The sequence below is a fragment of the Vulpes lagopus genome, chromosome 6 (genome assembly GCF_018345385.1).
Source record: "Vulpes lagopus strain Blue_001 chromosome 6, ASM1834538v1, whole genome shotgun sequence".
In the NCBI taxonomy this organism is placed as follows: Eukaryota; Metazoa; Chordata; class Mammalia; order Carnivora; family Canidae; genus Vulpes; species Vulpes lagopus.
This window is the reverse complement of record NC_054829.1, coordinates 119,034,216-119,322,573: the sequence shown is the minus strand read 5'-3', so window position 1 is coordinate 119,322,573 and position 288,358 is coordinate 119,034,216. Positions and strand designations below refer to the sequence as shown.

The 288,358-nt window shown below is 35.4% G+C and overlaps 1 protein-coding gene and 1 non-coding gene across 2 annotated transcripts; one reads left to right on the top strand and one right to left on the bottom strand.

The window, feature by feature from the left end:
• Positions 1 to 22,210: 22,210 nt before the first annotated feature.
• LOC121494113 lies at positions 22,211 to 22,402 on the top strand. The gene has a single exon (XR_005988749.1). It is a non-coding gene; the product is annotated as a U2 spliceosomal RNA (small nuclear RNA).
• A 64,392-nt stretch (positions 22,403 to 86,794) lies between these two features.
• Positions 86,795 to 260,937, bottom strand: FAT4 (FAT atypical cadherin 4). Its single transcript, XM_041758576.1, is given in 19 exon segments — positions 86,795 to 90,209; positions 92,539 to 92,800; positions 97,186 to 97,403; positions 99,254 to 99,378; positions 101,846 to 102,025; positions 103,030 to 103,115; positions 108,583 to 108,890; positions 113,269 to 113,373; positions 124,655 to 125,152; positions 125,155 to 129,003; positions 130,968 to 131,218; positions 142,415 to 142,595; positions 161,374 to 161,548; positions 162,213 to 163,135; positions 169,629 to 169,979; positions 171,534 to 171,795; positions 184,798 to 184,929; positions 255,332 to 255,883; positions 255,885 to 260,937. Coding segments are annotated over 19 exon segments (14,943 nt in total). The 5' UTR covers positions 260,505 to 260,937; the 3' UTR covers positions 86,795 to 88,344.
• Between the last annotated feature and the right edge of the window lie 27,421 nt (positions 260,938 to 288,358).

Below are 288,358 nucleotides of genomic sequence, written 5' to 3'. Positions count from 1 at the left end.
GGTAGCTAAGTCAGCTAAGCATCTGCCTCCAGCTCAGGTCATGATCCCAGCGTCCTGGGATCAAGCCCTGCATCTGGCTCTGTGCTCAGCAGCGAGTCTGCTTCTCACTCCTCCTCTCCCTCTATGATCTCTCTCACTCTCACTCTCTCTCAAATAAAATCTTAAAAAATAGTAGTGATTCTCGATAAGAGCACTATAATTTCAAAGAGTTCTGCAGCCTTAAAAAAAAAAAAAAGAAAAGAAAGCCTTAAAAAAGTAAGGCTCAGCTGTGGCAGAACCAGGAATAAAATCACATTTTTCTGGTTTTAAATCAATATCTCTATTTCATTGTGGAGATTTTAACTGATGATCCCTTATTCTGTTCACTTTCATAAAGTATATATTGATTGTTTTTGTACTGTGGCTTAAACATATTATAAAAAATATAAGATCATGCTGAACACTAGAGAATTAAGAGTGGGGACACCTGGGTGGCTCAGTGGTTGAGCATCTGCCTTCGGGTCAGGTCATGATCCTGGGGTGCTGGGATCAAGTCCCGCATCAGGTTCCCCGCAGGGAGCCTGCTTCTCCCTCTGCCTGTGTCTCTGACTCTCTCTCTGTGTGTCTCTCATGAATCAATAAATAAAATTTTGAAAAAAAAAAATACAAAATAGGGCAGCCAGGGTGGCTCAGAGGTTTAGCGCCGCCTTCGGCCGAGGGCGTGATCCTGGAGACCCGGGATTGAGTCCCACGTCGGGCTCCCTGCTGCTTCTCCCTGTGCCTGTGTCTCTGCCTCTTTCTCTGTGTGTCTCTCATGAATAAATAAATAAAATCTTTAAGGAAATACAAAATAAAAATATATATTTCTGGCCTACCTCTCTCCAAAGTAAATGGCTGGGAGATTATACAAAGTTACACACCCAAGAGTTCAAACATTCAGAAAAGGAAGATTTCTAGCATTCAATTTTCTTCTGTTTCCTTGTATTCAGGGCATCAGTAGACTCCCTCACACACACACAAGTACACACTCAAAAAGACCTTTAAAATGAAGGAATTTCACAGCAGAAAGCCTGTAAGGCTATCTTAAAGGATAGTATAGTAGGGAGCTTACAGACAAAAATCCTTGGAAAACATAGGACAAAGTGTAACCGAGAACATCAAAACAGTCTGAAAGCAATACATGCTGGTTAAATCTTCTTACATGTTACTGGAACTGTGAAAACCACTGGCCTTGATGTTGAGATTCTCATCTTTTCCTTTGTCCTGTCACTGCTGGCCTCTCTCCCTTCTCTTCCTCCACCTCCCCCCCTCCCCAAATCTCAGTAGCCAAGTGTTAAAAACCATCAAATAAAACACTTGCTCAATTAAACCTCTGAAGTGTGATCCCAGAGCCTACATTCTTAGCCACTGCTATATAACTGCCTCGTGATTTCCATTTCTTTCCATCTATGACTTCAAAGAGATAGAGCATAAGTTCTTTTGCTTTCATGTTATATAATGCTCCTTTTTTTTATATTGCTTATAATTTAAACAAGCATATGTGTGTAATTTTAAGACCTAATTTTTCATATCTGCTTTTATCTAATAATTGCTGATCCTTTTAAAAGAGACTTTAAAGAGAAAGCTAATTTAAAATCCCTTTATTATTGCAATTTTTTGGAATAATAATCCTGTGCAGTTAGCTGACTGTCGTTTTAGTGGGTTTTGTCAACAGCGGCCACCACATCAGGCTGCCAAACCCTTACTGATCATATTTTGCGCCATGTACCAGGCCCTCTTCTCTAGGAAATGAGGCTAAAGCAAACCTCTGACTCTCGGGAAGCAGAATGCACACAAACAAACCCCAAATCAAACAGTGTGTCAGTTGGCAATGATTGCTATGAAGGTTAAATAGTTCAAGACAAGGGAAGAAAAGTGTTACCGAGAGGTATATTATATGATCTTTTACCAGCCTCAAATTTATGTTAACTCCTTGACTCAGAGAATTCCATCACATACAGAGCAACAGAAACGATAATTCGGGTTGCATACTACATGTAGAACAGTAGCATGGGGAGTTCAGAGTTTTCATGGAAGATATTTATATAAAAATGCACATGTACTCATATGTGTATGTTTTATACATGTGTATAGATAATGCATACATATAAGGACCATATATATAATATATAATTGTATGCAACGCAAGTTTATATATATATATATATATATATATATATATATATACACACACATACACATATATATGTATATATATATTTCCAGGAATTGACTCACTTTTTCATCTGTTTTTTTTTTTTTTTTTTTTTCTCATTCTTTTGGGATGATGGCCAGCCCCAGCTTCACACAGTGAAATCCATTCTGGCTTCCTTCCTCACTCCTGAGTTCACGTCTCCACTCCAGAATGGGCATTATCATCTTAGGCTCTACCCCTTAGGTCCTGTTTGTGTTCTGATAACCTTACAGCTACCACGGTATCACTTTAAGAGCATATTGCAAACTTATTGCAAGTTTATTGCTTTAATTTTAAAGCCTTTTCATCTTTGGCTTCTTGGGACCTCTGAGATTTTGTGTTTGTTAAAAATGCAGACTTTCTAGGTGTTTACTCAGGGGCCCAAGAATTTATATTAGCTCAATCCATTATGCTGTTGGCTGCTGTGGTACTAAACTCCCCTGAATTTCCTCATTTAAGTTTTCTTCCCATGGGTTCTTTCAAATTTTAGTTTTTCCTTATGATTTCAGTGTTTCTCAGAATCTTATTAAAGAAAAAACTTCTTTGTGGGTAAGCTACTAGCTCTTCTATACTTGAAGCAGGAACATCTAATAAAAATATAAGAATTACTGCTCCAATAATGCAGTGTGGTATGATTTTTCTATTATATTAAGAAAGGTTTTTTTTTTTTCTTCTGACATTTCCTTTTCCTGCTCCTCTTTTTACAAATGTAAATGCTAGACCATTTAGCACTCTTTTACCTAAAGAGAAAAGTGATACCAACAAGGAGCAAAGGGGGACTCTAATTCTAGAGTTCCAAAAGGTAATCCTTTAGGGAAGACAGAGTACTCATGAGCTGGAAAAACACTTGAAAGAAAGCATCATAAATTAGACCAAGGCTTCCTTGCTCCATCATTCACTGCAGGACAGAAGGCAGGTGTCCTAAGCTAGGGGTGGTAGAGGATGAAGAAGAGCTGAAAGAGATATTTTGACTATGTGGATAAGAAATTTTGATTATGTGGATCTCTGGAAGGGAAAGTCCCTACACTGTAGTGCTTGGATGAAGCCTTTGAGAAAGAGCAAAATGCACAGATAGGTTGGTAGATACTGATAGAGGAAAATAATGAATCATTCTCAGATACAGATGTTTATGTGTTGTGTCTAGATAGATCCAGCCTTGGTTGACACAACTGAGAGACGTTGGAGAAACAGATCCACTTGTATGTTTCCACAAAGTTGAGAAAATAGTGGGTACAACTGGGCAAACCTAGAAGCCATACCACTGGAAAAAAGAGACATTTCTACTAGCATGGATCAAGGACGGAGACCCAGAATGTTCTATAGCTCTCTTAGCGGACACCAAAGAAGAAAAGCAGCACCAATGATGATGATCACTACTAATATCTTATTATTTCATAAACCTCCTTACTATTATGTCTCTTGAGAAAGAGTTGAGGCAAAATTAATATCCATTTCTAGCACCACAAAGGAATGGAGGAAAGGAAAAGAAATTAGGTTGAGCTATGGGAACTACAAACAGGTTTTGTTACTTACATGAACTGAATTTAAACCTGCATGAGAAACAATGCCTTCCTCAAGCCAGAGGTCCCTTTCAAGTTTGTTTATTTATTTAATTTGAAACATTTCACCCTAAAACACTCAATGTTTTTCTTTTAGTAGCAAAAACATGTCATACTCAGTATGTATGTTTTCCAAAGCACCAATTTCAAACTAATATGGGAGGCCAGATTCAAATACGAACATTCCTTTGTTCATCTCACAGTGGGATGTTGGAACCCGCACAGGCTTGCTCCCTAAATCAACTGCACACATTTCTTTCCAACTCCACGTTAACCGAGTCTTCCAGGTAGATCAAAAGTGACCGTAGTGAGAGTATGTGCACCACAGAAAGCAGCGAATGCTATGCCTTAGGCTTCTCCCAAAAGCTGTTGTTTTATGTTTACCAATACACCACTAATTCTGTATCTTTAGCACTGGAGAGCCATTCTAAAATTTCTCATGTTTTTGCTACAACTGATTTTTTTGTTTGTTTTTTTTTTAGTTTGTTTTTTAGTGTTTGAGCAGAAAATCCCCAGTCACGTATGACATTTTTCTTATGCATCTTAGGATGTTCAGGTTTCTATTTGGTAAAAGTAATATTTTATGTTTTAAAAACTTATCGGATTCATGCAATGACTTCTATGGGGCTGGGTTCCGGGTGCATGGCCCCCCAACTGCACAGAGCAAACTCAGAATCTTCCATCTATTGCACATGTGCAGCTGTAGCAGAGCCTCAGAAGCAAGAGTGGCTCCACCAGCAGCAGATCAATGAGCCACAGGGTAAGTTTTACATTAGCTCTTTCAGGGAAAACGGAGTAGTAAGAAATCATGTTGTATGGATGTTCTTTGGGTAGACAGACAATTATAACATTGTTTTTATTCTTTTTTTTTTTTTTTTTTTTTTTTTAGAGTACTGACCAATGTCAAAGCTTTAAAGACATTAGTGGTGAGGAAATGAAAGGAAGGAAATGGAATGTTCCGCAAGGGTTATGTATCATTTATCTAGCCTTCCCAAATTCAGAGATAACGGATGAAAGACTTTTTTCCAGAAGCAAAGAGTGGGAGTTTCTTTTATCAAGTGAAATGAGTATAAGTGAATTAAAGGATCACTCAGAAGTGACTTTGTTTATTATCCAGATCTCCTTCGTTTTATCTTTTACAGAAAATCACAGTTTGCCAATGCTCTGCCTAATGCCCTGTATGACAAGGGGCAGGGCAGTGGTGGGGAGTGAGGCTAGGTATAGGAAAGCAGAGTTAAGAAAGAAATAGCCTGAGGGGGGCCTAGAAGGGAGAAGAAGGGAGGAGGGGGTAAGGTTTACAGAAAAGCAGGCAATTTCCAGACCCCACACAGACTTCCTTCAAGCAATGGGGAAGAAGCCTGAGGATTTCACAGTCTCAGAGATTCAGGCGACATGATGATAAATAGAGTAATGACTGCTGGCTCAGACACCAAGTCAGTTGTCTCCACTTCTATAGTTTATAACCACCATTACCTTAGCCACTGATGCCAAAAAATTCTAAAAACTGGATATTTCTCTAAGTCACAATCTATTTTCCTTTGCAAAGGGTCTATCTTACAATAGTTTCCACTCAGACTGATACTTTCATGCAGCTATTTTATCCTCCAACATTTTTTATCAATCCAATCATACAAAAGCCATACTAAAATGGAAGTGAATATTTAAAGTTTTACCATTTTATGTACTTTACAACTTATTAACTAAGTAATCTGCATGATTTTAGAAACTGCCTTTGCTGGACTGAAACAAATATATTCTACTAATTGCTATGTGTTGGCTGGAGATATTTTAGTGGAAATACATTAACTTTATTTTTAGAAAAATATAGAATACAATATCGTAGAAACATGCACATGAGTAAAATTGTAGCACAATAGTAAGTTGGAGTGCCTGGAAAGTTGAAAATTGAGCCACTTTCTTTCAAGAACATTTCAAATAATTCAAATGGAACTTTATTAAGTAGGGATTCCTATTTCTAGTGATTCAAATTAAGAACAAATGATATTGAGCAGAAGATGAGGGATCCTAAGTCAACAAGAAAATGAGAAAAAAAGTCTCAGGTGGCCAAGTCTCTACCTCGCACTCAATTAAATGCAGTAATTATTTCAATTTAAGGATTTTACTCACTCATTCAACAATTATTTGTAGGAGACTAATTTGTGTCAGTTACTCTTTCAGGCACTGGAGATACAAAAGGAAAAATTAGACAACCCCCCCCCCAAAAAAAAAAACACCTCAGTAAAATAAAACAAAATAAAATGATAATATTGGACCATTTCCCTTAATGCCTGACCAAGTAGGGAGGTGCTAAGGCCTAAAAGAAAGTAGTGATACCTGATTGCTTTTGGCCCAGTGGTACTTTAACACATAGGGAACACCAAGAAACTGGCTTGACCCTCTTCTCTGTCCCTGCTGATTTTCTGGTGGGCAATGTGGCTACCACAAGCCAAGAAAATTCTGTTTCTGTTTCTTTCTTGATGTGCAGAGCAAACCTTTTTAAAAGCCCTACGTAGGGCAGCCCAGGTGGCTCAGTGGTTTAGCGCTGCCTTTAGCCCAAGACCTGATCCTGGAGATCAAGTCCCACATTGGGCTCCCTTCATGGAGCCTGCTTCTCCCTCTGCCTGTGTCTCTGCTTCTCTCTTTCTCTCTCTGTGTCTCTCATGAATAAATAATAAATAAAATCTTTAAAAAAAAAAAAGCCTTAAGTATGGGGTTGATGTAGATATGTCTCTCCTCTCTCCCCAAATCTAGGATGCTAGCTGAAGGTTTGATATGGGGCTAAAAAGGAGTTTTATCAAAACTCTAAAGGAAGAGGTTCAACACTTATTTCCACACTCTTTAATAAAGTTCCATTTGAAAAATTCTACCTCTATCATCACCCTGCAAATTAGCTTCAACTTTGCCCATAGATGAAGAACAAGGCATTAATCCTTGAATGCTTTACCCATTTATAATTTAGACCTGGAATACTGTCAGCTTTTGCATTATCCTTTCTTTTTTTCTTTTTTTAATTTTACCTGTTTATTCATGAGGAACAGAGAGAGAGAGAGAGAGAGAGAGGCAGAGACACAGGCAGAGGGAGAAGCAGGCTCTATGCAGGGAGCCCGACGTGGGACTCGATCCCAGGTCCCCAGGATCATGCCCTGGGCTAAAGGTGGCACTAAACTGCTGAACCACCCGGGCTGCCCTTGCATTATTCTTATAGCTTCAGAATTTATCTTATATCTTATCCTAGAATTTATTTATTTTTTTTACAATTTTATCCAATTTTAATGAGACAAGATGGATGTCCTGACTGCATTTTATGCCTTGACTATTTTAGTGATCAAATTTGTTGCATTTGGAACTTTATAATAAAATCTACTTTCAGAACTTTAGCTGTCCTGGTCTCCCTTTTTTTTTTTCTTTTGTCCCTCAATTAGGCTATTCTCAATCCTGGCACAGAGCTGTTCCTTGTGCTGAGAGAATTTCTCCTCCTACAACCCAGCATGCCTTTTCACCTAGTTAACTCCAATTCATCTGTCACATTAGCTTTCCTTAAGCATCATCATCCCTTTCAGTTTCGATTTGATTCATTTTGTCATATATCCAGAGACAACTTGTAACTTTCCTATATAGCATTTACAGCATGTAATTTTTAACTTTTTAATATAGAAACTTGTAGAGAATATAGTAGATGAATTCCCACGTACCCTTCATCTTCAGCTTTAATAATAAATGATCCATGATCTTTTTCCTTAACCATGTAAATGACTTTTAAAATAGGTTTAGTAATATTTACTATATAAATATAGTAATATTAATCAGATTTTAAATTTTAAATTTAAATTTAAATTTTAAATTAAGTTTTTAAATTAAAATTTATCTAAATTCTGTTATCAGCACCACAACTGTGATAGAGAACACTTCCATCACCCTCATATGTTCCTCTATCCCCTTGGATGTCAATCTTCTATCACTGGAGTTTTATGGAATTGATGCTATGTGACATTTTTTTTCTTTCTTTAAAAAACTTGATATTATTATGGTTAGACCATTTAACATGAGATCTACTTTCTTGAATTTTTAAGCATAAAATACAGTATTGTTAACTCTAGGTACATGGTTGTATAACAGATCTCTAAAACTTGCTTAACTGACCTTTATGCATATTAATTATCAATAATTCATTTCCATTTTCCCCTGGCCTCTGGCAACCACCATTCCATACTTTGAGTCTGTGATTTTGACTATTTTAGATACTTAGTATAAATAGATTTTGCCCTTCTGGCTTTATTTCTTTTGTTTTTGTTTTTGTTTTTTTTTTAAACAATTTTGTTTATTTAGGAGAGAGAGAGAACAAGCAGCCTATGTCTCTGCCTCTCTGTGTGTGTGTGTGTATCTAATGAATAAATGAATAAAATATAAAAAAAAGGAAAGAGAAACAAATTACTTTTAGTAAAATTTAAGACACATACCTTAAAATTTAAATAAGATTATCACTAAAAGTCATAATGCTTGCTCCTCAATTGTTAAAAAGTTGTAAGTATATCTTGATTTTTCACTGAAAGTGAAATTTAATAATATAAAGTTTAGAATATAAATCTATTTAGCCAAATTAATTCTAACTTTATTTAGGTATATATTTTGTCAAAAAACTGTCAATCATTCAGCTATTTATCAGCTTTTTGGCCAGCAAACTATTGTACAACATTAAAAAGCTACCCAAGGGGATGCCTGGGTGGCTCAGCAGTTGAGCATTTGCCTTTGGCTTAGGGCATGAATCCTGAGTCCTGGGATTGAATCCCACATCAGGCTCCCTGCATGGAGCCTGCTTCTCCCTCTGTCTGTGTCTCTGCCTCTGTTTCTCTCTCTGTCTCTCATGAATAAATAAATAAAATCTTAAAAAAAAAAAAAAAGGTACCAAGGTAAACCGTCCAATCTGAGATACCAAATGCATTTTACAAGGATGGTTGTCTAATGTGGAATTACATTTCCTTCAGTTCAAATTTTGATGTATTAACACACATATGAGTTTGGTGTCTCACAAATTTTCTCATTTCTCAGGTATCTCTGTGACTTGCTCCCCTTTTATCTGCTAAAGCTATATGCCATGTGGCTGGATCAAAAAAATGGGCTGAAAGCCTTGGCCATGAGGTCATTTGTTTTTCATAAACTAGGATTCTTATATATAGAACCCAGGAGAAGGGTTAGCTGAAAAAGGCCTTTTAAATCTCTCTCTGCCACATGCCAGAGGAGGATTTTTTAGGCACCATGAGTATGTTTCACAATATACTTAAGGGTCAGAGAGAGTGCAATCATCCTACTATAGGAACTTGAGGTTATATGATTTCAAGGTGCCTGTTTTCTAACACCTCAGGACTGGATAATACACCTGGGCTAAATAGTTTCTTTTAAAAGTTTCTAGGCATTCTTAGTTTATGGAGGAACATGAAGCTCGGTAAAATGAACACAACACAACAATACAGAAACAAAATCAAAGATACAAAGAAAGTATAACTACATCTTCTTTATGTTTTCTTCCCAGGAGTCTTGCAGGGAAATTCAGGAATAATTATTGACTGGGATGAAAAGGGAAGGGGTAAGATTTCAGGTCTTCCACCTTCTTGGACTTTTAATAGATGCCTGAGAGTATTTGGCCAATTCTCACATGGCTCCTTTTGAGAGGAGAGTGGGGCCAGGAGGACTTTCTTTCTAAGTACTTATCAATATATTTTAATTCTCCATTATAGGAAATAATAAATGATTCCCAACAAAATATTTACAATATCCAAAAGAGGAAAGAAAAAAAGATATCCATAGACTTACTACAGACAAATACTCTCAGTATTTTGGGACATTTTTATCCCTTGTGTCCTTTTGAAGTGTAGTTGTATTTATATAATATGATCATAATTACATATGGATTTAAAATGTCATACAACTGTAATATCCTTATATCTATATTAAGTGCTGAATTAAAAAATAAATGCATTTCATATAGATGCATATTTTATAGCTATATTTTATATCTGTCTGTATATCTGTATTTTATCTGTATATTTTTCTTTTTTTAAGATTTATTTATTTATTTATGCATGTTAGACATGGGGGGTGGGCAGAGACACAGGCAGAGGGAGAAGCAGGCTCCATGCAGGGAGCCGGATGCAGGACTCGATCCTGAGACTCCAGGATCGCGCCCTGGGCCAAAGGCAGGCACCAAACCACTGAGCCACCCAGGGATCCCCTATCTGCATATTTTTTCTGATTAGAGAAATAATACAAGATCTTTAAAGGCCCATAAATCAATATTTTTCTTGAGAAATAGCAAAACTTTTAGAAAGTAATTTTTAAAGATACCTACATGATATTTTTCTTAGTTTCTCTTTACTAAGGGTACGTGTATTTGCATTCATACATACATTAAATGATTGATATGAAGTGTTCAGTTCACACACTTATTTCCCACAACATTATCTAGCTGCTGGCAAATTGCATTCCGTCATTTAAAGCTGCACAGGATGCATATGACACATGCTTGTTCCTTTGGAGTAAAACTCTTTTCTGCTAATGTGCCTGAATAATATCCCTCTTATTCCTTATCAATAAAAAGATTTTGCCAGCATTTTTGTTGTCAGGAGACTTTACACTTTAGTGTTCCTTGAAATACGGCGTACCTCTTTGGATGATACATTCTTTGTTTGTCAGTGAAGAAATATTCCCTTCAATTGTTTTATGTTTTCTTGCGTCCCTGTTTTCTGTTCTTCAAGAACATCACTTTCATTCTTTTTTCTTCAAATCTATCAAATCCTGTTTAATTGTTTAATCTACTTAACATTTGCTCTGTATTTTAGATTTCTCAATTAATCTTCCTTTTACACCCATACATATTATGTTTTTATTCTACTTTCTTTGTTTTAGATTTCAAAAATACCTCTTTTACTTATTTGTTTTCCTTCTCATCCTACTGACTTTTTCTCTTAGGTATTCTCCTCTTAAAATTTTTTTTGTTTCTTTTTTTAATTTATTTTTTATTGGTGTTCAATTTGCCAACATATAGAATAACACCCAGTGCTCATCCCATCAAGTGCCCCCCTCAGTGCCCGTCACCCAGTCACCCTCACCCCCCGCCCACCTCCCTTTCTACCACCCCTTGTTCGTTTCCCAGAATTAGGAGTCTTCATGTTCTGTCTTCCTTTCTGATATTTCCCACTCATTTTTTCTCCTTTCCCCTTTATTCCCTTTCACTATTTTTTATATATCTTATTTTTTTTAATTCCATAATTGTTAGCTTACTGAAGATATTTTATTTAAAACCCTTGGTCTTCTGAGAACTCAAAGACTGCTTTTAGCCAATTGATTATACTTCATTGAGTTCTTGAGGTCCATTGGAAATATTAAACCTTTTCCAGAAATTTACTTTGGGTACCAAAATAGATGATTCTCGGGATAATATTAAGTGGCAATGTACTGTAGTGGTTTGACCAGCAGAGTAGGAGTCAGAGTATTGGAATCAAATCCTGCTTCCATTACTTACAGCAGTGGAACTTTGGCCCAGTTACTTAATACTCCTTATTGACAAGATGGAGATGATATTGATTCATACATTATACATATTAATTATTTATTAAATGTTAGTTATTAATAGTTAATTAGTCTGGCTTTCTAAAAAGTCAGAAGTCAAGTGAAAAGAGTATCAAAATGAATGACAAATTTTCTGGTTAAGAATGACATTCCTCTAAGATAGTTTTTTTTTTTTTTTAAACTTAAGACAATATGTTCTCAGTAACTTTATCTGCTTTATAGTTAATGGAGACCTTGCCCAGATTCTGGCATTACTTTGTTTAACAGGGTCAATTTCTAATATTAGTGTTGTTTTGTACTTTTCTATTTTATTCATAGGTTTTTTTTTTTTTCCTTGAGGGAAAGTTAGTAGAAGCTGCTGTTTCAAATCATAAAACAAACCAAGTCTGTGAATTATTTATTATGATTTCTTCATTCAGGTGTGGAATCCTGTGACAATTATCCTAGGCTGCCTAGAGGCTGAGCCTGTTATTCTCTTGGGAGGAAATTGTAGACTTTATTTTTGTGGTTACCAGAGCAGTGATTTTCAATATGAGGCTTTCAGTTCTCTCTGGTGGACTGGAAAGGGACTAGCTGGGATCAGAGAGCAACTTGAGTGTGTTGAAGGGCCTCTGAACTTTATTACCTAATTTAGTTTTATCAAACCTAAAGAAAGAAATACATTTTATCCAGTTTTCACACATACACTAAAACAAAATTTTCCTAAAGCTCTATTTACTTTTGCCACTTATCATGTACATTTTTAAAATATTCAATTCTATTTTATATAAAAAATATATCATCATAAGCCATTAAATTGAGTTTATTCTAAAATTTGTGACTTTCAAGTTAAAAAAATACTAAATTACAGCTTAAGGATCTTAGGACTTTCCTCCCACTCTATACTGATCCTTTCTAAATCCCCATCGAAAACAACCAAAGATGACATGTGTATAAAGACATAGAAGGAGATTAAATCAGATGTCATAATACATGAACAGGAAACAGATCAACTGCAAACATCTTTTTTCTTCTACCACACCTAGTTAAATCTCCCAGAAGAAAGACAAATATTGTTAATTAAAAATAAAACAATAGTTTTACATATTCCTTACCAAGAGAAACAAGCCAAAAAAAAAAAAATTAAATGTAAAAAGTAGAAAATACTTATTAATCAAAATATTCAGAAATTTTACTAGTGTTTATTGTTTGCAGATTTATTTTTTGCATTTGGACAATTATGTTCTCACAGGCTGCAAATCTGAAAAGAAGAAAAATCAACGAAAATAGGTTGGCTAGTCTTATTCAGAGGATGGAGATGTTATTCTCTGACCAAAACTTCTAGAGGCCTCTGAATTTGTAGGCTGATGACAGCGAAGGTTTTCCAAACATCTGTTATTTCCTCTTCAATTTAAGAATAAATACCATCTGGCTTTAAGTTATTGGTATCAGATAAAAGTAAAGGACAAGAATTGGGCAGCCCTAGTGGCTCAGTGGTTTAGCGCAACCTTCAGCCCAGGGCCTGATCCTGGAGACCCAGGATGGAGTGTTGCATTGGGCAACTTCCATGGAGCTTGCTTCTCCCTCTGCCTGTGTCTCTGCCTCTCTCTCTTTCTCTCTCTCTCTGTGTCTCTCATGAATAAATAAATAAAATCTTTAAAAAAAAAAAGTAAAGGACAAGAATAATCAGATATGATACCAAGCATAGCTGTTATCCTTGCTTTTATCTTCTTTTATAGGTAAGCAAATTATTACAGTTGAAAACTGGCATTTTACTCGGTGTCATAACATGTCAGACTGATCTGAGGTATGTGTAAAGTTCTAAATTCAACTTTTGATGCATGAAACACAACATAGAGCTTATATTTTATAATTTTATAAGCCAAAGACCCAAGCATCTGAATTATTATAGTTGCTTGTTATTGCACACCAGGATTTACTGTACCTGCCTAATTAGATAGTTAAAAGTACCATGAAGGAATCTTAGAGTGTCTCTAAGTAGTTTATTTAGCAAGCCTTTTCTAGTTATTTAGCTTTGGGAAGACTGCTGATATAAGGGTAAAGTATCGTTTTTCAGGTTTGACATTGGCTTATAGTCAAAAAGAGAGAGACTGAGAGAGAGGGAGAGAAGTAGAGAAAAGAAATTATTTCTTTGTCAAATTAAGCCATTTTTCAAGGATCCCAGGGGGGAATACACTTACTCGCTTCATATAACAGAATTTGGTAGGGAGGTTAGGTCAAAAATATTGTTCTGAAACTGAAGTGAGAACTAACAGCTGAGAAATGTATATTTAAATTAGAGGTTCATATGAAGTACCAAAAGTTCAAAGTCTGTCTTCATTTCCATTTCTATGTGTTTCATATCTATCTAAGTGAAAAGCAAAAGTAGTTGAATATTTTGAGTAATCTGTACACTCGATGTCAGGACAGGGGATACTGATTAGAAAAGAACCTCTCACTAGACACTGCCATAAAGTTGGCAGTTACTTGCAATTTGATAGCTCTCTTTTCCTCCTCTTGGTCTATCTGCTTCTAGCCACAAGCACAGTCAATCAAATGAGTTTTACAGTTTGTCCTAAGGCAAACCCTATACGATTTTTTTTTAAATTTTAAAGTTCGTATACATTAATGTTCATTCTAGTCAAGGTAATTTTCTTTTATACTATAAAATTTGACAAGATCATGAGCAATTTTCTATTTTGTTTTTTTTTCTATTTAGTTTTATCTCGGGATCCCTGGGTGGCGCAGCGGTTTAGCGCCTGCCTTTGGCCCAGGGCGCGATCCTGGAGACCCGGGATCGAATCCCACATCGGGCTCCCGGTGCATGGAGCCTGCTTCTCCCTCTGCCTGTGTCTCTGCCTCTCTCTCTCTCTCTCTGTGACTATCATAAAATAATAAAATAAAAAAAATAAATAAATAAATAGTTTTATCTCCCATCCTATGCTGAAGTTGACTAAATTCTAGAATAAGAAAACTACTTGCTTTGTTATATTTCAAGCCTATCAAAATATTTTGAAAAAGAAATTGAACAGTTAACATGTCTGAATGTTTTTTTATGGAAATATGATAAAATTATCTTGAGTTTTGCCTTCTACCTTAAAGGAGAAAAAAAAATGTACATTACAAAAAAAAAAAATTGTCCTCCATTTGTTTTTTTCCAATTTGTGGGTGAGCTGAATGATACATAACATTTATGTATACTCAACAATACTCAGTATTTTATTTTTTTAAATTATTTATTTATTTATTTATGATAGTCACAGAGAGAGAGGCAGAGACATAGGCAGAGGGAGAAGCAGGCTCCATGCACCGGGAGCCCAACGTGGGATTCGATCCCGGGTCTCCAGGATCGTGCCCTTGGCCAAAGGCAGGCGCTAAACCGCTGTACTACCCAGGATCCCAGTATTTTATTTTTTAATTTTTATTTCATTATAAAATTTTATTGTATTTTTATTTTGTTTATGAAATAAATACTCCAAGATTAAATTTTAAAAGAACAGGAGGAACCTTTGTAAACTCTTCTTACAAGTGTATCCATCATGCCTTCACCACAAATAAAAACAATAACTTCTTTATGCCATTAAACATTCAATAGTGTTCAAATTTCCAATTTAAAAATGAATTAAGCAAATGTTTTCAAATTTTAGTGTATAGATGTCCTGCCCATATCTTGTTTTACATTAATTCAACAATTCTGTACAATACTCAGTGCTCATCAGATAAACGTACTCTTAATTCTCTTTACCTATTTTAGTTATCCCCCCACCTACCTCCCCTCTTGTAATTATCAGTTTATTTTCTGTAGTTAAGAGTCTGTTTTTCGGTTTATTTCTTTTTCTTTGTTCATTTGTTCTGTTTCCTAAATTCTATATGTGAGTGAAATCATATGGTATTTGTCCTTCTCTGACTGATTTATTTCACCTAGTATTATACCCTATAGATCCATCCATGCTCGGATGATGTTGCAAACAAGATATCACTCCTTTTTATGGTTGATTAATATTCCACTGTGTGTGTGTATGTTTGTGTGTGAATACCACTTCTTTATCCATTTATCTATCAATGGACACTTGGGCTGCTTCCATAATTTGGCTATTGTAAATAATTCTGTAATAAATATGGGGGTGCATGTATTGTTTTGAGTTTGTCTTTCTGTATTCTTTGTGTAAATATCCCTTAGTGTGATTCCTGGATCATAGAGTAATTCTATTTTCAATTTTTTGAGGAACTTTCATACTGTTTTCCACAATGACTACACCAATTTGCATTTCCATCAACAGTGCAAGAGGGTCCTTTTTGCTTCATATCCTTGCCAACACTTGTTGTTTTTTGTGGTGTTGATGTTAGCCATTCTGACAGGTGTAGGTGATACCTCATTGTGGTTTTGATTTGCATTGCCCTGATGAATAATGTTGAGCATCTTTTCATGTGTCTGTTGGCTGTTTATATGTCTTCTTTGGAGAAATGTCTGTTCAGGTTTTTTGCCCACTTTTAATTGGATTGTTTGTTTTTTGTGGTGTTGTGTTGTGTAAGTTCTTTATATACTTTAGATACTAACCCTTTATCAGGTATGTCATTTGCAAATGTCTTCTCCCATTCAGTAGATCATTTTTTTTTTTAGTTTTGTTGACTGTTTCCTTTTGTTGCGCAGAAGTCTTTATTTTGTTGTAGTCCGTCCCAATACTTTATTTTTGTTTTTATTTCCCTTCTCCCTATTTCAGGAGACATAGCTAGAAAAATGTTGCTATGGCTGATGTCAGAGAAATATTGTCTGTGCTCTCTTCTGAGATTTTATGGTTTCAGGTCTCACATTTAAGTCTCCTACCCATATCTTTTTATCTTGCAATATATTTGTTTGTCTCTTAGAGTTCCTCACTATCTGGATTTTGCTATAACAATATAGAGTTCCTCTTCCTATATTACCTGTACTATTGGTACTTACATCTACTGGTTTGATTATAATTAGATTTTTTTTTCATTTGACTATTTCAGGGTGATGTCATTCTTTTATCTAGAGACACATCATAGTGTTGAATGTACCAGTATGGCAGAGGAATATTTTCTTAAAAGCAATATTTAGCTATTTGGATTGTGTTCTTACCTGTAGAAACCCTCTACTATGATGTAAATATAGTTTGAGAGTACAACATTCAAGCTTTAACAGTCCAGCGATCCTACTCATCTTCAGGTTTTTTTTTTTTTTTTTTTTTTTATCCAAGCAAATCAATTTTACCAGGAAAGAGGCACAAACTTGAGCTTGGAGTAAAACACCAAATATTCTAACTAACATATATTTAATTATAACACAGTGTTGTAAAGGAGATTGAACCACAGGTAAATGATTAAAAGAATGTCATAAAGAAAATATTATAAAGGTCACAGTAGATTGTTCAGTCAAGTCCCTAGGGAGATATTGAACATGGCTGGGAAAAGGTTTTATGTAGAGAAAAGGATGGGGGGCATAGGCAAAGGATTAGTTGACTGTAAGCTTCATATGAAACAGTAGAACATGGTTATGTAAAGCTCAAAGAAGTAATACTCTCCCTGTAATGTTATGTTCCATTCTGGGTAACATGTAAAGTATATATAATTAAACATTGAGGATTTCGAGAATATTTAAAAGCAATCCAACACAATGATCAACAGTTTGAAAGACTGTGTCATGCTTAACTTAAAGAGGCAGCACAAGTGTGTGTGTGTGTGTGTGTGCGCGTGTGTGTGTGGTGGGGGGTTGGGGGTGTTAGATTAGGGGTTACGTTATCCTATAGCAAGCATGAGAAGAAAAAAAAGTTTAAAATATTTGAAAAGATACTATTTTGGACTTATTCTGTCTAATTTTGGAAGAAAAACCTAGAACTAGTGGATAGAAACTGTAAATAGATGGATTTGGTCTCAATAAAAAAAAAATCAGCTGTGGTAAATTAAAATGAGTTAGATTTTGGCAGACTCTTGATAACCTTTTTAGGATTGTTATATATGTGATCTCTGCTTTACATCAAAACCCACATGATCCTTTAAGGATGCTCTAGAGTGAAATCTAAAGCAATAAATCCTAACTGAAATAGAAGCCACCCTGGTTGAAATCTTCAAAAACTAAGCTTATTCTCATAGTATATGACTTAGCTAACAAATGCTCTAAACCTTGTTCCGCCAAATCCTGTCACTAAGGATGTAAAACATAGAGCAAGATGTTGTACAAATAATTCTAGCTTTAAGTAGTCTTTTGATACTAAGATTTTTGTTTATTCTTTTCTTATCATCATCATCATCATCATCAATAAGATTTTGCTATCATCCTAAATCTTGGAAATCAGAACTCGGCTACAGCAGAGAATATCATGTTTCTTGAAAGATAGAGTTTAGAACAGTCAGAGAGCAATGGAAGCTGCCAAGTCTGCCTGATTTCCCAGTCCATTTAGGAATCTAGAGGATTTCTAGAGCTGGCTAGGAAAAGTAGGTAAGAAATATCTAAGAGGAAGACAGACTATCTGGAATACCCTAGCAAAATCCCCACACTATTACCAGTAGCCTGGCCTTGGTATTTGGCCCACCCCAATTTTGGCCTGCAATTTTCAATATGGATGTCTAACTTCTTAAGTAACTGGCCATTTATCCCCTTTTCCTTGATTGTTTCTGAGCCCCTATATGCCAGTTATTTGATTGCACGATACCATCTGCCCCTCTTGAGCACAATACACACATGGTCTATGCAACACAGCCTCCTCCCTTCCTAGAGCCAACATCTACAGAACATTTTGCCTCCTCTCCTACTCCCACTGCCATCCTTTTTCTGACTTTTCTCAGTTCATCGAATTTTTCAGAATGCACCAGGGTCTATTTGTTCCAAACCTAATGGATACAGAGATGGAATTGTTTATTCAAGAGTTATTGTCCATATACCTCTTTCAGGCTATATACATATACAGGGAAAAGCAAGAGATGAAATGACATGAATAATGCAGCATTACTATTGACCTTCGAATATATGTCAGAAAGAAGGTCATCTGCTTCAGGACATTGGTTGCCCACAGGTAACTGAAAACAGGGAAAACAAAACTGCAAGTGGGGACTGCTTTATAAGCAAAAGGTGCTTTGAGTGAAAATAAAACATTGGTTATCAATCACTTGCAGTCTCTAGGCTTTTCAAAATTACAAACAAAACCACTTGTATGTAAGTGAACAGATTGTCTTTCTCAAAAATACTTATTTACTGGGATGCCTGGGTGGCTCAGCAGTTGAGTGCCTGACCTTGGCCCAGGGCGTGACCCTGGAGTCCCAAATCGGGCTCCCTGCATGGAGCCTGCTTCTCCCTCTGCCTATGTCTCTGTCTCTCTCTCTGTGTCTCTCATGAATAAATAAATAAAAGCTTTAAAAAAAAACTTATTCATAAAAATATTCACACTGTGGCGGCTATATCATTGTTAATCTAAATATTTGAATAAAAAATAATATAGGTTTGTTTTAAGATCATCATCTTAAAACATCTTGAAACAATGAAAAAGCAATTTTACATCTGCTCAATTTCCACTAATTTTATTCTAAGAATATATCTTTTAAATGATCATACATAAATAGTCTATCTTAAAAATTATATATTCTTAGAAATCTGTAATATTGTAGATACACTGACTGGAGTAACAGAGTAATTATATTTTTATTTAATGGATAGCTCTAGAAAGTAAACAATAGATAATGTGAGGAAATAAAACTATAGTTGTATATATATATATACACATATATACACATATACATGCACATACATATGCATATACATATTTTTACACAGACAGACACAGAGGCAAACAGAGGCAGAGAAGATTATGCAAACTTATTAAGACAGGATCTAATTATTAGGGTTAACTATGAAAGACAATTTTTTTATATTTGAAAATTGTTGTGACTTATCTTGAGATTAAATTTCTTACAAGCTAAGCTTTAGACAACTAATTAGCCTTAGGTTATTAATGAATTAGCCTTAATTAATTTTAACGTATTTTATATTCATGAAGATTGTCTAAGACTGCCGCTAGTTTTTTATTCAAAAAGAGATTTAAAAATACTGTATAATATCTTGGTTTCTTTTTTCATACGTTCTATTCTTTCATGTAATCTGCCTAAATAATGTAAATTTCAGTGGTAGATGAAGAGATTCTATTGATTGGAAATGGCTTGGAAAATATAAACGCTCATCCGTACGTAGGTAGATGATAAACTAGAAGCAGAAACAGACATATTTGCATGTCATGGTCATGAACTTAAAATCTATCATTTTTTTTGTACATTTTTATATGCCGATATGTAATATGTTATTTATACTTTATAAATGGAAGGAATAAAAGTAGTTCTCCTAAGTAGTTTAAGTTAAAATTTGGAATAATATTGATTTCTTATGCACAAATATGCAAAATATTGTGCCCCCAGTAACCAAGAAGGCATTTTTTTAGCAGCTAGTGATTGCAGGGAGAAAACAAATCAAGGAACAGTACCAATCCTTTTCCTCCATGTAGTCTCGAAGACCAACCCAGATCAACACTCCTCCTTACACTGCTCTAAATCACCAACCAGGTAATTGTGTGATTCTGGACATGAATCTCTTGTCTCTATCTGTCTGACCTTTTCAAATAAGCTTTTACTCACCTACTAATTCACTCAATGCTGTCACCAAACTATGCACCCATCACAAGCTAACATGTGGAATAAAATAGAGCCTATGTCGTTCATTAGCCCTCCACATCAGAATCAGGTCATCCTTGCTGCTGGTGCTGTTTTGATTTGGGGACACCAATCATCCACTAAGTTCTTTTTTTGAGGCTCACAAATGTTAGTGATTGGATTCCTGCCTTTGAGGCCTACTTTCTTATTGAACTGACTATGACTTTGGCTGTCTTAAATATCTACTATTCATTTTTTATTTTGATAATAAGATCTGAATTCCAGCTGAAAGGCAGAGAGGCACTCCTCCACTGATCATTATTCTTATGTTCCTTTGCCTAGATTTATATTACCAGTGTTCCCCTATTTAGAGGGCTCTAAATCAACTTTCTTAAGTCTTCCTTCACTACAGAGTGTGGGTCCTCTACCTGGAACTTCTTACTGCTACCTGGACTGTGATCATGACACCATGAGGAAGAAAACAATAACCTTTCCCCACTGTTCATTGTCCCAAACTCCTATCAACCAAATTCAAGGAGCTCTCTCAAAAGACTAATAAAAGAAATACAGTACATTTTACAAAGGTTTACATAAATAGGAACAAAAATGCTACACCTGTATTCAAAGACTATGGGGATACTGGAGATAACAAAAAGCAAAGAAAGTAATGGGTATGAGAAGAAATCAACAGTGATAGTGAACTCTAAGAGAACAAGAGAAAGAAGTCATAATGGAAAAAAGTCTAAATGAAGTCAAATGACTTGTGAACATTGTATACACTCATTTTATATTGTTTACATATACACACACATATACACATACACGATACTCTTTGTCTATGAACTTTTTGAGACAATTGCCTAAAAATTGTAATTATACTCCACTTGAGCAACAATTTTAGAGAGCAGAGCACCTGCCCACTCTTAGCAACCAGCAGCTTTTTCCTTTAAAGCAATAGCTTTGTCGGTTTACCATATGTGCCCTGCAAATATTACTTTCATTTTCTAGGTAGGCCATGAAGAGAAAAAGATTGGGAAGCACTAGGGAGAGTCACTCACTATGGTGATAGCATATGTTACATTGCAAAGATCTTTAGTTCACTTCATTATAAATATTACAACAACATGGCTTTGTCAAATATGAATTCTCTTTTATAGTAACTGAATTTCCAAAAATATTGGAAGTTTTATGTAACATCTTTGTATCTTTCAAAGCTTAGAGGCATATATCGTATTAGCATCCATAAATCTCAGATTTTCATTATTATAAAATAGAAAAACACAACTATTTAACTTATGAGGATATTTCTAAGTTCCATAACTCCGAACTAAGATTTCTACTGATTAAAGCTCATGTCATTAATGTTTATAAGAGAAACTAAGTTACTAATGCAACATGTTAAGTATGATTTAATTAATGTGGAATAGACTGTCGCCAAAGCAATCAAACCAGCCATGTCGTACTCAATGTGTCTCCCTTATTTTTCATCAGGATGGCAGTTAGCTTCACAAAAGTATGTAGTAAGTTAATGCAGAAGTTGCATACTAAAATCATCTGGCTCTCTTAGATAAAATTGAAAACTTGTTAAAGATGTGAGGTCTTTGACAAGTCACTTGAAATTACTTTTTACTCTCAGTTTTAAAAAGAAATATGCACTGCACTTGACTCATTTAGAGAAAAAAAATAAACAGATGCCGTGAACCGATCCACCAATACTATAAATATGTTTGGCACCCATACTATGTGTAATCCAATAAAGTGTAGTAAAACCAGAAGTTGACATGTAATGAAGAAAGAAGAAATCCTGTATTGATTTATAGGGAAAGTTCGTTCTTTTCAAATGAAATAAAAGCACCTGTTACCAGAAGAGAATATAGACACCAAAGGGAATAGTTCTAAAGTTTTCTACTTGGAACTGCAGAATTCAGCTTAGTAAATCAAAGTTGTATACTATAAAAGAGAAGCCAAAGACTAGTTTTATTGTGAAAAAGATGTTTTAAAGTCTCACTGGACCATCAATTCTGTCACAATGTTGAAAAAATAAACTGTAGCTTACTATCCAATTGGCCCCTTCTTCCAGAACGAATTTTAAATTGGATTCAAGCATCATCTCTCTGTAATACCCTACGTATGTTGACATTTGGCATATAAGCTTTTGGTTGCTACTCAAACGTTCACTCTATGCCTCTTTTCTTTATGTCTCCATTTTCTCCTTCTCTAGCCCCTTTCTTTCTAATTAACATTTATTGATCACTTAGCCTTTTGACTAAGGTCAAGTGTAGTATCTGTTCTTATCAGTTTAATATCTGATATGTCCTCTATCCGAGGACAATATATTAAATGGATTTTTGGAGCAACAAGATGGAATAGGAGCTTGATCTGTCTACTCCACACCTCGACCTGGTAATGCAGTACTTCCCGGAATGGTGCATCCCGTCAGGGGAAAAAAGAAAAAAAAATATTGAGCATCAACTATGTGTGGCACTGTGATAGATTTTGGGGAAAAGTAAACATGGGCTAGGGCAACAGCAAAGGGGACCCCAGTATTCTTGGTGCACCATGCCCAGGTGGAGTCTCCATTTCATGATAGGATCTGGATAAAAAGAAGAATGCTACCCTCTTTCAACCATTTGCTCAGGACTTAGCCTCAGCAACAGATAGCTGGGGAAGAATGAGAAATATTGAAGTCATGATCCTGCCAGAAAGAAATCCCTTAGGAGAGGGCTTAGAGAAGAGCTTAGAGGGAGCTTAGAGGAGAGAGAGCCTGGCGTTCTTGGATGCAGTCATCTAGAGTAGAGTCTGGTCTTGTTGACCTGGGATTGAGAAGCAGAGAGGGGTCTTACGTCACATAAGTCTCTTGTCTTATTGAAAATTCATAGATTTAATTTAATAGATCTTACTTCATTTCCTGTTTACTCTAAGTACCATTTCCACACTCTTTAAATTGTTTGATTTTAAAAAAATTTTCACCAGTTTTATTGGTCAGTGGAACTTCCTATGCAGAATTACTGGAAGTAATTCTCCTCTCTCATTATTTAACTGAAGATCCTTAGTCAATGGGTGAAATTCATAACTTGCAATTTCAAGAAAATAAGACCCTGCTTGCCAGTCTTCCCATCCTATGTTTCTCAAAAAAACTCTAGCTATAAATGTCATGACTTTAAGAAATCTTTCCTTCATCTTGCAGGTGCTTAGTTTCCTTCAGAAAAATAAATAGAAAGAGAGAAGGAAGGAAGGAAGGAAGGAAGGAAGGAAGGAAGGAAGGAAGAAAGGAAGGAAGGAAAAGAAAAGGAAAGAAAAAAATTTAAAACTTGCTGAGCAATAAATTAGATAGGTACAAATATTTTACTATAGACAACAAGTTAATATATAATATACATATTATATATAATATGACATGTAATGAATACAATATACATATTTAAATGTACAGTTTTATCATGCAAAAATAATTTCTGTAAATGAATGATTTTTAAAAAGTTCTTAAGATTCTATTTCCCAAAATTTGCTGTGACCTAAGATTCTAACCTCCTGCAAGATATTAATGGTAACATTGTCTCTAGGTATCTGGTGCCCAGTACAAACTTAACACATATTTTAATGCAAGTTTGAAAAATATTTAAAAAATATTTAAGTGATGAGTCACTCCATCATGGCTACCACCTTTGACTAAAATTTAATGGTTTAGTACCATTACATTAGAGAAAAAAAAAAAAAACTAGGAGCAAAATCAAAGAAAAACTTAATTTTGAGAAATGAACTTCTTAGAAAAGTTTCTAATCTCAGAAGCATTAGTTAATGCTAATTAACAGCCATCAATTTAATTTAACTCTTTTTCACAATATTGCTATTATTGGTCTCCATCTGGACTAATTAATAAAAGCTCTTCTTCCACTAGTTCTGATCATCAGCCAAATTTCATTTTCCCCAATCTGGTTTGATTAAGAAATTTTGTTACCCCATCTGTACAGGCTTATTTTTCTAATAAGCCAGCAATAAAATGATTGCTGATTACACCACCAAAGCTAGCTTCTAGCTTATCTACTGAGTCTCCATCTTGCCATTCAGAAGGTGTGAAAAGGCTGAAACTGAAGATATCTCTTCCAGAAAACAAGATATGTACGTAACATATTATAGTTTTAGAGGTTTAGAACTAGCTGTGTGCTGTTTGGAAGTCAGTGATAATTCTGAAACATACCTCATCAATTAAACATACAAATTATGAATAATCAACAGCCACAATACTATCAAATAAATCAATTATACCTTTAACGTTTTAGAAACAAAGATCCCATTTTACGAGGACATATAATTCTTATTTTATATATGTATTCACAACAATTTATATTTTATAAGGAATTTTCAATAGCAATTTTTTCAGAAAGAGGAAGATTTACATTATAGTAACTTAACATGGAAACACAACATGTGCATGCTGTTCTGCTTACAGTTTTTTTCTATAATATATTCAGCCTAATTACTTTTATATTTTTATACTCCTATAACTAGATTGGCCGCACTGTGAATTGCATGACCACTCTGATTATTACTTATTGTCCCAGTGAGATATTAGTGCCTTGTTTGAATAGCAACAGAATCACAGTTAATGACAATTTATATAACTTTACTTAGAGAAATTATTTCATTTGTATTTCCCAAACACGGCTGAGGCAACTAAAAGGCCAACAACAAAATCTAGCTTTTATGAATTCAATAATTTTTAGTGTTTTAAACTAAATGAATGGGTAATAATCCAAAGGTATTTTAAATAAAAATAAACCTACGTTAACTGATAACATAGGTTCCAAACATAGTTGTTTGGAATTAAAACAATTGCACTTCATCTTATTTGCAAACCAGGTTTAGAAAATCTTTCTCTCAATGATGAGAAGAAGAAACACATTTCAGAAAAGTCACTAATAGAAGGATTTTATTCCAGTTATGACCATTCAGGATTTTTATTTTGTTTTTATTTTTGTAAGAAAAAAGAAAAACTTTTTTTTTTTTTTTTTTTTTTAGCACCAGTTTAGGTTGACAACAAAATTGAGAGGATGGTACACAGATTTCCCATATATGCCCTGCCTCACATGGGCACAGTCTCCCTCATTGTCAACCATCACTCACCGGAATGGCACATTTGTTATGAAGCGTAAACTGCCATTGATACATCAGAATCATTCAAAACCCAGTAGGTTACCTCAGAGTTCACTGGTGTTCTACATTCTATAGGTTTGGACAGGGGTACCTGGGTGGCTCAGTGGTTGAGTGTCCTTCTACCTTTGGCTCAGGTCGTGATCCCATGGTCCTGGGATTGATCCAGTATCAGAGCCTATGTCTCGGCCTCTCTCTGTGTGTCTCTCATGAATCAATAGATAATTTAAAAAAATGACATGTATCCAATAGCATGATGTTGAAAATGAGTGGTGAGAATATACATTCTTGCACTGTACCTGATTTCAGTAGGAAAGAGCTTCAGTTCCTCGCTACTAAGAATGATGTTATCTGCAAGGTTTTCTGTAGATAGACTTTAACAAGTTGAGACAAAAAAAAAAAAGAGGAAGAAAAAAAGAAAAAAACTTTTCCCCTTGTGGTAATAACACTTAGGATTTACTATCTTAATAACTTGCCTGTATATCCTACAGCAGTGTTATCTGCAGTCATCATACTGTACATTACCTCCCTAGTACTCATTTATCTTATAACTGGAAGTTTGTACCTTTTGACCACCTTCGTCTAGTTCTCCCTACCCCACTTTCTATCTCAGCCAATCACAAATATGATCTCTTTTCTATGAGTTTTTGTTTGTTTATTTGTTTGTTTGGTTCCACATATAAGTGAGGTCATACAGCATTTGATTTATTTCACACAGCTTAATGCCATCAAGGTCCCTCCACATTGTGGCCCATTTATTTTGTAGCTGAATAATATCCCATTGTGTACGTATGCCACAACTTCTTTAGCCATTCACCTATCAATAGACAGGGGTTGTTTCCAGGCTTTGGCAACTATAAATAATGCTGCTATGAATATGGAGGGGCAGGTATTTTTTAAAGTTAGTACTTTTGTTTCCATTGGATAAACTCCCCGAAATAGAATTGCTAGATATTATAACTGGATCATCTACTGTTTTTCATAGTACCTGCACCAATTCACAATCCCACCAGCATTGCACATTCTCTTTTCCCTACATCCATGCCAGTGCTTGTTATCTATAGTCTTTTTGATGATGGGTATTTTCATAGATGTGAGGTGATCTCCATTGTATTTTTATTAGTATTTTCCCAGTGAGTAGTGATGCTAAGTATCTTTTCATGTACCTGTGGGCCTTTCATATCTTCTTTGGAGAAATATATATTCAGGTTGTTTGCCCAATTTCAAATTGGATTATTTGTTTTTATACTGTTTAGTTGTAGGATTTTTTTTTTTTTAATTTTTATTTATTTGACAAAGAAAGAGAGCACCAGCAGGGGGAGCTGCAAAGGGAGAGGGAGAAGCAAGCTCCCCACTGAGGAGGGAACCCATTGTGGGGCTTGATCCTGGGACCCTGGGATTGTGACCTGAGACAAAGGCAGATGCTTAACTGAATGAACGAATGAACGACCCAGGTGCCTGAGTTGTAGGAATTCTTTATATATTTTGGATATTAATCCTTTATCAGACCTAAGGTTTGCAATACTTTTTTTCCATTTCATAGGTTGTCTTTTCACTTTGTCAATAGTTTCTTTTGCTGTGGAGAAGCTTTTTAGTTTGATGTAGTACCACCTGTTTTATTCTTTTATAAAAAAATTTGTTGTTATGCTTTAGTTGTTTTATTCAAAAAGTTACCACTAAGACCCATGCCAAGGAACTTTGTTCATATGTTTTCTTCTAGGAGTTTCATGTTTCCAAGTCTTACATTTAAGTCTTTAATCCATTTTGAGGTAATATTTGTGAATAATATAAAGTAGGGATCCAGTTTCATTCTCTTATAGGTGAATATTCAATTGTCCCAGCATCATTTGTTGAAGAGACTGTCTTTCTCCATTTGGTATTCTTGGCTTTTTTGTCAAAATCGATTAACTGCATGCTTGGGTTTATTGCTAGCTCTCAATTCAGTTCCATTGGTCTCTTTGTCTGCTTTTATACCAATACCATATTGTTTTGATGACTGTAGCTTTATGGTATAGCTTGAAATCAGGAATTGTGATGTCTCCTCCTTTGGTCTTTTTTCTCAAGATTTCTTTGTGTATTTGAGGTCTTTTGTGGTTCTATACTTATTTTAAGAGTGCTTTTTCTCCTTTTGTAAAAAATGCCATTGGAATCTTGATAAGGATCACATTAGATTTTTAATGGTTTTGTCAGTATTGAAATTTTAACGATATGGGATCCCTGGGTGTGTCAGCGGTTTGGCGCCTGCCTTTGGCCCAGGGCGTGATCCTTGAGTCCTGGGATCAAGTCCCACGTAGGGCTCCTGGCATGGAGCCTGCTTCTCCCTCCTCCTGTATCTCTACCTCTCTCTTTATCTATAGCTATCAGAAAGAAAGAAAGAAAGAAAGAAAGAAAGAAAGAAAGAAAGAAAGAAAGAAAGAAAGAAAGAAAGAAAGAAAGAAAGAAAGAATCTTAAAAAAAAAACAACAAAAAAAGAAATTTTAACAATATTGATTCTTCCAGTCCATGAACACAGGATACCTTTCCACTTACTTGTGTCTTCTTAGATTTCTTTCATCAAAGTCTTGTAATTTTCAGAGTCCAGATCTTTCACTTCCTTGGTTTAATTTATTCCTAAGGATTTGATTATTTTTTATCCCATTGTAAATGAGATAATTTTTATTGTTTTTTTTTTTGAAAATTTGTTTTTAGTGTGTAGAAACACTATTGACTTTTATATGCTCATCTTGTATCCTGCAACTTTACTGAATTCATTGATTAAATCTAACAGCTTTTTTGGTTGAGTCGTCAGAATTTACCATATACTAAATCATGTTATCTGGAAATAAAGACAATTTTACTTCTTCCTTTCCAATTCTTATATCTTTTATTTATTTTTCTTGCCTAATTGCTCTAGTAAGAACTTCCCGTACTCTGTTGAATAGGACTGGTGAGAGTGGGCACCCTTTTCTTGTTCCTGATCTTAGAGGGAAAGCTTTCAGCCTTTCACCACGAGTTTGATGTTAGCTATGGGCTTGCCATATATGGTCTTTATTATAGTGAGATATGTTTTTCTATGCCTAGCTTGTGAAAAATTAATGATTCATGGATGCTGAATTTAGTCAAATGCTCTTTCTGTGTCTATTAAGATGATCATATGATTTCAACTTCTGGGTTCAAACTTCTTGAATTTGCTAAACATGTTTTATGACCTAAGGCATAATCAATCCTAGACAATGTTCCAGGTGCACTTGAGAAGAATTTGTATGCTGGTATATAAAATATTCTGTATGTGTCTTCTGAGATCAAATTGAGTTCACAGATACTCACTACAAAGGATGGGGCCATGACTCCACATCTTGTGTGGGCATGGGCAAACTGAGCTCTATAGCTGGTGAATTTCTTCGAAGATCTGGATCATGCAGATCTCCATGCTCCAAGTTCCTTGGTCAGAGTGTCCCCCCACCTTGATTCTGCAGATGAGCAAAATCTCTGGCTGAGATTACTACTTGGGCACTGCAGGTATGAACTCAGTCTGCCAAGAACTATGTGTTGGTTGTTGCTAGCCCCTCCTATAGAATACCCTGCAATCCCTATGGTGTGAGATCAGAGTAGGGGCTCTTCCAAAGGAAGCAAGGCTAATTTCCCCAGGGGCCCTGGTTGCCATACCTTCCTGGTTCTCTTTTTCCACTAGAGGAACCAGCAAGGTTCGGAACCTCTCTGTGTTGGTGCTTCACTGGCTTGGAGCAGTTAAGTGTAACTGCCTCTCTTCCCAGGTGGTCTGTCTCCATCTCTGTGGTACTGGGCTGCTTCAGCCCTCATCCCTATGCTCTAACATTCTCTCAGTGACGTCTTATTCTTGAATAATTGTTACTTGTTTTTGTGAAGGGGAGCAAGGTCAAGAATGACCTATTTTGCCATCTTGGTGATGTCCTTTTCTTCCTGAGATTTTTTTTTTTAAGATTTTATTAATTTATTCATGAGAGACACACACACAGAGAGGCAGAGACACAGACAAAGGAAGAAGCAGGCTCCCTGCATGGTGCCAGATAGGGTACTCCATCCCCTGCCCAGGGATCACGCCCTGAACCAAAGGCAGATGCTCAACTGCTGAGCCACCCAGGCGTCCCCCATCTTGGGATTTTATGTCATTCTCCTCAGCTTTTGTTTTGCTGTTTTGGAGCTTACAGAATCATTTCCACTTCGGATGCACTAACCTCCCTGGTAAACTCACCAGCCCAGTGTTGTCAACTATTACTCCAGAATATGTGTAGACTTTTGACTTTTTCATGCCACTCAAAAGTGTGTATATGTACATGTGGGGCATTAGTGGATGGAAGTTAGGAAGTAATCATAATCATATGCTTTCCATCTTCCCAAGCAGGGGAACTATTGCTTTTATTCAAATTTTCTTATACCAGTTAATAAGTAGAAATCCTACAAGGTAAACTCCTCCTAGAAGTCCAAATGGGACACTGTGCTTTTGGATCCCCCTCAACCTTTTCGTAATGGCATCGATGAGGCACATATCCAGCTGCATAGCTCACCTATTTATCCTCATACTTCCCCACTTCCATTTTCTGCCCTGTTTTCCTTCCCATGATTCCCTTGAACTGAAAGTTTGCATTTTTTATTTCGATGAAGATCAAAACAGTATCAGATACTGAGTTCTCTCTCATATAGTAGGATTCTATCCCAGCTTGTGATATGTTAGATAAAAGGCAAATAGTACTGAAAACCAATTATCTTCTCAATGAAAACTGGAAAGTATTTTCATTTTATGTACTCTAGAAAGTCATATTGAGATTCCAAGCTGATCATTGACTTTTTCCCCCACTCTGTACTTCTCTGAGCAACTAAAATGCTTAGTTTTGATAGTAAGAGCTCATAAATGGGTACAAATCAAGGGAGAAAATGAAATATATTGTAATTTCTAAAATATTAATCCCCATTATGTCTATTTAAATATGGTATAAAAATACTAATCTACACTCCCCTTTTTTACTTATTTTATGACGCTTATGCATTTAACACAAATAAGTTTTAATGATCTGAAGAACAGTCTCTGATGATAACTACAAAAACACAATCAGTCCAGATTTCAATTCTTTGTAAACTGGGAAATAAACTAATATTTATTTAGTGTATCTTTCATTTCAGTAAGTTTTGGGCATGGTATAAAATGCCTAATGAAATGTTTTCACTAACATGCTAGGATAAGATCCTTCAAACTTTCGTATTGCTTTAATTCTTCCTGTTGTATCACTGAGCAACTTATTAATCCAACCATCTTTGTTCTACTCTCTCTTAACCACTGGCACACTCATACTTTCTTCACCTTAAGCAGATGAAGGATTTACATAATTCTCTTAATTTTCCCCCTACTTTCTCAAAATTTTCCTCTTCCTTTTACTCATTTTTTCCTTTTTTCCTCAAGAGAATAAGTCACCTGTTTTCTCAGGTTAATGATTGCAGTGGAGTTTGGATTCAATTCCCTCTCACATCTCCTAGCACTGTATCCTCTTTCTTTCTTTTTCTCTCTCTTTGCTGTCTCTTCCCTGATATTATATACCTCTCTTTGGACAGTTTTGTCATGGCATCATTTCCATCATTTTCCACCTGACTGGACTACTTTTTCATGATGTTATTCCTTCTCTCTGTGGATTTTCAGACTCTCATGTCAAAAAACGCTATCTACATTATTGACAGCTCAAACATCTGATCACTTCTTAGATTCACGATGGTGTTTCTGCTCCAGCTCTTTACTGGGCTCAGGTACTCTGATGCACTGGTTCGTCAACATTATGTAACAAAGTTACCTGGAAACCTAATCAAGAATACCAAGGCACAGGCTCCTTCAAGAGGATAGGGCTAGGGCCTCTGTATTTGTGTGAGTCCCGCAGCTGGTTCTAAGACACATCAAAGTTTGAGAACCATTGCTTTAGTGATTTTTACAGTCACAACTTCTTGGTCTCCAGAAGTATGTGCTTTTTTTTTGACCATTCTATCCTTGCAGAACTGTCTCTCCCTTCTTCACTTCTCTAGAGGGCTCCCACGAATCTGACTCTACTTGCGCAGTTTTACCCCCCATTGGCTCTCAGGAAACATTTGTTGAAATAAACTGTGTAAACAAAATCTTTATGAAAAATCTGGTTTCTAGTCTGCTTTGTGCTAAGTCAAATTTCATTTCCTTTAGAAATTAGCCTGAGGTTATTACTCTTTCAGAATAATGACACAGATTTTGCTCTTCAGTTCTATAAGCAAATCATTTAAAATAAAAATCCAAATACGCACAATTCTTTCCCCTTCTAGGCCATGTTCTTATTGGAACTTAGTAACAGGAACTTAAATGATGACAAATTTGCCTGAGGAAAAATTGATTTAATATAATTCTATAATGCTTTATTGCTACTTTGCTAGTATAGTAACTAGATGGAGAATGCAGCATGTGGCTCTGATTCACAAATTACATTTCTAATTCAAGGGCACATTCAATCAATGAAATACAGTTTTTAGTTTAGATTTTAGAACATATTGAAATATTTGATAGAAAATTGAGTTTTGGGGTCTATGGCTCTCTTCTCCTCAGAGGATCCTAATTGAAGCCAAATCCTAATGAAGCTAATAAAAATTTAGTAGATTGACAGTTGATTGCAAGGATACATTTGTTGCCAACTTACTAAAATTAATCTATTCCATATGTAAAAACAGCATATGAGGCTATTCTTCTCTTTGACTCATGTTATTTTAGCTTTAATACCTACCTTAGGATCCAAGTTCTCTTATAAAACTATCTTCCCTGCAATTGCAATTGCTGGTGATAATCTACACATGGATTTTCATGGCTATGCATGTGTATTTTAGGCCTCCTATATATGCGAGCACACGCAAACGTACTCACACACACATATTCTCATTAACAGATCACATGCATGTAAGTCTAATGTAACAAAGTTCTATCAGTGTTAAGCTGAGATGTTGAAGCTTACATAAATCAAGAGATTTAAAAGAAGTTGGATTCTCACAGCAATTTGAAACTAGCACTGATGTTATGTGCTGTGACAGGGTTTTTCCATTACACAATCAGATAACCCTATATAATGTGACATAAATATTTGGCAGATCTTCACTTTGCAAACCATACATATACTGCATCATGTCGTATAAAAGACTTCTATAATGTGGATGATACTGAAAATGAAAGTTCTTGGTTTTATATGTCATATGTAAATATTTTACTTATGCATTAATTTTGAAAGCATAACAATATAAAGGATTGCCCTTTAAAAGACAGTATTTTGTTTAACAATGTATTTCTAATGTTAGCAAAAAGACCAAACATTGAAGGATTAATTAATAATCACAAAGAGTAAAAGAGCATACATTTGGTAAATATAAGATTTTAAAAAATTGTCTTAGGTTATAATCTTATAAAAAGTTTGATACTTAGACATACAATAAACCTAAAGAAAATATGTTAAATGTGGAGAATAAAAAATTAATATAAAGTCTTAGACATAAACTTATTCAGATTCTTCTCCTTTATATATCCTAATGCATGTTTGAAATAAATGGCATTAATAATATTTTATTTTTGTTTTATATATATTTTACAATGAAAATACAAAGATTCACCAAAAATATGAATACTCATTGAATATGACTGTTTAAATGTCTTCTAGGTTTTCATCAAATTGCATTAGAAAAAAATGCAGTTAAATGGCAGTTATTGACATTGTTCATTCTTTGTGGTCTTCATATGTCTTAATCAAAGCATAGAAAATTATTCTTAAATTAGTAACTTCCAACTTAATTTAATTAAGTATAATACCAACTACATCTCAACCAATAAATAATACTGGCTTAGAGTCACAGCAAATAAGAGGCAATTCCTTACTGAGTTTTTCAATCTTGTCATACCCTAACCAATTTGGTCTTTAAACCACTTACTGACTCAGTGATGGCCATTAGGAGTTCTCTGTGCCAGGCACTTTGCTAGGCCAGAAGAGCCTGGGATGAATTAAATAGACATGGGCACTTCTCTCTCACTATTTTTTGTCCAACAGGAAGAAAGACATTCAAATGTCACTGTACATGTTTGAAGACACATTTTTCCCTATCATTCATGTTAGAATATATAATAACAGTTGACATTTATTGTAAGTTGATTTCCTAAAAGTCATATTGAGGATTTGCATATATTAATTTGTTTATTCCTCACAATGATAATGAGTAGAAAATATTATTCATATGTTACAGAGGAGAAAACTGAGGAAAAATGATTGACTATAAAATGCTTAAGGTCATAAAAATTATCTGATGTTAATTTACATGCAATACATAGAAGTAAGAATCACTCTGCAGTTATCAAAATCATAAAGTTACAAAAAGAATAAAAGTCCCAATATTCATTAACTATTGGAGGTTTTTTGACTAAATTCACATAAAAATCTTTTTAACAAAGGGTTAAATATTTTCCCTTAGAATGGTCACTAAAACATATAAGATCTAATATTTTAACGAAAAACAGAAATTATGCATTCTACAGTTAAATGTTTAAATTTATATTCTATAACAACTAAAAAATACTTTTTACATATTTTTATTTTTTTGTAGTATATGACAACCAACCTGCAGACTTATTCTGGTAGATTTAAGTTCAAAAATAATAAATTATGAGGAAATAGAGGCATCTGAAAGTTGGCCTTTGACTCAGAGCATGATCCCAGGATCCTGGGTTTGAGTCCTGCATCAGGATCCTCGCATGGAGCCTGCTTTTGCCTCTGCCTGTCTCTGTCTCTCTCTGTGTGTCTCTCAAGAATACATGCATAAAAAAAAATATTTAAAAAATTATGAGAAAATTTTTACTTGTGAGCCATTAACTGTTAGAAAATATTACACAAGAAAATTATTTTTAAAGTGTGACTCAGTTTTCCCCACATTTCCTTCATATAGTTCTGATATTTAATTACTCTTTGTTATTCACCTCTATTTTTCATTGTAAAAATAATTACCATAGAATGGCGATTTTTTACTGGTAGCTGAATACCATGTAAAGAAAAGTGTAAACTGTAACAAATAGTTTCTATTAATATAATATAAAAAAATTTCTATTCTTGAAAGCCTATGGCAACCCAAGGCAATATCGAGAATTTTGGGCAGACCTGGTATATATAACCTAAGTTACCATGAAGCTATGAATAAGATATTTTGCATGGACAGAGAATTATCTAAAATGTATGAAAGAAAAAAAATAAAAATAAACAAGAACCTGTCTTGATATATTTTCCCCAAATATCATCTATAGTTGTATACTGGACCCAGTTGTATACTGGTTTTATTTAAGATTGTTGTAAGTTGTAAGTTGTAAGTCTGGAAGAAAAAGCCCTCCATAAAATCTTCACATCTACAGAAGGTGCATTTCCAAATAGTTCAATGCATACCAATAGAAAGAACTTAGAGATTTTGATAAATGAGTAATTTCTGCAGTTATGCTTTGCCTTTTTACATGTTCGTAGGTATTTCCAGTTAGCAGTTTCTATAAAATGGCATGAAATGTGACAAATGATACATATTTTAATATTTATTAAATATTACAAAGTAATATTTATCAACTCATGATGTGCAACATGCTATTCTCCATTATGTTGAGATAAGACAATACAAAAAAATTAAGAGATGATCTTAGCCTGAAGGAGTATATGGCCTAAATAGGGAATACCACTAGTAAAGAGAGGACCATAACATTATAATGAGTAGTTTTAAAACTGTGATTCAGATCTTAAAGACTTCAGAGAAGATGCCTCAGGGGCTGTGGGGAGAATTTGGAAGGTGTGAAGGAAAGGAGAAGATACTATCAGAAACTTACTCTTACATCAACCCAAATAATCAAACAATTAAATGACAACTGTTGAGTGAAGGTTGATTCAAAAGTGACAGGTATATCTGAAATATTATAGTTGGGTTCTTTGAACCCGGACATATAAATAAAGGGGCATGTAGTGAATGTACTGCTGCTTGTACTAGCAGTATTGCTATTACCACTACTACAAGTGTAAGTAAATGTTTGTGTGGTCTTCACAGGAACATGATTAGGGATGAAAGTAACAGGAAAATAATTAGGAGCTTCTTGAATGTCAGGGCTAGTGGGTTCGTGCTTAAATCAATAAAATTGGCCAACTGTTATGATGTTGTGAACAGACACCTCATGAGTTTCACTTAAAAAAAAAAGATTCATCCATGAGATTTGAGTAACAAAATTGGGAGAAAGTAGGAGAGGGATAAGTTAGGCATTTCTTGCAATAAATAATCATATAGCTCAAAGAGATTATTGACAGTCACAATACGACAGATATAAAATGTGTGAGAAGCACTGGAATTACCATCTGTAATATGGGACCATAAATTAGATGTGGGACTAACAAAAGCAAAAACAGAATTACTTAGTTACTCAGAGTTTTCTTGCCCAAGAGGTGGGAAAGACAGAGTCAGAGCAGGGTAGATTTTGGAGGGAACGGAATTCCCTTCAATTCACTCTTGTAAACGAAAACTCAATACTGCTTAAAATCATTGCAGCAGATGGTTCTATGAGGCATAGATAATTTAGATCGGGAAATGAAGGAGGAAAAAATTTTACCAATGCCTACCTTCAGGGTGTAAGAGAAAAACAGAAGCCATGTGCTATGGAGAGCAGATGAATGTTTACAATTGAGCTAAGATTGCTTTTGATTTTTGAAAGAGCAAATTCACTCACCAGAGGAAAAAGTCATTACAGGGCAGCAGAAATAATATACTTTTCCCAAACATTCAGGAGGGCCTATATATTATAGGCATTTTAAATTTCCTAAAACTCTCTATCAATAACCTGTCCGTGAAAGACCCTTCCTCAACACCTTGCCATGTCTTTAGAAACCTAATTGAAGAGATCCCAAAACTGGCTCTAGTTCATCACTTTTTCCCTTTTAATTATTCAGTTTCTGGGTATGCAAATAAATGTATGCTCTGAAAAACAATCAGTTGATACTCAGGATGTAAAACCCTTATATCGATGAAGTATAAATTCCTTAAAATTGAATTTCTGCTTTTTTTTATCCCCAAAGTACCAAACCTGTCATTATTTTTTTACTATAAAAGTGAAACAACCATCTTATTGAGGGAGAAAATGAGGCAAAAAAGAGAAAAGCACCAAGTGGTATTTTGTCCTTTTGATAAGCCACCACATCTGATCACACACATACTTTTATATATTTCTGAGGCTTTCCTTTGATTGGAAAAGATAATGCACTGCACTATGGAAGTAGATGGGAAATTATGGAAGTAAATCATATTTTTCAAAGCTGGTGATACTAATGTATTTCCATTTTCAATCAGAGCCTGGAATTTTCACACAATCTTGTCCTTTAAAAATGCCCGTAGCAATATGCATTTAGCAGAGTAGAGTGTTGGAGCTAAGCTCCCCTCTGTGCTCTTTTGGCCTTCTAACCAAAGAAGTGGACAAATTAAGGATTTAGCTTTTGGTGGTGGACACTGTTTGTCTCCTACCTGTCGAAGAATGAAGTCTAAATAATTTGCTGTTCTTCACAATGAACACTAAAGCTTACTTTGCCTTATGCATCTGCACATTCACTTAATAAATCATAATATTTATGACTGAAAGACTGAGGAATAAAGACCAGCTATTTCTGGCTCTTTAACTCCTTACTCTTTTTTTTTTTTTTTTTAACTCCTTACTCTTCATCGCTAGACCCCTAAGCTCACAGGTCTTTTATTTAGTCCTTCTTTTTATCGAGATGTTTGAAAAGACAATGACGTTAGCTGAAGCAACTCTGTGCTAGTGCCCAACCCACCCACACTGTTCCAGCTTCCTGTGTGACTCAGGCAGCCACTTCCCTTCCTCGACAACTTCCCCCACAGCCTAGATGTTTCCCTCAACCACCTCCATTAATAAGCTATTAATAAACTGCACTGTTTATAATATAATAAATAGTCTTTATTGGGTATTTTGCCTTCTTGGTTTTAATCATGTATTTGTATTTATGTTAATGCTAAGATTTCTAACCTAACTCTCTTCTTTCTTTCCAATTTTTAATATTTTTTTTCCCACTCCCTGGCCTCTTCCTGAAATGAAAAGTTTACCTTTACTGTTTGATGTTGATCATTTTTTCTGAGTTTTTTTTACTAGCTTGCATTTCCTTCCTCCAGTGGAATGGAGTAACAAGGTGCTCTAAGAAAGTGAGCAGGGAAATATGAAAACTGAAGGTTGAAATTGTGCAAATGCATGTTTTCATAAATTCATAGCTTTTTCAATGTCTGAAGTTTCATTGTTTTCATTAAGAAGAAATATGTAAGTATCAGATGAAACATACATATTTTTTAATTATGTGATAACAGTTGCGATAAAATTATCACAATATATCCATTTATTGATTTCATTTCAAATAAAATATCTTTATGGATTGGTATTTAAAGAAAATAAAAGAAAAGCCACATACTTCTTAAAGATTTCCTGGTCGTTCAATAAGAATGAATTTGAAGATAAAATGAGAACAATTTTTCTCAGTGATGAGAGTAATTTTATACTTAATACTATAGGTTTCAGAAGAATTAACCACAAATTCCTAACTCCCACATAAGGTTCCTTAGCTCTCAGCTCATAGAAGCTGTAAAAGCAACTTAAATTTTGATGAAGACCATTTTACACTGTACAAAATGGTCAAATAATGAATTAATATTCCACATTGACATTATCAATTGCTTTACTTGGCTCATTTAAATAGTAAGACTCCTTCTATTCCCAGGCCTGGTCTATATCTATAAAGTGGCATGTGAGCCAGAACAAATAAAATTAAACTATAGATGATGGATTATTCAAATTAAAGTGGAAAATTCTGGAATGAAGAAAGAATCTTTGTAAAAATTAAGCAACCTTCACATCTTTAAACTGCAGTAGATTAGGGATGCCTGGGTGGCTCAATCAGTTAAGTGTCTGCTTTCAGCTCAGGTCATGATCTCAGTGTCCTGGGATGGAGTCTAGCGTTGGACTCCCTGCTCCATGGGGAGCCTGCTTCTGCCTCTTCCCCTGTTTGTACTCTCTCTTTCTTTCTCTCAAGTAAATAAATAAACTTTTTAAAAAATAAATAAACAACAGTAAATTATCAATGTGCAGATCGGTACTTTATAAATGGATTACAATTATATATTGCCTTATCAACAAAAACAATTCCATCAAAGAGATTCTATAATTATTACCATTTCTTAAAGAATAAAGTTGAGGATGGGACACCTGGGTGGTACGGCAGTTGAGCATCTGCCTTTGGTTCAGAGCGTGACCCCGGGGTCCCGGGATCAAGTCCTGCATCAGGCTCCCTGCGTGGAACCTGCTTCTCCCTCTGCCTATGTCTCTGCCTCTCTCATTCTCTCTCTGTCTCTCATGAATAAATAAGTAAAATCTAAAAAAAATAGAATAAAATAAAATTGAGCCATAGAGAAGTTAAATAACTTGTCCAAGATTTCCAATCCAGAAAGTATTAATCCCAGAAATTAAACACAGAGACTTAGGCTCTGAGGTCCCAAATCAACCATCATGTTCTGCATATGGCTTCCAGACTATACGTGTCCCTCCCCCAAATACACACACAGACACACACATTCAATTATTTTTAATAACATGTTTGCCACTAAGCTTGCTGCTATATATACACTGTATTTTTTGTCTTGTCAGTAACACTGTGAAATAGGTATTATCTTCATTCCCATTTTATAATTGAGAAAACTAAGATTTAGAGGGGCTAATTTGTTCCGAATCAGTAAGTGAATGAATGGCAGAGTCAGGATCTGAACCCAGCACTTTCCAACTCCAGAGCCTGGCTTTTTACTGAGTGCCACTATCTCATTCCTAATCAAACTCTAAGGCTGTCTCCAGTTCTTCAAGTGAAAATCTGTGCAGGCCTCTATGCAAGGGATTTCATGGGCAGAAATGGCAAAGTATAATCATATAATTCTAATCCATTCTCTACTAGGTTCTTGTGGCTGATGTAACAAATAACCATGCATGTTGTGTCTTAAAACAACAAACTTATACTCACAATTTTGGAGGCCAGAGGGCCAAAATCAAGGTATTGTCACTGCTCCACTCCCTCTGGAAGCTCTCAGAGAATCCCTTCCTTGCCCCTTCTGCTTCTGGTGGCTGCCAGAATTTCTTGATTTGTAGCTTTATCATTCAATAATCATCAATTATCTCTCCACTCTATCTTCATATTGCCTACTCCTGTGTAGAGTCTCCCTCTTACAAAGATGCATGTGAGTGCATTTAGGGCCCATCTGAATAATCCAGGGTAGTCTCTTTATCTCAAAATTCTTAATTTAATCAGACCTGCCAAAATTATTTTTTGCCATATAAAAGAATATTCATAGGATTACCACCTTATTTTGGATTCCAGGAAAAGAGCAAGCTAACTGCTTTGCAAAGTAATCCCAACACCTTGTGCTCCTGATTCCATTTCCTGTGGTTCCATCATAGAAATCTTATCTCATCATTATGCCCTTACTTTGTGTGTCAATTCCTCCCATATTGACTCCTTCCCTAAAGCTTAAAATCATGTGTGAATCTCCCTTGCCATAAAAAACAATACCTGCCAAACTTCATTCAAATTTACCTTTCCATCAAGACTTTGCCCCATTTCTCTTTTCTTTCATCAACAAATTTCTTAAAAAAAAAAAAAAAAAAGAGCAAATGTAATTAATTAGAGAGAGGGAACAGTGGGGCGGGGCAGAGGGAGTGGGAGAGAAAGTCTTTTCCTTTTTCTTTTTCTTTTCTTTTTTTTTTTTTTTTCAAGAGAAAGTCTTAAGCAGACTCTGTCCTTAGTGTAGAGCTTGCCTGGAGGGCTCCATCTCAAGGCCCTGAGATGGCAACCTGAGCCAAAACCAAGAGTTAGATGCTTAATGGACTGAGCCACCCAGGCACCCCTTCATCAACAAATTTCTTAATTATATCACAATTTAGAATTCTCTGACAGTAAGTTATCTCTGAAATTCCCCCATTGCTCTTATGATTAAAATTCAAGCTTTTTTATGACATTCAGAATTACTTTAATTCTGATTTCCAGCTTGTTCTAGTCTCCTCTGCTACTCATTATGTACTCCTAAATGCAATATGCTTATGATTGATTAAATAGGGGTGCTAACCCCTTTACCAATCCCCCCCCACACACACACACACCAACACACACACCTTTAATATGGATAGGCTCTGTGACTACTTCCACCAGCACAAAATGATAAAGTAACATGGTGCCAGTGTTCAGGCTTGTGCCTTAATAGACTGGCCACTTCCATGTCTACCTCTGAGAATTTTCTCTCCAGGAGTCTTCATCTACCATATAGAAGTCTTACTATCCCGACAGCCATGCTTGGAAGCTAAGCGTATCATGGTTAACAGTCCAAACTGAGCCTATTTTTCCTGCCATCTTTGATAAAGCATCAGAAATATGAATGAAGTGGCTCTGGTCCTTCTGGACTAGTCTCCCCACCCACCCACAGCTGGATACTATTGAGTGACTTCAATCAATACCACATGGAGCAGAAGATTTGGCCAGACGATCCCTGCTGAAATTTCTGACTCAAAAAATCATGAGATTAAATTAAATTGTTACTGGTTTTAGCCTCTAATTTTTCAGATAATTTGTTATGCAACAAAAGATGAATTTGGAATATAAAAATGTCACTGACTTCTTTTTTCATCATGACAGGTTGACTTTTTTTTATCCCCATCCCCTACTTCCTCCATTGCTCACACCCTACTTCCTCTCTGGTAACAATCAGCTTGTTCTCTGCAATTGAGAATCGATTTCTTGGTTTGTCTCTCTCTTTTTTATTTTCCTTTGCACATTTGTTTTGTTTCTTAAATTCTACATATGAGTGAGATCAGATGGTATTTGTCTTTCTCTGACTGACTTATTTCACTCAGCATTATACCCTCTAGCTCCATCCATGTTGTTGCAAATGGCAAGATTTCATTCTTTTTCATGGCCGAATAATATTCCATTGTGCATATATATATATATATATACTATAATATCACACCTTCTTTATTCATTCCTCTATTGGTAGACAGAGGCTGTTGCCATAATTTGATTATTGTAAATAGCGCTCCAATAAATATAGGGGTACATGTATCCCTCTGAATGAGTGTTTTTGTATTTGAGAAAAAATACCCAGTAGTGTGATTCCTGGATCATAGGGTGGTTCTATTTCCAATTTTCTGAGAGACTTCCATACTGTTTTCCACAGTGGTTGCACCAATTTGCGTTTCCACCAACAGTGCAAGAGGGTTCGTTTTTTCTCCATATCCTCACCAACACTTGTTTCCTGATTTTTTTTTTTATTTTAGCCATTTTGATATATGTGATGTGATGTGACAACTCCCTGTGGTTTTGATTTGTATTTCCCTAATGATGAGTGATGTCCAGCATCTTTTCATGTGTCCGTTGGCCTTATGTATGTCTGCTTTGGACAAATGTCTGTTCATGTCTTCTGTTCATTTTTAATTATATTATTTGTTTTTGGGTATTGAGTTGTATCAGTTCTTTATATATTTTGGATGCTAGCCTTTCATTAGATATGCCATTTGTAAATATTTACTGTCATTCAGTAAGAGGTCTTTTAGTTGTGTTAATTATTTTCTTCACTCTGCAGAAGCTTTTTATTTTGGTGTAATCTCAATAGTTTTCTTTTTTTTTTTTTTTTCCTTTATTTCCCTTGTCTCAGGAGACAGATCTAGAAAAATGTTGCTACTACTGATATCAGAGAGATTACTGCCTGTGCTTTCTTTAAGGATTTTTATAGCTTCACGTCTCACATTTAGGTCTTTAATCTGTTTTGAATTTATTTTTGTATACAGTGAAAGAAAATTTCATTCTTTTGCATGTTGCTGTCCAGTTTTTTCAACACCATTTGTTGAAGAGACTGTCATTTTCCCACTGGATAGTCATTCCTCCTTTGTCAAAGATTAATTGACTATATATTTATAGGTTTATTTCTAGGTTTTCAGTTATATTCTATTGATCAATGTGTCTATTTTTATACCAGTACCACATTGTTTTAATTACTATACTTTGTAAATAATTTGAAATCTAGAATTGTGATACCTCTAAAATTGTGAAACCAGTTTTGTTTTTATTTTTCAAGATTGCTTCTGCTATTTTAGGTCTTTTATGGTTCCATACAAATTTTAGGATTGTTTATTATAGTTCTATGAAAAATGCTATTGGTATTTTGGTAGGGATTGCATTAAATGTATAGATCACTTTGGGTACTATAGACATTCCCACAATATTTGTTCTTTCAGTCCATGAACTTGGAATGTCTTTCCATTTCTTTGTGTCATCTTGCATTTCTTTCATCAGTGTGTTATAGTTTTCAGAGTATAGGTCTCTTACCTCTTTGGATAAGCTTATTCTTAGATATTTTATTGGTTTTGGTACAATTGTAAATTGTATTGTTTTCTTAATTTCTCTTTCTGCTACTTCATTATTAGTGTGTGGGAATACAAAAGATTTCTTTACATTAATTTTGTATCCTGCAACTTAATTGAACTCATTTATTGGTTCTAGTGTGTGTTTTTTTTTTTTTTGGTGGAGTTTTCTTTATATAGTATCATATCATGTTATCTGCAAATAGTGAGAGTTTTACTTCTTTCCTACCAATTCAGATGCCTTTTATTTCTTTATGTCGTCTAATTGCTGTGGCTATGACTTCCAGTATTATGTTGAATGAAAGTAGTGAAAATGACATTGTTGTCTTGTTCTTGACCTTGGGGGAAAAGATCTCATCTTTTCCCTGGTGAGTATGATGTTGGCTGTGGGTTTTTCATCTAAGGTCTTTATTATGTTGAGATATGTTCCCTCTAGACCTACTTTGCAGCGAATTTTTATCATGAATAGATGTTGTACTTTGTCAAGTGCTTTTTCTACATCTATTAAAATAACCATATGGTTTTTATCCTTTCTCTTGATGATGTGATGTGTCACATTTATTGTTTTGCAAATATTAAAGCACTCTTGCATCCCAGGAATAAATCCCACTTGCTTGTGGTGTATGATATCTGTAATGTATTGTTGGATTCAATTTGCTAATATTTTGTTGAGGATTTTTGCATCTATATTCATGAGACGTATTGGCCTACAGTTCTTTTTTTGTTGTTATGTCTTTATCTGCTTTTGGTATCAGAGTGATACTGACCTCATAGAATGAATTTGGAAGTTTTCCTTTCCCTTGTATTTTTTGGAATAGTAAGAATGGCTATTTGGTAGCATTCACTTGTGAGCCATCTGGTCCTAGGCTTTTGTTTTTGGACCAAGTGGCAAACAAAGTTGAATGGGCCTAGAGGAGATTCTTAATAAAATCTAGAAGGGTCTCCATGAGATTATTGGTGAATTCTGAGACAGAGACGAATTTGTAGTTGGAGGTTAGAGAAAATGATATCCTTATTATTAACAAGCGACAGAAAATTTGGCAAAAATGTGGAGAACAGAAAGTACCTACTTAACTCATGGATCTGACTCTGGAGATTTCCAAGCAGATAGAAGGTGCCTACATATTTCTCTTAGGTGACTCTGAGAAAATATAGAAGACAGACATAAACTAAAGAAGGAGCTTCTCAGCTTTAGAAACATAATGTACAGTAAACATACAGAAGTAAAAACCTCCTGAGCTGGAAAAGAAATCTGTTTCTCACTCATACTCCCTTCCAGAAAAAAAAAATCTCAAAGATTTCAGGATAAATGTCAAATCCAGCATGAAGATGAAAGACACTTTGCTAAGACTACAGAAAAATTTATGTTGGTGCAACACATACCGTTTCAGCTAGTCAAAAGCTGAAAGCTTTACCTTATTGATCTAAAACAGTGTCTCAGGATCTTAAAGACATTGTCTCATAGAACTTTCACACAGGGTCTTTCACAAGGTAGAGAAGGGCCTATCTAATCAAGTAGCTTAACAATATTTATTGAAAACCTATAACATTTACAAAGGATTATATCAACAATATCTTGGACTGAGAGGATAGAGATAGTACAAAATGAAAAGATACCTTATGGTCTCCTAGTCTTCCCAGTAGACAGAGAGGGCGATGTGGTGTCAACATGAGCTAAGAAGGATAATTCAGAGGACAGAACTAGGTTCTCTTGGAATAGAGCCAGAACTAGAAAAAAAGTTCTCAGAAAGCATGACTCAGCCCTAATCAAGGAACAGGTGACACCTTCCAGGCTGATTCAGTTTCTATGAAATAGTGACTACTATCTGCCTAAGGATATTTTCCATTTTGAATAAGAATGTCTCTTAGGGTTATCCTGTCTCTGTTTTACCATTATGTAGTGGGCTTTTTTGAAAGGAGAGGAGAGGGGGGTGTGGAAACTTATCAATTTAGTTCACATAAGTTTAGAGTGACAGGACTCCTATTTAAGAGATACCTAAGGGGATCCCTGGGTGGCGCAGCGGTTTAGCGCCTGCCTTTGGCCCAGGGCTCGATCCTGGAGACCCGGGATCGAATCCCACATCGGGCTCCCGGTGCATGAGGCCTGCTTCTCCCTCTGCCTATGTCTCCGCCTCTCTCTCTCTCTCTGTGACTATCATAAAAAAAAAAAAAAAAAAAAAGTTAAGAGATACCTAAGGAGTATCATAACACCTGGGTCTACCTTAGGTGATAAGATCCAAAACTTTGAACTAATGCTGTATTGGGTTGAAATTTAATGGTTTTAAAATGAAGAGAATGTATTTTTAGGGGAAAGGGACCAGAATATAGATAATATATGACTAAACGGAGAACTACAGTGGATTAGTGATGGCAAGCATTCTTTGAAACTTCTCCCATCAATAGGTGGGACCTATTTCTCCTTCCCTTAACAATGAGAGGTCTCACTTACTGCTTTGATCAACAGAATAAGACACAGTGAGGACTGTGCTAAATTTTTTCCTCAGTACTTAAGACACTAACAGTATATACTTCCTATCATTTGAAAGACTTGTTTTTAGATTCTAGTTACCACATCGTGAGAAACTAAAGCCACATGGCAATGTCACATGCAGGCACCACAGTAGATAGCCTTGAGTTCCCAAATAGCCATCAGAATTAACTGCCAGCTCTGAGTGATACAACTTGGGTATTTAGCCCAGTTCAGCTTTCAGATAATTTCATCCCCTGTCACTAATTGACTATAACTGTGACAGACTCCAAGTAAGCACCAACCATCTGCTCCTAGTCAAAAGTCAGTGCCATGAAAAGTTATTATAAATTCTAGTTTAAGCCATTATGTTTTGGGAAGTATATTACACAGTAATAGACAAATGGAAAAATGAACTATTTTTGTTGTTGTTGCTGTCCAACAATTTCCTTAATCTCTTCAAAACTGTGTGTCATTTTGCCAGAAAGAGTTGCACAGCCATGGGGTATATTTTGCAGACCTTCTTGGATTTAGAAGTGTCCATGAGATAATTTTAACCAATTAAATGTGAACACACATGAATTACCCTACCTAATTCATGATGTCTTTACTCCAAATTTAATTTATGCTTGGACTAGCTCATTATTATTTTGTTTTATTTATTTTTGCTCAGAAAAAAACATTCTTTTTTTAAAGATCAAATAAAATCTCATCTTCTTCTAGAATACTCTTTCTCCCACACATGCAGATTCTTATCACCTTTTTCTGCCACCTTGGAATCAGCACATTATTTTTTCTTACCTTATGATAAGTAAGTGAATAAACCTCTTCATTCATCATTGTTTGAATCCACTTGAGCTGCTGTAACAAAATACCACAGACTGGATGGCTTATGAACAACAGAAACTTATTTCTCAGAGTTCTGGAAGCAGGAAATCGATGATCAGGGTCTTAGTGTTGTCAGGTAAGGGCCCCAAACTGTATTCTCACATTGCAAACGAGACTAGGGAACTCTGTGGGGTCTTTACATAAGAGCACTGATCCTATTCATAAGGGTAAAGCCTTCCAAAGTTCCTACCTCCTAGCACCATTGCCTTGGGGGGTTATAATTTCAACATGAATTTTGGGGAACACAAACACTCTGACCATAGCAAATATGCTAACATCTTGACATCAAGGAATGAAACTTTTAGTAATCAACTCAATGCCAGATGCATAGAAAATATTTTAAACTTTGAAGAGCAGATGAATATATTAATTAGCTACAATCTTTATTTAATTTCCCTAGAATCTAGTAAGTTAATTTTTAAAAGCCAAACTTTAGATATTATATTTTATCTTTTTTTTTCCCAAAATAAGTAAAAATCTTTTAAGGAATTCTTTCTTTCTTTCTTTCTTTCTTTCTTTCTTTCTTTCTTTCTTTCTTTCTTCTTTCCTTCTTTTTCTTTTTCTTTCTTTTTAATTCATGAGAGACACAGAGAGAGGCAGAGACATAGGCAGAGGGAGAGGCAGGATCCCTGCAGGGAGCCCTACATGGGACTCTATCCCAGACGCTAGGATCATGCCCTGGCAGACACTCAACCACTGAGCCACCCAGACATCCTTGATATTTTCTACTATAAAATGAGTTCTGAAATAAATTTGTATATTATTGCTTTCAATAGAAACAAGTGAAAGAGAGATGAAGAATCCTATTGAGAAACTTAATTGAAAATAAATTAATTTCAATTATCTCCATCTAAAAAAATTTCACCAAGGTTGTCAAGCATTGAAAATTATCCCAAGTATGTTAATAAATTATTATATTTGAAGTCATATTATTATTTTAGTCATACTGCTATCAGTTTTAGGATTTTTAAAAAATTATGATTTTAACACTAGCAGAGACCATTTTCCAGCTTATTATCACAACTTCTGGTTGAATAAACTTCACTTTTTCAGAGCTACTTAGATCTTCTCTTTTATATACTTGGAGACTGCTAGTAGAATTTTGGATTAAAAAACTGAGAAAGAAAACCTCAAGCTTGAAGTAAATGATTTTATATTTATTGTAGAGCAATATTTATCCATTCAGTCTGTACTACCATGTGTACTTAGAGTTTTCATAAAAGAAAACATACACTAATTCAAAATGTTGTTTCAGGGCACCTGAGTGGCTCAGTAGTTTAAGCATCTGTTTCTTGGTTTCAGCTCAAGTCATGATCTCATGGGTAGTGAGGTTGAGACCCGGATCAGACTCAGTACTCAGTGCGGAGACTTCTTGAAGATTCTTTCCCTCTGCCCCTCCTCATTCTTGCTGTCTCTCAAATAAATAAATAAATATTTTTAAAAAATGTTTCTTTCTTAAAGCCATGCATAAATAGCCATGCATAAATGTGTGGAGAAAACCCAGTGCTGTGAGGATAATTTCGGATAAAGACAAAATTTGCTTAATTTCTTTGGTACCTATGATACTTTACTATTTCATTATTCCTTGGAATGTAGACATAGACTCTCTTTATTTTGCAGAAAAGCCAACCGCTGGAGCCTCAGACCTTTCCATTTGAATGGTGACCCTGTATCATGTCAAGTCAGCACTTGGAGCCAACGGAAGGAAGGGTCTCGTCAGCACTGTGAACTTGAAGTTGGATGAGGGAAAAAAAATCTCAAAAAACTTCCAATGATCTCTTTCCAAGGTTTTAAAAGTTTCTTCACATGCTTAACATATTTATATTTAAGGAAAACAATGTTGCACTGTGACCCATAAAGTATAAAATATTCCTCTTTTGACCACCAGGAAAGCAATATGGTTTTTGTCTATTTTTTTTTAAAGATACTAATAAAAAAAAGTATCTAATACTTTAATACTAAAAAAAAATGAATTTTCAAAGACAAAGTGTATTTGAACATATACCCAATTATGTTCTCACTGTGATGTATAAAATGCTTAGGCACATGAAGTGATTAAATAGTAAGGTGCTGAGAGATAGAGTTGACAATTTTATACTTTTGACACATTTGGTAGGTATAACTAATTCTACTTTGAAACTGTACGCTTCTTGGGCACCTGGATGGCTCAGTGGTTGAGCATCTGCATTTGGCTCAGGTTGTGATCCCAGGGTCCAGGGATCCAGGCTTGCATTGGGCTCCCCAGAGGGAGCCTGTTTCTCCCTCTGTCTATGTCTCTGCCTCTTTCTGTGTTATTCTCATGAATAGATGAAATCTTAAGAAAAAAAACTATACTCTTCTTAAGGAAGTCTAGATTGGCACTTTACTTGTGACAGAGCTGAAGAATATCTACTCATGTCCCTAAACTGCTTTCCTATGGAGTGTATTTCCCTTTCTTTTCTTTTTCCTTAGGAAGTCTTAATGTGTTCTCAATGTATAATTTTACTCTTAATATCTTTATACATCTTATATACACATATACATTAATTTCTTTGTGAGTTAAAGAGTGATGTTTCCCCTATGCATTGTTTTATATAAACATATGACATACAATATATATTATATACAATATCTAATTATAATATTATATATAATATATAATATATTTCAAATTATATTATAATATTATATGTTATATATGTTATATGTCATATAATATATAATACAATATATAACATATTATTATATATAGTATATATAATATTAGAATTAGATATTATATATAATATATGTCACAACCCATAGAAGAAATATTCTTCATTATAGGAAAAAATATTCCTATACATATATATGTGTGTGTGTGTGTGTGTGTGTGTGTGTGTGTGTGTGTGTATTTTCTCCAAATGGAATAGATGCAGCCAAATACTTTCCCAACCGGTACTGCCAAATTATAACCCCCCACGGATAATGATGACAAAATTTGGTCACAACAGTCTTCCTAATTTTAGCTGTTCTTCTAGGTATGTAATAGTAATCTCATTTTGGTTCTAAGTGACATTTCTTTAATTATTAATGAAGTAAGATATCTTTTTTTATATTAATTGTTCAGATGAATAAATTTGATGAAAATCTATTCAAATCCCACCTCCATCTTGTAGTGGATTTTTTTCACTTTTTTTTCTCATTGCTTTGAAGATTACATGAGATTTTTGTTGTTATTATATGCATTGAAGTTTTACATTATATTTGCTTAATGCTTTCGATATACAGAATTGTATATCTTTAATGTAGTCCATTTTATCACTCTTTTCTTTAACGTGAGTGCATTTTGTGTTCAGTCTAAGAAATCTTTCCTTACTCAGAGTTCATAAAATATTCTCCTTTATTAATTTTTAGGAGCTAATTTTTAATGCCATCTGCATTTATTACTATAATCCAACACAAATGATTTTGAGTACAGAATGAAGGATGTGACCAAATTTTATTTATTTTTGTTATATATATCCATCATTCTGGGAATTAATGAAAATAACCTTTCCCATGGATTTTCAGTACCTCTTTTGTCAAAAATAAGTAAATACGAATGCATCCATTTCTAGACTCTTTATTTTGATTCATTGGTCTATTAACTTCTCATCATACCAATGCTGCACTATCATAATTCATGTAGCTTTATAAAAAATTATGATATTCCATAATGTTTTCACATTTTGCAGGTCTTAAAAATAATCATCTATAATTTTACCTCTTTGATTTTTATATGCAATTTAGATTTAGTTTGTGAACTCATACAAGAACTTATAGAGATTTTAAGGAGATTGCATGGATTCTACACAAAATTTTCTGAATATTGGTATTTTTAAAAAAGTGAGTCTTCCCATCCCATGAATATGGTATACTTTTCCCTTAATTTTTGTTGTTTTATATTTCTTTCATTCCTCCTTAATTATTTTTGTGTAGATATGTCATACACATTTCATTACATTTATTGCTAGTTACTGTGTTTACAATGCTCTTACATAGAGTACCATCTTTAAAATTTTATTTTCAACTACTGTTTGTTGGGACATGAAAATATATACATTTTTGTATATTGACCTTTTATTCAGAAATAGTATTAAACATATTTATTTATACTATTTTATTTGTATGCTATTTAGATTATAAAGTCCCTAATGTTATTTATAAATAATGGCAATTTTATTTCTTCTTTAACCAGTTCCTAAACCTTCACTTCTTAGTTTTGTATTTTTGCACTAGCAAGGAATTCCTGCATACCATTGAATAAGAGATATAGAGTGTATTCTTGCCTCATTCTCATTCTTCATTAAGACAAATTTCAGTATTTTACCATTAAGTATGATTTTCTATGGAATTTCTATTTATAATATTAAGGAAATTCCCTTTTATTTCTAGTTTACCAAAAGCTTTATTCCTCTATTCATATAATAATGAAGGAATGTTGAATTGGAACAAGTGCTTTCCTAGCATCTACTGGGAAAGTTCGATGGTTTTTCTTATTTTATTAATGCTATGATTTACCTAGACTCTGTATGTTAAATCAGCTCTACATTCCTAGAATATTTCTACCTTTGGATGATATGATAGATTTTCTAGTCATGTTTGTTGGCTAAGTTAGTATGAATTTTCTAGCCCACAAGTACCAGAAGTAGAATTTCTACATTATACAAATATATAGAATTCCTGTTTTTGTTTTTTTTATGTCTATATTTGAAAATGCCTCCTCAAGAAATTTACTATGTATGAAAAACTGATTTTGATGTTATCCCATAACAAAAGAAATAATGAATTAATAGTGGAAGATAATCATGAAAATAAGGATTACTCCATAATTTTAAGATAGAATTACAAGTTGTTGATCTCTTGGTGTCTTGCTTATTTTTAGAACCTAGTGGTCACCCAATTTTCTTTTGATAACAGACTGAGTCATTCCCAGAGCCAAGGTCTGTAAGTTCAACATTCTGTAGATTATTCTGTCAATTACCATTTCCTCTTTTGATGTTTCAAGATATTTTTATATACCACAGTATGAAATTTTAATGTAATCTTTATGTAATATTAAAAGAAAGTTTTATTTTTTTCAACTCTTTCCTCTTTAGGGTTACAGATCTCCAGACAAGTATTTAAATTCATGTTTTTGAGAAATAATTTCACAAATATGCACATTTCTTTTACGGATACGTACTAAGATGACCATATGCCTAATATACTTATGTATATTATGGTAAGACAAAAAATAAAAAGGAAGGAAATCTGGTACACACTGGTCATGCAGTAGCTTCAATATAATCTGTGATGGGAAAAGTGCATTTCCACCTAAAATTTTGACTAATACCAAGACTATTTCCATTCTATTGCAGATAGTTAAGAAAAATAATCCTTGGGGAATACAGACCTAAACTGGATCTAATAATAGCTAATTTCAGGTGAAAATCCTTCAATGAGTACTATTATGGCTGTCTATTCTGACATGAGTTTGATTACCATTGCTATTTCGCATTCCACTCATGTATCTATATTAGCACTAATGAAAAAGTATTTTGAATTGTGCCTTTATAAGAGCAAGATGTAATAAGAGTGACGAAATACTCTTTCTGGAATGATAATTAAATCTATTTTCTACAAATATTTAAATACAATTGCTATATATCAGTTCTAAAGGAACAGGTTAATTCCCAAGACATTTATGGATATAACATTTTTTCCTGTCTACATTTCTGCCTAATTCTCTTCTTTCCTTGGTCATATTCTGTTGAAATTATATGAGACAAGACTACCTTTATAGTACACACGCACAGATGTACTACAAAGGTAGTCTTGTCTCATGTAGATCACAAATAGTTATTTCTTGCGTTCATATTTTAATACTAATTGCATTGCATTACACCTCTCTACTCAAAATACTCCAGGCATATCTTGGTTATTATCTAGATATTATATTCCTGATTGCTCTTGATGATCCCATCTCTTCTGTCTTTCTCTATTTTCTGAGCCTATTAGAGATCTGGAAATAGGCTTAATATAATTTTAGTATAAAATTACTTCTTATTGGAAGGGCAGTTTCCTGATTGAATTAGATCCTAAAAGGAAGAATCATTGCTCCTTCAGTGATATTTCTAAATTTCTTTTCTGCTTAAGATAATGATGCCTATAGACAATGACTAGAATACGGTTTAGGAGGCAAGAGGACGGAGCAATGAACTCAAAGCTGGAATTATGTGTCATGCACTGGATAGCAATTGATACAAAAGAAAAGGATATTGCCATGACATCCCATAATTGTTTTTTTAAGGGGTTTGAGTAGAAAGGTAGTACATTCATATGTAGATAATTCCCATCACCTGGTTTCTTTTTCTTTTTTCTTTCTTTCTTTTTTTTTTTTTACTTTTTTTTAATTTAAATTCAATTTGCTAACATTCCATCACCTGGTTTCAAAGAAAAAGGACGATATGTATACAGTGGTTGCTTTGGAAACATCTCAATTTTAACATCTTGCTAGAACTGTGTAGAACTGTAGAACAATACTGAGAACCTCAAGCAAACAAATAAAAACACACAAAAAAATTAAAAATTAAAAAGCTAAGCAACAACAACAACAAAAACACCCTAATTTCATTTTGAAGATATTGTTAAATACTGATATTATTTCAGGGTTCAACAGTAGCTTGATAAATTTTCTAGAATGCTTTTCCCTGAAAAAAAAATTCAAGATGCATAGCATTTTAAAATATAAAATGAACACAGGGTGTGTATTTGTCTCCTAAGCAAATTGTTACCGTTTAGTATTTTTCAACATAAGTTGATAAAACTTTACCTAGTTGGAATCTTCAGCTGAAAAGATTGTCAGGTTTTATTCAACATTAAAATATGAGTGTTCTTTATTATATATTGAGAAATAATACAGTTTGAAACAGTTATTCCCCACAGTATAATGTTGAATCAGCAGGCCTTGATTACTTACTCAGTAGGATGCCTTTGAATTGGTTAAATCAAATAACTGTCATGTTGGACAATTCATGGAGGACTAATGAAGTGGATAGAAACTGGAAAAAAGCCAAAATAGACTTTTGAAAAGGAAAAATGATGACCATGAAAATTATATATCATTCAGTTTAGGTGTAAACATCCATCTGTCCCCATTATGTTATAATAGTTTATTATTCAAATGCATACTTTCAAGAAAGACTCTCAACTGATAAGCAACTGGTTTAGATTCTAATAAACACCGAAGAAAAAAGATAAATATTTTAGTCTTGAACAAACCATCTGTGTTTGATTAAACTGAAAAATTGGAGTGAAGAGACTTATAATAAGCTTCTGTTAGATTTTTCCATTTGTAATAAATAATCACCAGTATCCTAAACAAAAGTGCATTTTATGTTTAATTACTTGATACTGGCAATAAACATCAATTAAATGTAAGATTTTTTTAAATGTAAGATTTAAAAATATGTTGAACATTATAAAATTTTTACATGTGCATAATATTAAGGGATGCAGATTTATAGGAAATTTTTATGCTATTCAAAAAGGAGAATTTCTTTATGACAGGAAAAGCCATTTCTGGATTAAATTAGTGAACTCAATAATTCAATTTTGTTTCTCAAAATCAAATTAGTGGCTTTGATTCAGCTGACTACTCCATGTAACATTAAATATTTTATTTTCATAATTTTGTGTTTTATTTTTAAAGTTTACATTAAAATTTAGTGAAGTTTTTAGAATGGTCCACAAAGTTTTGTTGTTGTTAGGCTTTTGATGATGTCCTTTTAATTAAAAAGACATTGATCTTTCTAATCAATTTTAGTTAAGAATTACTCAAATATCAGGAAAGAGGAAAAAGTTGAAAATGCTTAGTGGTTTAAGCTCAGTTAAAACAATAAAAAATAAAAATAAATTTTAAATCTGAATTATTTATCAATTGTTCTTTTATAAAATTTCTCGAAATTTGCACTTTTAAACATTTTTATTACCTCTAGCTCAATGCCATTTCAGTTATCACTTGGGCAGTTGCTATCAATTCTTAATTGGCTCTCTGTTCCTTCAGTGTCCCTCTTTTCCAATACAAATAATCTTTTATACCTTTAAAAAATGTGATAACTATTACCTAGCAGATCAGGACCATAGCTGTTAGTCTCATGTTAAAACTATTCCTCGATTTAGTCTCAGTTTATGTCACTAAATTTATTTTGAATCTTTTTCTGAACATACTCTCCATTAGACTTTCTCTGACACCCATATGTATATATTACAGTTTTAAGTCTCTGGATATCTCTGGCCAAGCTTTTCCAGAAGTATTGTAGCAAGTAGCATTCTCACCAGCAGTGGAGATGTTTCCATACATCATTGATGAAACTGCATAATTTTGTGTGTTGTCAGTAATATCATCTCCTAATTAAACTTTTGCATTATAGTTGTCCTCAGCAACTGCTCACCTTGTCGGGATGTTAATAATAAGACTCAATAGGGAAGCCTGGTTGGCTCAGCAGTTGAGCACCTGCCTTTGGCCCAGGGCATGATCCTGGAGTTCTAAGATCCAGTCCCACATTTGGCTCCCTGCATGAAGCCTGCTTCTCTCTCTCTGCTTATGTCTCTGGCTCTCTCTGTGTCTCTCATGAATAAATAAATAAAATCTTTAAAAAAAGACTAAATAATTAAGGAGAGATATAAGATAAAATTTACATAAGTTAAGGTACAAGTTTATATTATGCAACCATTGTATTAAGTAGTTTCTGGGTGGCAATGTATTGAATAATTGTTTTATTACTCAAAAAAGATAAATGAGGTCTAAGAATATGTCATATGTTCAAATTCACCAAACTAGAGGATGATGTAGGAGCACCTCAATCTTATGCTTATCATAGAGTATGACATTGTTAAGAATATAAAATGATATCATGTAAGTACTGAAATAGCCTTATTCATAGTATGCATGAAATGTTCACATTGTATCTTATAAATACAAATTCTCAACCACTTGTGTGCAGAAGCATAACTAATTAATTTTCATATCTGTCACTTCCCAGCAAAAAACTTGGAACATATAAGTATTCTATAAATGTTGACTTACTTGAATTATTTTTCTGTTGTATAGTTACACAGATACATATATATAAATATACATATACATATATATACATATGAAGATTTGTATAGATACACATATGTGTATTTATATTTTAAACTTCTTACTTCTCTTTCCTGAACTGAAAGATAGGATTTTTTTTTTTTTTTTAAGATTTTGTTTATCTATTTTGAGAGAGAGGGAGTGAGTGAGAGAAAGAGTACTGGGGCAGGGGAGAAGCAGAGGGGGAGGGAGAAGCAGACTCCCTGCTGAGTGGGGAGCACAACACAGGGCTGGATCCCAGAACCCTGGTATCATGACCTGAGCTGAAGGTAGACATTTAACTGACTGAGCCACCTAGGCACCCCAGGACGTTTATTTTAATAAGAGATATGGTTATATCAACAATTGTCAGGATCTAGTCTATGAAGTTGGACCTATTATCATTAACTTGTTTTTTAAAGACTTTTTTAAGATTTTTAATTTTTTATTCACAAGAGACAGACAGACAGAGAGAGAGAGAGAAGCAGAGACACAGGCAGAGGGGGAAGCAGGTCCCATGCAGGGAGCCTGACATGGGACTCGATCCTGGGTCTCCAGGATCACGCCCTGGGCTGAAGGTGGCGCTAAGCTGCTGAGCCACCTGGGCTGCCCTAATTTGATATTTAATAGATATTTGTGGGACATCTGTTATATGTCAGATGTTGTTCTAAATGCTGGAGAGATAGCAGTTAAGAAAACAAACAAACAAAAAAATTGGCCTGATGAAATTTAGATGCTAACACATGACAGTAAATGACATGAATAAGCAAAATACATACTGTATAAAGTAATGATAGTGACAAATGCTAAAAAGATAAGTTGTGTGTGTGTGTGTGTATTTGTGTCGGTGTAGGGCTTCAGAATTTTAGATTGGGTTGCCAATGACGACTTCACGGAGATTACTGTAAGGCCTTGCAGATTGTAAGAGATCCAGTCATATGGATTTCTTTTTTCTTTTCTTTTCTTTTTTTTAAATAATGATTTATTTATTTATTATTTTAGAGAGAGAGAGAGAGAGAGAGAGGGAGAGAGAGAAGAGGGAGGGACAAAGGGAGAGAGTCTCCAGCAGACTCTCCAATGAGCTCAGAGCCCAATCAGACCTCGATCCAAGGACCCTGAGATCATGATGTGAGCTGAAATCAAGAGTCAGCAATTCAATGGACTGAGCCACTCTGGCCTTCCAGTCATGTGGATTTCTTTGGACAGAATATTTCAAATAGAGGAAAAGAAATACCGAAGCCAAAGGTGGTATATGTTTAGAACATTCAAGAAACAGAAACTTGAGCAGTGAAAGTGGGAGAAAAGGGTACACGAAATGAGCAGCTCATGTGGGCTTTGGAGCCCATTAGAAGGACTTTGGCTTCCATTTTCAGTAAGGTGGGAAGCTGATATAGGGTTTTAAGGAAAGTGCTGATAAAATCTGATGTATCTACACACACAGGCTTTTCCCTCTATTTGCCCATTCTATTGAGAAAACATTTAAGGGGGGAGAATGATAGAAGAGAGATTTACTAAGATGTTATTTTATAATAATAATGTAGTCAAAAACACAATGGCCGATTAGATTCAGAAGGTGGTTGAAGAATCAGATGGAAGGGAATGTTTTCAATCAGATGATGTGAGTCACTGATAAGTGTGATACAAGGTGTTGGAGAAAGAGAGCACTCAAAGATGACTTCAAGATATTTGAACTAAACTCTTGGAAGAATGGAGTCATTTCCTGAGATGGGGAAGACCAATAAAGGTGTATTTAGGAGGGAGGGGACAGTAGGAACCATATGAGCAGTTAGGTTGGGTCATCAAGTTCAAAGCAGAAAATCTACTGGGAAACAATCCCTTCCCACACCCTCCTCCAGTAACAGATTAATTCAGGCCAGCACCACTTCTCCATGGATTATTGCAATAAGTCCTGATTCTTTTTCTTTCATTCTTGCCTCTTAACATGAATTCCCCCAGCTCTCAGTGGCAATTAGTGTAAAAATTATAGAGAGTGAGTCAGATCATGTCACTCCTACTGCCCCACACCCTCCCATGTCCCCTAAACTCACCATGGAAGCAAATTTTGGTGTAGTCTCTTTAGTTTGGCCAACAACAAACTGATAGCCCACCACCCTCTCCCCTTGCGCCAGGCCCCAGACATTTTAAACCCTGACTGCTGTTCTTCCAACCCATCAACCACATGTCCAAGGCCTTTGTGTCGCTTTTTCCATTGTTTGGAATGTTGTTCACTTGTACCTCAGGGCTTGCTTTCTTATTTTTTTGTCAGGTTTTTTGCTCACATGAAAATTTTACAGACACACCTTCCTTGATAGTTTTTTTTTTCTCTTAAAATACCAAATTTCTCCATCCTTAATTATCCTAATGTCTAATTTCTTTAATCTTGCTTATTTTAAAGCATTTAGTAACAAGTTTTAGAAATTTTATATAACATGGGCCACCTGGGTGGCTCAGCATCCTTTGGCTCGGAGTGTGATCGAGTCCCACATCGGGCTCCCTGCATGGAGCCTGCTTTCCCTCTATCTGTCTGTCTGTCTCTCTCTCTCTCTCTCTCTCTCTCTGTGTCTCATGAATAAATAAATAAAATCTTAAAAATTATATAATATAAACTTTTACAGTGCTATTTGGCACCAGGCACAGTTCTAAGATTTTTACAAATATTTATTGATTTAATTTTTGTAACACCTCAGTGAATAGGTACTGTTATCTCCCTTCTTATAATGCAAGTAACAGAGGTATAAAGAGTTTATGTAATTTCCCCAAGATGACACATCTAGAAAGTGGTGTCATCCAGAACCAGGGCTGTCTTTACCTCTGGTTATTTATTTACCGTATTTCCACCATGCTGTTATAGCTGATTACTTATCCGTTATACCTCCACCATACTGACTACTATATGTGTTTACTAATTTATCATCTCTCTTCCCTACTGAAGTGCAAGCTCCTTGAGAGGAGGAACTTTGTTTTCTTCAGAGCTGTGTCTCCAGGTCCTAGGAAAGAGTCCCATACCCTTTATTAAATATTAGAAATATTTATGGAATGAGTGGGAATGGAGACACTTTATCACAAAAGAGTGTATGAGTAATATTCATGGTACTCAGGAGCATGAAAGTTGTTCAGACATTCACTGCAGCTTCCACTGAGGCTTCCAAGCCTCCACCACTTTGGGTTAGGAACCACCAAACTACACAAATGCAAACTATTTTATTGCTACGAATGTAGTTGGTATAATGTTCGATACACCAGACTTTCAAGCATTTCAACCTGGAATATATTATTTTTTAAAAATAATATTTACACAGCAACCTGTTCACTGATTAGATGCAAATATTTTTGATTAATATATTAAATCAAATCTAGTAAATAATTTTAAAGGATACTATAGTTTTACTCTTCTGGGCTAATTTTATTTTATTTATTTATATGAAAGAGAGAGAGAAATTGAGCATGAACAGGGATAGGCAGAGGGAGAAGCAGATTCCTCTCTGAGCCGGGAGCCTGATGTGGGGCTCAATCCCAGGACTCTGAGATCATGACCTGAGCCCAAGTCAGACACTTAACCAAATGAGCCATCCAGATGCCCCTATTCTGAGTTTATTTTAGAAATGCAAGTTTACTTTAATATTTGAAAAGACAATTGGTGAAATTCTTACATTTACATAACAAAAGAGAAAATCATGCAATCAACAGAAGATACAGTAAAAGCATTTGATAAATTCAACAATTGCTCATGATAGAAATATTTTAAAACAAATTATGCACAGGAATTTCCTCGTTATGATAAGGGATGTCACAGCATTTTATGAGCATTGTACTTGATTTAAAATGGTACGTAGCAAAGCATTAAGAATAAGAAAATGATTTTTAGAAAATTGGAAGGGCCCACTCTAAATGATTTTAAAATGTTTGATAAAATTATGGTAATTATGACTATAATATAAGAATAGACAGACAAATAATTCAACAATATATAAAGAGAGAATCCAGCCACAGATGCACAGATACAAGGACAGGATGTAAGATAAATTTGACACTGCACAAGAGTTGGGAAAAGATGGTCTTTTCGATAAAGGGCACTGGTACAATTAGAAATCTGTGCGGAAGAAATACGACCTTTACCTCACACCATACACAAAAGTCCATTCGAGGTAAATTAGAGATCTAATCGTGATCTTAAAAAATAGTATAGTTTCTAAACATACTATACAAAAATGTCTTCAGGTTGTTAGGGTAGTTATGATTTTATTTTATATATTCATTTAAAGTGTTTTAAATATAAGAACATTTAGGTCCCAGTGAGAAATGATTTACCGCGGAGTGTCTTCAAAATGAGGAGGGAACCAGCAAATGAGAGCAAATTTCAACAATGCCCCAGAGAAGGACTGAGAGTGGAAGCTGACAGACACGCCAGAGAAAGCACTGTGGAGAATTTAGGGGGTAGTTCGAAACGAGCCTTGAGAGCTGAATGAAGATGAGGAGGAAGGGATGCAGAGGAAGGGATGTATTAAGAATGATTCCTAGGTTTTGAGTGTATGACTGGACGGTAATTATTAATCACTAGAAAAATTAATAAATAGATTATAGTTATGTCCCAGTATGAATACAGGGAGAAAACTAGACACATAAATTCAGTAACCCTACATGCTATTTGCAAACTGTTGAAACTGAACATCAAGCTGAAGTCCTGAGAATAGAATTCCTAAACCAGAAATGCCATATAGACTGGCCTGGAGTAAACTAAAGGAATGGTACCATTATTGTAGAAAGACATTCCAACTCAGCTTGCAACGCGGGTCTTATCAATAATCAAGTTTCTTTACAGTACAAATAAAAAGAGTACACAAAAAGAGTAAAAATGATTCTTCTTGGAAGCAATCGTGTTTAATTAGCTCTTTATAAGTGGTGTAATAATTGGCAGCATTCAAATTGCTGACAGCTTCGCTTTTTTACTTCTTTCTTTTACTCCCTTCTTTTTTTCTCTTGCTTCTTTTAAAGGAAGATCAAAGCCTTTATAGCCTTTATAGCTGAGTGAATGCTAATGGTGCATACATTTATTTGAAAAGCTTTAAGCCCTTGAAAATCTGCACATAACATTTTTTATTCCCCAATGTCTGTCTGTAAGTGTATTCGATACTATTAGAGGAATTATCTCTACTTTTCTTCCCCCTGTCCTTTTAAAAAGAAAACAAGTCTACTTTAACATCTTGGAAATGTTGATTAAAATGAGCGTTGCATAACCTCTTTTGACCCTCCACAAAATAGATACTTGGAACTACAGACTTGCCATAGAGTTAATGAGTCTCTTCCTCATGCATATGGACTTCCTTCCACATTGTACGAGGGATGAGGAGGGGCCGGAGCCCACCACACAAGCTTGGGAAAATGATTAAACCCTCCCGTTGGTGTATATATAACTCTGACAGGTGGGAGGTGTTGCTGGGGCAGTTTGTGAAGAAAGAATGGAATATTTTCCGTCGCACAAAAGCATTTCCCGGATTCTTACGAGAACATTAATGCCTTTCTACTTTTCACCAAACAGTAAGAATGATTCATGGCAACTTTGCAAGACTGGCCCAGAGTTCCTTTAGGAAAATGGAAGCTGATGAATACTAGTGTTGATAGGATGGTTTTAGAGGAATCAGCTTTCTGATATTCAGGCTAAAATTGATAATGCTTGATCTGGAGATTTACTCTCTGGAAATTCATTATAATGGGATACATAGTGCTATTGACTCTTCTGTTTCACCAATTTCAAGGGGTACCATATGTACTTGGAGACTTTGCTGAAGACACAGAAAGTCTTTAGGTTACTAGTTGCTGTTCCTGTTACTTTTGTTAATGAAGGAGAAAGAGGAGGAGGAGGAGGGGCAGGAGAAAGTGGGAGATTTGAAATACCTACAGCACTCAGTGACTTAGGGAGGCTGTCTTAACATTTCTGGTAACATCTCACATTTTTGGAGACATCACAGTGTGAAGAATGGCTCCATTGTATCAAGTGGCACTTTATTAATTAGAAAACACAAACAAAAGTTAGTATGGCTATCCTAAAGGCTCCAGGAGTTCACAATCTAGGAAAAAACTGCCTTAAAATACCTGTCTCTTGTCCTATCTATGAGTATGCTGCACAAAATATGAGTTTATACAGTGGAGTATTAAAAAAGAAAAAAAAAAAGTATTTCAGTGAAGTCCCCACAGCGTTAAACATCAACTTCTCCCAAAATCTAATAGGAGGTTCAAGAACACCTGTGCAGGACATGCAAAGGAAGGAAGCAAATTCATTTATGGCTCTTGGCTCCTCACTCCTCTGCTTTTTAAGACTATAACAGAGGATAAAATACAGAGGACGGGGCAATGAGAATTTGGATGATTTCTTTAGAGCAAGATTACAGCACGTCTTGGGGCACCTGAGTGGCTCAGTCAGATAAGCATCTGCCTTTGGCTTAGGTCATGATCCCAGAGTCCTGGGATTGAGCCCATGTCCCACTCCCTGCTCAGTGGGGAGCCTGCTTCTCCCTCTCTCTCTCTCTCTCTCTCTCTCTCTCTCTCTCGGGCGCTCCCCCTGCTTGTGTTCAATCTCTCTCTCTCTCTCAAATAAACAAATAAATAAATATCTCAAAAAAATACTGTACATCTTAGATATCCCCTCCCTCAAGCATGCACACCACAAACACATACCCAAAGCTAGTAGACCCCAGGAGATTTTCCTTTGAAAGCAGGGCAGAGTTTTGACAGCTTTACAGTGCTGAGCACGTTAACATAAAAAATGTATACTATGCCTTGAGACTAGTAGGGAGATTAAAGTCACAAAAGGTGTTTTATTATCAGAGAACAGCCAGAAAAGATCTCTTGGTTGTATTTTTTAAAAACAGGCAAGAATTAACCCCGAAGAGAAAGGCTATGCAGGGGCAATCATTAGAGAAGAAAATAGAACTTCTAATTCCATCTGATGAGTCTTACTTAATGTACAGATTATACTATATTTCAAGGACCAAAATTTGCTTCATAATAGAACCTGCAGAATCTTCCTTATGTTCAAATCTTCTCATGCCCATTTTCTGGCAAAACTAGTCTAATTCAGAAATTTAAGCAGGAGTGTCTCATCTTCAGTTCTATTCCTGTTGAGCAATGTTTGTTATTTAATATATGAATATCTCTATGCGTCTCTATGGTAACAAAGAAATGTTTTGGCAGTGATTGGAGTGGTTCGGATGATTGAAAGGGTGATAAGAATTATTATTTTTAAAAATTCCAGGCCCCCTGCCAATATTTTAAAAACCTGTCCCTCTCCAAGCATAGGATTTTATTTAACCACAAATTTTAAAAACGAAGAACATTCTCAGTAGAGAAGACTACTTTGCAATGAGGACAATTCTGAAGCACTTTGCAATATGTTGTCAAAGAGTTAAATTGTTTATTCTTTGTTTAGCTTAAATTAGTAACTTATTTTTAAAAAGTGTAATAATTAATTCTTGTTAAGTATTTAAAATGTACCAGGCTCTGCACTCTATAGGGATCATCTAATTGAGTTCACAACAATGCACAGGGGGGGTCCCCTTGCCTTTATCATCCTCTTTACTTAATTGAGGAAACTAGAGAGTAAGAAGTTAGGTGAATTCCTTAAGGTCATACAGCATTAAATTTTTATTTAATCTAACTGTAGACCCTATGTTTTTTATTATTTTGCTGCCATTCGCTCTCATTTTTCTATGTTCCAAACATAGCTTGGTTGGAGCATCCAGGAATCCTAATAAAATAAATGTGTGCTTGTCCTGTGAATTTGTGCACATGTGGTGTGTGTTTGAGTGGAGTGTGTGTGTGTTTCCATAAATCCTACCTAGTTTTCCACCTAAATTAATCCTTCCTGTCAAGACCCTGCAGGATCACTTTTTTCCTCTTTATGAGTTTATCCAAAACAAAAGTGGCCATCTCAAACACCTATCTCTTAACCATGAAGTTTATTACTCATATATAAAAGGAAAATTATTACAGAGTACTATATAGTAAGATCAAGTCCCAGCTAGTGAAGTCTCAGAAAACTAGTATTTTTTAACTCCTTTCTTTTCTTGCCATTGTTCTACATTGTCCTGGCCTCTGGAGTCCACCTGAGTATATGGCTGCTGAATGGGTCTGATGTCTGTGCCTGAGTGGCCAAGATCAGGCTAGATCTGCTATTTGCTTCAAGGCTCCATCTTTCCCTCTGAGATGAGATCACAGCATATAATTTGGTGTGGGGCAATTCTACCGATGAACCCAATAATCCAATCTAAAACACGAGCCTTCCATACCTTCTTCTCTCCCACCACCATGCTGTGAAGTGCTTTGTACAAATTAGGGAAAGGTCATCCTTGCTCTGATAAGAGCATCCTTGCTCTGATGACCCTGCATTGTGGTGTACCAGAAGGCGGGGACACAGGTTAGACTTCATTCCCGGGGGTGGGGGGTGTCCTTGTGAGGTAAACACCTGGCACGAACATATGCAGCAGCTACATACACAGACTAAAGCAGCCAAAAAAAAAATGAGAACTTCAAGTCTCACGTGCTTTACATTTCTGGTTAACAACAATATTCAACAGCAATGCCTCACAGTTAGAAGAGCCATAAGTGGAAAATCTGAAACTGGGCTGGTTGATGGAAGTATTGGGGGAAAAAATTAGAATTTGCTTCCTCCTATTCCTCCTGCCCATTTCTGGCAAGGGCATTCCATTTTTAGATCTTTTATTCTTCCTCTAACTTAATGGTTCTCAACTTTGGCTGCATATCAAAATCATCTGGAGGACTTGGAAAATAACTGATCTTCAGGCACGGCTCCAGAGCAGTTAGATCAGAAACTCGAAGGGTAGGACTTAGGCATGTATAGTTTTTTAAGTGCTTCAGGTGATTCCAATGAGCAAAGTTGAGAATCACTGCTGATATGAATAAATAACTGAGCTGTGAGGTATTGTAAGGATAAAACCATGCAATCTGCTCCCTTCCTTCAAGCCATACCTCACTGTAATGAGTTTGTATGACTTCCGCTATTTAAACCGAGCAAGGTTCACCTTATTATTTAAAAAAAAAATCACTATGGAATTCAACTCAAGTCAATTAATTATCTTTCTTCAATAAGATTATCAAAGTGGTTAAATCTAGGGTATTGCTATTCAATTAAACAATGTAGTTTAGCTATTACATTTTTTTTTTTCTAGAAAGTCCTAGCAGAGTAACAGCAAATGAATATTACCTGGGTATAAAGTACAGCTGTTCACAACATAAACATTCCTGAAGAAATTATTAGGCCTAAAACAGCTTTTTACTTTAACCACTAACTGTAGTAATTACAAAAAAAAAAAAGAAAGAAAGTTTAGCCCCAAATCAGTAAATAGCTCCCTTTGAGAAATAACTTTTTAATAATTCATAAGTGATCCATCTGCAGAAGATATAATGGTACAAGTAACAATGCCATCAATAGGCCTCAGTACTATCATAGTATATCAGCAAACCACAGTTAACAGAACAAATATTTTTGGCTATAGAGAGGTAGGCTCTCCAAACACAAATTAATCTCCTTAATGGATTTTCCTTACCTTCATGAAAAATGCATTATGGGCTCTTAAGTCACACTCAACACATTGTTAGGATTTTATATGATGTGGGGTTGGCACAAAGATGATTTTTCTTTCACACTGTGGGTAAAAAAAACAATGAGCTGGGTGGTTTGGAGCCAGACTATTTAATCACTAGGCAAAGGCTGGTTACTAAGAGAAGCTGTATTATTCTTAAGCTCCCTCTTTCTGCAAGAGCCCCTTAAAATTTGTGGAGAGGTAAAAAGCAATTGTATTAATGGGCTTAACATTTGTGAAATTTTACAAGTATCAAAAAACCTGTCCCAGTTGACCTCTTTATTAATTGTTCCAATTTTTTAAAAAAGCTGAATAAAGAAAAATTATCCCAACACAACTGCAATTGCTTCTGTTCATACCCAGCCTTTCTTTTATAATGTTAATTATAATTAGGTGGCATTTCCTACGCGTGCCATTAGTGACATAGACGTAATATGCAGATGCACATTTATTCAGGACTGAATGACCGCATTAACCAGGTCACATGCAGTAAGTAACTAAATTTATACTCTCTTGGATACATGAAGGCGGGCAAAGACACCTCACCACCATGCTTCTTAGGGTGTTAACTGGACACACAGCAACAAGAGTTTGGGAAGAATATTGAGAGGGCAGATGTGTGGCATCCAAGAACCGTAAGGCCACATTTGAGTTCTACGGTACCACCTGCCTTGTCTTTTCTTTAGTTTTCTCAGTTTCAGTGTGTAAAACTGTTTCCAAACTACTGAGTTTTATTTTCTTCTAAGAAGGGGTCAACAATCAGCCTTCACATGGTTCCGATTAGTCGACAGAGATCAGAGCTGAACCCATGCCCTGGAAGTGAACATAACTTTTCCTGGGAGAAATCACCTGCTGGCAGAACCAGAGGTGAGAGCATTGTTACAGCTGTGCAAAAACATTCCTGTTTGAAACAGCAGGAGCCACACCAACCGTGCAGCTCCAGATCTTTCAATCACCACTGCTATCACCTGGCAGTGCTGTTTCTAAGGATCTAGATTTAAAAATCCTTGATAGCCACGTCAAGGATTCATAGGATCCAGGAATTCTAAACAAATGTGTTTTCCAAATACATCATACAAAGAAATCACCTTACCTAGAAATCACCAAAGAAATCACGATTTGGGGTTGTCAACCTGTAGTATGACTATATTTCATCACAAAACTAAGTGAAGAAGAGTTAAGAGGGCATTTCAAAATTACGAGCATCAACCCAGTAATGGAATCAGAACAGTCATGTTCCAATTAAAGAGGTAATTTCAATTACGGTGAACCGCTGTGACTATGGCTCTGAGAGTCATTGTTTTAGTGTCATAATGCCGGAACTCATTTTTTCAATTAACTGTGTGCAGCAACCCACACATTTTCTGAGAGTTTATCGCTGAACTCTTGACTCAAGCAAAATCTAATGTGTGGTACGGCCTTAATTTCCCAAATTTCACAGTTAATAACTTTTCCAGTCCAGAGGCTAAGAGTCTATGCTCCTTTTGAAAGACAGTGAACTAAGTTAGTAAAATAAAGCATTTTGTCTTACAAACACCAGCCTAATTGTTACTGATATTATTTCCCACGTGGATATGATAACAGAGAAACCAAGTAAGCCTTTGTTCTTACTCTTGCTCTGTTCCAACCCATTGTTCCCAGAAGAAGTGACATAAATCAGGCCATACAAATTCTTGCTTACAAAGAAGAAAAATTGAGGGCATCTGGGTGGCAAGTCAGTCATGCCTTAGACTCTTGGTTTCTGATCAGGTCATGATCTCATGGGTTGTGAGATCAAATACATCCTGTGGCTCCCAGCTTAGCACCAACTCTGCTTGACAATGCTCTCTCTCCCTCTCCTTCTGCCCCTCCTCTCTGCCCCCCGCCCCTCTGTCTCTAAAATAGATAAATCTTATTTAAAAAAAAAAAAGAAAGAAAGAGGAGATGAGTTGACTCTAGAGTTGAGGGCCTATTTCTGGGCTCTCTATTTTTTTTCCATTGATCTATGCATCTGTTTTTTTGCCAGGACCATACTGTCTTGATGATTACAGCTTTGTAATACAACTTGAAGACCGGAATTTTGATACCTACAGTTCTGGCTTTCTTTTGTCCTTTGGCTATTCGGGGTCTCTTCTGGTTCCATACACATTTTAGGATTGTTTGTTCCAGCTCTGTGAAAAATGTTGATGGTATTTTGATCAGGATTGCATTGAATGTATAGATAGCTTTAGGTAGCATAGTCATTTCAACAATATTTGTTCTTAGAACCGATGAGCATGGAATGTTTTTCCATTTCTTTGTGTCTTCCTAAATTTCTTTCATAATTGTTCTATAGCTTTTAGGGTACGGATCCTTTACCACTTTGGTTAGGTTTATTCCTAGTTATCTTATGGCTTTCGGTGCACTTGTAAATGGGATCGATTCCTTGATTTCTCTTTCTTTTACCACATTGTTAGAGTACGGAAATGCAAATGGCTTCTGTGTATTGATTTTATATCCCGCCACTTTGCTGAATCCTTGTATGAGTTCTAGCAATTTTGGAGTAGAATCTTTTGGGTTTTCAACATAGAATATCATGTAATCTGTGGAGAGTGAAAGTTTAACTTCTTCTTTGCTGATTTGGATGCCTTTTATTTCTTTGTGTTGTCTGATTGCTGAGGCTAGGACTTCTAGTACTATGTTGAACAGCAGTGGTGAGAGCAAACATCTCTGCTGTGTTCCTGACTTTAGGGAAAATCTCTCGGTTTCTCCCTACTGAGGATATTTGCTGTGGCATATGGCTTTCATGATATTAAAGTATGTTCCCTCTATCCCTACATTGCAGAGTTTTTATGAAGAAAGAACAAAATCTTGCCATTTGCAACAATATAGATGGAACCAGAGGGTATTATCCTAGTGAAGTAAATCAATCAGAGGAAGACAAATGTCATATGATTTCATTCATATGTAGAATTTAAGAAACAAAACAGATCAATGTAGGGGAAAGGAAGGAAAAATAAAATAAGATGAAATCAGAGACAGAGATAAATTCTAAGAAACAAACTGAGGGTTGCTGGAGGGGAGATGGGGTGGAGGAATAGGGTAACTGGTGATGGGCATTAAGGAGGGCATATGATATAATGAGCACTGAGTGTTGTATACAACTGATAAATCACTAAACTCTACCTCTGAAACTAACTTAAAAAAAAAAAGAAAAATTCAAGAACTCCTCATGGTATAAATAATGAATCCAAACTTTATATGGAAGCCTAAACAACTGGGAAGAGCTGATCTCTACCTCACTGCCACCCTCTGATTATGCCACTGTTCACTCCCCTATCTCCTATCATCGGCTGAATAATGGTCCCCAAATGTCCACATCCTGATCCCAGGAACTTGTGAGTCTATCAGCTGACATGTAAAAGGAACTTTGAAAATGTAATAACATTAAGAATCTTGAACGGATGGATACCGTGGATTATCCAGTTGGGCCCAATATAATTCCATATATTTCTAGAAGAGGGAGGCATGAGGATCAGAGTTGGAGAGAGATGTAAGGACAGAAACAGATTTCAGCAAGCAGAGAAGATGCCATGACGCTGGCTTTGAAGGTGGATGAAGGGACCCCACACCGAGGATTGCAAGGAAAGGCAAGGAAATGAGTTCTCCCTTAGACAGTCTAGAAGGAATTCAGGCCAGCCAACACCTTCATTTTAGCCCAGTGAAACTAATTTTGGACTTCCAACCTCCAAAAATGTATGCTAATAAGTTTATGGTGTGTAAAGTACCTACCTGCCAGGTGGTTTGTTACAGTTATAATAGGAAATGAATATAGGCATGTTGCCTTTCATAATATAACAAACACAAAACCCCCCTGACTCAGAGATTTGTAGTCTCTCTAGACTTCAAGATGTATCAAGGAGAGTTTCTATCTCTTCTTCATTTTTGTCTCCCGAATAAACAGGGCTCTGAATAAATATTTCTTAAATAAATGAATGATTGGGTGAGAATGCCCAAAGGTAAATACATTGACTTGGAACCGGTTCAGCAGTGTGGTTTTCTTGTTCCATGCAAGATTGATTAGAACATTATAAGCAAGGAACTACTAGGTACCCAGGGTATAGATTTGCTGGAAGCTTTCTCAGCTTTTATTCTCCTCACTTTGTTTCCACACAGAATGTTCTTTGCTGAATGCATATAGAGAGGAAAAGGAAAGCAATGGGAGATGAATCATCCATCTTTCTCCAAAAGTGCTAATTTAGAACCTGATTACTACAAACATGAGCAACCCACCCATACTCCTAACCATGATATCACCAACTGCTGAGCTCTCAGAGGATTGGCATGGTCATTATTCTATCAGATACATCTTTGACAAAGGAAAATATTACAAGGAGGAATTACTTCATATTTTTCAGAAATGCTGCAAATTGATCCCAATTGGTTTTATGACCAACTGACCAACTTGTGCCATGGGTCTTCTCTTATACCCACTCCTACAATCTTATATCATTAGATAAGATATACATTAGATATAATAAACAACTTCCTTAGTTCCATCAGACAACGAACATACTGGCCTTCTTTATTAATTTTTCATGCAAAACTCTTTGTAGAAAATTTGCTAGCATATGCTATCACTACCAGAAGGGAATGAATTTGAACTTGTCCCAGTTTACAAATCATATTTTAATATATCCAAGTATGAATGCCTTTATGAAAATGCATATGGTATTCCTTTCTATGTAATGCATTAGGAAGAGCCAAGCTTTCGCATCTTGAATATTTCTTATTAAATATCCTGACATATAACTTTCAATAGCTATTGTTTTTTGAACTGTGATGTTGAAGATTCATTTGATTACTTTTAAAAGGCGAATTCTACTTTATTTGTGCAAAGAAACAATTTTAATATTTAAATACATTTTTGAAAAATGTATGACTGTTAAAGCCCTACCATTTTATTTGTTGAGTAGTATTTATGCCAGATTTAAAAGTGTAGAAACTTTTTCTTTCACAGTTACATCACATTTCATCTTTGGAAAAGAATGCTTTTATGTCAACGTAAATTTTTATGAAAAAATACTGTTTGTTTTTATCTAATTTGAAAATATTTTATATTTATTAAAGTTATACTATACTATTTCTTTTTTTTTAAATTTATGATAGTCACACACACACACACAGAGGCACAGACATAGGCAGAGGGAGTACTATACTATTTCTGATTGATGCACTAAAGTTAGGACTCATTTTCTTAAGGATTATTTATGAATACTGTTATAAAATTTTCATAAAACTCCAGAACCTCTCTTTGCTTGATTTAGTCTTACAAAAAATATTTTTTACAGAAATTCTTTGTATAAAAATAAGATATTGTAATCTTTTTAGATATATTCTATTAAAGATATCATGGATATTTCATATTGATTTTTTAAAAAAGATTTCATTATTTATTCATGAGAGACACAGAGAGAGAGAGAAAGAGAGAGAGAGAGGGAGAGAGAGGGGCAGAGACACAGGCAGAGGGAGAAGCAGGCTCCATGCAGGGAGCCTGACATGGGACTGGATCCTGTGTCTCCAGGGTCAGACCCTGGGCTGAAGTCAGTGCTAAACCACTGAACCACCCGGGCTGCCCATCATATTGATTTTTTTTGAAAAGAGAAAATGACTATGAAACCACAACACAAAAATAAACAACAGAAAACCTCAAATCTAAACTTTCCTACTTAATGAGGGTAATGATAAAGGACAGTGAACTAGTGTTTCTTTGAGTAGCTTAATGATAGTCACAGGAGCACAGAGAACTATTTTCTTATTAAAGAAAAGATACTCATCCACCCAAGTTATAATGGACAAATTTTGCGGAGCACTCAGGATTAACAATGGTTATCTTCAGAATACAAAACATTTAATAGATTTTCAGTTCTATTCTTTTTTTTCTATGTTCCATCGGTGCTGCACAAAATGTTAGGTTTCTTTAATTTTTTAATTTTCTTTTTCCTTAGAAACCCTTGGAACTTTGCAAATTGTTCAGAAAAAGAAAATATTACACCTCTCTACAAGAAGTCCAGTTTAGTTGAAGATGCTTGAATCCATAAGCTGCAAAGATTGTAATAAATATACAGGCCTTCATTTAAAAGTTACCTAATTAAGCTATACAACTTCAGCTGATTCAAATTATATCTGTGCCTTGGAAATAAAATAGGAGATTTATTTGCAACTAAATAAAGGAGAACAAAAGATCAACTGGCACCAGCATTAAATTGTATCTTTCCCCCAAGGTTTTTAGATTTATTTATTTGAGAAAGAGAGATAAAGAGAGAGACAGAGACAGAGAGAGAGAGACAGAGAGAGAGAACATAGGAGATGCAGAGGGAGAGGGAGAGAGAATCTGAAGCAGACTCCATGTGGAGCACAGAGCCTAATGGGGAAGGGGGATGTCTCAGGATCCTGAAATCATGATCTGAGCCAAAACCAAGAGTCAGAGGCTTAACCAACTGCCACCCAGGCACCCCAGCACCACCCCACTCCCCAAGTTTTTAAAAAGCAGGCAGAGACCTGTTAAACAAAATATTCTGAAGTCACTCTTTTGGAGAAGTTTTTTTCTGAGCCTTTTTTGATGCCTGTTCCTGACCTTTTAAATAACAAAATTAATTAGAAAATTTAAGTTATATTTTATTGAAACCACAATATCTGCTTTCAGATTTTTCCGGGCCATTGCTGATTGCTCCGTCCTTCAGTGAGAGAGAGCCATGGAGGAAATTTGTATCTCAGGGAAAGAAAATTCTGTAATTTTGATTCTGTTATTGATTAGAAAACTGAGCAATATGAGAATTAGGAGAAAGGAGAGGTGTCTACAGGGAGCTGTAAGTCATTTGGTTTGTCTGAATTAACTGTTAACCTCGGACAATCAGTTTGTTATGCTTCAGCATTGAGTTTACTTACTAAATTTGGGAGTTTCAAGCATTATTACTGCATATACACCATAGACAGCTAATCACCCTCTGTTGAATATTTTAATATGTTCCTCTGTAATGCAATTTTTAATGACAGAGAATAAATTAAACTTGTATTACAGGAAGAGGGAGAATCTACAAACTGGTGCTTCTTAATTGTTACCAAAGGAAAAGTAACAACAACGCATGAATGCAGAGGGAATATTAATAATTCAATCAACAGATGGCTAAGTGTACCTCTGAAAAATACACACAAATTCATTCTCATGTGCTCTCATCTACTGGGAGATAGAAGCAGAATTATGGTTTCTATCTTAAAATATTTATATTACTATGTGCCAAATATTTTAGAGAAATAACCTGATACAAGTCATGAGAGTGGATAAAGGATTTTCTGCAATTTCTACAACAATTAATATCTTCATTGCAATTTACTTCCAAGAACATTTCACACTATTAAACTAGAAGTTCACAATTATTCAAATCTTTGTTTCATGAGCTTCTCTGTATCAGTCAGCTTTCAATAGGCTATGCTACAGTAACAAATCACCCCATATTTCCATGGATCACAAGAAAGGTTTATTTCTCACTCATGCTAAGTGTGTTGCAGCTCCTCTTCATATGCTCACCATCATGATATCCACGTGAAAGGGGCAGCCTCTATCTCACATAAGCTGCTTGTACAGCACTTGCTCAGAAATATATACATTCACTTTTCATTGGCAAACAGAATGTACATAGCCAAGCCTGATGTCAGTAAGATAAGAAATAAAATGTTCTTACACGGTAGTCCCTATAAGAAGACTCAGCAAAAATTTTGTTGATAATCTAATCAATCCCATAATTATTTTTCTAAACTCAATTTATAAGACTGATATATAAATGTATAAAATAGTCCTGAAGCCAAGTTCTTAAGCCTTGCAGACTTTGAGAAGACATGACAGAAAGATGAGGAACTATTACAATTAATTATAAAATATGCTGCTACATATTTACATATTTCTTAATCTGGCTAAAAGAACAATCTGATATTATCACTTAAATATCTTTCATAAGAGGTTATTTTTATTAGGCTATTCCTCTGCTTATAGGTGTGATCTAAGAATTACACAGCTATCTTAAAATATTATAGAGAAAATAAGTTCACATTCAATTCTAAATTTTTCGTCAGTAACATGGAGAAATCCATTGATAAATACGTAAGTAAGTTTACGTAACATGTATCAGTGGATGAAAAGTTTTGGAAATGAAGTCAGTAAGATGGCTACCCATTATTGCACAGAGAGAGATAGTGATAAGAAATCCTTATATTAAACCCATATTTTCATCTTAGGAGTGGGCTCCTTTAGAATCATTGGCAATATTTTAAGAACAGCTCACAGTTTACTAAATACCAAAGCAATGTTAGAGCAGAAAGATATTGCTCCAACTATGAAGTCATCCAGAGAGTTACCTATTTATCACCCAAAGCAATCAAGGCTAGCTCCAAGCCAAAGAAGTGAAGTTGGCAACTGGTTGTTGCTTAAGTCAGAACATGACCCCAGAAGCTAACTCCCAATGCCTGAGAGATGTTTTCTGACTCTTTAAACTCACAAGAAGAAGGGTAAAATTTATTAATGTTCTAACTGATATCATATCATATCCAACAAAATCATTTTACTACCCCAGTAAGTCTTGTTCTCCATATCATATTCTATCTCCATCTGCTTTATTTCTTGTCTGAAGATACTGGACCTTAATCATCTATACTTTCTGGTCAAAAACAGAAAGAAAAAATATACAGCAATTACTCAGAATATCTTATCCTGGCACTTCAGGACCACAGATTATATAACTGGAAAGTTATAATTCACTAAGAATTATATTGTACATTTTTGTATTAGTCTCTAATCTTAATACAAAAATATTAAGACACAGAACATCCTTCATTACATTAAAGCAAATCCTAATTAGATTTCTTAGATCATTCTCTTTTCCATTAAGAACTGATTTATCCAGTCTCCGGAAAGACTTAAAAGAAAGAATGCACACATGCAAGGATGGAGTGCTGAAGATAAGGTGCCTGGGTGGGCGTCCTGGACATTTTGCATTTTGCTTTATTGTCTACACATATAGTTTCCCACATTCTAGTTAAAGAAATGTGTTAATCAGAGCAGCCCCAGTGGCTCAGTGGTTTAGCACCACCTTTAGCCCAGGACGTGATCCTGGAGACCCAGGATTGAGTCCTGCACTGGGCTTCCTGCATGGAGCCTGCTTCTCCCTCTGCCTATGTCTCTGCTTCTCTCTCTCTCTGTCTTTCATGAATAAAAAAAAAAAAAAAAAAGAAAGAAAGAAATGTCTCAATCATTGAAAGGTTTGGAGACACTGTCATTCAGAAAACTTGAGCAATTTGATAGGGTGGCAATGTAATTTTTAAAAGAAGATGTGAGACGAAGCCAAGTTTGAGTTAAGGGTTTGCCCCCAAGCCCCAGGCCTTAAGAGATTGTGTTGGGCACAATGGGGGTTCGGTGGACGGTGTGCCAGGAACATATTTCACACACCTCCAGCATCCTCGATCCTCCTACACCTTTACACATGCCCAAGACAGAGGCTGGAGCAAGAGTTGCTCTTTCATTTTTGGTTAATGTGTTTTGTATATTGTGTTTCAAATATCATTAGAACCAAGCGTTTTTCTTCTTCTTCGTTGGTGGGCTTTTTAGGTGTAGTTGTAACTGCTGAGATACATCAGTGGACTAAACTGTCTCCAAGAGGAAATGAAAATAAGGTAAAACACAAGTATACACGTAATGAAACAAGGGAGAGAAGAATGAAAGTTTTAGCACGAGACTTTAATAGCATCCTAAGAGTTACAGAAGATAAATGATCCTTTGTATTTAGAGACCCAACTTCTGGACACCTGGGTGGCTCAATGGTTGAGCATCTGCCTTTGGCTCAGGGTATGATCCTGGGGTCCAGGATCAAGGGCCGCATTGGACTCCTTGCAGGGAGCCTGCATTTCCCTCTGCTTGTGTCTCTGCCTCTCTCTGTGTGTCTGTCATAAATAAATAAATAAAATATTCAAAAAAAAAAAAAAAAAGAAACCCAACTTCCACTGATGTTAGTATATGGTGACATTTTAAATTTGCTGACATTGGTCATTAGGACACCCAGGATTTTATAACAAAACAGTTCCCTAAAAAAGTATGCTCTATAATAAAGTTTTGTTGGTTTGTTTGTATGTAGGCCACAGTATTTGCACTGAAATCTCCTTTGCTCCTTAAAAAGAAAAAAGACTATACAATGTGATTTATAGAACTTACAGAAACAGGACAAAAAAAAATTATAATGCTATTTTAGTAGTCAGTTAATGCTATTTTAGTGTTTGATCCCAGTAACCCTGGATAATGTGGCTACTGAATAGGTGTTACCAATGTGGGATTCACAATATGATTTTGTATTACTTAAGTGGAAACTAAAGTAAAATAAGTACTTTTATTGAAAGTATGAGAAATGTTTAACTCTTATTAATTTTTAATTTTGTGACTTGCCTGAAAAATGTTCCTTGTCTTTTTTTTATCATATCTATTTTTTAGTACTTATTTGGAAAATCTGGAATATTTTAAGATGAAAATCATTTTAGAAAATTAGAATGAATTTTTTAAGGCACTGTTATTTACCTAATTACTGTGAGGAACTTCAGGAAGACTTCTGTCTTCAGAATGCCACTCTCTTGTTTTTGAATGTATTCCTTTAGCAATGTTAATTAAAAATCAGCATTCTTGAGTTTTAAATGTTAAGTTAAAAGCTGAATTTTTAAGTGAGGACCATGTTTACATAAAATGCCTCAAGGAAAAGGTGAAGCATTATGAGTAATTCATTATTCTATTTTTTATTATTATTTAGAAAAGGTCTTAAAAACCATTTGAGACTTCATATTTCAGAGAAGATTCAGTTGTAGGTTTTTTTTTTTTTTTAAAGATGTATTTATCTATTTTAGAAAGAGAAAGAGCATGGAGTGGAGGAGGGAGCAGAGGAACAGAGAGGATCTCAATCAGACTCCCTGCTGAGCATGCAGCCTGACTCAGGCCTGGATCCCAGGACTCTGACATCAGGACCTGAGCCAGAATCATGAGTCAGGTGCTTAACCAGCTGAGCCACACGCCCCCCACCCCTGTTTTTGTTCAAGAAGGCATTATGTTATTTCTTTTTTCTTAAATTTATTGAGATAAAATTGAAATATAATGTTGTATTAAAGTTGTACAAAATAATGATTCGATACATGTATCTATAATGAAATGATCACCACAGTAAGTTTAGTTAATATCCATCACTTTACATTTTTACACATTTTTTTCTAGTGTCCAGAACATTTAAGATCTACTCTCTTAGCAATTTTCAAATATACATCGCGTCTAAAACTATAGTCACCAGGCCGTATGTTACATTCCCAGGACTCATTTACCTTATGACTAGAAGTTTGTAAGTTGTTTTTTGTTTTATTTTGTTTTGTTTAAGATTTTATTTATTTATGAGAGGCAGAGAGAGAGGCAGAGAGAGAGGCAGAGACATAGGTAGAGGGAGAAGCAGGATCCCCACAAGGAGCCTGATGCTGGCTTGGTGCCAGGACCCCAGGATCACGCCCTGATGCTCAACCACTGAGCCAACCAGATGCCCCTGAAGTTTGTAAGTTTTGACCCCCCTCCCTCATTTCTCCCACCCCCTAGCCCCAGCCTCTGGCAAACACCACAGTTCTCTGTTTCTATGAGTTCATATTTTTTCAATCCCACAGATAAATGAGATCATGTGGTATTTGTCTTTCTCTGACTTATTTCACTTGAAGCTTTTTAAACACTCTCTTATTTCACGATAATAATTTGATGAGCAATAATCTTAGATCCGTAGTTTTTCTTTACAAGAGCAATGATTCACCCAGAGACCATATGAAGATTTATAACTCTGGCACTTGAGAAAGATACTAAATTGACTCCTCTAGACATCATTATGTTAACTGAACTGGCTTCTTGTTTATGCTCAAGTGCAACTTTTTTGGCTGCAAACTATAAGGAAAAAACAATTTATTTCAATATAAGAGAAGCCTTAGATTTAGAAAGGTAAAACAATGCATCCACAATGGCTTTCTGAAGATGATATACTTTTTTTTTTAATTTTTATTTATTTATGATAGTCACAGAGAGAGAGAGGCAGAGACACAGGCAGAGGGAGAAGCAGGCTCCATGCACTGGGAGCCCGACGTGGGATTCGATCCCGGGTCTCCAGGATCGCGCCCTGGGCCAAAGGCGGGCGCCAAACCGCTGCGCCACCCAGGGATCCCAAGATGATATACTTTTGACAAGAAATATTTAAAAATATGAACCCATTACCACAAGTCTAATCAAAAGTACTGACCATGATACCTCATAGTTGCCCATTTGGCATTTTAGATGACAAATCCTTAAGTTTGTCCACTTAGAACATTGCCTTTGCAGGCTTATAATGATATCCAAAAGGTCTCTCAAATTTGTTTGCTTCTTCTGTGGAGTAAGAGCTTCTACTTTTATAGCAAGAATATTAAAAGATTATTTTGTGTCTTTTCTATTCATTTGATTAGAGGCTAGATCTAATTATACCAGTATGACAATAGAAACACCAGCCTCAGGATGAAAATCATTATGGACGCTCACTAAAAATTTGGAGAAAAATGGTCTGCTTCATCCTCATTATTGACAGAATTCTTTTTTTTTTTTAAGATTTTATTTATTTATTCATGAGACACAGAGAGAGGCAGAGACATAGGCAGAGGGAGTAGCAGGCTCCCTGTGGGGAGCCCAATGTGGGACTCAATCCCAGGACCACAAGGAAACTGGAAGAAAACACTATGAATGGGGTTAATAAGTCTATTTAGAGAGAAGTATTAACTCTTCCAGTTATTTTTTTTTTTTTTAGATTTTATTTATTTATTCATGAGAGACACACACAGAGAGAGAGGCAGAGACACAGGCAGAGGGAGAAGCAGGCCCCATGCAGGGAGCCTGATACGGGACTGGATCCGGGGACTTCAGGATCACGCCCTGAGCCAAAGGCAGGTGCCAAACCGCTAAGCCACCCAGAGATCCCCCTCTTCCAGTTATTAATTGTGACTTTGAGCAGGTCTCTTTCTCTCTATTTTCCTCTTGGTAAAATGTGACAATCATTCTTGATCAACCCCACAGGTGTGATATAATGTTCAAATTAGAAAACTCATTGGAAGACTCTTTGAAATCTGAAAAGCTCACACACACATATGAGATAGTAGGAGAAAAAGAGTGAACCTTGAAATCCAGTTCAAACCCAGCTCAAGTCCTGGCTCTGGTCCATATCAGCCTGTGGCAGTTAGGAGTCATTTACCCTCTTTGATCCTCAGTATTTATAACTGAATTTGGGAAAGAATAACAGCCAATTTCAAAGGACTAAATCTTCCTGCCAAAGATGATGTGTATGTGTTTTTTTTTTTTTTTAATTATGACAGAAATATATCCTACCTATAAATCAAATTGCCCCTAGGACTTGGATGTTGTTTTGTGGCATCCTCAGATTCTCCACTATGACCAACATAAGTCAATATATAGTAAATGAAGAACAGAAGCAAAAACAGAAACAAATAAAACAAATCAAAAACAAATGCAATAGTGATCAGTCTTCTCCAAACTTTTTGTCACTATCTGCCCTGATTCTAACTACTAACTAATAGGTTCCTGAGGCTAAAGGAAGGAAATTCATTGGAGTTTTAAAATCAAAGTAAAGGAGAGATACTTTGGTAGTCCATGACGATTTAATTATGCAGCACAATCATGAAGAATGAAAATTTGTTTACCATGACATGATTTCACTGCATTACAATTGTGTAGAGAACGGATGACAGCAAGGCCTAGACAGCTGTCATAAGCTGGGGTGAAACCGGTGGGCTGCCAGCAGGGAGGGCAGGCATCAAACACTGGTTTGGCCATGGACTTCAGAGAAATAAAAAGAGCTGACAAGCCAGCCTGGTTTGAAACAGGAAGACATTAGTTCACTGCTTTCAACCAAAGGATCTGAACTGATGCTGAATGTAAAAGACAGGGTCACAAATGACGATGATAATGACAGTAATGTGACAGATTTAAGAGTAATGGCTTACAATTGCGGAGCAGAAAAGTGTTGTTGGGTAAACTGTGGGAGAATGTTAGTTCTATAACTTTAATCACATTGGTGCATCTATTGCAATTACTGGGAAGAGATTTATCTTAACTACTGAACAAACTAAATTACAAAGCAAATTAACCATTAAATATAATTTCATAGGTATACTTTAATTTCATGCATCTTAGAAGTTTTGCAATAGGAACTGAGTGTCGGATAATAAGCCCTTATTAAGACGGTAAGTTTTGGTGGCGCTTACATAAACCCAATGCTCAATGAATATGCAATGAGTGTGCAAGATACATGCTTGTCATGAGGGTTCCTAGTGCTCGTTCTTCAAAAAAGACACACATAAATAACCGACTCATAAATCGCCTGCTTGTCATGTTTTTTATAAGCCTAAAGTCGTAAATCGGTGTCATCAGAACCTTCTATGATTCTCCTAAAATTAAAAAAAAAAAAATGGTACTTTGAGCAACTAAAGCTACAGATGAAATTAAATGGTCTTGTCAACATTGAAAATAGCTTAAGATTTTTTATTTTTTATTTTTTATTTATTCATGATAGAGAGAGAGAGAGAGAGAGAGAGAGAGAGAGAGAGAGGCAGAGACACAGGCAGAGGGAGAAGCTGGCTCCATGCAGGGAGCCCAACACAGGACTCGATCCCGGGACTCCAGGATCACGCCCTGGGCCAAAGGCAGGCGCTAAACCGCTGAGCTACCCAGGGATCCCCAACATTGAAAATAGCTTAGAAGAGAGGCCCAAAGGCATCACACCGGCCCTGTGCTATGGAGTGCTGATTCTCATCTTCCCTCCTTTTGAAGGAAGGGCAGAGGTAGAGAGAGAGTATCTCAAGCAGGCTCCCTCTCTGTTCCCTCACCACAGTGCACACACCCTGGCCCTTTTCAGCTCCCGACACAGGACTCAGCCCTTGGTGAGGCCTTTGCTCCTTTGCCTCCCACAGTGTGAGACTCTGTCCCCAGCTGTTGACCTGCTCAGTCACTGTGGCCGTGGTCAACCATCCCACCCCGACTTCCTAGTACATCACATCCTCTTAGAACTAAGGGAACACTCGGCATCCTAACTGCAAAGTCATTCTCTTGAAATCCTCACTTTGAGAAGATTGGAATATTTCCTTCAGTCTCAACAGTATCAAATTGTCAAAAATACTCGAGGCCTCAATTTTGAAAAAGATCCCAATTTGCTGTGTTTGGCTATGTATAAATATGTGTCTCTAGGTGATATCAAAGAGTGGTACTCATAAGATACCACATCTACATTGTTGGGTTTACTGATTTATTTTCTTTTTAAACAAATCTTGTTCATATACTATTTTTTTAAACAATTTCAATATCTAATATTATTGGATCTGAATAACCTCACATACTTTTCACTGGGGATGACACCAAATTTTGTGAAAAAGTATAATCCTGAAAACAAATGACTGAGTTTCAAAACAAGTAGCATATGACAGAAAAAAGTTGATAATAGTTCAGGGCAATAGCTTTGAAAACCAGGGATACTAAGTCTAACCTAAATAGACAATGTAGGTACTACTGAAAAATATTAGTAACTTGCCTACAATTTTCTTTAAAAGTCACTAAACCTATTAGTTTGTGACTCTTGAAGATACAGTAGATTGTCAAAGGTCAGGACGTTACTGAGTCTAGTGAATGTCCAGGAGACTACACGTGGGACTCACATGAATACAAATAGAAATTTCTTTGGCAATATGGAACTTATCCTCTGAAAACAAAGCTATGCAAATTTGTATATGTTTTGGAAAAGGGAGAGGCTAGTCACTGACATTCCCAAGTTTCTTTCTTTTTTTTTTTTAAGATCTTATTTATTTGACAGAGAGAGAGAGAGAGAAAAAGAGCACAAGCAGAGGGAAGGGCAGAGGGAGAAGGAGAAGCAGACTTTCCGCTGAGCAGGGAGCAGGACACTGGGCTCAGTCCCAGGACCCTGGGATTATGACCTGAACAGGAGGCAGACGCTTAACCAACTGAGCTACCCGGGCTCCCTGCTCATGTTTCTTGAAGACAAAATCATCTTATTCACTTATGTCTTCCCAGTACTTGACTCAGTGCTCAAATTAAAAACCATATGTATTACCAACACTCACTCATGGGCTAACTCGTAGGGAATAGTTATGCCTTTAATTTGTAAATATCTATTTATAAGTGCATTAAATGCAGAGTGGCCAGGGATGGTGCCTTAATTTGGACTGAAAGCTCCCTATAAATTAAAGATAATTGACTTTGCCACTTTAGAATCTGTTGAGCATTTCTTGGACTCATTTCATTGTTCATCTGAAGTTGTATAAACTGAGAAGATTGCAAATGCAAATGTACTTATTTTCTACACTGTAATACTGAAAGCCCAAACCATCTTCTATCAGAGAACACTATTATATACTCACTGTCTAAAAACTTAAAAGAAAAAGAAATTCTGGTTTTGATTCACTTTCCAGAGCCACGTATCACTGTATGCAGCACCTGCTATCATAACCTTTTTACATGGATTAGAAGAAATACTTTCAAGACACTAATGGTTTCCTATTGTATACCAGATTATTGACAACTCAGGTTTCTTTTTTTTTTTTTTAAAGATTTATTTATTTATGTTACAGAGAGAGAGAGCACATGTGCATGGTGGGGAGGGGCAGAGGGAGAGGGAGCGTATCTCAAGCAAGCTCTACACACAGCACAGAGCCAAGGCAGGGTTCCATCTGACCCCAAGACCATGACCTGAGTAGAAACAAAAGTCAGACGTTCAACCAATGGAGTGACCCAGGCACCGGGACTGAAGTATCTTGATGACAGTTCTGTCAAAGCAAAAGAGGGCAGGTTCTTTTTTTCCATTTTCTTTTTTATCCAAAGCCATTTCTCAACTGTATCAGTTTCCCATGAAGACTCCATTTCACTATCTGACTTTCCAACTAGAATTACCACAGATTTAATACATGATAACTTTCTTTCCTTCAGATAAAAAACTGCAAAAGAGGGGATCCCTGGGTGGCTCAGCGATTTGGCGCCTGCCTTTGGCCCAGGGTGTGATCCTGGAGACCCAGGATCGAATCCCACATCGGGCTCCCGGTGCATGGAGCCTGCTTCTCCCTCTGCCTGTGTCTCTGCCTCTCTCTCTCTCTCTGACTATCATGAATAAATAAATAAAATCTTTTAATAAAAAAAAAAAAACTGCAAAAGAATTAACCCAAGATGCCTGGGTGGTTCAGCAGTTGAGCAACTGCCTTTGGCTCAGGGCGTGATCCCAGAGTCCCAGGGGCGAGTCCCATATCGGGCTCCCTGCATGGAGCCTGCTTCTCCCTCTGCCTATGTCTCTGCCTCTCTCTCTGCCTGTCATGAATAAATAAATAAAATCTTTTTTTTTTAAACTTCTTATTTTATTTATTTATGATAGGCACACAGTGAGAGAGAGAGAGAGAGGCAGAGACACAGGCAGAGGGAGAAGCAGGCTCCATGCACCGGGAGCCTGACGTGGGATTCGATCCCAGGTCTCCAGGATCGCGCCCTGGGCCAAAGGCAGGCGCTAAACCACTGCGCCACCCAGGGATCCCCAATAAATAAAATCTTTAAAAATTAATTAACCCATTTCTGGGATAGGTTATGCTGCCCTCATTGTCTTACTCATATTGCTTTTTAAAGAGATCTTTCCCTAGACGTATTACTTTAGACATCAAAGTCAAGTATCGGAACTCTGATTTTGGCAGCATCCTGGGCTAAGACTGTGTAAATAGAGTAAGGAAAAGATGACTTGAGTGAATAGATTTCTCTAGCAAAATGGAATCTTATTTTGATCAGCTCTGTACCACATACACAATATGGTTTCAATTTGAAATACGGAACTCAGTGACATTGCCAAAGAACTTAGTACATTGTTGGTTATTGTATTTTGGCTAAAATGGTACACAGATTAAGATCTTAACTTTCTGCCAGAGTACTGTGATGACTATACTTCATAGTTTGCAACCTGATTTGGGGTTTGGTAAATTGATTCATAAACTAATAAAATTGGAAGCACCCAGATGGGTCACTTGGAAATTACCTGCCTTTATGCAGTGTGTTTTTAAGCATTGTATGTGTCTTTTTATTTTAATTATATACCCTCAGGTATGGAGACTCTATCACAAATGTTTTCAGTGTATCTACCTTGAATATATCACACATTGTATGGGGATTTGAAGAGTCCATCATTGGCTTAACGCTAAGCGTTCCATTACTATGTGCAAAGAGTCCTTAGGTTACCTATATGATGTCACATTTGTCAGAACTGCCTGTATGAATCCTAACATAATTATGAGTCTGACATACGCACACTGTACAGTACATAAAAAGACTTCCTCCAAGTGTTTTTATGGTAAATGCCAAAAGTATGCCTTTAGTCTTAATCCTAGCTCACCACAATTCACTTGGATTTAAAAGCAGTTTATTAGCATTGCAAAGATGGAGGTTATCTTCACTTATCACAAACTCAGTGAGAGACACTTGCACAAGCCTTAGTTACCTTGAATTCAGACATAGATATATCATTGTGTCTTAGAGATATTTTGTTCACCACCACTCCCCTCACCCATATAAATCTCATTCTTTTGAATTTTTTTTTCTTGCAAATGATCCACTTCATAAAAATAGGAGTTGATCTTTATTTTTAAAAAATTTTTAAAGGTTTATTTATTTATTTATTTATTCATGAGAGACGCAGAGAGAGAGGCAGAAACACAGGCAGAGGGAGAAGCAGGCTCCATGCAGGGAGCCTGTCGTGGGACTCAACCCCCAATCCCAGGCTCATGCCCTGGGCGGAAGGCAGACACTCTACTGCTGAGCCATCCAGGCATCCCCAAGTTGATCTTTAAAATAAAAAATTCTGCAACTTTCTAACCAGTAGATATCTGATACTTTGGATATATTAATGTCTCAGCAATAAGGAAACATACTGCCTTATTTTCATACATCTTAACATGCTTCCTGTGAATATGCCTAGAGGCTTGGATTGGTCATCGAGGATAGCGTGAATCCATCAATGTTAGTATGGACATTTACCTCAATTACACACATCTCTCCTTTTGTCTTCTGGATCTTAGACACCAGCGCAGAGTGAGTGCATATCAACATTCTCAGGATTTACCTTGCATTTAGAGATGCTCCTATCTTGCCAATTAGTACATATACATGAAGATTTGCTTCAACAGTAATTCTTTCTGGCCTGATCTGGATTATTATTCCTACTTTTTACCATTCATCCCTAGGATTCTTGTGGTGCAGTCTTTGCTGATGTGTAGACAAAGATCTGGCCCTTCACTCTCTGGTGGGTTCTCTAACATAGAATGTTCTCCTACTCTGGGCTTCCTCATGCTACTGCCCTGTCTACAGCAGCATTATCCATGAGAGTTCATGGCTTGCTCTTCTGCCTCATTCAGCTTTCTGCTCAAATGTCATCTTTCCAGAAAGGTCTTCCTTGACCATAGCATACACATTCCCCAATCAATATGTAGCCCTTCCCTGCCTTAGCTGGCTTGCTGGCACTTGTTTCCACTAGGTTTCATACAACATAATTATTACTGCATTTACATATTGATTGTCTCCTTTACTAGTATGTAGGGTTCCATCAAGGGCGGTGCTTTTTCTGTTTTCTTCACTATTTTATCCCACGATTTAGAGTGCCTGGCATGTAAAGCTCACTGATTATTGTTTGTAATTAAATGGACTTACCCAAGACACTGACCTTTATATCTCAGTATATTTCTCTGTTGAAAGAGAATATTGTACTTCATGGTCATTAGTCCAGAATATATTTATTTGCAATGATCGTCAGAGATACGCAGATGATGTTAAGATTAGATTATTAGCATTTATTTGTTCTCAACAACATTTATTAGAACCTAATGCCTTTCCCTCATTAACATTAAATGAAAATACTGAATTCATGTATAACATTAGCTTATAACTTTTGGACTGACAAACTGGCTTGGCTCAGTAGTAGTAACCATATACATTATTAACGATGTGACATTTCACTCAAAATTTTTTAAGGAGTATTTACTAGATTAATTACAGATTTTAATATTTTATTTCACACTGAAAGCTAATAAATGTAGCTACAATATCTTTCATCTCTAATATTATTTTTCCCAGGAGAAAGTTAAATTTTGTCCTCTTGAAATGCTAGTCCTTTTAGAATTATATCCATGACATAAAATAAAGTATGGGGAAAAGTGCACGGCTGAGTTTTTGATTCAAAATTTTGAAGTCATTTTCACCTTTTACAGAATAACTTTACCATAATGGTGAATTCAAATAAATAAAAATGCATGTTCGTGAAATGGTGCTTTATTCTTAGATGGAGTGTTTGAAAGTAATAAAGTTGCACGGTGATTTATTTCCCATGGTAAGTAACATAAGGGGCATAATTCTCAAAAGCTTAGGCCACTTCTATTTCTCACCATCTTGGTGTTGGTAAACATTGTGATGGCAGCATGTAAGAGAGAAGTTGTGCTCCATTTTCCAATCTGCTCTTCATTCCTTACAATGATGTTAATTTACCTGAATGAACCACCGATAATAGCAGCCAATTTAGAAATTTCCAGAAACAACCTTAGAGACAACAGCAACAACAAGAACAAGAGCTAAGTGATCAGAGACCTGGGCCATGTTGCCACCCTATACCTGTGGGTCTTGTGTGGGCATGGTCACATGCTGCCCCTGAAGGCCTGCTCACTCAGTCACCTCAGTGTGCATTGGAAAGAAAGCCCCAGAGTGAGTCTGTATGCCAGGCAATCCAATAAACCCTAGCAGCGACTGAATTAAAATTCTGAGGTCATAGTTTTAAATGTGAACATGCAGGTCACTGCTCACAGTTAATTTTGGAAAGTGTTACCTTGTCCATGGGCCTATAATCCTGCCTCCACTCCCACTGTAGTGCATGCCTAGTCACTTCTCTATTTCAGTAAATTAAGTGTTAATCTCCATTTGAAGTGAGACCTACATTCCAAACATTTCTGATTTGTTTTGCTACAAGTATTGTTCTTGCTTCAATGGAGAAATTTCCAAGAAGAACCAAAGGCGAGAAATTTTCTTATAAAATTCCTATCTTATTCCTAAACTGGGGTTGATTAATCAAGGAGATAATAATTCTCTCTTAGAGAGAATTCTTAGAGAATTAGAATACAGAATCTTGGCATCCGCTTTGGCCCTCTTAACCCTTAGCCATAATCATGGTTATCATTTTTACTTTTAGCTCTGTTCTCAATTACAGAATTTATATCCTTGAAGACATCTTGAGCTGCTTCAGAGATTTTGAGAAAAAAAAACAAACCAAAGTATTCTGTTTTGAGTTATGCAAAGCAATCAGCATGTTCCCATATTTGGCACATACATTCATAATACTAAAATTCATAGGGAAATACTAAGACATGTTGGCTCATCACAGGTGACAAAAAAAAAAAAAAAGAAAATTAGATTAGTGTGTTACACTTGGTCTCTAAATTATACTGTAGGAATGTTACACTTTAGATTAGACCCACATTTTATTTCTTTTTCCGAAACAAAAAAATCTCATCATTATTAAATGACAAAATAATTCTGCTATGTATCTCAATCTGTTGGTATTAATTTAAAAATATTGTATTTACTAAAAACGTTTACATATTTTATGTACCAAAAACTTACATATTATTAAAATCCCTATTCAGTATGGCACAGCCAATGTTAGATGATGATATTTTGAATAAATATTATAGGCCAGATATTTATTTACAAAAAGTTCTGAAATTATGAGGCGATTTGTAGAAATCCTATTATTTCAGATGTAAGTTTTTATACACAAATGGATCTTGTTCTGGACTAGTCTCTTCTGAACTGTTTCACTCTTGGGTGACTACTTGAAAATAGAGATTTGGCTTGGCTAGGATAGCATGTAAAATGTGTTTAGAATTTATGCAGCAGAGTGATCAATAAATTAGACAGGTATGTGTAGCAGAGACTTCACTGTCATTCTTCCTACCCACCATCCGACTTAGAACATTTCGGCTGGGTCCTTGGAGAAAATGAGACCCAGACATTTTTCCATAATTAGGTTTAATTCATTGCTGTTCCTACAACTATAAGCCTGGTCTAAAGCTGGACTTCAGTGAACATACTCTGCTGGGAACTTCCAGACATTTATTGCCTGAAGGCTTAAACCAGGTTCATAACAAAGTTAATCCCCAAAGACACAATCTTGTCTAGACTCATTATGCCCTAGGGGATTTCAAGAACTCTGACAGGTAGGAATGTACTAGTGACCTTAAAATATCTGTTCTGGCAATTATCCACACTCAGGTTTTGTTTTTGTTTTTGTTTTTGTTTTTGTTTTTTAAAGAAAATGATGTAGCCCATTCATATTTCAACTTGTCTACTGACAAGTAGAGATTATTCACGTTGGGTGTAGAAGAATATAGAGAGATGAAAATTTAACATCACACTATGAATGCAAAGTATTTTAAATAAATATTTTAATTCTATTGTTGGCATTTACAAGTAGAAAGCATACAGTATGTTACAAATATCAAAATGTGAAAAATATGAATGTTACATAAGTAACAAATGTAAAAAAGGTATTTTCTTACCTTCCCTGAAAGTAAGAAAACTTTTCAGCATAGGAAAATATCAGTATCAAAAACACAGCTTAGGTGTAAAAAAAAGTTTTTACACGGTATTAAAAAAAATGATCTACAAAATGGCAGAAAGAAAGAAGAGTCGAAATTTGACCTTATATAAATTATAAAAACTGGGTACTTGGGGTAAATGTTAAACAGTTGAAAACTAAGTCCAATCATAGGCTTTCTTCAGGTCGATTCTTTAAAAATTTAAAAGCATAGAACATTTTTCAATAAATAACTTCTAAAAGTGTCTCTGAGAAGCGCTGCTGAGAACATCATTCCACAGTAGGAAGGTAGCAGTGTTCTAAGAATAATATGCAGTCATTTTGTTCCTAGTGGAAGCCTGATGAAGGTCAGAAGACCTCAATGGTTTACAAAAAGAAAAAAAAAAAAAACAATCAGAAGTTTTAACACAATTTTGTAGGAAAGTTCTAAAGTGCTGAACAAAATGACTTAACTTTAGTACCCACTGTCATGTAAAACTTACTCAAATATCAGACATTTCTGAGCAACATCAAATATGTAATCTATAATTCTGAAAAGTGTTAATACTTAGTCTTTCGTTCAAGGATAGGAGGGCTCTTTCTACACTTTACAAGGGCTGGTTAAACCTCAAGGATCTGGCGATGCAAAACAACACTGATAACACAATGGAAACGATACACATACCCCACTGTGAAAGCACAAATTCGTTTCTGCAATGGCAACGGTATTAATTTTAAAAAATCACAAATCAAACATTGGTAAATAAGAAAAAAACTTTCCAAACGCTGCATGCCACATAACTAGTTACAAAATACGAAGCATGCAGGAAAATAAATTCAACCAAGCATATTTAAATTAAAGACTTGTGTTGAGTCTGTTTCAGCAGCATTGTGGTTATTATTTTTTAAAGTTTCCCTCCAACACCAGTCCATACTGGCCTGTTTTGCAAATGGAACCCACCCTAGTCGGCAACCTTAAAATGGTCTGAGTGTCCCTTGTTTTCTACGCATATAATGCCAGTACATAAAGTTCACACATACTGCTCTGCTTCCCCATCTTTGGGGACCGGCTTCGTCGTCCCACTCTTGCCTTCTTCATTTGCTGCTGCTTTTTCTGGGAGAGATGCCAAATCTTTAAAAACATCTACATAATGGCCAAAGCCAGGACCCCAGTTCAAAAGGTTGTCCCAGTTGAAATTCCCTGCTTGCTGCCCAAGCTTCAAGGGCAGTGTGTTGTCAGCACCCCCCGGTGCTGCTGCCTGTGTGCCCACAGGTCCTCCCTCAGCCCTTCGGCCATGGTATCTTCTAGGCTTCAGTCTGGCGCCATAATTATCTTCGTCATCTGCATCAGATTCATTGACTTGAGACAATTTGGGCATCCTGGAAGTATATACCATCGGCTTTTCCCTGTCATATTCCATCTCTGAGCAAGTGAAAGACTCATGTGAGTCACTATCAGAAGAAGATTCTGGAGCTGGGATGCCATCCGCGGGGTTCCTTGTTCTGGACAATGGCCTTCTGCAGTCCTCTTCTGAAGAAGACCTTCCATGATCTGCGCTGCAGATACTTGGGTTTCTGGGGCGAGGGGTGTTCAGCCTCTCCACCTCTTCGATCGACAGTCCCACCGGAGGAGAAGATTCCAGAGGGATCTGCCCAATGGGCTGCTTTAAGCGACTCCCCGGTCTCGAACCATGAGAGGTCATGGCCTGAGGACTCTTACTTCTCCTTCCCAGCCTCGTGGCATAGTTGAAAATGCCAGGTTGGCAGGCATCACCATGCATTTCCAAAGTATTTCCATCTCTTATAGGTAGATGCAATTCCCTGGCTGGGCTGTTCCTATAGAACGTAGAGGACTTCGAGAATGGGGCCGGGCTGTGGCGAGACAGCGGGTTGGGAGTAGGGCCAGCGGAGTGGCTCAGGGAGCTGGTTCTCAAACCCTGACTGTATGAAGGCTGGTAAGTCAAACTGCTCGCTCCTAAGGGCATGGGGGATTGCCTCGCAAAGCCCAGGGGACTGTGCCTCTGGATGGAGAACTTGGGGGTGTGGCTGCGGAACTGCTTGTAGTGCTGGATGATGTCTGCGTCCGACGGGGCGATGCTGCTGGCGTTGTCGATGTCGTAGTGCTCTATCTCTTGCTCCGGGGAAGCCAGGGGGGCACTGGGGATGGTTTCTGAGCTGTGGGGAATATCAGTCTCATCGTAGATGAGGTAGGGATTTTCCCGCTCGATGATATCCGGTTTAGGGTTCCCCTCAGGCTGCTTCCTCACTGTCATGTCATCCCCGTAGGGGGGGATGTTGTCCGGGTCATCGAAAGCCACGTTCTCACTTCCTTTCTTCTTCTTCTCCTTCGGCTTCTTCTCCTCTTTGGGGTTTTTGGTCTTCTTGCCCCTGCACTGGTTGCACAGAATCAGGCTCAGGACCAGGAGGGCCAGGACCGTGGCGCAGCTGCCCACGATGGCAGGCACAGCCCACAAAGGCAGGGAGATCTCTTCGGGAGCCTGACTCAGAACACAGACGTGCCCACCAGGACTCCCAGCCTTGCACACTCTCCCCTGAGGACAGAGGACACCAAGACAGGCCACCACCGTCTCACACGTCCTCCCAGTGTGGGACTCCGGGCAGCTACACGTGAAGCCAGCGTGCAGGCCTGGCTCGCAGCTGCCACCGTTCTGGCACGGGTGGGAGGCACAGTCTCCAGGAGGAACGCACTTGTAGGCATACCACTGATTAATGCACAGTAAGTCACCCCAGCAGGGGTTGCTGGCACAGATGTTCGGGCCACGGCAGCCAATCTTCACGGAGGGATCCGTCTTGGAGATGGAGGCCAAGCTATGCTTCCCACTGAAGGGAAGACTTTCTCCACCATACAGCACAGAAGCGATGCAGCCATCAAAACCTGCAGCGGGCAGAAGGAGCAGCGAGGCATTTTAGAGACAACTGAGACTTGCAACCCGGCACTAGCAGACTCTCATGACCAGCATGTCATGAGAGTTTGGAAACCACAGTCTCAGAGCCATCGCCCAGTCCAAAGACGGTACCTCTGTGCATCTTACAACGTAACCTACGATGTGTAAGATTTCCATGATGACCATACGTATGGAGAGGATGACCATACGTATGGAGAGGATTGCTCCGATGGAGCTCTTTCTGAAGCCTTACGAATGACTCAGGCAGGCTGGCCTTTCTTTCTCTCCCTTTTTTTCTATTTATTTAATTACCTTACTTGTCTTACTTTTATAGTCCACATACCAAGAATTGCATACACAGAAATAGAATTTGTTAAAAAAAAAAAAACACTTACAAAGAACAACAACGAAATGAACAACAACAACAAAGAATAGGCTAATAGCTTTAGTCAATCATCAGATCATGCATTCTCTGTGGAAGTGATATTGCTCCCAAGGAGTTGACTCCTAGGCTCCTGGAGAGCAAAAGAAAAAGCTATGACAAGCTTTGGGGTCCTCTAGAGGGCGGATGCCGAGTATGATGATGGCGTAAACATATCGTGAGGTGGGAATGGCAAAATTTAGGGAGAAAAAAAAAATCGAAAATGGCTCCTTAGGGGGTAATAACTATTATTATTGCTTCAAAGTTGAGAGACTCTTTGTTGGACTTGAATGTGTTAGTATAGCTAATGTGCCTGTCCCAGAGCCCAAGAATCTATTTTAACGCTAACAAAAGAGTATGATTTACGTGGTTTGGTTCTTAAAACAGCCAAATGGACTATCATCCGTATTCTAAAATAAGCTAAGTTTATAAGAATAAATGATGACCTGAACTTTTGCTTTCATGACTCAAGTCTATTACTCTCTCCGCCTTTTTCAATTTTCCTGGTATCCTTCCACTGTAGTGATATTTCCATCCCTGATACACTCTTTTTCCATGAGCTTCTGTAACATCTGCTTTTGTTCCTGCTCTCCAGATTTTCTTTCTATGACTTAGTCCCTTTTATGTTCCATTTTCCTCTAAACAACCACTGGCTCCTAGAGTTGCTTAAGCTAAGGCTCTAGGCTTTCTTTTTACTTTACACCCTCATGTTAGGTCATCACATCCATGCCTAGTACCTCAGTTACTTGCTTGACTTGGCTAGCTCCTAATATGTATTTCCAGATGGTTTCCACTCCCGATTATAGTCTATCTATCCAAAAATTTTTCACAGAGGTGTTCCAAGCCCCAGATGTCCCAAACCACCATCTTGATATTTTCTACAGACACCTTCTTTCTGCACTGCTCTGCAGTTTCCTCTTTCATTGGCATTGCCCATCTCCTAGTTGACAAGTCAGAAACCTTCCTGAATTTCACCAAAATCATCAACAGTTTGGTTTATTTTAATTCCTAAGGTATTTCTTCCTTATCCACTTCTTCCTAACTCCTCTGTCACCACACTAGTTAAAACTCACAGAATACCTTGCCTAGATCACAGCAGTATCATCCCAGCCAATTTATGCAATTCCTGTCCTCTTCCAATGCATTCTCCATGTAACCTGAAAGGTACTTAATATCACTGCATATCTAATCTCGATGTTCCTAAAATACATTTTTAGTGACTTCCCATTGTCCTGAGAGTAAGACCAAAAATGCAACATGGTCTAGAAGGCCCTGCTTCATTCTCCAACTTCATCCTTGACCCGTGACATCAATCTCTAGTATGCCAGTAGGCCAGGTTCTGTGATCTTAACTTAATCTACTTTTTGTTCAGTTCCTATCAATATAAATTAAGCTTTCATACTCTCCCATCTTCATTTTCATAATTCCGACTGAAGTACCAATGTCAATTTCTCAGGGAAGTTTCCCTTTCTCCCTTTTTAAAGTCTCACAGAATTCTATATTCCTTCTTCACATCATTTATCAAGGTCTATAATAACATAGTTACGCATGTGACAGTTTCATTGATGTTTATCTTCCCTACTTGGCCATGTGTCATATGAGGAGAGTAGCCATTTCTTTAGTCCACCATTTTACTCCCAGTGCCAAGGAGGAGCTCAGCAAAAATCTGTCACGTGAATGAACAAATGAATAAGTGAATGAATGGATTAAAAAATATTCGGCGTATGAGGGAAGTGCCGTGGCCGAATTATGAACTTGGTAGAACAAATGCAAATGGTTAAAGTAAGTGACGGCCAATAATTTGTTATAGACTTTCTAAAGATAGGTATGATGATCAGAAGTCCAGCTACTTTTATAGGAACAATCTTACCTTTTCTTTGCTCAACACAAGCAATTACCTGTTTGAGAATCTCGATGAGCTTGGTTAGGTGGAATTCCTCCAAGAGATATAGTGAGCACATCGAGGCCACCAAAATCCTGGGTAGGGTGGATGATATCTCTGTTATATAGTCTGTCTATGGACAGCACTGTGGCTGTTCCATTTTTTCCAATTAGAAAAGTATGCCAGTGGCCATCTGCAACATACACTTCAGGAATATTTCTCTCCACTTTCCCAGCAATTCCTGCATCCGATGTAAAATGGACTTTGCCATTTTTAATCTGTAAAATGTATTAAAAATAGTGTACAATTAAATTATGTGCTTGAAAAAAAATAGAATAAAAATGAAATGAAACCTTCAAATATTGATCAACTTAAAGCCAATAGACTAGCTGAGGACTCTGGCTATACCAGAGTATACTTACCCAGCCTGCTTCTACAAATTTAGGTGACATATACTTTCACATTCAACGGTTTCAATAGTTTTCAAGGTGTATTATATTCATATGTAATTTTTCAAGACGCATACAATTATTTTCCGGAACACAATTGAGATAATAATGGAGTGAAAACCCATTTTACGATAAGTAAAGTACACCTTTTTATAATTACCATTTAATCACAATGGTAAGTGTAAAAAAAAAAAAATGTCAGTTTAGTAAATGGTCCAGCATAGTCAAAAAAAATGTTAAAAGTACTTGCAAAAAGAAACATCAATGCTTAGGTAAAAATGAAGCAGAGTGGGAAAAATAGAAAAAAGAAATTGGTTTATCTGTACTGCGCTGGAAATTTAGTAGAAAGCATGCCTATTGTTTATATCATTTATTGAGATGAAAACTATGATGAACAATGAGTGAATTCTTAATAATGAGGTGTCTGGGCAAGTCTTCACTTTGGCTGCCTTTTATAATTTATCTAAGGGGTATTTAGTTTCTTTTACTTTGCCCAGTAGAACATTGGGTAACAGGATGCTCCTGCTCCAGTTTCCAGCTACCAAGTTTCCAGTATTCTAAGTACTTAAGAAAATGAAATAATTTATGAGGCAAGATGAACATTTGGTTCAGAGAGCATAATCCCCTCATGCTGCCAGACAGAGCCGGTGCCTGGGCTGGGGGATGAAATGGCACTGTGTATCGAATGACAGGGATGAAAGGATGGATCAGTTATTTTGTCACTCAGATCAAATGCTATTTCTACATGCAACAAACACATCTGGTAGAACTAAAAATCAGTTCAATTTTGCTTTGTGGAAAATATGCCTAACACATTTACATACGTTATTCATATTGTAATATTTTATTAAAACAGTCTCTCTAGATAATAATATATTTCAGTACCAAACTCAGATGGGAAAAGAAAAGAAAGTTGTGGTTAAATGACAATAACATTTCATCAAATGGGCAAGATCTCATGAAATATACAGTAAAAACAGCAACCCCTCTTTGGTTAGAGCCAGAGTCCTTCTGGAAAGAAGCCTTGGGAAGAGCCTTTTCCCAGCTTTGCTGTTTCCCTCCTACCTGATCAGTCCCTGGCATCCTTTTATTTGATCAGTTCTAAGAGAGTCTTTAGAATACACCATGGGGTTTGGTGAATGAGAACACAAGTTCCCATTGTAACATTTCTAATGTTTTGCTTCTCCCCAGTAATACTCTACGTGACTCTTGTATCCTTCCTAACTTTGAAAACATCATGCTCATTTTTATGCAGTTTTTTTGCTTAGTTTTATTTACCCATATATTTATTTATTTACTTACTTTTTAATCCAGAGCTCTGAATCCCTCATACCAACTCTGTAGAATGCACTTAGCCTCACTCAACAGAAAAAAACAAACAAAAAAACTATGTGCCAAGACAATAGAATTGATTTGGAACAGAAATAAAGTCCATCATCTGACATGATCACAAAACTCCAAATATGGAGATCTACAACATGCCCTGAAAGAAGGGAGATTTGTGAAACACTTTAAATATACCATCAACACAATTAGACACCAGGGGGCTTCCTTCTGTTTCTCTGTCTAAAATTATCTCTACCTAATTTCTTTTTTATCTTAACAGACCCTATCTATTCTCCACATTCTCTTTTCTCCTCACATTGCTATTGCTACCCACTCTTGCCACTTGAAAGCCCATTTACTCAATTGTCTTTTTTATTTTCAAATATATCATCTAGCTGCCTTTGTGTGTGTAAGAGAGAGGGAGAAGGGAAAGATGGCTTGATGCAAAGAATGAAGAAAGAAAGAAAGAAAGAAAGAAAGAAAGAAAGAAAGAAAGAAAGAAAGAAAGAAAAGAAAGAAAGAAAGAAAGAAAGAAAGAAAGAAAGAAAGAAAAAGAACTAGAGAAAGATGCTGTCAGAAAGTGAGCCAGAAGAAAGAAAGAGGAAAACCAGGGGCCTTAGTCAATGATAAGCTAAATGAAAAGTAACAGTCCCTTCTGACTAGCTTCCTAGCCTGTGGAAGTAGATCGTATTCCTGTCATCCAAAAAACTTGCCTGCTTACTTACAACAGCCATTCTCTTCCTGTCTATTTTGTTCTCCTTATTCACTGTTTTTTTAATCTACTTATTTTACCTGCCAAGCCCCTTAATCTCTAAAAAGCTGCTTTTCAAAATATTCATACAAAAGAAATGTGCATTTTGGTCTGCATTAGTCATTATTTTTATTCATTAGCATTTACTTTTCCTTCAGGAAAAAAAAAAATCTCTTTCTAAGTGCTTGCTACCAAAATAAGAAAATCTGGAGAAGTTGCATGCTGCTGTCCTGTTGGAAATGAAAGATTTTATGGTGACAAAAATGGATCCTGACATTCAAGCTTCTTCCTTAAGAAGAAAAAAAAAATTCAGTCTCTGATTTCTTCAACCACATTGTATTTTGTATCTCTTGGCTTAACGAGATAATGTACAGAAATATTTCATATGTCATTTAAATGGCATGAGGACTTGGAAGCAGCTTAACAGATAATGCACAGACCTCAATGTCAAAGCCTCTCAACGCATACAAAAAGGGTTTCTTGTAGCCGTGAAGGTTTACTTCTTTCTGTACTTCATTACTTTCTTTGGTTCTGATAAACTTTCTAGTAAAAATTATAGACATCAAATAATAACATAATATAGTGACATATGTGCTTTGTTTTGCAGTAGCTTTATTAATTCTGAACTGGGCTCTTTGTTTCAATAATGGAGGTAGAGTTATAACCTGAAGATGTTCTCCATACTGGATTAGAGTGGGGTTTTTCAACCTCAATACTCTTGACATTTTGGACTAGGTAATTCTTTGTGGTGAGGTGCAGTATTGTGCAATGTAGGATATTTAGTGATATGCCTGACCTCTACCTACTAGATACTAATAACCACCCCCTTTCCTCACTGAGACAATAAGAAATGCCTCCAGATTGAAAAAGAAGAAAAAAAAAGTTTTAGCATTTTAATAAAATATTTCATCAAGTAAAAAAAAAATTGCCAAATGTCCCCTGGGTCGGGGGACGAGGGAGGGGTAAACATCAACCCCAGTTGAGAATGACCGAGCTAGGATGATTGTGGGAATTTGGGGAAGACTTTTTTCATAGTGCTTATTAAAGATTTGTGCCTGCGACATAACAACCAGAGTTGACTTGGATGCAGAGAAATTTTATGAATAAAGAGGCTGAACTTGAGAAGTGAATGTCCATTTTTATTTTTAGTATTATATGTGAATTAAACCGAGTGACTTTGTATGTGCAGGGCTGTTTGTCTTCATGAACTCAGCTTTTAGTAATTTTTAAAATACTAATTTATAGGTGCAAATAATACATGAAATCTGGGTTTATATCCCTCAGAATTTACCGAAATTCATATGAAAATTATGGGTAGAATTATAATATCAAAGTGATATTAATAGAAATGAGCCAAGATAACTAAACTAAAAGAAACTGATAATTTAAAAGATGAGGTCTTTTTTGTGGGAAAGAAAGCAGACTTAAGTCTTAGAAATTCAGAAAACTAAGAGCTGAAGGAAAATTCATAGGTAAGGAAATTATTCACCAGTTTAGCATCTCATTTAGAGTTAAAATATTATGTAAAAGCCTTGTGATAAATTGATACATTGTTCTCATGAAAAGAATATTTAAAAATAATTTATTTAGACTCAGCTGTAATTTAACTTACAGTTAATTCCAAAGATACTTAATTTCACAGGCTAACCCCTGTGAAATTAGTGAATTGGCTGTATGTTCCAGTATGAAGCCAGATAATTTAAAAATGTTTTTCCTTATTCTAATCTCACCAATTAATACAGACATATCGATGTTTGGAGTAATTTTTGGAGAATTTTTTTTTAATTTTAGACACATCTTTTTGTGTTAGTTTGTTTAAAAGTAGAGAAATAAAAGCAATATAAATTTTTATTTGACAAAATAGATTGCAACAAATTCTTTCTGTGCTGGCCTACCTAGCAGTGGTCTTTACTCTAAACCAAGACAAAAGTGTTTAGAAACCAAACCATTCAGATCTTTGTTACTCTGGCCAATGCCTGGGGAATAGTTAAGATAGATGATATTGGAATAGTGCCCAGCATTAGTCGGAACTCTAATGGGTTGTAAAGAAAAGGACAGAAATTATGGGCGAAGTGATTTAAACCATGACACAGCAGGCGGTCTAATCAAATGAAGTCACCATTAGCTTTTATCTTACCTTCACAGTAGTGTAATTGCTGCTTTCTTGGATATGGATTAAAATGCCATTCTCGCTTCTTGTTCTGAATTTTATTTCCAGACTGTTCACACCAAAAGGCTCCAACATGGCACCTCGTATGCTCTGTTTTAACAAATATTCCCGCTTCTCATTCTGACTCATGTGGTAATCCAAGCGCCCTTTGCCTTCTAATGATAAGGCAGTGTCAGGAGTAATAGCTGAAAGCCAATGAAGAAAGAGAAAAATGAATGCATCCATTAGGCTTCTTAAAAAGTTTTTAGAAGTGACAAGAATTATAAAAAAGGATAACAAAATATCAGGTTTTTGGAATCAATGTTCCCCAATCCTCCCCTTGAAAAAAATTATTTCCACTTGTGAAATATTGCATAAGTTAATTTCAAATGCTTAAGTCCAATTCATAAGCATTAATCATTTGGGAAATATTCGTTAATATATTTGATATATGATATAAATCCTGAATGCCTATAGAGATACCACCTAGTAAAAATATGGTATTGAAAAATGTGTTTATAATAAGTTTTACTGTTTCCAAAATTCATGAATGAATGTACATTTTCATAGTTAAGTGATTTATAATCTTAAGCTTCTAGCACATTACAAATTCGGACAAAGATGTGCATGAATTTTTATATTTTAGTAACTATTGGTAGTAATAATCATATGATCATGTAGAATTTAATTTATCATTATATGTAATTGTCATGTATAATTGTAATTCATCATAATGTGATAAAATGTTCACACTACTGAACTTTAGAAGTTTTAGTGACGGTGAATATAGCTAAAGAAAGGACATAAAGCAACTGAACTCAAAAGGGCCTCGGCATTGAATAGTATACTTTATAAAGGTAAATTTTATAATATGTGAGCTATATCTCAATTTAAAAAAAGGACCTCGGCATTTCTCAAGCCAATGACCCATTTCATATTCCAGATGTAATTGGGTTCCTACTTACCAAATACTCACTACTACAGAAAAATATTGACACCAAATTTTTTTATGTTTTGATTTTGTCCTAAAACTTAAACATAATTATATCTTCTGCCAGTAAGATTTTTTGGTTTACACTATATCCTTAATGTGATCATGATGTTCTATTCATTCTCATACTTTAATAGAATCAAGACTTCTTAAGAAGTGGTCAAATAATGGCAATGATTTAAGTAGTAATCACATATTTGAAAATAAAGCAAATTTTATAGACGAAACCATTAGTGTTAGTGGGATGCCCAGCTTACAATTAGAGAATGCCATGTTCTAATGATGGCTTGAACATCACTAACGTCTTATTAAATATAGTATTAGCATTTAAAAGCAAATAACAAATAAAAATATTTAAAAAGACTCAAAACCAATTCCAATAATTGTCTATTAAAATTCAAGGACTGGAGCATCTGGGTGGCTTAGTCGGTTGAGCATCCAATTCTTGATTTCAGCTCAGGTCATGACCTTAGAGTCATGAGATCAAGTTCTGCGATGGGCTCTGTGCTTAATAGGAATCTGCTTGAGATTCTCTCTCTACCTCTGCCTCTCCCCCTCCCTTCTCTCTCTCTCTCTCTCTCTCAAAATAAATGAATAAATTCTTCAAAAAAAATAAAATTCAAGTATCACCCTTAATTATAATAGGTCATACTGCCATTATATGATGTTTGAACTCAGTTTTCAGTCATTTAGTATTTATACTTCTCTACCACATACAAAATATTTACTGGATAAATTTCCCTTAAAGGCAGATAATATTAAGCCAAAATGTGGTATAGCCCTCAACCTTGTAAATCATCTAATATTCCTATAAATTACTTTTACTAAATCAATAAGAAAATGGTTTAAAAATTCAGTAAGTCTAAAAGAATACCACTCTTCTTCAAGTTAAAAAAAAAAGAAACAAGTAGAAAATGTCACTATATTTTACCAATTATTACCATTTAACATTTTCAACATTTAGAAAGAAAACAATTCTTGAATACAATTATATATTTGAGTGCATATATTTATACTTTTCATGATTATTATAATTTCCAGTGGAAGATAAAACAGCTTGCATACATTTTTCACAGTATTTCCCAGTTAGTCCTTCTTTGCAATGACACTGCTGCCATGACCAGTAGTCCGTACATGTGCCTCCATGTTGGCAGGGACTATGAGTACAAGCACCTTCTAGTCTAGGACATCTAAAATGAAATCACAACGAAGACTCATAAGGCACAAAATAAAGTGTGTGGGGGAATTTGTTTAAATTAGATGTAAAGTTTTATTAGCTTGCTTAGTTTCATGCACTCACTTCTTTGAAACTCAAGTTACAACTACATCTGGAGCACCTAATTGCATTAGGGAGCTGTCCTGTGACACATGTTCTGCCTCTTTCATAAAGGAGAAAATTAAACAAAATGACATCTTGCACAACACAGAAAAAGAGGTGATAATTTCCTCTTGAAATTAATTCTTATTTGAGCAGGACATCTTTGGTTAATATGACATCTCCTACCTCAGACAACTCATTCAACTGATGCTTACTGAATGCTTACTATATGCCAATTATAAGTATACTATTCTAAGCATGAGGGTAAAGTGATGAAAAAATCCATATGTTCATGAAGTATTTCTTTTCCCTGTGGAGGAGGCAGTCAAAAAACAAAAGAAAACAAAAATTAGGTAAATGAGTAGGATGTTAGAATGAAAAAAGTTCTACAGGAAAATTAAGATAGACAAAAGAGTATCGGGAGCTTTTGGGGGGAGGGGACGGTGTTGCTGGTCCTCTAGATTCATCAGTGAAGGACCCATCTTTGTAAAGACCTAAACAAATTGAGAGAGCAAAGCATATGTGGTAGAAGATCATTCCAGGCAGAGGAAACAGCGAGTAAAATCTTGAAGTATAAGTGTACCTATAGGGTCCCAATGCAGTTGAAGCAGAGTGAACAAGAAAAAGAAGTATATGGAAATATGGTGACAAAATTAAGAGAAAGGCTATATCATGAAGGCCTTCTGAGTTAAAGTTAGAACTGACATCTGTTTTTCACTGTCATTCTGGTCGCTGGTGGATTGGATGTGAGGTATGTCAGAAAGAGAGGGGTCAAAGGAGTCAATGTGTTGACTGAACAGGTGGGTGGCTTGAGTTCTCAGTATCTAAGATAGGGAAAACTGTGGAAGAAGTAGAGTTGGAAGGAGTCAAGAAGGAAGACCAGAGGTTCCACTTTAAACTTCAGTCTGTGGGGCGCCTGGGTGGCTCAGCGGTTGAGCATCTGCCTTTGGCTCAGGGCGTGGTCCCAGGTCTGGGGATCTAGTCCTGCATCGGCTCCCTGCAGGGAGCCTGCTTCTCCCTCTGCCTATGTCTCTGCCTCTCTCTCTCTCTCTCTCTCTCTCTCTCTCTCTCTCTGTGTCTCTCATTAAGGAATACATAAAATATTTTAAAAAATAAAATAAAATAAACTTCAGTCTGAGATATTTGTCAGAAAGACAGGTGAGACATTGAGTAGGCGTTGGGTATCAGGGTCTAAAGTTCAGAGAAGAGGCCAAGTAGAAGATAACCATTTGAGAGTCACCAGTTTTAGACACAGTACTTAAAACCAAGGACTATAACACATGGTTTAAATAATTAACACCTGGTTTAAATAATAAATATAGATATACAAGAGAAGAGGTTAAGCATATGAGAAAAAGAGTCAGAAAAAAAAAAGAAAAAAAAAGAGTCAGAGTAGAAAACTGGGAGTGTACCATGGGCTGGTGGACAAACTAATAGAGTATTTTTAGTGGGAGGGAGTGATGAATATCAAAGTTCAAATAAGATGAAAACTGACCATTGTTTTTAGCAATGCAAAGGGTATTGATCACATTGACAAAGATAGAACAATTTTTCAAAAAGAGAGAATATGATAGCCAGGGAGAAAAATGGAATGAAGTCTTTTTTAAAAAAATGGGGGAAATAACAGCATGGATTGAAATGAGGAAAGAGACACTGACGAGTTAGCAGGAAAGGTGTTTTTAGAAGGTTTTGGGGGATTGGATCTATTACATAAAAAGGGACTGGTCTTTGTGGGAATGAAAGTAGTTCAATCATATTAATGAGATACAAGGTATACTAGAGGATGGATGCATGCATGGGCAAATGTGGAGGAACAAGCTTCAATGTTATTTTCACAATTCCTAAATCAATGCTGGGAACCTAATAGGAAAATAAAATGTTTTATGTCAATCAAATTATTGGTTGTTAAAGATGTATCGAGTTTTTGAAAATATATAGGTTGTATGCAAAACTATTTAATATCAAATAGTTTTTTGCATGCATCAGCACTGACATTTATATATTATTATGTGCCAGGTTCTTTTCTGTGTGATTTACCCTACTTAAATCATTATAATCTTCCCAATAACTTCTTAAGGTAATGTGAAGTATATACAAGCATACGTGCATACATATATTTTTCTTAGACTCCAGAAAACAAGAGTTAACTTTCTAACTAAATATCACATTTTATGCCAAACAAAATTTAGCAACTATAAATAAATATTTATAATTCAAAGCAGTGTAAACATATTTGATGCTTTTAGGGCTTTGGGCATAAGAATCTCATCTTTAGATGCTCAATTATGTAAATTTTGTGCATTTTTTCTTTCAAATAGTAAAAAATAGAATTGCCATACTGATCTAGGATGCCTTGTGCTGCCAAAGCTTGGCTGGGTTCCAGAGGCCTTCCATTGACTGCAAATTCCATTATACACCCGACAAAATCATGGCTTTCCACATGTCCTCTCCTCTGAAGGATCGGTTCTAGCGATCTGATACCTCCAACTGTGACTCGATTTGGCTGAACATCAAGAGTCCTACATAAGAAAGCAAAGATAAGTATATTAGTTCCAACATGATAGATTTCAGTAGAATGTTTAGTTTTAAAAAGAGTGAACATAACTTTTTCTGGCATGTGTTATAGCGTGGCAAATTTGAATGGAAAATATTACCTATTGATGCATATCCTCTAACAGATTTTTACAGAATTATTAGGTTTTCAAGGTATGAAAAATAATAAAACTTATGGAAATGATATTTCAGTTAGTCAAATGGGGTGTATAAAACAATGTTGAATTAGCAAGAGGAAGCATACTCTCAGAAAGGAGCTACAGTGCAGTAGAAATAGTGACAACTCTAATATTAATGTTAGTTTATATTTTTTCTCCACTACAAGAGGATAGTAATGGCAATAATTTAATTAAGGTCATGGGTGATGTGTCAATAGTTCTTTTTCTCTGTTGCTATTTCTACTAAAATCATTTATGTTTTAGATGGCATAATGCTCTTTCAGCTTGAGGCGCCATTGAAAAAATATCTGTGGATAATTGTTGCATATAATTTTCAGAGGAGGTATTTAAAGAGTGGGGTCCTTAGCCTAACCTCGCAGGACCCAGGTCGCATGCAATGATTTCATGAATCATCTCAACCAGAATAGGCTATGTCACTCTTTCCTTCCTCTAGCTTTATCCTCATCTCTGCTACTTCATTTCACACCATTTTTACATATTCTGTACAGAAATTATTAATTTCTTATTTTACAGCATGAAAATTCTTTTGGAGAGGATAGACTATTATAAACTTTCATAACGCTTTAACATAATAAAATTATCTTTAAATGTATAATTTCCTTTTTAAAAAAAAATAAGCTCCATGCTCAGTGTGGAGCCTAACACAAGGCTCGAACTCATGACCCTGAGATCCAGACCTGAGCTGAGATCAGAAGGCAGACGCCCAGTTCACTGAACTACCCAGGCACCCTTGTATAATTTCCTTTTTAATGTCAATAGATAATAAAGATTAAACTCATAATTTTACTCACCAGTCATCTGAAACTGCCACATTACTGACAGTGCAATACCCGGGTTCTTGGTTCTCAGAACAAGAGTCCACAGTTAAGGAAGCTGCCTATAAAGCAGGAGAGGGAAACATTGATCTTGGGTTCTGCTGTCCCTATTGTTCTTTTCAGCCAACACTGCCCAGTATTTGTTTCTACATGGACATGATTTTAAATTGTGATAACATTTTGACTTAGTATATTGTGACATAATACAATTATAATATCAAAATTTGGGCACTATTTTACATGTCTAAAATTGCAAAATCATTACATGTAAGAGGTGGGAAGACACTTGGAAAAATATTCTCCACCCCCCCTTGTTTTATAAATTAAAAATTATAAATGCCACTAATGCCTCTTACAATATCATACAAGAAGCTTATGGGACATACGGGGACATTTCCTGGGGTTACAATCTCAAGAAACATGTTTAAGGTAGTATCCACCTATTCTAACAAGAAAAAATACATTAGATTTCTGATTCCAGAAGTCTTATTCCAATAATATTTTAGCCATATTTACAAAAATATCTCCAGAGCATAGTGTAAATAGTATCACAGCAATCTACGAAAATTATTATACTGTACTAAAGTTTGAGATAATGAAAAGAAGTAAACAAAAGTAAACAAGTCAGTTAGATGCCCCATTCCACTTAGGATAAGAATCTTTACTTAAAAAAAAAAGAATCTTATTATTAGAATGCATTATTGTCTATTGCGATACAGTAGAAACTACCCAATAATATTTAAATCACAGCTAACTGTAACTGTTTTTGCATTCCAAGGGATGCATACCCCTAAGACAAAACTCTTCTGTTTACTAGAACATACGAATACTCTATTTAATCAATAAATGGAGTCGTCAAATTATAGTCACGAGGTCCAAGAATATGAAGTCAGAGTTCTATATATTGAGTAATGGCCACGAGAGAGGGTTGTGGTCTGGTTTAAGACCCACCTGTTGCATATTCAAATTATTCTGTGCTCTGAATGCTATTGTGATGCCCCTCCTTCATTCCCCAAACTGCAGTAAAATTCTGCAATTAACAAAACTTGGCAAATTTTAGTTGGTGAAATGATAAGGATGATATTCACAATATAGTTAGTATATCAGAACATGGCCTGTAAATCACAGGAGGATGCCTAACTCCAAATCCAGAAGTACAGGAGAACTAAGGTAGTTTCTCCCAAGGCAACAGTAAAGGGTCCTACTTAAATTTGCTTGAATGGCACAGTATGGGGCTAGTCCAACTTTGTCCACTATATAATAAAAATATAAATACTATGCAAGGATTAATTTATAAGAGTGGTTACCATTTGAGGTTCATTGTAACAAAAGCAAAGGAAATGTCAGCAGTGGCTCAGGGATGTTAAACGAGTTGACTCACGTTACACCTGACTTACTTGTGAAGGTATCAAGTTTTCTGCCCTCCTGAATTATAAGGAAATGATTCATTTCCTTAACATCCAATGTTTATCAATAGTGTATATTATTTTTAGAGATTGTCCATAAAAATTTATAGTTGGATGGGAGATACGTAAAAGTCTATCTTAAATATCACACATTTCAAAAATAAAGAATGGGGTCTATTTATAGTTTTTGTGCATCAAATATTACTGGCTGAAATACTCAAAAATATTGCTACCAATTAATTATTAGAACTGATTATAATGCCATACAATAATTTCTTATGAGCCATGTAAATCTTTTTTTGGCCACCTTCTCAAGGAAATTATAATAAATACTAACATTTTTAGGAAACATTTACACTTCCAATCCTATGTCAAGATTTCACGCCCAACTCACTTAACTCTTTCAATAGGTAAATTTTTTCAGTGTTCTATAATGATTGAGTGACATTCATTCTCAAAAGCATTAGGGGTTTCTGTGATACAATTTGTATCACTTATGTTGACTATTTGACATAAGCACAATTCCCTTTACTTCTAACACAAGGTGTTAACACATCTCTCTCTCTGGATACTATGCAAAGTATCCCTCCATTCTAGAGACCCCTAAAGCTATCACAAGCTAGAGAATATCACATAGATATTTATGAATGCTTCAACTAGGAGAGAAAAAAAAACCCATCTTACATAATGGCCTCATATTTCAGTCAATCTTAAAAGTTAATATGTTTTTCTTATTTTCTCAAAGCTTCATGATACAGCACAAAGAATAGTGGAGGGGAAGTTTTATTTGAATAGCAGCTTGTGCAATTTAATCTCCAGAGTTAAATGCTCTTTCTCTTACCGTTGAATTTTTCTACCAGTACTGCTGTAAATTGAGATGTTCCTATCCTGTCTATTCAATGATTCAAAGCTGAGAAGTTAATGATTTTGCCAGTTTCTAACAAAATCCCTTTGAACTGCAGAAAATGACAGATTCAAAATCCAGTAGGGGCCTTATTTTGGATGTTTTCTAAAATAGGAAGACATTTTTTTCCTCTGACTGAAGTACTAATGACAAAGGTATTTTTTTCCACATTTGGTATTATTTAAAACTTGATGACTATGGCCACATATTACAAATCAACTGAAAGAATTTTTTCTCTAGCCCTTTTGGCATACACACAGTACCTCTTTCTTTGCTCTCTCTCTTGCTCCCAAAAGCTAGTTCCATAGAATCAAATGTTCATGGAATTTAAAGGGACCTGGGAGGTTATCAGATAAAATCGTCTATTCCACATAAAAGTCTGTTGACAGTATCTTAGCGATATGTTTATCTCGCATCTGCTTGGAGAGTTGAGGTGAGGTGCTACCTGCTATGCCCCATTAGGGTCCTATCAGTATTAGGAAATCATTATGGCTCATGGAGTCTGATATGTGATATGGGTATCAAATTCACATGTTTGTTCTAAATCTGTGGGGTTCAATAATGCTGAGATAAATTGATAATCAGGAAAATTGGAATCTTCTAAATCAGCATTTTCCTAGAGGTCTTCCCTGAGCGTACTAGTTTGGTATCAAGCTGGTTTAAAAAAATCTTAGGCAGAAATGAGCATACTGACTTATTATCAATCTAAAAAATTATTATTTCCAAGTTTTGTTTGTTATATCCCTATTAAGATTCACCGAAGTCAGTGTGACTTTTTAGGCACTACTCAAAATTAAAACTTTATTGAGATTAAGTAAAACATTTTCTTTTAACCTTAAAAGGCTGAATGGGGGGGCAGTGTAGGAAACTCAAGATGACTAACATTTACCAAGCACCTACTTAATATCAAATATATAAGATTTTGGATATGATTTATATTAATCTTTCCAATAATACCAAAAGGGAGATGTTATGCCTATATATAAACTAAATGTTTATTTTCTGCTCAACCCCTTTTCTAAATTTTTTTTTTTAATTTTTATTTATGATAGTCACAGAGAGAGAGAGAGGCAGAGTCACAGGCAGAGGGAGAAGCAGGCTCCATGCACCGGGAGCCCGATGTGGGATTCAATCCCGGGTCTCCAGGATCGCGCCCTGGGCCAAAGGCAGGCGCCAAACCGCTGCGCCACCCAGGGATCCCCTCAACCCCTTTTCAATAAACAAAGCCACCTTATTATCAAATAAAGACTCCAAATGAGTACTTTTCAAGTAGATTTTTTTAAATGAATGATTTTTCAAATATCGATGCTCTAAATTTTAATTAGTGTTACTAAATGTCATTCTTGTTTCATCTCATTTTCAGAATGTTAGGGGTAATTTTGTTACATAAACATTTTATAAATTAAATATATTAGAAAAAAGTTGTAATTACAGAATATTAACAACAAGTTCTTAAGAAAATGGAAGACAACATATAATGAAAATGATTCATAAATTTTCATTAATACTGTTATTGTTTTCTCACACATATTTCAATAGAATGTATCTAATAACTTGGTAGAACCTGAGCTCATCACAGGGGATATGGAGATATCTGATTATTGAATATCCAAACATCTAACCTTGATGGTAAGGATGTAATCATCTGGTCATCTTTAGACTCATCACTATTCCTTTTTTTTCCTTATATGAAAATATTTCTGTATTTAAAAAATTGTTTAAATCTTCTTTCCTATTTTATATTAGAATTGAACGGAGAAAAGCCATTATTGTATCTAATGTCATAAAAAAAAAACACAAAACATTGAATTTAAAGTATTTCTAAGAACAAATGGAAAATTTTGTCCTCTGATAAAGGCTGCTTGTTATCTCATTTGTCAGAAAGCAATTAATATAATAATATTGCTTCTTACGCTTTTATGAAATTTGTAACTATAAAGGGCAAACATTTTTCTTTTAAAACTATGGATCACTGAAAAAATAGCAAAAAACATGGTAAAAAACATTTCCTATGTTCTTTAAGCAAGTTGCTTACATGCAGTCCAACAATATAAAGTGTTCCCCCCAAAAAAGAAGTGTTCCCAAAATTTAATGTCAAAATACTTGTATCCTCAGAGAAACATATGATTCATTTGATCAGTTCCAGACTGACTTATATTTTTTAGATTTTTTTCTAGATTGCCACAGAGCTAAAACTATAACCATTTAGATCCCAAATTTCTTCATTTAAAAATTATTTCAGAGCATTTAATTTGTTCTTTTGGCTAATTTTTAATACATGACTTTAATTCTATTTCTTTTGCTAGCAAAATGTAAATTTTAGAGTATCTATAATTTTAAAACCTTGATGGTAAAATCCAAAAATATTTTTAAATTGTTTTTGTTAGCATTTACTTTTTCAAAAATCCTTGATAGTTATCAAAAATGGGGAGAACGATAAAGAGTTAGTTGGGAAGGTAAATAAATGAATACATAAGTAAATAAGCCTTTCCATTCTATTGCTCTATATAAAATGTTTTCAAATGCTAATCGGGAAAATGTATCATGCATTTTCTTTTATAAAGAAAAATACTTGTTTAATTAACATAAGGACTAAATAAATACGCACAATCTTACACCATCTTATTGTAACATGAGAGCCATATAATTAAATGGAATATAACACGAGACTCTTTAATATTATTGAGTTTATAATTCTGAGAATACCTTAGATACTCAAGAAACAAAACTTCATTCCAATACAGTCCCATGTCATAGACCTCACAGATGACAGCATGTTGAGGTTCTGGTACAATAAGGATTACTAACTACTGTATTGGAATATGTGTTAGTATCATCTTTCATCAGTAATTTATTTGTAGGAAAGGTTTTTCATTTGTTTTTAAACTGTTTCTTCAGTTAGGGCTGGGATGCTTAGAAAAGTAGCCATTTTAAGTACAGTTCTGATGTGGCCTTAAACATATATAGGAAATGTATAAAATGAAATGTTTAGGCACTAGGATGTTTTCTTTATTTTGTTACCTTTTGTTGTTTTTGAGTCAAGCTGATTTTTTGTGACAAATAGTTGTCATGAGCAAAAGAAAAATATTACCTATTCGCTGCTGTCGTTCATAACAAAACTGGTCAGATTTGCACTTCGATTCATGCTTTGACTTGAAGGCCTGATTGACTGGATGTGCAACAATAAAACAAGTTTTAACGTAGAATGAAATGTCTTACCATCCCTGCTCTCCGGGCAATCACAGTGTGAAAATGTCCATCTGACACCTTCTTCATGGTGGTGAGTTTATATGTACCACTGCCTAAATTATAAGAGAATCTTAGTCTTTCTTCAGCAATTTCAAGGGCCAAAAATTCAGCCCGGTCCCCTGTCTGGTTGTCATAGTTGTAAAGCAGTAAAGCATGACTTTTAATAGTTGCAAATTTGACATAAATATAGTTGTTATTGGGGTCCAAGCTGGGAAATTCCATGTATGATAATTCCTCAAATCCGTAACTATTCAACTCACAGTGTTTTCCAAAGACACCTGTAGATGGGAAAATTGACAAATTGACATATCAGATGTCAGATCAGTAGTAAATCAGATCAGTAGTAAATGACTTTGATTAAAATACTTCTAAGTTACAATAGTGAATCATGCTTTTAAAGACCTTTTTTGTATTATTCTCCAAAGAATGCTGTCTAAATTAAATAGAGATAGAACACATTAATGAACTGTGCTTGTTTTTCTTTGGCCAATTAGGAAACATAACTAAGTAGGTCCCATTTCTAAAAATTAGAGTTAATGGAATAGAGTATGTCTGAAGACATGGCTTTCCTGAAAAGCTTTCCAAATTAGTTTGTCAACACTTTTAGTTTTAATATGCTGTAATTTTTTTACCGAGATACTTCCTTTCTAATATATACTTCTTAAAAACAATTTTAATTCAATTGAGGATGGTAAATTTTGTTTTGACCTTAAAAAAAAATTAGTCCCTGTACTTGTGGTATTTTCAAGAACCACAAGACCAGGGAAGGGAATTACTGCTGTTAGGGAAGGAAAGAACTGTCTTAAGTTTTTATCTCTTTCTTCTTTTATACCTTCTTTGGGTATAACTTACAACAGGCTACTTTAAAATAGCTCTCTGCTTTTTTTCTGAAACCCAGCATTCCCACTTGTTTGTGCTGGTTCTTTTTCAACTTTAAAAATGAGTTTTATTGATGTTACAATGCTACGCCAAAATTCTTTTCCCACAAATATTAGTAGACTGTAGCAAATGATTGGAAAATTAACCCATGCCAATACATCATGATTCCTGTTAACTTTCAAAGGTTCTATTCCTTAATTTTGGCTGTACATATCTTGTAAATGCGTTAAATGTAGAGTTAGGGAATAGTTTAGCTAGAAGAAGCTAATGCCATCATTTTACAGAATATTTAAAACTTGCCTGAGGTCACAGAACTATGGGAGATGAAGCCAAAATTTGAGGCCTGATCTGATTGGTCTAGTTGTTTTGACTGAACTGCATCTCATATCCAAATGTTCTTTAAATTGAAATGGCCTAGAGTCTGCTACAAAAGCTTATGTTATCTTTTCCTGCTCTGTCAAGGCTGACATAATATTCATTATAAATGTGTAGGAAATATGCACACTATTTTTAAACATTAATTGAAATTAAAGAAAAAGCAAAGAAATTATAGAAATTATATATGATGTATATTATATGTCACACATTTATTTATGTTTAAGTATATTATATATGTCACAGTATTATATTTATAATTTATATTATGTATAACAAATATATCTTTTAAAAATTTATTTCTAAAAAAATATTTCTATTAAATATACATCTACTATATTATATATACCTTACTTATATATATAGAAAGAGTAACCAAAGTTAAAGAAAAAACAAAGATAAAGTATACAAATGAAATAGATTATTATTATTATTATTATTTAAAGATTTTATTTATTTGTTCATGAGAGACACAGAGAGACAGAGGCAGAGACACAGGCAGAGGGAGAAGCAGGCTCCATGCAGGGAGCCTGATGTGGGACTCGATCCTGGGTCTCCAGGATCATGTCCTGGGCCGAAGGCAGATGCTCAACCGTTGAGCCACCCAGGCGTCCCATGAAATAGATTATTGAGGGGAAAAATGTATTATGTGTTCTCTCAGACCTATGAACATGGGATTAAAAATTCAATATGGAGGCGCCTGGGTGGTCCGGTAGGTTAAGCAACCAACTCTTGGTTCCAGTTCAGGTGGTAATCTCAAGGTAATGAGTTTGAGCCCCATATGGGCTCTGGGCTAAGCGAGGAGTCTGCTGAAGTTTCACTCTCCCTCTACCTCTGGCCCTCCCTGTCTTTCTCTTTCTCTTTCTCTCTCTCAAATAAATATATAAATCTTTAAAAAATTGAATCTAAGTATATGTAGAAAGAATATAGGTACTGGAAAGATGTCCTGTATTTTTATTCAAATTTATACTTGCCACAAATAGATTCCAACATTTTCAAGCATGAAAATATTTATTTAAGGAATATTTTTGTTCTTAAAGAGTTTTGTTATTGTTTCTAGAGAAAGGTAGATTTTTGTTTTTGAAATAAAATAAAATTTAATGAAGATTTCAAAACAGCCCTCCAAATGAAATGTCATGAAATAAAACTACATAAGATCAAGAGAAATTAGTATTCACTTTGGTAGCAATTATTAAAATTACTCTAATAAGGAATATTCTGTTTGTGGGTAGTTATATATACATAAATACGGAGTTATAATTATACAGGTTCCTTTTATAAAATCTTAAGCACTTTATGTTTTTCTAACAACAATCTTAAAAAAATCAAAATCTAAAAAAATTTTAAAAATCCAAACAACAAATCTTTCACTGATGAGAAAGTAAACAGTGCAAATTTTTTTTCCAACTTCAAAATTATAGTTAAGATGTTGTTTTATAGGATGCATGTGTAACTAACTCCAGCTATTTGTTTGAGGCATTCCATCTGTCCTTTGTATTTGTATGTTTCACCCACATTCAATTTGAAAAGGAAAATACTTTGTCCTTTTAATTCTATCTTTCTGGTCTCAAGTCATGTATTATTGTTTCAAGGTTTTCTGTTTTCTTTTCTTTTATAAATCTTCTGTTGCCAGCTGACAATGTCAAAGTTTAAATAATTTTTTTGTTTGTTTGTTTTTTGCCACTGGAAGAAATGGAGGGAGAAGTTTGCACCGCCAGCTGCATGTGATCTGTCTCTAATTTATATTGCTGAGCTAGTCCCCTGGAGATCTCTGGTAGGGTGAGGGCAAGATCCATTTGGACCCCGAAACACTTTGCCCCAATAGGCAATGATTGTTCTATCAGCTACACGACAGCAATGATTTGTTTTATATTTGATATCAGTTATTTTAAATCTTCATATTTGCAAATGAAATGCAAAGAAATCTATAAAAATGTAAAAACCTTTATTCAGTCACTTGAAAACCATTTTTTTCCACTTTCCATTTCAATCCCTTTTTCTTTCATTCCAAATACAAGTTAAACCATGAAACCTGCTTGTGGTTATCTGTCGAAAGCAGCGCCCTTTAGGATTATAAGAGATTACTGAAAGAAGTTTTGGGAGATCTAAAATTGGGGTTATTTTGACCTTAATCTGCTTCTCACTGCTTCGAGGCATTTCTGGTTAAGAATCTCAGAGAAATTTTAAAAAGCAGGGATTCTGTAAATGTCATACTAGACTGAAAATGTGTTCTAGTCACTGTATCACCTTGGGGTAGTTTTGTCTTCATTTTTTGACTTTAGACAAAGCCCTCAATTTCTGGGCCTCAGCACCATTGCTAAAATGCATGGCACACAATTAGATACTTATATTTTGTTTTTCATTATCATTTTATTGACTGTGCTTTATGAGAATAAAACTAGATAGAATCATAAAGTTATCTGAAAATGAATTAACATTACATTTTATTACTACTAGAAACCTCAGACTCTTTTATAGTTCTATTCACAACTGTGGATTGAGAGCTATGTGGACTCTCTTTTCAGAGTCCACATAGCTCAGTGATTGCTCAAGGAAAGACTGGAAAAATATCTTTCTCCTCTTTTGCTTAGGGAGAGAGATAGGGTCTCTAATTACTATAGGACATCTGGAGATGAATACTATATTGTGGGGTAAAGTATCCTTCAAATAAGTGTAGTAATCACAAACCGATGAAACAATACAAGTTAAAATAAAAGCTCTCTCCAAAGCTATTCTCATAGTCCTTGACTGTCTCAGTGCTGGGTAACATTTGAGTGAGATCTGAAAGGAATCTTTTAGTTCTTTCCATTATGGTGAATAAATACGAATGTGTACAAAAAAATTCTAACAACTTTCTTCTTCAAAAGAACACATTAGTCTGAATTGTGATTCGTTATTTTGTAGTATCTACAAAAAGCCTATCATGAAAACTTCATGCCTAGTTACTAAATCTTTCTATTAGAAGTGGTTGAATTAACATTAAAAAATAAAAAGCAGCAAGACAAAACAAAACAAGAAACCCACTTTGACTAATTATCCTTAAAGATTTTAAATAGACTGTGATGTCAGATAGTGCTTAAAAAGACTTTTTTCTTTGATAGGTTCTAGGCTAAAAAGAAGTCATCCATAAATATTTGAGGGGAAATGTCCTGAGGAGACACATCAAATTCAATTATCTCGAGTTGATTACTTTCCTAGTAATAACTGAAGTAATATATTCAGTGGCATCTCCATAATTAACTTTTTTAAAAATATTAAACCTTTGAGATTTTATTTTGCTAAAACCGCCTGTGTAAAACAACTAATATTTTCCTAATCACTGATGGTCACAATAAAATAAAATTGCTAAACGTTGTGTCAAAAGAGATTGATATTTTATATCAACGACTAAGCAATACTTACCAAATGGACAATGGCAGTAGTATGACTCCACACCACTTTGGCAGGAACCACCGTTAAAGCAGGGGTTACATTCACAGTAATTGACTGAAGATTCACACATTTTCCCTGAAAAGTATCAAACCCCATTAAAAAAATCTTATGCAAAAATATATTAATACCATTACTTTATAACCACATGTAAAAATCTATTCTAAGAGGTCATATCTTGGAGAAGAGAAATATAAGAATATTTTACTTGACATGAGAAAATTGGAATGCCTCAGAGTTCAAAATCTTATTTAGTTGTCCTATTGTAAAGATGTGTATTAAAATAGTAAGGAAATAATTTACATAATCATCTTGGAAGGAACTACTGTTTGCAGGAAAATCACAAATGGTGAACATATTTAAATGTTTTCACTGAATTTATTTTCTCTTGTCAATGTTGCTTCCTTTTTCAAATTTATAATGCGGTTTGAAACTTTTACAGTATAATTCTCACTGTAGAGATTTCCTGGACTCAGACTTTTTAAAGGTAAGAATCAGTCTCATATAGCTTGTCAAACTAAAATACTTTCAACTCTCAAGAAATATCCCTTCACTGACTTATATCTGTTGTAAAGCAGAATAAGAAATCAGGACGCACATCATATATTTCAAATACTTAAGATTTATTCTTTACTACAGGTTACGTATACCTTGTCTTTTTTCCAAAACATTGACACCTAGGCAGCATATTTTTCAGTTATAAGGACTTTTCATAGATCATCTCGTTGGTTGAATCAACTGATATTGACTGAGTGCCTCTTACTGTCTAGGAAGGTTAGAAGATGGGAATGGCAGTCAAAAAAAGTGTCACAACATTTCCATTTTAGTGGGGAGATTAATACAAGCAACAGGAAACTTTTACAATTCATAGATGAAGAAGAGCTCCTTGAAGGCTAAAGTTTTGCCGAAGAAATTGTAAAACGATGGCACAGACCAATGTAGGTCTGCTCCCATATCCAGCTTTTGCAAACCTGTTACTGTCAGTTAACCCCTAGATAGGCCAATTCAGAGTAATTGGCCAGTCCTATTTGTTTTTGTGGTGGTGGTGGTGGTGGTGGTGGTGGTAATTTTTTTTAACAATGTGTTCTAAGGCCACTTTTCTATAGTTTTTAATTATTGTAATAATTGTTTTGTTAGAGTTGTTTCTAGTTTTCCAATTCCCAGAAACAATGAGATGTTATAGAGTTCTTTGTTGTTTTTCATTCATTGATAATGAGGATTTAATTATTTAATTTAAATAGTTTGTTTCTGTAAAGCTATTTTCTACTTCTTACCATGATTTCATTAATGCCTTTATTAAATGTCTTATGAAAACATGTAAGTTTTATATGCACAACTAGACTCAATGTTAAGCATAGATAATCCATTTCACCATGATTACTATGCTTAAAACATAGTCAAAGTTTTGTTTAATTTAGTTCTGTTTTTGTGGCTTGATTATGTAGCCACAATTGTTCTAGTTTAAAATTATAAGCGTGAGTCAGACCTCATGACACTAACTAAACACGTTTCTCTACATCACAGGGTCATAAACAACATTTTTTCTTTAAAAATAATATTTGGAACCTCCTTAAAAGGCAAAACAGTAACAATTTTAGAATACCTTTCCATCCTAGGGGGAAATAATGAAAATAAACAAGTTACCAACCAAAGGCACAGAAATTAGGCTTTAAGAATTGTGCCAATGAGTTACATTTAATAAATAGGCAGAATGACTTTATTATAAGCCGGTACAATATCACACCAGAGATGCTGTGGCATAGAACTCTCTCCCATGGTATTTTCCAATTGGATTTCTGTCATATTCCTTTAGAGAAGTGGATTTTTTCCCGTGATATTAGTATTGACCAACAGAGAATAAAAAGGACCTATGAGCTGTACTTTTAATTATTTATTTGCTATCAAGAAAGTCACATCCACTCCATGCATTTTTTTCCACTGTAAGATCTACATATTTCACATGTGTTATCGGACTAAGTAAGTTTTCATTTTTCTTTTTTTTTTTGAAAATTTCTTTTAGAATTATGTTAAAAATAGCATGTATTGAGGCAGGTGTCCTTGAACAATGCTGGTGTTTTAAAGAAGCCAACCCTGCGGTTGAAAATCTACATAGATAGAACTGGAGGGTATTATGCTGAGTGAAGTAAGTCAATCTGAGAAGGACAAACATTATATGGTCTCTTTCTTTTGGGGAATATAAAAAATAGTGAAAGAGATTATAGGAGAAAGGAGAGAAAATGAGTGGGAAATATCAGGCAGGGAGACAGAACATGAGAAAATCCTAACTCTGGGAAACGAACAAAGGGTAGTGGAAGGGGAGGTGGGCGGGGGACGGAGTGACTGGGTGATGGGCACTGAGGGGGCACTTGACAGGATGAGCCCTGGGTGTTATGCTATAAGTTGGCAAATCGAACTCCAATAAAAAAAATACACACAAAAAGAAAATACACATACAACTATTGACTCCCCCAAGAGTTAACTCCTAATAGCCTGCTTTGACCAGAAGCCTTACCAATAATATAAATAGTTGATTAACACATATTTTGTATGTTCTATGTATTATATACTGTCTTCTTGCTAGAGAAAATAAAATGTTATTAAGAAAATAAGGGAGAGAAAATACATTTACTGTACTGTATTTATAAAAACAAAAATACACATAAAAGTGGACCCACACAATTCCAACCTGGCTGTTCAAGGGTCAGCTGTACATACAGACTTTCTAAGTATAGTCAGTCTAATATTGTGAAAACTAGTTAGTGGGTCACAAAATTACAACTTTACTTCTTGAAGACTGCAAACAGGGAACAAAGAGTAACCAATTTAAGGAGCACTATCATGAACAATTGCTCAGAAATTTGGACATAGGTGCTCTACAAGAAAAATATATAAGTGTATAAAAATGCAAGTCATTGATATCACAAATCTCAACTATATCGTCTTTGGAATCCTCAGAAAAGACTGTCTTTTAAAATTTTGGTTTAAAAAATAAAATTTTGGTTTAAATAATGACAACAAAAGAAAATTAGATGGTTTTTGTTTTGTAATTTACATAAAGAGGTTATCTTATTTTCCCCTTACAAAATTAGAATTAACATATACATCTGAGTTTAATTTAAATATAAACTGTACACTATTTTAGTTAGTCCAAAGTTAGGGATGGAAAGAAACCCCAAATTAAATAAAAGTTACTTATGTATTAAAATATACAACTATGAAAATGGCAGAAGCTACAACTAAGAAAATACTAGTTTAAGAATGAATTTCTTTTGAAAGTTAAATTCTCAATGGAATCTTATTCTTTGAGTATACAACAATAAAAGTAGACATTAGTAAGAGAAAAAGAATCAACCATTCATTTTACATTTTAATGTAAACCAAGGTTTTATTTTCTTTTCCCTAGTAGGTGGATGTAAAAATTTTTGAAAAAATGACTCTGCTAGGGGTTAAGTATATCGATTTATTGTTGAGTTTGAGAAAAAAGAATAGTTTTATATGTTGGTGTTACAGTATGCAAATTATTTACCACTCAAAAATGTGGTTTGATTACTCCACTTGATGAGTATTTTCTTTTTTTATAATTAGTAAGTTTCAAAGCAGTTACCATACTAGATTGAAAGACACAGTTTGAAAACTCAGTATTGCCATTTAAATTATTATTAAAAAGACTTTTTATGTGAAGGAAAGATGTTATATGTTTACACAGAATTAAAGGAAAGCCTTAAAATACGAATTTCTCAGGTCTGGAAAGTTCATGCTCTATTATCTAGTTAGAAATCAGCAGCGAATTCTGCATTGTTCCCCACACATCTATCTACTTAAATTCTCGTTAAAGGCATAATGCTTATCAGAGAATGCAGCAGTTTGAATTACTCTAAGATGCTTCTAGTACAAAACATCTGATGTGTTGGAGCACCGTGAAGCCAAATCTCGGATCATTAACTTCATTAATACTGCAAGTCAATTAACAAAATTTGTCGGAGCCTTGAGGTTTGCAAGTACACTGATAGGGCTTGCACAAAAAAACACAACCCTATCTCTGGAACACAAAAAGCCTTTTTCTATTAAGGTTTGTTAGTTGTGATAGCGTCTGTTTACAAGAATAAACTGTTCTCATTGCTTTGCCATCCATCAATTAACTGTGTTGATATAAATTATTTATCATAGAAGGAGGTGTGCTTCGAGAAGTATAAACCCCTAGAACAGGAAGAATGGGAATTGCTGAAGATGGAAATGCATGTGTAATGGGAGGCCGGTGTATCCACAGATTTTTCAAGTTTATAGTTTAAACTTACAAAAGAAATTTAGCATGTATCTTCATGTTTGGGGCAGAAGGTGAGCTGCTGTGATCACCTGTGGTCTTTTTAATAAGGCTGTATATTCAAATTCCATTCTTTCTAATAGAACATTTTAATGTTGATTATGTGGAGCTGAGCTAAATTTATTCCTACCTCATAAATGTGGACACCTATGAGAATATGATGATTTCTTAGATTATATGTAATATATTAGATCACAATTACTACTTTTGCATCTCTTGTATTTATACATAGATAGAAGGGAGATTTTGTGAACTATCAAAGTCCATTTTATATCTAAATTGATTATATTATTAATAAATATGATTTCATAATATATATTATTTATCCTGAATATGCTTATGAGTTTTTTTGTTATTTTAGCAGAAATTAGCTTTTTTTTTTTACCCTAGTAAATGTGTCCTATTATTGTGCAAGGACCTATGAAGATAGCTCATCTAAATATCCTGATCGAATAGCATTGTTTTTTTACATCAAAAGAAAGCAAAAAAAAATCATGTTTAAGAGCTGCTAGGAAGAAAAATTAAAGAAAAAATCTGTTTTCCTTTTGTATTTTAAAACATATGCGAATACAATTTCAATGAAACTACAGATGATGGTGCATAATGACATCCCTAATATCCATGATAAGCTTACAAATATGTTTGCTTTCTGCAGAAATAAGAAACATTTAAGCTTCCAGTAGCCTCTTATTAATGCTTTCATAAGCTGCAAATCATATTTTAAAATAATCAAAATGAGTGATTCTTCTGTATCTCACAGAAAATTTCATTTCCTATCCATTCACTACATTTTGTTTATATTCTACAGTGTTCTGATCACATGATCATTGACAACACTCATGTATGACTTATGATTTTAAAAGAATGACTCAGTTACAACTTCCATCTTCATGAAAGAAAAGGTTTGCCAAGTTTCTTAGTAAAATTACTATGCACAACCTGTATATAACTTTATATGTCTGAAAAAATTCCTATTTATAATGTCAAATGTCATAAAAGTGATGAATGGACAAATCTCATCCTCCCCTGAAATATCAAGACTTACTTGAGAGCATAGGAAAACTTCTCCATATGGTAATAAACCTTGGCCTTACTCCAAATACCACACCTAAAATGCATCCAGATGTGTGAAAGTGGATGGGAAAGGTTAAAGGGGCTATGAACTAATTCTGTTAGGAGAGACCCAGATTTGAAAATAAGCTCCATCTACATGCTGCATTTAAAACACCATTCCTTGAAAGACTTAATGCAGGATTGTGCTGCAAACAGTGGAAACCTGGAGCAGGGAGACAAATGATAAGTGGTTCCTGACTATAATTGGGCTTTCTAATTAGTGTTCTATTAAATGCATGAAATGTTCATCCGTGTAGGAAAAGAAATACTGGATTGGTAGTTATTAAGCTGCTAATTTCCTCCAGGATCCCCTGAACTTCTGAGGCATGAATAATATGAAAGATATTTTCTTTTGATTTACTGAGGTACATTGACAATGATGTAATTTCTGGTATTATTAAATCTTACGAAAATCTAGAAAGTAATTTTTCACATGCCCTATGTTATATTAAATCAATTCATTCTTTCTGAAATGCTGTATTATAGTGAATCAAAGCTCCACTGAGTGATATAAAAGGTAAATTATAGAACAATTTTTTAACAATGAAACGTGAAGTGATTGTTATTGAATGTTAAGTCTCACCATTTTTTTCAATTTCCTTTTGGTTATTTTTCCAGTAATTAAGAAGAGATCAGAAATACAGGTTATATAAACAAATTCATATTCTCAAAATCTTCATTCATTTAAAAAATCCTTATTTTATATGTATTATGTGATTCTATGGTTACCAACTTGAAGATAAAATTTTAAAAATATAAATGATAAATTCATATATTATCAGGAATATACTGGTGGCAATGTGGTAATAACCATATCCCTTCATATATTTTTATTGTAGTTGTTCCATAACTTTCATTTTGTATTTATACTCCTAAAGGATGTTCACACAAAATCTCTGTTCAGCTAACAATCACTCCCTGTAGGATTCTTAGGATTAAGTCTCATGGTTTGCATCAGTGCATAAGCCACTCACTTTTCCAATCTTTAGCACAATTTCTAACTTTATGTGAAATATACAGTGGTGGTGGCAATCGTGTGTGTGTATGTGTGTGTGTGTGTGTGTGTGTGTGTGTGTGATAGGTTAATATCTGAGGATTATTTTAAACATAAAGCTAAAATCTCACAGTTCCAATATGTAATGCCACAGACTTTAAAAATCATTGAAAAAATTCAGGTAAAAGTTTAAAGAAATAAATAGAGTGCAAGTGATTGGAAATAGTTCTGATGATCAAAAAAATATTTGAACATATATAGGTTTTGGATAAAGATTTACCAAAGCATTAGTACTTAATTTGTATTAATAAAAGTAAACTAGAATATATATTTTTAAAAAATCATTCTATGAGGTACACATATGCTTATGTAAGAATCTTGTCCTATGATTTATTAGCTTGATTAGCTCTTTAAGATATTTTGATGCATTTGCTCCATCTTCCTGAGTCGGGTTAGCTGGTAAAGACTACCTAGAAAGACTAACTCAAAATGATCCTTCAGGGATTATCTTTATAAAGAACTTTAGGGGATCCCTGGGTGGCGCAGCGGTTTGGCGCCTGCCTTTGGCCGAGGGCGCGATCCTGGAGACCTGGGATCAAATCCCATGTCGGGCTCCCGGTGCATGGAGCCTGCTTCTCCCTCTACCTATGTCTCTGCCTCTCTCTCTCTCTCTCTCTCTGTGTGACTATCATAAATAAATAAAAATTAAAAAAAAAAGAATTTTAAACAGATTCAGACATTTGAACAACACATTCCTAATTTAGTGTATGGATTAAGAATTTGTAGCTATGCTTTCTGTTATACTGTTTCCTGTAAAACAAAATAAAAAAATAAAATTATCAGACTTGAATTATCTGCTAATTTTACTGCATGGACTATTCGTATAGAATTTAAAACAATGAATTACACAAATTCAAAAAAGAGAAGATTCATATTAATCATTCAACTTTATGTTTACATCATTCTTGATTTGCTGGATTATCTCCAACTATGCAAATGAAGACTAAAATGAGCTCTAGAGAAGGGCAGTATGTAAAATCACCACAGTAATTTCAAGTTACTTTTGTAACTTCAAATAACTTTTCTTACAGAAAGAGGTTATGATCTAGTCTTTGGCAGCTCTGGCTCTAGAGTCACCAGAGTATAGGCTGAATTCTCTATGACATACAGTAGGGGTAATAATAGTATCTTTCTATGCCAGATATTATCTCTTGACACTCAGCATCATTCTTATCTTTCTGTATTGCAGGGGTCGAATGACACAGAACTATTCTAAACTCCTTTCCAGCAGTGTTTAGGATTAGATTTTGCCAGTGGGTAAATTTTGAATGATATTTAAAGAGTGAAAGTGAAGCAAGGACTGTTCTGGGACTCACTCATTGCAGCACTGCAGGTAGACAAGATGACTGGCAGTGGTTTCTTGCAATACCTACTGTATTTGTTTTGTTTAAGATTTTATTTATTTATTGAGATGGAGCAGAAAGAAAGAGAGAGAAAGCATGCACAGAAGTTGAAGGGAGGGGCAAAAAAAGAAGGAGAGGCAGACTCTTCACTGAGCTGTGAGCACAACACAGGGCTGGATCCCAGGACCAGCTGGGTCTGAGCTGAAGGCAGACACTTAACCGACTGAACTACACAAGTGCCCCCTTACATTGTTCCTATTGCTGAGATTATTGGTGAATTTTCCAGACCTTCATTTTTAGCCAGTTTAAAGATTTTGCAAGCTATTTCCTAGTATTAAGTACCTTGCTACCTGAAAGTCTGGAGGTGATTTCAGTTCTTGATCAACCTCCTATCAATACACTATCTCGTGTGTTTTGTACAGATCCAGTAGAATAATAGACAAAAGTTCTTAAAAGATATCATGGACTTGTCATAATACCCAATGGCAAATATAAACCAATGTGTGATGAAGAATTACATACAAATAAAAAGCAGAGACTCTGGAGTCAAGCTTACAGTGAAAACTCATTTAGAGCACCTTCTGTGCCATGCTTGAGGCAGGTTATTTAATCTCTTCTAACTTGTCTAAGACCCAATATTTTGTGCCTTTAAAATGGAAAGAATAATAGTGATAATGCAGTTTCATTGAGTTTGGAGAACTAAATGAATAACTAACTAAATAATAATGTCTACAATGTAAAGAACTTTAAGCAGTGCTCTGTATAACAACTTGATAAATGTTATACGTATTTTATAATGAAAAGAAGGGAAATCCTAAAAGCTTCAACTACTACATTTAGAAAAGGATGCAATGTATATTTAAATGTAATGAATCAAAGAAAGGAACAAACTAGAGGGAAGTAATGTTAAAGAATTAGTTCTATGCCCAATCACGAAGCAACATTTATGCTGAATCAGCATATGGGGCTTTCGCTCATGCCCATGGTACTTTCCCTGTTTCCTATCTATTATCAAGTGCCTTCACACATTTTTCATTCTAGGACTAAGTATAGACTCATTTTAAATCTAAGTACGAATGAGTAGATTATACTAAAATGGGCAAAGAAATAATCTTTATTGTTGAATTCTCAAAAGAGGAAGTTGTTTTTTGGGGAAAGACTAAGGACAATTTTCTAGAACTTCTGAACTGATAACATGGATATAGCCCAATTATTCATGATACTGGGAATACAGTTGGGGTAAAATTCATACTTTGTGCTATTGAGGCTTCTTGTCTTTTTAGAAATTCTGTGCTGCACTTCTACTATTGCCACTACATAACACCGCTACTACTAATACTCTTAATTTGCATGGGTACTGATTGAACTCCGGTAGGTGTTTTACAAGCATTATCTTTATTTATTACAACAAACCTAAAAGATAAGTAAGTATGACTATTTTCACTTTGCAGATGAAGAAATTGAAGGTCAGCAAGGTTAAATGACTTCCCAAAAGCTATAGCTAAATCAAAAACCATAAAGTCCTTTGATTCTTTTAATTGTATATTATTTCTGCCCCTTTTCTTCACTTGTATTTCAAGGTTATTATCAGTAGGCAAAGCTTGTGTGTTCTGCTTTGACTTATTCAAACTTGCTTTATGTCGCCATCAAACAATTTAATTCTTCAAATATGAAACCATAAGTATATACATGATGGGCACCTTTTAAAAAATATAATAACTAGGGGTGCCTGTGTGGCATAGTTGGTTAAGCATCCAGCTCTTGGTTTCAGCTCAAGTCATGATCTCATGGGATCGAGCCCTGGGTGAGCCTCTACACTCAACAGGGAATCTGCTTGAAGATTCTCTCTCTGCTCCTTCCCTACCCACCCCATGCTCACGTGCTGTCTCTTTTTCTCTCTACCTCTCTCTTTCTCTCAAATACATAAATAAATCTTTTAAAAATATAATAATATATATATATATATAAAATAGCTAAATGTATTTTCTTATAAAAACTTCTTTTGAAATATTATTCTGCAAAATTCAAAATATTACAAATAAAAAATATGTCCTGGTTTTACCTACCTCACTGGTACTTTATATTGTGTTTATAAACACTGTAAAGCTATCCAATGTAATATATATGACCTAACACTGTATAGCGTGCAAATTACAGGAGAGACTTTTTCTCTCCTCAAATTTATTAACAACATAATATTTGGGGATCCCTGGGTGGCTCCGCGGTTTAGCGTCTGCCTTTGGCCCAGGGCGCGATCCTGGAGTCCCGGGATCGAGTCCCACATCGGGCTCCCGGCATGGAACCTGCTCCTCCCTCTGCCTGTGTCTCTGCCTCTCTCTCTCTCTCTCTCTCTCTCACTCTATGTCTATCATAAATAAATAAATGATTCTTTAAAAAAAACAACATAATATTTATACATATTTGAAGGTGCACCAACAAACCATCAGCTAATAGATAGGATAGATATTAGATAGATGGATAGATAGATAGATAGATAGATCTAGACACTGATGGAGACATGTAATTTATACATCATATCTTACAAGATGTCAAAGACAAGCAGAACATATTTGCTGCTCTATGTTTTATCATGCTTCTAAAATGTCAAGGTAATTATGCTTCCATTTTGTTGTGGCTTATGAGAGAAGTCAGCTATTATGCTTTCTACCTGATAGAAATACAAGGCATTTTAACTTAAATCTTAAAAAAAACTGCTTTTGGGCAGCCCCGGTGGCTTAGTGTTTTAGCGCCGCCTTCAGCCCAGGGCCTGATCCTGGAGATCCGGGATCGAGTCCCACATCAGGCTCCCTGCATGGAGCCTGCTTCTCCCTCTGCCTATGTCTCTGCCTCTCTCTCTCTCATTCTGTGTCTCTCATAAATAAATAAATAAAATCTTGAAAAAAAAAGAAGTTCAAGAAAACTAATTAAAACAAAAACAAAAAAACCCCACCTCTTTTGCTCATTTTTCAAGACAGTGTGGATCAAACTTCAATAATAATGATGGCAGTGATTTTAAAACATGGTGATGATAGAAGAGTCAAACAGCAATAATTGTTAATAGTTATTTAGGACACAAAATGGTCCGGGTCTTATGCTTTAAATATATTATGTCCTTTAAACTTTAGAACACTCTTATTTGAAAATATTGTATTCTCCTCGTTCTTAAATAAGACCATTAGGAGTTTGACTAAGACCTCAAAGTCTGGAAATAACCATGTAGGCTTACCACCTGTCTCTGTGACAAATCTGGGTCACCTTAGAAAACTTACCTTCTCTCTACTTCAACTTTCCTTATTTGTTCAAACTGAAAAATAATTATCCCAACCTCATAGATTTCTTGTGAGAAGTAAATAAAATAAATAAGGGTAAAGTGCTCAGAACAGCGTTGGCCAACAGTAAGTGCTTAAAGCGTTTACCATGATTATGCCCATTTTTTGGGAAAAATCACTTTAAAATGACAAAATTCACTGCTCTCTATTATACTCGACATGACTCAAATCTTAGGGAAAGAGCCAAACATTGTCCTACCTGTGTATCCAGTTTTGCAAACACAGTTGAAGCTTCCTGGAACATTTTGGCAGACAGCACCGTTCTTGCATGGACCGGGCAGGCACTCATTGATATCTCTCTCACAGGCCCTGCCAGTGAAGCCATCTGGACAGCTGCAGGAAAATCCTCCTACTAAATTGTGACAGGTCCCACCATTGTGGCAAGGGGATGGAAGGCATTCATCTATATCTATTTCACACCAGCTACCAGCATAACCTGGCAGGCACTTGCATAAGAAAGGCTGCAGAGGTTCATTTGCCACAGTGATGACGGGAAGACTCTCGTGGCTCTTTAATACAGAGCTCACAGCCAATCTCCTTATACAGCTCCCTCCATTCTGACATGGGCCATGAATACATGAGTCATGATCCACGGATTCTACCTTTACTCCGCTCTGCCGGAGGAGGATCTCTTTGATGCTTTCAAAAAAGGTAGCTACACCACTGGGATTCACATATTGATTATTGTTTCGCTTACAGCTGCTAAAAGAAACGTTTTATTGTTCTCTTCATATGCACCATAAAGTTGCACAGCAGTCCCTAGGCCTGTCAGCTGGGAGCTGGCAATGCGTAGAAAATGAAGGTAGTGGTTAGTCAAAAAGTCCTTTACTGTTGGAACACTGAGACGCAGTAGGATGCTGTTATCCACTGTGGCATTAGAAAATCCAGCAAAGAAAACTCGGATATTGCTCGTGACTGTGCTGTGAACTCCATCATTGCTAAGGACAGTGAGATCAAATGTGCCATCTGTTGATCGCGGCTGTGAATTTAGATCACAAGTACCCCTTGGAATACTGAACAGGCTTGTAACTCCCGAAGTAAGGGAGCAGTGGAAGGTGTCTAACACATCCGGATCCTGTGGCTTCACAGAACCTAGAATCCCACCAGGAAACAAATTGCCATAATAATTAACAAATATCTCCACAGTCCGAGACTGTGAAGGATTATCATTTTGGTCTATAACTGTGATATGCACAGTTCCTGTGGAAGACATTTGAGGAACACCAGAATCCCTAGTGATCACAGACAGATAGAAGTCTGCAATCTGTTCTCTGTCAATCTCTCTGGTTGTGCTCAGAACTCCTGCAGTGTTCAGACTAAAATAATTAGTGGCGGGACCTGTGCTCAGCAAGTAATAGGTAAAGGGGCCTTGATTTGGAGGGAGATCGGGATCGGTGGACTGAAGGGTCATCACCAGAGTTCCTGGGCGTTTGTTTTCCATAACTTCGCCTTCGCTGACAGTCAGCATGGGTCCATTATCATTTATATCTTCTAGGGTAACTAACAGGGAGGCACTCCCTGTAGCTGAGGGGGTCCCTGAATCAACAGCCAAAACTGTGAGATTGTAGATAGGGAGGGTTTCTCTATCCAATTCTGCAGTGACAGTGATCTGTCCTGTCTGTGGATTAATGGAAAAGGCACCATTTTCATTCCCTGATCCAATGAAATAAGAAAACCTGCTCCAGCTGGGGACAGAGTCTGAGTCAAAGGCACTGACAAATGTCACATGAGTTCCAGTTGGGACCCCTTCACTGATCTGAACACTGTAGATGTTTAGACTAAAAATGGGTGGGTCATTGGCATCAAGCACAGTGACATTTACGATGACCTCATCGATATCTGCACCCCTAATGCTGCCAAAATTCTTGGCCAATACCTTCAAAGATACCCTTTCTTCTTTCTCCCTATCAAGAAGTCCAGAAACATAAATTTGGCCAGTCTTCTTATTGATCTGGAAACCCTTCTTTCTACTGTTACCAAAAATCAAATAGTGTACCTCCCCGTCAGCGCCCAAATCACGGTCACTGGCAAATACTTCTCCGACAATAGTACCTTTGGGAGCTGCTTCTGAGATTTCAAAATAGTAGAGTTTGGAAACAAAGCGAGGCACATATTCATTTGTCCCTTTTAATTGTATATTAATAGTGGCAAAACTGCACCTTTCTTCATCAGGGACATTGAAGGCTTTCACAGTAAGATGGTAGCTCTGCTTGGTTTCAAAATCCAAGAACCCTTGAGTGGTAATGACTCCTGTGTTCGGGTCAATGACAAAGAGGTCACTGTCAGATGACTGAACGGTGTATGCGATCACAGCATTGGTTCCAGAGTCAGCATCTGTTGCATTTAGGTGGATGACAGTTGTTCCACTTGGGGCATTTTCCAAAACAGTAGGGAAATATTCATCAGGGAAGAATACTGGAGAATTGTCATTCACATCAATCACATTTACAGTCACACTGCAGTAACCCGTTCTTGCAACCCATCCTCCATCTGTTGCACTAATAGTCATTTCATGTTTCTGGCATAATTCATAATCAAGAGCTTTGGCTAGTGTTAATATACCTGTGGAGGAATTGATTGCAAAAATGCCTTCTTCATTTCCTGAAGAAATACTGTATCTAATTAAGCCATTCATAGCTGCATCTCTGTCTCTTGCAGAAACAGTTCTGACAATGGCCCCGATACTGTGGCTTTCGGGGATGGTTGCACTCATGTGACTTTGGGAGAATTCAGGCGTATGGTAGTTTTCCTCGGTGACAATTATTTGAACAGTTGCTTGGGATGATAGTGGAGGGTTTCCTTTATCTCTTGCAGTGACAGTGATCAAAAAGTTTTGATTTAAGTCAGATATCAGGGAAGATGCTACTGAAATCCACCCTGTACCATTGTCCAACTTAAATTTTCCGAAATGATTTTCATTAGAAATTAAATATTCCACTTCAGAATTCAGTCCAAAATCTCTATCATCTACTGCAGTAACTTTGATTAACTTAGTACCAACTTTAACATTTTTGGTGACTGGAGTGAAATATTTAGTTTTGAGAAATTGTGGCGCATTGTCATTACTGTCCACCGTGTTGATGGTAACTGTTGTCTCACTTAGTAATGAAGGATTACCTCGATCTGAAGATGTCACTATAAAACTATGTCTGTTGATGTTCACATTACTGAAGCCACTGACATTCTGGTATTTTAAGACCTGTTTATTGAAAATCTCTCCTGTGGTGGCATTAATCCTGAAATACTCTGACTGAGATTTTATAAAATAAAACACCTGTCCATTTGATCCCTCATCAGGATCTGTTGCAGATACCTGAGTCACTTTGGAGCCAATTTCAGTAAGTTCAGGGCAATCTAAATAATAGGAGGGTCTGCTAAATCTTGGAGCATTGTCATTGACATCCGTCACAAATATTGTGACGTCTGTACTTACGGTCCACCCAGAATCATGTGCAGAAACTCGGATTCGGTAGCGGTCCGTATCTTCTCTGTTTAAAGGTCTACTAATTACAATATCCCCTGTGCTGGGATTAATTGTAAATGGAAGACTTGTATCCATTATGGAATATCTACTAATTGCATTTATACCAATGTCTTCATCGGAAGTTGTGACACGTGTAACTGTGTATCCTAAAGGGGAATTTTCAGGAACGTAGGCACTGAATATTTGAGAAAACCTAGGGGCATTATCATTTTCATCCAAGATGTTAATGATAACTTTTACTGAGGTACTCTGAGAAGGAGAGCCTTTGTCTGAGGACTTTATGGTAAGCACATACTGTGATACTTTTTCCCTGTCTAACGGCCGAATGCTTCTAATTTCACCTGTGGCATGATTAATAGTGAAACTATGTTCTTTGTTGCCATTAACAATTTCATAATCTAACTGTCCATTGGGTCCACTGTCCTTATCCATTGCTGAAACAGTAAGTATTTTGCGAGGAGAAAGGTTTTCCAATATTTCAGACACAAATGGATCTTCCTTAAAAATAGGGGAATTATCATTGACATCTAGGACTGTTAGATCAAGTTTCTCATAAGAGGATAAAGGAGGGAAACCTCCATCCCTGGCCTCTATCCATATGACATATTTTTGTATCTTTTCAAAATCCAGAGGTTGACTAATGGACACTTGCCCTGTTAATTGATCGATTTGGAATGTACTGCCAAGGTTCCCACTTGCAATATAATAGGACAAAGGTTCTCCTCTCAAGGAGGACCCTGTAATGGTGGTGACAAGAGTGCCGACTGGCTGGTTTTCAGGAAACATGAAAGTCTGTTCTTTGGCTCTGACTTTAGGGAAATCTGCCTTGTTCACAAATCTAACAGTCACTGTGGTAGAATCTGTCTTTGGAAATGAGCCACCATCTTTTACATGTACAGAAAATGTCACTTCCGAAGCCCCATTTAGTGGTCCAGCTGCCATAATAGCTCCTCTCAGTGGGTCAATGTGAAATTTTTCAGAGTTTCTACCCGAGAGAGAGTAATGCAGTTCAGAATTGGGTCCAATATCAGCATCTGTGACTGTAACTGCAAAGACGAAGGAACCTATAAAAGAGGGAGTGTGCAGTTATAATCACATGAAACCCAAATAAAATATTTGCTAGTAGATTAATGTATACAAAATATTATGTTGCTCCCTAATATCACTTTACTTTCTCATGATTACTGGGGGAGAATAGTAATTCCTATATTATCTCTGAAATTCCCAAGTCAGATCTACTTAAAGGTAGTCTTCAGGGACTGACCTTCCATTTTCTAACTAAAACCCATATGGTCTACTGGATTTAATATTTTTCAGTATGCCTTTGAGAGAAGCACAGGGAAGAGCAATGGCTAATCATTCAGAATTATAGTTCCTAGGAGGAAAATCTGTACATAACACAACTTCCAACAAATATGATACTACATGAGCTCTGCTAAAAGCTCTGTCTCTACCCAATGAAAAAAAGATAATTGCTCTATATTGTCTTAAAACCTTGTTGAATTGCCACACAGGTAATCATGTCAACAAAATTTTTAATATGTTTTAAAATATTATTTCGATTCTTTATATCCACTGTTTCTTAGCAACATTTGTGAGCTATTATCACAAGGAGATAATAAATCAATTAGATAAATCAATTAGAGCAATTATAAAGTAGTATGAAATAAGAACTGAGGAAGACTGGACTCAATTTGGATTCCAAAAGTTAGTGCTTGGGATGAATGCCAATGGAACAGATTGTACCAGGAATATGCAGAAAAACTGCCATAAGGACATGTTTTTGATATAGTGGTTCAGAAACTTTTTCCAAACCTGCACACATACCCCTGCAGTAAAGTTTGTGACAAAAGTGAAAAGTCTTTTATTAAGGCCAGTGATCCTGATCAATTATAATAAGTCTAATGAGGAAAAGATGCATAAGCATTACATACTCACTTTTTATAGGGGATGCTATATTGCATCACCACACATTGGATGTAATTAGAATCATGTCTGTCAGCATCATTTCAGCTAAAGGCCTTCATCAAAGATTTATGACTTTGATATTGACATTTCCTTTTGATAAAAAGTTGGCACAAAAATTATGCATTTTATACTTTGGTATCAATTTGACATTCTCAAGTGAATATAAGATCAAAGATCACTGAGGGGAGAAATCCTGGATCCATATACTTTTTCTTCTAATTAAAAACATTTTAGAGCAAGGCAAATCAAATTAATTTGGCCTATATTTGTACATTTTCTAGTTTGAAATGCATCTCAAAGATTACAAATGGCAGATTATTTGTGCAGTTCTTTTTTTTTTTTTTAAGATTTTATTTATTCATGAGAGAGAGAGGGAGGCAGAGACACATGCAGAGGGAGAAGCAGGCTCCATGCAGGGAGCCCGACATGGGACTCGATCCCGGGTCTCCAGGATCATACCCTGGGCTGAAGGCGGCGCTAAACTGCTGAGCCACCGGGGCTGTCCTATTTGTGCAGTTCTTAAGGGAGGTTGTCTTCTTTACAAACAAGAAAATGAAACCAATCTAAATTGAAATGAAGAAAGAGAAATGCAGGGATGCCCGAGTGGCTCAGCAGTGAATAAAGCAAGCAGTGTCTCTCATTAATAAATAAATAAAATCTTAAAAAAAAAAAAAAGAAAAAGAAAAGAAAAAGAACAAAGAAACAATGTCCCTCCTCTCAGGCAATTTACAAACAAATTATGTCTCCGGGCAGAACCCTTCTTGACTCAGAAGTGACTATTTTAATCACTTGAAAATATTAAAGTAGTATTAAGAAGTAGTATGAGGAAAGATGTGGCAATTATAAAATCTTAAGCACAATTGTTCTAGGATAAAAGAATTAATTTATGAGATTCAACATTCCTGCAATTTCATTAGTCAAAACAAGTTGAATTTTAGAGGATTTGCAAATCTAAGCTAGATCAGAAATGTTCACATAAAAGTAACAGAAATATACTTATAGAAAATGCCCAATGTATAGTTTGCATTTATCCATGAGACCTCAGAGTTGGCTTGATTACCTGGAGGAGTAGGCGACGGGATGTGAGTGACATATGGGTGATGTTGAAATCTTGGTGGATTGTCATTGACATCAGTCACAGTGACGAGCACACTCGTGGAACTGGAAAGAGGCTCTGGGGATCCGGCATCACTGGAAACCACAACTAGAGTATAATTCTCTTTTGTTTCCCTGTCTAGCAATGCACTTGTGATGATTTGTCCCGTGGATGGGTTGATGGTGAACTGAGAATTTCCACCAATGATCCTATAACTAAAGAGAGCAGAGATGGGGATATTTTTTCTGGTTATCATGTTGTAGCATCTATTCACTAAAATAAAAAAAAAAAACTGAGACAGAAATATAAAACAAAATCACTAGAAGTATGATCACACAAAGAATATGGCTAGAAGAGAAATCTTTCAAATTTTATGAGGGCATCACATTGACAATCTTTACTGTGAAATATCCAATGAGCTCAAGCAGGTCCTCACAAGTTCTACGGATTTCTTGGATCATACAAGGCCCCAAAGTATACCCAGAAGATGACTGTGTTATAAATAAGTGAACCTGAAAGCATAAATCAGAACCTTGCTCTAATATTGTGGTTAGTGGCCAGGATCACAGATGAACATCTGTTAAATGAATCTAAAAATTATTTTTCTGTTGTGCACCATAGTAAACCAGAGATCAGTTGGACTTCTTATTTTTTAAAGAAATAACACCGTATTTGACATCCATCGACTACCCAGAACAACGAAAGAACAGATTATTTATACAAAGACATTCCTACTTACTAATTCTCTCATTTGTCATTCCTCATATGGCTATGCTTTTCTTTCTTGTTGTCAGGAGAGGTATGACATTTTCATGGATATTCTGATGCTAACCAGATTGGTTAATGAGCAGGAGTTTCCACTGAGAATAGCTTCTCTCTTCTTTATGAAGGGGAAAGCTATCTGTGCATTCCTCAAAGATCAACTAGAAAAGAAGTAGCTAAGCTTGAAGGTTCAGAAACTGGCTGTGGTCCATTGTTTTTAAGGTTGGAGGGTGCAAGGGAATGGATGTCTTTAAAAGGTTTCCTCTTTATGTGAACAAAGAAATACCCTTGTTGGAATTAACTGTGTGTTTCGATAGTTTGGTTTGTGCCCATGAAAACAAAGCAACTGAAAGTAACTAATAGACAGTAGAAAAAGCCCCATGTTGCATAAAGTGGTGTGTGCATTCCTCCCATTAAGCTCACAGTTTAAAACAAACATTTCAGCATTTTCAACCTTTTTTTAGAGAAATAATGAACAGTTGGAGAGCTGATATTTTTAAAAAATATAATTCCTATAAAACGATAGCAAAATAGAATAAAAGAAGTAGACAGGGAGTTTTGGCTGAGAGATGACTTCAGTATTTATAAACCACTTGATATCACTCAGATTTTTTTTATATCACTCAGATTTTTAAGACTTTTTGGCACACTCACATGTCAGGATCAGGAGTAAATGAGAATAGCATCTCCAGGACCAGCAGTGACTCTTTATACTGTATAATTACTGTCCTTACACACCAAATTTCTAGCCCCTTTATCAAAATAAAAATATCAGTGATTTGTAATTGAACTCTTAAAGTTAGAAATTCAGGACTCATGAGATAATCAAATTGCTTTACCTATTCAATAAATTCTGTAAGAACCTGAATTCTGAGAATTGTGTGATTTTATTCTGGGAAACCTTGTTTCTATCATTGGATGTAGAAATTACCAAATAATTTAATGGGGAAAAAAGAGTAATTCACAGCATCACAGATTTTTTTTACAGCCTTTTAACAGGAAAGATCAGGGGTCAATTAAATATTCCTGCAATCATTCACAAATAAAAATAAAATTAAAGTGATGAAAGATGCATGCAAATTTAGATTTGGATTTTTGTATATGAAAAGAAAGAACAATGTTTTGAAAGGCAAATGATGTGAGTTCTGGTACCGATTTAATGAAATAGTTCATAATGAAATCTTGTGCTATAAATTCTTATTCTTTATTTTATGCTATTATACATGCGATGGACCATATGACTGTTTAAAAGTAATTAACATCTTTATTATTCTTGAACGTTAAAGAATAAAATCATGTTAATATGTGATTTTTTTCTAGACTTTACCTGATTCTGAAGTATATCAAAAGTTAATTTTAAATATGAAGTGTTCTGTAATGTCTCATTACAGCAGTGAAACACCAGCATTGCGCAATTTATACTTATAAGTTAAAATATACACACACAGACACAGACAAACGTAGAAGGGACACAATGGATAAACAATGAAAATAATATGCTCAGGTTTGCCTTTCCTCTATCACTTAAGTCTTGGTTTGGTTCTCAACCTTTCAGGTTGATCTTTCCTGCTTTTTTTTTTTTTTTTTGTCCATATTAATTTCTTTGGGGTATAAACTCTATTAGATTGGGTTTTGTGCTATCTTTTTAACACCTAAACATCTATGATGGTCTTTAAAGATTTGTAGTATCTTACTGTGTTCCTTTTTTTTAAAGACTTTATTTACTCATGAGACACAGAGAGAGGCAGAGACATAGGCAGAAGGAGATGTAGGCTCCCTGCAAGGAGCCCAATGTGGGACTTGATCCTGGAACCCCGGGATCACGCCCTGAGCCAAAGGCAGACCCTCAATCACTGAGCCACCCAGGCATCCCTCTTACTGGGCTTTTAATATGTGCTGAACACACTACAAGGCATTTTTTTTTTTTATATGCTCTCATTTAACTTCAAAGCAATCCTGACTCTTTGGTTGTGTTTTGGATTTTTATTAGATGAGGAATCTGAATCTAAGAGACTAATGTAGTTGCACAACAAAGCATACCATCTATAAATGGTAAATCTAGAGGTTTTTTTTTTTAAAGATTTTATTTATTTATTCAGAAAGACAGAGAGAGAGAGAGAGAGAGAGAGAGAGTGAGAGAGGCAGAGGCACAGGCAGAGGGAGAAGCAGGCCCCCCGCAGGGAGCCCGACGTGGGACTCGATCCTGGGACTCGATCCTGGGACTCGATCCTGGGACTCCTGGATTATGCCCTGGGCCGAAGGCAGGCACTAAACCACTGAGCCACCCAGGGATCCCCTAAATCTAGGGTTTGAACTTCCATCTTTATGACTTCAACACACACTTATTTCATTATACTACAATATAAAGAAGGTAAAAATCAGCCTGAACTGAGACATGAAATGCTGTAACTGTTTGCTAAGGCCAAAGGGGACTCTCCTTGTTTAAGATGTGTCAATATAGAATTGGTTTACATTGATTTGGTTCAATGCAAATCAACAAATGTGTTAGTTATTTGCTGATTCATGAATAAGAAAGTACTGTTACAAATTATTGGCATACATTGACATCATTGTTCTCTACAATCTAAATCAATCATTTTTGCCCTTGTAAAGCTAAAATATCCCAGTTTGATTTAACCTTGTTTGCCTTTCTCTGAGATCTACTAGGATAGTAAAGCCTGTGCTGTATGTTACTAGACTATGATAATTTAGTAATAGTTAAGAGACGGCACTTTGAAACACCATTCACTTGGGTATGAATTTTTACCTCACTCATAACACTCAAATTCATAAAATGCCTAAACCTTTCTAAGCCTTTTCTTTCCACCTGTAAAGTGTGAATCACATATGCATTCCTTTCTTTTTTTTAAAAACTTTATTTCTTTAATTTTTTTTAAAGATTTTATTTTATTTATTCATAGAGACAGAGAGAGAGAGAGGCAGAGACACAGGCAGAGGAAGAAGCAGGCACCACACAGAGAGCCTGACGTGGGACTCGATCCAGGGTCTCCAGGATCACGCCCCAGGCTGCAGGCGGCGCTAAACCGCTGCGCCACCGGGGCTGCCCTATGCATTCCTTTCACATGGTGGTTTTGAATATTAAATGTATGATATGCACTTGCAATTGGAATTGGTACATGATAAGAATTGAAATCCAGGTTTACACATGTAACAGCATATACATATATGTAGTTGTAATTTAATAATCTATCATTTATAATATATTATAATCCATCTACTTACTTAGTTTAATGGATAGGCGGACTAACAGAGACATGAATTAGAAGCTAAAAATCCTGTCTCCAAGACTACATTAGGAATGGAAGAAAGAGAGATAGAAAATTAAGCACAAGACCAGGCAGTTACACTTAAGTGTTATGAATTACCATTCAGTGTTACCTTTCAGAAGCATTGCTCTAGGTATCCAAAAGCCAAAGAGGCCGCTTTTGAGTGAAATGATTAAAAGAAAGCCATCCTTGAGGAAGGCTAAATTTAAGCTGATTTTTAAAGGGGCTACCCATCTTACAATAGTAGTGAAAAGGGAGAAAGGTGTTCCAAGTTAGGAGTCAGCAGATTTTCTCTGGAAAGGCCAGTGTTAGTAAATATGGCTTTGGAAAATCATTAAGAGCTCCGCTGAAATACTCAACTTGCCACTGCAGTACAAAAACAGCCATAGACAATACGGATGTGAATGGGCATGGCTATATTCCAAAATGACTTTATTTACAAATGCAGGCACTGGGCCGAATCTAGCCTGCAGACTGCAGCTTGCAGAACCTTGGTTTAGGATAAAGAATAATTTGAACAAAACCATAAAGCTTGAGAAAACACAGATTCCTTTCCCAGGAGCAGAAAGTAATCCAGTGAGCCTGAAAGTTTGGCTATATGTTGAGGATTTGGGCAGAAAAAGCTGGGGAAGATGCTGGGGCCATTTATGGAGTGACTGGAATATGGAGACTGGGCATTATGCCATGGACAAACTGGAAGTTGAAAGATTTTGAGGAAAAGAGTATCATTGTTAAGGCTGAGCCCCTGAATGCCCAAGCTGGTTCATATTACTGCCATTGCTCTTTCATTCACTGACCCAGGCTTTACTTCATCCAGATTATTTCCTACAACACTGAGAGATAAATCATCATAAAATGTAGACTATTCATGTTATTGCTCAGCTTCAACACTTCAGTTGTTTCTCCCGTTAGATGCAGACAGAAGTGTGATTTTCTCATTTGGTCTACAAGGCCCATTCTTAACCAGACACAACAGCTTTGCTTCTCAGACACTGCTTCTGCAGAGCTCTTTGCCCTTGTACCTGTTATTGTCTTTGCCTAGAAGGTCCTTCATCCCTTATTGGTTGACAAACTACTTCTCAGTCTTTCTAAAAATCATTAACTACTTGAGGCTTCTACTGATTTCTTCAGATAGCAACAAGTATGCCGTCCTCTCCATCCATTCTGTACTTAAACTCTACTTGTCAGCAGAGTACTATAATTACAAGATTACAAAATTATGTCCTGTACTGAACTGTTCTCCTTGTGGTAGCTAGAGGGCCCAAGTCCTCAGAACATAAAGTGCCTGGGCCATAGTGAGGACTCCAAGATTATACAGTACAGTGTGGTATACAGATTGGAGGGATTAGAAACCAGAGTCAGAGAAGAAAGTTAAGTTTTATTGTAATAGTCCAGGCATGATGTAATTGTGGACTGAACTAAAATCTTGGCAAGAAGGATGCACAGAAAAGAATGGGTGCCAGAGGCATTAGTAAAGAAGAAACATGAGAACTTGTCCATTGACTGAGTATAGAGGGAGAGAATGACCCTTGGCTAGCAAACGTGGATGAAGAAAGCAAGGCAACGCCATTAAAAGAAAGCAGAATGCCAAGATGAGAAACAAGAAAAGTTAGGAGTTTCTGATATGTTGTGCTTCTGATGCCAACAGGACCTCCAGGTAGGGGTGTCCACTACAGAGTTATAAATATAGACAGGGAATTTGGGGATGGAGTCAGATGGAGAACACAGATTAGAGTCTTCTGCATAGTTTTCTGGGTGCTTGCAACTGTGAAAATTGATTATTCTCTCTTGCTCTCACATACAAAAAGGGGAGGGCACAGAGGACTGAGAAAAAACATTGTGGGGAATATCCAAATTATTTTGTAAAGAGAGGAGATCAGAAAGTGAATTAGAAAATGTGGTAGAGATGCAGAGTGAGAAACAAGAGATAACATTTAAATAGACATTGAGCAGGAAAAAACAAATGCCAAGAGAGAGGACGACCTGTAGTGCAAATATTGCAAAAGGCAAAGGAAAATAAAGACTCAGAAAAATCAATGGACTGGGTAAATTTCAGAAGAATCTTTGGATAGATTCTTTTTTAAATAAAGCAATGAAGGAGAAAATCAGATTGAAACATTTTCAAGAATAAATGGTTAGGGAAAACTGTGAGGAAGTGACCCACTCTCCTAAAAATGTAGTGTAAAAAAAAAAAACACATAAGTAAAAACAACAGTTCTAAGAATATTGGAATCATTCATTCAATGCATTTATTTGTCAGTCACTTCTATATTGCAGACATCGTGCATGTAAGAATATATTAGGAATAAAATAGACATAAGAATAAAAAGGAAAAAATTAGCACCAATTTAGTGACTTTTGTGTCCTGATAATTGTATTAGGGACATTTATGCTTCTTAACTGATTGCATATATACTACTTCACACATAATAGGTGATCATATATATTTAACTCTCACAAATTATAAAGTAATAGTTCCTATCTCTACTTTTACTGATGGATATACTGAGCCTTAGAGGCACAAACGTGATTTTTCTAGGTCATGGTAGATAAATAAAGGAATTAGCATTCAATATCAGTTATTAGATATTCTCAACATTTCCATAGAGGTCAATACATGATCCAGGGAACAGAGAAGATTTGAAGGTCCAAGAGAGAAATGCAAAAACTGTTAAATAAAGATTTGGAGGAAATTAGATAGGATGGGATTCGAACAGAGAGTAAGGTAAGGGATCTGCCTTTGTTTTTTTTTTTTTTGTTTTTGTTTTTGTTTTTTGTTTTGTTTTGTTTTGTTTTGTTTTGTTTGTTTTTTTAGGGATCTGCCTTTGAATGTTGACCCTATCAACATAGTTTCATGAGTTTCTCCAATGAAAGTTAGAGGTGAGATTTAAATGGAGATTTGGACTGGTTGGGAAAAAAAGGGATACGCATCCTCAAAAGCTAACTTCTGGGATGGATGTCTGTCTGGGAAGCAAATATATAAACCAGATAAAGACTAGAAATTGGGGCAGCCTGGGTGGCTCAGTGGTTTAGTGTCGCCTTCAGCCCAGGGCCTGAACCTGGAGACCAGGGATCGAGTCCCACATCAGGCTCCCTGCAATGGAGCCTGCTTCTCCCTCTGCCTGTGTCTCTGCCTCTCCCTCTCTCTCTCTCTTTGTGTGTCTCTTAAGAATAAATAAGTAAAATCTGAAAAAAAAAACAGACTAGGAATTAATACAGGCTAGTTTACTAGATTGGAAAACACTAAAAATGAAATAAAGTATATAACTCAAAGTAAATGCACCACCCATCAAAATGTATAGCTTGATCAAATGGGTAGAAAGAAAAATATAAATAAATATTTGTTGGGTGACTGCTATGTACAAGACTAAGGTAGACCATAAGGGAAAATTAACAAATTATATGACAAGTAACGGGTTGTGCCCATCACATCACATCACATCAGAGAGCCCATTAGTAGTTGGGTAAATGACTTACATGTGTGATATTTAAATAAGCAATATAAAACAGCTCTATCAATCTGGAGAACAGATTTCTCTTGGATTCCATGATTAGTAAGGCACGATTGACACTTAATAGAAAAATCTATTTTATTTCATTAAAAAGATATGAGGACAGAGTAAATAAGATTTAGGCTGGTATAATTATTTTATCTATGAAAATATTTTAAATCTAAGCTATAGGAATTGTCTATCTTAAGATAATGGATTTAATTATTTTTACAAGATAAAAATAGCTTCCATTTCTATATTATCTGACTCTATGACAGTCAATGTCATCATTTAAAGATTTTTACAGATGTACTTTATAGATCTTAGTGAATGTAAAAGCACAAGGTTAATTCTTTGACATTAAAGGAAGAAGAAAATGTAACCAGTCAACCAAACAACCAAAACACATACTCTCAAATCAAAACAATCATTTCAAAGCTACCAGTACAACTGTATAAAACATTCTGGACAGGATTTTCTAGACCAACTTTACAGTGATCACCATTGCTCACCATGTGACATAGGGTCACATTTCTCAGTGAAACTTTGACGCACACCAGAAGACAGCAGAGCCTCATTGCATTCCTCATCAACTGTGTAAACATGAGGCTTCATGATTGTTTCAGCAAATGAAACTTCTCAGACACGGATACTGTTCTGCTACTGATTGGTGATTGTCTACATATTATCTTTAGACTCTTTGGCATGGCAGATAAAGATTTACTAGACCAAAACACTACAATGGACAGGAGACATCTCTTCCAAAATTGTCAGAAACTTACTGACCACTAACAGATTGACAGGCAAAGGGAAAAGTTCTTTGCATACTTAGAACAGTACGGGTTGATGGATATTGAGTATTTTTTGTTCTAGGCACTATTTAATCTTAAGAAGTTCACTTATGTGTTTTATTTGTCTTCACAATAATTCTATCAAGTCAGTCGTATTATTTAGTATACCTATTTCATTGATAAGAAAACTGATGCTCAGGGGCACCTGAGTGGCCAAGTCAGTTAAGTGCCTGGCCCTCAGGTCAGGTCATGATCCCAGAGTCCTGGGATCGAGTCCCACATTGGGCTTCCAGCTTAGCAGAAGCCCTTGCTTCTTGCTGTCCCAGCTGCTCCCCCTGTTTGTGCTCTCTCTCCCTCACTGTCAAATGAATAAATAAAATCTTTAAAAAAAGAAGAAAGAAAAGAAATGCTCAGAAATGTTAAATAGGCTGTGCTGCAATTAATAGTAGAGTCAGGATGCAATTCTACACAGCTTCATTCTCAAGGCGGTGCTCTTAACACTAAGCCAAGACTAGTTCTTAGGGTATGGATTCCGTTATTTCTATGTTTTGGTGTAGGACAAGCAAAGGAAGTGGTATTTACTGGTCTTTTGAGGCTCATACCAGGAAGAAGGCAAGTTGTACCTGCCTCTCTCCAGGTGGTGAAAAGCACAGTGACCCAACAGGCATATCGCTATGACTTTAGGCAGGAATTTTTCCCATCCTTACTGACTTGACTGTATAAGCCACTTGGAATTCAGTTCTTTTCCTGGAAGTTTTCATCCTTCTGAAAGAAGTTCATGCATAGCCTTTGCTCTTATAGTGCAGGTCAATATCCATCTTCTTCTGGATTTCTTCCTGTATCTCTGGCCAGAACTGCTCAGCTACCTAGGTGACACTTCCTTCTACACCTGTCTTTCAGGCATTGAGAGAATTTCAAGTAACCAGTTCTTGCCCTTCTTTTGTTTCTCTATACTCTCTCTTAAAGTGTTCTTATTCATTTCTTTGGTTTTAAATGTGCTTTGGTTTTAAATCATCATTGATGATTCCAAAATCAGCCCTGACCCTAACTTAAGCTTCACATTCATATCTTCAGTGTCTCAACTGATATCTCTATGTGAATGACTGGTAGTCATGTCATATTGTACTCAAATAAGAACTTCTGGTTTCTTCCACACATATTTCTTCTCCAGAGCTATCTACAATGGTACCATCTGTCCAGGTGTTTAAGTCAAAAACTTAGTAGATGACTCTGATTTTATTCTCTTTCTTTTTATTCCTACTTACAATACCATATATTTTACAAATCTATTCACTCAATTTTCATTTCTCCACCTTAGTACAAGGACACTCCATCTTTTGTTTGAATCACTATACTAATTAGTACCTAAATGGTCTCACTGGTTTCTCTCCCAATAGCTTCTTTCTATATTCCTGCCTCCTCCAATCCAGTCCAAACAGATCAGTTTATCTTGGTCCATGCTTGAAATACTCCAATAATTTCTCACATAAAAATACATTTAAAAATCTCACTTCTAAAACATAAAAATCTTAATTTCTTATCATGACCTAGCACCCCTTGTATGGCACCCTCTGACCCCTTTATCACTCAGTGCTTCACACTCATAAAGCCTCCTAAATATACCATGCTTACTTCCAACCCACTCCTCAGTTCTCCAGCCTGACATTTCACCTCCTTAGAGAGACCACCCATAATAACCATATCTAAAAGTTTCCTGTCACTCTTTGTTATATAAGCCTGTTTTATTTTTAAGGCTGCATTTGCCATAAGAAGTAGTCTTATCTATGTCATGTTAAATTGTTTATCTGCCGCAAAAGAATGAAGGCTCAAAGAAAGTGGAAACTCTGCCTTGTTAGTCATACTAATATATCAATGCATGTTTATTAAATGAAAAATTCCTTGAGACCTTCTACATAACTCAGTCATCTCTACCAGCAGAAAGAGATGAATGCCAGTTTCCCAAAGTGATTTTTGTAAATAGGAATTTAATAACAAACAAAATAAATCACTAACCAAATCATCACAATATCAACATGCATGGGCCACCCTTGACTAATAATTCCTCTGTACTTTCAAATTCTCTCTTCTATTCCCATAGTCATCTGACCCACTCTAATTTACCTAATATCAGCCTATAGAAGGTAGGGGTGATGTTGGGTATGAAACATTTATGTTTTCGAGACTTTTCTCTGGAAAGTTTAGAAATCTTCATTTCATAAAGTGTAGAATGGGCCTAGAGGAAATGTGACACAATTAGATCCACCAAATGTTACAACCCAACTGCTTTCACATCCTCTCTGAACAAGATATCATATTATCTTCTCCATTTTAAACAGAGGTAAGTAGAGTAAAATAAACTTTTTAAACTTTTAAAATATAAATATTCTTATTGGGGCTAATGGTTGGGTTAAAAATTTTTTGATGCTCCTCCCATCAAGAGGTGATGTGCACTTCTCTTCCCAGTCAATCTGGGCAGGTCATGGCTGCTTTGACAAAAAAAAAAAAAAAAAAGTGTTATGGAAGTGATGCTATGTCACTTCCAGGCCTTTTCCTTAGGAGTACTGCAAGCTTTCACCTGAAGTTCTTGGAGTCCAGAGCTACCATGTAGCGCATTTTAACTATCTGCTAAAGAACCACATTGAGAAACCCTGAAACCACAGATCAGAGACAGGGGCCCAGATAAGCCATCCCCTCCAAGGCACCAGACATTGAGTGAAGACATCTTGAGCCCTCCAAACCACTCAGTGACCAGGTAAATACCACCAAGTGATACCAGTCAATCACATGAAGCAGAGAATCTCCCTGTGAACCTTGCCCTACAAATGGACTACATGAACTACAAAATCATGAGATATAATAAAAATATAAATAAAATTAATTAAAATTTTGGAACAATAAATAAAATTATTATTGTTTAAATACTCATTTTAAGCATAATTGATAATTTAACGGTAGGTAACCACAATAGGGCTATGTGTTAATATCACAGAATTTATAGTAAAATTAAGCATTATATTCATTTAGACCAAAGACTAATGTTTGATGAGAAAAACAAAATTTATAGAGGGAAATGTACTGACCTGATAACTGCATTTGTTGATGCATCAGCATCTGAGGCATTCACCAATAAAACGTCTGTTCCAGTTGGTGCATCTTCAGGAATTGTTGTGAAATACATTTTACTGGCAAAAGTGGGGACATTGTCATTGACGTCATCTATTATGACATTGATTGTTCCAGTCCCAGTCAGGGCTGGGGATCCTAGAAGGAAGACAGAATCAAGCTTTTCATATTTACAAATAACAAAGATAAGAGAAAATGTAACAATAATTGGTTATAGATAGCACTACTGAAGAGATATTAGAAAATATCTCAAAGTAAAATTTCCAAATGCTACAAGCGGTGGAGTGATTTTTAAGTTTGTTACAAGAAAAGTATTTTCACTTATGAACGAGTATTTCAAATCTTTTCTGGTGATACTGCACAAAAAAGAGTATATCAATCTCTAATTCTATTTTAAAGGTGCTGATTCAGCAACGTAGAACACAACATCATTTAAACACCGCAGGAGAGGCATTCATTACTGGTTTCCCTGAAATTCCATTAAAATAGCTCAGTCCAGATTTGGACAATACCCATGGGCATTGAATAGCTGGCCAACTGACAAGGCAAGAAAACTAAATTCCTAGCTGTGACTATCAATGTTAACATCAAAAATTTTTGTTCCTAGGTCTTCCAATACCCTTTCCTGTACTAATATTTGTTTGTAAAGAAAAAAAAAAATAAAGCTTCAAGTTCAAAACCACAATCTTCCCCTAGCTGGAAATAACATTATGTCAATGAGCTGACTTGGAATGTTACATTCATTTATTGTGTAATATAAATATGAAACAATTTTTTAAATTTCTTGTTCCAGCTCTGTTATCAGCATGTAACAAAAAGCCAACATTTAACAAAACCTTGGTGTACAGTGTTTGTATTTCACAAAGTTAACAGACTCTTTGTGGTGAAGATCAGATGCCGTATTTGTTTAGATTCTATGTGTCGTCCCACAACTGTAAGTCAAATTAACTACTTTAGATGCATTTTCGAAATCATTTTTCAAATTTTAATTTCTCTAATTACAAACAATAGAGATATGTTTAGCTGTGTTTATCTAAAATAAAACAAAGCCCTGAATATTCTGTTTTCATTTAAGATATTAAAGCTTTGTTTCCTAATTATTTCTCCTTACATGAAGTTTAAGTTCTACTTATTTCTAGCACTTGACACATTTTTAAAATGCCACCAATTTGTTCACTCATTCATTTCTCTGTAAAATGTCTATGGTGTGCCCTTTTACTCTCACAGATTGGTATTGAGATTCACAACCTTCTGATAACTATTTTTTTTTCTAGTAATCTTGTGATTTGCTGATATTTCCTTTACTACTATTTAAACTTTTCCTATGTTCTTAGATTGTAATCACTGATGGCCTAAAACCAATTAGCTTTTATGCTCAAATGTACAGTAACCCAAATCATCAGACTAGAAAATTATGGAACCCAGTGGGTTTGGTGATCTGTTATTTTTGTACTCTATATCAGCAAGCTCGAGCTCTATGTTAGATGAAAATGTATATGACTAGTTGAGCTGGGCACTATAATGAAGCATGATCGCTCCCAGAAACTTATGGAATTAAATTTAGGCTACATAGTGATAATTACTGCCATATATATCTTTCTTAGCAAGATACTTTATGTTAAGCATTCCATTTACATTAAGATATTTTAAAATTCATGACTGCCAAAGTTTCATCTTTTATTTTATTTTATTTTATCTTATTTTATTATTTATTTATTTTTGAGAGAGGGAGAGAGGGAGAGAGAGAGAGAGAAAGAGAGAGTGCATGTAGCATTTGAGGGTGGGGAGAGGGAGCAGAGGGAGAGAAAGAATTCTAAGCAGGTCCCTGCCCCGCACAGAGTCCAACGTAGAACTTGATTTCACAACCCCAAGATCATGACCTGAGCCAAAATCCAGTCAGACACTTAACTGACTAATTCATCCAGGCATCCCAAGTCTTATCTTTTAGATGTTTAGATTTTACATTAAATGAAAGAAAATCATTAACTACAAACTTACTAAAATAGTATAATTGCCTTTTCACTAAGACACTTAGTGTAAATCATGGTAAAATGATGCCACAAATATTTCACACACAAAAGAGATTTGGAGGTATTATAAACATTGAAGAAGTACATCAAAATAAGACATTAAAAATCTCACTCAACCCATTAATAATGACCATATCAAATGCTTATTGAGTTCTTAGGTATGCAAGTACTGGTTTAAGAAGTTTACATGGATTATTTTATCCAATCCTCATCAGTGAGTAATTCTGCTGTCTCCATTTTATGTTCAATAAGCTGATAATTAGGTTATGTGACTTTTTCAAGGCCATAGATATAGTGAGGAAACTGGGAGCTTCCATTAGCTGGAAGCTAATCCATGTGATTTGTATGTCAAGATGTTTGTCACTGGCAAAAGGCTGGAAGGTGTTGCTAGGAGTTGAACAGGTGCCACTCAGTGAGATATACTGGGCCCGTAGAACAATACAAGACACAAATTGGAGAAAAAAGTGAATCAGTGAGGAACCCTGAAGTTTGTGGGGCATCTGGAAACAACAATGTTGTCAGAAATTTTGAATTTCTGGGGTACCTGGGTGGCTCAGTGGTTGAACATTTGCCTTTGGCTCAGATCATGATCCCTGGGTCCTGTGATCTAGTCCCAATGAGACTCCCTACATGGAGCCTGCTTCTCCCTCTGCCTATGTCTCTGCCTCACTCTCTCTCTCTCTGTGTCTCTCATGAAAAAATAAATAAAATCTTGAAAAAAAGAAAGGAAAAGAAACTTGGAATTTCTCACAAGGGTCATATTAAAGCTAATTAAATATATTCAGGGGCATTATTGATCATTAATGTTTAACCTAAATCTCTTATATGTGTTTAATTATATATAATTTGGTGAAATATCTGCATCATGTTAGTATCTCTTCCACTGGTTACACCGAAAAAATGTACCTAGAGGATATCTCTCTTTTATGTGGGCAAGAAGAGGTGGTCATGGGAAGGCAAATGTTTATACTATGATGAGTAGAGGGAGGGAATAACTAAATTGAGGTCCTAGAAGCAAAGGATAGGAGGAGATGGAGGGCTCTTTCATTTCCTTTACTGCCATTGAACTCTACTCACTAAATATCAGTATCTTTGTCTGCAAAATGGGAATAATAAGCATAGAACCTATACCAAAGAGGTGTAGAGGGAAATGTAACATGCCATAGTGACTGGCACATAGTTAAAATGTATTCTTTATTACTCCCTGTTCTTGTACTGCCTTTTTTTTAGATTTTATTTATTTGTTTATTTGAGAAAAAGAAAGAATGAGAGATAGGCCATGAGCTGGGAGAGGGGTAGAGGGGGAAGGAGAAGCAGGCTTTCCATGGAGCAGGGAGCCCAGATGCAGGACTCGATCCTAGGACCCTGGGGTCATGACCTGAGCGGAAGGCAGATGTTTAACCAACTGAGCCACCAGGTGCCCCACTGCACTCGCTTTGGAATAAGAAAAATTAAAAGTTGACCTACAGAAGATTCATTTTTAAGTCTTACAGATTTCTATGCCATTATTCTCAGGATTTTTGTTCCTCAACAAAACTTTGGAGTCAGTTCTATAATAATATTATTTAGGAAAACATTTGAGTCATCCTTTCCTCTTAATGATTCCCTTATAGTATAACAATACTAGACACTTAGTTCTCAAAACTTTCATAGTTTTGTGGAGGATAGGTTGATTGGAAATTTAAAAATTAAAAAAAATATATTGGTAATTTACAATGAGAGTTTAAAGAAGACCTACATATTTCTGGTATGCACATTGCTCTCTAACAAATAATAAATACTTAAATTTGTTAAGAAATAACCCAGTATCTACCAACCAAAGATTTTATCTTTGGTATTCTAAAGTGTCTGATGACACATATACGGAAAAACCACATAAAATGATGACTAACATTTGGTCAGGAACATGTGATTTCTTTCTTTGTCTATAAACTACATAAATATTGTTGCTGATGTGTTTTCTGAATTAGTAAGCAAAAAGAGAAAAACACTGTTTACGCAGGAAAATATTCAGCAAGTTCAATCTCACTGTTTTCATACCAGAGAATGTCTAATTTTCCAAAAGATTTTAAAAGCACACCAGTGACAACAGAAGGTTCTGGCTTGAGAAGCAGCCCCATAGGTGGCTAGATTTAGTGAGATTCTGTGGGTAGTCCCAAACTAAAAGTCAAATCAACTGTCTTTAGGTGCATTTTCAAAATCATTTTTCAAATTTTAATTTCTCTAAATGGAAACAATACAGATTATATCTACATGGGGACTCTTCTCAAGCAAAGAGTGATCCCCAGATTCCCCTATTCTTCCCTTAGTAACAGCCACAATCCACTTTATAAGTACTTAGGGCTCTTACTATTTTCTTCATGAATTGACAGAGTGAACCACAGTTTCTCTAGGGATCTCCCTTTCTTGTTGCCCCAAAGGATGTGCATTAGGTCTTATCTAACTTTTTTCCCCAATTTTACAAGTATACATTATAAACACATTGTTCCAAATTTCTAAGTCATTTGCTGAGATTTAACTAACCCTAAATTTGAATTCTGTCTCCAATATATTTTACTTTTATTCTTGGGCATGGGGCCTACCACCATACTCCCAGATCTCTCCTCATTTTGTCCACTGATAGTGTGAGCTCTGGAAGTCACCACCTTTAAACTTTAAGCAGGAAGATGAAATCAAGAGAAATATGGAATGCCTCCTCCTGCAAGTTGCCAAAAAGCCTCAACATTAGTATGTCAAAAAACTGAAATATTAATTATTCTGTGTAAACCTAGCCCCATTTTGTCTATAAATGGAAGTATAAATGTATATATACATATATATCTGTATATACATATTGTTGAACACTTTTTTGAAATCATATATATGTGTATGTGTATATATATATCTTTTATATGTACTACTCATTTAATATACAGATTCCATGAAGTAGGTATTGTTGTTTATTTTTTTATGAAAAATTTGAGACTCAAAGAATCTAAGGAATTTATTTACATTCAGCCATAGTGGAAAGAGAGAGCCAATTTAGAACTCTTTAAAAAATATTTTTTTTTAGTTCATTGAGCTCAGATAAAACTGCCATTCTTATTGCAGATGTTTTAATCTATATGATTATTACTATTGATGTATTTGTCATATCCTCTATTAAGCTATAAGCTAATTGAGAGCAGGAATACTTTCATTTAATTCATCTTTATATAAACCCATAATGCATACCATTAGGCCTTGTTCTTGTTCTGTAGTCTTTTCCTTTGATTCTTTATATGAAAATCTGGTCTAGTGACTGGCTGAAAGTTCAAAGAGCCAAATACTTCTAGAAATATACATCTGGGAATATAGGCCTTGGCCTAAGGCTGGGGTCGGAGAACAAGACCGCAGACAAAGGTCAAAGTTTTGGAGATAGTCTACTACTTATAAACAGAGGGTCCCAATTAATCCTGAATCCCAGGAGAAGAATTAGAATACCAGGGGCCAATGTTTAGTTTGAATAGATCTGATAATGATGAATTATATAGGCAGTGGCATAATAGGGCAAGATTTTTCAGTTTCATCTGGGATTGATTTATGAAAAACAGATGCAATCAGACAGAGGAGGTAGGATATAATGACACAGACTCCTGGTAGATGACGGCGGACAAAGGAAAACAGTTGAAGATACAAGTGTAATAAAAAGTTAAGGTCTCAGAAATTTATAACTGTAGAGGCTAGCAGGTGCAGTGGACATCTGAAATAAAATTGTAAGTTGGAAGATAAAAGGAACTTCAGATTTCATTTTGTAAAATTTTATGTATTATACACACATCCATCTGTATATGTATGCATATGTGTATGTAAATATACATATAAAGGTAAAATAAACATGAATAAATTGATAGAAAACCTGACATTTTTAAAGCAAATACCAAACAATGCACATGATTCTGAAAAGCAATATTTAAAGTGTGTAAAAAAATCATCTACATGGAGAAAGAATGTTTACAGCTTAATCTTCTGATAATCCATGCTACTGTGGGTAGTCCCATGCTTTGTCTGAATCATATTCTATATTTTTGAATTTGGGAAATTATTAATTTAGTAAGTAAGTATTAAGCCTTTTAACACTGGCTCAATATATCAAATATTGATAGCTCAACTATATCAAGATAAAATTGAAGGTAATTTAAAATAAGTTTTTAAAAAGAAAAAAGTTTCAGGCAACTGCTTTATCAGAAAGTACATCTTTATTAAGTGTAATAAATGAGTCTAAATGAGTAATTAAAGTTCAAACTGCAGGCAGATTACATTTTTTATGTTAGCCCTTATAAATTAAACATACTTTTGTAAAACATGAAAAACTATTCTGCAGAAATCAAATTTTTGCCTAACTGAAATCTGTTGCTTTGCAACAAAGCCGATTTTATTCTTGACATCAAACATTTGGTGAATGGGTCCTCTGACTGGGTGTGTGTTTGTTGTAGTAAAGTATTAGGTTCTTTTTTTTTTCTTTCCCGTGAAGTAAACACTTTTTTCTCACAGTTCGTAAGCCATCCACTAAAAATGTACTGAATTTTAGCCATTCTATATTAACGTTGGAACTTGTGTAGTTAGATTTAATTTAAATTCAGCAAATGTATAAAGCAAAAAAAGTATGGAACATTTTCAGTATGACTGGAGGCTTTGTATTTTTGAAACTGCACTTTATAATGTAATTTTTTACTGCCAATTAGTCCTACAAATATATTTATATCAATTAGGTACATATATGCTTAAATGACACCTGATTTTTTAATTATTTCTGTAGAAAATTATAAAAACACTATATTTCTTTAATAAATTCTTATACTAAATAGTGGTGATAAGTAAAACTAAAGAAACTTTAATAATATTATGAAAATTACACGGAAAAGTTGTACAACCATGTGAATGTACTTAATGCTGCTGAACTGTACACTAAAAATCATTAAAATGGTAATTATGTTTTATATATATGCTGCCACAATTTAAAAATTTATAAAGTAATATATCATGGTAATAAAATATTTTATCCTGCCCAAAAAGCAAGTCTTGAGGAATTGCCTTTTAGAAAATATTTTTAAAAACCCTTAAAAAAATCCTCAGCACTTTTTGAAACTCTGAAACACCAAAGGCTACCTTCAAATGCTAAGCACACCATTCCTCCTGCACACTTCCTGAAAATACTGAATTGTATATTAATGAAATACTTATCAAAATAGGCGACAAAATGATTATGTCTTAATAGGATAAAATTAAAGGACTTTAAAGGAAAAAAAACCTTCTAACAATGAGATCAAGTTAGTTTTTATGATACTTAATGTTTATCTTTTAAGTAATATAAACGTTTTCCTTAATATTGTAAATAGTTTATTTCCATTTTAAAGTTGGGTGTTTGTCTACTCATTTCATAGCTCATATGAGTAAATAAAGTGTAGGCTGAAATTATTTTATAAATTTTAATTCTCTGCAACATAATGACAATTCTAGCTCTTATTTAACAGAATTTTGGAGGTTAAATCATCCGTTTTTGTATTTGTATTCTATGAATATACAAACGAAATTCTACGTGGGAAGAATTTTTCCTGATTTAAATTAAAGTATGTAAATAAATAATTTATAACAATACTTATGTCACTAACAGACATGGTACAAAGGCTTCCTAGAAATAAGAGGAAGTAAAATAATCATCAGTTATCAACCTTGGAAATGAAATTCTCATCTAGGACAAATATTTTGTTAAAGTAACCATATTTGGCCCGAGATGGAGTCATTCATGCTAAGCCTCCCATCAGCAAACCAGAACTTAACTAAGTTTCTGTGCTTGGAAGTTCTCCCAGAAATAGAGGCCTAGGTCAACCAACCAGCTCTTGCCTCTTCAGCACAAATTACCTTGGCTGACTCCAAGTCTTCCATATGCTCCCTACAGGGAAAGTAAACTTGCTTTAACGAATCAACAAATGCCCAGCATAATGTCCTTGCTCCTGCTCACTTGGTCTATGAATCTCTTGCCTTGTTCAGCTCTGTGAAGGTTCTTTCTATTATATTGGATACTGTTGGATCTATGAATTGCTGTATAAAGCTTACTAGATCAGTAAATTGTTTCTTTCAACAACTCAGATGGAAATAACCAAAAGTGTCTTAGACTCAAATATAGAAGCAAGTTAAATGAAATTAATTTTTAGTAATTGAGGATAACCCTGGCCTTATCTGATTTATGGAATCCTTGTTGCCTTATGGAAAGTGTTCAAACAATTTTCATTATTAAAAATGTTCATCATAACAGGCAAAGCAAGCTCTTCTCTAACATTTTCCCACAAATAATGCTGACACAATGCCATCTTTCTGGAACATTTAAAAAACAACTATCTTCAGATGTAATATGTCATCTTCCACATTTCTGACCTCTCTTTTGATTACAGAGCCATTTGTAATACAATGACTGTCTCAACTAAACAATATGACAGATAGCATTAATTCAAATGTCATCATATCTTCACCAAGAAAATAAAGCATGGTGATTAGCCCTTTTAGCTTTTAGGATCAACTTTTGCGAAAGCATCATGTTTCCCCTCTATTAAAAAGTAATTTTCTATCCCTGCATACGAATGAAGTTTAGTCCTTCTTTCAGCCAGATGATAAATGTCCTTAATTAGAAATGCTAATAACTGAACTTTTCCCCTCAGACCTATTAGTTATGCTGACACATAGACGCTTCATAACCAAACTTTTTGGCCTAATCTATATCCAGAATATATCTATATCTCGTTTGTATATTAGACTAAGAACAGATAAAGAATAATGTATTTAATTTGTGCACTAATTTCCTACCCCCAAATTAAATGCAAACATGCACAAACAACCCAACTGACTTATTGTATGCATTTGTATATGTATATCATACATATGTATATTCTCAGTAAAATATCTAGCATTTATTTTGCACTTGATAAAACGCTTGGATACACATTTCCTGATTTGATGAGAATATCAATCCTTCGGTTCAAATTTATGAATATTCTTAGTTTGCAGGCTGTGCAAACCACAGTGGCTGAAAACCACAAGTCATTTTTTTAATAAACTGATGTTTTTTTTTTTACTATAAAAATAACATTTAACCCAAAGAGAAGAAATTCTTATGAATGTGGTATACAGAACATATCACAAGTAGACAAGCTATTATGTGGGAAGCAGTGAGTGGTAGTTCAGACATGTTCCCCCTCACCAGTTTGATCAGTTTTGAAACCTGTTTTCACTGAAAACCAGCAGCATGCTTAAGCCAAGTTGTTCACTGTCTCTATTACTCAGGTTCTTTGTTTTTCTTTTAATTCATAAAATTTGAATAATAGTATCTAATTTACAGGGCTGTTATGAGATTAAATGAGATGATATAGTCAAATGCTGGCACATACAAGCATTCAGTAGGCACAGAATGGATAGCATCTAAGGTTTACCACTTTCCATGTTGTATCTACTCCAGTGACTTCCCTAAGAACTAAACTTCTGTATTTATCTACCTTACGTCTCCACTGGATATTTCATATCTAAAATACACTATATCCACAAAATAATTCTTGATAATTTATCCTAAAATTCTTCTCTCTCCCCATCTCCAAATTTCCAAAGCAAATATTCTAGGACTTCTGTTTGACTCATCTTTTTTCCTAACTTCTCACACCTCCAACCTCATTATCAAGTCCCACTGACTCAGATTATAAAAGGGATATTTAATTCCTTCACACCACCTCCACTCTGTCACCTAATTTCAAACACTATGATCTCTCTCAGGGATTGCTGTCATGGTCTTTTAAACACCATTTCTATTTCCGCTCTTGTTTTTCACCACTACCATAAAGCCAGATCTCTTCTCCACAAAACCAGATCTTTCCAAACCCCCTGTCACTTCCTGTCCAAAGTCCTAACAACGCTTCACCTCTTTCCTTGAACAAAATTAGAGTTCTTTACCCTCTCCTGAAATGTTTATGTGATCTAGCTTCCGCCTACCTCATCCTCCAAGACTTTCTCTTTTTCAAGTACTCTTGTTTGATCATCCAGGAACCTCTTGCTGTTTTTTGGGTGTGTTCAACTTGATCCCTGCCTCATCTGCAAGCAACATTATTTACCCAGATCTTTACATTTCACTTTGCTGACTGTACTGTCAAAAATAGTACCTCCAGGAACCCCTGGGTTTCTCAGTGGTTAAGCATCTACCTTTGGCTCAGAGCATGATCCCGGGTTCCTGGGATCCAGTCCCACATTGGGCTCCCCACAGGGAGCCTGCTTCTCTCTCTGCCTCTCTCTTTGTGTCTCTCATGAATAAATAAATAAAATATTTTAAAAAACCTAGTACCTTCAGTTCCCCACTCTCTTGCCACTTAACTTGCTCTATTTAATTTCATAGCATCTCATATCACTCCTGGCCTACATATTACATTTTTTTTTATTCTCCTTAGGGACAGAAAATTTTCACTGTTCACCATTGTATCTCCAGTATCTAGAAGAACTGAGCCTGCAGCGTAAATATTTTCTGACAAAACAATATCAAGATGCTTGTTACACATTAATATAGCCCATAGCAGCATAGGGGACTCATTGACTGACATCAGAATTCACTTACAAGGTATGTTAAATAGCCTCATGGTTTGATTTTAATAAATACAAAATGACAACTGGCAGGGATAATTGGTAATATTATCATCTTCTACCTGGAAAGCCTAATGGCTTTTTTCCTATAGGAAAGCCTAATAGGAAAGCCTAATGAGTTTTTTTTTTTTAATATCTTCTCTTACTTAGCAATTCAATTTGATCAATGGCCAAATTTAAGCCAATTCGCAAAAGATCAATATTGAAATTACTGATTCTAATTTATTTGACTTCACTTAAACATATTTTGAAACAATAATTTATTTGGAAAAAATAACAAATATTTTGTTCATTAGGAGGGTACAAGGAACAGCATATAAGAAGAGAAGCTTTCTTAAAATTGTTTTTGTATATCTATGTTATGCAGAAAATCAGCAAATCCTGCTTCATAAATAAACTATATCTGAGTAAGAACTCAGTTGAAAGGCAGAAATCCTTGATATTATTGTTCTTCACTCTATCACTCTTGGTATTCAAGCTCTGACAAATTGCTTATTTTTCCAGGACTCAATTTTCTTGCCTGAAATATAAAGAAAATGGACCAGCTCATCTTCAAAGACTCTCCTGGCTATAAAATTAACATTTTAAGTCAGATTTCTCTAATTTGGAAGTTTTTCATATATAGTTCTCTTTCAAAATCCTTCCATATTACACATTGAATTATAACTTGTCCCCCTATTGTCATGTCGCCTTGTTTTACTCCTTTCTCACATATTAATTTAGTTCTTTGCAAAAATAGTGGCCGAAATTAATGATTCACAGATTCTAAATTTACTGATGAGGACAGAAGATTATCTTGAATTAAAAAGATACAAGTATCAGAGACCTGGAAAAATTACTTGTATAGATATATATCTATTAGAACGGTTTATCAAAACATCAACATTTCCATAACAAAACTCAAAACAAGTGAATCTTTTCATATTACATTATGTGAAGAGTCATAGGACCTTATTATTAAGCCATGTGAAGCTAAATACCATATATGTTATATTTTTTGTAGCTAAAAAGGTGCTTGGGTATTTGAGAGATATGGGAGGCTCAGACTTTTTTGTTTTGAGAAGCCCACATACAAAAGGATTGCCAAATGGTTAACACTTCAAAAGCACATAGTTTTTTCTTATGCAGATTTTGAATTAATGAATCAAATTAAGAAAACGTAAGTGGCACAGCAAAGAGTAGGACAAACCCTACCTAGAAACATCTAACAGATAACAGAATTGAATAAGATCCGGAAAGTTCAGGAGAAAGTCATGAGAACATAGCTCAAACAGTATTTTAAGTATTTGAAACTGAATTAAAGCCATAAAATGCTTCAGTGGGCCCTTACATATGACTGCAATTTATCACATCACACTAAACACTCCAGAGCCTTAAACACTTGTGCTGTTTTTCAAAGCAGAGGTCAATTTGAATGACCACAACCAATGTAGCAAAAACTTCTGGAATTTCAGTCATGAGTTTTAAAAGACTGACACTTTTTCCTTTTGGTAGGTCCTTTGAAAAATCTGCAAGTGATAAATATACAAAAATAATCTAAAAATATGGTAAATAAATATAAAATAACACTTGCATTATAAAATAACACGGTTATGAACTGGTTGCTAATTATCATTTCTCACTCATTAAATCAGTTTTTCATTCAACAAATTTTATTAAGCACCTGTTTTCGGTGTTTTTGATAATTCATTTCTTAACAAGACTTAGGAAGTTTCCGTTCTACTGGAAGAAGGATAGCTATTGATGGAGTAAACAAAATGCATATAGCCATGTGTTATTTATAAGCATATAGTGTCATATAGTAATTATTGTTAAGATAAAATCACAACAAGGTAAAGTGATAGAGTGACCCCGGAGGGAGGGGATTACATTAGATGAGTGGTCAGATAAGTCGTTTCTGAGGAGTGGACGTCTCACCTAGATATAACAACAAAATGACCAAGACATGAATGTATCTGACCTTAAAAAAAAAAAAACAGGAAAAAAAAGAAAAAAGAAAAGAAAAGAAAAAAAGAAAGAAGAAAGAAAGAAAGAAGAAAGAAAGAAAGAAAGAAAGAAAGAAAGAAAGAAAGAAAGAAAGAAAGAAAGAAAGAAAGAAAGAAAAAGAAAAGAAAGAAAGAAAGGCAAAAGGAACACTCCAGATAAGAAGTATATATGCCCAGGGGCAAAGGCAGGAAGGAGAAGGTTGATATTTTTAAACAGGCCAGATTAACTGGCATCAGCAATTTGCAATAAAAGTTTGACAGCTACTCTCCAGAAGCAAGTGGCTGTATTGGTAGCATTTGCTGATTTCTACATGGGAGATACCTTCCACGCTGGCCCATTTCAACCCTTCTAACAGTGTCAGTGATGACACTGAATGAAGAGCTGGGAGGTGACCATGGTTGAACCTGCTCAGTGCTTGATGTGAGGGCAGATGCCTGGTAAAGGCGGCAGTGGTGGGGAGAGATGAGGTCAGATAGGTGGACAGAGGCCAGGTCATTTAATGCCATGTGTCAGCGGTCAGAAATTCAGGCTTTATTCTTAGAAATCACTGAAGGGCTTTTAAGCAACCGATGGGGCATGATGATCTAATTTATAGTTTCAAAGTTCATGAGCTGCTTGTTGGAGAATATACTTAGGGAAGAAAAGTTTGGCAGTTAGGGAGCTATTATATTAGACCTGGCTTAGACCACTGTGAGGGTGGTGGAAATGAAGAAAGCTGGATAAATATAGGACATTTTTTGATATTTTTTTAAGGCAGACTCTACCTGTCAATGGACTTGTTCAATGTGGGGTACAGAGAAAGAGAAACAAAGAATGATAAAAAACAATTGCAAAATTGTGGACGCAGAGCAATTTATGGAGGGGTAGGGAGGTTGTTAGAGTCAAAAAGTTTTCTTTGACTTTACTGAGTTTGAGACGTCCAGCAAATATGCTGACTAATATCAAATGATAAAGGAAGTCATTTTCTTGTTTATTTCTGCCAACAAACTTTTCATGTAGAAATTAGTGTATTCATTTTAACAATATGAACATGAAGGTAACTTTCGCAAGGTTATGTAGCTAGGAAATGGAAGAGGCGAGATTTCAACTCCAGTTTAACTACAAGGTTATGTATTTACCTCAGGATATATTTCCATTTTGCAAATTAATTCTCTTAATGTTTTAAGTGCATTGTGTTGGGTTCCCTGATAATTCAGTGCAACTTGCTATATTAAAATCACATTCTTTTGCTTATTGCACATATAAGACAATGATAAGGAAAATTCTTATAAGGAAGACTATTTGGGAATAGAATGCCAAAGCATTCTTTAACTGCTTTAAAGTCAGCTGCTCTCTTAAAAGGAACAACAGAGTGCTGGGTTCTCTGCAGGACCAACCTTACTGTGCCGAGGTGAAGCTTTCACTTCAAAAAGTTTGTACGTAGTACAATACATATTTCTGGAAGAAAATAACAGTAAGGAATACAGAATGAAGGGAGGTAAATGTAAATCATTATTAATTCTAGTTAAACAAAATATTATTTTTAATTGGGTTATAGTCTCAACTCATTAAATTATCATTTAATAATTTAAAACTATAGGAAGAATGAGGTAGAATTATTATACTTGTTCTGGTTTTGTTTTTTAGCAGTGTAACATTCAGGCCCACATACATGTGATAGTGTGGTTGTAGCTCACTTTAAGCAGTAGACAGGAGTAGTTAGAGAGTTTCCAGATGTGCTAGTTTATAGCCACACAGTCAGTAAATAAAAATATAATGAGAGTGGAATGCTAATATTTTATCCAAAGAAAATTTGAAGATTTAAAGGGTTGCTTATTTTTTAAATGATAATAATAAAAAATAATAAATAAACCCTGAGGATTCAATTATTGCCATTTTGCCACAGTTGACCCATCCTTGGATTGCCATCAGGTAAGAATTTTTTAAAAGCAAAGGAAAAGTGATTTGTGAGCTGGAATAAAACTGTCAAACTTTCTTTCTTTTTTAGAATACTTTGATATTTTCCTGGTCCTTAGAACTCTGCAAAATTGAAAATAACATGGCATCTGGGATCCAAAAGCTGCCATATTTTTTCTAAGTTTCCTCGTGTCACCTACCAATTTGACTTTTAAATTAAAGTGCTGAATCTGTATTTTAAATCCTGTGTCAAAACTTCATTGTTGGAATACAGGATTAAATGGCAGATTCTGAAGCCTGATATCTCAAACTCACATTATCCCATAAAAGTAGATTATTTGTAATACCCAAAGTATGCAATCGAATTGAACATAAAATCATAGTCGCATGAGTCTTAATGACTTTAAAAGAATTTAGTCCATCTTCCTACACAATTTGATTGTTTTCTACATGATCTATATTAAGTGGTCCTCAGACACCTAACTGAATACACACCAGTCCATTTCAGGGCAACTCAAAAAAAAAAAAAAAAAAAGACATAAAAATCTGTGCTTTGGGACAAAGTTCAATCAATTCTCTAATTTCCAGGACTGCCAACATGCTGAATCTCATTTATGCCTCCCATCATGCTCCCTAACACTATAATTAAAGCTCTGAATGACAAACTTCCAAATACCGTAGTTTTACTGATAATCTGAATTTCCATAACTCATAGCTCTCCTATCTCAATATTGGGTAGAATCAACACATACTTGGTCTTTTCATTTCTCAGTTAATAAGATTAGTCCTTCGTAGAAATCAGAGTTATACTTTTATTATTTGTCCTTACATTAAGAATTCCAGGCAGCCCGGGTGGCTCAGTGGTTTGGAGCTGCCTTCAGCCCAGGGCATGAGGGCATGATCCTGGAGACTTGGGATTGAGTCCCACGTTGGGCTGCCTGCATGGAGCCTGCTTCTCCCCCTGCCTGTGTCTCTGCTTCTCTCTCTTTCTCTCTGTGCTCATGAATAAATAAATAAAATCTTAAAAAAAAAAAAAAAAAAGAATTCCAGGTCCCTAATCTTCCTCAGGCTCAAGGCTCATGGCTCCAGAAACTCACACGGTCTGGCTCCCTTGATTCCTGCACAGTCTGTGCATTTAGAATGATGTTCTGTTGAATCTCCTCATGAATGTTCCTAGCAGGCTCATTCACTCATGTCTGTTAGAAGAAAACAATTTTAGCTCTATCATTTCAAGTTTTTTTCTTTTTCTTTCTTCTTTCTTTCTTTCTTTCTTTCTTTCTTTCTTTCTTTCTTTCTTTCTTTCTTTCTTTCTTTTCTCTCTTCTTTCTCTCTTCCTAATGAAATGTCTCTTTATATTGCCATTTTGATGGAGAAACAGAACCACAAGTAGTGATTAAACTTGCTGGTCATTCCACAAAATATTCCTTAACTATGATTCGGCTGAACTACAGTTTTAAAAATCTGTGGTTTTTTTTGAATGGTGAAACACTTACTATAGAGTATATTCTTTAGAAGTTTGAAAAGAAATCTCTGTTACAAATAAAAAGCTTTCTAAGGTAGTAAAGTATAAAATGAAATTTAATGTGAACTGCAATTTAAAAGTTGTTTTAACAAATGCATGTATACATCTTTTAATAAGGATACTTTTTAAAATATTTTATTCATTTATTCATGAGAGACAGAGAGAGAGAGGCAGAGACAAAGGTAGAGGGAGAGGCAGGCTCCCTGTGGGGAGCCTGATACTCTTAATGTAAGGACAAATAATAAAAGTATAACTCCCTGCGGGGAGCCTAAATGCAAGCTCTGGCCCAGAAGTCTGAACCACACTCTGCCACATGGCTGTGTAATTCTGAGCAAATTATTTAACCATTCTGAGTTTGGGTTTACTGTAAGTAAAATCAAAAAATACATTAAGTCTTTGAGATGATAAAAGTGATTTGTAGAAACAGGTTAATGTCTGTAAAACCTGGTATACTGCATGACATAGATGGTCGTACATCAAAAAACAAACAAACAAACAACAAAAACACAACATTCTCTTTCTCTTCACAGTATCTTCCACCCCCTTGACTGCATATACACACAAAAATAATTTAAATTCTCAAAATTATGTGGTTGAAAATAGGCACTCTTGTCTACATGGTTACATTCCTTCTCTGCAGTGGCTTTTGACTTAGAATGTTCCAAAATACAAATCTTCTGATGGAGAACTTGTGGGCTGTGTCTGCCCACCCCAGATCACCCTGTACTGCACCCATAACTCTCACAATCACATCCTGCTTCCCATCTGGGGATGACTTCCATGTGACACACCTTCTGTGCAGCAATTTTTTTTTAATTTTTTTAATTTTTATTTATGATAGTCACAGAGAGAGAGAGAGAGAGAGAGAGGCAGAGACACAGGCAGAGGGAGAAGCAGGCTCCATGCACCGGGAGCCCGATGTGGGATTCGATCCCGGGTCTCCAGGATCGCGCCCTGGGTCAAAGGCAGGCGCCAAACCGCTGGGCCACCCAGGGATCCCCTGTGCAGCAATTTTTATAGTGACTGGTGCCTTAGCAAACTAGATTTCTGGTCCTGATTTCTCCTCCCCCACTTTACTTCCACAAAGGCTATGTTTTCATGTGTGCCTAGAATTGACCACACATTTTCAATACTAACCGGAAAGGGAAGCTAAGACTGGGATGTTTTAGTAATAAAACCTTGGTTCTAAATACCTGACTACCAGTTTCTACTCAGTATTATCCTCTTTTCTTTCCAGATGACTCTTGAAATACTGAATTGATATGAGCAGAATGGTAATGGCTGCATTTTTTACATGGGGATGCTTACCCTTTTGCCTACTAACCATGAAGCACAATACTGACTACACATATCATAAAACATGTTTCAGATCAAGTTTTATGTGGTTACCATATTCATCATTCCTCAGAATTTTATAGTTTGAATAAAATGTAACATGGTCATTCACACACATTAAAAAATATACAAAGAATAGTGTTTTCTCTGTAGGCAATAGTCTCAGATAATTACACTCCCAAAAGTAAATAGCAAATAATATATGAGCCCCCTCAATAAACTCACAATTGTTCTTCTGTATCAGTATTCACACAGCTACATAAATATATATATCATAATCATAAATACATATAATTGTATATACATATGCACACACATGTACACACAATTATATATAATTTTAATCATTTGAGGTTTCAAGTGTGCCTTGGCTTAAAACAATTTCAACAAACTTTTAAACACTGTCAACATTATCATTATCAAATTCTTTAATACTTAAATAATAAGTTGTGACTATTTTTTTTAAGTTTTATTTATTTATTTATTTATTTATTTATTTATTTATTTATTTGAAAGGGAAGGCAGAGAGAGGGAGACAGAAGGAGAGAGAAACCCAGGCAGACTTGGAGCCTGACGTGGGGTTTGATCTCATGATCTTGAGATCACAACCTGAGCTGAAACCAAGAGTCAGACATTTAACCAACTGTGCCACTCAGGTATCCCACTCTGTGACTATCTTTATAAATGAATGTTGCATAGTATAATGTTTCATAATTCATTAATACCTCTGGAAATCAATGATTAGTCAATTCATTCAATCATTTATTCAACAAATAATTAAGCAATATATACTTTCTTCAAGGTATAAAGTTTCTCTGACAAATTTTTAATTATTTCAATTTTGAATTAGAAGTTTCAGTGTTCACAGAGTCAGCATATGCAAAACAAAATAATGGTAAATCTTTTTTTAATAGATTGTTTTTTGTACTACCTGCTATACATGATTTGCATGATTACTACTTCCAGACACTAAAAGCTAACTAACATGTACTGTTTTCCATTATTTCTATGGCAGTCCATTACACAGCTAACTCAATGAGAAATGCTGGGCTCTCACTGATACTCTTTTTTGGAGCTCTGTAGAGCTTCAAAAATGCCAATTACAGCTACTTACAAAACCTAGGGACTAAGGAAGTAAAACCCTTGACCCACTCTATTATCTCCAGGACCAGTTAAAACCATTTGGATGTTTTCAAAGCTTAAGGTACTTGAAATGCCTCACAGCTCAAGTGGTAGAGTATCAGGTCATCCTCAAAGGTACTCAGATGGCTTACTTGGCAAGGATGCATTTTGTCTTATAGGAATAGAGCTCTGTTTGTAATGTACTCAAGCCCTTACCACTTACATATTTATACACAAATTTCACAAAGTGATATATGGGCTATAAATCATATATATATACAATCAGAGCTCCAAGGATTAGTACATTTCAGCAAATATTTAATTCCATGGTAGACAAATATACTTTCATTTATTTATATTGTGAAGAGATTCTTCACAACCAGACAAGACTTACCTGAATCTGTAGCTGTGACCATCAAAACAAAGTGTGCCTTTGTTTCACGGTCCAAACTCTGTATTACTCGAAGTTCTCCACTAGCTGAGAGAGTAAAAGCATTGTCTTCATTACCACCAAATAGAACATACGAGAGTTTGCTATTAGAACCTTGATCATCGTCTCTTGCCACCACCTATAGGAGAGAACAAGACATGCTGGAATGTATGTAAAACTAACAAGGTCTACCACAGAGTAAAATATACCATTAAAAGTAATGACATAAAGTCTTATATTTAAAAAAAATATTTTTTAAAAATCCAAAGACATGTTTTTAAGTTTCAAGCAAAAAAATTTAAAAAATGATACAGTGTGGTATGTATTTTTTTTTTTTTTGTAAAAATATGTTTAAAACCAAAGCATCATATTTTTGGAAGGTTTCCCAAAATTTTTTGACAGCGGTATCATCTAGGTAGTTGGATTTGTGAAAAGGGAAGCTGAGAATAATGTTTGTAACAAAGTTTTAAAACTTTAATATCATTTTATTTTCTCACTATGTTTAGATATTACTGCTACAGTGAAACAACTTTAAAACACACAAATACATAAATGTGTGAAAATGAGTACACATAAAAGAACATAATAGAAATGCAATATTTTAATCTATGAGGAAATCAATAGGTTCTTAGGTATAATTTTCATACAACTTTCCTTTTGAAGATTTGCTATATCTGCAGCCAAGCATTTATGGAAGGAATGAAGAAGAGGGAGGTGAAGCATGAACAGCATAGGAGAGGGCAGATTATCAAATTAGAGGTTTTATAGTGAACACAATATTTGTTCGATTTAAGTATACTGACCTGAAGAATTGTTCTGGGAAGTGTCCCTAAATTCTCAGGGACATTTACAGAATACGGAGATAGCTCAAACATGGGAACAAAATCATTAATATCCAGTAGAACAATGCTGACAGTGGAGGTATCAGTTCTGGGGGTACTGCCCCGATCTGTTGCCTGAACAGTTAAAGAGTAAGTAGGAGTTTTTTCCCTATCCAAAGGCTTAGCCACAGTGATGGCACCTGTGACAGAGTCGATCCGAAATTCCTGATTGGCATTACCATCAATGATGCCATAGCGAACCTGTCCATTTGTACCTTCATCTCCATCTGCTGCATATACTTGTATTATATCTGTCCCAGTAAGTGTGTTCTCATTAATCTCCACTTTATACAAGGCTTGCATAAAAACAGGGTTGTTATCATTGATGTCAAGTACCATAACTACAACCTCGGTAGACGAAGAGAGAGCTGGTTGACCTTTGTCTGTAGCCACCACTGTTAGAGTATAATTAGAAACCTCTTCTCTGTCCAGTTCTCCAGTGAGCCTCACTTCACCATCAATGGTCCCAATACTGAACTTGTTTCCCAAAGGGTTCAGCAGAGTGTACTCAATATAGCTGTTTGGGCCGCTGTCTGGGTCTGTGGCTTGAGCTTTGAAAACAATAGTATCAATAGGTGTGTTTTCAGGAATGTATGTCAATTTAGGGGAAAGAAATGCTGGTGGATTATCATTTACATCCAACAAAATAATGGAGACGTGGGCAGTGCTTGTGAATCTGGAGGCCGGAAGCTGTGGCAGGTCATGCACCTGAACAACCAGGTTGTAGAAGGACTGACTTTCCCGATCCAAACTTTTAAGGACTTTCAGTACACCATTCTTGTCAACTGTAAACTGGCTGAGGCTATCACCTGAAGCAATGCTAAAAGCCAATTGGGAGTTGATGCCTGAAACAAAAGGGGAAAAAATTACATTTTCTTGAACGTGTTGCTGTACAGAAACAAATCACACCAAAAATTCTGACATAAAACTTTGCATATTTGATATATGATGGCCCAAACACACCTCATGGATGATTTAGCTGCAGTTAATTGTTTGATAAGTAATGCATCGTGTAATTCCTTGCCTGTTAACTTTTGATGGGAAAAGATGTTTACAGTCTGGTGAATGAATGATCTATATACTGCTTGCTATTTGATATGACATTGAAATGTTAAATTACAAAAAAAATGAAGAGAAAAGTATTCCAGAGGGCGGATATTTTTCTATGCATTTCCACATTGTTATCACATAGTTCCTGAGGATTCAACATTAACAGTGCCACATTCTATACTGTTAGCCAAACATTTAGAACTTCAGTAATTTATTGAGGCTGACACCAATTTTCAGAGTAGGGTAATAAAATTTTCTGATGTATGGCATTAGTCATGGATGTTTTAAATCTACTTTTACGTTTCTTGTCAAAACCAATAAATACTTTTTAATTCTTATTAAGCATCTGGCTAATGGCCTTTGTGAAAATAATTTTCTCTCAGATTTTATTATGTACATTTAATGTGTTTTAAAAGTATTCTTTGAAGGAAATGTTAGCAGTAAAATTATACATAAAAGGCTGCAAATATAAATGCTTATACTATTATTGGGCTATATTTAGATACTATTTTATCTATTTTCATAGGATCGTGTGTCCCTTTTTAATTGTAATAAATAATATATAATTTCTCATCTCAGAAGATGATTGCAGAGAATATTCTAATAAAAATGATGTGGAGAGTGGATTGGCCAATTATTTTTAGTAAATAATTTAAAACTAAATAACAGATACACAGTGAAAACCAAAAGAAAACTCTGATTTCTTGCTACAGAATACTGTTTTCTTCACTTGCGCATAATAACATGTACATTTTTATATCTTATCCTAAAGATCCTGGGACCCTGTAGGATATTATAAGTGTTGCTAAGAAACATTGTGCCTCTAGATAATTCTTTCTTAATAAAGATTTTATACTCTGAGATTTTATGCTAGGGAAAATCTGTTGCGTTACATTAATTGCTTACAAACAGCTCCTGTATTTCTGAGGTGAATTTAAACTATTGAGGCATCAGGGATACCTGGCTGGCTGAGTCAGTAGAACAGGCCACTCTTGATCTCAATTTTGAGTTTGAGCCCAATGTTGGTTGTAGAGATTACTTAAAACCTTTTTTTTTTTTTTTAAGTTTTAAGTAAACTGTTTATGTGTCAGAAATGATGTCCACTCTGTGACAAGGATCTTCTAGAACGATTTAATCACTCTGCTTCTTTTTCCTTGCAAAAACTCTTTCTCAGGATTCTATGACTACTTGAGTTAGCCTTTACCTTTTCTTGAAGTTTGTCAGGTTCCTTACAGAGGCAAATTTGACTAGAGTAATGGAATTTTCTTTTCTCCTAGGTAAGGTTTGCCTCCTCTTTTTTTTTTTTTTTAAGTTTTTTTTTATTTATTTATGATAGTCAGAGAGAGAGAGAGAGAGGCCGAGACATAGGCAGAGGGAGAAGCAGGCTCCATGCACCGGGAGCCCGACGTGGGATTCGATCCCGGGGCTCCAGGATCGTGCCCTGGGCCAAAGGCGGGCGCTAAACCGCTGCGCCACCCAGGGATCCCCTTGCCTCCTCTTTTAAAAAAATGCTAGAACTACTCTTTTCCTGTGATTTTAAAGTCTTTATCTAATATCCTTTGTCTGTATGTTGCTACAGAGAAGAAATATTTATGAAAATAATTTTCAGACACTTTCTTATTCACAAAAATTTTTCAGATGAACAAGGTTTGAGCAGATCTTTAAAAAGGTAAGAATCTCCCCTCATTATGAGCATGGCTTATAATCTTTACAGTTTATTTTAAACTATTCACAAGTGAACGAAGCCATGTAAAGTTCAGAATAATTAGTACTCTGAAGATCAGGAAAAATATGAATAAATAAAGCTAATGGAGGCCACAGGTCAATTTACCAGCAGGAGATAAGAGGATTTTAAGATCTGGATTGAAAAAGGTCAACAGCCTACTTCAACCCTTGACTTAAAATTCCACAGGAATGAGGAAAGAAAAAGTTCCATCATCTGGTGCAAAGAAAATTTCCATCAATTGGTGCAATTAATGGAGATTTTACATAGATAATTATATATATATATGTATATATTTTTTACAAAGATAATTTGTATATATATAATATTATATATATCCTTAGAAAGAAATTTAATTTAAGCTATCTAATATTATATATTATTATGTAAAAATATATTTTTAATATATTTTAGGTCAAATTACTAAGGAAATTTTCTGCATTTTTTATGACTAAATCCATCAGTAAATATTGAATTCCTATTCTTTGAGGCACAAATTCAGGCCCAATTATTACTGAGAAAAAGTTATGAAAACATCTGGATAAAATAATACCAGCAAGCAGAGATATAAAATTTATTTTTGTGAAAGTATATAAAATATTTCATGCCCAAGATCAAAAGAAATTAGAAAAACTGATAAAATTACACATGGTTACAAAGTGATAGCCTAGGACTTCTACATAAATCAATTGGAATGCAAGCAATTAAATCAAGGATCTGGACACCCTAGGTCCACAGTGTTTGCTGCTTCCTTGAGTAAATAACTAAATTTCAGAGGCAAAAAGAACATGATACCAAGACTTTATAGCCTCCTTGTAAACAGCAGAGCAGCCTCGTTTTTAAGGGAAAAGAGTTTAGTGGAGTAGGTGGGTGGGATAATAACTATTAAACTTAAGCAGACTTAGGAAAAAAGAAAACTTTGATTTTATATTCAAATTCAAAATGACAGATATACATATTAGATAACATTACAATGAACTCACAATAACAATCATCTTCCATAAACATAAAAATATAACAACTTTGCAAAGAATACTGCAACCCCATTGAAGCAATGGCTCTCATCTCAGGAACTTCATGTATCCTTACTGAAGCAATTACAGACCACAAAAGCCGCCTAAATTTACTTTACTGAAAAGAAAAGGACTTTTCATTTCTGACAAATCTAAGTGGCTTTGGGCATGTGTTCTACAGCTAGAAAATAGATGTGTATAGATAGAAACTCGAAATTCTCCCTAAACACTTGTAGTATCCTAAAAAATAGAGAGGTTAGACCATTTGTTTTTCTCTGTTCTTTACATGAAATATTCACATCATGAAACAGTACATACATTATTTTAAAATTCTGTAATTTACCCATAAGCATTGGGATTTGAGTTTAGTAGGGTTTTATAGCCCACCAGGTCTTTAAACTTAAAGCTGTTCATATTTCTAACCGCTTATGTTCAAGGTTCTGAAAGTGGTTTGGTCACATGATTCTTTCTGGCAGTTTTATTGTTTGTGTGTGGTTCTATTGGGTGTTTTTTTTTTTTAATTTCAATCTCAAGAATAATTTAGTTCCATGAAATATAGCACATAACTAAAGGTATAAGGTTCTGTTATGCAATGTGTGTATTTATTCATAGTCCATAAACGTTGTCTAATTATGCTACAATGAGCTAGCATTCGTCAACTTATCACACAACTGTAACACACAGAATTGCTTCAAACAGCATTCAGCTTTATAGAGCAGTCACAACAAGGTCATCAAGTCACTGGAATATGAAACTCCTTTCATTTGAATGACCTGCAGTTGTACCAAGCATAGACAGGTTAACTTATTCAGCAATAATTACCATTGCATTATTCTCAAAACACTCTGTGATTCCAAATATTTTGAAGAACATACAAATTTATTTTTAGAATAACAACATAATAATTATCAAAGCCAGTATATTTCCATGAAGTTCAGTTTTTAATAGTTTGCCTCAATATGATACTTTTTAAGCTAATACAAAGAAGCCTTGAAATTAATATATATACACTATTTATCTTGTGAAAATAATGAAGATATTTGACCTATTCCTATTAAAAGCTTCTGTAACCAAAATTTTACATTGAACTCTGAAAGAATCTATAGACAACAGAAAATATTAATTTTATTTTTACATAAATTTCTTCAGATGACAATATTCCCCTCAATCAGGAACTTTTTGGTTCTTTTGATCAGAGACTATGATGAATTTGTTATTTTTTTTTTAAATCTAAATAATACTGTTTGTGAACAACTTTGAGAACTATTCAGTGTGACCAAGTTGGCAATTTTAAGCAAACAAGGCTACTCTCGTACAGTCTTATCATTAACCTAGAAATTCAGAAAGAATAGGAAACATGTCCTATATTTTAGGTCAAGGTACAGGAAATTACACTGATAAAAGTATTCAAAACTAAAACAATGGAAAAATGTAGCTTGACACTTTGTACCCAACACAAACACAATCAAAGGGGAAAAAAATGCATGAAAAGTAAATTGAAGTCAATGGTTAATGTATGTCTATGCATGTGTGTGTGGAATATTCCAGCAAGTTTTTACACAGTTTCTTATTTGCAGTTTTTCAATTCCCAGTATTTGAAGGTATAAGGATAAATAAAATTTAGTTCAGAGGAACACACAATCCTATGAAACAACGGTCTCTTTCTAATGCATAATAAATAAATCACAAAGAAACATGGCAGAAACTACTTCACTACAGAAAAGTCAGGACCAGTCTGACTGGTCCAAGGACTGGTCCAAGGACAAATGAGATATTCATACCCAGGGAGCAGATAAACTAATTAATGTTATAATAGAGAAATCAACTCCCAAAATAGAGATTAAGCTCAATTGTATATCAAAGTCTAATTAGAGCCAATTACTGAGCTGGGCTGATGCACAGGAAAAAGAGTAAGCAATGTTCTTAGGCCAAGACTGGTTACATACTTCATATGCTACACATGTCAGTTATTCCTTTTTATTAACAATAGTAGTAGTACTAGTATTACAGATACATCTATTTTAGATATATTCTTGCAAACAATGTTAACTACTTGAACATAAAAGGGGGAAACCTAAAAATGCACTCAATGAATTCTAAAGAAAGTATTTCCAATTTTGTGTGTGGAAACATATATAAAATACTGTGCTTTTGCTTCTTATATCTTTCTCGGGGACACTTGTAGACAATCCTGAAAGGAAACTTAAGTATCGAGGAGAATGTTGAGATAGAGTGGTATTCCAAAATTACTTTAATCATCCAAGTCAGTTAGAATCAGGAAATTCTAAATTAAGGTTGATATGTGTATGTCACTAGGCATATCCTCAGGCTAGAGGCCTATTTCCTTTTTAAAGTTCTGTCTCATGTTTTCTCAAGAGATAGGACATTTAACTCATCCAATAAAAGTGGAAACAAGGTATTAACTTTCCAAAGAGTTCAGTTAAAGACTGATAATCTTCACAATGTTATCTCTGGTGCTGTATTATCCGATATGTGTATTTACAAAACACATCTTAGCAGAATGCCCAGGACAGTTATATTTTATTTTATTTTTTTTAGAGTTCCATTTTATTTTATTTTTTTTTTTATTTTTTTAATTTTTACTTATTTATGATAGTCACAGAGACAGAGAGAGGCAGAGACACAGGTGGAGGGAGAAGCAGGCTCCATGCACCAGGAGCCTGATATGGGATTCGATCCCGGGTCTCCAGGATCGCGCCCTGGGCCAAAGGCAGGCGCCAAACCGCTGCGCCACCCAGGGATCCCTAGAGTTCCATTTTAAAAGAAAGTTTGTCAAATGCTTTTGCAATAAATAAAATCAAACACATGTGAAATCTAGATTTAAGACAAAATCTCAATTTGATTATAGCACAATTTTTTTTAAGTTTTTTTTTTTTTTTTTTTTTTTTTTTTTTTTATCCATTCATGAGAGAGAGAGAGAGAGAGAGAGAGAGAGACAGCAGAGGGAGAAGCAGGCTCCATGCAGGGAGCCCAACATGGGACTGGATTCCAGGTCTCCAGGATCACGCTCTAGGCTAAAGGCGACCCTAAACCTCTGAGCAACCTGGGCTGCCCTGCTTATAGCATAAATTAAAGGCATCTGAGACTGTCCTTTAAATTAAAGCATAAAACCTTGCTAGAATACTATTAGAACACTTCAGTCAGAAGTATAAAATTAATTGTGCATTCTTTAAGTATTTTTTAAGATGCTGGTTTTCTTTTGCTTCCAAATTTTATCCTTTTTATGTTAAAATAATATATGTAAACAAATATTTTCATTAATCTGACAGAAACCTAGTAAAAACTCTTATGACTTCTACATTATTAAGCTGTGATACTATAAAAAAGGAAGATACAGTTTATAGAATGGTAACAACACATACTGTGTAACTATTATAAATAAGAATTTAACTGAAAAAACAATTTTTTAATCTTCTATACTTAAATCATAATTCTGCCCCTGTTTATGACAACCGAACACAGTAAATAAATATAGTATAAATCTGAGGACATTTTAAATAAATTTTTAAGTATATAAAATAAAGTACGTACCATCATCTGCATCGGTAACATTAAACACAAGAACAGTAGATCCTAGAGGTAGATTCTCCATTAAAGATGTGCTATACGAATTTAAGCTGAAAATAGGTGGGTTATCATTTACATCTAGCACATTAAAATAAACCCTAATGGTAGTAAATTGTCCTCCACCATCTTCAGCTCGAACAGTGAGGATATAATATTGCTGTGCTTCATAATCTAATACTCGAGTCAAGTTAAAGACTCCAGTAACTGGATTCAGGAAAAATATGCCATCTTCATCATCTTCATTCACAATATATGTAATTTCTCCATTCACACCAGAGTCATCATCTGTAGCTAAAATAGCTGCTACCAAAGAACCTATCAAAAAATAAATTAATAGTCTAAAATTAATGGGATAAAGGTATTACTAAGAGACTATATACAGACATCAACAAATTTTATTCGTACAGTAAAATATATTAACTAGAGTCACTATGAAAATACAGCGAACACAACATTCTGCAGATTTCTACATTAACACTGATACCAACCTTCCCAAATATTAACAAAATATATAGCATATTAAACACTCAGTAAATTTTATGTTGAAATGTAAAAGTTCTGGAGAAATAATATTACTTCTGACACTATTTTTCTGCCTGGCACTACCAATTTATGAACATATTGGCGATCACAGTGAACATATATTAGGGCCCACTGCTAGTATCAGGAAGTAGGGGTTCCACGCAAAAATTCAGACTTATGCTCAGGGGATATCACCTGATAGCTCATATGGTCATTGCTATAATTAAGGCAGAAATAAATGTGATGATAATTTCATGAAGGACATGCACAACTTATCTTGGGGACTGAAATGAAAACTGCAGTGAGAAGTAGTCTATAAATATTTAATTTCTTTGTCAAATGAGTTTCTGTAACATATGTCTTATTACGCAAAATCATTCCAAATGTAATTCGGAATAAAATTTAAATCTTAGATAAGAATTTCCAATAATGGAAATGAAGCACACACACACCAGAAATATGGATATTTAGTACTCAAACTCAACAATCACAACATAATATGTTCAGAGAGGCAAGCTGACAATTCAGGATTGAGATTCTACTAACACTTATTGAGCACATGCTCATTCCCAAGCCCCATGTTAGCTCACTATGACATATTCTCTAAATTAATCTTTACCCTAATTCTAACAGGAATTATTGTTTCCATTTTACAGAAGGTAAAATTGAAGCTAAGAGGAATGAATTACTTTCCCTGGGCCACACAGGTTCTAAGTGTCAGAGCTTGTATATTCACAGATTTTCAGGTGCTTTTCTTTTTGTTTTGTATACAAAACACTATAATCATATATACATTTTTATAATATCTATTTATTTTAAACCTTTGTAACCAATTAAAATATGTTAAAAATAAAGATGCAGTCCTGTCTTGCAAATGCCTTTCTGAAGTACATTAATTCAGAATGGATGCAGAGGTAGCAAAGCACAACATACTATGTGGCCAGTTTTTTCAGAAGTCGGCATTTAGAGATCACATTAACACATAAAATGTTTAAATGGGCTGTAAAATATCACAGAGTATAAATTGGAAAAACAAAGTATCAAAACTGTTGTTGCCAGAAAAATGAACAACTCATCACAAATACTTATCAGAAACAGAAATACTTAAAGTGTAATCAGTAATCAGATGAATTGCTAACCTCATTTGTTCTCAAAAGTAGCAATTCGTTTGGGAACTGTATGAAAGATGGTTAATTAACAGACAAAACTATCAAGCACATATATTTTTATACCTAGCAGCATATGGTAAAAACTAGTCACTAATTAAAAGCAGTCAAAAACACACAGTCCATAATTGTAGTCAAAAGTGATCTTTGCAAAATATACTTAAGGTGTGGTGCCACCTACCTGGGGTTGTGTCTTCTGGGATGTCAAAAGAGTACACAGGCCTGGAGAACTTGGGTGTGTGGTCATTCACATCACTGACGGTGATATTAATTCTCATATCTGAGGACTGAAGACCATCATCTGCCCGAACCAGCAAAGAATATTTGGAACGGCGTTCCCTGTCCAATCGTTTGGTTGCTATCAGATCTCCAGATTCGGGGTCAATGCGGAAACTGTCATCAGCTCCACTAATGATGGTGTATGTGACCAGAGCATTTGCACCCTGAGAAAAGACCCCATAATTGAATAGAACAGTAAGAGTATTCCTTATGTTGAGTATATCTGACAAGGTGAGGCTTTTGGCTTTACTTTTTAAGTATTAAAAGATTTCAAGAGATAACCAAAGTAGTACATTACAGTCTTTCACCACTCATCCATTAAAGAAGGTAGAAAATCGCAGCTGTCAGTATTAGCTATATATTTTTTAAACTCATAAAATATACACATAGAAAGGAGTCAAGTTGTCGCTATCGAAAATGCAAATGACACTGACTACTATTAACCACATAGCCAGAAGATTTGCCAAAGGCTGGCTCTGTGCCAGGCACTGTGACAACGCTATGCATGTATCATCTCACTTCAAGTCACAACTCCATGAGGTGCCATTTCACCAATGAAGATGCTGGGCTCTGAGATGCTAGTTAACTCACACATTGTCACACTGCAAGTGTTAGTGTGGATTTCAAACCCACATCCTCCTAACTTTGAGCTCATGGTCTTTCTGATTCAGCATGAGAAGGTAATTAAATGAGGCAACTGCTAAATGGAGGAGGCTTCCAATAAGCACCACAAGAACCAAGAAGAGAAATTGTTTTGAGTTGATTTCTTTAGGGAAGATAATAAAGGAGGGTATGTATGGAACTGAATTGGGGTTTGTAGATTTTTTTTTTTTTTTAAGCAAAGACTGAGGAAACATTTGAGTTTAAACAGAAGAACAGAGGGAAGGAGAATTATATGTTTGGCTTACTCACTGTTAAACAGTCTGTTAGAGTGGAGAGTTTAAATGATTAGTAGAAGAAGGTCAAACTAAAATGTTAGGTTATTGGTATATTTTTGAGAATCTCAACTGCAACACAAACCGCCTTGAATTTTATGTCCAAGAAAACACTAATCTTGTTTTAATTGGAAGCAATGCTTCAAGGCTCTCAACAACATAGGAGTAACTAGAGTGGGGAGAGCCCAAAGAAAGGAGAGAGTGAGTAGGGTTTGGTCCCAAGAGGCTAGGGCTTCATTTCCTCCAAGTGAACCTTTCTACAATCTGTATTCTTTGTAGGTTCCAAGTCCATGATCTATAAAATGAAACCAGGGATTTCTTCTGTTCTCTTAGATTTTTGAGCTCTGGCCCTCAAAACATTGAAGTCTAAAATAGAAAGTTGACAGAGCACACAGAAAGGTTGAGAAAAACAGAAAAAGTCCAAAAAAAAAAAGAAATTTAGAAGAATTAAAAGTAAAGAACCCATCTGGATTAGATGATGGGGAATGCTAACCTCATAATATTTTGATATACATTATATATATTTTATTTTAAAATATATTTGATAAGATGGTATTTCAAAATAAATTGCATATAAAATATAAACTTGATAGTCCAATGTTGAAACTGCAAGCAATTTGATTTAGATATTTCTTTTTTATTATTTATTTATTCATGAGGGACACAGAGAGAGAAGCAAAGACATAGGCTGAGGGAGAAGCAGGCTCCCTGTGGGGATCCCGATGTGGAAGTGGATCCTGGGCTGGGATCCCAGGATCAAGCCCTGAGCCAAAGCAGACGTTCAACTGCCGAGCCACCCAGGCGTCCCTAGGTATTTCTTAATTATGTATATTATAATTAAAATATTGAGTTAAATATTATACACTGCACTGGTTGAGATCTGATGCTTTTGGGGTTGAATCTCTGCTCTGCCACTTGTTAATTGTGAGTCTTTGGGCCTCATACTTAGCCTTTATGAGCTGATGTTTCTTTATCTGGATGATCAGGGCAATAACATTAGGGCTTTTGTGAAGATTAAATGAGTTCATACATGTAAAAAACCTAGAATTATCCTTCAGAAAGTGTATTACAACGATGGCTGATATTTTTATTCTTGTTTTTATGCAATGGTTTAAGTGCATTTGATGACAGATGTCTGAAATGAATAAATCAAAATACAACTGAGTTGCTATATATCACAGGGAAAATATGTTTTCTGATTTCCTATTATATGTAATTGTTGCATTTGACACTGAGGTATAATTAGTGTTGAGTCACTGACTTCAAAAAATTACTTTTTGATTTAAATATACTTACATAAAATAAATACGCTTTTTACCATTATTAACCTCTAGAGATTTATCAAAATATCCAGGCTAAGAACTCTCAAGAAAGAGATTGGGAAGAACATAAAGGTAGGATAGCTAGGACTATATAAGGCTGGTATGCCAGGATATTATGGCACCCGTGATTTCCACACATCTTTTCCTTCAGAGATTATTTTATCCTTCATAATCAAACACATAAGGGTATGATTTCAGTCGAGGGCAAAAATACTTTTTTCAAAATATATGTTTAGTGGCATTTGCTCTATTTTTGTACTGCATTCTCCAAGCCAATCTTAAAATTTAGTAAAATGAATGCCTCAAAGCGCCTTTTAATTTAGTAATGGAATAGCTGAGTTTAACACAATACCACATGTATCTTGTATATTCAGGTGTACATGGAGTAGCTAACATATTTATTGTAATGATATGGTTTAACAAAAACATTCAATAAGAATTTTAGACTTCTAATCTGACCACATTCTGTAATATTTATTCTGTTTCACTAAGAGTTCCATTATTCTAGTAAAGCAATCCAGGTATGAAAACAGCTACATTCAATTCTGACCTATTAAAATGGCAAGTATTTGGAAATTAGGGGAAAGCAAAGAAACAAAAACATATAAAGCTGTTACACACACAGTTTGAAATTTAGAGATGTCCTGTCTACAAAATAACTGTCATAATTAATTCTCCTAAAGTTATGATAATTCTTTTGAACAGAAGCAAAGGCATCAAATTATGTTGATAAAACAATCTTTTTATATTTAAAATCAGCTGATGCAGTGAATTAATAGTTCTAGTGAATGTCTGAAAATGTCTGGCCAAGAGTAATGATTTAATTAGGTCTTTTGAAAAGTCTATTTATTCAATATCCAAAATATGCAGTATCAGCAATACCACAAGAAACAACTATCATATTACAGCTGCAGTGCGGTGGAAATAATGCTGGTTAAAAATATTCTACTCTCCTGAGGAACCACAGAGACAAAAGTACGTGGAAGGAATTCTAAAAGTAAATAGCTATAAATTGCAAATGCATTTTATAACCTTAAGTAGTATTTTCAAAAACAAGTATGGCACCATGAAACAAAGCTTGAGTATCCTGGCCCATTACAAGCATAATAATTCTGTTTAGAAAAGGAAACAAGAGACTGACAAAGTCATGTGCTTCTGAAAGATGTATATCTTGATCCAACATATGTTTCAAATGATATTTAAATTAAGTTCAACGTGTACATGTTGCTTCCTAAAACTGATTCCTTTACCCTGGCATTATTCTCCAGGGCCATACTAGAGTTTCTCAAACATACTAATACTTTTAAATTTGATTTAGTAATTAAGAAAGAGTGTATAAATAATAAAGAATGTAGCAATACATAGTTTGCTAATGATGCACATATTTATTAGTGTTTCAAATAATTCGATTAATTTTTTTAAAACCAGTCCACTGGGGTTGTTAGTTGTTGGACAGTTTAATGCTGACTACAAAGTTAAAAAAACAAAAAAAAAAAACCAAACCTCTTACATTCAATATTGAGTCTTATTCAAACTAGATGAAGGAAGAAAACATCCATGACTTGGTAAGACAGAAAACATTCCAATTCAACTAAAAGCGGCACCTGGGAGGCTCAGTCCATTAAGTATCTGATTCTTGATTTCAGCTCAGGTCATGATCTCAAGGTCGTTATATCAAGTCCCACATTGGCTCTGGCCTGGGCTTGGAGCCTGCTTGAGGTTCTCCCTCTCCCTCGCCTTTTGCCCCTCCCCCATCTCTCTCTAAAATTAAAAAAAAAATCAACTAAAGTAAAAAGCTGAGGATAAAGTAGAAAATAGGATGAAGTTTTATCTAATAGCATTAATATCAATTTATTGCAAACTACTCAAAAAATGAAACAGCCAATGATTCTGAATGCCATAGAGAGCTGAGGTGTCCATGCTGTTTGGCATAGAGCTAAAGAAATGTTGCTTCTTCATGGCATGAATTGAAAAGCTACAAAAATTTCAAGATAAAATATATTTGAGAAGGAAAGCAACCTCAGGAGCTTCATCTTTAAATAAATAATAGTTCAGAAGCAATTTTATGAAAATGCCCTCTTTTAAAGTTGTAGATAAACTTATTTCCTCTTTCCCATCCCATCCTGCCTGCACGCCCCCTCCCTCAATAGATCTGATTACAAAGTATCTGGTGATTTTTACGTTTATACTCTGCCCAAATTGTCAGCATCACTACGTCTCTCTGAATTTCATACAACCCTCCCTTCATTTCCCTGGCCTTTTTCCTCTGTACTAACTTTCACTTTCCTGCCCCTTTAATTCCACACTTTGTCTCCCCTTAATGCATATCTTGCATGTCCTAGATATCACCATCTTACATTTCACTACAACACCCAGTGTTCATCACAGCAAGTGTCCGCCTTAATCTCTATCATCTATTTCACCCATCCTACTCACTCCCTTCCCTCTGGTAACCACCAGTTTGTTCTCTATAGTTAAGAGTTGTTTCTTGGTTTTCCTTTCTCTTTCTTTCATCTATGATCATTTTTTTTGTTTCTTAAATTCTACATATGAGTAAAAAAAATCCTGTGGTACTTGTATTTCTCTGAATGACTTTATTTTGCTTAGTATAATAATACTCTCTAGCTCTATCCATGTCATTGCAAATGGCGAGACTTCATTAATTTTATGGCTGATATGTTATATCATAATATAAATAATATTATATTATTATAATATATTATAATAAATATATAAAATATATAATTTATATTATAATATAAATAATTATATTATTATATTATATTATATTATATTATATTATTATATTATATTATATTATAGTGTGTATACACACACACACACACACACACACATACCACATCTTTTTTTATCCATTCATTAGTTGATGGATATTTGGGCTCTTTTCATGATTTGGCTATTTTTGATAATGGTGCTGTAAACATTGTGGTGCATGTATCACTTCAAAATAGTATTTTTGTATTCTTTTAGTAAATACCTAAAAGTACAAATGCTGGATCATAGGTTAACTAATTTTCTAAATGAGAGCTAATCAATATTTGTGACTTGAGCTATCCAAATATACATTATCAATGATGAGCTTTAAGAAAACAAAGTATTTCCTAAATAATAACTGATATCTCCTATCAATAATAATAAAAGTAGTCACATAACCTTTAATAACAGCTAGAATTTGGGAAAAAAAATTCTAAATTGTTAAAAAGAAGATAGCAGGCCCAAAACAGAGTCCCTTATGCTAAGCTCCATGTCAACAAACCAAGATAATACATAATCGAATTGCAGTTTGAAATCTGGGAATGTAACTTTTAACCAGTCAACATGGAAATTCTTGGTCAGCACTAGGTAGGTAATCCACCCAATAGGCCCTTTCTGTTCTCCTTAGGAAGGTGACCTTGCCTAAAAAATGCATTTTGTTAATAATTCCATTTTTTCATACCCTTTCAGCTTTAGAAACCTTTTCTTTTCTACAAATTGACAGTGCTCCTTTCTATTGCTAGATGGAATGCTACCTGATTTATGAATTGTTTTTTTTTTTTTTAAAGATTTTACTTATTTATTCATGATAGTCACACACACACACACACACAGAGAGAGAGAGAGAGAGGCAGAGACACAGGCAGAGGGAGAAGCAGGCTCCATGCAGGGAGCCCGACGTGGGATTCGATCCCGGGTCTCCAGGATCGCGCCCTGGGCCAAAGGCAGGCGCCAAACCGCTGCGCCACCCAGGGATCCCCATGAATTGTTGAATAAAGCCAATTTGTAAATGTACTCAGTTGAATTTGGGTTGTCTAACAGATTTGGTGGCAGTGAAAAGACTGAAAAAAACTTCCAATGGTTTCAGGGATAAAAAACGCAAGTGCAGGACCCTGGGAACTTCTTTGAGTTCACTGTCTTTCTCACTATTTCTGACAACTGTGGGTAAGTTACCTCGGTTTTGAGCACTGTTCTCTTTGTGTTGAGCTCCCAACCTAACTGGCTTTCCATCCCCAGGCTTAGTGGAGTCAGCTTGAGCTAGGCAGATGCTGCTATCCAAAACCTCAGTCCCTGGCCCCTGGTTTAGTCTGCAATCCCCCAGTAGTCTGGAATCCCTTTCTCTACTTACAGTCTGCAGTGCCCACCTACTGGAGTTGGCTGGTTTAGTCCTTCCCCAGGTCCAGTCAACAGTTCCCGTTTTCTGGAGTCTGTTGCTTTAATCTGCACTGGGAAATGCTCATGATGCACACAGCCTTCTCTTGGCCAATCTGCAATAACATCTGGTTGCTGTTGGCATGTTAAGAGGTACATGTTTGTCTTGTTTTGTGTAGATAAAGACTATTGCTAACAGGGATCTCGGAGGCTAAAAAGCTGCAAAAATTGGTGGGCATTGGCCAAGCACTTAAAAACTATTTTTTTAATGCTTACACCAAAATCAAAGACTCCTCTATTAGAATAAGTTGGTCATGTAATGAGTGATAATGACACTAGGTCACCTGCAAATCTCAAGCAAATTTCCATGTAATGAGGTATCCTGTGAAACACTGCACAATCACCAAGCCAGAGGCACAACCCTTTTAAATATTTTGGCTCTGAGAGACCCAAAGGCTTAGCTTTAAAAAAGTAATTATAATAAAAATGAGATGCTTAAAATCTAAAGAATTTCTGCTACCTTCCTACACACTTGGTTATTTTATGTCTAAGAATTATGGTACAGGGATCCCTGGGTGGCGCAGTGGTTTGGCGCCTGCCTTTGGCCCAGGGCGCGATCCTGGAGACCCGGGATCGAATCCCACGTCGGGCTCCCGGTGCATGGAGCCTGCTTCTCCCTCTGCCTGTGTCTCTGCCTCTCTCTCGCTCTCTGTGACTATCATAAATAAAAAAAAAAAAAAAAAAAAAAAAAATTAAAAAAAAAAAAAAAAAAAGAATTATGGTACAGAAAGAAATAAATATTTACAAAAATAACAAAACTTTCCTAAGCTTATTTTGTGTCCTGAGAATTTGGCTTGGTATCTGTCCTATTGGGGTCCCCAAAATATGGCTGGGTAGATAAGTGAGTCACACCCAATTAGCAACTATATATGCTGGACAGAAAATGTGCGTTAAACCCCATTTGCAGCTAGGGTCCTACCAAACGCTGCCAGCCCTCAGAGTAATTATAACCTAGAATTACAGTGGCCATTATGAGGAACGTTCCAATTAGGTAAGATCATTTAAGAAGTGCATTTAAGGGCAGCCCTGGTTGCTTAGTGGTTTAGCGCCACCGTCAGCCCGGGGTATAATCCTGGAGGCCCGGGATCAAGTCCCACATTGGGCTCCCTGCATGGAGCCTGTTTCTCCCTCTGCTTGTGTCTCTGCCTTTCTCTCTGTCTCTCTCTGTCTCTCTCTCTCTCTGTCTCTCATGAATAAATAAATAAAATCTTAAAAAAAAAAAAGTGCATTTAAAAGCAAGGACTCCCAAATCAAAGAAACAGAATGGAATACCTATTTTAACTGGCATACAAAAACCTCTGAAAGTCTTCAAAATTCCAAAATTGCTTCATTAAAAGATTTGTTGCAAAAGCTAATGAAAAATTCAAGGTATAAAAGGTGCCTAAAAAGAAACAAACAAGAAAACACAAGCCTGATGTGAAAGTCTTACTGCTTCCCTCTATCCTCTATTTGAGTACTCATTCTAGTAATCCTGTGTCTGAAATTCCCTTTATATGACCATAAGCACAAAGTCTGCCAAGTTAATGACCTTACAGATACCACATGTCTACTCTTATAAGGAGGGCCCTAATGGAGATCTCCCAAAGTTGATGGGACTCTGAGGGATTTTCTGGTAAACTCCTGTTATTCTCTTAAACAGCCAATGGAAAACTAAAATCACAAATAATGAAAAACCTAGCCAAATTCTGGTAAATACCAGAGCTACAGATAGGATCCTGGAAAAGCTGGTGGAAGCCAGCTAAGAATGAGAATTCTTGCCAGAGTCAGCTGTCCCAGATCTCTGTCTGTAGTGCCCAGTAGAATGAGGAAAACAAAATATCTCATGCATCCTCTTTGGGGACACCTCTTCAGTCCAAGGAGTTATTCAGTACTGCCAGAAATATTTACTGTTTGTCCCAGCTAAAAACTACAAAGTAGCTCTGCGGTCAGAAATTGGCCAAATTGCAGAGCCTAAAAGAATTTTTTTTAGGCCTTCTCCCCTAAGCCAAAATAAAACTATGAATCCAGAAGGAAAGAAAAACCTTTTAAAGCCCTTAAAAAGGATTTATGGGTGAATCAACCTATGATGTCATTTAAGTTGCAACCCAAATCTTTGAGAAATTGAGAGCAACTGTCCTTATCTTACACAAATCTTTGCAAAACTAAAAATCCAGCCCTAGAGGCAGTTGAAAGTTCACCTACTCTTTTTCACCAATCCCAAAGCATCTCCTATTTATCTTAAAAAGCTTATAACTTGCATTCTTCACTGTGCCTTTGAGATGTAAACGTTAATATATGACCTTTGGGCATATAATTCGTATCAGAAATAAAAGAGGGAGAAGGTCATTTAGAATTTGAACTAATGGGAAATCTTAAGTGTATAGAAGCTATAATCTCTCTCTCTCTCTTTTTTTAAACATTTTATGCACTTTATTTATTTATTTACTTTATTTATTTTAGAGAGTGAGCCAAAGGGAATGAAGAGAGAGGGGGAAAGAATCTCAAGCAGACTCCACACTGAGCATGGAGCCTGACATAGGGCTCAATCTCATGACCCTGAGGTCATGACCTGAGCCAAAACCAAAAGTTGGCTGCTAAACCAACTGAGCCACCCAGGAGCCCCAATGTCTTTCTTTCTGTATGTTTATGTGATAAATATACATATATATTTATTTATGTGATATATATGTGTATATATATACCTCAGATGATATTATTAAAATTAATATGTGAAAGAGCTATATTTAATTGGCTTAAACAAATATGAGCTTATATAAATTTAATATTCATATAAATTCTCAAAAATATAATGTAAACTAATTCAAATACTTTTTGGGTTCATGTAATCTGAGGAAATATTCAATATTAAAGCTAATTCAAGTTTGTTGGTTTAAATAAAATATACGTATCTTTAGATTTTTCAACATTTAATATAATGCAGTCATACACCTTTTATTTTACCTGGATTGATATTCAAATAAGTTTACATTATCTTTGTTAAAAAATTAGTCAGCAATAAAAATAATTTGTCATGATGAGTTTTTGTAAGTAATCTAAATGTAATTGTTAATAACAAGTAAATAAAGTAGATATAAGAGGTTTTACCAAAACCTTTTAGGTAAATTTGTTAGTTTCCCCAAATCTTTTTGGTAACCTGAAACAAAGTTTTGCTAGATTAAGTTAAGTAATGAGTCAAGTTGTATCTGTTGTACCTGTTGAAAATCCAGATCATTTCCAAATAACATAAAATACTGAAACATTAGTTATTGAACATAAGCTTACCCACTTTTAGCTTTCTTTTACAGAGAAACTAAAGATATTTTGGTCCATTAGTAAACATGCTTTATGCCATGCTGAAAGATTTTCTATGAGAAAGTACATTTCTAGAAATTGTAAAAAATATTTAGAAGTCTGCCACAGAATGCTAATATAGAAGACAGTTCATACTTGCTTATTTTTTAGTTTTTGTCAGAAATCGAAGGCTTCTAAGAGTTAAAAATTCTAATATATCTAAAATTACTAAAAGTAACATGGGAAAGGAATTTTATGTGTGATCAGCCCTGGCTAAGATGAGAATGAATTTAATTACGCAAATGATTTCTAGTATCAAAAGTAAGCTGGTGCAAAATTAGAATTTGGTTTTCTGTCTGTTAAAAGGACAAAATTTTCTTGGTCTATTGGTCTGTTGTTGTTGGAGATTACAAAAGTATTTCCTTACCTTTCAAAGTTATATATCTAAAAAACAAGGATTCTATGTTTCTTCAAAATACTTTCCTATGTGGTTGTATCAAGTCTTTGATTACTAAAACCTAGAACTCTGAATATTAAAAGAATTAAGTTTTACTAGAACCATGAAGTCTTCTATATTTGCCTGTGGAGTCTTTAATTGTCACTTTGGCTAAATAGATAACTGAATATTGTTTCATAATGAAAGCCTTTTGATATTTTTTGACAACTTCCTAAAAATCAAAATTTAAATGAAGTTTTTTGACCTTGATAAAACTTTGAGATTTTCAAGAGGTTCTCTAAAACATTGAAAAAGATTTGGTCTCTCTCCTTATAAAAAGATATTAAAGTATTAAAAGTAAAAAGATATTAAAGTATTAAAAGTAATTAAGTTTATTTGATATGTTAAATCATACAGGAAGCATTGTCAAATAAGAAATAATACTAAGGCATTTTGTGTTGTATAACTATAAGTGTTCCAGGAATAATGTAAAATTCCTAGAAATCTGGTATGTCTTGGCATAATGTTTTCAGTCATAATTCCAATTATCTTAAAATAATATGTAACATTTTACACACAATTCCTTGTCAATTGTAGTGAACTCTAGTCAAATTTTAATTGTGGCCATTTTTAAGTCTTTTGTCATTTATAGACATTGTTGTTTCATTCTGATACTTTGGCAAGAGTGCTTCATGTTCAAGAAGACTCATGGAAAATACTCCAAAATACAGGTTTCTGGTGACCTTAAAGCAAAACAAAACAAACTGAATGGGGTGAGAATTTCTAGAGCTAATGAAAAAGCTGGATTCAGGTAGAACAATTATGAATTACATACGACTAAATAACTAAGGAGGATCATTAGAATTCTTTATGACTTGTTTAAAAAATTGTTGGTATTTAATGCTTTGTTTTACCAGATGTAAGAAACTCTTTTTCTTTTCTTTCCTACTTTTATTTTCCTTTTTGCTATGACCTATAGCTGATTGATAAAGTTTACCTTTGTAAACAAAGATAAAGCATTCGCTTTTTCTTCCTACCTGATCCCTCCAAAATTCAAAAACTATTTTTTTGGCAATATAGTTGTTTCATGGCAATATAGTTATTTGTTTGCATAAATTCAATGAGGATCCATTCTCTTCTAACAGGACACAACTGGAAATAAAAAACTTCTTTTTCCTACAGCTTGGCAGAGCTCCTTCGTATTGCTAGATAAGTCGCTGCTTGGTTCATGAATCATTGAAATAAAACCAATTTAATTTTACTTAGTTGAGTTTCTGTTATTTAAAACTTTATAAAATTGAGAAGATACTAAACTTAAAAAATCAAATCGTTTTTAAAAGAAAACTACAATTATCTACAAATCTATGCTTTATTTTGTTTACTTTTCTTTAGATTTTGTCAAGATTTTTTTTTATATCTTGTCAAGATTTATAAATAAGTCATTACATTTCTGTATTAGCTGTTAAAATTCATTTGTTTTTTATTTATTTACCTTTAAAAGTTAAGGAAATAAATTCATGAAGACCTTACTCATAGATTAAAAGTTTTCAGATACTTCTGAAATTAAACTAAGGCCAAAAAGGGACACGTAGGTGGCTCAGTGGTTGAGCATCTGCCTTCGGCTCCGGTCCAAATCCCGGGATCCCAGATCGAGTTCCACATTGGGCTTCATGTGGGGAGCCTGCTTCTCCCTCTGCCTGTGTCTCTGCCTCTCGCTTTCTGTGTCTCTCATGAATAAATAAATAAAATCTTTTAAAAATTAAAAAAAGATTAAAAAGAAAAAAATTAAATCCTCTGATCTGTGTTGGGCTTAGCTTAAGGTAAAAGGAGATACTGGTGTCAGAGAAGGTTATCTTTCTTTTCACAGTTCCATAACATTAATTAATTCCTTTACCTAGCAAGAAGGAGAGAATAGGCGATTGGCATTTTTCACAGGAAAATATAAATTACAAATATATAAATTATGTCATTTAGAGCATGGTGATTATAGAAGATGGTAATAGTGGGATGCCTGGGTGGCTTAGCAGTTGAGCTCTGCCATTGGCTCAGGGCATGATCCTGGAATTCTGGGATCAAGTCTCACATTGGGTTCCCTGAATGGAGCCTGCTTCTCCCTCTGCCTCTGTCTCTGCCTCTCTCTCTTTCTCTGTGTGTGTGTGTCTCTCATGAATAAATAAATAAATAAATAAATTAATAAGATAGTAATCTAAATTGCACCCCAAAATTTTACATTCACCACTAGACAAGAAATTTCTGTTTCTTTTTTTTAAGATTTATTGATTTATTTTAGAGAGAGAATGAGAGAGTGTGCATGCAAGCAGGGGGAGGAGCAGAGGGCAAGGGAGAGAGAATCTCAAGCAGACTTTGCACTGAGGATGGATCCTGATGTGGGGCTTGATCTCACAACACTGAGATCAGGATCTTGGCCAAAACCAAGTCAGACACTTAACTGACCGAGCCACTCAGGTGCCCCTAGAAATCTCTGTTTTTTAACAGATTGAAAAATCATTAGCTTTCCTAGATAAGTTCCTTAAAATGTATAAAGGCTATTATTAAATTATTTATTTTTTTAACAGATATGTGAGAATTAAATGAAAAACTAGAAGATAGACTTAAAATGTTTTAATTTTAAATAATCTGCTTTTTTCCAAATACAAATACAAAATCAATCTTTAGCTGCTGTGATAGCAAATTAGAATGATAAAGGCATAAAATTATGGTTATGTTTGTAGATTTTTTTATTTGAGAAATTAAAATAATTTGACTAAGAAATTTAAAATGCAACTAGCAATTCTGAATTGCTGATCAAAGGAAAATTACCTCTTGATACTTCTATCTTAGCCTTCTTATACCACATTTCAACAATTAAAATTCTTTGGAAAGGAGCACACAATGCTTAACCTTAATTATTGGGTACTAAAAGTGGTCCAGGTATAGTAGAAATTTGACAGATCACTGGAATGTCAGGTTTCAAAACAAACGCAGGCTCTGAGTTACCTCATCGGCATCCATCGCTGTCAGTTGCATAATCTTGGACCCATCTCCAATGTTCTCCTCCACAGTAAGATCCAGCATGTCTGTTGGAAATACTGGTGGATTGTCATTGATATCCTGAAGTGTTATTTCAACCTACAAGGAGAGAAAGAAACAACACATGAATGTCCCACATGCCTGCAAGATTAAAGGTTAAAATGTATACCAAGAGCCCACTAGCTAGCTAGGCCTCTCAAAAATAATCAGAACCTTTATATATAACATCCAAATAATAGAAAATATCCTAGAGAAACCTGGTTATTTACATTTTTTATAAAGATTTCTCTTATAAAAATCATTTTACTTGCTGATAGTAACTGATTTTGAAGGGTTGCTTGGAGTTTATACAAGAAAAGGCCCACTGATCAACTGTTGATTTAATCCCCAGATTTGTGCACCACTGAAGAACTGCCCAGACTTACGACCATCTGCCATTCAACCATTAAATGTTGCCCGACACACAAATGAGGTGGTGTAGAATTTCTTCCTGAAATGTTTACATATTAGCAATGTCTGGGAGAAACAAAGAAGTTCACTTCTTGTTTTAAGAAACTCTCTGAATTTTCCCCTTTAAAATCAACTCCCAACCCACGGGGGAAAATACATGCATCTTCTTTTGTTCCTATTTCCCCTCCTATCAGCACTTCTTAATGTGACTAAAGCTAAACAATCATTCCTTTCAAATGTAGTATTTATATATTCCAAATATTAACAGCTTTGTTTGAGAGATCCTAGTCGGAGTTAAATTTGTTTGTTTCTCTGCCTAATAAAAAATGTTTAGAAGGAAGGATTTGTGAAGTCTAAATAATAACTTCAAACCATGTGTTTTCTCTTTTGAGCTAGGTGCTAAAAGCTGAATATCTGATAAGAAAAGGGAAGACAGCTGCTAATAAAACTGCAAGTTTCCCCAGTTGGGTCACAAAATTAAGTCATGGAGAAAAATCCAGCCAGCCATTTAGCTAGGATATAACAAAGACATTTTTCTCATGGGATGAAATGTCATATTTTATAGTTAAACGGCAAAAACTCCATCAGATCTAAGACCAGTGCAGACAAATCTGAGGAAAAAAGAAGAGAGCAAACGAATTCTGATTTCATCTTTTGCCCGGAGGAGGTAGAGATGGGGTTAGGGGAGAAGCAGGAGATAGAACTGTCATTATTCTCCTACATGGAATGAGTGGGAAATACAGCAGAGCTACACTAATAAATAGATTAACAAATTATAAAAAGAAAAACCCAGAAAACAATATATAAAATTAAGTACTAAATAATTATTATACCTTTAGTTCCACCTTAATAATAGGACAGGCTTCATCACAGCAAATGGCTCAGATTAGTCTAGACAGGCAGTCTCAGCAGTTGGAAATGTGCCACTTCTGGTTTGGGCTCACGTCATTCTCTGTACCACTTCCTTTAAGAAAAGGTCCATAGTATCTACAACTGCAGCCAATTTCTAACTTCCTTGCATGGTTGTAAATAGCATGGATTATTTCAAATCAGAAAAACTGAAATTCAGGTCTGACTCCCCAAATTATTAGCCAGGTAATCCTGAGTACTTCATTTATCTTAGCCTTAGTCTCCTCATCCTAAAATTGAGATTAATATTTCGTGTCTTAGAGAATTTTATGAAGACCAGACTTTGATGATGCCAACAAAATGCTTAGCCTAGAGGGAAGTGTTTGATAAAAGATTAATCTTGGTTTTGAAGTTGTGAGCACAGATCTAGGAGTTTCTGAGAGCCATGGAGGGATTTTGAGAAAATTATTTAATAAATCAGAATTCCAAGTCCTACAACCCAACATCAAAAATACAATTTATATTGTTCATCTCTGGAACATATTGAATATATATGAAGTTTTCTTGTAGGAAGAGCTTTGAATTACATACATACACATATATGTATCTCAAAAGTCTCAAACACATGGATTTAAGAATCAATGACTTGATGGTCACCCAAAAATATAATAATGTTCTTTGGAAATTAATAATTACATTTACATTTTATGTGTGAATTTTCATATATGTGTGCATAGTCCTTAAAATACAGTAGAAAAATAAAGAATAAGAAATAACTGATGGAAATACCTCACAACTCAACTCTAACTTTTTAGCTTAATAATTTTTTTTTCAATTCTAAATGGTCTTCCATCTATAATTTTATGACTTGGTCTCATTGGAAACCAACACACCAATCTTGTGTATGCTTTTGTGTGTGTGTGTGTGTGTGTGTGTGTGTGTGAGAGAGAGAGAGAGAGAGAAAGAGACAGAGAGAAAGATATTTTGTAAGTGTATTTGTGAGAGAATGTGCATATATGAGTGTGTGTGTCTAAGTGTATATGTATGTGTGTGTGTGTGTGTGTGTGTGTGTGTTTAAGGAAGACCACTAAATTGAGAGTAAGGATAATCCATATTGACACCAATTAAATAGGACATCAAAGATGGATCAGGAAAGAGTACCACACACTAGAAACATACTGGGTATTCCAGAAAGGTACCTCATTATAAATGGTGAGTGCATGAATTGAACAAGCCCCTTTCTATATTTTAATAGTTATAACACAATAATTAATATATGTCCTAGACATAGTTTTAAGTTATATGTGTGTGCACATACATACATACATATATATATATATATATACATACACACACATTTTTAAAAGTCCTCAAAAGAACACTATGAGGAAAAATACTATTATCTTCCTATTAGAGAAACTAGTTAACAAAGGTAAGCAGATTAAGTAATTGCTCAATGACACAGAGCTAGTAAGTTTTCTCTAGTGCTACGCAAACCTTTCTCTCTCATGTTATAGGTGTGTATGTTTAATAAACACAATGAAAAAAACAAAAAAAAATAAACACAATGAATCATATTTGAAGAGTATGTCACAACTCTATGTGCATATTATTTCTGTCTGGAATCTGAATCACTTACATATGAACTAACTAGCCAAATAATCGTGAGTCAGCCAACAAATCTCTCTGTATCAGAATTTAAGAAAAAATAAAGACTGTTCTACTGATCCCCAGATACAGCTCTAGAGCTGTATTTATTTATTCAATATTTATTCAATATTTATTCAATATTTTAGAATCTATCACATAACAGGCGTATGTTAGTCACTAAAAATACAGAAGAAAATAAGACAGGTCACATCTCTTGCAATAAAGAAGTGGAGTTTGATAACAGAAATATACAGTCTTTGATCATGTATGCTGTATGAGGTTTTGGCCAACTCCATCATTTCAGGTAGAAAGAGCTTTTCTATTTTACTATGAAGAATAAATTTAGTTTAATATTAATGAATTCAAAACTAAACATGTTTGAATGTCTCTATAGTCAACTAATTATAAAAACAGATACAGAATATTTTATCATTGTATCTGGTATATGTAAGGGTTATTATTATTTTTTTTTTTGGATACCACACATCATTCATTTAACAAGTCAGCCTATTATTTTTCCTAAAATCAGTGTCAGCTTACCAATTAAAAAGTTAAGAACCTAATATTCCTTTCTTGGAGGCAGAAATCTAGATTTTTCTCTTAATTGTCCAGTATCTCTTTTCTATTCCACAATTCCTCAGATATCCCTATAAAGTCTTTAGCATGGCTTTTCTCAGTTCTCCCAATAGCCTGGGCTAATAATTATGCATAAAATGAGATATGAACTCCTTAGCATGGGTAGGTGTCATCCTGCAATCCCTTCACTTCTCCTGATACCCTGTGCCATGTTTCTACCTACCAGGAATTTCAGGAATATGGACCTTGTTTGCAATGTCATCACTGATTCTAGTATTTATTTATTCAATATTTTAGAATCTATCACATAACAGGCGTATGTTAGTGACTAAAAATACAGAAGAAAATAAGACAGGTCACATCTCTTGCAATAAAGAAGTGGAGTTTGATAACAGAAATATACACCAATAAAAACATTTACAGTTATCTCTGGGAAAACACACTGTCGAAATTTTGTTTCAAAAAAATTTATTTCTAACATTATGGATAATTTTTTGAACTGCCTTACATCCTGCCCTTGGCAGTTACCATCCTCCTGATGACTCCAGACCCTAACATGTGCTTGGCTCACTCTTGAATATACCACCAACCTAAGAGCCATTATGAGCCTTCTTCGGAATAATATTTGATATGATTTGCTTTGAAATGTTATTATATAATCACAGAAATCAAACATTAAAAGTTTAGAGAAGACATTTGAAAATAAGAATTAAGATTTTTCTAGTTTTTAAAGACTTCTTTCTTTTGGTACAAACTAGATCACTTTAATAACCCAGACAATGGCTATTAGCAGTTTATTTGAAATTCCAAGATTTTAAAATAGTCTACAATATCGTTCCTAAGATAAAAAAAAATGTATATGTTGAAAAATACATTCCATTCTCTAAAAAGACAAAGCAAAAATTACTGCACAAGTAAGCTTTTAGTGCTAGTTGTGCCAATTCAATGTTTTATGTGTATCTTCACAGTTGTTTATACCTGAAATCAGTAAAATAATTGCATTTAAATATTCATTATGCAAAAATAAAGTAAAATAAAATCAATTTTGAACTCAGAAACTTCCCTTCACATGTGACTATATTTAAAGTAAAAACAAAACAGAAACTGCCAACAGCTTCTATAACTTAAACCCAAGGGGCATTTTCAAGGTATCTATTCTGAAAGTTTGTGAAAATTTACCCTTAAAGATTAAAGAAACATTACTTGCATATTTTATGCCTGCCTATCAAATGTTGACCCTTGTTTATGCTTAGATAGTTGGCTTTTCAGAAACATATGTAGTTTCACCTGCTACAATTACAAGGGCAGTTGGTAACCTTTGTGGTTGACTTATTCATAACAAAACATCAGCTGCAGCTAATGGTCAAGCCATAGGTATTGTCCACTGCCACCACCTCTGTGACCATTGAAAGACCTTCAGAAATAAGCACTTTCTTGGCTGAGACACCTGATCCCTAGGCAGTGAAACCCTGGTAAATGAATGATTATATTTAGAAACAAAAACATGACTGAGATTAAGGGATCTAATGACCAATCAATTTAAAAACAGGCTATCTTTTGATAGTTTGATAATGGTAATAGTTAAATTTTAAACAATGACTATAAGTATTGTCACCAAACTTCTTTATGGTGAACGAAAGTGTCCTTGATACTCAACCCACTGAATAAACAGATATCTATTTATTTATTTTTAATTTTTTAAAAGATTTTATGTATTTATTCATGAGAGACACAGAGACAGAGAGAGAAAGGCAGAGAGAGAGACAGGCAGAGGGAGAAGCAGGTTCCATGCAGGGAGCCCGATGTGGGACTCAATTTCGGGTCTCTAGGATCAGGCCCTGGGCCGAAGGCGGCACTAAACCGCTGAGCCATGCGGGCTGGGCTGTCCTTAAACAGATATTTAAAAACATAAAATTTTACTATGTAAATAGTTGCTTTGAAATGAGTACAAAACTTTCCTCTTGGGATCCCTGGGTGGCGCAGCGGTTTAGCGCCTGCCTTTGGCCCAGGGTGTGATCCTGGAGAACCGGGATCGAATCCCACATCAGGCTCCCGGTGCATGGAGCCTGCTTCTCCCTCTGCCTGTGTCTCTGCCTCTCTCTCTCTCTCTCTCTCTCTCTCTATCATAAATAAATAAAAAATTAAAAAATAAAAAAACTTTCCTCTTAATTTTTTTTATTTCCTATAATATGCAGTCTATCATTTTATTCTTTAGTGCATCAAGAATGACATTTCTTGGGAATTTATTTTTAATTTTACGTGAATAAATCAACTATATTTTAAGTGAATTTTAAGTGTTTTTAAGTGAATAAATCAGGTATATAATAAAACTGCATAATCAATAAACATTAATTAGCAATATCAATTATCAAATCATTACATACATGTAGCTATAACTATAAAATATGGCATTTCACTGATTTAAACTGATATACAAAGATAATATGTTAAGACTAAGGAATTGACTAAAATATCAAGGTCCATTATAAACTGATTCCCCAGTTAATAAATCAATAATTTCATAGTGGTCACTATATCAACCATAATTAAAAATACATTCTTAGAGTCATAACCTCTCTGTAAGCTAAATAAAGTGATTCTTAGTGAATAAGGGTGAATGTATATCTAAAACACATTTTTTAGTTCAAAATCTTCCTACAAACTACATAAAATGGTTCTTAATAAATAAGAATGAAAGACAATCTATTTTTTTTCCTTTTGGTAAATTGTATAGTTTATAGTACCCTAAAAGTTCAGAAATCTATTTATTTGCAAGTCGATATAATAATATTTTAGGTGTATTAAATATCATCAAGTCCCTCTCCTCTATTTTACAGAGAATCAAAAGTAAGACGAGAAATGTCAAGTGATTTATCTAGGAAAAACAGTGGTCAGCCTCCTAAATCAAGCCCAGTGATTTTTTTTCCAGAGACCTGTGTGTGGAAATAGCCAGAACCAGAGTGAAAGCTGAATATATCTTAGACCAAAGCCTCTAATCTGTGCATGAAGACAATGAACTTTCAAACAAAATATGCATTTGATGTCAATAAGAAAATGACTTTGAAGAAATTAATATTTAATTAACTAAAATATTATTTTATCCACATTTGTTCCATTTTTAAGTTTCTTCATATTTTACATTAAAGGAAAATAATCTGTGAAGGTTTTTTAATCGATGCCCCTGAAGACTGTTAATCATTGAGCAGGAGGGTGGTGGGTATATATTACAAGTAAACTAGCTAAATTCTCTGTAGATATCAGTAAAAGTTACTGCTTCTATAAGGTCTACAAAGATTTTGTTTCTTTTTCTTGAAAGATGCAATCATAAATTTACTCATTTTCAGAAATGACTAAAATCTAAATGGTTGGTGAGATAGACATAAAGTACACAAAACTATAAAATAGTAGTAGATGTATCAAGGCTCCTAGTACTTGTTTAGTTGCTTTCTTAGTGGCAGAAATGCTTATAGTATTGTGTTTTTATTTTTGTGAAACTAACACTTCAAAATTAAGTTCTTCAAGTAATACTGTTACCTAGACCATATAAACTGTGACACAGCATTATACCAAAAATCACGTTTAGAGTTTACACATATAGCTTCCAAAGATATTATGATAATGTCATAAAGATTGCATTTCAATACACCTTTTAACTAACTAAAAAAAAAAATTACTTCAATAATAGTACTTCATTGCTCTAATTTCTCTAATAAACGTGTATATTATAGAAATTAGTCACTGAAAATCTCTTTATGTTACCAAAGATCATTTATATTGTTCAGATTAGTGCCTTTTAAGCCCAGGTGGGCTCAGCCATTGAGCATCTCATCTACCTTTGGCTCAGAGTGTGATCCCTCAGTCCCGGGATCGAGTCCCGCATCAGGCTCCCTGCATGGAGCCTGTTTCTCCCTCTGCCTATGTCTCTGCCCCTCTCTCTCTGTGTGTCACCTGAATAAATAAATAAAATCTTTAAAATTAAATAAATAAACTCTGACATTCTTACAGCAAGAGTTTTCTATTCATTTTTCCATTCTTACAACTTATCCAGGCCTACTATATAACTTTTACCCTAGAGATATTTCTGTTTTAAGAGCAAACCCAGATTATTTTTACATTTTTTATTAGAGTCATAAGTTCAGAAAATTTAATACAATAGGTATGTTACTGGTATTTAAGAGAGTATTGATCAAAGTTGTCTTATATCACAATGATATTTAGTATCAATACAATCCTATTGCTTTCCTAACTCTTGTCTGCCTCTCATGCCATCATGTGTAAATGTTATGATATGAAATCCTATTGGATGATAATTCAGTAACTTCATACTCAGAATGATAACTTAAAAGAGCTTCAGACAGGGATGCTTGGATGGCTCAGCGGTTGAGCATTTGCCTTTGGCTCAGGGTATGATCCCGGGGTCCTGGGATCAAGTCCCGCAGCAGTCTCCCCTCCCATTAGGGAGCCTATCTCTCCCTCTGCTTATGTCCCTGCCTCTCTCTCTCTCTCTCTCTGCATCTCTCATAAATAAATAAACAAACAAACAAATAATAAATAAATAAATAAATAAATAAATAAAATCATTTTAAAAAGAGAGAGAGCTTCAGACATAGTATGTATGTTTTGTTCAGAAAAGCTCCCATTTGGGAGACTGGAATGTAAGATTTAATCAACACATATTACTACTTCAGAAACAGCTACAACAAACAGCACACAGATCATGAGTAAACCTGAAAGAATAACTAAGCTCATTCAACTGTGCATTACCCTTAATAGGTCATTGTGATGTGACTTAAATAGCTCTTTACTAAATGATGCCCTAGTGTATACTGTGTAGGTGCTACTGAAATTCACTAGGGGAAAAAGTCTAATCTTACACTCAAAACAATTCTTATATTTCATCAGAGTGAAACTAGATGCTGAGACCTACCACTTAATTTTCTGTATGCAGGCTCAAATGAGGACTTGAAGTTGAAAGCAATTTTAACCAAGCTGAAATCCACACTATGATCAGTACAACCATCAGGGCTGGCTTGTCACTTCCTTTGACCCTGAAAAGGAAAACCCCACCTTTCCTGCCTGAGAGGAGACTGTGTGCTGAGTAGCAGTTTGCCCTCAGGGCAGTGAGAGGCTCAGTCGTGGGGGATGCCTTGCTATCATCGCACCAGGGTGGTGTGTAAAAAGGAACATTCTAGGATTTGATATTAAATTTGACACTTAAGCACAACATTCATAAAAGGAAAACAACAGGACAAAAGTATCAAAACCATGGCTCAATCAGATAATCAAATTTATATTTTAAATGTTTGGTAATAGGGACGCCTGGGTGGCTCAGTCATTGAGCATCTGTCTTCAGCTCAGGTCCTGATACTAGGGTCCTGGGATTGAGTCCCACATTGGGCTCCCCATGGGGAGCCTGCTTCTCCCTCTCCCTGTGTTTCTGCCTCTCTCTGTGTGTGTCTCATGAGTAAATAAATAAAACCTTTTAAAAAAATAAATGTTTGGCAATAGTTTAACGTGTTCACTCTTCAACTGACGCCAAATACTACAGGATTCATTTAATTCAATGGGGTTGACACACTTTGCCTGCTATACAGGCTTCCAACAACAAGATTTTATTTAGTAAATGTACGTCAAAGCCTATATATACTAAGATTACATAGCAGAAGTTCTAATTAAATTTCAGCAGAAAGTTTGACATTCTATGTTCGTTTTCTTATTGAACTAACTACATAATTTCATTTGGTAGAACATATATCTACTCCTTTTTAAAATTTCAAGTTGAGAGCTAAATTCAGTCATTAGGAAAGAGAAAATTCAACATGCATTTGTACTAAAATTTATGGGTTTAAACTCTTAAGTACTTTCATTTCTTAACAACAATAAAAAGCTGTATTGCCATGAAAGGATGGTGCCAGGGTTTACATAGTTCCTTTAATTTTGTTCTTCATTTCTTTCCCTATTTTGGGTGACCACTGGGAATTCTGCTGCCATGAGTCTGGGTGAAACATTTCACTACATCCAGAACACTTCATCATGTTGCAGAGCCAAACTCTATTATGGTTTGCAACTGACTCATATTTTAGTTATGAGAAGGCCCTAGCAAAGAACAGTTTACATTTAAAAGTCCTAAATGTCAGGAATGTAATGTTTGGACTATGTAGGTATGCAAGGTCTAATCATATTCTGTGAACAATGTTTTTAGGTAGTTACTTAATGTATAACTGACCCAATTCAAAAGAGTATGTGGAGGCTGTAATAATAGTATACTCTCTCATCCTGAGGGTATTTCTGAACTTTTGAAACTGAGCTCTTCCAAAAAAAAAAAAAAAAAAAAAAAGGAGAAATCAGACTTTGGAGAAAAAACCTATGATCCCATGCTATGAAAGACAGGCAGGGAATAGGTGGGACCTATTAGAGAAAACAACAGAGCCACCACCACTGCATGCGTAAGTGAACCAGAAACTCTTGAGGACACAGGTCTTTTGCAGGCTCAAATTCTAATGAAGTTTCAGAGATGATCAGAAAGTTTATCTACGGATTTAGGTATTGTTTTTCTTCTTAATGACAAAAAAAAAACCTGGAAAATTATTGCATTTTACTAGAATATAAGCACTAACATGCTATCTAATATATACTAAATACTATTTTACTATATTGTTTTATAGAAAACACTTTAGTAAATGAAACATGATATAATATTTGAGGAAATGATACTTAATTTGGGAATTATAATACTCCTTGGAATTGTAGGCTTGCAAATATTTTGTCATTTTAAACTTAATATCTCAACTTTAAATTATGTATATATTTAGATACCTGTGCATTTATTTCACACATATTGGTACCGTTTCTATCCCAAGTGCTTTGGAATATGAGCAAAGAAGGAAGCATGCACACTTCAGATTCTTTTTAGTTTGATTTTAAAAGCAAAGTAAAAATAAACATAATGAGTTTTAAAACAAAACATATTTCTCATATAAGCTACATGTATGTAACTGTGACCAATTATATTTCTCAAACAAAAGCAATTACATTAATCTCTCATCACTAAAACTCTCCTAGCAGTCAGCAGCATATGTTCTTGGGATTTCAATGCATTTCTAACTAGGAAAGAAATCTGTATGAGTAACAGGCAGGCTTGGAGAGTAGCCAGAAATGACAAGAATGGCTTGAAGTGCGGACAAGACATAGTTAACTCCATTCTTGAAACAAAATGCTTTCCATAACTCAGTAAATGTGTGGTGACATAATAGAAAGCTAGTTTTGTTGTGCTTTCAATATTGTTCAAATTAGAACCAAATAAGGATTTCTTTTAAGGCAGAGGCAATCATGTGTAACCACTTCAACTTTTCCTGAAATCAATACTGCATAATTTCAGAATTTTAACAGATTCTTAAGGACGCCCAAAAGTAAATGCAGAATAAAAGATCAAGTTAAAATATGTGTGGTTGCATATGAAACTTACGGAAATTTTTATACTATTCTTCAAAACACCCTGCAAAAGCATCTTGTAGTACACTTTTCAATAGATGTTAAATCTTAATATGGTAGATTTATATCAAAAGGGAAATGTAGTATAAAACAAAAATATTCTAAAAAAAAATATTCTACCCTTTTATTTCTTCAATTTTCACTTTTGTTTTTGCCCAATAAATACTGGATTTTATAAAACATAGAAAAAAAAACTATATTCAGACTGCTGAAAAATAGAAAAGTAGTTGGATTTTTATTAAAGTTACAAGCTGTGGTAGACTGAATCACTGACCCGGCTTCTTCACTCCTCCCTATAAGCAACTGCACAGTTCCTCCCACTAAAGGTAGGCTTTCTTTCTCTACTTCTTGACTGTGAACTCATCCATGATGACCAACTGTTCTGGTCAATGGGATATTTACAAATATGACACAAGTGGGGACATAAAATGTGCTTGCTCTCTTGTATCTCTGTTGTCAATAGAACAATATTCCTCTGCTAGTCCACTAGCATCAGAAGGAAAACGAGGTATTGAGCTGTGGGGGCACCTGGGTGGTTGAGCATCTGCCTTTGGCTCAGGTTGTGATCCTGGGATCGAGTCCCACATTTGGCTGCCTTCTCCCTCTGCCTATGTCTCTGCCTCTCTCTGTTTCTCAGAATAAATAAATAGAATATTTTTTAAAAAAGAGCTTTTGAGTTGAGAAGTCTCAGCTGAGAGGCTTGTAGAGTCTGAGGCAGAGCTTCCCAGTTAAGCCCAGCCTAGATCATCCCAACTATAGCCTACCTGCAGGTGCACAAGAAAGATGTGTATTGCTGTAGGCCTTTGAGATTTTTTGGCTCATTAATATGCAACACTATTGTGTCAACAATTAACAAATACACAAGTCAAAACAATAGATTCATTAGTTGAATATTTTACTTAATTTTTTTTATTTACAAGACAAAAAAGGGAAAAAAGATGATGCATATTAATAACTGTGATATACCTTATACTGTGTGATAAGTTTTATTGTTATAAATCTATTCATAAATTTTCCTAACCTGTGTAACTTCTCATTCTCATTTCACATGCCATACCCTTATCTCTTAGGAGGGCAACTCAAAACAAAATGTGACCTTCAAGTGTCCCCCCACCCAAACTAAAGATTGGGGGAGGAAGAAAGGAATATTTGACCAAGAGCAGCAAATTATGACTGGGTTGAGTCAATTAGCCCACATTAGACTTGGCTACATTCTTTTTTTAAATGGAATTACTGCAATGTTAAAATAATCCCTCTACTTTGTTTCACTCTCACACATTAGTCTTCATCGTGGAAGAAATTTCTATAACTTGATGTAGATGACAAAATTTTGACTTACATCCAATCTATTTTAATTTAGTTGGTTATTATATTATTTAATTTAGTTGCTTATTATTATTTAGTATGTTTGTTATACTTCCTTACAGATCTTAAACAACTATCTACAACTAAACAACTATCTCAACCAATAAAACCCCATTTTAGAGTTGTGTGTGGTTATCTTTTCAAAACTATAACAATTTTAATTTATTTGAAACAGCATCACCTTATCAATAAATAGGAATGAATATAGTTTTTGTTTGATGGGAAATATAATATATATCTTATGAAAATCTTAAACTCACTTCCAAAACATTTTTACAGCGGACTGTGCTTTAATTACATTTAGAAATCCTATTCTAATGAACTCAGAAAGACGGCTTCTCTTCTAAGCTTTGATGGAACATTTAGTTTCTACCATAGTGTCTGTCCATACAGAAGTCACTTAATATATGTTTATTCAATGACTTAAACCCAATGCTCATTACCCTGATACCAAAACCAGAAAAAGGTTCCACTGAAAAAGAGAACTACAGGCCAATATCCCTAGAAATATAGATGCAAAAATCCTCAAGTGAATCCAACAATATATTAAAAAAGTCACTCGCCACAATCAAGTGGGATTTACTCCTGGCTGCAACGGTGGTTCAATATTTGCAAATCAGTCAACATGGTACATCACATCAATAAGATAAATGATAAGAACCATATGCTCATTTCAATGCACTCAACAAAGTAGGTTTAGAGAGAACACACTTCGACATAATACAGGGTATATATGAAAAACCCAAAGCTAACATTCTTAATGGGGAAAAACTGAGAGCTTTTCCCCTAACATCAGAAACAAGACAAGGATCTACACTCTCTTCACTTTTATTCAACATAGTACTTCAATTCATGAAGTTCAACCCACACCCACCAGACAACAAAAAGAAATTATAAGGATCCACATTAGTAAGGAAGAAGTAAAATTTTCACTCTTTGCAGATGATATGATACTATATGTAGAAAACCCAAAAGACTCCACAAGAAAACTACTAGAACGGATACATGAATTCATTCGTGTCACAGGATACAAAATCAGCATACAGAAATCTGTTGCATTTCTATACACCGATAACCAAGCAGCAGAAAGAGAAATTAAAAAAAGAAAGCAATCCCATTTACAACAGCACTCAAAATAATAAGATACCTAGGAATAAACATTATCAATGAGATGAGAGACCTGTGCTCTGAAAACTATATAATACTGATGAAAGAAACTGAACACAACACAAAGAATTGGAAAAATATGCTCATGGATTGGAAGAACAAATATTGTTAAAATATCTATACTACCTAAGCAATCTATACATTTAATGCAATCCTTATCAAAATACCAACAGCATTTTTCACAGAACTAGAATAAACAATCCTAAAATTTGTATGGAACCACTAAATACGTCAAACAGCCAAGCAATCTTGAAAAAAGACAAGCAAAGCTGGAGGCATCACAATTCCAAACTTAAAGTTATATTACAACACTGTAGTAATCAAAACAGTATGGTACTGACACAAAAATAGACACATCTATCAATACAACAAAATAGAAAACCAAGAAATAAATACACAACTGTATGGTCAATTAATTTTCAACAAAACTGGAAAGAATATTTGACAGGAAAAAGTCTCTTCAACAAATGGCATTGTGAAAACTGGACAGCAACATGGCAAAAGAAAGAAACTGGACTACTTTCTTACATCATACACAAAAATAAACTCAAAATAGATTAAGACCTAAATGCACGACCTGAAACCATAAAGATCTTAGAAGAGAATGCAGGCGGTAACCTCTTTGACATTGGCAGTAGCAACTTTTTTTTCTAGATAGGTCTCCAGAGGCAAGAGAAACAAAAGCAACAATAAACTATTGGGACAACATCGAAATAAAAAACTTCTGCATCATGAAGGAAACAATGAACAAAACTAAAAGGCAACCTATTGAATGGGAGAAGATATTTACAAATGACATATCCAATAAAGGGTTAAGATCTAAAAAATATAAAGAACTTATATGCTCAATACCCCAAAAAACAAATAACCTCAATTAAAAAAAGGACAGAAGACATGAACAGACATTTCTCCAAAGAAGACATGCATTTGGCGAACAAGCACATGAAAAGAATTTCATCATTAATTACCATCAGGGAAATGCAAATCAAAACTACAGTAAGATATCACCTCTCATGTGTCAGAATGGCTGAAATCAGCAACACAAGAAACAACAAATATTGGTGAGGATGTGGGGAAAAAGGAACCCTCTTGCACTGTTGGTGAGAATGTCAACTAGTGTAGCCACTGTGGAAAACAGTACGGTGGTTCCTCAAAAAGTTAAAGATAGGGCTATCCTATGATCCAGAAATTGCAGTACTGTTTATCCAAAGAATACAAAAACACTAATTCAAAGGGATAGATGCACCTCTGTGTTTATAGCAGCATTATTTACAATAGCCAAGATAGGAAAGCAGCCCAAGTGCTCACTGACTGATGAACAGATAGAGATGTGTTTATATGAGATATATAATATATATATATATATATATATATATATAAATTCAGTGATAAAGAGTGAAATCTTGTCATTTACAATGACATGGATAGAGCTAGAGAGAATAAAGCTGAGCAAAATAAGTCAGAGAAAGACAAATACCACTCATATGTGGAATTTAAGAAACAAAACAAAAATCATAGGGAAAAAGAGGAGAGAAAGAGAAAATCAAGAAAAATACTTAATTATAGAGAACAAACTGGTGGTTACCAGTGGGGAAGGAGGGGGGGATGGGTTAGATAGAAGATAGTGATTAAGGAGTGCACTTGTCATGTTGAACAGTGGTAATGTAAGTGTTGAATCACGACGTGTACACTTGAAATTAATATAACACTGTATGTTAATAACTGGAATTTAAATAAAAACTTAAAAAATATGAAATGTAAAAAAATAAACCAATATACTCATTGCAGAAGCTTATTTTGTTGTTACATACACATAAATGAAGAGAACCCTGTTTTATATGCAAAATTAAGAACAGGGATGGACCATCAACTATTACAAAATATCAAATAATGAAAATCTAAGAATGATATCCTGATTACTATCAAAATAAGAATGAATTAAAAGAAGGAAAATTCATTAAACTTCAAGAACAAAGAAATAAATGACAAATTAAATTAAAAAGATGTTTCAGTACATCTTCTGTCTTCTATTTTTCATTGTCAAAGCTAAGTTGCCAATGATTTTTAGCAAAATAAAGATATCAAAAGAAACTCAGTAAACTTTAAAAAATAATTCACTTTCAATAAATCTTTAAATTGCTACAGAAATGTATCCTCCCAATAGAAAGACTGCAAAATACAAGAAAATGTCTGTATATTTATGCAAGATATAAGACTCAAGAGTTATGAAAAAGACATGCCAATTATAAATATGTACTGACTACAAATAACCAACTCCATGAAATATGGTTTGATTATTTTGTCGCTACACTCTAATTCCTTCTCAATTCATGACAATACAATTATGAATAGGAAGGTATCAATAGATGTTTTGATTTTATTTTTCAAGTATATTCTCTTCACTGGAACCAAAAAAAAAAAAAAAAGAAAAGAAAAATATTTTGTGGAGCCTCCTACTAGTAATTAGTTTTCTCTGCACTTAAGAATTTAAGAAACTAATCACTTTGTCAAAGATTACTTGACCATGTAGTTGTGATCCATTTCTGGGTTTTCTATTTTGTTCTTTTTTTTTTTTTTTTTTTTGTACCAGTACCATACCTTCTTGATGACTATAGCTTTGAATTTAAACAAAAACTGAAACATTAAAAAAAAAAAGAAGAAGAAAAGAAGAAGGGCCCCTGGGTGGCACAGTAAGTTAGCATTCAACTCTTGGTTTTGGCTCAGGTCATGATTTCAGGGTCTTGAGATCAAGCCATGAGTGAAACCTCGAGCTCAGTAGGAAGCTTGCTTGAGATTCTCTCTCCTTCTCTCTCTGTCCCTCCTACTCCAGTTTCTCTCTCTCTCTCTCTCTTTCAAATAAATAAATAAATCATTAAAGAAAATAATCACATTTTTTAAACACTCGGTAAGTATGCAAAAATTAAACTATAGTTGAGTAGAGGATTCATGGAAACCTAGTAGTACAGAATTGCAAGCATTTCATCAGATGTCAAAATAAGACAAAAGAAATATTGCAGTTCTCTTGTCTAGACTAATAGAATCCTCACAGTCTATGTTAATAAAAGTTACAGGAAATGTATCCCTTTCCTCTAGTGATTGTATTTATATATTAGAGCCTGTGATTATTTAAGTTAATCAGAGAATAGTTTCTAATAAGAGAATAGGTCAGTTTTAATAATCATTAACAACTTTTTTACTAATATTAAAGAGTTACGTAAGCATTGTCAATGTTTTTATTTACAATTTTTAAAAATATTCTATGTATATTATATGTAAAAAAAGCTTTAGGCAAATTTTCACATAAAATTCCCCTTAAACTACCACACACATTTGTATATTACATTGTATAGGTCTTTCTTTTCAAAAGTATTTTCTGAAAAAACTTCAATATAGATTATTGTGACAAAAATTACTTGGCTTTTGCAGATTAATATTGTCTTAATAGTGTTCGAAACCACCAAAGTTTCTTTCAATTTATGTCTTTTTAATAATTATCCTCATCTATTTAATTTCCCCAAGAAAATTTCATAAAAACATGAGAAGAACAAGTTAGAAATTTAGTTCTGTAAAATATATGAAATAAGTTCAAAATCTAAAGAGAAAGATTAAATATATAAAACTTATTTACTAGAAAATATTGACATTTCTTTAGGTGTTGCACAACTTACTACTTTCATTTTTCAAAAGTTAGTTTAGCACGTTAATATTTTTTATCTCTTTACAAGTTTTTAATCATACAAATAAAATAAAATTTGTTCCCAATTTTCAAAGTGTATTCTTTGTCTGAACTAAAGCATAAGCATTATTCTTCCAAATAACTGCAATTACTAATTAGTCTACCATTTTTTATACTTCTTTTAATCAAGTTTTTTTGTTGACCACTGTGTAGATACATTTCTATTCACAAGAAGATGTTTTTTTTTTTTGTACATAATGAACTGTCAATATAACCAATGAAGTTTCAAATCAAGCAGTTTTCATAAGCATTTTACAATAGAGGATCTATTAGAATAGAGGATCCTTTATCTTGGGCTCTTATAATTACATTTTGCTACAAACAGTTTAGGTTTTAAAAAACTATATTGCTAAATCCATCCCTGTATATATTCAATTCAATACAATGTATGCAACCAGTAGTGATCTATTAGTATGGACATACTATTGGATGCCATCTATTAGGATGGCATACTATTTATCTGACAACAACTATGCTCATGTCTATAATTTTTTTTTTAAATCTTAAGTGTTTAGGGTGTCTGGGTGGCTCAGTCAGTTCAGCACTTTCCTCTTGATTTTGGCTCAGAGCATGATCTCAGGGTCCTGGGATTGAGCCCTGCTTCAGGCTTCACACTCAGGGGGGTGTCTGTTTAAGGATTCTCTTTCTTCCTCTCTCTCTGTCCCTCTCCTTGCTCTCACTCTCTGTCTCAAATAAATACATAAATCTTTAAAAGAAAGAATAAAGAAGGAAGGAAGGAAGGAAAGAAGGAAGGAAGGAAGGAAGGAAGGAAATCGTGTTTAATGGAAGAGTTTCATGATCTGAAGATATTAACAAGCTATTCCAAGCCTGTGTATGTCTGCAATGTTCTTTTAGATTTTCTGCTTGAGTAAACTGTTTATTAAAGAACCAACAATGTATAATTTACACTCATTTGCCTACTAAAGAGAATAGTCATGTAAATGAATGAACAAGGTTTTCTATACTTTTAATAGTTATGTAAATGAAAGAACAAGGTTTTCTCTACTTTTAATAAGTAATTTTAAAACAACTAACTTCTTATTTTTTTATTTGCCAAGGTAATATTAAAATCAACTAAAATGTCCTTTGTTTTGGTTTGTGAGGACTCACCAACATTTTTTACTCTATTTATTCGTGAGTAAAGAAAGTTTAATTTTTTCAAGTGCAGGGCTCTGGAAAAGCAAGCTACCTACAAAAATTCAAAATTTACAAGTTTAAATGGGTTAATAAGTTGTCTTTTAAAATGTGCGTGATTACTCAAAACAAATGTAACAAAAGAATAACCACTCAAGTACATATTCATTACTACTCATAAATAATATGTTTAAGAATTTCTAGAGCTTTCTATTTAAAAAAATCTTAGCAAAACCAAAAACCAAATTAACTTCTTTTGGGTCTAGTTTCAGAAACAATATTAGTTGTAAGGCAAGAAAACATAAGAGTAGGGAAGAGCAACATAATCTAGAGTGAAAACAATACACACTTAAATGTGTAAAAATATAAACTTGATAAAAATTTCATAAATGAACAGTTCTTATACAAATGAGAAACCAATAAAATTTGCAAATTAAATGCACACCAAACAGAATTCAAATTCATAGCAATAATTGGATATGATAGACATTGTTTTGCTGAAAATAGTTCTCCACGGCAGTGTGAGATTAGGCACAGGTGCCTGTACATTACCGGGGTTCTACCTAGTCTTGATGCCATTTATCCAAACACTTGTCACCTTTTCTAAGCCTCAACTTCTTCATATATATAATGGGGCTCCCATATACAAAAAGAATAAAGTTTTGCATGATGTCAGGCAAACATAATCATATAAATAGGTTTTCTATAATTGTAAGACAGGTGACTATAAATCTACGTAATTACTTATTAAAATGAAAAGCTTAGGGATGCCTGGGTAGCTCAGAGGTTGAGCATCTGCCTTTGGCTCAGAGCATGATCTTGATCTGGGAAAAAGTCCTGCATTGGGCTCCCTGTGAGAAGCCTACTTCTCCCTCTGTATATATCTCTGCCTCTCTCTGTGTCCCTCATGAATAAATAAATAAAATCTTAAAAAAAAATAAAGTGAAAAATTGAGACAATTATCACACGTTAAAACTTTTTTAATAAAAAGTTTTATCAGTTGAAAGTAGTAATTGACTAGTTCCTCAAAATGCTTTTGTGGATGGTATCAAAAGTCAAGAAAAGTCTTTAGAGCCAAGTTACAAAAAACAGCTACTGGATAATGAAAATACTGAACTTAGAGCAGAGACCTAAAAGAGCTTACTTCCTTTGAGTGCAGTGATTTTTAGCTACACATTTCCAAGCCCAAACATAAGGGAATCTAACTCAGGGCAGCCAAGTAGGTTGCCAAGGCCTAAGCAGGTACATAAGGAATGGTAATTCAGTGAACTGAACATGCAAGTAATGTCCATTGGAACTACAGGTGAAACAGAAAATTAAATAAAATCTTCAAGTTTTTTGTCTTCTCCATAGTAATGACTACCTCAACCAACTACATACATGAGCAATAATATAGCTGCTTTGCTAAATGTGTTACGCCACTAAATCTTAGGACAAAATAGGTTGCCAGGGAAAACACTTTTGTTGTACTTTCAATTTAGAATCACCAAGAAGGAACATAAAATAATGATCATACTTTCTTTTCATTGGTTTTATGAGATGCTAAATCCCTAAGGCCCATAGGAAAATCCAAATGCTGCCACTGAATGTCATGATACTACTTTTCTCAAGTGATAATCTATTAAAGCAACAACTCCAAAGTGTTAATTCATTTTGCTCTGAAGATACCAAGATGTATCTGTGAATTTAAGTCCTACATAAAAGTACTCCAGATATATAAGGGACAAATGCCATACTTCACAACCCTCATGCTAACGAGCCTACATTGTTTTTCTAGGTGCTAATACCACAAATAAAAATGTTCTTTTAATCATTTACTTGCATGCTTCTGGTAATCCATATCTGAATACATAATCATTCCATCTGTTTCTACAAGTGATTTCATCTAAGTTTAGCTAGGATTATCTGGTTCGTTCTGCTATACCCTTAAAGTCATTAAGCGGTTTATTCGTATTGATAGAATGCCAGCACTGCATACTTTATTGGGATAGATGTTCTGGACAAGTAAAGAGGAAATAAGGATCAATCTGGACAGTTCTGTAAATACACTAAAAACCACTGAATTATATCCTTTAAAAGGGTGAACTTTGGGGATCCCTGAGTGGCTCAGCGGTTTAGTGCCTGCCTTTGGCCCAGGGTGTGATGGAGACCCGGGATCAAGTCCTGCATCGGGCTCCCTGCATGGAGCCTGCTTCTCCTTCTGCCTGTGTCTCTGCCTCTCTCTCTATATATGTCTATCATGAATAAATAAAAAAAGAAATCTTAAAAAAGGTGAACTTTATGGTATATGAATAAATCTTGCCAGAACTCTTAAAAATAGGTAGGAAGCCTTTTGAAATCAGTTAATCTATAGAATAAGGAACTGATGCTTATTTCATTTAACTTATTTGTACCAAAGCCAAAATAGCTCCTTATAAATAGCACCTCCTTTTATGAGTTTTTCCAAAGACTATTTTCAGTAATCTGTTATGGAATATTGTCAAGCCACAGATTTACACTGATATTTCATTACTGTAAAAACAGGAGCTTGTCACCAAACTTCTGGAATGCTGCAAGAACTTCAAAGATAACCAAATGTGACTAAAGGTTTACATTTTTCATTACACTCAGTTTCACTTTTACAAGTAAGAATGCAAGAGAAACATGGAGAACACTGAAGCCATCACTACTCTATATGGCTCATGAACCATTAGTGATAACACAGAAGGTGACAAAAGAATTTTAGGATTGGCAAAGAATTTAGAGATCATCTCGTCTGGTTCCTATGACCAAAGAATGTGAGACCAAAGAGTTAAAGTGCTATCCCCAATTTCAGGGTTAGTAGAGGTCTATGACTAGAGCTCAGGTTCTTTCTAGCATTTCACCCTTTAAGAAATATGCAATTTATCCTAATTTATTTAAAGTGGCAATAGTCTAAAATTGAATGGATACAGTTCCATTATTTTCCAATGGATTATCTTTATCTAGATACTATTTCAAATTAGATATTAAATTAGGGTTATTTCTTGGCCTCAATTAATTTCTAAAAGAAAGCACAGGTATGATAGTTCTATTGGTGAGTTTAAATCCTGGCTTTGTCATTTTCACCTGTATGACATTAGAAAATTATTTAACCTGCGTATCACCTTGTTTCTTCATTAGTAACCCTGACATAATAAAAGTACTTTGCTCATATAGTTGTTGTGATGATTAAATGAGATAAAGGGTTTAAAGCACACAGAATACTGGATGGCACACAGTGCTCATTAAAAGAGAGCTGATATTAATAACAGTATTATTGAATTGTGTACTGCTGAAGTGTCTTTTGTAAGCAACAGAACACAAATAAATTAAACACACACACACAGATTCCAGTTACAGAAATAAAGCTTCATTTATTAGAAGCAACATTTTTTAGGCACACAGTAATGAATGTCAAACATTTTTTTACCTATAATACTTATTCTCATCTCTACACTTCTTTTTTTTTTTAATTTTTATTTATTTATGATAGGAACACAGTGAGAGAGAGAGGCAGAGACACAGGCAGAGGGAGAAGCAGGCTCCATGCACCGGGAGCCTGACGTGGGATTCGATCCCGGATCTCCAGGATCGCGCCCTGGGCCAAAGGCAGGCGCCAAACCGCTGCGCCACCCAGGGATCCCTCTACACTTCTTTTTGAGGAAAAAAAAAAAGGCTTTGTTAGAGCAACTAAGAGAAAATCAAGATAAAAAGGAAAGTATAGGGAAATATTCTTTTTTTTTTGTTTTTAGGGAAATATTCTTATGCTGATTTGTTTCATATATGTGAAACTATACCCATGGCAATTCTGATTCACACAATTCATTAAATTGTTATTTCACTAAAATAAATTTACTGTTTAGAAGATTTTATTTATTTATTTGAGAGAGAAAGAAAGCAAGAAACAGAGAGAGCACAAGTAGCAGGCAGGGGCAGGGAGAGGAAGAAGCAGACTCTCCACTGAGCAGAGAGCCCAAGGCTTGATCCCAAGATTCGGATCATGACCTGAGCTGAAGGCAAATGCTTAACTGACTCAGCCACCCAGGCACTGCTCACTAAAATAAATTTAAATAATAGATTTAAATCCAACCATCCTCAAGCTTCTACACAAATCAAATACCATATTTCAAATATATTTTTTTAAGGAAGGAAGAAGTTCAGTTATTCATACCAGATTATTAATGGTGATCACTCTTTTCTTGGCCTTTTGTGTTTTTCCTAAATTTGTTCCAATAAAAAGCTAGCATTTTATAAAAAGGAAAAAAACAGTATGTATTATTTTTAAAAAGAAAGATGTTAGGCTTAGAATTTTAAAGAAATATTCTGACTGCATAAAGAAATGTATAGGAACATGGATTCCTAGACTAAAAGCATGGGTTTTCTACTTGCTATAGATGACATTGATCAAGACTACTTTTCTCAACTTCTCTATGTCTATAGACATGAATATGATAATGTTGTCTTTCTCATTGGACCACTGTAAGGATACAAGCATATATCAAAACATTTTGAAGTCAGACCTCTCTTATTATGTAGATGAATGTGATTTGCATTCTTATAAAAATTCCAAACACTTATAAAGCATCATCATATTATATTTCAATATTACTGTCATTACTATTGATATCACATTTGTTAAACCATCATTCATTTTTTTAAATAATACACTTATCTGTCTTCCCTCTGTCAAATCCTGAACAATCACTCTCTCCGAGCTCCCTTGAGAGGTATAGAAAAGGACGATACGTGGGCAGCCCAGGTGGTTCAGCGGTTTAGCGCCACCTTCAGCCCAGGGCCTGATCCTGGAGACCCGGGATTGAGTCCCACATCAGGCTCCCTGCATGGTGCCTGCTTCTCCCTCTGCCTGTGTCTCTGCTTCTCTCTCTCTGTATCTCTCATGAATGAATGAATGAATGAATAAATAAATAAATCTTAAAAAAAAAAAAAGAAAAGGACCATACAAGGCAGATGAGATATGGGAGAAAGAACTATGGGAGTTCCATGGAAAAAGCTCCTTTACAAGACCTATTTACTTCATTCTCTACTCTTCTTACATTCAACAAATAGTGAAGATCTGTCAAGTATCAGGCTCTGGGCTAGGAACTGCAGATATACTAGCCATCAAGGAAAACATGGTCCTCATCCTGATAGAGTGGACTAGTTGAACAACTTCTCATTTAAGATGCCTCTTTCTGAGAGAGACGTTCCTCAAATGACCCTATGCAATACCTCCATCACTCTCCATTACATCACTCTATTGAGTTTTATTCATAAAATATTTCGCTCTACAAAATTATCCAATTTATATATTTGTCCTACTATCTTCCATTTCTCCCCACAGTGATCTTCCCAAAAGAGATACATTGTTCACCTTCCTCACTCCTACCTTCCCAGTCTCCCTTTTTAAGGATTATACAATATAAAGCAATGCACACAGTAGTAAAAGATGGAAGCAGCTCAAGTGTCCATTGGACAAATGAAGAGATAAATAAAATGTAGTATATACATATAATGAAGTATTATCCAACCTTAAAAAGAAAGGAAATTCTCACGCATGCTACAATACACATGAACCTTAAAGACATTATTAAGTGAAATAATCCAATAATAAAAATCAAATCACTGAAGACAAATATTGTATGATTCTACTTACATAGCCTTCTAGAATAATCAAATTCATGGAGACAGAGTCATGGTTGTCAAATGATAGGGGATGGGGAAAAGGACTGTTTGTGTTATAGATACAGATTTTCAGTTTGGGAAGATGAACAAGTTCTGAAAGTGAATGATGGCAAAAGACCCACACATTTCAAAGTGGTTACAAAAGACCCACACACTTCAAAGTGGTTAAAATAGTCAGTTTTATGTTACATATAATTTACTGGAATTTGAAAAAAACTCAATGTTATGGGCACATCTGTACCATCTGTATTAAATAACAATGATTTAATTAATACTCATGATAGTAATCTCCCAAACTGTGCAGGAAAGTTAGGCATTTTTCTTCTTGGCCATTTCTGATTGTAGACAGTTGTTCCCTGTCCCTTGAAAGCTATGTTGATAAGATTTAAAACTTTAAGTTCAGATGAGAACTCTGCTGATTTTACATTATTTACCTGAAATCATATCTCACTTCTGCCCTCTGACCACTGAATATATATAGCAGGCATCTGATGTCTATTTATTTTAACGATAAGGCAAAAGGCTGATATAGATTTGTCTAACATAAGGAGACATACATATCATACATAAAAAATATGATTCAAACTATAAAACATAACTCTTTCTTGGCATATTTATTCTTAAAGTTTCTAGGATGGTGTAGTGCCAAACACAATATATTTTTTTTGTTACCTCGCCAAAGTGAAACTTGACCACTGAAGTCTAAAGGATGTACAACAACAAGGCACAAATTGATGAGACCTTAACTTCAGTCAAGTAACATTTGGGGCTATGCAAGCATGGAGAACACGATTACCTTAAAATGTACAGTTTCCAGAAATTCTCATAAGAATTCCTCAGCAGGCATTTGGCTAGAATCCAACTTTCTCTTTTTCTCAAAAAAAAAAAAAAAGGGTTTTGGATATTTTCCTATCTTGACATTTTAGAGAGGTCTAAGGCATTGCCAAATGTCATGTATGCATTGGTATTTTTTTAATCATACTCTTAAAAAACCTTAATTTGCATTCAGTTTTGAGTTTCAGAATCAGGAAAGTCTCAAATTCAATGGAAAGAGTTAACATTTTTTTATCCAATACCACATATATATATCCTAACCAGAGAAATATCACAGACTTCCTGGCTTCCCTCCAAAGACTCTACCAGTCAGGCTTATTGGCTCAATTCCCATTCTATTCTAAAACGTCTTTTTAGTTTGCTTTTCTTTGTCTTTTTCATATTTTAACTGCATAAATTGTTTACTACTAAATGCTATGGGAGCTTCCCTCCAAGCAATTCATATAAAACACACAGCTATTTAATAATCACTAAGTCATACTGGAAAAAACAGCTTTCTCAATCATACACTTTATTTCCACAAACCCACACTTACTCTCTACAAATCTGGATTTGCACTTGAATCTGTACAAGCTCTTCTGCCACAGTGAAAGGCCATTTCAAGATTCTCTATATTCTTTGCCAAAGTTTCTGTCTATAAATACTTAACACTTCATACTGGCTTCAGAAAAATAATTTCCAAAATGGTAACAAATACTAAATTGACTATTTAGAAAGTCCTATAAAACCTAAAACAGAAGAGAAAAAAACTGGACTGGCAGATTTAGAGAGTTCCACACCATCAGGTAGGAAATTGACTTTTTCCCTTTTGTTCATAATATCTACCTACCTGAAACAGGGTAAGATTTACACACACATACACACACAGTCACACACACACACACACACACACACACACTCTTTTCCCTGATTTAAAACTATGGTGGATTTGTTGGCAGGTCACTAAACCCAACTTTTTGTAGATACTACTTTGCAATAATTTCCTTATGTGCTACTTAAGGAAAGGGGAATGTTTGTGGATGTCTGAATATAAATGACAAGGGTCACTCTTGAATTTCTCCTACAGAAAACCTTTTTTATTTCAACCATCTCTCATTGAACTCATCTCAGTTTGAGCAACTAAATAACTGCTTAACTTTCTATGATATGTGCTTTTAAAACTAATAGAATGTGTTCTTTTATCCCCTAACCTAATAAAGTTATCAGTATGTACTGATTTACCTGGGTATGCATTTTTATTTCAGATATCTTGAGATACAATTAACATATAAAATTGTAAGATATGTTTAAAGTGTACATAATGGTGATTTGATACATGTATACATAGTAAAAGGAATCTCCCCATCTAGTTAATTAACCCATCCATCACTTCACATATTTATTTTTCTTTCTTTTTGGAGGCGGGGGTGGGGGGTGGTGAGAACATTTAAGTTCTACTCTCTTAGAAAATTTCAGTTATACAATACAGAGTTACCAACTACAGTCACCATGTCTTACATTTAGATCCTCAGGCCTTATTCATCCTACAGCTGAGAGTTTGTACTGTTTTATAAACCTCTTCTTATCTCCCCCATTACCAGTGGTTCCCCTGGCAACCACTTCTCTACTCTCTGTTCCTATGAGTTTTTAAATATTATACATATTTAATGGATATTTAATAGATATTTTAAATATCTATGTGCATTTAAATATTAGGTCATGCATTTCTCATAAACCTCATTGTTCTTCACACATTAATAACGGCTTAAAACATATACAATCTTCTATTTTTTCAGAGTTAATTCTCTGGAAATAGAACATCTAGTTGCAAATTGCATGGTCTAAGGATAGATAAACCATAACTTTTGGTTCCTCAATTTCCCTATTTGTTAGATGTGATAATATATGTGTTTCATATAATTTTTATAAATATTAAATGGCTTAGTATATATGAAGCATTCAGAAAAATTATCTGGCAAATACTTATTCCTAACTCAATTAAAATTTACTTCAAATCAATTTTACCTAAAATAATTATTATTGCTATGTAAGGCTTTGTATAGCAGTGTGATAAAATAGACTGATATCATTTGATGCATATTCCTTGTGTTAAAAATGAGAGGGAGAACAGTTCTAGTACACATCCACGCTGAGGCATTTCTACTGTCCCATAACTACTAGTTTTAATCAAATACTCATTTTCCATTCTCTCTCCACATTCTGTATTTCTTAAATCCATCCATTTTCCTGTTTCCCCACAGCTAATGCCTTTGTTCAAATGACAGTCATAACTCTCCTAATGTACTCTTTGTTAATCTCCTGGCAACTCAAATATGTAACAGTTCTGGTGAGAAAAAACAAGAGCCTAATTAGACAATTGGAAAAAGAAGTGGCAGTATGAATGAGAAAGAAAATGGGGACCCAAACTGATAAGGCTCAACAACTGTCTTACACAAAGGGAGCAAAAAAGAGGAACAAGGAGTCAAATCATAAATTTGAAGTTTTGAGCTTGCAGGATGATGTTTAATACCAAAAGAGAGTCTGGTCTCCTTTGGATAACACATCTGTGCTCCTGGTTACTTTCATGAATACTCAACTTCAGATCTAAAGTTTAACCTAGACCACTCATATGGTGCTCCAGATGCAAATATCTACCTGCCTAATATTTCCACTGGGTTTCAGGGAATAACTTCACATTTAACAAACTATACACATCACCTTCCTATTATGCCCCTCCTCCAGTGCTCCCTTACTCACCAACCACTTAGCTCTTCAAGGTAGAAACCTACCATCTTGCCACTTCCATCATCCTCCACAGGTACATCCAGTTTATCACCAAGAATCCTTCACTACCATCTCACTGATATATCTCAGATCAATGCCTGTATCTCCCACCTCACTGCCACCTCCTAAATCTAGGGCTCCATGTACTGTCTGCTGAACTACTAAGACTATAATGTTCCCAACCTCTAAGTAGTCTGGTTCCACTCATCTAGAAGACTTTTTATAAAACACAAATATCATCCAATCAATACTTTGATGAAAACTCTTCAGTGGCTTCTCCTTTAGGCATGAGGAATATCAAGCTTTTAACCTGACTTCAATAGCTCTTCACCCTCCTACCCAGCCTCATTCTTCCTGCTGACCTCTCACTTCTTTCCTTTCAGCACTCAATGTGCCAGCTCAGTAGACTTCTCATTTTTCAGTTTCTCAGTCATACACTTTCCCACCTCAGGGCATTTAGGCATGCTATTCTTTCTGCTTGGAACACTGCCTTCTGACCACTGAACTTTGCCTAATTAATTTCAAGTGATCCTTCAAGCCACAGTTTAAATATCACTTCTATAATGACTCCTTTAGTGATCCATAGTCTAGTTTCAGGTCCCTTCCAATACATTCTTAAAGTGCTCAGGTTTTTACTTAAATCAGAGAGGAAGACAAGCCATAAATGATTCTTAACTCTCAGAGACAAGCAGAGGGTTGCTGAAGTGGGGGGGTGGGTAAGGGCTGAGGTATGGGGTAACTGGGTGATAGGCATTAAGTAGGGCACATGATGCATTGAGCACTGGGTATTATATACAGTGATGAATCACTAAACTTTATCTCTGAAACTAATAATACACTGTATGATAATTTATTGAATTTAAATAAAACAAGATAAAATTTTTTAAAGTGCCATTTTTCCTATCATATACTCATTGTAACTTACTGAAATATCTTTTTAATATTTGTTTTTCTCAGTGGTCAGGGTAAACTTGATAAGGGTTGGGGGATAAATTTCCAGGTAGAAATTTCCAGAAAATAGAATATGACGCTCTTGAAGTAAAGAGAAAGAGGTAAAAAGTGGTCACCATAAATGTGACAGTTGACACTACGGAGTTGCTAAGGAGACACTGGAGAAAAAGAAGACAGGAAGTCCAAGGAAAGGTCTTTGAGAAAACCTCCATTTAATCTGTAGCAAGCAGAAGGTTGAGAAAGAAGAGAAGAGAGGGAGAAGGAGAAAGAAAATATAAAAAATACGTTCATAGAAGTAACCAAAGAAGGTTAAGAAAGAAAAGAGAGGGAGAAGGAGAAAGAAAATAGAAAAAATACGTTCATAGAAGTAACCAAAGAAGAAGCAAGTTTCACCTTAACTACATAAAGTAATATGATGACCCTGAAACTGAAGTATAATTTTAGGATCCCACTCCTGGCATATTACTCTAAGACAAGGAAAAAAGAAAAAAATTGTAGTTGAATATGGATATTACAGAAGTACTTCCATTTTCTTTTCTTGAGCTAGGAAATCATATATATATTATACCATATTTCATGAATATATTGCTTTACTGAAGCTGAGAACATGACTAATACATGTGATCTCCATTTCTTGGAAGGTATGCATTTATTCTGATTTATCTAAAGGCATATATATATATATATATATATACACACACACACATAGTTTGTATTATATAGCACTTCAACTTTTGAGAAATTTTATTTTATAATTGTTTTATGTATTTTTAACTAAAGGAGAAATTTCTTTTTTGCTTAACTGGAGAATTTTTTTCTAATGAGCTCTAAAAGGTTCACAAAATTTATGTAAATCTTCCATTTGATGCCAAGCTAGGAAAAAATTATCTTCCCTTCTGCCTTGATAATAATAGCTAGGGCCTGTCACATCACCTCTGAATATTATATATTTAATAGAAGTTTTCCTGTATGTATTCTTCTTTCACTGGACAAAGTTCAAAGAATATACAGTTTGATAAATTATCAATTATCTCCTATTACTAGTAATTCTGAATATTTTGCTAAGAAATTCATATTGTATTCAACCATGTAATAAAAGTCAAACAGTAAATCTATTTATCTCCATAAAAGCTCCTAAACTAAAGATTTCCTTCTTTCCTTTAACAGACTCTTCATTTCCAAATTTTGAGAAATTTTATCCTTCTTTTCAAAAAAGAGAAATCACACCACCTCTAAAAACCATACTACCAAACTTCACAATATAGCCCTTATTCCTGTCATAATGGTATCTCCACTTATTCTTTCAACAAATATTTTTCAAAGTATACTAGATGCCTGTCTAAATTCTTGGAATACAATGCTGAAAAGAACATAATGTTTGCCCTCAAGGTGGTTGTATATTCATGGTTTCTTGAATGGAAATATACAGTCTACATTTCCCCAACAAGCTGAGAAAGGAAAAATTGTGTTTATGTGTGTACACACAGACACATGCACAAACATATGTACTATTATTAATCAATATCCCCTGGTAATAGAGGGGATAATGTCATGGGATAAAAGTGGAAATAAAACTATATGGTATTATCTGTAGGTCATGAATCCAGAGTGGTACAATAACCGAGAGCATCCACTGAGAGAGAGGAATTAATAGCAACTGGATATCGGAAAACTACAAAGGTCTTTCAATTGGAAGGTCTTATCCAAAGTTCACCCGCTGTTAGTTGGGAATAAAATAGAATATAAAACTCCAGGGGCACCTGGGTGGCTCAGTGGGTTAGTCGACCGACTCTGGATTTCATCTCAGGTCATGATCTCAGGGTCCTGGAATGGAACCCGGTGTCAGGATGTGTACACAGCATGGAGTCTGCTTGTCCCTCTACCTCTGCTCCTCCCCCCAACACGCTCTTTCTCTATATATAAAATAAATAATAAATACATAAAATCTTTCAAAAAAAAAAAAAGAATACAAAACTCCAATTAAGCAGGGCAACATTTCCCCCCAGGCAGCTGAAGTCTGCTTTTAAACCAATAGCCCTTACTTCCCACAGTGTTTCATGGGCAACTGAAGCCCATAACCGTGAATCTGGGACTTGTACAGGAGGATAAATGAATGGAGCTCATGACTGATGTAGGACATAGAAGGAGGGGGCATCAGCAATGATTACAGGGGCAAAGATGATCACTTTTATTGCTTCCTATAACATCTCCCCTACTCTAGTTTCCTCTTCTATATTGGAAAACTCACGTCAGACATACCATCCTTTTCAGGTCCTGTTCTAGCAACTGAGCGACTAACCCCTTCCCTATGTGGCTTTTTTGGCTTATAATATCCCAAAGTTTGCAAATTTGTATCTCTGTTTAACATCTAATGCAGTCCCCGTTCAAGGTAGCAAGTTTTATTTTATTTTTTAAAGATTTTATATATTTTATTCACAAGAGACACACAAAGAGAGGCAGAGGGAGAAGCAGGCTCCCCACAGGGAGCCTGGTGTGGGTCTTCATCCCAGGACCCCCGGATCACAACCTGAGCAAAAGGCAGACACTCAACCACTGAGCTACCCAGGTGTCCCCCAAGGCAGCAAGTTTTAAACAAACATTTGTTAGCTCACCTCTCAGCATTACTGACTACACACCATCCTGGATTTAAAACAAACAAAATGACTGTATTTCTCAAACCTCTCACGGGCATGTGCGTCCCTACTCTATCACTATAAAAAATGCATCATCTTTTGTTTATTCTGTCAAGTACTATCTCCCTCACGATTCCTTCCAGATTGCTTCAATCAGATGGTTTGCATTCCCGTTATTCCCACTGCTCCTTGTTATATTTTTTCCCTTGTATATGATATACTGAACTGCTTCGTATGTGTAACTGCTTTAAATGCTTAGCTAATAATTGACCAAAATCCCAAAGAACAGACACACTTTTGTTATATTTGAATTCCCTCCAACACTTATCACAGTACCTCTCTGAGAGAATTAAGATCTAATACATATTCATTGCAGCTAATTAAACTGAACTTTGCCCCATAGGGAAAAAAAAAAGCAATATTTATCCATAAAGTAACCAGCAATTTGACACTGAATTTAATGAAAAGTACTTGAGACAATACACATTAGTGTATTCATACCCATAAATATTTATCCCAGAATTAAGCAAAACCATATTTTACATGTTTATAATTTTTACTTTGGTAAATTACAATTTTAATGAAGTAAAGATGGTTATACCTCCAGTACTATGTCTGCAATCCATCCTCCTCCCCAAAGGTATGCATAGTTTTACAAGAATATTCAGGTGAACAGCTACACTTAAGTGCATGTATATGCAGCTCAATGCGAATCATATTAGGCACATTACAAGTATCCTTTATCTGGTCAAGCCTCCCTATCTGACTGTGAACTCCTTGAGGACAATACTTGCTTACTTGGGTCCTTGGACATAACAGGCTTGATTAAGTAGTTCCTTAATTAGTTAATTATGGAAGAAATAATGATCTAACTGTGGGGTTATACTGTGGGAACAACAATAGCTAATACACAATCTAGCACCAAGCTCTCTGTTAAGAACATATTTATTACATAATTTTATCCTCACTACAAGTGTAAGGGGAGAATGTTTTTATCCATGACAAAGAAATGGAAGCTTCACGAAGTTAAACTGACTCGCTAAGGTCACAAAGCTAGTGAACTGTGAATGCAGGATGTGAATCTAGACATTGTGACTCCAGACTTTTACCAGTTTTGGAAAGAGGAAGGAGGGAATAATTCTCAGGGTGACAGGAGTGCTAGTGCTGCTAATGTGTGAGGAAGGAGCACTGGGGAGGAACACGAGTGCTTCAGAATGTCAGAGGGTTAATAGAAAAGAGAAAAAGATGAGCCAAGTTGGAGTGGTGAAACTGAGGGAAAGGCAACGACCAAAGTGAGAAAAGAGAGGAGTTTAGGACATTGATCTTAGGTTACCATGTCCCATCTAGGGAATGGGGGTGAGTTGTCACCAGTGGAGAGTAGTGTTTTTACAGTAAGGTTAAGCAGTGTAAACTTTGAAATTATTTCTACCCAGAGATCCAAGATAGGGCCTATAAATAAAAGAACGAGAATCAAGCAAAAATAATTAATTAATTAATTAAAAAAATAAAAGCAACACACACACAAAACAGGCAAAACATAAGGTCATTCATACCCTAAATGCCAGTATTGCAGTATTGGTTCAATATTAGCTTACAGGCAAGTAAGATTTTCCTCCAATTGTTACTCTTCACCATTTCAATTTTCTCTTTGAAGCTTCTATTTTCTTTTGGGTTACTATACTCATAACAACAAGAAGATACATGTTTTGGGTTTAAAAGGAAAATTAGACAATAAAAGAATTAAAAATACTGATCTTATAAATAATTATATTTTCAAGACTGATAAATCTTACACAACTAATCATTAGTCAAATTATTGAGTTTGCAAGCCACCCTGAAATAAATTATTTGCATTTGAATATAAAAGCAGTGTATTGTCTAAAAATATCCCTTGGGATCCCTGGGTGGCGCAGCGGTTTGGCGCCTGCCTTTGGCCCAGGGCACGATCCTGGAGACCCGGGATCGAATCCCACATCGGGCTCCCGGTGCATGGAGCCTGCTTCTCCCTCTGCCTGTGTCTCTGCGTCTCTCTCTCTCTCTCTCTCTGTGACTATCATAAATAAAAAAAAAAAAAAATAAATAAATAAATAAAAATAAAAATATCCCATTTAGCATAGATATATGAGCACAACATATTTGAGGGATATTGTCTTGTTCAGCATGTATTGCTGGTTTAGCATTCTAATACAGTTAACTCACTTATTAAGAAAACATAATATTCCTCAAATCAAGGATATTTAACAAATAACCTAATTCACTACAGTAGGAAGATTTTTTTTTTTCATTTGGCCTTACTAACCTTGAGTGAATTATCTCTACATGTAAATGACATTTTTCTCATTGAGAAAATGGAGAGTGTAGCATCAGAGGACTTTGGGGGCACTAAATATGCAACTGTGCGCCAACATGCTAGAATAAAACCTGGTAAATGTTACATAGATGCTTGTAGTGCTGCTTCTATTATTTGGTAAACATTTAGCTACTAAGCCTGACCATAAATTTAATACAGGCAAATCGACAATGGTGATTATGACTTATGCACAACTAACTACTTTCTAAATAAACCATGGTGAAATACTCGGTCATGCTTCATCTGGCAAACAAGTTTGTGATTTATAGTACCTAGAATGTGGGTTCTAAAGAAAGTACAATGTTAATGGCTGTAGTTTCCTCTTCCAGTTGCATTCTTTCTTCTGACAGACATAATTTTTGGCTTCTAAATCCATTACCACACACTAAATTCTTGCAAAAGACAGAAAATGTAGACATAAATAGTAGTAGAAAATCATTTAACCTCACAACGTAACAGGAAATTTGTTCATAAGTCCCAATTATTTCAAAAATAGAGATTTAAAATTAAACATAATTCTTTTGAGAAAAAAAAAGGCTGGTATTAGTCAACTGAAATTCCATTTATATTTTCTCTAACTACACACTCATAATAATAGTGTTTTCCCCTCCCTTGCTGGCTTATTGGAAAGAACTCCAGTTGGATTCATGTATTTAAAGATTAAATAACTACAAAAGAAACTAATACCAAAGGGCAAAAGGATATAATCTTCCAGTTCTATGAATTAGTTAGCTATTCCTTTCATAAGTGAAGGGGAAGGGATATATGGCCCAGTTCATTAATCTATAGGATTTGACAAACAATGTTGAGAGGCTCTCAGAGGCTATTCCCCCACAATGAAAAAGAGTGTCTATGGCAAATGACAGCCCCCTAGGAGGAAGGTCTAAGCCCTTTATAAAAGCCCTTGATTCAAATATACCCATAGAGCACATGCCAACAGTGTTCAACAATTTATGCTTTAGTTGTTACACTTTAAATATGAGCCCCAATGAGGAAAGAAAATATTCCGTTTCTCTTTGGTGAAAGGAGTAAAAACCACAAGACTGAGCAGTAAGAATGAAATTTCCTGTGTCTTTGTGTGAAAAGTTAATACTAGTGTATATAGCTGGGATACTAAATATATTTTGTGTAGTTAACACTCATGGGCATATTTACTCATATTATTTCTATTAAAATTGTATTTGATTCATTTCTTTTGTTACTATTACTTAAGTGTCTGAAATTGCCTGGATTAAAATATAAATATATCCTTGACCTTGTTTTATAGGTCTTTTTTGCTCTATAAGAATCTGTATTAATTTGAGCAAGTAACAATTTATTATAGACCAAGAGATTGTATACCAGCCTAAATTCATCATAAAAACTGGAATGAAGACTTTATCTAGACATTTATCCACTAGAAACAAATTAAACATTTTAGTCTGTGATCACTTGTGACATCTGAGAAGTGTTAAATGATGAATGAATAAAATAAAAGTTACTGCCATGTACTTTGTATGATAGCAGGCAATGAGAGATGTTGGGAGGGTGAGATTAAAATACAGAAGAAATTTAAAGACATAGTGACACCCTCAGGGAATTTAGTTTCCGTAGTTTTAGGTTCACAAATGTTCAACATAGAGCTATTGGAGGTTTAATTCAATGCCCCATCATCTATCTCTTGATGAATGGCTTTCATTTGTATGTGCATTGTATAAAACATTCCCTAATTAAACTATATCTTACTTATATTATCTGGTCTTTTCATTTGTATTGTATAGTAACTTTTGAAAATAATTCTTTCATAGGACATTTCTAAATATGTAAACATGGCTCATGACTCATAAAATGGTAAAAAGTTAGACCTACAATTTTAGGGCAGAACATCATTACTATAATAATCTCCTGCACATATAGAAGACTTCTTTTCATATTCCCTCAATCAAATAAAAAAAAAACCTTCCAGATTGCACATATAAACAGCAATCTGTTACATATTAGCTCAAGTATCTGTATAAAATAAATATTGATTCAGACATGCAATAAATCTATAAACAGCACTTCTCCACATTTACTTTGAAGACAAATTACCCAGGGAGGTAAAGATGTCATTCCCTTTATCACAGATCCAATTTTAAGACATGTCAAGGAATAAAAATGTATGACTTGTAGGCGACTTTGCTCCACTCAAGCTGAGGAATGCAAGCCAGGGTGTACTATTATTGTTAGACTACAAAGATAAGACCACCCTGAGTGGCTCGTGTGAACACTGTCACAGCTGCTTCTTTTCTCTTTGAAATCATTCAAAGTGATGCATGAAGATGAGACTGCTTTTATCGGCCTCCCACTCAGGGTCTGTTTAGCCCACTGAGGAAAATACTTGTGATACACTGCTGACAGAAAACAAAACATGATCCAAACAGCAGGGCTGCTACTCACAGGATATTATTATGTCAATCAAGGGATGCAGCTGTGATAGAGAAAATCTTCTAACACAAATATATTAGGGGGAGGGAGAGGAAGGACTATTTGTGCTTCCATGTATCAGTGTTGGGCACCTTGGCAATGGCACTGTAGCAAGATGACTTGTTAAAAATTAAAAGAGAAGAGAAGAGAAGAGCAGAAGGGGCAGGGAGGAAAGGAAAGGATCCTGGAAGTCACTTTCATCATCACTACCATTATTATCACATATTTTTCTCTCTCCCACAAATACCACCCATCCCAATTCACCTGAATCCATGGATTAATGGATTTGTTTTATTCAAACAAAAAGATAGAAACATCGTCTCCATATCACCAGAAACAAATGAGATAAAGATGTAAAATATTTTATCTGTAACAATATAAAAGGTATTGTTACATGTGCAATATATAAGTTACAGTCTTTAATATTTACAAACTCTAAATGTAGATGTTTTTCCATTTCACAGAATAAAAAAAAATGAACTTCACAAAAGTAACTTGACTAAAAGCATAAAGTGTAAAAAGAGCTGAGATTCAAACTGCATCTCTATATTTTTTCCATCATATCATTACAAGATTAGGGTCATTTTTTTTCCTTTCTATTTAGCTAAATGCATTTATAATCAGATCTGGAATGGATTATGTAATGAGATGGAGAAAGGAATTTATTTTTGTTATATTTTGTTTTATTAATATATAGAGAGGCTATTGATTTACTAAAAGTTCCCTTTATATATTCTGCTATAGCTAGCTATTTGTAACAGATATCTTAGAAGCTATTTAATTTTACTGTAGAGAAGTAATTTTGTTTGAGGAATAAAGAAAGTAAATATATTTATCAATCATTTGCCTAGAAATAGTTTTTTAAAAAGGTCTTTAACACTCTAATCAGTACCAATATAGCATATGAGAGTCCTCTAAAACTAGATGAGCTAAAAATATAAATAATTGATGATATGCAAGAAATTTTGGAGAAAAGTGAAGTATCAAAATTATTAATAAATAGGGACTATATACTTCTTTATATGTATAGCTGAATAAAAAACATGTAGGTCATGGGAAAGGCTGCAGTGATATAAATGTACAGTTGAAGTTAAGTCATTATGATTTCTCCAATTTTTTGAATCCAAAAAATTCAGAAAGTCTCAGAAACAATTCTAATTCTGCTTTGAACAGTTCCTTTTAGGATACCATGTTTGATCCAAGACTCTGATTGAGTTAAAAAACTAAACTTTAGATATATTTTCCCTCTGACCCAATTCAATTGTTCTAATCAGTTCCTTTAGTTAAACTCTTCATGGCTAGTTTACTATTCTCCCATCTACCAATCTTTCCTTCATTCTTTGATTTTTATTTTTCCGTTGAAATTGAGACTTGATATTCATTTCCCAACTACAGCCTATGACCCTCTCAACTGTGGTTTAATTTCTCTTCCTGAACTGGCTTTTTGGGACTAAGAACAGTGAACACCATCACTGTTCAAATTGGCCTGAGACTCTCTTTTCTTACTTAACATACACTATTACTATACCATGTAGAAAAAGAGGAGAGATAATTTGTTCATCCATTCCACCAGCAAAGGCATAATCAAAAATTCACTTATAGACAACCATAATAAAGAGTCTATGTGTAGAATGTTGAAAGTTGACTCCATCTACACATAACCCCAAAGTGTCTTAATTACTGCTTTCCACATTTGGATCAAAAACTGTATCTAGGCAAATGAAATATATGTTGAGGGTTACAAATAGACATATTTATTAAATTAAAAATATCTCTCATAAATAAAAAAATCCCATTAATTTTAGCAAAATTGATTTGAGAAATTGTTAATTTATTTTTCCATGGGTAATCTATGAAAAAATGGGGCATCTTTCAAAACCATTGAAATTTTCAAAACCACCTTTCAAACCAGTGGTTTTTAGAATTTTTCTAAAATATTATAGAGTGCAATATAATTTCTGATCTTTGTTTTGAAACATAGACATAAACTATTTTTAATGTAGCATATTTCCAGTATTTACTGGAATTTACCTTATGAATTACACTCACTTTTTTTTACCTTATGAATTACACTCACTTTGGAAATATTTTTTTGATAACAGCATAGATATCTATCTTACTCTGATGATTAAAACCTAGTCTGCAGAAAGGATGGTTGATTATATAACATTTCTGAGACCTTTGGGTCAATTCTATAATGCTGACTTTGCAAATTCTTAAATACTACATACAGCATTCAACCAAAGTTATATTCTACTCAGAGTTCATCTGGATATTTCAGCCATTCAATATTTTACTTTAAAGAGTAAAATGTACCAAATGTTCATTTAAAAGTAAAGTTATCTGTATGTAAGTCATATTACGAAAACAGCATACCTGTTTTATGGCACAGTTTCATCGCTAAGACATTTTGCTTAGAGATATACATGACATGACCCATGATCCTTCCATGAGCTTCCAGAGCCTGAGCCATGGAAGAGGTGAGGCCATGAAATTTCCTAATTTCCATATCTATGTGACCATAAGCCTTGTTACAACACTAGTTTATTCTAAAGACAAATACTAATTTATGTTTTTAAAGATAATCTCAAATCTTAGACCAATGAATAGATTGACAAAGAATAGTAAACATATTATTAAAAGTGTTTACTTTAAAACATATTTATCTCCCTTTTGGGCCAATTCCAAGGAGACAAAGTACAATTTTAAAGTAAAAAAAAAGGAAGAAAGAAAGAAAAAAGAAAGAAAGAAAGAAAGAAAGAAAGAAAGAAAGAAAGAAAGAAGAAAGAAAGAGAAAAGAAAAGAAAGAAAAGAAAAGAAAAGAAAAGAAAAGAAAAGAAAAGAAAAGAAAAGAAAAGAAAGAAAAGAAAAGAAAACAATGAAAATTTTAATTTACATCACATTCTTAAACAATATAAAAATCGACAAGTCAATAGTGGACAGATGTTGAGATGATGCCTAACAGACAATGAATAGTTTCTTTGTTTGTGATGAAGTAATGTTTTGGTGAAACTTGTGTAGACTATCATCACTAAATGCTGGCTGGTTTTCATTTTCAAATTATTGTAAAAGTGCTTGAATAAAGAAGTCATTCTAACTGAATGCCAAACTTCCTATGGAGCTGAACATTTCTTGAAAAATAAGATCTGGTTTGAGTCATTTAAAATCTTCACTAGTTGTTAAAAATGCACCTTTTGTATCTTTCTAGAATTTCAGAAGGATTTGGAAATATATCCAAGTTAAAATGGAATCATATTTTAACATTACCATACAGAAGGATAATTATGAATTAGAAACACATTCATCAAGGGCCTGTTATGTGCAAAGTACTCTGCTGGGGACAGAGCAATATGGAAATGCATCATTTTTTCTAATACCACCACTGCATCCAATAGAATTTAGTATAGCCCTGTGGCCTATTCAGTTGGTGCTAGCTTTTTTCCCTTCTAATGCCAAGATTGCCATGTGTTAGAGAAGCATAAGAAAGCCCTCATTTCGTTTCATTGAAGGACTTACATGTTTTGAAATTGCAAAGACTTGGCAGCACTCAAAGAGGAAAGAGTCCCTATCATCAGTTACCCACATGGGGAAGCGATCTGAAGAACCACTCTTTGATATCCGAGACCCTAAGTCCCACTTAAAAAATATCTTTACTTTAATATGTACAGTCTAGTTGGAAATACTGACAAATTGGCTTAAAAAATAACAAAACTCTTTATTTAAGAGGAACAGTCAAGCATAAGAGATGCATTTTCCCAAATCTGTTGGCAACTTGCATGCCGGGAAATTTTCAAATAACACCCTTAGTAATTACCTATTCTATTTAAATATTTTTTTTAGTCTTGAAAAATTAATTGTTGTATTAAAAGTAAATATTAGGTAGAAGAAAACATTTAAAATAGCTAAACTTAGAACTGCTTTGCTTGAAATACTGGTAAAAGTCTCTCCTGGCCCTTAAGCCGCTTCAATTCTAGTTTTAAAATCACTGCATTAAGTGATCAAAAAGCTTCCAGAATATTTTAACTGCCCTGCATATAATTACTAGAATTATACTATGTTTAAGCACAGCTCTTCAATGTATGAATCTTCATAATACCTATTTTATATGTTATATAAATCAGAAAAATTAAAATAACATTGTTTTGCAACAACCAAATTCCTTAATAGAATGTGTTAGAGAACAATTAGTTACACTATAATAAAGCTAAAAGCTTAATGTATCTACTGTCTATTGAAATTCCAGTATAAAATTCTTCAGTAGGGAGTATCTATCTTTCTGAAGTGATTTAAATTGCTGCACCAAGTCCTGTGCCTCCAGTGGGGTATTTCTCAAAAACGAGTTTATCCTGAGTTAGGAAGGGTCAAGAATTCTGTGGGAAGTGGGGGAATTCTGAAGAATTCAACTTTTTTAGAAAGAAGAATATCTCATGGTAAGATCTGTAAATCAAAACCTTAGTCACAGGTCATGATCAGAAGGAGACTGTACAAATATTTCCTTTTTTTCTTAATTGTTCTATTTGCCTAAATATTTTGAATGTTCACCAACAAATTTTGAAAAATGGTAACAAAATGCTGCTCTTTAACTCATTATTCATTTACTTCCTAACTTTGTATGTAGTGCAGTTTTATACATCAGAACAATAAATTTATCACTGAAATAGCCAAAAAGCTGTGGTATAAGCAAAAGAAAAACAAAAGAAAATGTATCATGCTATTCACAGATTCTCAAAAATGTGAAATTCTCTTTTGTTCACTTATTTATGACTAATACTGCTGCAACTGAAATTGTAAAACTAAATATAAAAAAAAAGTGCATTGACCAAAATCAACATGAAAATGAAATTTGTGAAATACTTTAAAGTAGTCACTGTCTAAGCAATGGTTCTGGTGTTTTGTCCTTACATTTTAATTCCACATTGGTAACACCAAACTTCCGTTCACAAATATTTTAATCCTAAAATTAGAAATTCATAGGATTCATTGCCTTCGAATGTAAGCTCATTAAATAAAGATGAAGTAAAATGGAACTAAAAATAATAAAATAAAATAAACCAAGCCTTACTCCAATCTGACCAGTCAAGCAACATCATATGACCATATTCAAGTCCACCAAGTGCTGGCTGTGGTTGGCTGCTGAGTGACGCCAGGCCTGAAGTCAGGAATCCTCTACTGAGAAACCTACTTAGTCACCATCCCTGTGCCTCGAATCTGATAGTCAAAATAATAATTTAATTGTCTTTTCGTGACAAATTGCCAGAACCAGGAATATGATGAACCACCCTGTCTTAAAGCATTAGGCATTCTTCTTCAAATGTCATGGACTGCTCGACTGGAAAAGATGAATAGATACCTCAGAAATTTTTCTGCTTAGTGTCTGTCCCTAGTAACATTAAATGGCTTACTGCAGTGCAGGATGGGCGAGAACTTTCAAGGAAATCAGCAGGAGCTCTGTAAACTTGTTCTGTTTTCCTATGGATGACAGCCAGTACCCATTTCTCCAAACTTGCAAGGATCCAAGCCTTCCTGGAGGCCAGCCCTGGGGACAAAGGTGCTTCTCCAGAGCTGTTATAGATAGGGGCATTTGGGCTGAATGAGAAACACAGTAAACAAAAGCAAAAACTACTTACTCGAAACACTGGCTATACAACACATACTTCCTTCCTAGTCTTTCACTCCTTACAAAGACCAAACTGGATTCTTTCTGTTGCATACAAGAAACTAAGTCATTGAAACTGATTAAAAAAATAATCAGCATTAAGGAACAGGACTCTGGAAGATCATCTAAATAAAGCACGATGAGGTCTGACTTTTGTACTTGGAAAAAATAATGATAAAATTACAGCAAATAAAGGGCAAGTCCCCAAATCTATGGTTTTCTCAACTTCTTTGAATTTACATGGCCCAAGTAGAGAAAAAGTTTCAAATCTCTCTTCTTGTTGGGAAGAAAGAAAATACTGACTGTGACCAAAGATAAACACAACAAAGTTACTTCAACCGGCTCTAAAGTGCATGAATTGCTGGAATCAAAATTTACTGTTCTTTTGTGTTCCTTCAAGAAGCTGTCCTACCCAAGAGAAATCATAATATAAATTATTCACTCACTATGTGAAATGTGCATTTTTATGAAGTACCAATAACCGAGCTTTACTGGATAGAAATTTACTGAATCCAAATTTAATTACAAGCAATGGATTCACACATGAAAATCTGACCATAGTTACAAAATAAATTTAATATAGTCAATAGGTGTAAATTCAATAGACATGTCTAAAATTTCTCATTGAGTTTAGGGGCCTATGAAAGTTCTCTGAATTGTATTGATTTTCATCAATTTTTGTTGTCCTACATCTTTATTAAATTTAATCATAATTATTTGTTTTTTTTTTAATTTCAAATGAGGCTTTGTGCATCTTTATATAATTTGAAACGAGTTTGTGACATACGAAAGTCAAGCAAAATGACAATATTATAAATGAATTCATTATTATATTCCCCAAATGCATTACTGGTATATTTAAAAGTTTAAAAACAGGCATTACATTAAATCATGCCATGGTATATATTACATATATAAACCTATATGTGTTATTTGTCTGCTTAAGTCCCTGTAAGTCTATCTAGGTGTGATCTTTAACCTGGAATATAAAGACTTCAGTGCTTTATATCCAATATTCCATCTCAGACCATGGACGCACAGGGCCATTTGTGGAAGGGTGTGAGAAGCATTCACCAAGTAATTTAAACCTCTTTTAAACTTTCAACCCACTTGCTCTTGTGATATTGGTGTAATTCAATCCATAATATATGTGTTAATATAGTATATATAATATGCTAAAGAATATGGAAGAATCTGGGAATTCTATGTAGATAATTCTTGGAAAATTACAGTTGTTTTCTAAAATTCCAAACAAATTCAGGACGAAGATTAAAAACTAAAAGAATTTATCATATAGGAAATAATCTACATGCTAAGAATATTGTGTATAGTTTTGGTTGCTACATTAGGAAATAATCTACATGCTAGGAATATTGTGTATAGTTTTGGTTGCTACATTTGAGAATGATACTGAAAAGAGGACATAAATTATACAGAGAGATTTAGAAGAGTATAATGAAAATGGAAAAATTAGGGCTCCCTAGTCTAGGGAAGAAAATTAAAGAGATATTTTTGTTGAAATATATCTTTATATAATAGAATATTGGCTATTATAATACTTCTCCTAAATACATCTCCTTCAAGCTACAAATGTTAGCCATAATATACTAGGAAATTCTGAACAAAAGTCAGTTTCAGCAATACTGAAATTTCTGTTGAAAGACTGAAATTTCAACAAAAATATCTCAATATTCCTAGCATGTAGATTATCTCCTGTATGATAAATTCTTTTAGTTTTTAATCTTCATCCTGAACTTGGTTGGAATTTTAGAAAACAACTGTAATTTTCCAAGAATTATCTACATAGAATTCCCAGATTCTTCCATATTCTTTAGCATCATAAAATGTCTGCAGTTTTTCTCTCAGATGTGATCATTTTAATATAAGCCATCTTCAATTTTATAATAGACTTAGCATACTACCTCATGGGAAAAAATGCCTTGTTTCAATCACAAATAAAATATAGCATTATCAAATCTATCAAAGGATACGTTCCAATTTATGTGATGAACAATTATTTCCTTAAGATGTTGCTTACAATATAGAAACTACTATACTAGATGTGCTGCTGTATTAATTAATTAGGATGCACAGTAACTAAATAAGGTAGGTATTAACATAATTATTTTAGGATCAAAAAACTAAGGGTCAAAACATTTTAATAACTTTCTCAAGAGCTAGTTCAGGGGCTAAGTAATGTGAAATTTGAAACCTAAGCCCTCTGACTCCAAAATGTATTATCTTTCTAGTTCTTTCAATATTGTTGTATTTAACTCTTCTCAACTCTAAAACTTCCAAGTAGTAGATGCAAAGGTTATTATGCATCACTATGATAATTATGATAAAATTACTAAGTCTTAGCAACTGGTATACTCAATTTAAAATGGCTAAGTGAATTGGTTATATATCTAAATGCAAAAGTCAATTCATTTTCTGCCATGTATCCCTCAGGTCCAATGAGTATAAAGTCATGGGTCTTTTCAAAATATTAGGATATATGTATTAAAATGACCTGAACATTTTAAGTAAGTTATATTAATTTTTAAAAATAAATGATTATTATTTTAATCTAGTGAGCCATGGATTCAAATGACAAGGGCAACATAACAAAGTGAGAATTCCTACATATTGTAATTTATTAGTAGTTATTTATGATCTATTAATGTTGTAGATTTTATAACATAATGTTCAAATTATATATCAAATATATATCCAAACATACACATTAACTTTTCTTTTCCAAAATTAATGTTTTGGTTGAATGTTAGCAGTCATCTCTTTAAAATCAACAAACTGAAGAGTTACTGGTAAAAGAGGTAGTTATAGAAAACTGACTGTTTTTCCACTGGAAGTATAAAAATATCTATAAACGTTACTGTACTATATTTGCTTATCTTTCTTCTTTTATTCTTATTTTATAATTTTTACTTAATAAATGAATGGTCTTTATCTCTACATACGTGTCTTTATCTCTATGTATAAGTATGTCATATGATAAATATATAGAGAGAGATAATATATGTTATATATTATGTTTATTATGCATATGACATAAACTGTATTGGATACATAATTGGCAATATATATGTATGATTGATGTTGGTTAATTATTAATTAAAGCCATAGGAACCAAAATGAAGCATTTTTTATCAGTTATTCTCCCAAGATATCAATTCAAAGAAAGTCTTTGTTCTTTTATTAGTTTTCAGAGGACTCTTTCATTACAAATAAATATTCATTTTCAACATTTCACAATATGCTTTAATACTCATTAAAAATGCAAAAAGACCCTATATTCACTGTTAGCCACTAGTTTCTACATTACCTTATCATAATTTGCTGTTGTTGTCACTTGTTAAACACAAGCATTTATTAAGTCCCTAACAAATAAATGGATATCCTTGGTATTAGATTCTGCCCAGAGTAACATTTCTGTTGAGTTTCCATAAAATCAATTCAAAGGAAATATCTATGAGTTAATTAATTTGACTTAAGGAAAAAATATCTTGTAAAATTCACTAAGGCACTAATTAAATGCTGAGCTATATTTCCTATATAATTGAATATACAACATAAATAGCCAAAGTTATTAATACCAAGATTTAGAAATACCAAAACACATATGCAAGGCTACTAATTCATTTGGTTTGAAAAAATCAGCCTCTTAGTCTAAGTATGTTTGTATATTTTTTTGGGCAGCACTGAGCCTACATCTCAGGCTTATGCTTTCTTATGGCATTTGCAATTAATTGCTCCCACCTTATTTCCTTCAAGAGTCTATGTAAGGACCTCCACTCTTGAGAGTCACTGAATTATAACTTAAACATTTCTCTTAGCACAGCATAGACCTTCATGAAGCACTACAGAGAAAAGTCAGTCAGCTTCAAGACACAAGGACTACTGTTTCCATTCACAGCTTTGTTTTAAATCTTCCCTTGTTTTTTCTCAACAAACCATGGCACAATGCTACTGCATGTTCCCCTCCCAAACTGCGCCTGTCAATACCAGGTTGTTCAGTGCCTGAATATGCGAGCAGGCTAGAGTCGGTCTTCCCATGAAAATCAAGTCAATGACCTGCCTCCTTGGCTTCTTGTGAACTAAAAGACAACCATAATTTTTCATCCTTTCCATTCTCACGTGTTGTAAATGTTCACTCAAGTCCACAATCCAATACAAAATGCATTAATTCCTCCAAAGTGAGTTCACCATGCATGATTTAATTATAGTCAATTGGACATACTTTTCCTCTACTTTTTTGAATAAAAAAATAACTCAAGGATATATCTCTAAGAAAATTTTTATTCAATAGCTTTGCATTGCCCTTACCTAATCATATGGAAGAAAATGAGGTTTTGTGCTACTGACTTATCAAAAAAAAAAAGTACAGCCATTAAAGTTTTAACCACAAATTTTTTTCTTCTGAAAGACTCAAGTTTAGCTAAGTGACAACTTTTCTATTTCCCACCACTTACTGTACCCTAACTCAAAAAACAAAAAAGAAGGAACACTGCTACTGCTTTTATTCTAATCCCTCACATTTTGCAGCCAGTGCTGAAGTCAGATACACAAAATTACACATAGTTTTCCAAGATTTGCATTTAAAAGATTGTACACAAGCTTCAATACAGGTTGCTTTTCCGTGACCATAGAAACATCAGAAAAGTTGGAAAATTCAGTCCACTGAACTTCAAATGACTTTATTAAAGTGTCACTAATCAGAGTTAAAAGACACAGAGTTTTAGTGTTTGGGCTAACAAAGTGAATAACTCTCAAAGTCTAATGACCTACTAAGAGCATTACTTAAAATTAAAAAAAAAAGTCTAGTTGAAAGCAAATTAATTAAGAAAACTTTCACTGCTTTCTCTAAAAGATTGATCTCATACAGATAAGGCTGCTCAGCTTAACTATAATAATACTGAATATTGTGCTCTCTGCCTGGACAGCTGGGAAAATCTGTCAATATTTAAAGCACTATATGTGTATGTATATGCATAAACTATAAAATATAAATATAAGGTATGTATGTAAGCTACAACCCTTTTGAAACTCTGAGTGTACTCTAATTTAATTATAAGCCAAGAAGAAATTCCAAATGCAAATACAAATCAAAGCTCATTAATAATGCATGTCAGACAATATTTAGAAAGAAAAATCATTAAGTGCTACTAAAAACTCTACACACTAACTGTAGGATTGAAAGATAAGATTTGTTAAAAGATTTTATCTATTTATTCATAAGAGACAGAGAGAGAGAGAGAGAGAGAGAGAGAGAGAGATGCAGGGAGCCTGATGTGAGACTCGATCCCAGGACTCCAGGACCATGCCCCAGGCCAAAGGCAGGCACTAAACCACCAAGTCACCCAGGGATCCCCAAAAGATAGGATTTTTTAAATTATACTTCTACTAATAGGAAAGTGAAGGAAAAACAACACATAATTTATGTATCTTTTTTGTGGTATCAAAGGCAACTTCTAAGATTTGTTATATTTAAATGGTTAAGTAACACAAGAACAAAAATCCCAGAAAAAAAATAAGGAAAATAATTTACTAAAAGGAAAATTAACATATATTATTATTATTACTCTTTTTCCCCAGTGATTCTTAAGAAGTCCTTAGACATTCTTTTTGGCCTTAAGCCACAAGGTTAATAACAGAAGAAACCGAATTGTACTGATATCACTTAGAGCTTAGAATCTCCAAGTCTGAAACACAGAAAAGGCAAAGTTAGCACCCTCACTGCCCAATATTATTCTTTTACAGAGTTTTATTTTTTTTTCACTGCTTTACTCTAATGTAAAAAAATACGTGGTGTAATTAAGCAGAACAATGACTGGCTCTATTCACTGTTCTCTCCAGGAGACAACTGGACATTTACCTAGTTCACCAAGTTCACAAACCTTTTGATCACCCACAACATATACAAGAAAGTGTCAGCAACTCTAGGACTTTGATTAGAAGATGATCTTTGTTTCTATTAGCAATTTAAATATGACCAAATTACAAATATACCTCCTAAAGGTAAAAGAGAAAATAATACGAAAGCAATAACTACAATAGCACCAAAAAAGCTAAAACCAGTTATTCACAAAACTCACTTCAATGAACTCATTTATTCAACTTTCATTAATCATTGCCACGTGTCAGGCACCACTATAGACATTAAAGATGTTTTATTCAAAATGCACAATGTCTCCTGCATATGCTCTGGTAATTTCTACAGCACTGTTCAACATTCATCCAGAACTTTTTTGTTTTTTTTACTGAATTATAATTGACACACAATGTTATATTAGTTTCAAGGGTACAACATATTACTTCACAATTCTATACTTCATTCAGTGCTCACCATGATAAGCAGAGTCACCATCTGTCACTATACATTATCACAATATTATTGCTTATATTCCTAATACTGCACTTTTCACCTTTGTGACTATTTTATAGCTGGAAGTTCATACCTCTTACCTAATCCCCTTCACTTATTTTGCCCATATTTTCCACTCTAGCAACTACCAATTTATTCTCTGTATTTAAGAGTCTGTTTTGGTTTGTTTTGCTTTTTTAGATTCCATATATAAAGTAAATTCAAATGAAAAGATATAATCTAGTATTTGAAGAGTGGATACTATTAAAATGTCCATATTACCCAAAGCAATCTAAATATTTAATGCAATCCCCATCTAAATACCAATAGTATTTTTCACAGAACTAGAGTACATAATCCTAAAATTTGAATGCAACTACAAAAGATGTTGAATAGCCAAAGCAATCTCGAAAAAGAACAAAGCTGGAGGCATTACAATCCCTGATTTCAAAATATACTTCAAAGCTATAATAATCAAAGTAGTATGGTACTGGCATAAAAATAGGCACAGATCAATGGAACAAGAATGAAAATCCAGAAATAAAGTAACTCACATATGGTCACTTAATCTGTGACAGAAAAAGCAAGAATATATAATGGGGAAAAGATAGTCTTCTTAATAGTGTTAGGAAAACTGGAAAGCGACATGCAAAAAAATAGCACTTTCTTACGCCATACACAAAAACAAATTCAAAAAGAATTAAAGACCCAAATGTGAGATATGAGGAACTTTTTTCATTGCAGTAATTGAGTTGTGAGAGGTCCGTGGCAACTTTAAACATGTAAATTGCTTCACCTATCAAGAAAGTCACTATCCAAATGCACTTCCCCTGCTCACTTCCTGCAACTTACATCAAAACCCAAATCTGGGGGACACCTGGGTGGCTCAGCAGTTGAGTGTCTGTCTTTGGCTCCGGGCGGATTCCAGAGTCCTGGGATCAAGTCCCACATCGGGCTCCCTGCATGGAGCCTGCTTCACCCCCTGCCTATGTCTCTGCCTCTGTGTGTGTGTGTGTGTGTGTGTGTCTCTCATGAATAAATAAATAAAATCTTTAAAAAAAAATCTGTATCAGATCATCTACTACAACACAGCATGGTCCTGTGCCCAGCTCAGTAACTGTTCTTGATCTCTATTTTACAAAGTCCTGGGTTGAGTTTACCTTTGGAAAATACCTGGTGCTTTCTCCCTCTTCACTCTTGAGCAGTTCATGTAAGTCCAAGACCAAACTTCTCTTCAGGAAGTCCTTGAATCTCAAGTGAACATACACTTAATAATGTGGTTAACTACTATCTTTTGTCTCCTCTCACAAAGTTGCTGCTACGTTCTTTTCTATGCTGTGGCTTCTCCAATTTTTTTTTACCAGAGAAGGGCCAATATTTATTTTTTATTTAATTTTCTAAGCAGTGAGGTTCTTTACACATTAAGTGGTTGTTATGCAAACTCAGATTTTTAAAAGTATGTTCAAAAGTCTGAGATAAATAAAATCATTAAAAACTGCTATTAATACTATATTGAGACACAAAATTAAAGTTTCATCATTTTCTAATCAAATGGACTTCTAGATTAGATAAAAGTGCTTGATTTAGAGGATCCATTAGAACAGTCAGTGGATGGTTACACACACTGGTGGGAAAGTGGGAGGAGTCTGGTCCTTAGGCTGTGGATTCCAGCTCTGGCAGCTGAAAAGCAACTGACCCCATGAACTGAAGCTGCTTCATTCATCATTGTTTTCAAACCAGTGTAGATGCAGGGCAACACACCTGGAATAAACTACTCACTTGTTTCTGAAAATGTCTGCACTGACTGAAGGAGAGTAAGCTGTCAGTATGCAGAAGAGTAGATGCAGAAAATATAAAGACCTACCTTAGCTCTTAAAAAAGAGCCCTTAGTATAAGAACCACCAGTGTTTTCAAAGTATTCACTGGTTAGGATTTAAACCTACAAAATGATCGGTTCCTTAAGAGCTTATGTAGCTTCTACATGAAATTATGTGTAAATGCAGCAAAACATTTACGATCTAGTAATTAAAGCACTCATACAATTAATGTTGGCCAGTATAGTTCATTATAACCCAACGTACAATTTCAAAATTATATGGCATTGATTTATTTGCTTTAGACATATATTCAAAATAACTGTAGATAGGTGAAACATTCACTGTTTAAAAATTCTGATTTAATATAACAACCAAGAAATAAAAAAAGCAGTGAAATCAATGAACAAAGTTTTACACAGTGGCATTTTAGTTTTCATTTTAGTATTTTAGTATTCTTAGCTGTGGAGAAATGTAACATTTTGTTTCTCTCTTCAACCAATTTGTTTTCATTATAAAAAATAAAATTATATGCGTATGATGACATCTACAACATATTTAGGTGCTAGCCATGATCACATTAAATTTTGACAAATATACTGGTTTAGGAATTTTTAATATTTAAAAAGATATTCACAGTAAATAAGAAAATAAGAAAAACAGTCTTTTAAAAAACATCTTTCTAATTCAGAAGCCTAAATTAAAATAAAATACAACGGCAAACACATGATTATTTGGTTTAGAATATGAACTATGTACGAAGAACTCACCAATATTTTTCAGATTAATGGATATGCATATCCATTCATAACATATATAATTATATGTTATGAAACATAACAATGTAGTTATTAAACTATATATATATATATATATATATGAAGCAATTATGCAATAGTTTGACTGCAAATCTTGGCCACTGACTCTTGCTCTCTGTAGCAGCAACCTAAATAGATTTCTCAAGATAAGAAATAATTTGCAGGTGTAATGAGATGATTTATAATGTGGATTGTATGTATGCCTAATATAGAAAGTAAAAACCCAAAGAAGCTAAAATGGCTATCATTCAGTAATAATAATCTAATGGACACAGAGCTAGCAGTTTGAAATATAAAAGAGCCCTAAAAAGTAGGAACACAAAACCTTGAACTTCTTAATATGAAAAACAAAACAAAACAAAAAACTAGGAGAAACCTTTTGTACATTAAATAAAAAGTCATATGCTAACTAAAAATACTTTTAAATGTATGTAATGTATCTCATGCTCTCAATATTTAAAATGCTATTTTTAGTCTGTTTTTTTATAATTTAGATATATTTATATTAGAATCCAAATCACATTATAAACTTAAAAGATATCATGTAATAATTTAATAAATTGCCTAAATGTTATTTTGATTAGAAGTCTACCCTGAGAATGCATTTACTTTAGATAAGAAAGAGTAGAATATAAAAGTATATTTTAATTATTTATTTTAAAAATAATTTAGTTACTAGTTTTTCTACTAAGTCAATGTGTTCCTCATGCAAACATATTGTAAAAGAGATAACTCAGCAATTCTCACCTAGCTTTGTTTTAAAATTATAATCAAATAGCTATAAAATCTCAAATCACTAGAAATATGATTATTGGTAAACTTAATGAATCCCTTTCATAGGATAAAATACTTATTAACAATTTTAGACAGGGACGCCTGGATGGCTCAGCAGTTGAGCTTCTGCCTTTGGCTCAGGGTATGATTCTGGTCCTGGGATCGAGTCTCACATTGGGCTCCCTGCATGGAGTCTGCTTCTCCCTCTGTCTGCGTCTCTGCCCCCTCTCTCTGTCTCTCATGAATAAATAATAAAATCTTTAAAAATAAAATAGCTTTAGACACCATAAGACATTTTATGCACACATAATTAGGCATTTCTACTTATATGTGGTTTGGTTATTCAGAATATATGAATGTCAGTCAGTGGAACAGAGTTCTGATCAGTCAATAAAGAGCTAATTGATTAAATTTATTCATGTTCAAGTAAGTTTTCAGAGTTGTATTGGTGTTCCTAAAATTTATTTTCCCATTTTTGCTGATATAACCCTTATGTCCAATTCTGTATATATGTAATTATATAAAATATTTTCATTAACTTGACTATGAAGATTTGTGTGTGCCCTGAGCAAGAAATGACCGAAATCTATCTCTCTGGTAACCACTTCACATGATTATATCATATTAAAACAGACCACTGAAGAAGGGACTCAGATTCCTATTATAGAGTTATAGAATCTCAATAAAATTTAAAAATAATATTAAAAATTTGAATACCAAGAGCTATTATAACAACAATTTCAATTTCATATTTGATCACATGAAAGCTATTCTTTTAATACTTGAATTAGAACTTTTTGAGCTTAATAAAAGTTTTACTCTCAAAAACATCTTTATATAAACTTCAAATTGGTAAGATCTGCTTGATGCTTTAAGTTTATCAACATCAGTCACCATGCCAAAAATTTAGAAGTTTACAGATCACAAGTTAGAATGATCTTATAGTACTCTCTAATGTGCTTCATATAAATCACTCATATGTAATATTAAGATAGTCATCTATTTACTCATTCAATCATATTCAATAATGCCAAGATCATTTTTATTTTAGGAAAAATTATATTTTGTATCATGTGATGGATTTTCAAACAAAATACCTTGAAATATTTCCTGTAGTCTTTGTTCATAGAACCTCGAAGATGTCATTTCACTTAACTGTACATATTCATTTTATAAAATGAAAGAATGAAAGGACATTTAGGAAATCATTAATCTTTTGTAAATGAGGGAAAGCCACACATCGTCTCAATAAATCAATGTCTTTGGAAGACACAAAAGATTTCTGGTTTAATTCAAAATCCTTTCTTTAAAATGCCAAATGTCTCTATATTATGCAGAAGTGTTCCAGATGGCTGGGCACATGTTTCAATTAAGTGAAATTACAATTTTTTTCAAGTGTTCTTTTACTCTGTTACATATAGAATGTTGCATGCGTAACTACTAATTGTGTCTTGATTGCTGTAGGTAAGAATGCTCTTATTTGTAAATATAAATGCTTTTTAGATAAGGGACAATATATATAAAACTAAAAACCATTATGCAGTATACAAGTCAGAGCTTAAAAAGGATAATGAGGGCATGATGGATTTAATTGAGGACATGATGGGATCCTAAATTTTTTAACAGTTCTATTAATGATTAACCAATTTTCTCATAAGTGTGCTTTTTGATAGCTCCCATGATTTCACTTTTCAGAAAACTTCAGAAAATTGAAACACTTGGAGACTCCACACAATAGTAATTGCACAATTATTGAACTATAATATGAAAACTAAGAGGTCTTCCACAAATAAGTCAGTAAGTTCATAATATCTCATTTACTATTAAATCTAAATCTCTATAAATCCCTATATAAATCCTATATATCTACTATCTCAGGCCACCTGATGTACTTTTAAATACACCTTATACACTCTGTTCTAAGCAAAAGGTCTTTATTTTAGTTCCTTTTAAATATACTCTCCTAGGAATGGCTCTATGAATACTTGAACACTAATAGTTCTTTCACATTGTTCTTTTCCTTGTGTCTCTCTGAAATAATTGCTTTTCCTAAGAAATTTTAATAACTTAAAATTGACATGTTTTAACAAGAGTCTATTTTTCTCATATTCTTTCTAAATGTATAACAAATATAAAAATAGATGAGCTTAATTAATCAAAAATGGGCAGTGTACATTTTATTTCAATTTACATTTTATTATTTCACTAGTTGTTATAGATACTTGCCATATCTTGACAACTATTGTCAAAATATTATATTACTTTTCAATAGATATCAAATTAGAAAATGTATCTATCCATTAGTGCTCCATATGTTAATCTTACTACTATACTACCACTATTACTACTTCAGAGAAGTTTTCTAAATTTGCAAAAGTGTGATTAATTGCTTGTATAAAACCTGACCTAGTATAGAATAATGGTGCCTTACAATGAGGTCTGTGGCCATTTGCATCAGAATCACTTGTGGGAGGGGAAAAAAAAAAAAAAAAAAGACAGGTTCCAAGGACCTTTCTAGAGTCTTTTGAGAAACAGTCTGCATTTAAAATAATTATCCACATAAGGAATTCTGATGTGCATTAAGTTTTGAGAACTAATCAAACTAAAAGACATCACCATATGAAAATTAAATATTGTTAAAGTTTACACTTTGCTTCAGTTGACTATTTCCAAATAGAAAGAATAAAAGCTCTTGAAAAACTATATTGAAGGACATAATGTTTTTATACATTCTCATATTTTGTATGAGTCAGTGATACAGGTGATTTTTTAAAAAATATTTTCTAGATTTATTTGCTTAAAATCTTGCATCTATGATTTTTAAATTTATGATTCATTCCAAAGACTTAAGGTGATATCTGAAGAAGCATCCATGCTATTATTTGCAAATAATATGCCATGTACAGTGAATATATTAATGGCCTTATTTTTCAGTTTCCAAACTGTTATCTTTGTCGGCAACTTCGGTTGAGTTGTGCTACTGGAAAGGATGAGTTTTGGAGTTGATGTCTGGGTTTAAATCTCTGCTCTGTGTTTTTCTAATTGTGTGACCCAACGTGAGCAAATCTGTCCTTGTTAAGCCTGAGTTTTCTCATCTGTAAAATGATAATAACATCTATTTCACAGAATTATTCTGAGATTTGAATTAAAAAGCATGAATAGCCATCTGCTCTTAATAAATAAGTTGCATTGTTTTAAGGGTAGTTATTATTGTTCAATAATATTATTTAATAACCATGCTGTTATTGTTTAATTACCATCACCAGAAATGGAAATAATGTTGGAGACAGATGATTAAATATAATTCCTAAGCAAATATGTCATCAAATATAAACATGTGTGGAGGCATCTTTGGGCTAAGGTAGCTCTTAAGGGCAGAGAGGGTAGCTGCACAGAATGGACCTGTATCCAAGCTGGGAGGAACTGGACACACATTAGGACTGAAAAGCCATCTTGGACCAGGTACATTACAGTATCTCTGGGGTGAGCCCAATGGTAGGCACACTTCAAATCAAACTCCATTTAGTTACAGGATGACATAGCAAATATTTTTCAAAAATGGGAAAATAATAAAGATAGGTATTGTTTCACCAATGTTTTCTCAGAATATAGAACCTGAAAATAACTTCAAATAGCTTAAAATATGCAGACAACCCCTCGTGAAGTGCAAAAACTGAAGGTTAAATAGGAAAAAATAATCTCAATTGCATGGAACCAGTTATTACAATTCACTGGTAAAACTTTTTTCATGATAGAGTTTTCTACACTTTCTGATAACGGTTTATGTGATGCTTGTCTTTCTATTACACTATTGCCACTTGAAAGCATGCAACTGGAAAATGCAAATTTAAATCTCTAGTACTGAACATGATGTCTGACACATCAAACATTGGAATGAAAGAATGGAGGTGACACAAAGGCAAATAAACTGATTAAAAAATAATAAATAAGAACGAAGTCCTAACCAAGAAACAGACTCTGAAATACAGAGAATAAGCTGTTACCAGAGGGGAGTTGGGTGGGGAGATGGATGAAATAGTGGATGGGGATTAAGAAGTGTACTTGTCATATCATCAAATGGTTTCACTCATATGTGGAATACAAAAAATAGTGAAAGGGACCATAAGGGAAAGGAGAGAAACTGAGTGGGGAAAAATTAGAGAGGAAAACAAAACATGAGACTCCTAACTCTGGGAAACAAACAAAGGGTTGCAGAAGGGGGAAGGGGGTGGGGGGGTGGATGGGGTGATTGGGTGATGGGCACTAAAGAGGGCACTTGAATGGATGAGCACTGGGAGTCATACAATATGTTGGAAATTTGAATTTAAACAACTTTTTAAATGTGCTCGTTGTGATGAGCACCAGGTGATATGTGGAAGTGTTGAATCACTATATTGGACACCTGAAACTAATATTATAGTGTATGTTAACTAATTGAAATTAAATAAAAACTTAAAAAAATAAGAACAAGGTCCTCATTTAGAAGTCTTTGGTTCATGCCTAAGTTACAATGTGCAGAAATAAGACTTAGCAAGGTGAACATAGACATCTGGGCAAATGGCCAAGAAAAAGATAAATATCTCTTCTGTTTCTATGTCCACCTTGCACCTTAGAAGAAAACTGGAAATCCTAAGTAGGTTGAATTTTCTACTGGGAAAAACTGCAAGAGAGCTCCCAAACTTGTTCTCATTTAAAGGCAGGAATGAAAAGATAGGTGTCGTTTATCCAATTCTCAATGCTATATTCTTGATATTTTGGCTGGTCAAAGACAAAATTATCATCTATGTAAATGAAAAAAGGTGACTCAATACTTATTTTAGGGGAATACCCTGTGTACATTTATTTAGTTCTCAAATCAGCTCTGTGAAATAGGTATCAAAGCATCAGTGCCCTCCTTTGAGACATCTATTTCACAGAGCTGCTTTGAGAAGCTTCAAATATTGAGAAGAGTCCTTTAATATTTGACACTTTAAATTAGATAATGCTTATCTGGTTTTGAATTATTTTAAAAATTTTTAAAGAATCCTGTAATGTACATAAATCATGTGCAAACTTGATATTTTGAGAGCTATATCACTTCCCTGTCTTAGTGAATAGACTTCCTTTCCTTAGTTATGTCTTTCAGCTCAGTCAGTAATCACTGTCATTTAAAAATTATTTTTTAATCTATTATCATGAGGAAAATTACCACAGAGGTAATTTTTAATGTGCTTCTTTAATAATTTTTCTAAATCTAGAAAACAGAACTTATAAGTTTGGTTCTGTTTCCCTTCTGCATGGTATCATTAGAAATGTCATCCCAATTCCTGCATAAACAGTAGCTATTTACATACCAGTAGCTGCTTACATTTTTTTTCTTTTAATCATTGCCTTCTGGACCACACAAGAAGCAACTGAATGTAGCATCAGTAAAAGTAAACCAAGCAATCTTTAAGGAAATTCTGCATTGCTGTGTGTACTAGACATTTTTGTCACAACACTTAATAAGTGGTTAGAATTCCCTGCCTTTAACACTTGAAGACACTGTGACTCAGAGAAGTTTAGCCTCTGCTTCAAGGACACACAGCACGAAAGGGTAAAGCCTACAATTAAAGAAAATTATTCTGACTTCCAAATTATGTTTATTTTAGCATTTAACTTTTCTTTGACAACTGCACTCAATTATTAAGAATAACATAAAACTCCTTCAGAAGTGAAGTTACACACTAAATCCTCTAATCAAGGTTTGGAAATAGAAAAAAAATTGAAGTTATGAAAATGAAATTTAAATTGTCCTTTTACTTCTTCAAATGTTTACCTGTGCGTTAGAACTTATACTATTGACTAATATAATGCATTTACTTAGTCCATTGTTTTCAAATACTTCGAGCCAGAAGGTAGGGACAAGCTAGGAAGTAAAATGTACAATGTGATTTATTTAATTTTAGACATGTGTAATAAACACTTCCCTCCTAGATGATTTCCTAGAAGTACTGCCCCATCCTCCACTATCTAATATCTACCACAACTTTTTATTTATTTATTTTTAACAAAAATGGATTCTCTGAATGTATTTTCTCCAGGTTGCTGAGCAACAAAATATTCTTCATCTCAGTATAAACACAGTGACACACAGAAAAGTGCTGAGAAGAAAATACAGTAATAGACACCTCTATCAGCTACAGCCATCTGTGTTCAGTTTGACCTAATTTTTTGGCAAACTTGTGTTGTCCCTCCCATCCCAAACCATCTTGTCCTATAAGGAAAACTTTTACTCCCACTTCCTTCATATTCTGGCAAGTCAGAGGTCAAGTGGTGTTCTAAATCTGCCAGGCTCTGGACTTCAAATATTAAGGATTCATTACTTACTTGTAACCAATTACAACCTCAATGCATAAACAAATAACTTTCCCTACTTTTTATGCAAAGTAATAAAATACTCAGTTGGCATTGCAATACGAGCAGTTCTGTCCCACTTAATCATACACATGAATTAGTATTTTAATCTTCTCAGTGGAGAATTAAAGTACCATCTTAATAAATAAAGGATGAATTAACTTTTTGTAGCAATTAAAGGACAGGCAGCTACTGGTGAAAATGCTACAATAAAGCAATACAATCAATTCAAGTAATATTTAGTAACTCTGAATCTGTTTCTAAGAAACAGACACAATCTAAGAAACAGATTGCTAGATTTGTGCCAGGTGTTTTAAATGATTGCCTTAAATTAAACAATTTTGCCTTTAAAAATACCAGTCTCCTCATAAATTAAGCTAAAATTGTACTGAAAACCCCTCTAAGTCAGGTTTTCCCCATGATGTGCTGCAAATATGTTAATGTGAAAAACCCAACAGGGATGTTCTTTGTAGGACTATAAAATATTAACTCACCACATTAAATAAAGCCAAACATAAGCACTTTACCAATGGGAATCTCTTCTAATCCATAAATAAATAATTTGTCAGAATCATATTTTTATAATTTGTCACAACCCCACAATAAAAGATATCACAATAAAGCGAGGTTGAAAATCTGTCATTGTACTAGTGAAGGTACCATTTTTAAAAAATCATCTCTTTTTCAATATCTATTAGATAAATTCCTCTTGGGGCTCCAGTTTTAGAAAAATCTGTACATTTTTTGTTAACACTCTTATACACGCATGTGTTTGTTTAGCCATACAACACTATGACTTCTATTCCTGATCTTATTTCTGTTTGATTTGGCCTTTAGAAAGCCAAATATAAACTCAACAGTCTACTTAAATTATACATTTCTGTATATTAATCTTATATATTTCAGGATTATTTTTTAGCAATTACTTATTTTTCCTTCCTAGAGATTAATTAAATTAGCTTTTCTTTTATTGTTACCTGCTTCAAAACCATTGCAGAACGAAGTGGATGTATATATAAATATAAAACTGTAATTATTTTGACTAAAGAACAAAGAACTATATACTATAGAACACTACACCAAGCAAGAGGGAAGCACATTGTCTCTGGGTATATGCTTATTTTGAAGTTTTCAGTCAGTAGCAAAACATTTTTTTTCTTTTCAGGGAAATGTTTTAACTATGAATTAGAAAACTCTAACTTAAGAAGTTATCAGAATTTATATGCCTTGTAAAACTCAAAGTAGTTTTGAAGAAAAGGTAGTTTAACCTTTGATGAAGACAATTTGACTTCAGTTAAGAGAACTGCATGAAGCAGTTGACAAAAAGGTCTTCAAAATAAGTCCACAAAGAAACACAGAATTTCATGGTATTTGGTATTTCACTACCATCACTGAAAAATGGAGAGATGAACATTCCTCATCTAAATCAATGTAAGGCTTCATAATGAAGTGGACAATGAACAAACTAATATTTTAACTTGATTGTTTCATAAGCAACTAAGCTTCTCAGCAAAGTTTCCGGATTAACAAATTACTTCACTTTAGGGTCTATAACTCTTATTGAATTATGTCAACAACAATAAAATGGTGGATGGGTAAACAGCATTAATTTAATCCCAGACTGGACAATGTGGTTTAATGTGAAGCATGTTGACCAAAGTCAGAAAAACCCAGATGTTGTCTAGATTTGTGAACACACAAAAATCATGAAATTCTCTGTGCCTTGTCCTTAAAATGAAAAGAACACCTGACATATCTCCTTACAGACTTGTTAGGGAAATCAAGAGAAAGAAAGGCTTGCACTCAAAAACACTTTAGACACAGAAAGTTAATAGTTTAATGTTAATGGTTTTGTGCATATCTGTACTTTGGAGAAAAGAGGAAGAAAGTTACAAACTTCACTGAGTATCTCTTTTTTTCCCCTTGCAATAAGTTATGAAATGAGTATTGTCATTCAAATTTTACAGATGAAAAAATGAGAGTAGCAGTAACAACATTTGAACTGAGATTCTTCCAAATTGAAAGCATACAGTCTGCCAACTACACCTCAATCAGGATGAATTATTAAGCAACATTTCCCCTGCTGTGTTTTATTAATCAAATTTATTAATATTACTGATGTCAAATGTTGATCAATGATGGCAAATTTGAAAAAAAGAATGACTGTACCTAAATTTATTAATATTGAAAGTACTAATTTTTTTAAAAAGGGTCTATGTATTCATTTTTTTGCTCAAGAGCAACATGGCTTATGATAAGATTTGCTCTTTACAGCAAAATTAGGTAAGTTCCAAGAAAATGAGAAGACATGGTAATGGTGTAGCTACATTGTGATATATAATCTAAAACGTTCTACTTCACAAAAAATATCTACAAAATAAGCATTAGTGATCCCACTGTACTTCTGACACCAACAATTTCTGAATATTGAGTTGCAGGGCTCTTAGCCAGTCAAGTCATACAGCCACTGTCATTGTAGCTAGGAAAATCAGTCCTTGCCAATTAGCTAGCTTCACTAATTTCAGAAGAAGCTCCATAGCTTGGCTTAATATATGAAAAATGACTCCTTTACTTCAGCATGCATTTCTGACTGAGTTCCTAGCCTTTAAGCAGTGTATTTGCAATGTTTTCAACAGTAATTCCTTAGTTTATCAAAGATTTACTGAATGTCTGAATTGAGCCCAGCCTTATTGTAGTTATTGGGAATACAGCAGTAATAAACAGATGCAAGCCTTTCCCCTCATGGAATATATATTTTAGAGAGAAGACATATCATAAACAAAATAAAGAAGTAACATATGGTTATGTTGGGTGATGACAGAGTCTAAGGAGACACAAAAGGAAGAAAAGAGAAAAAGGGAATTTTGAGGGAAAGAGAACTTTGTAAGGTGACTTTGAGAAAAGATGTGAGCAAAGGCAAGAAGCAAGCAGTCTAGGCAGAGGGCACAGCTAGCACACAGACTCAGAGGCAGAGGAAGCACTGGAGGCTGGGGCCTAGAGCCCTCATTGTGGTTCCTAAGCAAGGTCAGCAAGGAGAACCAGGAGGAAAAAAAGTCAGGAAAGCAAATGACAAGAGCTGGTCACACAGGGCATTCTGGTGGGAGAATAATAGGTAAAACATAATTAAAATTATAGATCTGTAAATCATATTACACACACACACTCTTATACATGTATGATAGATAGATAGATGATAGAGAGATAGAGAGATAGATGATTGATAGATAGATAGATAGATAGATAGATAGATAGATAATTGAAAGTAATGAGATTGATTGGGCTCCTCAACAGAATATTGTAGATTAGAAAGGGAAGAATTTCAAGAACCAATTCCAGGGGTATTCCAACATTTAGCATTTGGGAGATAAGAGGCTGGTGCTTTAGACTGGTAAATCCTATGGAAGAGGAATATGAAAAACCACAGCAGATAAGTAGAGAGCAGGTAGGATGAGAAGGTGCTACAGTGATGTTAATAAAGGAAGATTCATTCTCAATTATAATGTGAGATATGAGCAAATACTTAAAGGAAGGAAACGATCCAAATGGAAGAAAATTACCCAAATAGATATCTAGAGGAAAGAGTGTACTATGAAGAAGGAAGGAAGGGCCAGGAGCAAAGGCTCCAAAGCAGGTGTGTATTTAGAAAATTGTAGGAATAGAAAGACACCAGTATGAGTAAAGCAGTCAAGCAAGGCAAGAGAATAGAAGGAAAGGATGTTGGAAATCAATAAGAAAACGTCTTCAATAACCTAAGGAAAAGATGACAATGTCTTAGGTCAAGATAGTAATGGTAGAAGTGATAAATGATCCAGCTTCTGAATATATTTTTAAGATATCTAAGATTAGCTAAACAGATTTTACTTACGGTGGAATCAAAGATGATTCCAGGGATCCCTAAGTGGCTCAGTGGTTTGGCGCCTGCCTTTGGCCCAGGGCACAATCCTGGAGACCTGGGATCGAATCCCATGTTGGGCTCCCGGTGCATGGAGCCTGCTTCTCCCTCTGCCTATGTCTCTGCCTCTCTCTCTCTCTCTCTCTCTCTCTGTGACTATCATAAATAAATAAAAATTTAAAAAAAAGATGATTCCAAGTTTTTTGACCTGAACAATTAGAAGATTGGAATTGCCATCAATTGAGAAAGAGATGGCTAGAAAGTAGATTTCTACTGGGGAAGATAACAGAAGCTCAGATTTGGAAACATTAATTTAAAACATCTATTAAGAAATAATTAAATATAATGAGTATGGAGTTGGTTATATAAATATGGTATTTAGGAGAAATATATATTGTAGAAGCAAAACTTTGGAGTCATCAATGTAATATATGTTATTTAAAATCATAAGATTGATTGAAATCCTCAAGAAAATAAGTATACATGGAAAGGAGGATTTCAATAATTGATTCCATTTAGAATTTAAGGAGAGAAGCTGGTAAAGGAGGCTGAGAAGGAATTGGTCCAAGAAATAGGATTAAAAATCCAAGGTATGATGACTTAGAAGTATGTATACAATGAGCACTAAGCACTGACCATTGGATGTTGAAATATGGCTATCATGGTGGCCTTGGTAAGATCGATTTTCATTGGAGGGGCAGAAGTTAAGCCTGATGAGGTGAATTTAAAAAATAATGAGAAGAAAGAAAACGGGGATAGGCAACTTTTTCAAGAAATTTTGCTGAAAGGGAAGAAAATAAATCTGGAAGAATAGACATATATTCCCACCTCAAGTTTATGAAATCAAAATGAAAAACTTACAAATTATAGGTCCATTTTTTCAAGCCTAACCTAAATAAAGATTAACAGGGAGCTAAAGTAATCTTACTACTAGATCATTACTTAAATTTAAATTTACTCCCTATTTCTTCAGTCAGCGGTATGAAGAAATATTGAAATATGAAAACAACTTTTTACATAGTGAAAACTGTGTGCCTATGAGTCTACAGGAAGTATTGACCATTCTTATACTACATAGTGCTAATCAGTGCTGAGAGAGGATTAAAAGTACATATGGTGGAATTAGAGTGCTGGGTTCAAATCGTGCTTTCACTGTAAACCAGCTCCATAAACTTACCCTCTACTAGCCTCAGTATTGTCATTTTCGAATAGTGAGATGTCGTCGTATATACCTCCAGGAATATTGTGAAGGCAAGACAATGCCCAGTGCTTACCACTTGTCTGACATGATGTAAGCACTTTACATATGTTAGACTCTGGAAATGACAAAATATTTCAGAAAAGAAATATCAAATAATCTGAAACAAATAATCGGTAACAACAGCATGGTTCCCAACTGTCAGTTGTCTAGCAGGGTTTGTCCATGTCCCTCAACATTTCCTGAGTGTTCCCTAAAATTTGGTTTTTACTTCTGATTGTTTCTTAAATATAGGCATATGTCTGGAAGCTGAAAAAGACTGTGTACCTATGGTCGATTCTTGATTACCACATATAAATTATCTGCCAATTAGATTACTTTTCTTCTTCATGACTTTATTGTCTCATTTTGTATCAGGATCTTAACACCAACAGTCTTTGTATAATGGTTGCAAAAATGCTAACACATGATATTATATATGTTAATATATAATATATATTACATATGTGTATTTTATAAAAAAAAATACTTCTCTAATAGAATTGTTTTTACTTGTCTCCGCTCCTTATACTCTCTCCTCCTTATTTAATTACTAAAATTGGCCTCTGTTGTCACAGACTGCTTAAAGCCTGAAAATATTAGAAGATATTTACCACATTTTATATCTTGGATGCTTTAAAGTACTTTTAAATTCATCTTGGCCTAAATTATTTGCTGGTTGTTCTTTTCCTATTTCCACTCACATAGTCCTAATTCTAAATACTACCTACTTTCATGGATATTATATAGAGCTGAACTTTAGACTTACTAGTTCTTGGAATAGGGGACCCACCTTCAGGCCTGTGGAATCCTTTATAGGCCCTCACAACTAATGAGGTTCCTAGGCAGTTTTTCATTGTAATGATGACAAAGTACAAGCTGTAAACAATATGATGAAGAATTGATTCTATAAAACGCTAAGTACATATATATCTTTCCAAAATATTCCTAGAGTAGCTTCTTCAAAATCTGTTGAAACAATAAGGAATTAAAATGAGTAGTATAAAGGCCAGGAAAAAAAAAAAGACTAAATTAATCAGAAAATAAATTATGTCTATGGAAATCTATTACCAACCAGAGAGACCAAATCAAGCATCTTGAAGCCATATATAAATATGGAGCATGATATTGGCCACTTAATTGGCCATCAGTATTGGTGTTTGTAATACACATGTGTACATGTCTTGAAAAATTAATCACAATATTTTGTTTAATAAATTTAGAAATATATCAATAAGAAAAATAAAACCAGAGAATAATCACAGGTTGCTTTTTAAAAAGAACACTGGATATCAAAGCAGAAAGAGCAATGAAACGTTTTTCTCCTGTTAATATAATCTTCACATTTCATCCACTCCAACTACATCATATTCCTAGAAGAGTAAGATTTATCATCTATCAATCCAAAAATGGATTCTCCACCTCCATAAATTACAGCAACTACTTCTAAATCGCACAGGACTAGGGATTAGAAGAAGCATTACCAACACCTATGATCTTTATTTGTCTCCAATTCCCATCTCTCATATTCTGACTCTTTCTCCTTGCTCCAGAAACAGTCACATGTCCCAATTTGAGATCGTTACCACCACTAACTGAACCATAAAAATATATAGCATCTGCTGATGCCCATGATTGAGGCAAGTAAAAACCATGTTTCCCTTAGTTCAGACAACATATAATACTAATTTTCAAAGACTTTTTAACAATAAATAAAGGCATGAAAACAAGATGATTCAAAACATACATATACATACTCATATCTATAGAGTAAAGGGCCCTTCCTTCTCTTAACTGAAACCACAGATTTCCCTGGCTTTATAGAATAGTAGGTATGATATAAATAATGGACTAATCCATATCTGGATGTGATTTTCCTTTCTATCTATCCGAATTTAAGCAAATCATTTAACCTTTCTGAGACTGTTTCCACAGCTATGACGTGGGAATGATATTAACAGTGCATTGGTGCAGTATGTTGAGGCTCAAATAATATAATCTCAAAGCACACAGCACTTAATCACTGGACATAGCAGTAGTAAATAAATGTTATTATAATAATAATTATTATTAATTACCTGGTTCTGTTGCTCATATGTTGCCTTGTGAGGGATGATACACAAGACATACATTTAATCCAAGATTCTAACTCTGATTCTTTTTTTTTTAATGTTATTTATTTATTTATTTATTTATTTATTTATGATAGACATAGAGACTGAGAGAGGCAGAGGGAGAAGCAGGCTCGATCCCGGGACTCCAGGATCACACCCCGGGCCAAAGGCAGGCGCTAAACCGCTGAGCCACCCAGGAATCGCACTAACTCTAATTCTAAATCTTCTAGAAGACAATTGTTTCTAATCTTGGTATTCAGCACTAATCTTGCAAATGTCTCATTATTTCTCTTAGAAATCCTGATGATGTTCACTGTGAAAATACTTTATTATTCAATTGCTAAAACTCATTTCTAATTGTTAATGTCATAGTCCATGCACCTATTCCAAACACACTTTTTATAGACCATTTCTAGTGGCTTTTCTTAAACTTAAATGTAAAAATCTAATTACCTAGACCAATGGTTCTCCTCAGTGAAACATGGGGCTTGAGGCACATCAGAGATCTATTAAAGAGGCCTGGGAAGTTAAAACTGTCTTCATAGGGCAGCCCAGGTGGTTCAGTGGTTTAGTGCAGCCTTCGGCCCAGGGTGTGATCCTGGAGACCTGGGATCAAGTTCCACATCAGGCTCCCTGCATGGAGCCTGCTTCTCCCTCTGCCTGTGTTTCTGCCTCTCTCTGTATCTCTCATGAATAAATAAATAAAATCTTAAAAAAAAAAAAGATGTCTTCATAATAATGCAAAACGTTTCTTACCTTTTTCTCTGTATTGACATGTACACTAGAGGTGCAAAAACAATGATGGATAAAACTGCTGATGCCTTAGCCCAAATTAAAGTAGTAGCTCTAAAGTACTCCAACAGTAATTGTATTCTTCAAAGCTAGGCACACACAGTAAAAATAAAATTCCAGTTTCACTTAAAAACTGAAGAAAATCGGGATCCCTGGGTGGCGCAGTGGTTTGGCGCCTGCCTTTGGCCCAGGGCGCGATCCTGGAGACCCGGGATCGAATCCCAAATCGGGCTCCCAGTGCATGGAGCCTGCTTCTCCCTCTGCCTATGTCTCTGCCTCTCTCTCTCTCTCTCTCTCTCTCTGTGTGTGTGTGTGTGTGACTATCATAAATAGATAAAAAATTAAAAAAAAAAACAAGAAAATCTTTTGAAGAAATAGCAAAATTATTAAATTTATTAAATCTAGGCCCTTAAACCTCAATGTTTTTTTTTTTCAATATTTTGTGAGGCAGATAGTAGAATGTACATAAACCACTAATCTGTACCTAAGTACTGTAGTTGTCTCAAATAAAAACATGCCTATGACTCAACTGCAAGCTAACCTAGCTGCTTACTTATGGGATACAGTTTTTACCTGAAAGAACAACTGACAGGGAAACTATAATTTTTTAGACTTGAGTATGTGGCAGATAACTTGTTTGTTAGCATATGAACAAAGGGGGCCTGACACTTGAAGGTAAACAATAATACATGTTGTTAATAATAAAATTTGAGATTCTGAGTAAAAATTCAAATTTTGAAAAACTTCTAACCATTGCCATGAAGTTGAGAGTCAATTCATATTTAAAGAGTTTTTTGAGAAGATTCTTAGCAATTATACCAGTATTTTCCAAATGATCCATTCCTGATATTTCTAAGTCATGAATAGGTAAAAATGATATAGTCAAAATGCAAGATAGATCAATGTATTTTTATGTAACAAAGTATAAAAAGTTCACTAATAGGATTTCAAATTGCACACTGCAAGTAAATTTTAAGAAAGTACCACTTGTGGAGTTCTGGTGTAGTATCAAAAGAAAACCGACAGTTATATGGAAAGAATATCAACGTCATAGATCTGAATGAGGATTTATTCTTTTCATATACTTTAACTTTACTGCAGTGGAATGAATGAGAAGATGTGAGAATCCAGCTGTGTTCTCTTGAGCCAGATATTAAAGGGATTTATGAAAATGTAAAATAATGTCTCTCTTTTCGTTACTTTTTTAAGTTTGGTAAAATCAAGTTTTTTAATGAAGTAAAAATATGTGTTTCATATTTAAATTTTTTTCTCAGTTTTAATGTTCAAAATGATATATTTCGATAGATAAGACACACCTCAACAAAAGCTCTTTGAAGTCCTTGACAATTTCTAAGAACATACTGGGGTGCTAAGAAAAACAAATTTGAGAACTGTGACCTGGACACATGTACAGTATGTCCTTCCATTTAAGCCCTAAGTTCCATGTAAGACCACCCACCTAAGTTTCTCTTTCCTCTTTGAGTTTTCTGACAATTCTCAATTCACTCATAGAAGAGATAATTGGCATGTCTTTACATCCTTAGTCCAATTCAGGATTAAGATCAAGTTTACTAATTTCCCCCATCCCCCCAGCTTCTCTCTGTTGAATGATTCCTGAGGCAAAAGAAAACATTCTGGTCTTAACTCCTCCACCATCTCATTTAACTAACATGTACTGAGCACCTACTATATATGTCAGGTACATGCTAGACTCTGAGATAATAAAGATCAGTGAAACAAAACTTCCGGCTTTGTTGGAGGTACAAGCAAGTCCCTAAATTGCATGTTTCTATACAACATATATTAAAAAAAGAAATGTCTATTAAAGTATTACATCCCTATTTTCTCTTGAACCCAGAAAAATAGTACAAACTTTATATGAGCTGTTCTAATATAATCAAGACTCTTCTAAGAACACTAAGACACAAAACTGTAATAAATCTTATGTCTGCAACTCAGAAGCCATCCTCGAACAACTCCTATCCATGCCAAAGTTTTAGATATGATAAGTAGGGTAAGTGAAAGAGTACAGCTGGACAGATCTCTAGATGAGCAATATCAGAGCCACAGTCCCTAGCTCTCTCCACAAATGTCAGAGCTTGAAAAAGAATGCAGATTAAATCATTTCTCTTTTACCCACTGACCCTCTGCTTGCCCATGGAATGTGATCAGCTATGACTCTAGCCAGAAACCTGAGTAAGCAACCCAGACCACTATCAGTGCACCCAAGTTTTTTTTTTTTTTTAATGTACTGGAGTGAAGTTTGCACTTGAAAACAACTGAAAAATCACCTCTGACAATCAGGGGTAACATCACTTATTTTTGCACGGTAACAGTTTATTAATTGTTTGAGCAGAAGGAAGAAAAGAACTTTACTGTATATACTTGAAAGATACAACCAATAATAATATGAAATTCTAGCTCCCAACTACTGCTTTCAATATTCTTTGGAGAAACACATTTGCTTTTAATTATAGGAGTGGTTGGAGCTTGGAAACTCAAACTTGGTTTACAATTTCAGCAGTTTAGTTCACAGAAAATACCCTGACAGTTTTTTTGACTTAAAAAAAAAAAATCATCATAGTGAAGTATCCCGACTTTTAGATAAACAGGGTGCAGTAAATATGAGCGACTTTTTCTATTGATATTATTTGATATGAAAAATCTAACAGACATATTATGCCCTATCACCAACAATGATTTATAATAATTATTTTTCAATTCTCATGCTTATTGCAGAGTCAGCACTATTTAATTAATTTAAGCCAAGCTGATCTTTGCATACCTAATGAGTAAGTAACAATACAAAATAAATCTAATGATACCAATGGGCATTTATTTCTCACTCTCCATGTTGTTCTAATAAAATGTAATGCACTGAACCAAACAACAACAGCAATCAATAACATAATTTGCTTTACCATTTAACAAATTCACCTAAAGTCTAGAATGACTTATTTGCCTGTTTTTAATAAATATTTCAGCTTTCTAACTAATTAAATGTCTTTATCTAACAAATAATCCCAGAGAAGGAAGGTAGAAATAGGGGATTGGCTAACGTGAGGGATAACCTGAAATCAATATAAAATTACATTTAATTCATGGTCTAAGTTAAACCAAATAGCTCGACATATAAGACCCATGTTAAGATCTTTAAAAAGCTAATTAGGTAAAAGAGGACATTTGGGTTAGAAGTCCCTTCAGGGCTATGTATATAAGATAAAGCTGAATTCCAGTTAGAATTATATCTCTAAGAATTATATCTCTATTAAGAATTGTATCTCTAATTATATCTCTAATATCCTCTAGGCCATGAATATGCTGCTCTATCTGCAGAATAGATACAGCTAGCTATTATGAAAAAAATCACAAGGGGTTCAAAAAGATGATAATAATAATAATAAATGAACATTTTAAATGAAGAAAAACCCTCATCCCCTGCCCCCCTCCCCCCAGGAAAAAAAAAAAAAAAGAAAGAAAGCAAGAAAACAAATACGTAAGCCTCAATTTCACTAGTATATTGTGCCTGGATTACTGCCAAGTATCACAAACCACATTTGATATTTTATGTTTTTGGCTGAGTGACACTAGAATGTCTTTAAGGGGAGTGGGGAGGGAAAGAAGAAACTTAGCAAACAGGGAACAAGAGCTTTCCAGAGTGTAGCTATGTGATTTCTAGTTGATCATCAAAACAACATTGGAAGTAGTTTAATGAAAATACAAATCAACAATACACAGAGGTAGTAGCCTAAAATATACCCCAGAGAAGGCCAAGCTTAGAATTCTTTAGGCATATGCTAGCAACCCTAATTTCTTACCCATCCACAGACAGAACAACATGTGCCTACAGCATGGTACCGAACACAGATTTGTATCAAGAAGCACCCTCTAATCTCTGATAATTCAGAGCATATTACATGCTTTTATTCAAGAGGGAAGAGAAAGGATTACCCTAAGTCAGAAGATAGTGCCTCAAACGTGAAAGCAGATGAAATCAGGAATCTCCCCAAACTTGGCTCAGCACATTAAAATTAGTCACTGTCTATAAAGAAACTGCCAAGACTGCTGAGGATGTGAAAGTTAATACTGTCCTGATGTAAACTGCCAGTCTGTACTGTCTTGCCACTCCTCCCAAAGAGCTTTTCTATAATGCTGATTTCTACCAAATTCTTCATTTTGGCATAGAACTGTAAGTCTGAAATTGCCCATTCTCTAGCAGACTTCCTTACTGAAAGGTGTCTAGTCAGTGCACTGATTTAGCTGAGACAAATGGATTTTTTTCTTTTTTTCTTTTTTTTTTTCCTTTTTGCACTTCTGAATGGCCACATTTCTCCCTGGCCTCATACATATGATTGCTATGAGGAGAAGTATAAAATATAAACTGTCTGTTGTTTGGTTTTGACCAAGGTTAAAGTTAAATATTAGGTGATTGTTGTTACTTTTTATGCCAGAACCTTTTATACGCGTTCCTGTCAGTAATATTCACAACACACAATGAAGGTAAAAAGTCACAGGAAGTAAATACAAGAGAATGATCTTCCTAAAAAGCACATCAACAAACAATTCAGAAATGACTACAAAATCATTACCTCTGCTCTCTGTGTTCTGGGAAAGGCAGCTGACTTTTCTATGGCATAAACATCCACCAGGTAAAGACATGCTCCTTGCTCCCGGTCCAGAATGGCTGCAGTCTGAATTATGCCAGTTTGTCGTCCAATAGTAAAGAGACGCCCAACTGTTTTCTCTTCACAACGAACTGAGACAATATAGTACTCCACGGGGGCTTCAGATCCCCTAGGGCTAGCTGCTTCTATTGATATTACATTGGTACCAATGGGTTCACCTTCCTTCAAAATGGTTATGTATTTGGGTTGAGTAAAAACAGGCCCATCGAGGCCCTGAAGAATGATGGTCAACTCAGTGGTGGATTTCCTCCTCTCGGGGCCAAGGTCTGTTGCTGACACTATGAGGTTATAGATCAGCTGGGAAGGCACCAGCGCTGAGGCCACTCTCAAGTCTCCACTGTAACGATCCACAATGAAGGTGTCTGTGTCCCCATTGATGATCTCATACTCCACTTCTCCATTCGCCCCTTCATCTGGGTCTGCAGCCATTATTGTTGTCAGAACAGAACCAATCACAGGCTGAAGGGTCCGCAGCAAGGGCATTTTGTGATATAAACATGGGCACGTTGTCATTGAGGTCCGTGACCAAGATGGTCACGTTTTTCAAAGCACAGCGTCTGGTTTCTATAGGCACAGCCTGATCGTTGGCTTTGACAGTTAACTCAAAGAGATTAGCAAACTCCCGATCTATTTCAGCATTCGTATATATAGTGCCTTTGACTTCATCTATGCCAAAGTGGTTGCCCCTGGGCATCTGCTGAATGATTGCATAGGACAGCTGCCCATTAATGTCTGCATCGGGGTCATGTGCAGTCACCGAAATGACAGACGTTCCAATGGGAATGTTCTCAACAATAGACTTGAAGATATCCCCAGGAGGAAAGCTGGGCGGATTGTCATTAAAGTCCCTCACATGTATGACCACTGACATCGTAGATGAACGAGGAGGTCTTCCTTGGTCCTTTGCTGTTATGTTTAACTTGTACAGAGACTGGGTCTCAAAGTCCAATTTCTTGGCCAGGAAAATACTCCCAGTGTTTGGGCTAATGCTAAAAGTCCCATGGTTGTTAGTTCCAGTAATACTATAATGTAAATCAGCATTGTCACCTGAATCTGAGTCGGTTGCGGTGACAGAGGACACAAGTTCACCAATTCTCATGTTTTCCAACACATCAACAAACAGTGTCGATTTGGGGAAAGAAGGGGTATTGTCATTTTCATCTAAAATATCAATATTTAAGGTACAGGTTGAATTGAGGGGGACCGCCCCTGAATCCACCGCTTGTATTACAAGGGAATAGGCAGGTGTTGCCTCGTAGTCTAGTTTGCCAATGAGTGTCACCTGACCAGAGGTACTGTCTACAGCAAACTGTCTTTCTTCATTTCCTTTTATCACGGAATAGTGAATGAGTCCGTTATTACCTTCATCAACATCTGAGGCAGATACTCTTAAAACCTGTGTCAGGTTGGCTGCTGACTCTGATATTGTAGCTTGGTAGAAGTCTTTTAAAAATTTGGGCGCATTATCATTTATATCCTTCATGTAAACATGTACTGTGGCCTGATCCTTGAGAGGCTGAGGGAGCCCCCGATCCACTGCAATGACCGTAAAGCTAAACACCGCAGTCCCCCTCTGCCTCATAAGAGACTCCCTGTCAAACTGGCGGGTGTTTGTGATCTCCCCACTAATAGCATGCAACTCAAAATCCGGCTGCACCATTTCAAAAGAATACCTCACTTCTCCATTTGGCCCAAAGTCTTTATCTATAGCATTCACTTTGCCCACAAATGACCCAGCTCTCTGCTCCTCTTCGAAATAAAATGTGTAATTGGTACTGTTAAAGAGAGGTCTGTTATCATTTACATCTTCTAAAATTACAGTAACATTCACAGTAGCGCTAAGGGGCTCCACCGCTCTGTCAGAAGCGACAACCAGTAAAACATATCTGTCCTGAAGTTCACGGTCCAGTTCACTTTTTATATACAATTGACCATCTGGGAAGATGCCAAAAGCATCCCCGGTATTTCCTTCAGCAATGCTGTATGCAATTTCACCATTTGCTCCCGAATCCTTATCAAAAGCCTGCACTTTAAAGAATCGGGAATTCACAGGCTCTGACTCAGAAAGGGTGACCTCATAAGAAAGCTGGTCAAACACTGGTGGGTTGTCATTTACATCGTGAACGTAAACCGTTAAGATGAAGCTAGAGGAGAGCTGTGGGACACCCATATCGGACGCCAAGATCTCTATCTGGTAGGAACCAGCGTGAACGTCCAGGGGCCCCAGCAGACTGATATTACCACTCTTTTCATTGATAGTAAACAGGTTCCTGGGGTTTTGCTTCAGGCTATAGAGTACCATGCCATTGACACCTTCGTCAGGGTCCACAGCTTTGGCCTGGAAAATGCTGTGACCTGCCTGCCAATTCTCCACCACGTTTACGCTCTCTACTGCCTGAAGGAAATGGGGAGAGTTGTCATTCAAATCCTTAACTGTTATGTTAACCATAGTGTCTCCAGTCACTGTGCCCCCACTGGCCACTACTTTCAGCTGATAAAAGGATTGTTCTTCTCTGTCAATCACGCTTGCCGTGGTAAGGCGCCCCGTGACCTGGTTGATAGCAAACATACCTTTCTGATCCCCAGTAGTAATGAGATAACTGATGTTGGAATTGAGATCCATGGTGGATGCAGACACACTACCCACATGATATCCCAGGGCCACGTTCTCAAAGACCACGAAGCTGTAGGCGGCCTGGCTGAACACAGGGGGGTTGTCTTGAGTGTCCAGGACCGTGACGGTTACTATCGCCTGGTTGGGAGACTGTAAATTGCCGCCATCGGTAGCCACTATCTGCAACTGGTAAGCTGTCTTCTCTTCTCTGTCCAGGGCCATTCTGGTAGAAATAACCCCGCTCTGAGCATTGACTTGAAACCGAGACCTGTCCCCAGCCGAGATACTGTATCTGACGGTCCCATTGAGACCCAGGTCTGGGTCAGTGGCAGACACCGTGGTGATGTAACTCCCCCCAGGCTCATTCTCCTGGATGTGAGCAAAGTACTGGACTGGGTAGAACACAGGGCTGTTGTCATTCACATCCAGGAGACTCACATTTACGCGAGCCGTCGACGACTGGGGAGGGGAGCCCAGATCTGTGGCCAGGACCAGCAGGGAGTAAAAAGCTTGCTCCTCTCTGTCCAAGGAGGCGATAGTACTCAGCCTCCCAGACACAGGATCCAGCCGGAAGGACCTCTGGTCAGTCTCCGCCTCCTGCAGGGAGAAGCGCACCGTCCCATTGTCACCCAGGTCTGGGTCAGTGGCCCTGAGCACCAGCAGTTCCGTCCCCGTCGGGGCGTTCTCAGCCACAGCCACGGCGTAGCCCCCGGGCCGGCTGAAAGCGGGCTTCTCGTCATTCACATCCAGGAGCGTTACCACGAGCTGGGCATAGGAAAACTTGGGGTGCACCCCCTGGTCCCGAGCGCTGATATTGAGTACGATCTGGGAAGCGAGCTCCCGGTCCAAGCCCCCCGCGGCCCCGGTGGTCACGAGGCCGCTGTGCTCACTGATGCGGAACCAACCCAGGCCGTTGCCAGAGACGATGCTGTAACGCAGGTTCGCATTGAGGCCAGAGTCGCCGTCGGTGGCCGACACGCCGCTCACGTAGCTTCCCGGGGGCGCCTCCTCGCTCAGGTTCACTCTGTACACCTGCTGCGCGAACACCGGGGGGTGGTCGTTGATGTCGTTTACGAAAATCACCAGGCTCGCCACCGAGGAGCGCGCCCGCGCCGCGCCAGGGGGCGCCCCGAAGTTATCGGCCACGGAGACCGTGAGGTTGTAGGAAGGGATGCGCTCGCGGTCCAGGGCGCTGGCCACCTTGATGAGGCTCAGGTTCGGCACTTTGCTGCTCTGCACCTCGAAGTGGCGCTGCTCGTTGCCCCCCAGGATCTGCACCGAGATGTTCCCGTTGGCCGCCGGCGAGTCTGCGTCGGTCACGGTGAGCAGGGCCACCACGGTGCCCACCTGCGCGTTCTCGTCCACCGAGGCGTAGCGCGAGGTGGCGGGGAAGTAGCGGAATTTCACCACCGGGTCGTTGTCGTTGACGTCCAGCAGCTGAATGAGCGCCTCGGCGCGGCCGGTGAGGGAGGGCACGCCCCGGTCCAGAGCCTGCACCGTCAGCGAGTACTGGCGCCTGGCCTCGAAGTCCAGGGGCTCCCTCACCGTGATGAGCCCGGTCTCGGGGTCCATGTGGAAGGGCGTGCCCTCGTCCTGCAGCCGGTAGCGGATGTCCGCGTTGGTGCCCTCGTCCGCGTCCGCCGCCGCCACCTGGAGGACGCTGGAGCCCACCGCCGCGTCCTCCGGCACCCCCGCCTGGTAGTGCGAGCTGCCGAACACCGGGGGGTTGTCATTGATGTCCTGCACCGTCACGTTCACCTGCAGGTAGCCCCGCCGCTTCGGCTCCCCCTTGTCCTCCACCTCCACCAGCAGCTGGTACTGCGGCGTGGCCTCGCGGTCCAGCCCGCCCTTGGACACCAGGTGCAGAAACGCCCCCTCGCCGCTCGGGTTCAGGGTGATGTCCAGGCGGAAGCGCCCCGCCTCGTTGCCCTGGACGATGCGGTAAGAGCGGTGGTCCACGCCGTTGGAGCCGATGTCCGAGTCGGTGGCCGTGTCCAAGATGACCTGGCGGCCGCTGCTACTGTCCTCCTTGAAAGTGACCACGATGGAGGGGTCGGGGAAGACCGGCGCGTTGTCGTTGAGGTCCCGCACCAGCACCCGCACCTCGGTGGGGTAGGTGGGGGAGCTGGAAAGCACCACCAGGTTGATCACGTCGCTGGGCAGGCTCTCGCGGTCGATGGTGGCGGTGGTGTAGACGGCCCCGGTGCTACTGTTGATGGCAAACAGGGCGTGGCTTTCGCTGAGCCGGTAGGTGAAGCCGGGGCGCGTCTGGATGGTGCCCACCAGCGTGCCGGGCGGCTGCTCCTCCAGCACCTGGAACACCTGGCGCTGCTCGGCCCCGCGGACCCGGGCCGGCCCGGGCAGCTGTGAGAGCAGCCACAGGACTCGGAGGAGCTGGAAGGCGGACAGCGAGGGCGGCTGGGGCCAAGGGCGCCCGGGCGCCCCGGCCGCTGCCAGGCGCATGGTCCGGGCTCCCTGGAACGGTGTGATGAAGAGAAGGGGCGGTGGTGCGCAAAGGGCCGCAGCAGGGATCGGGCGGCCCCGGCACAGGGCGGGCGAGGCCTCGGAGCGCTCCGCTACTTCGAAGACCCTCCAGCCCCGCGGAAGCCGCTCGCTTCAGAGACAGGCTCCAGGTGGCCGCTTGGACTTGCAGGACGAGACTGATGCCCCGGCGGGAAGCGCCCAGGCATCCCGCGGGACACTCCTTCCTCTGCGGTGACAAACCCCCCAGAAAAGTTTCGCAAACCTCCTACATTGTCCCCCTCCGCTTTTGTGGGGGCTTGGGGTTTTCTTTCTTTTTTTCTCTTTTTTTTGGGGGGGGAATGCAGCGAGTCTGAGCGTTTTCGCCCGGGCAGAGGCTGCCTGTATTCAAGGTATATGAGGAATCATCGCCAACAACGGTTCTCCAGAAACTTTAGAACTTACCCAGGGCGAGGGAACCGGCGAGGGAAGCACAGGCGCCGGCGGAGATGCGTGGCAAGAACGGCTGCGGCCGGGGGGCGGGGGCGGGGGCGGGGGCGGGGGGAGCCCGGGCACCGTGGAAGCCCTGTCGGCGGCGCGGGCGGCGAGGACGGCCTCGAGGGCCCCCTCAGTCCTCGGGACCAGGCTGCGGAGGGGCCGCCGAGGCCCGGGCGCCCGCGTCTGCGCGCTGGCAGCTGGCGGCTGCGTTCCAAGCGCTGGCGCCGGCGCTCGGGCTCGGGGGCGCGGGGACCCGGGGGCGCTCAGCTGCGCCCCTGCTCCTGCGGCCGCCGCCGCCGCCCCTGCTGCGGCTTCGAGCCGGTGGCCGCGCGCCCGCAGCATCCAGGGCTCCTCAGCATCTCCCCCGCTTCTTTCCTTTCCTCTTTTCTTTTTCCTTTTCTCTTCTCTCTTTTTCCTGTTGTCACCTCTGCCGACTCATTATTTGTACATCCAAAGGGAGTGCAGGTCCGTCCCCCTTTCTCCTCGGCCTGGCGGGGGTCGGGCAGGAGCAGCGCGCGGGCCCCGAGCGCCCCCGGTCACCATGCCCGGGGGTGGCGGCCGCTGCCCGCGTTATCCCGGCTCTTATTGTCCCGTGTCAGTTTCACTTTGTAATCCACGAGGCTTTCTGCGGGGGGCGCGGGGCGCGGGGCGCGGGGCGCGGCTGGTCCCTCCGCGTCCTTCACCGGCGGCGGCGGCGGCGGCGGCGGGAGGTCGGCGCTGGGTCGCGGCGGCGCCCGCGGCAGCTCGGGGCGGGCGCCCGGGCCGGGACGGAGCAGCCGGAGCTCGGCGCGCAGCTCTGCGCCTCCCGGGCTGGCCCGGCGCTCCCGCCTCCTCCCGCTGCGCGCACGCACACGCGCACGCACACACACTCGCACACCCGCGCGCACACGCGGCGACCGTCGCTGCAGCACCCACGGCGGGGACCCGGAGCCGGGCTCCGAAACTTTGCCCGCCGCGCGGCGATCCCGCGCCCGACTCGGCCCGCACGCCCCGGGCCCGGGGCTGTCACCCTCCGCCCCGCCCTCGCCCCCGCCCCCGCCCCCTTGGGCCGCCCCGCCCCGCGCTCGCTCCCACCGCGAGCGCTCCCCGGCCGGGGGGGGGGGGGGGGCGCCTCTCCGAGGCCCCCGGGCGGTCGGGGCGCTGGGAAGGAGGATAGGGGGATGCTTTTTTTTTTTTTTTCCTTTTTGTTTTGTTTTGCTTCCCCCCCCCCCCCGCACCCGCACCCACCCCCTTTCTTTTTGGTCAAATCTTGGCCGGCGTCAGAGAAATAACAGCAAAAAAGCTGCCGCAGGATGGATGGGGGTGGGGTCGGGCTCGCAGATAAATAACTTGAGCGGCGGGGTCCCGGGCAGGCCCGTTAGGCTGTTCTGCTCGTAATAACTCGGGGGGAAGGGGGTCGAGAGAAATAAAAGAGAGGCGGGGGGCGAGGGTCTGCTGGAGCGCGGAGGAAGGATTAAGCAAAGCCTGTCTGGGAATGCGCGGCGCACAGTTGCTTTAACCATTTCCTGCCCCCTGTCCTGCGAGGTGCTGCTGCGCGAGGGGCGACCCCACAGACCCCCACCCAGCCGTCCCGGTCCTCTGTCTGCAGGACCAGCTCCCCGAAGCCCGGGGCGAGCCGGCCTCTCAAGCTGCACCCCCCCCCCCCACTTTCCAGGTGACCAGGGGACACTGAGGCCTCCATACCAATGGCCCTTTGGACTTCCTATAGGAAAAGCCAGGGGAACTCAGTGTTTGTTTTGTTTCCCTTCCCAAATGGATCCCAGGTGCCAGTAGCTAAGCCCTACAGTCTCAACAATCACAGGGATGGCCCTTTGGAAACACGGAGATCTTTTTCCTGTTGCAGAGTTTGGAATTTTGATCCCTGTTGGAGTATTTCCCCCCTTGACATTTTGTAGCCAAAGGAATCCCGATGAAGTTCTGTGTCCTTTTGTTGAGATTGTTATTATTATTATTATTCATTATTATTATTTTGGTCTGGGGAAAGGATAGATATGAGAAAAATAGAAATAAATAAAATGAAACTAGATTTTAAAAAAAATGCCCACGTGCCACGTTACTGAACCCGGGTTCATTCCTCTGCTATTGACCGTTGCTGAGTTTTGTGGTTGGCATGCGTCGGTTCACTAAAGAAAAAAAAAAAAAAAAGTGACGGGGAATCAGGTGAGTATTCTTTCCCCTTTAAGGGGAACCATTTAGAAAATACGAGTTTAAGCCAAGGAATGCAAATTTAGGGCATATGTCATACATTTCTGCCACGGTGACCCCACCAAATTTACAAACTTTTTCTGAGCCTTGGTATGATCCAGCCATGAGTCAATACTGCCCTCTGCCGCTCTCTGTCAGCCGTGCATCTTCAGTCTCCTGCTTTCTTGCTTAAAATTAAATGCAGAAACTAGAAAGATCTGGTTACAAGGCTAATTCCTCCTTCTTGCCTAGGGACAGTGGCAAAGAAAAAAAAAAAGATCTTTAGGAATCTCCTAGTGCCTTTCCTTATTCGAGCTAAAAAAAAAAAAAAAAAGCTAAGAGCAATAGAGCAGATTCAAGAGCAAATTCAAGTTCTCTGATGTAGACAGCCTGTAACCCAAGACTGATATATGGAAATCTGAACACTATAAATGCTTTCGCCAGTTCCTTTGTTTAGGTTAGAACACTCACTTTTGCATATTCCACTACTGTATATAATGACATATATGGCATGTATAATGAGTGAATTGGAAACAGACAAGAAAGTTAAATTCCAACGTTTCTGACAAGAAACTTAAATTTCAACATTTCTGTATTTTTAGGACTTGAAAACCCTTTAAAACATTGGAAGCTTTTCTTTAAAAGAGAGGCATTTTTAAGCCTTTTCTCAAACCCGTATCTCTGCCAACAAGTTACAATCTTAATACCATTATTCTGGTGCAATTTAGCCAACAAAGAATTGTGGATCAACTGAAGCGGAACTAAAAGGTTTTTTCTTCATTCCTTTTTTAAAATTTAAATATAATTAACATACACTGTTATATTCTTTTCAGATATACAATATAATGGCCCAACAAGTCTGTACATGACCCTGTGCTCATCGTGGTAAGTGTACTTACTCTTCATCCTCTTCACCTTTTCCACTCCTCCACCCAGCATTCATCTGGTGACCCATCAGTTTGTTCTCCACATTTAAGAGTCTGTTTTATTGTTTTTCTCTTTTTTTTCTCATTTGTGAGGCCAGAAGTTTTTACAAACTATGGCTATGATGCATGGTCTTTAAAAAACATTAGGGCTTTTGTTTGTTTGTTGTTGTTGCTAATGCACCACAACTCAGTCACTCAGGTAGGAAAGAATAGAGAAAACATTTAGATACTTGTAAGAGACCAGGTGCTTATGTGCCTTCACAGGTACCTGTGGAGCAATCTTCATACTTATGCTCCATAGTATTTTTTTTTCTTTCAATTTCTATTTATCCATGATAGTCACAGAGAGAGAGAGAGGCAGAGACACAGGCAGAGGGAGAAGCAGGCTCCATGCACCGGGAGCCCGACGCGGGATTCGACCCCGGGTCTCCAGGATCGCGCCCTGGGCCAAAGGCAGGCGCCAAACCGCTGCGCCACCCAGGGATCCCTATGCTCCATAGTATTAAACTTAGGTCCTACGTAAGTGGGTTTAATTGGGGAGAAGGGGTGAAATCATTCATTTTGTGGAATGAGAGGGGGTGTTCATTTTGTGTAATATAATGTTTTTAATTTTAAGAAATCAGATATAGCAAAATTAAGTAATGCTTCTGTAAACTGTGTATCTATTCAGTACATAAAATAACTTGTGAACAATTCTGAATCAAAAATGATTTAGGGGATGCTTGAGTGGCTCAGTTGGTTAAGTGTCCAACTCTCGATCTCAGCTCAGATGTTGATCTCAGGGTTGTGAGTTCAAGCCCCATGTTGGAATTCATGCTGGGTGTGCAGCCTACTTTAAAAAAAAAAAAAAAGAATTTCTGGGGCAGCTCCTGTGGCTTAGCGGTTTAGCGCCACCTGCAGCCCCGGGTATGATCCTGGAGACCCAGGATTGAGTCCCACATCATGCTCCCTGAGTGGAGCGTGCTTCTCCCTCTGCCTGTGTCTCTGCCTCTGTCTCTCTCTCTCTCTCTCTCTGAATAAATAAATAAATCTTAAAAAAATTATTTAGACTATGGTATGGTTATTTCAATGGGTGGAAGCTTTCCATGATAATTACTTTAAAGTAACACATTCATTTATAGATAATGCCTATGCATGAAATTGCAATCTATCTATACATAGGTACATAATTTAAGATATGATATAGAAAAAGGTTTTATTCTTTCACCCCAAAAGACAAAGGATGAAGCCTTTATTATATTTTATTTTTTCCTCTCGGGTTTCAAAACTGTGATAATACAGTGCATTATAAAAGTAAGGATGCCGCCAAAAAAGCTAAATAAAATAAAGACGTATAGAGGTTGTATGCATGAAAAAACAAATTTTAGCTTACCTTTGCTTTTCCACCAAATATTTAATTATTTTAAGAAAAGGATTGCTGGGCAGTCTCGGTGTCTCAGCAGTTTAGCCCTGCCTTCAGCCCAGGGTGTGATCCTGGAGGCCAGAGATCAAGTCCCACGTTGGGGCTCCTGCTTCTCTCTCTGCCTGTGTCTCTGCCTCTCTCTCTCTCTCTCTCTGTCTCTCATGAATAAATAAATAAATAAATAAATAAATAAATAAATAAATAAATAATATTTTTTAAAAAAGAAAAAGAGTGTCTAGTGAAAGCGTTCAAGAGGAGCACCTGGGTGGCTCAGGTGTTGCACTTATGCCTTCAGCTCAGGTCCTGATCCCAGAGTCCTGGGATAGAGTCTCTCACTGGGTTTCCCACAGGGAGCCTGCTTCTCTCTCTGCCTATGTCTCTGCCTCTCTCTCTCTCTCTCTCTCTCTGTGTGTGTCTCTCTGAATAAATAATAAAATCTTTTTAAAAAAGCCTTCAAGAAACATGAAAATAAATGCTTCTAGGAGAGAAGATGTTCATCAATTTTAATAGATTGTATGGGAAATTATATCTTTATGTCCAGGCATGGAAAAAACTAGAAATATGGCTCATTTGAGCTTTAGAATATATATTAAAACAAATAGTTTTGTAGTAACTTGTTACTCTGATCTGTACACATTTGTCATCATTACTTCATTAATTGAATTTTTGTTTCCCAGGTTAAAAAAAAAAAGCTTAATTTATAGCACATTAACAACACTGGAGCAGGAGTCTCCTTTCTACTTCCTCCTCTTCTTCCCTTCTCATACATTCTCTTTCCTTGCCCTTCTCTCCTTGTTTTTCTTTTCCCCTTTCTTCCCCTCTCTTGCTTCTGCTCTTGTTCTGTCCTCTCTTTTCTCTTTCCCTCTGATTCTCTCCCCACCTCCCCCTACCTTTCTCTTCTCTAGGTTTTCTATCCTCCTCTCCCCTCCCTTCCTCTCCATTTCGCTTCCCTCCCTTTACTCTTCGCTATACTTGGCTTATTTTATTTTATTTTATTTTATTTTATTTTATTTTATTTTATTTTATTTTACCTTACTCTCCCCTCCTTCTTGTTCTTCACCCCCATTCCAGGACTCCCAGAGGCAGACATTCTAAAGAGGGGAATGTGCATCTTTTTGTTTCCATATTTTTGCAAAATAGGTAGTATATAGTTGTCCTCCACTTTTGACTGAGATAGATGACTTGGATTAAACTGTGTATGTGTCTCATCCTGTTTTTTATCTTTTTTTTTTTAACCAATCACTGTGTTTTAAAGATGTATATGTGTTGCCATTGTATGTGTACATCTAAACTATTGTTTCTGACTTTTGCCTTTTACTATTAGGAATGTATCCCTTTCTTAACATGTATCTACTTCCATAGTTGTAGACATCTAGTTTGCTTCCAACTCCCTGACATCCCAAATTAGTCTGCAATGAATACCCTTGTAATTGTCCGCATATGGAAATTAGTATCTTTGGGATACATAACGTCAAAGGAAGAAGCCTCTACTTCATATCCGAAATAAATAGCTGATTGCTTGCTAAACAAGACAGAGCTGTGTTTGTAGGACACAACATTTCTGAGCAAAGAAGAGAACCGATCTGAGGTTTGGGGAAGCATGACCATCAGAGATGGCAAACTTTGAGAAATGGGAAGAGTTAGAGATTGGTTAACTTTTAGCTGTGGAACTAAACTTACTATAGTTTTCACAGATAGGCTGAATTTCAGATGTATGATTACCGTTGTGAATTTAACATTGGTTTAGGAGGGGTTATTTATTTATTTATTTTTTTTTTTGGGGGGGAGGATGGGTTTAACAGTGGTTATATACCAGTTCTTGATAACATTGATACGGGTGGATAGGATTTTTGTCCTTACCTATGTTAGTTCTCATTCTTATTTCTTTGGTTCTGTTGCTTTTCGACTTTTTGCCCTAAATGTTTAATTCAGTATTATAGATTTTTAAATTCCTGATAAATATATTTGAAGCTATAAAGTTCCCTCAAAGTACTAGATTAGCCCTATTACACCAAAAAGTTTAATTATAAAATATTATGTGTAGTGATTTCATTATCATTCACCTTTAAATATTTAGTAATTTATGTTATGGTTTCCTCTATAGCACAAGATTATTTGTTCATGTATAATTACATTTCGAAATATGTGAAAACTAATGAAGAGCCCTCTCTTTCAGCAAACGTCTGTTGCTTTTAGCAAACATCTCCTGCTACATAGAATCTATATCCCTTTGTTACTATTTATTCAATTTGTTATACTCAAAATCGATGCTCTGTGATAGAAAGAAATCTTTAAATTCTCTCCTGTCATCTTTTCTTAACCTACTCCAAAGCAATTTACCAAATTTTTTCTTTTCAGGGTGGCAGTTGATGGGCACTTCTTTCTCCTTGATTAAATGTACTCATTTGCCTTCCAAGATACCTACCTGACTCACGGACCACTGCTTCTCTGTCTCAGAGATTTTGCTATTTAGCATCCCAGAATTGAACGGACAAATTGTTCCCTTCTCTTTTCTAAGATCTCAGTGCCTTGGTGATCTCATCCTGTCTCAAGATTTAAATAAGCTGATAACACTCCAAAAAGAATGTGAACTCTCTAGTTCTTAGGTGCAGGGTTCTATCCACAACCATTAAGGTGTTTATTAATTATGCTATTCAAATCTTATATATCTTTACTGATTTTCTGCTGAAAGAGGCATGTTAAATCTGCATTTTTAATTGAAAATTTAAATCTCATTATGGCTAGGTACCTATTCTTGTTCTGTATTTTAAGATATTATATATATTATTATTATATATGTATGTATATTTTTACTTTTCTATAAAATATATTTTAATCTATATATAATTTTATATATTTTATATAATAATACATATAAATATATTATATATTTATTATATATGAGATTCTCATATATTTTTCATGAGTTAAATATTTTCTAATTAAGATGTGACTCTTTAGTCCAAATAACATGTCTTTCTCTCTTTTTTCTTTTCTTTCTTTCTTTCTTTCTTTCTTTCTTTCTTTCTTTCTTTCTTTCTTTTGCTTTCTTCCTTCCTTCTTTCTTCCTTCTGATTTTATTTATTCATGAAAGACACAGAGAGGCAGAGACATAGGCAGAGGAAGAAGCAGGGTCCCCGTGGGGAGCCCAATATGGGACTTGGTCCCAGGACCCTGGGATCATGACCTGAGCCAAAGGCAGATGCTCAAAAAAACCAAAAATTTGGGATCCCTGGGTGGCGCAGCGGTTTGGCGCCCGCCTTTGGCCCAGGGCACGATCCTGGAGACCCGGGATCGAATCCCACATCAGGCTCCCGGTGCATGGAGCCTGCTTCTCCCTCTGCCTGTGTCTCTGCCTCTCTCTCTCTCTCTCTCTCTGTATGACTATCATAAATAAATAAATAAAAATTTAAAAAAAAAACAAAAATTTAAATTAAAAAAAAGGCAGATGCTCAAGCACTGAGCCCCTGTACTTTCCTTTAAAGTCTACTTTTGTCTAATACGTGTACAGGTAAACAGTTTTCTTTAGTATTATCAAGGCACATTTTTTCCTATCCTTTCACCAGCTATTCTCTGTACCTAATGTTTTAAATGTGTCTTTTGGTGCAGCATTATTTTTGAAAATATATTCTTTATAAAAATCAACTTTCTTATTATCATTGTCTCTTAACTGGAGCTTTTTATCCATTTACATTTAATACAATTGCTGTTGTGTTTCTATCTCCTATGTAACTTTGTGTTTTGCTATTTTTTCTCTAGTTTTATATTTTTGCTTATTACTGTGATTCTTACCTGCTTTAATTAATTAGATATTTCTTTCACTTTCCTCCACTACATTGAATGATATATGCTATGTTTTGACCATTTTAGCTTTACCTTTGGAGATAACAAAATATATTCTTCTCAAAGTTTATAACAATTCAATACCTTAAGAAAAAAAAAAAGAGTCTTCTTGAACAATGCATTTGTGTACATCCATTTACTTTCCAACTTACACCTTAATTTAGTGCTAACTTTTAATTCTTCATTTTATTTTAACCTTGCACAGCATTTTTTATTTTTAAAAGGCAATAATGTATTTTTCCCACTTCCTTTTTTTTTTTTTTTTCTTTTCAATCTGTCTTCTAACACAAGCATTCTATCCTGGACCATTTGCATTCTGCTTGAACTATATCTTTTTGAATTTTCTTTAAAATAGCAGCTGCTAGTAGAAATACTTTATAGTGCCCTGTTCCTAAAAGATTTTTTTTTCTTTAAAAATAAAATTCAAACTTCAAAATTATTTTGAAGTCATTTGGACATAGTTTTTTTTTTTTTTTTTGTCATATGCCATTCTAGTGAAAATATCAAAAAAAAGTTTTTCTAATACTATACAATCATAGTTCAATTCATATGACTCTTTTTTTCTCAAAGTTGCCATTATTCTTATTTATCAGCACAGTTCAATTATAAAATTTTTGACTTTGATCTGCTGTCAATCTTGTTCTAATTTCTTTTTTTCCTCTTGCTCAAGAGATACTTTTCACTAACTATTTTTAAATGCCTCTTTATTTTTGGTATTTTGAAGTTTTATTTTGGTATATGTGTAGATATAAAGTGATTTTGTAATTCTGCTTGGAAATTGAAGTCTTCATCATACAAACCATTCTTTCATTTTTTTCTGGAAAATGCTCAGCCATCATATTTGCAGATATCATCTGGATTTCCTTCCGCTTGTTTTTCCTTCTATAATTCTACTTAGACATATATTAGTACTTCTCATGATATCTTTTTGTCTTATAGTATCACTTTAATATTTTTCTCTTTCTCTATGCTTAATTCTGAATAATTTTCTTACTTGTATTCTAATCACTAATTCTCTTTTTAGTTGTGTCTAACCTACTTCTTTTTTTTTTAATTTTTATTTATTTATGATAGTCACACACAGAGAGAGAGAGAGAGAGAGAGGCAGAGACACAGGCAGAGGGAGAAGCAGGCTCCGTGCACCCGGAGCCCGACATGGGATTCGATCCCGGGTCTCCAGGATCACGCCCTGGGCCAAAGGCAGGCGCCAAACCGCTGTGCCACCCAGGGATCCCTCTAACCTACTTCCAAACTCATCTATTCATTTTTTTTTTTCAGTTTAATTACTGAATTCTTATACCTTAATATCCTGTCGTGCTTTGTGGTTAACTTACCTCATAGATATTTTCAAGCTTGTTTTCTATTTCTTTGAATATGTTAAACATAGTTTTGATATTGATTTAAATATCTCTGATAATTCTAATATCAGAAATATGTAATCATCTGTTTCTGCTTTCCATTGCTATTGCTAGTTTTTGCTCATGGTAAATTGTTTCTTTGTTTAACTAGTTAAGGTAAAATCTTAACTGTTCATTTTAGTTGGCAAATTATTTGTGTTGTTCCTTGAGGCTTAGGATAGGTGTACTTCTGTAAAGAAGATCCAGTTATGCTTCTGTTAGGTACATGTGGGTTGCTATTAGTCTGCAACCACGACTCTTTTCATTGAAGCTAAAGTAAAAAGAAGAAAACAATAAAAGCAATAAAAAGCAATAGTAATTTAAAAATCACTAAGTAATGCTGCCAACTAAACCACAAAAAAATGCTTTCACATAACTGGATTTTTATTTTAAGACTTCTTTTAAACTAATTTAGATTATTGTTATGTGTCATTCTTTTACATGTATACAAAGGAAGCTATAAGCAAGATAAATTGGACAAAGTGCTATTAGATCTTTTTCACATTGAAAATCAGCTCTAAGTGGTATAGTATTTATTGAAAAGTGTTCCATTATTTTGTCTTTGGTTTTTTGCCCCAACATACTGACACTGCATTTTTGATGTTAATGTACAGTTAATGATAATTAAGTCACAATTGCTTCTGGGTGGGTCTTTAACAAATATAATATACATCCTGACTGCTAAATGTTAAAATGGGACACCCCGCCCCCACCCCACAAAAATGAATCTTGGAACAGGGAGTACAGTTAATTCACAACTTGAGTTTTATTGGGATTTTTGTGTGTGTGTGTTTGCTTGGTTGTTTCCCCCCCCCCCCCTATATTACCATGTGGTTTTGAGAGCTGCCTTGTGGTTTCAACTCTTAAGGATGTTTTTTTCTCCATTATCTGCTTGAATCAGTTCCAAGGCAACTTTATTTTCAGATTTTTGGAGAAGGCAGGGTGATTACATATACATATCTAGTCATCTCAACTGAGGACCTGTGATTTGGGGCCTTCAGCTTTAATAGGAGGTTATCTATTAGACTCCATACTCTCAGGAAGTCTGGATTTTTTCTTGGTTTTCATATCCCACCACATCTTAAAAGTCAAAGGTTTTATTTATAAATTTTGGCAAGTGTACTCAGGCCAGAGCTACTTTAAGGTTGAAGATAGCTCTGTAGGTTCTCATTCTTCCCTAAACTTTATTGGTAATTCCTAACTATCATATAATGTCAGCTTTTGATCTTTTAAGAAAATATTTTAAAATTTGTCAATTTTTAAATAATTTTTAGTGGTAAATAATAGCTAAAATATTACCAGAATAAAAACAAAACAAAGCAAAACAAAACTCCTTTCTTTTTTTTTTTTTTTTTTAGTAGACACCATACCCAACATGAGCCCACTGTGGGGTTAAGGTCACAGCCCTGAGATAAGATCTGAACTGAGATCAAGAGTGAGATGCTTAGCTGACTGAGCCTCCCAGGTACACCAAACTCCTTTATATCTCGGAATATTTTTCTCTTTCCATTTTTTCCTTCTTTGGAAAATCTTATTTCTTGGTGCGTATTCATAGCCAGTACTTGGCTTTTCTTGCTGCCTCCTGGGAAAATTCTTCAATCTGATGTTCCAACTCACTCTTTCACTGTTTAAATATAGCCAACTAATCTACCATGATTAACCTTTTGTTCTCTTTATATCAACTCATTTTTTTTCATAATTAATACTGCCTACTTCATTTTATTTATTTATTTATTTATTTTTAGTTTTTTAATTTTTTTTTTAATAAGTAGGCTCCACGACCAGTGTGGAGACCAATGCAGTGAGGCTTGAACTCACAACCCTGAGATCAAGACTTGAGCTGAGATCAAGAATTGGTCGCTTAACCAACTGAGACACCCAGGCACCCCTGTCTATTTCATCTTAAATGAACTTTAATTCTTGTTTTGTATTGACAATATCCATCAATTATCTTTCTATCTTTAACATACTAATTTTAGATTCCTGTTCCACCTATCAAAATTCTCTCCTTATTGTGGCCTGTGTTGTCCAGTTTGACTTTCTCTGAGGTTCTGCTTTTCTTATGTGTTTAGTTATTTTGGTTTGTGAGTTCTTGCTCTGATAGGTGTTGGCTGGGCTGGTAATGTGTAATGTGTGCTGGAAAGGAATCAAAAGCTAGGCCTCAGTCTGTGGACTTAGAGCAGGAATTAACTAAAGTTTTCTATAAAAGGCAAGACAATAAATATTTTAGGTTTTGACGGCCAGTTTCTGTCACACTACTTATTAACATTGCCTTGAAATGGGACAGCAACTACAGATAATATAGAAATTATTGGTTATGGCTATCTTTCAATAAAACTTTATTTACAAAAACAAGAAGCAGACCCAATTTGGCCTGCAGGCTGTCATTTGCTGGCCACTGTTTTAGAGTATGGAAGATAAGATTTGTACTGAAAACTTTACCACATGACCATTGTTGATTGTTCCCATTTACAATCTTTTTAAAAATATATGTGTGTGTATATATATAAAGTCAATATTTTGAATATCATTCAAAATTTCTATGTTTGTTTTACATCACCTGCACTTTTTTTTATTTTCTGACCCCTTGCAGTCTTGAATTTTAAACTCTGAAGTGTAGTATGATCACAAAATCACAATCTCTCTAAATTGTAATCCATAACACTAGAGATTTTTGGATAGGAGGATGGGATAATCAGTGCCTAAAGGCAACTGGTCAGTCTGCACTTATTTCATGAGAACACTGATGTCCAGGCTGTTCTTGCCATTTTCTGTAGAGAAGCAGGCAGTAATTTCCTCAAGATAAGACAGGGTAGAGACAACAGTTTTATTTTCTAATCTTTATCCTGTCTAGTCTCTTAGACAATTTTTTAGCCTGTATTATTTGGTACTTCGCTTTCTTTTTCCATTATCTATATCTCTTTGGTTTACACACACATGCACACACACACAACTATATAATATATATGTTTGTTCATTTTTTTAAAAATTCTGGCCAGTGTTCAATTTCCAAAGATTATGTGGAACCACCAGTGTATGTAAATAAATCTGAAACTACATGATGGAAACTAAAATCATATTTTTTAACATCACACTTATGGGAGAAACAAAATGAAGGGTTAGCTTTAAAATCCTTCATAATATAGTACATGTGAATATGTGAGCAAACCCGCTGGAATGGAAATTGCTTATACTAAATGTGAGACTAGGTTTCTCAATATTGTGGCATTTGCCACAAACTAGTAATTACATACCATAATTTGGAGAAACTGTTCAGTCCAACAACTGCTTGTGACAATCTACTCTTTTGTTGAAATATATAATATGTCAAGTGTTGGCCATATTTTATCTTTATAGGTATAACTACCAATTTATCTCAAACTAAAAATATATTAATATGGAAAATAGCCAAAAACTGCCTTAATACTAAAATAAATCTGACATTGAATTTCATGCTAGAATATAATGAGAATAAAGACATTAGATGTTTTTAACTTATGTGCAATTTATAGATTTGTCGTGTCAAAGAAATGTTAAGTAGAAAATATGAAAATCAGTCTAGACCTTTAATGGATGAAAAAATTTGAAAATACTAACAATTTGAACTGTAACTTCTATCATCAGTGAGTGGAGAATTAGGAGAGTCCCTCCAGAATAGCTGATTCTAAGAACACAAGTAACCCTGACTCACAACTAACACATTATATTTTCTATTTTAAATTTATTTGAAATAATGAAGTATAGTCTACTATAAGACTACTTTATTTTGTATTATTGCCTAATAAGTGTTCTCTTGCCATTATAATAATTTTACATGCATATTATATTATTGGCTGAATAACATTTTGTCATGTGAATAGGCCAAAATTAATTGTTCCTTTAACATTGACATTCAGGATTTTTTAGGTTATTTTGCTATTAAAATTTATGCATTGATAAATCAACATTTGTTCATCCAGCAAAATTTATTGAAAAATAACTACATGTCAGGTATTTTAAAAGCTGCACAGGATACAGAGATGAGTAAAACGGATACAACTTCTCCCACATTTAGTCAAATTATAAAAATTTTAAAAGAATCTATACTTTTTAAATAAAAGATCTATTTATATATTTTAGAGTGTGAGAGCATGCAGAGGGAAAGGGCAGGGGAAGAGGGAGAGAGAGAGAGAGACTTTCAAGCAGACTCCCTGCTGAAGGTGGAACCCAGCTAGGCGCTGGATCTCAAGATCCTGAGATCACAACTGGAGCTGAAACCGAGAGTCTGGTGTTTAACCCACAAGCCACCCAGGCGCCCCCAAAATCTAAACATTCTGACACTTATTACTGGTTGCCAAGTTGCTTTCCAAAAATGATACACCAATTTATAATCAAAACCAAAGTGTATCAGAATTCTCTTCCCAGCAAAACCAAGAAAGAAATATATTTGAATATAACACATCTTAAATCCTGACCAATTTACGGGGTACAAAGGTGTGTTTTCCTTTAAGATTCTATTTTTATATATTAGCTATTGTTTTCCTTTTTGAGTGAAATTATTCATGTTTGTTGCCATAATCAATGGGGGTCTCAGATTTTTTTTTTTTTTTTGGTTGTTGCTGCTATTGTTGTTAAGTCTCTTTGTTTTCCTTTATAAAAACCTACCTTTTAAAATGTGTAATTCCTTCCTTTATGCAGAGACTAAATAAGTGCTCATAAATCTTTAATTTTAACTTTCTTTTTTTCTCTTCCTTCTACTTCTTTGTCTTAATCAAGTTGTGCCGAGTGGCATACTACCAAAGGGGAGGGAAAATAAATAATTTTGTTTTCTCTGAGTCTAAGATGATGCCTGGAATTCAGGTAGTTTCCAACAAACAGCTATAAAATATCAGCCCACAAAGGATGCCTAAAATTTAAAATAAATAATATTTTAAAAAACAATAATAAATGTTTTCATGTCATGGTCTAAAACATTGTTTTCTAAAATGTGGTTAAGGGTGGTCCTCACAGATAAATCCAAGGAGCTCAGAAGAGGATATTGAACAGTATGACAAATGAGAAAAAACAAAAAATTAAAACACTAGAGTGGGTCTCATAGCTTGACGTTCACCTTCCATTCAAACTGTCCAGCCTATCTTTAGTATGCATTTCTAGTGGCCTTTTTTCAGACACTCTCATCCGTGGTTATTCACACAATGCTCCTGAATTTAAATCCATACACATGGAATTTGTTAGCAAACATATACAGATGCCATCTTCATTTTGCTTTTGCTCTCTCTACCAGCCAGCACAGCCGTGGACGCATGTTCACACTGGTGTGCCAGTGTCTAATTTGTGTGTATTGAGAAGCAACAATTATATCATTTGTAGCTGCAGCTAATTCCTAACCTCTGGATCCCGTTTACTTTGATGCTTTGTTGAAGTTAATTATTCCACTTGGCCAGCTATTTTTCCACCTTGCTGATTCGTGTGGCAGAAATCACAGTGCCTATGGTGGGACATTTCTGTTTCCATCACCATCACGATAATTCTGAAAGCACTTCATTCCCTAAATATCTTTATTGAAACAGCTAGATTGCCTAACAATTCCTGCGACTGGCTCTTGACTGAGACAGTCACAGGTGATAAAAGCTATTCCACTTACATTTCTCTTTCAAGTAAAAGAGAAATTCTATGGTATTGGATTGTGTACCTTCTATTTAACATTACATATCTTTCTTTTGAATAGAGTGGTCTGCGTGAATACTCCTACAGGACAAGCATCACAAACTAATCAAGATTTGATTAACAAGATCTTGTTTGAACACAATATAGATTCTCTTTAATAAAGAGGATTCAAATCGTGTGAATCAGAAGTAGTGAACACAATACACTTTGGAATAAAGAAAAACTCAGAACTTGACATCCACTAGAAGACAAAGGAAAAATAAGTCATAAATACCTGAGCATTTTGATATTTTATGGTACTCGAAGTTCTTATTAAAAGAAAGAGTGCATTATCTGTACTATTTAGTTGGAATATTCCAGATGTCTCTAGTCTTTATAAACATATCACATCTTAATTCTTTGTTTATTTGAATTGCTCCTTAGTCATGTCTCTTTTTCATTCCATTCCTAATCACTGAGTCTGTGATTAAAAATGGCAAACATGTGTTTTGAGAAGAAACTAAGCTATGATTTTGGTTGTGGGTAGTAATTTTGGAGTGGCAAAACATATTAACCCTTCCTTTCCACTCCACTCATGAACTCATAACAAGACACAAGGAAACAGTAAACAAAATAAACAAATAAGGCATGGAAAATAAATTACTTCTTGCTTCTAATAGTTATGTATGGTTGTACTAAAGAAGTGTTTCTGGAGAAACAAACAAATTATTAAAAAAAAGGACAGTTTAATATTTATAAACAATTTTAAGCCAAAATAATATAGACAGCCACAAATAAGATGCCATTGTAATCAAGACTCTTAGCTTTTGCGTTTAAGTGAATATGAATTTAAGAATCTCACAATCATTGAATCTAATCCTGACCCTACTTCCTACTTCTACAGGGTCAAGAATAAGTCATTTCAACATTCCACAACTGACTTCTTCATTTGTAAAATGAGAGAAATCAGCTCATGTGGTCACTGTAAGTTGATTATCATCTGCCAGAATATGAAATATACCTCAAATTAGTTAGAAAAAGTTCTAGGTGAAAGTTAAATACTATTAATCATATCTATATTAGGGAAAAGTTGAGAATGTAATTCCACTTTTTATGGAAAGGAAATTTTTTCATTTAAAAAACAGCACCACATATTTACATACATAGAATTTCAAAATTTATAGTGAATTTCTATAAAACTTAGAGCAAAATGAGAAAAATAATATAAAATAAATACATTGAAATATTTGCAGGTAAATAAATTCAAATATCACAGTATAGTTGTGTGAAAGGAAATATCAATAACGTATTTATTTTAAAATTAATTTGAATAAACCTCAAGGGAGTAGATTCAGACAGGACAACATATTAATAAAATGTAGTTCAAAGAAAACAATAACCATATAAAGTTGAACAAAGGCCTATATATATATGTAGTCATAGTAAAACATAGACAAATATTTCAGAAAAAAACCTAAATTTTTGTTGTCTCTAAATACATTTAAATAAATTCTAATATGTTAATACTCAATAAAAGCAAATATGTCATTGAATATTACTATATTGCAAATAGCCAAAATATACTCCATGTTTCATAATCAAGTTCTTTTTATAATCTATGTATTGCATTTGAACAATATTTTATAAAACTGTGTTGTTACTTTAAAGTAAGGAGATTGGTAGTAATAAGTTTTTATCAAATATGTTAGGGGATGTTCCAAACTCTAATCCCCAGTAGGTGTATGATATGTTATCTTTTCTTTTTTAAAGTATTTTCTTAAAAGAATACTATGATTTAAAATAAGTATCTTTGCTTCAATAACTTATGTTTCATCTTTTCCTCTTGGTTGGTACATTATTGCCTTATTGTAGACTAAGACTTGCAAATATCTTTGTTTGCAAATGGTAAATCTCTTTGTTTTTCATCCCTTTTTGATGATTACACTTATAACTTCATAACTCAAGGCATTAAAGTGAATCTATTAAGAAGGATAAATTAGATGATATAAGTATCATACTGATTCAATTACTTATTTCTTTAATAATTTTGGCAGAGTTTATGATATTTTTGCTTGTTTTCAATAATTCTGTATCATTAGTCACACAGTTTTGTGCTCAGTGAATTCTAATCCTTACAATTCACCCAGTATCTCTTAGAATTAATTTTTTTTTCCTCTCTGTATTGGAGGTACATTGTGGTTTTCAAATTGATAGTTGATTTAATGAATGATGATGGAAAGGCAGATCTTCCATGCTGGAAAATAGAACTAATGAGATAATGCCCATAAAGTGGATAGTGCATGCCTGGTACCTAGGAAGAATTCAATAAATGTTAGCTATTATTCTCATTCATATGGCAAAATTGGACAAGAGTATTAATTTAGAGCAAATTAATAAAATCATCCACAGGAATTATATTCAGTCTTTAAATTAAAAATAACATTATAAAACTCACTGTATTATTTATCTACTGCTGTTTAATGATAGTACTAAAAACTTAGTGGCTTCAAACAGCACACATTTATTGCCTCACAGTTCCTTTGAGTCAGGAATCTGGGCACAACTTACCTTAGGGTGTCACAAAGCTGCAATTAAGGTGTCAGCCAAGTGGTGATCTCATTTGAGACTTGACTGTGAGAGGCCCAACTTCCTAACTTACATTATTATTGGTCAAATTTCAGTTCCTCCTGGTTTGCCAGACTGTGGTCCAGAGGCCATCCTCAACTTCTTGTCACATGTCCTTCACATGGAAGCTCACAATATGGCAGCTTGCTTTAAATCCAGCAAGAGAGAGAATCTTCTGGTAAAATGGGTTAAAATATTTTGTAATATATACACATAACCTAGCAAGTCCGTTGTGCCACTGTTGCCATAATCTATTAATTAGAAGGAATTCAAAAGTCCTACCCACACTAGAAGGAAAAGTATTAGACAAAGCAAGAACACCAGGGGGCGTGGATAATGAGGGCCACCCTAGAGTCTGTCAACAACATCCCATAAGAACAAAAATCACAAAGCAGTAGCTATATTTCATTGCTTAAATTCTTCAATATCTTTCTTGTTGTCCTTTTGTAATGAGAAATATGTTTTCTAATTAAAACATTTGAGAAAAAAAACTCTATTGTAAATTTTTAAAATATCAACGCATTAGAAAGAGTTAATATCTGGTTTGCATGGCACTTTAGAATCCACAACATATTACTATTTATGATTATTATTATTTCGGACTAGAAAATGGAGGGTAGAAGTAATATCAATTTCAATATTGTGACACAGATTTTAGGTTCCAAGTAAAGACTTAATTACAGCATCCTGCTATATACTTGATGAATTCAATATGTTTTCACCCTAACTGTTGCCATTCTTTTAAATAATTTTGTTAATTAAAAGTAATTCATATCAAATTGAATGGTGTTTAGGGAGTGGACAGAAACCTGGCTTGCACCATGGCCAGATAAGCTTTAGGGCCAGGACAGTCAAGTGCCCAGGGCACTGTATTGAGGCATCGAGATGAAGTGTATCATAGGTCAACTGGAAAAATGGATAAGGTTGAATGAGATTGGTGACACAGATCATTTAATTTCTTCATTTGAAATATGTGTTATGAACCATTTTCTGGAGCTTGTCTAAAAGTTCTGTATGTAAACTCTCTGGCAGTCAAGAGAATACTGTAACAGGACATGAAAACCAGAACTCCACACATAGCTCCAAAAATACAGCTGCCTTCTATTCTCAAAACTGCTCACCTCACAACTAAAACTGTATCTTCTGCTCCAGCAGTAAACAAATGCCACACATACTTCTTACAGACACTGGGATCTGGAGTATTCTCTTCTTGCAGAGAAGTTACCTGGTATCTACGTGTAACTATTCTGTAGCCCTTCATTAATGTGGTTTGGAGTAACAGTCATAGGGACTTTATCAAGATGGCATATTTCAGTTTACACTGTTTATCTGATAACTACTCAGATGGTGACTGTGATGGGTTTGATATTTCTGTCTTTCACTAACAACCAGGTGATCCCAACGCAGGTCAACTAAATATGCAGTGAATGTCTGCAAAATGCAGGTGGAACCGTAAACATAGGTAAGTATTTATTTATCCATGGAGAGTTGAAACAGCACAGCTCCTAAAGCCAGAAGCTATAGTACTATATGAAAAGATATTTAGCTTTCTGAAAGTAAAATGTTTGACAATACCAGGATATGCACTGCTTGTTTGTTTGATAAACCTAAATTAGAAGACTCTAATGCATTCTGGTTTTTCTCCATGGAAATCTTCTATAAGTTATGAACTCAGAGTGAATTGAAGATGCTATCTCATAAAAAGAAGCCTGATGAGCACTATAATAAATGTGTTCATGTTACAGAATTTCAGTCTAAAATCCAATGTATAACGAGCTTATAAGCTTTCAGTCCTTTAACTACAACTAGAAAAGGGAGAACAAACTGAAAATCAATTATTTTTCTTGGATGCATCAGAGACTGAGATTACCAGGAATGTATGTTGTTGCCCTGAAATCTGGAGAGACAGGCAAATCCGAAGAGTCTCATCTGAGATCAACTTTCCTAGAGCTTAGACGGTAATTTTGAAGAATTGCTGGAGGTTTAGTGAGGATAGTGTGAGAGTGGGAAGCTCAAGGGCTCTGCAGTCATAATGACTCCCATACTTTCACAGGTTTTATTTCCAGGAGCTTCACCAGCTTCTCACAGTGAACATATAAGATCTCTGACCTTGTGACTTTGAACGGAGTAGGGAAATCATAGGGAATTGCATACTAAGTCCTCCAATTGAAAACATAAGTCCATATTCAAGCAGAGATGACTAATGTAAGCAGACAGGTGGAAACTCTGAGAAAGTTCAAAAGGAAATGCTAGAAATCAAAAACACTATAACACAAATGAAAAATACCTTTAAAGCTCTCATCAGAATGGAAACACTGAGGAAAGATTCAGTGAGCTTAAAAATAGGCCAATAGGATCTTCGCAAACTGAAATGCAAAGAGTAAAAAGAAAAAAAAAAGGCAGAAAAGGAACAGAAACTACAAGAACTTGGGACATGTCAAAAATTAACATATATGTATTAAAAATACCAGAAGAAAAAGAAAGACAATATAGAGCAGAAAAAAAAATTGAAGTAATAATGGACAAAACATCTTTAAAATTAATAGCTGACACCAGACTACAGATTTAGGAATCTCAGAGAATAACACAGGATAAATACAAAACATATAAATTAATTAAAAGTATACCTGGGCATATATTCACATTATGGAAAACCCAAAGAAAAAGAAGCAAATCTTCAAAGAAGCCAGAAGGGAGAGAGGGGAAATATCTTACGTACATGCAAAAAAAAAAGAAAAGAAAAAAAAATTACTATGGAATTCACATCAGAAATCACACAAACAAGAAGAGGCAAGTGAAATATTCAAATTATTGAAAGAAAGAAAGAAAGAAAAGAAACATCTAGAATTCTATACCCAGTGATGTTATCCTTCTGAAGGATGTCCTTCCAAAGAACATAAAGACTTCCTGTGTCTTTGTCTCTCACATACTCCACACATATATATACCCACAACTAAGGAAATTCACCCCTAGCACACCTGCCCTGAAGGGAATACTAAAAGAAGTCCTCTAGAAAGAAGGACATTAATTTAAGTCTGAAATTCAGATCTACATAAAGAATGAGGGAACCTGGGTGGCTCAGCTGGTTAAGCATCTACCTTCAGCTCAAGCCATGATCCTGGGGTCCTGGGATCAAGACCATGTTTGACTCCCTGGTAAGTGGGGACCCTGCTTCTCCTTCTCCCTATGCTTCTCCCCCTACTTGTACTCTCTCTTTCTCTCTCTCTCTCCTTCTCTCTCTCTCTCTCTCTCTCAATTAAATAAAATATTTTTTTAAAAAGAAAGAAAAAGATTGGAGAAGGAATAAATGAAAATAAAACACTCTATTTTTACTTAATAGATCTAAAATATAACTATAGCAATAATAGTAACAATATATTTCATGATTGTAGCATATAGGTAAGTGAAATGAGTGACAGAAATGCCATAAGGGAAGGAGGGAGGAATTGTAAATAGCCTTCATAGGAAAACCATCTCACACATGAAGTGGTATTAGTATTACTTGGAAATGACTTTGATTAAATATATATTTCAAACTCTAAGGAAATTTAAAAGAATTTTTAAAGTAGCATAATTGATATGCTAAGAAAGGAGAGAAAACTCAAATCATATAACATGCTTAATGAAATCCAGGGGGGGAAAAAAAAAGAAGGAAAAAAAGTGAACAAAGAACAAATAAGGAATATTAAAAATTTACATGCATGGTAGATATTACTCCAACTCTATCAATAATCACTGTAAGTGATAGTGGTCTAAATACATCAATTAAGAGACATAAGATTGTCAGAATGAATAAAACCGTGTGTTGTCTATAGGAAACGCATTCTACATATAAAAACGCTGCAAGGTTAAAATTACAAGTTGGAGAAAAGTTTATACAATGTTAACATTGATTAAAAGAAAACCAGAATACTTATATTACTTTCAGAAAGAGCAGACCTCAGGACAAGGAAAATTATCATGGATGATGAGGGGCACTACTGATAAAAGGATTAATTCTCCAAGAAGATAACACATTCTTAAACATGTGTGCACTTACCAGTAAAGCACCAGATTGTGTGTAGCAACAAGTGATATAACTGAAAGGAAAAACAGACAAACAAGTAGTGTAGTTGGAGTCTTCAAGACACCTCTTCCAGTGACTGATAGATCTCAGAAGCATAAAAACATTAATGATACAGCTTACCTGAATAGCACTAACAGTCAACTGGATCAAATTGACATGGTCAAAATCCTCTATGTAATGATAGTTGAAAACCTTCTCAAGTTCACAGGGCATTTGCTAAAATATATTTTATTCTTTTTTAAAGATTTTATTTATTTATTCATGAGAGACACACAGAGAGAGAGAGAGAGAGAGAGAGAGAGAGAGAGGCAGAGACACAGGCAGGAGAAGCAGGCTCCATGCAGGGAGCCCAATATGGGACTTGATCTTGGGGCTCCAGGATCATGCCCTGGGCTGAAGGCAGTGCTAAACCACCGAGCCATCCGGGCTGCCCCTAAAATACACCTTATTCTTTTTTTATAATAAATTTATTTTTTATTGGTGTTCAATTTACCAACATACAGAATAACACCCAGTGCTCATCCCCTCACGTGCCCCCCTCAGTGCCCGTCATCCATTCACCCCCACCCCCCGCCCTCCTCCCCTTCCACCACCCCTAGTTCGTTTCCCAGAGTTAGGAGTCTTTATGTTCTGTCTCCCTGTCTGATATTTCCCACACATTTCTTCTCCCTTCCCTTATATTCCCTTTCACTATTATTTATATTCCTCAAATGAATGAGAACATACACTGTTTGTCCTTCTCCGATTGACTTACTTCACTCAGCATAATACCCTCCAGTTCCATCCACGTTGAAGCAAATGTTCTTGATGATGAAATACATCTTAACACGTTTAAAATAATAGAAATCATACAAAATATTTCTCAGGCCATAATGAAATTAAACAAGAAATCAAAAATAGAAAGATAGCTAGGAAATCATCAAATATTTGGAATTAAACAATGTACTTTGAAAAAAACTGGGTCAAAAGTGTGTCTCAAGAGAAATTTAAAATATTTTGATATGAATGTAACTGAAAAATATAATCTCAAAGTGTGTGAGATGAGGTAAAATCAGTGCTTTTAGAGGAAAATGTATGTAGTGTTATATAAGAAATAATGTAACATTAAATTCATGTACTGGAAAAGAAAATATAAGATCAATAAATTTCCACCTTAACAAATTAGGGAAAGAATAACAACTGAAGACTGAAGGGGGCAGAAGAAAATAATAAAATTTGACATAGAAATCAGTGAAATTGAAAAGAGAAAGATTGAGAATATTAGCATAACCAAAAGCTGGTTCTCTGAAAAAGTAATGAAACTGATAAATATTCACCCAGGCTAAGGGAGGAAAAAAAGAAGAGGACACAACTTACCAATATCAGAAGTGAAATAGGATTTAGCACTACTGGTTCCGTGAGAGCCAAAAAGATAATGAAAGATTACCAAATAACTTTATTCCATGATCTAATTAACTAGATAAAATGGAGCAACTCATTGAAAGATACCAATTACCAGAATTCATACAGAGAAATAATTAATCTAAATTGGCCCATATCTGTTAAAGAAATAGAATCAGTAATTAATAACCTTCCAGAAAAGAGCACTCCAGATCCATATGTTTTCACTGGTGGATTCTGTCAAACATTTAAGGAAGAAACGACACTAATTCTACAGAGTATCTTCCAAAAATAAAAGCAGATGGCACACTTTTTTAGCACATTTCATGGGGACAGCATTACCCTGATTGCTATGCGTCAAAGAGTTAACTAGCAGACCAAGAGTCACTCACACCCTGCACATTCCAAAGCGAGGCTAGTCTTCAGGAGGACTGGTTATTGCCTGGCTCCCTGGAGATAACCTCCGGGAGCTTATACTATCCTACCTGATAATAGTGATCTTGTAAGCTTGAAGTCTTGGACCGCACTATTATCAGTTTGATCAGTTTATGATAATAATATGATTTATGGTGAGTTCCTGTTTTTGTATACCTGAAGTTATGGATCATGCTGTATCAAGTTGACCTCTGGAGGACTGGAGGCTGAGTAGCTAAGGTCAGTTATACAGTGTTTCATACCTGATTGACTTACTTCCCAATAAAATCCTTGGATGTTGAGGATCAGGTGAACTTTCCCTGGTTGACAGCATTTCACATGTGTTGTCACACATCATTCCTGGGAGACTTAAGTTTTCACAGTACTTCATTGGGAGGAGACACCTGGAAGCTTGTATCTAGTTTCTCCTGGACTTCATTTATGCACACTTTCACTTTGCTGATTTTAATCTTTATCCTTTTTATTCTGGAGACTTATAAGTCCCAGTTAAAGATTCTGGCCTATTCAGTTCCTAAAGATAGCTGCCTTCTATGTCCACACATAGCTTATCTTTGGTGCATATGTACACACACATACACACACACACACACAGTGTAAGAGCAAGAGAGAGTGCTCTTACTCTTAAGGCATCAATTCTGTTAGGGAAGACCCCACCCTTATGACACCATTTAACCTTAATCGCCTTCTAAAATCCCTATTTCCAGGTAAAATCACATTGGTGTTACAGCTTCAACATTAATTATTATTTTGTGTGTGTGTGTGTGTGTGTGTGTGTGTGTGTGTGTGATGGGGGGAGGGGGACACAATTCAGTTCATAACATTCTGCCCCTAGCCTTCTAAAATTCATGTCTCCATCACATGTAAAGTGCATTCATTCCATTTCAACAGCCCTGAAAGACTTAGCTCATTCCAGCAACAACGATAGAACCTAAACTCCAAAGTCTCATATCATCTAGTCTAAATATCATCTAAATCAGGAATGGCGGAGACTTGAGGTATAATTTATCCTGAGGCAAAATTCCTCTCCAGCTGTGAACCTGTGGAAGTGAACAAGTTATGTGTTTTCAAAATATAATAGTGGGTAGGCATTTCTCTTTTACATTCCCATTTAAAAGAGAAATAGGGCAGCCCGGGTGGCTCAGTGGTTTAGCGCCAGCTTTGGCCCAGGGCCTGATCCTGCAGCCACGGGATAGAGTCCCTGCATGGAGGGACTCCTCCCTCTGCCTGTGTCTCTGCCTCTCTCTCTCTCTTTCTCTGTGTCTCTCATGATTAAATAAATAGAGTCTTTAAAAAAATAAAGGAGAGAAATATGAATTAAAGGGGTGACTGGTACCAAGCTACTCTAAAGCCTAGGAGAGAAATATGAATTAAAGGGGTGACTGGTACCAAGCAACTCTAAAACCTAACAAGACAAATTTCATTAGATCTTAAGAATTGAAAATAATCCTCTTTGGTTTGATGCTCTGCACTCTAGGTCTGCTGGGATGGCAGTATTGCCCTCATGGCTCTCTCTAAGAGAGAGTTCCGCCCCTGCAGCTATGCCAGGCCATCTTGCTCCCAAGGCTCTGCTGTGTGGTTCTTTCCCTCAAACTCCAGGTGGTTCCATCCCCATGTTTCCTCCAAGGTGATCCTACCTCCAAGTCTCTGTATAATGTTCCCATGCCCACGGTTTTAGGTGGAGGTCATCTGGCATTTTTTTTTTTTTTTTTTTTTTTTTTTTGCAATTAGCAAGAGGGTTTTTTTTTTTTTTTTTTTTTTTTTTTTTAGCAAGAGGGTTTATTGGACGTTTGCGCAAACGGGCTCTCTGCCTCCGAAGAGGAAGAGAGCCCTGATTAGCAATTACAGGTATCTTTTAAAGGCAAAAGGGAAAAAAAAACCACTTAAAGACAAAAGAAACCAACATGGTTTTCCTGATGATCTTTCCTCTTGATCATGGCACCTTTAGGGTCATTTTTCTTCTTCTTCTTGAAGAATAGAGAGCACTTTCTCAAACTAATAATTCTAGCATTCCATCATGTTAAATCCAAGAGGTCTAATAGGTTTCTTTAATTTTGTCCTGTCTCCATCTCCTTCAGTTCAAACTGGCAGTACTTCTGCTGTATAATCCCATAAACTTTACAGAGTTATAGTCCAGCCATACTCTTGGTGTTCTCTTCAGAACATTCTTTCTCAGGGATCCCTGGGTGGCTCAGCAGTTTGGCGCCTTCCATTCGGCCCAGGGCGTGATCCTGGAGTCCCGGGATCCAGTCCCACGTAGGGCTCCCTGCATGGAGCCTGCATCTCCCTCTGCCTGTCTCTGCCTCTCTCTCTCTCTCTCTCTCTCTCTCTCTCGTATCTCATGAATAAATAAAATCTTTTTTAAAAAAAGAACATTCTTTCTCTCTTTTTGCAATATAGACTGCAAAGTTCCCAAATCTTCAAGTTCTGCTTCCTTTTTGCCTGCTATCTTTTTCTTTAATTTCCCTCTCTCTTCTTCCATTTGATTATAAGTAGCCACAAGGAACCAACACATCCCTGCAACACTTAGACTTGCCTTCAGCTAAATATCCAATTTCATTGCTCACAAGTTCTACCTTTTACAAAATGTTAGGACAAGAACACAAATCAGCTGAGTTCTTTGCCATTTTATAACAAGAGTCACCTCTCCTTTCCTTCTGTCTCCATAGCACGTTCTTCATTTCTGTCTGAGACCTCACATAATGGCCCTTTATATCCATATTTTCACCAATATTCTATTATGGTTATTTATGGATTCTGTAAGAAGATGGAAGCTTTCCCTCCAGCTCTCTTCTTTTCTTTCCAGGTCCTCACTGGAATCTCTCCTATTGTCCATATTTGTAGCGTATACCTCAAAACTCTTCCAGCCTTCATCCAATACCCTATTCCAAAGCCACCCTTTTGTTACGGTGGCACTCCATTTCTTGGCACTAAAACCTATGTTAATCTACTCAGGCTTCCAAAACAAAATATCATAGACTGGGTGGCTTAAACAATGGAAATGTATTTCTCTTAATTGTGGACACTGGGAAGTCTAAGTTCAGGATGCAGGCTGATCTGGTTCCTGGTGAGAGTTCTTTTTCTATCTTGCAGATGGCTTCCTTTCTTGCTATGTCTTCACATGTCTGTTCTTCGGTGTATGCATATGGAGATCTCTCTCTTTCTTCCTCTACTCATAAGACCAGTAAGCCTATGGAATTAGAACCCATCTCAGTCTGTTAAGACTGGTATAACAAAAACACCATAGACTAGATGGCTCAAGAATAGAGATTTTTTTTCTCACAGTCTGGAGGTTGGCAAGTTCAAGATCAAAATGCTGGCAGATTCCATGTCTGATGAGGGCCTTCATCTTGATTTGTAGACAATCACCTGTGTTCTTTCATGGCAGAAAGAAGAAGTGAGCTCCCTGGTGCCTCTTTTACAAGGGAATTAATTCCATTGATGAGGACCCCATCTTCATGCTTTAATCATCTCCCAGA